Source organism: Catharus ustulatus, chromosome 3, assembly GCF_009819885.2.
Source record: "Catharus ustulatus isolate bCatUst1 chromosome 3, bCatUst1.pri.v2, whole genome shotgun sequence".
NCBI lineage: Eukaryota > Metazoa > Chordata > Aves > Passeriformes > Turdidae > Catharus > Catharus ustulatus.
The window spans coordinates 5,448,219-5,698,835 of record NC_046223.1 but is presented as its reverse complement, the minus strand read 5'-3'; the positions used below and the strand labels follow the sequence as shown (position 1 = coordinate 5,698,835).

The following is a 250,617-nucleotide window of genomic DNA, read 5'->3' as shown; positions in this document are numbered from 1 at the left end:
GTCTTGTAGAAGGGTGCAGCCTCCTGCCGAAGGTCCAGAGATGATGATATGGAAAAAAGTCCGGTTTTCTTCTGGAGTCCAGGGAAAAGAGGGCGACTTGGTGTCCCAGAATTTCAGTTTTTATCTAGGTAGGAAAGTCTGGGCTCTCCCCCCTGGCTGGAGCAACTCTCAATGGGATAAAGTAATTTTATCAGTCACACAGTGGGACTCAATGGGCCATTAGCAGAAGATCACTCCCTGGAGGAAGGATGGGGGGGTGCAAAGATAAAGAACAATGCCCTACTGGTTTCAATGGATGGCCATTAGCAAAGTTTCTCCCACGGAGATAAGGATCACTGCCCCACCTGGTCACAACAGATGGAGATAGAATAAATACTTTGATCACATCCTGTATTGTAACCTAAGACAGCACAACTGGTGCGATTGTTACTAATTGGTTACTTTGTTGCGCGCAGATGCTCGCTGAAAAAAACCCCCCAAAACGTAAAATTGTGCCTTATACTCCAGTGCGCCTTATATATGGACAAAGTTTGGAAATTTGCCAACACCTAGAAGTGCGCCTTATACTACGGTGTGCCTTATACTCTTGAAATTACTTTATTTATCTTTCCTTGGCGACTTAGGAAGACCACTTTTGAGTGAGTTTTTCTTTTTGGGGTGCTTTTCTTTTGCAGCAAGGCCATGCCTTGCCACATGCACTGAGCAAAGGAATTCTCAGCCAAGGCACTGCAGAACTGAGAAACATTTGGTGCTGCAAGTGAAAAATAGAAATATCAAAATCTACATCTTGGTGAAGCCCATCTGATGATGTCTCCTGGTTCCCTGATTAATCTATCCTGAAATGACAGCATCATCTCTCTCATGCTCTTTTTTTCCCCCCTATTTTGCTTTTAGGATCATAGAATAATTTGATATGGAAAAGATCTTTAAGATCATAAAATTTAACCATTATCCCAGCCCTGCAAAGTCCACCACTAAGCCTTTTCCCCAACTGCCACACATACACATTTTTAATTACCTCCAGAATATTTTCCGCATGTTTTGTCCTTCATTTGACCTGGTTACAGTCTTTTAAAGTTAGTATCAGAGAACAGATTTAAAGTTAATATTTCAGTAGGAAAAGAAAAAAAGGTTTTTTTGAAAAGAGAAAAGGTTTTTTATGCAAAAAAATTAAACTTTTATTCTTCCCCATCTATTTGTCAATTGCCTGGTGAAAGTGAATATTTTCAGCATTTTTGAGGGAACCCTGAAGGGTACCCTTCACCCTGGAGGGAAAAAACAGACAAATATATCTGTTTTGTATGATTTATTTTAATATCACCTCTTTCATGTTTATAGCTTTACCAACTACAATGCTCAGCACAGAGGAGCAATATTACACCTGTGGTCTGCCCCAGGGCAACCTGGAGACGTCTCAGCTGTGTACAGAAAAACCTCAGCAGCCAGATTTGTCCAGAGTCACTAAGACCCCCAAAGAAAACCTGCAAAAACAGGTAAATTTTATTGGATCATTTATTTTCTCTTTGCCTGCTTTATCTGAACACTGTCATAAATCCCTTGGGGATTATGTAAGAGTAGACTTCTGTAAGAGCTCAGGGCAAAGTTCAGTACGTGGATCTGAAACCTTCCTTCTATATCCTTCTCCCATTGCCAGTAGTTTTTTCTTTTATTTAAATAAATTCTTAGCTAGGCATTCTAATGAAGAACAACAATTAATGAGCAAGAGGTGTCTGGTCCTGTGCTAATGGAGTGGCATTACTTGCTGTATCAGGCGCCAAAATAACATTTATTAACCATCTCTGCTGAGACCTCAAGAGCTCAAAGGTGGATTCTACAGCTGGCACACCAAAAGTAGACACAAGGAAAATCACACCATTAATGAAACATTTACAAAATATGTATTGAATTTTAACTTCCCCTGATGCACAAGATAATGGAGGAGGATTGTTGGGATTGTCAGGTATGGGTTTTTTAATTTGGATTTGTTCAGATTTAAAGACTGTTACTATGAGACTCAAGATCAATAAGAAATGCTTTTCTGCTTTTGTTTATTTTAAGGAAACTCTACAGACATAATGAAAAGTTTTAATCTTATTTCAAGGATGTAATTTTAAAAATCACAGCTTCTAAGAAGGTCAATATGGCTTGATGACAACATTGATTTTTGGAATATTACTGATACACATACTGAGGGCTTTTTTTTAAGATAACTTCCATCCCTTCAAGACCTCTGTCAGATATAATTTGATTGGTAAATACCTACTCTAAATTAAACTCACACAGTAATTACAGTGCCTCATCACAATTTATTGGAAAATTATTCAAAATGGTTAAACAAGTAATAAATTTTCTTTTACTTCACATTTGGGACTACTTTTTTTTGTGATGGTTACAGGGCACAGGGGATCCCTGAAGTGCAAACTTGGTCCTACTGAACTTTAAGTGTTTTGAATATTGATTTGCAGGGGGTGATAGTTTTCACACTGGTTTTTAAATCAAACTCCTTTGACAAACTGGGTCTTTCTTGCCTGCAAATTGAGGCTTGTAGTTTGTTGTCCGTCTCTCAGAGCCATGTAATTTATGATTAGTAAGCATTTTGGAAACTTCAGTTGAAAGGGTAGGAGTGTTTAATTGCTCACTATTGTATTGCCCAGAGAGAACACCAAGATTTGAGCAGGGGTCACCACTACAGAATAGCCATCTGATAAATCTGGCTCACTGATTTTTGTTTTTCTTTATGGGAAAAAAAATGGGAGTAGCCTTCTGCTAGGGAAGTAATGAGAATAAGCTTGCAGCCAGTGTGGAGGGCTCACTCCAAAGGACAGATCAGCTGTCACTCAAACACTTTTAGTTGCAGCCTACTCTGGTTTATATGTAGGGACAGATGGTCTGACTTGACTTAACCCCACTTTACCAGCAGAACCAGCCATTTTCTATGAGACATTAGTACATTAGCAACACTGCCAACACAACAACCTGCTTATTGAATCTCCCACTCAGCCCTTCCATGGATCATTTAAGTGGTTTCACACTACTCTTGCATGCAAAACAGATTTGTGTCTGTAACCTTGAGGGGAAGAAAGGGTAAAAGTTTCATTCCCACTGAAGTGAGGGATTTCCAATTGCAAAACAGCCCCCACTCAGCAGGTACAACTTGTTAACAGCTTTCACTAAAGAGAAATCCTAGCTGCAGCTCTCTTCAGTGATCCTGTGGTGATGGATATGGATAGAAAATGATCTGATTTATTAATGGTAATAACAGCTATGACTGCAAAGATCCTAAATAGTCATGTCCCCCAAAGAGTACAGCCTTCAGAAATGCTTTCTGAGAGATGAGGCTCAGCTAATGTAAATGACTATCCCCCATTCTGGGGGACTTAGTAACACCAAAGATTACAGAAGATGATCTATTAGCTTAAGAAGTAGACTGAAATACCATGTTTAAGTAAACTCTTGGCCATAACCATAATTTTAAAAGGTGTGAATGAACATTAAATCAGGTTTAAAAGCTATTCATGTATCTTTGTACAGCAAAGGAGGTGCCAGTGATTGCTGCAATTTTCAGACAAAAATAGCATCTTCATTGGGTTTGGTTTTTGTTTTTTTTTTTTCCTCAGCAAACAAGTGGCTCCAAAGACATCTGTCAGCACACTTGCTGGGTTTTGTCCTGCAAATGCCTTCTAGTTGTCATTCTGGTGCAAGGAAGAGCTTTTTGGCTGGAAAAAAAAAGCTTACGCAAGAAAAAGGCTGTCAGGCAGAAGTGTGCTTGTGAATCTTCTTTGCTGGACTCCACCAGAATGTTCCATGATGGAGATATGTGGAGTCCATGGATTAAGAGACTTGAATGAAGCTTTCATGAAGGAAATACTGATAGTGAGATTACTCCTTTTCTGATGAGCATCTGGTAATACTCTCACCCTTCCAAACATGATTGCTTTGGAAGTTCCCTGCCCAGGGCTTTTCCTGTCCTGCCTGTGCTCCCAAAAGATGCACAACCTCAGAGTGGCCCCATGTCATGCTGAGCTGGCCACGAGCCCCCTCAAAGAACCTCCACATGGGGAGACAACTTCATGAGGTGGGCTTGCAGAAGCTGCTGTTCCTGCAAAAGACCAAGCAGAGTCTTCACTGCCAAGACCAAAATGAAATCATTGCTTGAGACACATGGGAGATTAGACTGCAAGATCACCCCAGAGCCAGTGAGCCTCTGTGGGCAGGCAGCTGTGTGCCATTACTCTCTCTGAGGTAAACTTGAAGCAAGGCCTGCAGAAGAGTTAGAGTGCAGCATTTCAGAGGCAAAAATCATTCCCCCTTTCCAACCAAATGGTGGCAGATATTAGAGACACATCAGAGTTGCCTCTTTGCTGCAAATGAAAATCACTAATATCAACACATCTTTGGGGTTCAGGACAGGTAGATGAAGCAGATCAGAAACAAAAAAAAATTAAATAGTATAATAGTATAACTCCCTGTCATTCTCTTAATTAATGTGAAATAATTCCTGTTCCAAGCATGCATGCATAAATATCTAAAATGTACCTTATTACTTGGCATTGCAGCCCACTGTACGAGCACCTGTCAATTTGAATTAGAGACTCGCCACAAAGTGCTAGGCAGGAATTTAACAATTTAGCTCATAAAGGGGAAAAAACCTGCCACAATTTATATAGTGCTATTTTCCAATCATAAAAGGTAAACATTCCTAACCACCTTCAAAACTAAATCTCAAGCAGAGGAATGCACAGTGGAGTATCAAGTCCTGGTGCTCATCTCACCAAAAATGGTCAATATGAATTAACTTTTCATTGACTTCAGGATTTGAGATGTAAATTAGTCTATGCCTGTGAGAAGTAGCACTGCATCAGAAAAATGCTTGGAGTCACTCTGAGATACCTGCATACCTCCCATTTTCCCTGCAAAGCACTTGGATTTCCCAGCTTTATAATCTGCATTACTACAGTGAACAGGTATTGGATAAGAGAAAAGCACTTTTGGAGCAAAGTCAAACACTGCATGATCTTATGGGGAAAAATCAGAATTACCTGCATGGGCCTCCCTATCCCAAGCTACCTGAGAAGAAAAAAGAGGATCAGCAGAGGGGGGAAAGCAGTATTTCCCTAGAGCAAAACTAGTCCTAGGTCTATCAAGAAATTACATTCATCTTTTACTCTAACTGTTCATCTTTTCATTCACATTGAGAAAAAGACATTTTTGTCAGACTTCACAACACTTTTTTCTCTTTTTGGTAAACATGTTTACAGGAAACTTAAACCTTCTAAAAGACAGTTAATTCCCTAATTAAGCATTTTCTCCCTCGCTCATCAGTAACAATGAAAACATATCAAGACAAATTCCCCATACAAGATGCCTGGCAATGGCAGTTTTTCTTTCTAAATCCCCTGGACAAATTCAGTTAACTGCAGTAAGAATATGAGGGATAACATCTAAGGCCCCTCTGGCCTTGCAGTCAGGGACCGGAGATGCCTGTTCTCTTTGTAGAATTTTCCATCTACTCCCTCTGATCACAGAGAGAATAGAGAGAAGCACACAGTGGAAATGAACCATAATTACACCCTGCCCAAAACTCTACTTTCAAATTAAGGGAAAACCAGGGAAAAAACAGAAGTGCTTATTAACAGTAGAGTTTGCAGTGGCAAGCAGATGCCTGGCAGGGCAGGTGGACATGGGCAGCCCACAAGCTTGATGATTTGGTGCTGGAAGAGGGAGGAGCTTTGGGGTTTGCATTTTCCCTTGCCTCACTCTTGGTTTATAGCAGGTAGCAGTTGCTCTTGACTTATGTAGCAGACTGGGAGAAGAAATGGGACTGAATCTACGCTTAAGATATCAGCATTTTAGTAAATCACAGGCTACCTAAGAAAGCTCTCATTTGTTCAATTTAGCTGCATAAAAAACTCAAATGAGACATTTCATGCAATGAGAAATAAATAATTTGCCTTTAAGACTTCAAGAAACATCATGAAAATTGTTCACTGTCTCTGGGAGCATGATCCTTCTTGAAAAGGCTCCTGGCTGGCCATTTCTCCACAAAGGCAGAGGGAAGCTGCTGCCGAGTCACAACCAGGATTTGGGTTTCTCCTGTGATGCTCAGCCCCGTGGAAGCTCTTTCTGCACCTCCCAATGCTCAGGTGGTCTCTAACATCCCTCACAGTGGACAGAGAAACCAACCTTGGGCACTAATAATATACCCAAGTGCACCAGCCCCACTCAGTGCATCAGGGCAATGTGTTTGCTCTGATCATGAAACTCGGTGCTGTGCATGTCCTGAACACTCACCATCTGTCTGCAAATTCTCCCCAGCAACAATCTCATACGTGCAATCCTTCCCTTTCACACCTCAAGCCATATTTATATTTATCATCAAGAACAAACTCTGCTCCCAGCTACCTTTCCCCATGCAGAAACCAAAGTTCAGCTAGAGAGCCATTAAGACAAGCTGCACAACAGAGGAAACACCACAAAGATGCATAAGCAACGTGACAGTCAGTGAATATTCTCTAATTATGTTGAAAAAAAAGAGATTAAAAGCCCACTTGGCTGCATCACCATAGTGCTAATTGGCTGCAATTAATGAGATGGCAGCACTGATGTTAGAAAGAGCCCAGGCCAGAAAGGAAGATCACTGATCAGCTAAAAATTAAGGTAAACCAAGAAGATCTCCCCACATTACTTACACTCTGCAGCCAGCCTTGGAAAAGCTTATCAGGAGAGGGGCAGGAAAATGGGAAAGAGAAGTCCCAAAATTCACAGCGCTTCAAAACTGACTAGAAGAGACACAGGCTGTCCACCAACTCCGTGCACACCATAAAACCCTGTGGCAGGTGGCAAGCACAGGTCTAAAAATGAATAGTTGTCCAGGCTGTTAATGTTGTAAGAGACAATTCATATGGATTTATTTGCTACCAATGTCTATAAGGTGATGCAGAGAGAGAGGGTAAGACAACATCTTTGAAGGGCCAAGACTTGGAGTCACGTGGAACCTACACCAAGATCAAGAATAATCCATGAGGGAGCAGTTTCACATAGCCTACTCAGCTTTCCTGCTTCAGCAAAATCTTTGTCCTGCAAGACGGAAATACTTGGCCAGGAGTAGGGATTCAGATTTGAATGAGCAGCCTTAGCACAGCTCTCATAATTTTCCTTCACTGAATCAAGCTCAAAAAAACCCACAAACCAGGAAGCAACATAACAAATAGGATTGAACTGCCCTATAAAATGTTTCCACGAAAATGTAAATGTCTGATCCAAGGCTCTGGAGTCAGTTGTCATCTTCTCACTACTCCTAAAGATCTGTTCAGACATGTATAACATATCTTGTCCATTTTTTGTCCACATAGAAAGCTATAAAAAAAGCCAAGAGAAAAACATTAATTTTAAACAATAGTAGGCCAATAATGCTCACTCTCTTCACAGCTGTTGTGGGGACTATAGCAGTTTCAGTGCTTTAAAAGATGTGAGTCCTGTGTTAACCACAAAGTAGTATCAAGAAAAATGCCTGGCTCTCAGAAATAATTTGCATTTGTGTAGCTTTCACCTCTTTCAGCTCAAAAGATAAGGTCTCAGCTTCTCAGTAAGTCAAATTCCTATGGGAGTCATAAATATGGATATGTATGTATAAAAGAACAAAAAAACTTAAAATCCTAACCAACAAGTCCAAGTTCTATTTTCTTAAAAATCTATGGCTTGATTTTCTTCTCATTTTGTCCTAAGGAAGATGCAATTATTAATCACCCATTCATTGAATGAGCCCTGAGTTTATCTTGTTGCCTTCCCTGGGATACCCATGGCTCACAAATTTAGGTGTGTCCATCCTGGGAGCAGGAAGGCATCCAGATGAGAGTAACACTATAATGTCCTGCCTCTTTTTCGTCTCTCTCTCTCAACGCTGGCACTGCCACACAGCCACACAGCTCTATGCTCTGTTGGCTTGGGAAGATGTAGAAGAGCAGTTTGGAGAGCAATGTGAGCACAAACAGGGCTCACTTCAGTACAGGTTGCTGTTGCCATGCACAAAGAGGCTCTGCAAAGGGGATCTTTACCATGTGTCCTGGCTGATGGCTACTCTCAGAGAGATAAAACTAAGGGTCGCTATGATAAATGAACCCATTGTCTCCAGTGAGGTGCCCTGCAAGCTGTGGCACTGGGAGAGCTGGGAGTGCTGCTGGGGCAGATCTGGAGCATGGTACTACTGAGTCACTTGATATGATGCCTGTGATGCAAGATGTCACCAAGGAAATAATGGACCAGCATTTTTCTTCCACATACTTGGGCTGTGAACAAAATAAATTCTGATAACAGTGTTCATGTTTTTATAAGTGAGTCAAAATTAATTCCTTGCCTTTTATGGTTTGACTTACTTTCACCAGCATGTACTGGTTCAGCTTATACCATCTATTTCATTAAAATAATTAGTATAAAGATTTATGCAACCTTTAGAAGACTTTCTGCCCTAAACCTAATTTGCCTTCTGTGTCACTCATGGGAAATTAAGGACTCAAATAATCAAGGAAGGAGGACTTCCTATATGAAAAAAGGTCTTAAGAGAACAGTCTTTCTGTGTCAGGATGCACTTAGGCAAATACATTCTTTTCTTCACTTATGCTAATCCACATGCTTAGTGATAATAAACTTAATGCTGTATTGCTTTGACCCATCACCACTGCTCAGGATTTGCAGCATGATAGATCCCAGTCCTGACTTTTTGCCACATAAAATAAAATGAAAAAGCAATTTGTACAACCTCTTGTAGGAGCTCAAAGGAAATGTGGTCAAGATATGATTTAATTTAGGTGCGATAAGCTTCACACATTTCTCAGTCATTGGTCAATGAACTTTCTATCTCATTCATTAAATGGGTTCGATTATTTTAACCTTTTTTTTTTAACTCTTATGGAACCAACTAAGAGATACTCAAAGATATTAAAAGATGCTTAAAACAGTGTAATACCTAAAATAATGTGAAGCATTACTAGGCGTGGCACAAACAGAGGGAATCTGTACCAGAGAATAATCAAGATTTCTGAAGAGCTGAGAGGTGCTTTTGAGGGAAGGCAGCTGGATGTGGGCTCCTTCCCCATTCCCAAATCAGCCCTCCGCTGGCTGACTCAACTTGACACCACTTCACCCTTCCACAGCTTTTATCAGCCTGGTGATTACCCTTTCTCATGTAACTGTGGATCTGGGAGCAGATGTGCACAGCTGGCATGAGGTCAGAGCTGGATAAGAAAGTACCTGAAGGCCAGGAGAAGCTGTGACTCTACATCTCATATATGACATATTGCTGTCAACTGCAGGCTTTTAAACACTAAAACACTTCTGGTTGTCACATGGACTATGACAAACTCAGTGAGACAAAATACACAGGGTAAACCAACATCAGACACCATTATTATCTCCTTCATCAGTTTTAGAGAACTAGAGTAAAAATAAAATATATTTTGTTTTTATTTAGGTCACCATCCACAATTATTGCTTCCTTCTGCTGGCCCCTCCAACAAAAATGGGCAGCCTGATCCGGCAAAATATGTGCCTCATCATGGCAGGGAAGTTGGAAGCAGATGAGCTTCAAGAACCCTTCCAGCCCAACAATTCTGTGATGATACGAGTGCTGCCTTTCCTCAGTGTAAGTTTCTGTATTTATATGTATCCTTACAGCAACCAGAGGGGAGAAGAGCAGTGCCCCAGCATAGCCCACTAGTGAGTACAGCTGCTGGAAGAGGCTGATGCAAAATATTTGCTCAGATAATAAATCTTACCTTGCAAAAAATGCCTTTGAGAGTGCAGAAGCAAACCAGCAATTTGACTTTTTTGAAGTCCTCTGTGGTAGCAGAGTAAAACAGGTGGCACTGCCTCATTTTTCACTTCTCCCCAACTTGTCTGCTTACACAATGCTTTGTATCTTTCCTCTGTCATGGGATGTGGAGCTAAAAGTAAGGTGTGCCTGGGCAGGATGAATAAGTAGTGGTAAGTGCTTAATGCAAACACTCTGTGCACCTCTTGTATTGGGCATTAATCAATCAGCTTCCTGATCTCTAATTGCCACATTGGCTCAGTTTTTTCCTCTTTCTGTAAAGGAAAGGCAGAGTATTTACAGTATTTTCATGATTACAAGCTGCACCGTTTTGACTAAAATTTTGCTCCCACCCCTGAAATGCGACTTACACTCAGGAGCGGCTAATATGTGAATAATTTTCTGACATTTTCCAACCCCGCAAGTGCAAACCGAGATGCCGAGTCAAGCACCTGCCAGTAAAACCTGGGACTGTGTGATTGTTACAAATTGGTTACTCTGTTTCGTGGTGGGTGGCGCTGGGCTCCGCGCCAGCAGCACGAGGGTGGGGAGGTGGGGGAGCTCCCTCCTTCAGGCAGCGCAGCCTGGGGCAGAGGTGAGGGGCTCCCTCCTGCTGGCCCTGCAGCTCAGGGGGAGGTAGGGGGGTTCCCTCCTGCTGGCCCCGCGGCTCGGGGGGAGGCAGGGGGCTCCCACCGCGGGTGCCAGTGGGCTCCATGCCCCGCTGCCACTGCGGCGTGGCGCAGCGCTGGGCCAGGGCGAGCGAGCCCAGCGGCGGCCGGCCCCAAGCGGCCCCACCAAGCGGCAGCGCCGAGCTGGGCCACCTGGCCCTGTTGGCAGCCCTGAGCCCTCATGGCCCGAGCCAAGCCAGTAAACCCCGCCATCCCACGATTCTGTTACTATTTGGCAGCTTTGTTGTACGTGGGTCCTCCCTGCGAATGACAGAGCGGCTTATAATTGAGTGCGGCTTGTGTATGGACAAAGAACGAAATGTTTGCCAACACCCGGAGATGCGGCTTATAGTCAGTGTGGCTTGTAATCGTGAAATTACTGTAAATCTGCAATCAAAGGAACTCAGCGTGCTTAGTGTACATGAACTTGAGAAGATGCTTGCTACTTTCAGTGTGTGAAAAAAAACAAAACAGAAAGGTAGCCTCTAAGAAGTGGAGGAAATTTTGTAACATGACAAAGGTTTCATGATTGGTCAGGAAAGCAGCCTCCCTTCATCTTAAGAAAGATGCTTAAAGAATCAGAAAACCAAGAAGGTCATGTAAAGCCTTTGCTGCAAAAGAAAAGCATATGCTACCCAGTGATAAATATCCTTTTGCATGCAGCAAATAAACTGAGGAGCTCACAATGCCCAACAAATAAAGCGAACTCTGAAGGACAACCAAAGGAGCAAAAGATGAGAGAACAGTCCACACATGGCAGTGACTGACACATCTTCCTGCAGGAGAGGGGCCACTGCACACTCTGTGCCATTGCTGGGCCAGAGGCACAGGCTCTTGGTCTGTGGGCAGGAAGGTGACAGAGGGAAAGTGCTGGAGTGATTTCAGCCTGGGACACTGCATTGCTGCAGCCCTGAAGGAGAAAAGCTTACACCTGATTTTGAAAGCAAGCAAGATATAAAGTGTTTTCCAAGGTGATGCATTATTAAGTAGAGAGAGGCAAGCCCAGCGATCCCAGAATAACAACACTTCGGGATGAAACAGGTCAAGAGGCATGTGTTGGTTTTGCATGGCATGGTTTTGGTAGCAGGGGGCCACGGAGGTGGCTTCTATGAGAAGCTGCTGGAAGCTTCCACCATGTCTGGCAGAGCAATCTCTGATGGCTCTGAAGATGGATGTGCTGCTGGCCAAGCCTGGGCCAATTACAGATGTTGAGAATGTCTCTGTGATAACATATTTAAGAAGAAAATCAAACCAAAATGGGACACAGTTTTTTCCTAGCCAGAGAAGAGGAAGAGGTGAGAATATGTGAGGAAAACAACATGGAGACCACAAAGTCAGTGGAGAAGGAGGGGGAGGAGGTGCTGCAGGTGCCAGAGCTGAGATTCCTCTGCAGGCCATGGTGAGACCGTGGTGAGGCAGCTGTGCCCCTGCAGCCCATGGGATCCATGGGGGATGCAGAGATCCTCCCACAGCCCATGAGGATCCATGGGGGATGGAGGGATCCACCCACAGACCATGGAGATCCATGGGGATGCAGAGATCCACCCACAGACCATGGGATCCATGGGGGATGCAGAGATCCTCCCACAGCCCATGAGGATCCATGGGGGATGGAGGGATCCACCCACAGACCATGGAGATCCATAGGGATGCAGAGATCCACCCACAGACCATGGGATCCATGGGGGATGCAGAGATCCATGCACAGCCCGTGGAGGAGGTGCCCATGACAGAGTGGGTGGATGCCTGGGGGAGGCTGGAGAGGATCCCTGCTTCCAGGCTGGAGCAGCTTGTCCTTGGAGAACTGCACCCCATGGAAAAGAGAGACACAGGTCACTGCAGTTTTGGGAGGAGTACTGCTTGTGAGATTGGAACAATGCTGGAGAAGTTCATGGAGAACTGTTTCCCATGGGAAGGGACCCTACAGTTTGACAAGGGAAGGACTCCTCTTTCTGAGCAGTGGAAGAAAACCTCAGGTGATGAATTGACCAAACCTCCCCTTCCATGTGTCTCTGAGCTGTCAGTGGGAAGGAGGGAGGGGTTGGGTGAGGCAAAGGTGTTTATAAGGGCTTATTTTACTTGTCATTATCCTCTTGTGACTTTGTTATTGATAATTCACTTTATACTTCTAAGATGAACCTCTGTCTCCCTCGGAGAGTTTTCTCCCAGTCCTTATGCCAACTCATGAACCCTTAATTTTTTTTCCTCTCCTCTGCCCAGCTGTAGCTGGAGAGGGTAAGTAAGCAGCTTTTGTGGGTGCCTGGCATTTGGCCAATGTCAAAACACAACAGTCTAGAAGGAGTTTCTTGTACCACTGCCAGTAGAAATGAGCTTTTGTCACCATCTCACTCAGTTTCATGTATTTCTCAGCTGGTCCGTGCCAAAACGGACATTACAAAACTTTACTTTTTTGGGTTTGGAAATCAAAATGCAGCAAAGAAATACAGTGTGAACACTGACAGCAAGCAAAAATTCATGCCTCCTCTTTCAGTTTCAGGGCCATTATCTTACTGTATCAAATTGTAGGGCAGTTTGGTTAAATAATTGACTCCTTTACATGCACACAAAATAAGAAAGAAAATATTTCTAAAACCAAAAGGCTCTAGATATTTGCCTGTTCTCCACTCCCCTGGTTGGTGTTCAGTATTTCAGACCGTGGCTTGGCTAGCCCCATACTCTGAGTAAGCATTACATTCTCACAAACACAATTTTCTCCTATTTTTATTCTTAGGTACAACCTAAAATTATAAAAAAGCCAATTTGCCAATTGTCCAGAGGGACAGTGGAGGCTAGAGGATTGCAGTATTCCTCAAAGACTCTGGTAATTTCTCAAATGACAAAGACTAAGCAAATCTGGCTTTTCATCTGCAGCCTCCAGTTAAATCACCTTCAAAGTTTGAGCTTGGGAAAGCAGCATCTAGTCTTTCTTGTTTATGCACAGCAGGTTCAGCTATGTGGTGGAGCAAAGTCTCCTTACAGAAGTTCTAAAACAAGAACTTGGCATCAAAGCCTCCCTATTCCTGCAAGAGAGGAGATTATGACCATGTAGCTTTGGAGTTGAATCAACTTCTTGGATGATTCATATTTCAAGATCAAGATGAATCTTCATCTTCCAGGCCTATCTGTACTCATAGTTGCAATCTCTTTGAGATATAATATGAACAAAATTTAGGTCAAACCAACACGAATGAAAGTTATTCAGTGGCCCGTAATATACTCATGGAGATGATCAGTAAGTTTTTAAGAATTTTAAGAGAAAAACTCAAAGGCTGATAAGGTCTCTCCTGCTGAACTCTCTGACTTCTGATTTATATCAGTCCTCATGCCAGATTCCTCACTCTGCTTGTAAATAATCTTCTTGCAAAAGAGTGGTTAACATTCTTGACACTAATTCCAAAGTATTATTTTTGAGTGAAATGTACATACTGCAATAATGAGATTACCTAAGAAATTAAAAATATTTTTTAGAAACAGTATAAAGAAAGCCTAGCTATCTAGTCCTAGGTACAACAGGACTGAAGACAATACAAGAGGCTATGATGTTTTCTAGTTTTGTCGGTGTGAATGTGCTGTAGTGATTTACAGACCTACCATACAGAACGAAAACATGATTACATACCCAGAGGTGTGAAACATTGATATCACAGCTGTGAAGACTTGGCTCCTGTTTGCAGGTCGAGGAAGGGTTTCAGATCTCCTCTATAAGCCTGAGTCAGGTTTCTGACAAAGTCATTAAGAACTATTAAATGCCAAACATCCACTGTTCTCCAAACACCTCCCAGATCTAAGGGTTATGTTTTGAGAAGAACACCAACCACAGCATTTGGCTTTGATCAGGTCAGCAAGGCCTTTTACCACCCACGTGGTGAATAACCAGTTCAACAGATTTGACCAGCACAGAACAACCTTCCTCCAGTTCTTGCTTCAGTGTCATTTGCATAGGCTTTCCAAGCCCTAGGATTGCTTATTTTCCATTTCTTCCTAATTTTGCTTTCAGGTGAAAGGCTTGCCTGTGCTGCCAATCATGCTTTCATTCTTGCGGTTCTGGTGAGGAAAACCTGCTGCATTTTATTAGGCTCTCATAAATCTTCTGAAGTCTGAGGATTTTATCACCTTCTGTGCTTCATCTTGTCGGTGATTTTATTTTTTTATCTTGTCCCATTTGCTCCCTGAGACAATTTCAGCCTTCAAAAGTCCCCTGATCCCACCTTTCCCTCAGCTTTGCCACTCCTTTGGTTTAGTCTGATTTGGTTAGTGACGCTTTCAGCTCTGATGCAGGGGCAAATTGTAGCTGAATCTCAGTAGATGAAGGGATTGCTATCAGTCTCTGCCTTGCACCTTTATCCAGGAGGAGGTTCAGGCAGAAGCAGAAAGAGGTTTCTCGTAGCCCTTTCCCAAGCTGATCGAATCTGCTTCAATTATGCTTGCTCATGAATTAAATATCACCCCTTCCCCAAGCACACTCTGTACCAGGTGGATGTGGGGAACAAGCACAGCTGATTACAGTATGATTTACACTGAGCTACCAAGGGAAACATCCCGTGCTCCTCCACAACCTTTTCTTTTTCACAAGTTCTGAGATGAGTTGATTTTAAGCACAGCCATGAAACCTGACAAGCACACTTTATACTTCCCAAGCACATCCTCAGAGCATCAACACGTAAATCCTCTGGCAGCTTTTCGGAGTGTATTCCCCTTAACCCTTCCACAGCACCTCTATCTGGGACATTTGAAGGACAGGTGGAGGCAACAGACTTTGCTCAAAGAGAGGAGAGCAGGTTATCAATTGCAAATCAAAGGCTTTATCAGCACAGTTGTGGATCATAACATAGAATGGGAAGAACTAGAAAACCTTGAGGAATTGGGAAAAATTGAAGCAGAAAGAACTCTGTATTGCAAGGAGATGGTCAGGCACTTGAGGTTTAACAAAGCAATTTACCCTGTTTTGGAGTGCAAAAGAGGAGTGTGTATTGAGGAGAGGTAATGTAAAGCAAAAAATAACAAGATTTTGGCAAGGGAGCTGGGCTGAACGGCCATCAGCTCACAGAAAATTTCCTCCTAAATGGTGGTATGAATAAATATTTACAGTGGAGCCAGAGATGCCAATATCAATGCACAACCATCATTGCTACACTTAATTTTACACAGCAGTGAGATTCCTGGAGTGTACTGCTTAACTCTTATTGCTTCTGTGATTTTGTTGGCCATAGAAATTGTGCCTTGGTGAAAAATTATGCCCATTACTTCTGAGCAAGGGGGGAAAGGAGCACTATGGCATGAGATGCTAAGTGAATCTGGCCAGGGATTTGCTTGGAGATTATATTTGATCACTTCCAAGGCCAAGTAATTCATGGTGATCACCACAACCTCTCCCAATAGGTGCTTATTTATACACAGAAATCATAAAATGATCGTAGATATCCTTGGAAGTGGTCAAGGCCAGGGGCCATGAGCAACCTGATCTAGTGGGGAACATCATTCCCCATGGTGAAGGGGCTGAAACTAGATGAACCCAATAGGTTCTAGGGTTTTATGTTCATTTGATGATTTTATTCCTGTACATATTTACCTCAAAGGAGCTTGGCATTACTCAAGCGAAAATAATTTTCAAAAACTAGCTTGTTTTTCTCTGGATATTTTCTTGAAGTCCTGTGAGCCAAGTCAGCTGGGGAATACATGGAGCTGCTCTTCCTCCTGGGGGATTTCCTGGCTCGGTTTTCTTGATATGACTTCTCGGTTGCCAGACCTTTTCTGTACACATGTCCTTCTCTAGATTAACTTTAAGGCAGGTGAAATCCCCAGACAGATAATTTTGTGGTGAAATAACTAGATAGTACAGGCTTCTATAGGTCCTGCTGAGAGCAGTTCACATGTACAAACCATCACTCATGGAAAAGTCAGACAGAATTAAGAAAAATCACTGTAGGAAAATAAGACCAAATTAGCCCAAATTTAGAGAAATGCGCTATCACAAGTATATCACAAGAGACAGTTTCACATCTGAAAGGGCTTTTCAATCCACATCTGAAAGGTAGTATAAAAATGTTGCAGGTTATTTGGTTTAGCCTTTCAAACAGTATAAATCGGCAAGTTCAGCCCCAATATTAATCACAAGATAAATGTTAAGTCAACCTGAGTTCTTTTTGTTGAATTTTTCAGCCTGCACTGCCACATTTGTGACCATTTTTCTTACGTCTTGAGGGCTGAAGTAAAAAATAAACCACTTTTTTGATGAAAGGTGATACTCAGAGAGAACCAAAAAATTCCCACTGCCTGTGGTGTTTTGTGACCCCCAACACAATGACACACATGGTAGGAGTTCACAACAGTTCAACTTCATCAGGGCTGTACCTCCATTGCAGTCGGAGCCCTCCTCATTGGGTTATTTCTCCCAGAAATGCTCCTCTGCAAGATCTCACACCCTTTGAAAGATCATCAGATTGTGTTATGTATCACGATACACAATAACAAATAAAATACTATTTGCTTTATCCCCAGAAGGCAGCTTCTTAACAAGAGAATAATAATTATTTACAAGATTTCTTAGCAACACATTCAAACTTACAGATAAAGGACCCTTTGAGCACAATAAGTTTTGGTATGAATCATCACTCTCTCCAGCTGTTTAATTACTCTGAGATTACAAGTGCACATGATGGTCTGCACTTTTATTAATAAAATATCCATTATTTTTCTTTTATGTGGAGCCAGGGCACACTAGGAGTCCTTCTGCAGCTGAGCCCTTTATGCCTACAATATGACTTAGGTAAAATATACCCTCAAACACTTTTGGATCATGATGGATTTAAGTGCTAGCGATCCTGGTCTAATCGTAAAGCGACTTTGAAATACTATACATTTGAAAAAAAAAGTCAAAATTTTTCAGGAAACAGGCTTTGGGCATATTCAAGTGATAGAGAGGAATGTGTCTTGCTGAGAACAGCTCTTTGAAGTTCTTCCCATCTGGATAATGAACGATTAAAGAACAAATGAGTTAAGCCAACTTAAATGCATAGCTGTGCCCTGAGCACCGTTCATCTATGGAGCACCCAGAGCATTTCAAAAGAGAGGAAGTATTTCTGTGCAAAAGAGCATTACATACAGATCTGCATGCCCCCAGCTGCTGACAGAGCTCAGAAAAACCTATGTGAGCACGAAACCAAACCGTGTGTGATCCAACAAACTCAGTTCCACATGAATGGCATGCATCTGATTTGTAGCCCTGGGTTAAGAGACACATCAGTTGTGGTTAGGAAAAAGACTAATCTCAGACTCATGGATGCTATATGGGAAATAACATAAGATCTGGTGTGAAAGCATTCGCCCATAGGAAGAAAGTCATGATCTTATCCCTCAACATTAGGACTTACTTTCTAGGTGGTGCTGGCAGAGAAGGAATCAGGCACACTCTCTGGTCCCTAAATTCAAGTGCTCTGTTAATTCTTACCTCCCTTTCAAGGCTGTCACCAATGTGGTAATTGTTGTTGCATCCTTTTCCTGCACCCAGCAGCTCTGTGTTTGCATGATGGCAGTGCTAAGAGCTTCTTCTGTCTCACACAGGTAGGACAGATCCATACTTCATGTCCCTTGGGGAGGTCAGGGAAGGGATTTCCATTTGGGAAACTCCTCCCTGAGTTACTCACCCTTGACAGAGAAATCAATGCAGCACCCTGAATAGATAGTACATAATTCATTACAGTGGAGAAAAGGCAGACAGTCCTCAGACATCTGTGTTTTTCCTTTTTAAAATCAAGAGAATGGCAGTAAATAAATGAACATATGGAGGAATTGAGGACAGGAGGCAAATAATGCCTGCTGATCCCCTGGAGCTAAGGGATTCCCCAATCACCTGCAGAAACACCATCTGAGAGAAAAAGCACAGACAGGAGCTGAGAGCAAATATATTTAGCTCAAGAGGAATTAGATGCAAACTACTGTCATTCCAATTTGAAAAGCATATCCTGAAAAAGGATACTAAAGGCTAAATCCTTCCTTTTCAATCTGACAACCCAAATTCCATGTGAGACTATGTCCAGTAAAACACCACTTAAGTCACCAGAGGAGCTGCAAAAGACAGCAATGTTCCAACATCATTTTTTAGCTCTGGACATTACTGTGTCACTGTGAGCTGCAGGGGATGTGTAAGGATGTGGCATAATGCTTGTTTGCAGAACTTCTATGGCTAATTGACATTACTGCAGAGGTCCCCAGACAGTCTCTGGTAGCACTGGATGGTTGAACCATGGAAAACTGTCTAATGTTGCCTCCTGTGTGGTACCCAAAAAGAGGCCATATTTCTGACAGAAACTCCATCGAAGAATTCATGGACAGAAATATACCTAAATATGTTAAATCTGATCAAGCACACTTGTAATGAATTTTTCTTCAACCAATATAATTACACGTTGCATATTTCCTCTAATTTCCAGATTCATTTTGAGACAAGCTAAATCCCTAAGGGACAATCAAGCATCTCATCCAAGAAATATCAACATAGAAGGAAAGCTTTACTTTCAACCAGAAAGACCAGCTGCAGAACCTCACAAAGGACTGTTTTCTGTTTTGTTATTCTCTGTGTTTGGCTCATCCATCCAGGGAAGTAACAGGATGTGAAGACAAATTGCAGGAGAAGGAGATTGTTGCTAATGATTTCCCTTTCAATTGCTTGCTCAGCTTTACCTTTGCTAGGAAGGATTACCTGTTGCTGACAAAAGATGTCATCTTCACTCAGATTAATTGCACTCAAATTAATTGCTGGCATGGACCAAGGCTGGCTATGTGTAACATTATTTCAGCATGTTGAATCTAAAAAAGTTTTAAGCAGAACTTGCTGTAATAGGACAGCATATGGTTCGTCCAGTTAGATACAGAATTTCTGACCCCGTTACTCACATCTAAATAATCCTTTTAATGTGATCTGAACCATGATGCTTGGGTTTTCAATCCTTTTCTTTCTCATTACATCTTCTCCCTTTATGTCTGCTTTTCCTACTTTCCAACATGATTCATCACAGCACGTTGCCCTGAGCTTTATTAGGTGACTTGTGGCAGCCCATTTCCCAGCTAAGAGCCCTGCAGGAGCAGTGTTCTGTGCTGCTGAAATCGCATCCCCTTAAATTATGCCACTTTCATGATTATATCTCCCCACAGCTCATGGTGAGTGCCTCACATGCTATAAAACACGGTAACACCACTGACTTCACCCAAGGCCCAGCAGCAGGCACATGTTGAGGATTGAAGCCAGCTTCAACCACCCTTTTTAAGATTTTGCTGATGCAGTGAGGACAACCAACCTCTCCATCTACCAAAGCCTCCAAGAAAATTCATGCTGTGCTGGTGTAGCCATCAGGTGACACAGCCTCATAGATGATGTGCTGGTGCCACTCCAAAAGGAAGAGGACCACAATTCTTCCTCTGAGGTTTTGTGACACCAGGGTTGGGATTAGCATTAGCTTCGCCACCTGTAAATTTTCACTAGGTTTTGCACCTGCCTCATTAGCTATGAAAGAATATGAGAAGTGGAGACGAGAAGCTAAAAGAACCTTAAAGGTTTTACTCTGTCCATACCCAAACTTGGCACTCAGCAATGTTGTAAGTGTTCATTTGCCACCAGCCTGAGGGAACACCCCGACTCAAAGTGCTGAAGGAATCACTCCCCAGCAAGGCTCTACCTGGAGATCAGAGGAACAGAGCAAAGGAATCAGGTTTCCTCACCTCTGGCTGCAATCTGCTTTGAGAGGCAAAGCATGCCTGAGCCTGGCCAAAGCTCTTTACAGGCTAAACCAGGAGTCTTGAGCTTAAAAAAAATGCTCATTGATGGGTATATAAAGGGTGATACTAAACTCTTAGTTTTGTCCTATCAAGCATCAAGCTCAGTTCTAGTGAAAGAAAACACGACATTGTGGCTGCCCTGCAGAGACAGACTACAACACAACCACGAGGCACTCCTGTTCATAGTTCTGAGCAAAATCCAGACACACACAGTGCCTCTCAGGACCTGTCCTGGGGACTGGTCAATCAGAATCAAGGCTGCCATTTTTATGCAGGGCTTACTTAGGCAAAGTTCTATTACATACCTCATGTGCCAAAGTGGGGTGTCCCACAACTGGAATGCAGGAGAAGACACCCATGGGCCTGAAGGAAGACAGCAGAATCTGCTTCACAAGCCCCATGATCTCATGTGAGCCTCTTCCTTTGAGCTGCCACCCCAAATCCAAATAAACACAAAGCCCCACAATACCCAATCAATATGTGATCAACTGTTCCAGCACAATTCAGCTGCTTCATGGCGATCGCGTAGCTCCATTACCAAAGGTTCTGTCAATATACTGGCAAGCAGCAAGAAAGTTAAATTAGTTCAGTTCATACATATTTAAGTACCATGACCTACATTATCAAGCTCAGGCTTCAAATATTTGTAATGGCACAATTAGCCCCAGGCACGTTATCTCACTAGTATCAGCAACTGTATATATTTATCTACAAATCACACAGAGGGGAATTAAATGTTGCTGTCACTGTTGTCAGGGAAACAAACTTCTTCTAAATTTTTAATTTTTTAATTTAAAGTGTTGTATTCTAAGCAGGGATGGTTATTAAAATTGTATGAGGATAAAGGGAAAACAAAATGTGGTGTATCTACCTATGGTGGAATTGATGTTCACTGTAATTACAGCAGGTAACAGAGGGGAAAATGTAGCTGTCATGCAAGACTGTGGTTATGAATGTTTCTGCACATTACTTATGATTACTGTTGCTTAAGAAGAAAAAATAGGTTATTGTGTATGTGTAAATTCTTGTCAAAAACTGTGGGTTAGAATACACAATTTACCTTGTGTACTGCAATTTTTATGTAAATACTAAGATCATCACCATAAAAATGGTTGTTCAGTAGAGACAGACTTACAATTACATAAATGATAATTTGTGTAGTAAGACTTAATAACTGATATCCTAATCTAGTACTTTCACAGAATTGGTGGTACAGTGAATTCTCCCTATTTGAGCAAACATCTTCTAAAGCCTCCAGAGATGGACTACCATATCTGTTGGGGAAATTGCTGCACTATCTTGTTAAGGCATTTCTGCAGAAGCAAAACCAGGCAAGAGTAAGAGGAAAACAACACATTTTGAATAACATAAGGTAAGACAGCCAGTGTCCAGCCTTACAGACCCTAGAATCACTTGTAATGCATTTCAATGAGCAAGAGACAATACATATAAATAATTTTTGAGCCCACTCCTCAAAAAACCTGGATGCCCAAAGATTTACCATCCTCTGCAAATCCAGACTCACTGCCACATTCTCTCCACTTTCCATCTCCCTGTGCTAAATCACATCCAGAGTTTGCCTTTCAAACTAATGTGTGATCAGTATAGCCAGAAAATGATGCTGTGCTCCCAGTCCATATTGGAGCAGTGCAGGAAAAGAGACAAATCACAGTGCAGAGCTGGGAACAGAGGTGGGCAGCACTCGTCCCTGGGCTGCCTGCACCCTTGGGGTCCTCCTTACCATCTGGCCAGGACTCTTCTTCCTATGCCATGCAGTAAAGGAGCATTTGGCAACAGAGTTGGAAGGAAAAGTTTGTTTTTCTGCCTTTCCTGGCCTTGTTTGTGTTACCTGAGCTAATGGCTGGCAAGGGAGGGATCTCTGGGGTACCCTGTGTGCCTGCACAAATCTTGGCTTTCATTTCTCAAACATGCAAACCATCTGTCAACAGCTCCCACACTGGGAGCAGGGGTGGGGGATGCTTTGGAGCCTTTCACTGCTCTCGTGTCCTAGCATGGCCCTCTGGAGCAGAGATGTGCCCTTACCCAGCCCTGCAGCTGAGCTGGTCCCGTGTATGCACAGTCACACGGTCAGACTGGCTGTAGGGGATGTGCCCAGAGCTGGGAGATGTGCAGGATAGCTTGGCTAAACCCACGAGCAGCCAGCCACTCCAGACCAGTCTGCCCAGACCACCCCAGGCCCCTGCGGTGCCACTTGCACCATCCCCCTGCAGCTGCACTGAGGAGAGAATACTGGAGGATTTTTTTATAATTAGTAGTTGGATTTGGCCTATGGCCTGTTAATGTGGGATACAATTCTGCTGGTTTCCACTCCCAGGCTCTTTATTCTTTTTCCTTTTTACAGCTATGGATTTGTTTGGTTTTCTCTCACGTCTGTCCCTGAATAGAAGACCTAACAACATCAGTTCTTGGACATTTTTGTGATGGGGCTAGTAAATCAACATAATCTACAGCACTAGCTGCAGATTAACCCCTTGGTGTGCCAATAAGTCCCCAGCTTCAGTGACTTCCACTTGATGGAGTTGGAAAACCCTTGACATTTTGCACCAAGGAGTTAATTTGAAAAGGGATGAGTGCTCAGTTTCAGGTACAAGCTTAGGTTTAATAATAAGGAAATGAAAACTTTAAGTTACCTTGAAATCAACCAGTATAAAATTGTCCTTGAAGGTGTATTCCTATGTGAAGGTGAAAACAGGGGGCTCACATCATTAAGGTGGAGGAAGAGAGAGGAAATTAAAGAGAAAGGTACAGTAAATTCACGAATACAAGCCGCACGGAATATAAGCCGCACTGCTGGTGTGTTGGCAACATTGTTGCCTTTGTTAATAGATAAGCCACACCCGGAATATTAGCCGCACTTTAGTTCGCAGCGAACTTTCACAAAGTCGTCATTTAGTAACACAATCGCGGATTGCCGGGGTTTACTGGCTTACTGCCGACCTCGGAAACATTGTTTCCAAGTGAAAAAAGACACAGACGATAGCTGAGCCACCGTTCCCTGCAAGTTTTATTTACAAGCCAAAAAAGACACGAACAATAGTGTGGTCATTTTGCGAGCATTCCCAACGGATCCGCGTTGCCTTTAAACAGCCGCTGAGCCACACGGGCGGGCAGCCAAGCACTGAGCGGAGCCACATCTCCGTGCCGGCACGGCCACCCGCTCAGCCCCGCGGGCGAGCGGCCGAGGTCCCCGAACTCAGCTCTTTCCCCGTCACACGCATCGGCGCGAATGCGCCTGTCCTGTGAGCTCAGCGAGCGCCGCCCCGCCCCCGCCCGCTCAGCCGCACGCCCCCTGCCCGCTCAGCCGCACGCCCCCGCCCGCTCAGCCGCATGCCCCCACCCGCTCAGCCACACGCCCCCTCCTCCGCGTGAGCCCAGCTACCCGCGCAGCCGCACAAGGGTGGCCAACCGCGCAGCCGCAGAAAACTGAAAACACTTAAAAAAATACAGAAAAATATCACACTTTTATTAAACTTTTAAACAGTTTCATTTTTCATTCATCACCCGCTTCATCAGCGGCTTCATCTTCCGTGAAACCGTCGAAGTTTTCGTCCTCCGTATCGGAAACCAGCAGTTGGGCAATGGTGGGATCCAGCAAACGTGAGGCGGTTTCGTCTGCACCTTCACCATCAGAGTTATCACTTTCGGTACTCCCGATGGCATTGCTGGTCAGTCCAGGAATGATGTCGGCTTTGGCGAACCCTCGGCTGATAGTTCGGGTAGTTACTTTACCCCAGGCATCCAGTATCCACTGGCACACTGTAGCGTAACTTGCCCTGCGCAGCCTCCCGGTGTTGGTATAGGAGTGTTCGCCTTCCAACATCCACTCTTCCCACAGAGATCGCACTTTAGCCTTGAAGGAATGAATAATACCTATGTCCAGCGGCTGCAGTTCTTTGGTCAAGCCACCCGGTATTACAGCAAGCTTCGTCTTCTTTATTCTCACGATTTCTTTCACGGTTTCCGTCGTATAGGCACGCATGGAATCCAAAATTAGCAGTCCCAGTAACTGATTAAAGAACCTATGCAATGTGCCACCGTAAACTTCCGTTAGCCAAATATTAATTGCTTTTTCATCCATCCAGCCTTTTGAATTAACATGAACCTTTATTCCTTTTGGAAATCTGTCTTTAGGGAGGGTTTTTCTTTTAAAAATGACCATGGGGCGTAATTTCTGCCCAGCTAGCGAAACGCCGAGGACGACCATGAACGATGTCTTTTCATTCCCCGTGGTTCTTACCGGCACCGTGGGTGTTCCGGTGTGCTCCACGGTCCTCGTCAGCGGCATATCGAATGTGAGGGGTACTTCGTCCATGTTAATAATACAATGCGGCTGTATACTATGTTCAGAGATCTTGTTTTTGCAGTAACTCCGGAACCTGGCTACCTTTTCTTTGTAGTCCGCCGGCAACCGCTGACACACCGTGGTCCGTGTACGGACAGAGAGCTTCTGTCGCCTCATAAAGCAGAAGCACCAAGACGCTCCTGCTTGAAATTCTTCTATATGCAATTGCTTTGCAATTGCTTTGGCTTGTATCCGAATGGCAACAGTAGATACACTTCGGCCAGCTGCCCTTCGCTCAGAAATCCACTGATAAAGTCTTTCTTCCAGCTCTGGCCATTGTGCTCTGCGGCCACGGAAACTTTTCTTTGTCTTCCTTGTGAGACGAAGTTCGTCCTCTTGCTGTCTCCACCTACGTACCATGCATTCATTAACGTGGAACGCTCTAGCTGCAGGTCTGTTCCCATGTTCTTTTGCATAGCTACTCGCTTTCACTTTAAACTCCGCGTCGTACGCTACTCTCTTCTCCGCAGCCATGCCGAGGGAAGAAGTCGCCGAGGGGAGAACGAGCCGAGAAGAGAACACGCTGAGGGCAGAGCACGCCGAAAAAGAACGAGGCACGGGAACTCATCCTGCTAAATACCCCCCCGTCCCCCAGTAATGCCGTCATCCACAGGCAGACAATAAGCTGTTCTCTGATTGGTTCATCGCCGGAACACCGGGAAACCATGGATTTCAGACAGTTTTGACTCGGGACTGGACCAGCATGATACTAGGTAAGGGCAGATATCACATTTTTGTCCATGGATTAGCCGCACCAGAATATTGGCCGCATTTCCGGGTTTCCACCAAAATTTTAGTATTCTTGCTGTGGCTTGTATTCGTGAAATTACTGTACTTCAGCTTCCTTTCTCCCCGCCTCATCTCTGCAGTATGTAAAGGAACAGCAGAATTGTACAAGGCAGTGAAAAGAGATAAAAACGACACATGCATTTACAGTAATTTCACGACTATAAGGCACACCCTTTTGACTAAAATTTTCCCCGGAACCTGGAAGTGCGCCTTATAGTCCAGTGCACCTTATGTGATGGACAAAGTTCAAAAAATTTGCCTACCCGGAAGTGAGAGCTGCGAGCCATGCGGGGAGCCGGCAGGGCTGTGACTGCCAGGTGGAGGCGGGGCAGAGCAGCAGCGGGCAAGCCCCGGCCCCGTGGAGGTGGAGCCGCCCCTCCAGAGGCATGCCCTGGCCCCGTGCAGGCAGAGCCGCCCCTCTAGAGGCACGCCCGGGCCCCGTGGAGGCGGCACGGAGAGGCGGCGGCCATAGCCCGGCCCTGGAGAGGCAGCACAGAGGGGTGGCGGCCATGCCCTGGCCCTGCCGGATACAGGTGAGCCTGGGGGCCCACGGCACCGCCCCTGCCGGGTACAGGTGGGCCCCGGGGCCAATGGCTGCCGGCTTGAGGCAGAACCTCAGCCAGAAACCATGTGGAGGGAGCTGGGGGCGGAGCCTCGGTGCAAAAAAAAAGTGCGCCCTATAGTCCGGTGCGCCTTATCTGATCTACAAAGTTGCAAATTTTGCCGACTCCCGGGGGTGCGCCTTATAGTCCGGTGCGCCTTATGGTCGTGAAATTACTGTACTTAACAAAACAAATGAAACTGAAAAGTGATTTACTTTAAAAAGGGCTTGACAAAAGGAACCAGAGGAATGGAATATCATTGGTAACCTGCAGAGAAACCACAGAGTAGCTTCTTCACCTTGACTTGCAGGAAGTGGTAGGAAGTTAGCAGTGAGTCCTGAGTTTCATCAAGCTGGATAACCTGGGGACTGGCTGTTAGACTTGGTTGTTGAGGTGCCAGAGCTGCACCATCAACTTTCTCAGTCCTCTTCTGCCTCTGCCATCCTGCCACCACTAGTTTCTTGCATTTTGAATGGCTGTCTGCCAAGGAAAGAAAAGTGTGTACTTGAATGATGAATATTGGCCAAAGTACAGACAAATCAAAGGCTCACAAAAAAATCAGTTATTTTAAGTTCAAAGTATCTTGTCCTGGTTTTGGCTGGGGTAGAGCTACTTTTCTTCCTACAGGCTGGTACAGTGCTGTGCTTTGGATTTAGGATAAGAAAATGTTGATAACACACTGATTAGCTGATGCTAAGCAGCATTTACACTAAGGCAAGGACTTTTCTGCTTCTCAAACCACACCAGCATGGAAGAGGCTGGGAGGGGCATAAGTGCTGGGACAGCTGACCCCAGCTGGTCAAAAGGATATTCCAGTTCACATGGTCCAGCATAAAGCTGGGGGAAAGCTGCTCAGGAGCCACTGCTTGGGAATTGGCTGGGCAGCACTCAGCAAGCAGTGAGCAACTGCACTGTACATTATTTGATTTGTATATTCTAATTACAGAAATTTAACGATTACAAGCCATACCTGATTATAAACCTCATCTCCAGGTGTCAGTAACGTTTAGGTCTTTGTCTATATATAAGCCACACCGGATTATAAACCGCACTTTCGTTCACAGTGAGGACCCGCATGCAACAAAGTAACAAATTAGTAACAATCACGGAATCATGGGGCTTACTGGCAGGTGCTCAATTTGCAAACTTTTTTCACCGATCAGGGTAGCCTTTAAATGCAGCCTTAAAAACTAAAAAAAAAATACAGAGAAAGATCACTCACTTTTATTAAACCTACCAGCTCTGCTCTCAAACAGGGGGACGAGGGCAGCGGGGCTGGGTGGGCTGGGGACCGGCTGCCCTGGGCTGTCAGAAGTGGCAGGGGCTGCAGGCAGTAAAGTTTCCTGGTGAGCAGCAGCGCCCCGCTGAGTGCCACGCTGGCCCGCCCCGGTGCTGGGGTGCCGGGCTGGCCCCGCTGCTCGCTGTCCGGGCCAGTGCCCTACCCCGGTCGCTGCATGGGACTGGGCGGGAGTGCAGAGCCCGGGCCCGCCAGTGTTGGGGGCAGTGAGCCTGGCAGAGCTGCTTGGAGGGGCCCTGCAGGTGGAGGTGCCACTGCCCGGTTGCTGCTCCACTGCCGGGGGCTGGGGAAGCGGCCCCGCTGCCCTGCCTCCCTGGGGCCGGGGAAGTGGCCTCACTGCCCCCCCTTCCTGGGGTCGGGGAAGTGCCCCATCATCTGTATATTGGCTGCTCCGGATTACAAGCAGCACTTCTGGGTTCAGACCAAAATTTTAGTCAATATGGTGCGGTTTATAATCGTGAAATTACTGTACCTTTTCATTATTATTATTATTATTATTATTATTACTATCCCTACCATTTCTGTCCTATTTCAAGCTACAATTTTTACTTTTTTCCTCAGTTTTCTCCACCATCGCACAAGGGCTGGGAAGTGAGTGCGCTCCTGTGTGGCATTTATTTATTTCTCCAGTTAAACCACAACATCTTCCCGGAGAGAGATACTGTTGGAGGTTAGGATTTTTCCTTTTTCTCTGTTTTTCTTTCTCTCAGAGAATTTTCTCCCATTTGTTGCCTAAGACATGAGAATGATACTTAAAGCATGTGGCCAAGATGGGGGTAAAGGGTGCAGCTGGCTGCACCTACTATTAGCTGGTGCCTCTTTCTTGGGAAGGCCAGAGATACTGAGAGATTTTGGCATGGGGGTGAGGGGCTGGTCTCAGCTCCATTGTCTCTCTTGCTCTTGGGACAGGAGATGAGATGGTGCTGCTGTTTTTGTGAGGACAATTCGCTGCCACCACAGTTCTGTTCTTCACTGCTTCTCCTACCGTGAATGAGGCTTTGTTCATCAGAGCAGCCATTGAACTGGCACCTTTTCAACACACTGGTGGGGAAGGACCCTCACCATCTACCCGGGTGCCTAAGGGGAAAGTCCTGTATCCCAACTCCTTCCCCACTCCACAGGGAGTGTCTCCTGGTTGTTTGCAAGAGCCTGGCTGCCACTGCTGCTTTGGGTATTTTGCAACGTTTTAACCTGACATCCCAAGTCCATCCGGGTCCTGATACCGCTTTGGAGTTTTTGCTACACTGGGGTATGGTTACATCTGGTATTCCAGCCTGCTGCTCCAAAGTCCTTGCTACAATCTATGGTGCCATCAGGATTGGCACCAGGACCGGCTGCCCCCCATTTCCAACCCATGAGTTTGCAAAAGCAGCACCTTTTCTCTATCTCTCCCTTCAGCCCACCCACCATTTCTGTGAGGGAGTGGCCCCATGCCACAGCACCCCCTGCAGGCACACAGGAATTATTGCAGCCGCCCTGCCCGGCTGGGAGCCAACAGCGTCTCCTGCCGGAACTGCACCCAGGGGAAAGTGCAGAGAGAGAGATGCTGGGACTAGGTTTGTGCTGCTGTTGGGTGCTGCTGTTTTGTTTGTCTGCCTTGGATGTATATATATATATATATATATGTAGTAGTAAAGGACTGTTACTCCTTTTCCCATATCTTTGCCTGAAAACCACGTAATTTCAAAGTTATAATTACTTGGAGGGAAAGGGATCACATTTTCCATTCCAAGGGAGCTTCCAACCTTCCCTGGAAGACACCTGGTCCTTTAAACCAGGACAGATACTGACCAAGAAATTTCTAGCAGAGAGTTCTGTGCAGCCTTAATGACCACAGTTCAAGACTTCATGCCTGGGTAATAAATCACTTAATCCAAGAAAGTCCTGTTGTTGCTGATTTTCCAGAGTATCATCAAGGCAGTCTCCTTTAGCAGCCTTGTCAAAGGTAATACAACAGTCTTCACAATGGTATAGTGAAAATTATTGTGGGCCTTTGCGTGCAGGATGCCAGATGAGTGATAATAAACAGGCCGAAATTTGCCCTGTAAAATCTTGTCATGTTTTTAAAAGCCAGATTACTCATTATGACTTTTAAATTCCACCCTTGATTTAATTCACATAGAATGAAGTATATGTTGCCAGTACACCCAGCAGAGTTCCAGTCCCCTAAAACTAAATCTCTGTTCCACCACTACAAAAGAACATACATAATGAGCTGTGCTGAGATGCTCTCATTTGATGATAAACATGACAAATTTGAGCAATTCTGGTTCCATTCAATAAATAATGTTATGCAAATATTAAGTTACCACAGATTAAGAAGTTAGTGATACCTTTGCTTTTCCAACAAGCACTTGGTTTTGTTTTGTTTGTTTTTTCTGGGGTTTTTTTTAAATTTTCTTGCAACCTTTTTTTTTTCATACTTTCATTCTCCATTGCCTTTCCGAACAACACCTAGAACTACTCACACAAAAGATACAGCCAGAGTCTGGCATGTAATTAAGATGTTAAGAGGTAACTTCATCTGGGCACATAAACTTGAGCACCTGCTCATGAAAGCAGGTGCCAAAATCAATACATTCAGGCAGCCTGGAAGCTTGTCTGAGGTTCTGATTTCACACATTGCTGAGCGACCTTTTTGTGTTGGAACCCAAAGGATGTCCACTGTACCTCCTGGAAGCACTTGCTTCCCAGGACTGGCATTTTCTTTTATCCACACTGCATTAATGAACACTCCCAAGCTTAAAACAGGACAGATCCGAACACAGGACAGACTGAGATACGTATTTAATTGTTCACATTCTCTTATGCTAATCATTCAGAGGACTCCATTCCCACCATCTTACACTAATCTTTCAGAGGGCTCTGCTGCCTCTGCATTGTCCAGCACTGTTATCCTGTTGCTCAGCTACAAAAATAATGAGAATTGGAGGTGGTTATGGATGAAAATGTGCCATGGCTTGTTTTCTCAGCAGTAGAGCATTGCCTTCTCTTCTGTTGAACTCAATGAGAAAAACAGGTGATTTGATATACACATCATTAGTTTCCATAGAACAAATCTTGAAGCTCTCATTATCAGTAGATTCATTTTGCACCTATTATCAGCATGCTACTCTGCACCATGGAGAAGAGTAATTTGCAACCCATACATCTCCAAGGTACTCATATTTGGGGGAAAAAAATACCAAAACAACCATGATGCAGAAGTCCTGAAAACAACACTGATTTCCCAGGTACAACAACACCACCATTAACAATTTTCACCTGTTTATTTTTGAGATTCTGATTTCTGTTGTAATTCCCAATATCAAAAATCAAGGACATCAATTTTTGCAAAACACAACTAAAATGTGTTTTCAGTTGATTATCTCTGATCCATTTAAGGAAACAGAAAAATAGATAATGTCTCAAGGTAATATTAAAACAGGTTAATGTGGAGAAAATACACTTTTGAGCAAGGATAGTGACAAAAGGCAGAGTCCCAGGAAGACCTAAACAAGGCATTAGGTAGAAGGCTCTCAGCCCCACAAAAACCTTGAAGAAAGGCTCATGTCAGACATTGATTACAATTGAAAAATATATAGGAATGATCATGAAAAAGTGCAGTAACACCCCAAAATGCTGTAGTATACAAGACCTTTGAAGGCTCAGATCACAAAAGATCAAAACTGCATGTTGCACTTTGCAACAGGAGATGAGAACCAGTTATCAGAAGATGAAAGCTACCATTTGTCATATAATAAAGGATTTGCTTTCTCTTCAACTCTTCCCAGCACATTTTTATAAACCATCTGTAAAACAAGACTACAGACAGGAAGTAATTGAAAACTTACAAAGAATCAAAACAAGCCACCCAGATAAAACTGTCATGAGAAGATACAAGAAGCTAGCAAAAGAAACTGAGAAGGACTTTGAAAGAGCCTGTAAACTTGTTTTTTCTTAGACCAACTTCTTTTTCTGAGACCAGTTTCAAAAAAACCAACACCAAAGGGCTGCCAAAACTCTCTGTGAGTGAAAAAACTGTGCTACCTGCTCCAATGTCAGAACAACTTTGGAGAAAATTGTCAGTATTTTTAAAGAAAACAAAGTTGTAAAGAAGAATAAAGATACAAGGTTTCCCATGCTGCTACTTGCATTTTTGCCTCTAAGGCTTGTTAAATACTGCAGACATGAGGCTAAAGCTTCTGTCCAAAATCTGACCTCCACTTTGTCAAACATGAATGTTCACCCATAATGGCTTCCCCACACATTCCTTTTAAAACTCCATCTCAAAAAGACAAAAGAACAGTATCATTTGTGATTGGGTATTTTCAGTCACTTGGATGAGCTCTTTTATAGATTTAACTACACTAGACAGGTGGCATAAGGAAGTTTACCTGTTTCCAACAAAATTCATTTTCAGATCACAGTTCATTTTCCTTGTTTCTTTCTCAAGTTGCACCAGGGGAGGTCTAGATCAGATAGTAAGAGAGACTTCTTTGCTGAAAGGGTAGTATGGCATTGGGACAGGATGCCCAGGGAAATGGTGGAATCACCAACCTTTGAAATAAAAGGATGGGGAACTTGGGTACATGTTTTACTGGTAACACAGTAGCACTGGGTTAATGGTTGAACTTGATGATCTTAGAGGCCTTTTCCAACCTTAGCTGATTACATTTTATTATATTTTTGTTCCTATTCAACTTCGTTTTCATTGTATTAGGAATAAAAATGTTCATTTACAACAGCATTATGGTTTGCCACCAATAATAACAAAACACTCTCTTAAAATAATAAAACAACAATTTAAAAAAGCGGCAGGACCCAGTATATTAAAAATTCACTTTACAGCTTTGCCAAGAAAATTTATCCAGGCTTTAAGCCTTTAACTGGTTCAAGGCCTATACAACTGCATAGACCTTAACTGCTCATGAAGCCTTTCCTGCAGAGGAGTATCTTCTATTTCCCATTATGAGGTTGCATGCCAGTAAGTTTTTGCTCTTTAGCTTATCAAGCATATTTTTTTCCAGAATCTAATGAAACACAGAGAAAATAAACCCAGAGATGGATGCAAGAAACTTGCTAAGTTAAAAATAATTATTTTTTTTCATTTTTGGGACTTTGGTGAGCTGGGAGCATATAAAATTTCAAGCTTTATCACAGTCTAATACAAACCTATTTCTTCTTCCCACCTGTAGGAGCAAGGAGATTGCCAGGATCCATTTACTGGCAGGGTTTTGAGAGCTGCTCAACCTCTTGTCTATGAGCAGCAGCATATTCAGGGGAAAAGCACTTTCAGTTAAAGAAGAGCAGGGTCAAGACCAACAATAAGGCTTTCCTCGAAGTTTTTTTGAATTTTGATCATGTTATGCACGGAAAAAAAGCCAAGTACCACCTCCAGTGTGATTTTTTGCCTTTTTTTTGTGCATTCCTATGGATGAAAAACTGCTGTAGGCTCAGTAAGAACATGAGTCAAGTGGATTGGTGATTTTAATGGAGACATGATTTCAGTTGCATGGGTAAGTGTGATAGCCCCATTATAGTAAAGTACTTAAACACACACTTTGCCTGAAATATATATAGGACTGGAGTTAGGCTTTACTTAAGGACATTTTCAATTACTGAGGGACTTGGGAAAAAAAAAACAACCATACCAGGCCTGAAAATAACTTTCATAATGTTGTTGAAAGTGTCAGTATGTTGAAAATAAAATTAATGGACAATTTTAGAGCCTGAGGATATCTACAGAGAAATGCAATTGAAACATCTTTAAAATGACTAGCAATTTCGACATGCATTTTAGCTTCTAGTGAAAACTTCTCAAAAAGCCTGGATTTAAAGACTGTAGGTTTTAAACAGCCATCGTATTTTTTACTGATGCAATTATTCAAAGATGCCTCCTAGCTTAGCCCGAGCTTGCCATCATTGATTAAACTTGGATACCAGTGAAAGATAGGTAAGAAGGTGGAAAAAGCTGGTAGCCTGGGGTTGTGGTCCTAATCTCATGCTTACATTCGCAACTCTGTAGCTTTTAACTTGATGACATTTTAAATAGTGATTAAATAACTTTGTTATTTGCAATGTGCACATTTAACACTGCAGATCAGATAAACTAGACAACATAAATTAACCACCTTAGAGGCAGGTTTACATCACTTGAGCATCTGGTCCTCGCTGAATCAATTTGTACTGTAGACAGGAATCCAGTAAAAGCCTTCTTTTAAATTCAAGTGAAAAAAATTAATATTAAAATTTTTCACGTAACTTAATTCTTTGTGACACTGAGTTTTCTTAAACAGGATCTCTAAATCCAAAGAGATCGAAAATACCTCTAGGAGTCCTGTTTGCTTTTGCCTTTTCATAACCAGCATTCACCATGCAGTACAATGGAGATCTGCTTGGCACATTGGTAGTTTTTCAGGAAAGACAACTGCAGGAAATGGATTTATCTGTGCAGCAGATAAAGTAGGTTACCATTTTTTGGCTTCTAGATCTTTTCATAGAAGTGTCACAAAAGGAAATAATGCTCTACAGTTATGCAAAATCATTTTTCTAAAGACTCTGAGGCATTAATTCTTTATCATACTTCATTGTAATGAGGTAGGAAGAGAGACAGGGTAAGGGAGGAGAAATAGAAGAGTCACTGGCTTTGAAGTGAGATTTAGTGAGAGCATCCCTAATTTCTGCCTCTGAAGCACTCATATGAGCATCGGAACAAGACAGCCACATGCATTTACCAGTCTTCCATTACCTACTGCAACACCAAACCCCAGTTACTCAGGTCACCCCAGGAACCCAGCAAGCACTCAACCTCCACTTTCTGATCTGGGAAGCACCAGCAAAGGCAAATGGCAGAGTGAAGAAGGAAGGGAAGACACAGCCTTGTGGTCAGGAGGATGAAATGTGCCCAGAGGGCCCTGGGAAAGCCTGAAGAGGTGTAATAAAGGCACTGGGCAGAGCAAGAATCATGAGGCTGGGTCCCTGTCAGTGATCAAGCACAGGCAGTGCTCCAGTGCATGAGGGAGTCCAGGAACATCCAGGACTCAGTGAATAAAAACAATTTGGGAATCAATAGGTTTGATTGGAATGCTTAGCTTCCTAATCACAGGTATTAAGATACTTGAGTCAGTTAGAGTCAGAAAAAGTCATACATATTCAAAGGCAATAAAACCTACCCTGCTGATAATAGAAATTTTACCCTAACTTTTGTGTTCCCTGAAATGAGTCAAAATTATAAAAATACTCTCAAAATTCAAATCACCCATTCTAATTTTTTTTCTTTTTCTTTTAAAATTTATTTAGAAATGCTTATTGTGGCAGGCTATGCTTACCAATGGAACCCAGCTATCTTTACACATCACAGTAGAATCATAGAAGGATCTGGTTTGGAAAGGACCTTAAAAGTCCTCTAGTTCTAATGCCCCTGCCACAGGCAGGGAGACACCTTCCTCGTGTTTCTCATCAGGTTTCTCCCAGCCCCATCCAGCCTGGCCTTGAACACCTCCAGTGAAGGGGCTCCTCACAGCTTCTCTGGGCAACTTGTGCCTGTGCCTCACAACCCTTACAGTCAAGAATTTCTTTCTAATATCTACAAAAAAAGCTTAAGGCCATTCCCTTCACCCATGCATGCCTTTGTCCCTCTCCAGCCTTCGAAGCTGCAGGCTCCCTGTAGGTATGGGAAGGGGCTCTAGAAGGTCTTCCCAGGCCACCAAATTTGTCAGGCATGATTTGTCTTTAGTGAAAGTATACTGGTAGTCACCAATTACCACATTATTTACCATGAGCCTCAACACAGTTTCCAAAAGGACTTACTCCATAATTTGCCATGCACTGAGGTAAGACTGACTGGCCTTCCTGGGCCTGGAAAGACTCTGGGTCTTCCTCTTTTCCCTTTTTAGAAATCAGAGTTATGTTTCCCCTTCTCCAGTCAATGGGAACTTAACGGGAGTGCCAGTACTTCTTAAATATGATGAATAGTGCCTTAGACACTTCCTTGACCACTTTCCTCAGGGCCATGGATGTATCTTCTCAAATGTAAAATACTGTTGTTCCTATAATTTAGCATGAAATAAATATGCAACCACTGTTGTTACTTTAGGTTTTAATAATAATTTTCAATGACATTAAATAGCTTGGCTACCATAACCTATCAGTAGTCAGCGATGTCAACTCATAAAAAATGCACACTCTGAACAAACAGCACACAAAACTTACCTTTCATTATGCATTTTAATAACTGGAAGTCATTTAATTCTGATTTTTATACAACCAATTATACATTAACATGTACACATACACAATTCCAGTCACAGTGTATACATATTTTGAATCTGCAGCAATATAAAATAAGTTCTACCTGTATATACATGTGCAAGTCTGAATAAGTCCTGAGTCATTTTAAAGTACTGTTATTTAAATCCTGTAAATTTTAATGGATGTAAATAAATCTCAGGTTTTACAACTATTGTGAAGAAGCTATTTAAAAAATATATATATAGCACTTTTCTTCAGCTTTATGCATAAGCTATGAGCTCTGTACAGTGCATAGTTTTCATTTACAGTCTGAATGATTACGAAATCTGAAAAGATGCTGACCATGCTTATTTGGTAACTATTGCTTCCTTTGCTTCTTGATTAATGGTGAGTGATCTGTTCTGCCTCCAAACAACCAAACTCTGTAAGACTGACAGGGTGGAATTTATATTCTTTCTGCTGTATATACTTTTGTAAGCATTCAAGTTACCCAGGCCCTTTAATTCTTCTGAGAAAAACTATACAATTATACAGTCAAATAGTTAAACAGTGGATCTGGAAGGGGAAGAAAATGAAACAACAGTGGAATATGATCATTACCTTAAACACGACACAATGATATAAAGAAACAAAACAGGAACTGTTCTTTAAGGAACAGCTTGGACAGAAACCAAAAGGCCACTCAGAAACCCTCTGTCAGCATGACACACTGCCATGGTAAACATGAGATGCTCTCAAACGGCCAGAACAAATTATCTGAGCAAATCGGAAGGAAGCACTGTTGCCAAGATGGGGATCCAAACTCATCATGAGAGTCAGAATCTTTGTACAGTATTAACAGACCAACTTACACAAAAATGTCTGTACACCCCATGCCAGGAGAATGCAGGCACCAACTTGAGAGGTGGTAAAGGACACAGGTTAGCATGGAGGTGTAGCTGTCTCTAACTGGTGCTGTTTGGATGTAACTTTCCAGGTATGGAGGAGACACTCTCTTTTCTTTCCCTCATTACTCTTGCACAAAAGTGAAGGCACCATTGCAGCCACACTCCATCAGCATAAGGATCCTGGCCCAAAACTTAGCTGGTCCCGTGGCTGCTATAGTCAAAAACGCCTTTCCTGAAGAAGGGTGAGAATTCACAGATGGTGTATTTTGACAACGTTAGTCCCACTTTATCAATGTTCAGTGGAGACGATGGAGATTTCAGCATTGCAGAGAAAAAGCTCCTGAGGTATTTCTGTGGAATGAAATGTAACATGTTATAAGGTTTACTTGATCAAATTGATGACAATCATTTTGAAATATAAAATGAACAGTAAAAACACCCCAAAATATTTCCATGGGCTGTGAATAAACAGCATTTAATAATGTGAATAAACAGCTTTTAATAACCAATAGCATTTAAATCCATTTTTAAAACCGTCTACTGAAATGTCTGTATTAAATTCAGGAAAAACAGAAAATAAGTATTTTCCACTTCCTTCTTATGACCAGCTTGGCAACTCTTTTATTCTGTTGTTGTGTGATGCTTCCTTGTTTATTCTGCAGTCATGTAATGCTATCTGCTAATCATGACACGCTAATACTATTGTCTAGCATTACCAACCTCAAATCCATTCTGCAGGATATTCACTACATATGGACACAAAATAACTTTAAAAACCTTTCCTTTTTTTTTCTTTTTTTTTTTTCCAGTCTTACTAATGAGAAGCATGTGGGAGACACTTGCTTTCTTTTCCCATAAGTTAAAGTTAATATTCACTGTGCAACTTGCAGTCACATCTGTACCTAGAGAAATTGGGGGATGTACATTAAGACAGTTTTCACAAACCTAACAAAGCTTCCATCATATGTGGGTTCATTTAGCGTGACTTAATAACTTATAAATATAACTTTTGAACAATACACTCTAGGTAAAAAGTTTGATCAGACAGATACTATAAATGCATCCATTGTCACTCAAACACCTGCAAGGGAAATCTCACCTGGAGGGATAAACTCCTTTTCTGTACTACAGACTGACCATAAAAAGAGACAACTTTCAAATCATTCACTGGTCTTGGATTCCATGGGAAATATATTTGCAAGCCAGAGAAGTATATTCTCCTCTGAAGAAGACAACATTTAGTTATTTCAATGCAGCAGCTTTGGGGTCATGGAAGTGGTTTGCTCAGGAAACTTGTCTAATTATTCACTCATTTCTCAGGAAGAATTCCTCTAAACTATAACAACCCGTTATCTTTTTAAGAAATCAGCTGTTTCAATATTGCAAAAAGAAGGAAAACAAACAAAAAAAAAAAGCAAACAAAAAAAAGCAGCTGAGATAAAAAACTATTCTCTTAGCAGAAATGGTGAATTTTCTATTTCATTTAGATCTGCCACAGGTTGTATTAATGTTCATGAAAAAAATTCATTACAAAAATGCCTTCAAGATGAACAGCAATAGACTAAGAGGTAATTTAAAGTGAGAAACAGAGAAGCATTTTTCATAATTAGTTCTCAAAGGAGGGCTCTTTACAAAAAGTCCCAAACCAGTAATTCCTGAAGGATGAATATGGTAGAAAATCAAATGTAAAACTGTGCTGAAAAGTTACTGCAATAATTCTAGTTTATGACTATCAAAGGCTCAAAGGTACCAAAATATCTCACTGACACACACATCACAAGACCTACTGCATTCACCTTAGTATGTACGGCCAGATAATTGACTGTCATGCCTTTTCTGCAAAGCCATTACTCATTGTTTTGGCATTATAGCTCTTATGGCAAATTAAAAAATCCCTCTGCTCTAAGCACACACTTATGTGACACACTAGGAACAGCAGGTACACTTCTTTTCCACATCTGTGTTCCAGAGTTGAATATCAGATTCTTTGAACACAAAAAAGATCCTTGGGAAAATGTCAACAAGCAGACCCTACCAGATAACAATGGAATTAATTTTGTGTGAAGGATTCCTGCCATATGGCTTGATAATCTGTGCTCTTCAACAACCACCTCTGAACAAATTAGCCTTCTTATAAAACCCAGACCTGTGTTTACCCTGTTTGCAATGCTGTTTTGTTAATATGGCCCAGAGCTGCTGTGCCCTTGACACAAAGAAGCTGCTGCTTCATTGAAATACAGGCTGCTCTGCCCAAAGATGCTGGCTGGGAGTGTTCCCCTGTAGTAAGGAAACAGTGACTAATGGCAGAATTGCTCACAAGCATTGGTCAAAGAGTTGTGGCATGGCACTACAGGGGAACGTTGTTCTGTCCTGTTGGCTGCAATGGACAGAAGTGGAAGAAAGTGACAGGAGAAAGAGTGCTCCTTGCAACGTATAGAAAGATGCTTCCCAGATTGTGACAAGGAGAGGAAGAGGGTCACAGCAAGCTGGGAGAAGGGCAGGAGCACACCAACACCAAGAGCCAGAAATGACAAAAAGTTCCTTAGAGATCCAGAAGGGATTCAGCACGGACTTTGGTGCAGCCCAGGAGGCCACTGCAAGCAGCTGGAGTAGGAGCTAGGCTGGATGAAAGGATCTCCTCTGCCAGCACTCAGTGTATTAAAATCCATTTCTAGTAGCATATATAATTTTTGTCTATTTACAGAACTCTTTTGATGTGTCCTTGAAAAAAAAAATCAGCAGAGACTGGCAAGCTCAGGATACCTTCATAGGTCCAAATGTTATACAAATTAATGATGTGATTTCCTACTGATAGCAACATTGTTCCTGGCATGCAAAGCACTGTGCAATAGCTACTAGGCTTGTATGATTATCCAGGATAGAAAAAACTAGTTAACTGCCAAAAACATTCCAACACACTTGATTTTACTACTCATTTTTTTTTGTTAAGACTCTGACCATTTCTTCTGGATTATTTAGTCTGGTAATCAGTGTTCTTCCAAATACACTTTGGAGTTTCATTTCACTAATAGCATTTGACCTGCTACGCTGCTGGTTTGCTGGAAAATATCCTAATGATATGTTTGTAAATGTCTCAGTGTGAGGGCACAAGACCCTGGCACTGTAACAGAGATGTAAAATGGGCAACTTACACATCAATCATGTTGCTTGTTCTCACTAAACACTCACTCAGAAACACCCATTTAGGGAATGGAAATACTCTGCGTGTACAAAACAAGGACAGAAAGCCAGGTTAAAAACTGATCCAAAATAGGAAAAGCAGTGGTGTTTGCCCTCTCTGAAGGCAATTCAACCTTCAAGCCTTCTATCTAAAAATTTATGACAGCTGTACCTGCAAGTTTTAACTTTGCAAATGAAACTAAACTGGAGAAAGTGGTATGAGGCCCAAAGGCTTTTCTTTCTTTACCTAGTCAGAGTAGTTTTCCCTCCCTTTTAATTATGCGAACAGCAAAATAGAAACCATTTAAAAAGCTTATTAAAAATCATTTTAATAGGGTTCACCTTTTTAGCAGTAGGCCAGTGTTCATCTTGTGCTCAATTCATTAACAAAACAGTCATTCTAATAATTTTTGCACTACTTCGTGATGTGGGGACTTGGTAATTTTATACATTTTAATGTAAAGCCATAACTTAATTTAAAGTTATTTAAGTTAATACAATCAAAATGTGAAAGTCTTCTTATCATCCTTTCAATTGTGGCATATTAAAGAGGAATTCAGTTCAGTGACATTGTTCTCCTAATCCATTACTAACACTGATAGCCTCAGAGACCAATAGCAGAACTCAGCAAGAATTTGATTTTTTCATTAAAATTTGGTGTGCTTAAAAACTCATCAACTCTGGTACTTTCAGAAAGTGAAAACACTTCGAGCTTTTGCTTTCATATCGCTATTTCTAGCAATTTCCTAAAAAAAGTCAGTGCTCAAAATACTTTAGAAGTTACATTTTAAAACTGGCATTAGAAATACCACCTACTAATATATGCCAGAGTTGAAAGCACCAGAAAATTTACTAAGATAAACCTTACAAGGTTTTCGAGATTTTTTTTTAGACAACAACTTCTTTTCTGTGAAACAATACCAGCTTTTCAAGATGTAGATGTCAATCTGCTTCATCACAGAAAGCTTTACCACAAGGTCATAGAAGGTCACTGGTGACAGAGGCAGGACTAATTAACTTGCTCATCTAACTTCTAACATAGGCTCCTCTCTCCCTTGAACACAGATGCTAGTTCCTCCCAGCACCAATCACATAATTATTCCGTTGACGAGTGTTAAGTGGTGCAGGCTTTAAATCAGATCTTGATTTGAATTATCCATAGAGCAAAGCATACACAGGTATCACAGTTCTTTCTATAGGATACAAATTCAATTACCAAAAAAATCACAAAGCCAGACAGATTGAAGCATATTTCCTGAGTCTGAAAAAACACATTATGTCGTAATTAGGTATTTGCAAAGTCAGTTCTTCCCAAGGAAGACTCTACCCCAAAGCAAGCAGACAGGCACATAATTCGCTTCCAATCTGTGATCACAAAAACAAGGATCTGTTTAAAAGACAAGGCATGCAAAGGGAGCCTGCTGGAATGCAGAAATGACAGGGCATATACTCCTGCATTTGTCTCCTAAAAAGAAACTCTTGGGCATACGGAAAGGAAAATCAACATTTGGGGACCTTTCTCCAAATTAACCAACTTTCTCTACTTTGGACATTTCCACCAATATGTTGAAAAGAAAAAAAAAATTACTTCCAAGGTGGTTTTTCAAAATACCAAGTACTGCAGAAATGCCAGCTATTCTGTCTAATTACATCCTACTGCCAAAAATAAAGCTGGGCTGAAATGGCACTGACAAGTGGGGGTGTCCCATAGAGACTTCAGGTTGGCGAAAGGCCCTGTCTAGGACATGCTTTATATAGACTATGGTAAGAAAATATACAAGTTACCAAGAAAAATAGGATTCAAACTTTTCATTGGCTCTGCTTCTTCCTGTGGGCTTTTTTTTTCTTTTTTTTTTTTTACAAACTGAGTTCCAATGAAGCAGGTTTTCCTATGCAAAATATCCCAACATTACATGCCTAGGCATATTTAAGCTGTCCAAACTGAGGTATTTTGGAGGCAGTAATCCCAGCAGGCTCCTCCTGCAGGTCACAAGTCATTTCATCCCAGTTAAGTTCCCCCTTTACGCCTTCCACTCAAACCATCTCCCCTTCCCGCTGGGCCTACCTAAGGCCCAAGGAATTTTTCTCACATTTCTTACCTAAAAGATGGGAAAAACTATAATTAAAGAGAGACAAAAGATGTGACTACAATGGGGGAGAGGGGGCGAGGTGTGTAGTTGGCTGCAGTCTCTTAGCTGGGGAGTTTTCTCTTGGAAAGTGCAGAGATCGAAGGAGAGATGGTTGTGGTCTTGGTGCAGGACTGCGGTTGCAAGGAGAATTCACTGCTACCGCCTTTCACTGCTTCTCCTTATTGTGGGTGAGCCTCTGCTCACAAGAGCAACCATGGAACTGGGACCTTTTCAATACCCAACAACACTAGGAGGGACCCTCCCTATCTGCTTGGGTGCCTCAGGGGAAACCCAGGACCCCGACCCCTGACACCTCTCCAAAGGGAGTATCTTCCGGTTGTTCGCAGGAGCCTGAGTGCCATTGCTTAAGGGGTTTTTTTGTGCTACACTTCAACTCAACACCCCATGTCCACCCAGACCGGCTGCTCCTGCCACTGCTTCAGGGTTTTTGCTGCATTTTGCTTGCCACCCTAGGTCTGCTAGCCTCTGCTGTTCAGCCCTCTGCTCAGGAGTTACTGCAAGAGTTCAGCTTGCCACCTGGAGTGGCACTGAGACCGGGTGCTCCCTGTGGGGCTTGCAAAGGGTATTGCCACCTTCCCTTTTCCTGTCGTCTTAGTCGCCATTTCTGTAAGGGAGCGGCCCTGCGCCACAGCGCCCCCTGCAGGCATGGGGAAATCATCGCAGCCACCCTGCCTGGCCAGGAGCCACCAGCGCCCCCTGCCGACTGTGCCTGGAACTGCACCCAGGTGAAATCAGCTGCAAAGAGTGGGGAGAGACTTCATTGGGTTTTCTGTTCTTGTTTGTCTTATTATCTATAGTATATAGTAAAGTATACTTTACTATACACTGCATAACTATATATATATTCTAGTAAAGAACTGTTACTCCTCATATCTTTGTTGGAAAGCCCTGTAATTTCAAAGTTATAATCATCTGGAGAGAAACCTTGGCAGACACCAGGTTTTTAAACCAAGGCACTGGGACATTAGGACTGAGTAAAGGCTAGCTTAATGCTCTGATAGGTCTCCAAGTAGTTTCAGATCCATTTCTGGATTTATTAGATTTGAGCAAGGAGGGAAAGAATTTGCAGATAGCAAGACTATAGAATATGAGGTACCACTGCTTTGGAGTAATCCAAAAGGAGGGGGGACTGTACCAGATTACAACTAATATCTTCCACCAATTCCAGAGTCAGATCAATTCCCCACTCACCAGATACAACTTGCTGAGAAACATTTTGGTCTTTTTTGGGCTTTTACTTTTTCTAATAAAGAAAACATGAAGCTTCAATTCTTTTCCCCAACACCCTGACATATGTTGCAAGATAAAATAAAAGATTTGAATGAAGTATGTGAGCAGAACAGCATGTGATATTCAATATCTCAAGTGATATTTCAGGCCCCTTAGGAAGTACCTAATGTCACCTGCGGATCTGAACACATTTATCTCCTGCACATATCCTTAGGTCATTCTGTGCGGTTGTGATTTCAGAGCAATGGGAAAAAGACTTACTGCCTAGGAGACTACCTAGTGCCTGAAGGATCTTATTTCTGTGGAAAAACTTGGAGAGAAAACATCTATAATTACGATGGGATCACTTGGCCCATTACCTTTTGCTGAAAGATCAGGATGGTTGAGTTCTCCTTACAAAACACCCTGCAAAATTAGACACCATCAAAGCTCTGCAAAGCTTCCTCGAGGAGCCAAGTTAGACAACTGCCTCCAGAATGTGACTGTCCCTGGTGCCAGAGACCTTGCTCAAGTTGCTGGCAATTTGTGTATGCACTTTTTAGGAGAAAAAAAGACAGATCCACATGTTTGAAAATGGCAAGTCTCTACTGCAAAAGTCACAGTGATGCTGGGTGATTTTTTGCCTCTTTTCTTTTATATAGTCTCTGTATTCTTTATACATATATTTTTAGCTTTGTAGTTTATTATTGCTAGTTTTCCCAGTACTCTTTCCTGCCCTAATAGGCAGAAAGACAAAAGACGTTCCAAAGCCCCTATCCTATCTTGGTTCTTCTTAGGAAGCAAGGCGGAAAAACAGCTCTTTAGGATATATTTTTCATAAACTAGTTCAGTTTCCATCTAAGGGGGGAGGATTTAGAAGGGGTTTTATCTGGGGGGGGGAATTGCATTACCACTGGTGCTCCTAATTGGTGATTTTTATCAATTATGCTAATTTTCTAAATTTATAAAAACAGTATTCACTTCATGGGAGTGAGCTTTTGTGGACATTTTCCATATCTGCCCCTGGAGGCCTCCAATAAAGACCAGGCTTTATATTACTCCCTCTACTAATATTATCTTGAAAGTGTGTGTTGTTTCATTTATAGGTTCTTAAGGCATCAACATCATATTAATAGAGGAGGGGTTATTTGCTTCAGGATGGCAGGCATTAATTAGCCTCATGGCTGGATGAACGCAAACCAAGAATAAAGGATTGGCTCATTTTAATCAAACCCTTCCTGCTCACTTTGATCAGGTCTAATCAGAAGCAAGGCTTTTTACAGGCAATGCCTAGTAGGTAGCAAGTAAATAAATAAATAAATAAATAAATAAATAAATAAATAAATAATAAAGTAGACTGAGAACATCCCAATCAGTAATACCTTACCCTGTGTTTGCATATCTTACAAGTCTACATACAACACCAACACCCACACCATTTCTCATCTAAGACAAATTCTATGTCGTGAGTTTCCCTTAACAGAAATAATGTAACTAGGGCATATTATGCTAGGTCACTTTTTAAATATTTACTAGCAAATATCTTGCCAATTTGACTATGACAAAGTCAAACTCTTAACTTGTTAGACTGAAGCTATTAGCCAAGAAGCTACATGCGAGGAGATGAGATTGAAAGCTCCTACCAAAAATGTAATGTAGCTCTGTCTTGGGGTAAATCATAATGTTATTGTATTCCGTATCTATCTGCAGACTCCATAAAATTGTTACTGTACCTTTAACACCCTACAAATGAGAACCCTGTGTATGGAGGCGTTATCATGAGTACTTTTAAAATTGTCACTCTTAGGCAGCTTCCAGTTCTTTTGCCACGTGGTACTTGCTTTGCGGGTTACCTGGTCTTTGTTCAGGCAAAGGCCTTCTTTTGCTTTCTCGGTTCTCTTTTATTTTTTTGGTTTTTTTTTTTTTTTTCTTTTTTTTTTCCTTGGCTAAGAGTTAGCCATTTTGAGCTGCCTTGAGGTCAATTCCACAGGCACCCACCTCTGCATTGAGTGGGGCAGCCCCACTCCAGTCCATGCTGTCCTAACTCATCAATGGTCCCTGACCAAAGAGGGAGGACCACAAGTCATCCAAGCTCGCCCAGACACCTTGCCTTGCCTTCCCTGTCATCTCTTGCCACAAGGAATGTGAAGTCCCTCTGTGAGTTCTAGCCCTTGACCTATCAGACCTCCAGTTGTCAGGGAGATAAGCAGAGTGGGGATAGGCATGGGAGGAAGGCTGACACCACCTTTCCCTTTGTCCTTCAAACCATGTGTTTAGCTGTAGAGTGCCATCTTGGGGAATGTCCCCAGCATATTCAGATATCTCTTCATTCTTGGGGGGTCCACAAAATTTAGCAATTTCATATGTAGTAGTTATTTACCATTATTTTTTGTGTGTTGCTGTTCTGCTTGCTAGTAAACTGTTATTTCTTTATTTATCTAATAGTATCTCGTTCCTTATTTGTGGGAAGGGATTGTTTGAACCCTTAAGGGGAGACATCTCATTTCAGAATGTTGTGCTTTAAAACTGTTTCACACCAAAGCAAATTTAGTGCCCAACTTAAATTGGGCACTACATGGGAAAAGAGAGAAAGTAAAAATCAGCACTCTTGCTCTGAAGACCTTGTATTGGGTACAACACTCACTGGTCACCATGCTGCCTGCTTTAATAATGGTTTTCTGGCATTTAGGTATTTATATTTATCCTCTGATACTGACAATCCTACCCCAGGTATTTATCTTTTTCACATCAAGGACAAAAGCCAGCATTGCTGTGTTGATATACTCTGTGACAATAACGTATGAAAAGATAACATCAGAGGCAATGAGAGTAATTATCTGGGATGTGTATTCCCTGCTCTTTTCCTGTCCTGGTCTCAGCTGCCTCTTTTGTGGGGTTATTAAAAATTGTATCCAGCCAGTTGTGGGGGAAAAGTAGGGGACAGTTTTTCCCAGCCTTTTACCTCCTTCTCTCCTTTCAGGCCTGGCATGTCACATTTTAAGAATGTTCAGTAGCCTCTGGATGTTAAAGACATCACATTTTTCAATTCTGTTAACTCTCCTTTACATGGTCTACAGCATTTTCAGAATCAGAGCTGAGATTTCCAAAAAGGTTGTCCAGAGATCTACCCAGTAGTGGAAAATTCAGAATGGTGTGGGATGTGGGCTTTGGACATAGTTGCGTGAGAGAAGTGGCCAAGACTCTGCCTCTACACTGACTTGTGGATGGTAGCAAACACTATGTAGGGGTGGCTGGAAAGGTGGAAGAAGGCCAACTGGCAGCACAGTAGAAAACCAATCTGAGTGGCCGAAGAATGGCAAGACATTGCTACCCAGAGAAGTGGACAGTGCAAGTCTATCATGTGGATGCCCATGTGCCTAACTGTCAAACTAATGAGGAGCACTGCAAATATGAACAGGTGGATTGGGCTGCCAAAATCAAGGTGTCACAAGTAGATTTGGATTGACAACACAAAGGGGAGTTGTTAGGTAGGCCCATCAGGGAAGAAATGACACATATCCATGAGCTCATGACTGAGGGTGGACTTAACCACACATGCCATAGCTCAGGTTATCCATGACTGTGAGATGTGTGATACAATAAAACAGGTCAAGAGGGTGAAGTCCCTGTGATATGAGGGGTGGTGGTCCAAACGTATGTATGGGGGGCCTGGCAGATTGATTACATCACACTGCTGCAAGCCTGCCAAGACAAGCACTATGTGCCCCCAAAGGTAGATGCAACTACTGGGCGGTTGGAGATGTCTCTGTGCCTCACACCACTGCCCAGAACACCATCCTTGGCCTTGAAAAAACAAGTCCTGTGGTGGCATGGTACCCCTAGGAGAACTGAGTCAGACAACAGGACTCATTTCAAGAACAGCCTTATAAACATCTGGGCTAGGGAACACGGTATTGAACAGGCGTACCAGATTCCTTATCACATACCAGCTGCAGCTAAAGTTGAGCAGTGCAATGGACTATTAAAAACAGCACTGAAAGCAAGGGATGGTGGGACTATCAAGCAGTGGGATCTGCATTTAGCAAAGGCTATGTGGTTAGTTAACATCAGAAATTCCACTAACTGAGCTGGCCCTGTCCAATCCAAACCCGTGTACAGCAGATAAAGCCCCTGTTGTGCATATGAGAGATATGTTAAAAAAAAAAAAAACCTGTTTGGATTAATTCTCCCTTGAGCAAAGGCAAACCTACCTGTGGGATTGTTTTTACTCAAGGTTAAGCACGGAGATGGGGAAACATGTTGTGTACCTCAGGGGAATTTGACTTTGTGTGAGAACAGCCTGTAAGGTTGGAATGTACCACTGTTTGCTGGATGTCACTGCCACTGCATATTTTAATTATGGACAATGAGAATGGACTTCTCCAGTCATATCAGTCATGGACAAAATGAACATTGTCCATATCTGGGGGATAGTCAGTGACCACTGAAATAGTAATTCTATATAGTTATATGTACATGTGTACAGATACCTGTGTTTACTGTTGGGATAGTCCTGGGGTAATCCATAATGTTACTGAATTCCATATCTACTAATGCCTTCCATTATTGTTACTGTATCATAAGACTCTACTGAAATGAGAACCCTGTGTGTGGAGAGGCTGTTATCATGAGTGCTTTTAAAACTGGCACTCTGAGGGAGCTTCCAGCTTTTTTTTGCCATGGGGTATTCGCTTTGTGGGTTACCTGGTCTTTGTTTAGGCAAAGGCTTTACTTCCCTTTTGGGGTTCTCTTTTCAATTTTCTTCCCTCAGCTCAGAGAGTTACGAGTTTTGAACTGCCTTGGGGAGAATGCCACAGACACTTTCCATACAACACTCCTTTGGGCATGTTTAGAGGTACCTAAATGACTCTGGAACTAAGCAAGAACCAAGCTTCTTTAAGCAGCTGAATTGCACTGAAAAATACCAGAACTTACATTTTTAGCCTCTTGGGAAAGTTTCCCTATGTTTTTCATGCATAGCATAATGCAGATTCCTTGGTTTCCTCCAAAGTTGTACATGGGAAGCAGATTTTACCTCTACATCTCCAGAAGTGCTTGAGTGACACTAAAATTTAATTTTACCCAGGGTGGTACTGAAATTTACTCAAATTGATATACCTTTTTGAATTTTCTTAATGTGCAAGCATTCTGAAAGATGTCAGTTATGATTCAAGGTGAAACTGCTCTCTCAGGTTTTCAAAACCCAAACTATTCATTAGAGCTATTTGGAGCATTTTTCTGTGCAAGTCTAATGGCATAAGCACATTATGGTGAATTATATTAAGCCACATCAATTGAATTAACTTCTGAAGTCAGTCTACATCACAAATTACAATCTTATTCTGCTAAAATTTGTTTAAAATCCACAGGACTTATTATTTCTTATAATGTCTGCATGCTAAAAGCTTACATTTATTGGCTTTAGGCAGCTCCAATGAAAACTGAATTGCAGGCTGGCAGGGAAGCAAAAAAAAGGCAGCAAGGGCTATGATTTACAGGTGGTCTATCAGTGTGAGTCTTCTTTGGGAAATGAATGGCTATACTGGAAAGGATCAAAACAGACCTGACTAGTGAAGGAACCAATCTCTTCTCCAGAGCACAAGTCAAAACAAGTCCTGTCAAAATTTATTTAGAAAGAGCAGGATTCAATTTAGCATGCATCCCTGGCCCAGTACTGACAGTGTGTCTTTTGCTGGAGTGGGTTTGGCAAACACCTACCAAACAACTTGACATGCATCACCCTCTGCTTCGTCTGGTGAAATCCCATGCTGAAGGATGAGTGATACACTTGCTTTGGAAAGGGGTAGCACTGAATTCAACGCAGTGTCCTTGGCTGAGCACTCCTTTTATTCATCTGCCCACATCTGTATGCGCAGAGCCATTAACAGAGATTGTGATGAAGGTACACAACTTAAAATTTGATTTGTAGGAGAATGTTAGGAAATTTATTCTGTCCTGACAGCAAAACACACTAGGATATGGAGCTAAACTGCAGCTCAAACTATATGCTGTCCCATTTTCTAAACTTACTAAATCATGATAAACATACCTCCTTATTTTCTGGTACTCTGAAATACCTAAAAAGGAAAGAGTAAATTAAAAAGGTCTTTAAATTGAAAATCCTATTTAATTCTTTGGTTGTAATGGAGATAAACATTTGATCACAAAAGATAATTTTTGAGGTAGGGACCTGAAGCTATACACCTAAAGAAAGAAAGAAAGACTAAAATTCTTCTAAAGAGATATGTAATTTTGCCATGTTGCTTCTAGTAAACTTTGCAGAACAAGGCTTCAGACCTGATTTTGAATTAAGCCCAGTGTTTGAGCAAATGACAACACAATTGCAATTCCTTTTGCATCCAGTAGCCTGTTGAACCAGAGCTTAAAATTAACTCATCCAGAAAATAACCTCAGGTTATTGTTCCTTCTAAATTACCATCTTTATCATGCGTTTCTATTACGAGAATAATGTCTTGTAATAAGTAACACAATGTCTTAGCTGAAGGTCTATAATATTTAATCAAAGTTAATGTTTTATTGGTATGGGATCAACGCCTGACTTATGCAAAGTTCTGTTTCTTTATATCTAGTGACTGCAACCAGTAAGTAAAATTTCATGCGTATAAGGTGTACCTTTCTGAATAAAATTTTGGTCCAAATCTGGAAGTGCGCCTTATACCCCGGAGTGCCTTATATATGGACAAAGTTCTGAAATTTGCCAATCCAGAAGTGCGAGCCGGCAGCCTGGGGCAGCCCACGAGAGCAGGCAGCCCGCAGCAGCCCGCGAGTGCCAGTAGCCCGCGGCAGACTGGAGCAGCACACGGCAGCCTGCGAGAGCCGGAAGCCTAGGGCAGCCCAGGACAGCCCACGAGAGCCGGTAGCCCACGGTAGCCGGCACCGGGTGGGAGTGCCGGAGCCCGCGGCATGGGGAGGGTGCCTGGGGCTGCGTTTAAAAGCTATGCCGATCCGTGAAAAATGTTTGCAAATTGAGCACCTGCCAATAAACCCCGCGATCGTGCGATTCCGTTACTAATTCGTTACTTTGTTGCGTGCGGATCCTTGCTGCAAAAAACAAGTGTGCCTTATACTCTGATGTGCCTTATATATGGACAAAGTTCGGAAATTTGCTGACATCCTGAAGTGCGCCTTATACTCCAGTGCGCCTTATACTCGTGAAATTGCTGTAATTTTATTCATTCAGTTTTTGAAGCTAACAGGGTCTCACACAAGAAGAGGAATCACCCAAAAAAAGATTAAATATCTTGCTGTTGCATAATGTTGACCGGGGACGGGGCTGGAGACAAACACGTCCCTCTGTGATCCATGTGACAAAAGCTCTTTTCATTGTTCTGCACCCTCCTTAAAATAGAGAGTTTTAGTTTCCTGGGCATACACATGTGATTGGTTACTCATTGCCTTGGTCAATGATATATCTGCACTTGGGGTTCAATGGATTGGCTGGGATCCTCTGTGTTTGTTCAAATCCATCCTACTGGGGCCACAGCTTCTAGGCTGGTTGAGTTTTGGGGTTGCAGCTTTTAGACCAGTTGCAATGTGACACTGCTGAGAGCTGCTGCAACTCCTCTTTGGGGGCTCTGCTTCAAAACCAGAAAAGTCATGTGCCTTGGACTGTCCTAATGATGCGGTGATGGATGGGAACCTGACATGTGAACCTGCTCTCAAACTTTGCTAACTGCAAAGTCTTACTCTCTGCCAGAGAGACTTCAGTGCTGTTGCTGAAAAGCAGTTGCTTTTCAAAAATCTTTAATTTTTCAGTGGTTACTAGTGGTTATGAAAGGTACCTGGTGCAGACTGACTATACCTAAATTAGAAAATTATCTATGACATGGATTTCATACAACTGATATTCACAATATGGCCCAGCCACACATGCGCTTCTCTTGTCTTTGTGGATGCATCTGTGCTCTTTCCTTCCCTGATCCCACTGCATTCCTGTTCCTCTAGTGGGAAATTAAAGCCATCATTCCAAGACATTGTATTCTGTCATTCAGACTATGGGTATGAAACAAACTTCCCTAGGATTATCAAATACCAACATTTGCAGCGGTTTGCTTTTGCACTAGCAGTGCTACTGGTGTGCATTCGTATCTGTGAAAAAAGACAAGAACTTCCTTTTATTTTCCAATATGTATCTGAATGTGTTCTGAATTCCATCTTGCCTAGATTCTGCTAAGAACAGTGTTCACCACCACACTGTCAGAGGCAAACATTCATCCTTCAAAAGCCAGGCTAGTGAGCAGTTGCATAAAGCTCCTTTTAGAATTGCTTTGGCATTAGGGATGTTGTAAGCTGATGCTTGTATCTCATAATTTCCTTTTAGTAAGCACTTTGAACAAACATGTATACAATAACTTTGAAAGGTCTTTGTGACTAATGTCAGTCAGGAAAGAAATCAAATAGAAATGGTAACTCTAACCCCACTTGATAGGAGTTTTGTGATCTAAGAATCAATTCACCAATAACTAGCATAGGTTCTCTCAGTTAAATATATTTAGAAATGGGGCAGTGAAACAAAGACTTGTGGGGAGTACTAATGAAGTTCATTCTGAATATTCAGGTGATGAATAATCGAAAATCTCAGTATAATATTTCTGTCCTCATGACTTCAAGGAAAACCTCAAGGTCTGAGGCAGATTCAGGCATTCTGTTTGCTCAAATTTGTTGACAAATATTTTGAGGGTTTTTTCCTTCTCAGACATTTCTATAGCTGGTTTCCACCAAGGTGTTAATTCAAAAACTACTAAGACACTTAAACAACAAGAATCAATCCAAGTTCAAGAAAAAGGTGCCATTTTCATTATTTCACCTTTTTCTTAAGAACCATATTCCTGGAGCCAACTCAGCAGTCCTAGAAATCATAACCTCCAAAGGAACTCAAATGAAAATACAAACTAAAAACTAAACAAAGGATTTGACTTCCAAGTTAATCTAATTTTGGAAGGTTAATTCTGGCTGAAGGTAACAGCAATATTTCAGCCAGTTCAGTGTCTACAACACTTTCCCCAGACAGTTCTACAGATTGGACAGCAAAATTGAATTATGTAGCTCATTCAAGATTGATTTCTGCCTCTTGCATTAACACCCATCATTGAAATCCTCATTGGCAGACATGGAAGTGAGGAAGTGAGGAGGTTAAGGACAATTACATTATTAATTTTAAATAAATTGAGCATATCTATCTTTTAAAGAGGTTCAAAGCACCAAGAAAAAAGAAGAGCAGAGGCAATGCCAGGAAGATGTATATGCTTCTACAGAACTTCACATAGGTTCACATTACCATACTGTTAACAGGTTGACTTTCATTCCCTGAGTTCTGTAAGTGGCAGGAAAAGACAACACATGACTTCTACAGACTGCAGAACTTCATTTCTAGATCACAGATCACAGGATATTCTGAGTTGGGAGGGACCCATAAGGATCAAGTCCAGCTCTTAATGAGATGGCCAGTCTGGGGATGTGGAGCCCACAACCTTGGTGTTACCAGCACCACACTCTAACCATCTGTTGGTCCCTAAAAACCTCAGCAGGTATTTTGTGTGTTTCCCCTTTTGCTGTCTGCAAACTAATCTGAGGAAATGCAGCCCTGCAAACAGAGAAGAGGAAACAGGGAACAGAGACAAGGAGACAGACTGAGGCCTGGGAGAGTTTTTGTTTTCCTTTAAGCAACAACCTGTTCTGATTTTGTTGGTGTAACAGTTGTTTTTTCCTAAACACTCTGGTGACAGCAAGGGCAGGACAGAAAGTCTAGTGGGTCCACGAATGCAAGGCTTCTGACTGAAGAGTCAAGAAACACAGCTCAATCTGCTACGTCAGCTTAGACTCCTGCCCAGTTTCTCTGGTTGCACAGTAGGAAAACAGGGCTAAAAATAATCTTCATTACTACAACAAAGCATGAGTCTAAGAGAAGAAGAAAAAAGAATAGTCAGGAGAATTATATGATACAGAAACACAGAAATTTCAGGGATTTCAGGAAAATTTCTCTTTAGTGTCATTCACAGACCTAGCAACTCACCAAGGAATAAAAGATACTTTGCAGTTTAAACAGGAATAGATACATTCACTGACTCAAGTATTTCTTGTGGCAAGTACCTCCTTTACAAAGCTTGTCCTTAAAAATATATGAAAAAATGAATATACATAATCTGAATTCACTTTTAAAAAGGAACCTATACTCTTACCTACTGATTTCTGTTTGCAAGAAAGGATAGCTACACACTAACTTCTGTTCATTAACTTTACTCAAAAGAATTCTTGGCTATTTTATTTAAGGTGGAGTCAATCAAGCAAGCTTGGCTCTGAAGTGAAATCACAGTCTTTAAACTACAAACCAATTAATTTAGAGTTTTGTCCTGCAACAGGTCCCCGATGAAAAGTTAAATTAATAGATTGCAATAGGGTATTTTGAGTAGATAATTTTAAATATAATTAAGATGTTTTCTCTTAAGATGTATAGGTTAAAACTTGCACATTATTTTCCAAAGCTCTATGGTAACGTCAAATACAGTCCAAAAGACTTGATAGTATACCAACAAACACCAAAACAAAAGTGTTTACAGTGCAACTACGTATAATGTTGGAGATCAAAGTCGAGTTCTCAGGTTCATTTCACACAAAAATACTTCATGTAATGTGCTTTCCTACAAACAAGGCCTTGTGAAGCTTTCAGTTAGTTAGCATTTGTACCAGCTAGGATAAATAAAAGAACTTAATGTTATACACAAACCTTGAAAATACTATGATTTAAAAATCACAATCCTTATAATTTGAGGCTCTCTGGATTCTTTTACTCCAAGTAATTTCACCTCTATTATGATTAAATATGCCCACTTCTAAGCCCAGACTAAAATAAGGTAACAGTACATCTCAATCTTCAAACAAAGGAAACTCCACAACAGCCAGCCCCACTGATTCTAATTGTCTGGAAAAGTACCAAAAATCCCACTGCTCTTCTATTGTGGCAGAAATCCTAGAGTTGATGTGTAGGAAAAACTAAATTCTTCCTAAACTGTCTTGCAAAGGGACAAATCTAATTAGGCACAAGGAACTGCAGTTGCTAAGAGACAACCTGTGGGAAGCACTGAACTACCCAAAGCTATTTCAATGCAAGAAGTTCAGGAAAAATGATATGGAGTTCCAGCCTATTTAAGATGCATGAATTACCAATGTAAAAACCTGGAAGAGCAGAGCAATTTCTTTATCACCACCACTAGGATGACCACTCCACTAATAATCTTACATTACAAAACATTTGTACAGAACACTTACTGGATTGGTATTTCATATTTTTAGTCAATAAAACTAGCTCAGATGTTGAATAAAAAGATACATTTGTGTTGGTCTGCTAGCTGTGCTTTGCCTTTTCTAAAAATGTTGAATTAGCCATTAGGTCTTGATTAAGCAAGTGGAACAACCAAACAAACTTTTATACCCAACTGCAGCTATATCAACACATCACCTGTGAAGCTTGAAAGAGATTGCAAAGGGTTTTCAGCAAATCAAGGAACATAATCAGGTGTGAAAGACAACTGAATACAAGCCATGTTTCTACTTGATACCAAGGTCTAACACTCTCACCTTCCACCTGACCAAATTTCCATGTGAGAAATACACTACAGTCCAAAAACCAAGGACCCAAGTCCCTCACAGAGACACTCCCTCCATTTACTACTTTCCAGATATACTACTGATGTATGCTCAAGGCTCACATCAGACTGAAAGCCACAAGGCATGAATGGTGAGTATTTGAAATAGAACTGCAGCCTGGGCCACCTGCCACTTTTGCAGCATAACTGCAAGATGTTCACAGCACAACTCAAGATGTTCCTCGAGCCTTCAAAGCATTACATGACTTTGGAAACTGTCACTGCTTAGGTGGTTTCTCTCGCTCTTCACCAAGGAGGCTGCAGCTGTGTGAGCTTTCCAGCTACTGGCAAAGCCAGAGCAAACCGTTGCAAAGCATGTAGTGAAAAGAAAATACCATGATTAGAGATCTAGACATCAAGAGTTTTTGATCAGCTTCTTGCATCAAATTCCTCATGGCAAGAATACTAATATTTGATTGGCTCCTTGTCTTCTTTATTTAACTTGCTCTTAGCCACAAGGGATCTTCAGTTTCTCAACACTATGAGTTATCAGGACTATTGAGTGGAATGGCCAAGGGGCATATGGTAAAACATATTCACGTGAACAGCTGTCATATATTTTTATGCTTGTAAAAGATATAGGTAATAAAGTTATAATGACCCAATTTAGTTAAAATAGATATAATTTTAAATTAAAACCTGGCTATATAGAGAGCTTTAAGTACTACATGGCCATGATCAAAGCATTGTTATACACAGCGGTTTTAACATTAGAATCATTACAATAAAATCTGTTAGTAAACCAGTGAAAGGTCAGAAAGATTAAGGGATTAAATTTTTTACAAAAATATGCAAATTGAGTAATAGACTGGAATATGGGCACGCCTTTATGCTATTTATTGAGGATGTGAAAGAAAAAAAAATTCATTTTGTGCTTCATGTAAGAAAGCCTCACATCAGAAGTCAGTGGGAGTATGTTTTGTTGGCAGATCAAAGAAAAAGGTGAAGTACATAGAAAAAATTCAAACCACCTAAGAAAAGATTTCAATTGTAAGCAATCTATTTTATATTAATTTCTCTAAAGCTCTACCTAATGCTATTTTAGCTCTACAAAGAATGTAATTCTTAATGACATGCATGATTAAGTAATCCCCATGTTGCTACAATATAGTTGCAGGGTGTACAGTTTAGTCTTTGATCATGCCTCTTCTTCTTTCCCAAAACCCCATCTCCTGCCCCTGGGCTGCAGTAAAACATGCATTAACACAGAAATATAAAGACCTAATATGTGATAGAAATTCAGAATCATTGCTATCCACACAGCACTGTGGAACTACCAAAATAACTCAAATCCTCAAACTCAATAATCTTGTCCACAACAAAATTATTTTTTTAAATTAATTGAAAGAAAAAGAATATGTTCACAAAGCTGGGTTACAAAATAAAACTCAAAGACGCCTAAATATCATTTTACTTCTGTCATGAGATATTTGGATATACTATGATAAAATTGTAAATCTCCAACTAACAGATTGCATTTAAAGTAGCAGTATTTTTTTTAAATCTTGTCTTGCACAGAGACCAGCTGTCTACAGTAAACACCTACCTCACCTACCACCTTTCCCCCTTAAACAAATCTATCTCCTATGAACATCTCTGAGAGTTCCTTTTTTTCCCTAGACTAGAAGTAATTTATTTTTTAAGAGATGTTTCCTTACTTTGCAATGTACTGCTGCCATCTCCTGTGTTAAACGAGGCAGAAAATAAGTTGATACTTTAAAAAAGGCTATTTAATGTTGATCATATGAGAATGGCTTCTGTTAGTCAAGCAGGGAGTACTCCACCTAAACACACAGCAAAAGCCTGTAAAAAGTTAGGATTACCTCTAAGTGACACCGTCGTTCTGCAATCACTCGCTCATCCTTGTTTCCAAAGAGCTTCTTTGGAGGGAACTCTAAAGTGGCAACCTGGAAGACAATAAAGGATGAATCAGCATCAGAAGTGACAAGCTGAAATGAGAAAATTCTGTTTAAACTACAAAGCAACTAGGAAGAAACTGCCAAATATTAATGAGCTACACTGTATGCTATTAGTAAAATACCACATTATACATTTCTACTGAGATTATTGTGATCTGCTCTGTAGTATTGCTAAGACAACAATACATTTTGTCATCAGAGAGTGACTGAAAGAAAATTTAGGAATTGGACTGCCACTGTTTGCCCACAAAAACATTAAAAATTTGCAATCCAAATATGATGTGATAGTATCAAATAGGAAGTAAGAACAATTTTTGCAGGAAAAGCGTATCTTGAAAGACTGCATTTAGATTCTTAAAATCTGTGGTCTCCAACTGATTGGTAGTATAATTTGTTTGGTTTTACTTATATTCTATCATAAATGTAAGACCATTGGACCTAAGAATCATCACTGAAGTCATGCTCTGGGACATGCATTGCTGGACTCCAGTCAACACCTGACTTGAAGCTCTTGTGCCCTGAACTACCACTTCTTGCAACTCAGTTGAGCTCAATGCCATTCAAACATGTGTCCACGCTGGAAGCTGACAGTTTTAATTTCACACATGCAGGTAAAATCCTGCTTTATCACACTGAAAATGAGAACAAGGCAGTGGCACAACCGCTAAAAACAACTATTCAGATCTCTACTTCTAGTTTTTCCAGAGAAGTGTTCAAAGTTATCTCTTCATTTCTTTTTCCATCCTATGAGGGGGTGGGTCTGGGAGAGAGAGAAAAAGAGAGAGAGAAGGAGAGAGGGAAGGAACTGCCTCCTCTTTTTGTATATCAATAATGCTTGAACTAATTAAAGGCAGCTGCATCTGGAAAACACACAAAAGACTCAAAAGTTGTAATTAGTACCACTTGGTCTGCTTAGCCATTGCTGGGACCAATGCAGGAGAAAGCATAATTCTCTCTCATAATTTGTGTTTGCACTTGAAGGTAAATCAAACCAGCACTCACGAGATAGAATAACACAACCTCCCACTGGCATTGCTGGAGTTGTTTTGCAGGTGAAATCCCTGTGTAAAACTGCCTCCTGCATTAATTCCCCAGGTTGCCTGATGATATTGAACCAATAAAAAAGATGTATCATTTTCTAGTCTATGAGCACATACAGGACTGTAGAGAATTTATGGCTGGTTACAAGGAGCAGACATACATTGATTTAAATGAGGAGCTCCATTATTAACATCGAATGTAAGCATCTTTAAAATACAGAGGAATTCTGCAATATGAATAATTTATTCCCATTCTCTGGTTCAACTCCAACTTCAATAATTTTAAAGAAATGTCTAGACATCTTAAAATGATAAAAGTGATATGGGGCACCAGAGGAGATGGAAGAGATGTCTGTTCTCCATCAATCTTGCCAGTGTGTCTCAATTATATTCGTCAAATTTCTCCAACCATATCCTTCTCAGTGTACCTGCTTCTTCATGTTGGCAGGACAAACAGTACACAACCAAACAGTATTGTATAATAATGTCCTGGGGACTTATTTTCACAGCACTGCTCACTTCTTCACCTATACATGATCATAAGTGCTAATATTTTCAAGGACTTCAAAATCCCACACCTGCAGAAACAGTGTTTTATTAAACAGTACTGCATCATGTCACTATCAGGAACAAAGAAAGTAAAACAACTACCACCACAATCCCCTCCTGGCTACAGGGAGATTGTTTTTTATATTTATTTGCTAATAAATACTTTCATTATAGAGTTTTAAAATAGTGTCCATTAAAAACCAAATTGCACAATGAACCTACAGCATCCTCAGACCTACTCTGTGGAGTCAAAGCAAGGTCTTACAGCCAAAATCAGGAATTTCTTTACCCAAGTTAAGTTTCATCTGAACAGGAATTTGGGAACTAATTCTACATAACTTTGGGATGAGCAAGTTGTTTTCCTAAGCTTTCTGGATTCATCTTAGAAGAAAACCAGTTGTATTTTATAAAATCAATGTGTTTTGTTAAACAATTTAAAACAGAAGTAGCTACTCACATTGTTTTAACATTTCTTAACTCCCAAATCACTACCATGCATATATCTCTGAAACCAAACCAAAGTCCATTACTACCGTCATGAATTTAATATGCAAGATGAAGGTCTCATCCAATAAACTTTGCTCTACAATGTTCAAAGTCATAACACATACCTGTATGAAAATCATGAGTTTATTGCTGGTCAAGATGTGGGGATCTGAATATTTTGTATGTAATAAAAGCCACCAGAATGTCAATGTGCCAACCTATTCTTGACATACATATATAAAGTTAGTATGTTTGTAATATGCCAGTGTTGCCAGTATGTGTATAGAATACACCTATTTATGTATATATGTCACTTGGAAGGATTTTTCATCCTGCAGAAGTATGTTATAAAAGGACTAATCAATTACTGCAGATGGCATCTCTATGTGGTCAGATGCAGAAGTTACATAAACCTCAGACCTGTTGGAACATTTCTGAGTCCCACAATTTCCCAGTGGTCTCCTGGCTCCTCTTTTAGCCAAATGATTGGCTGATGGCTAGCGCACGAAAAAAGTACAAAGACTATTTCCATCACACAACAAATGACCATCCATCTACATGACAGAAAATGCTCCAGCCATAAATTTCATCATCACTTCAGCAACTCAGTTATTTCAATGGGTTCTACTCCACTCATGCCCACAGTCTAATGCCCACTAAAATGAGAAAGAAACATTGAAAACTCTGCAGGCTTAAGTTTCAGGCTATCCAAACACTTAATGTAGACATGACAGCACTAGTTCCCACTGACTTTGCAGCTTGAAAATTATCTTTGTAACATAAGAACCGGATGCATCCATGCAGTGAGGTGAATTATGTAGTCCTTTATGTGTCTGAAATTTCAATGTAATAAGAAGCCAGTCCATTGTACTATATTTATATAAAAATACATTATTAGTATATTTACCAGAGATAGTGTGCTTATTATACATATATATACACATATATACACACACACACACACACACACACACCACTGTGTGACTTCGTATTTCAATGCAGGGAAAAGTACGTTGTTGCAAGAGATCCACAAATATACAGACTGACAATAAAACATTCTTATCTCACCATAGTTTTGATTCATAAAAAATGAATTTAAAAAAGCTCAGCAACACAAATACACTGAAGTAATGATACATGTTACAGTAACTGTCTATAAAAATCCTCTATCCTAATGTACTATTTGATATACAGACTCTGAACATAATTGTGTGAGATTCAGCAAAGCAAGGTTTAATAGAAATTTGATGTTTATTTAAAATACTTTACTCATTTAAGCCAAAGTGCTGTAGCAAATATTTCAATAAATTCAAATTTTGCTATTAGTGGTGCTAGAGCACCTTTATGAAACTGCACAGTAACTTCAGTGGAGATAATCACTGTTACAGACTAATGCACACAGTACAGTATGTGACTGAGCAGCATTTGTTCTGGCACTGAAATATGTAAGAGATCTTGCAGGTATGGATTTTGCATCAAGATGTTTGCCTTGGCTCAAACACTATTAAGGGAACTTCACGCTATGCAGATTCAGGAGTATAAATTATTCTTTCAGAATTAAATGTTTGTGTACCCTCTAGCTCAAATTAATTTTTCAAGGGTCTCACCTTGACTATGAGATGAATGTTTTGTGACAATGCAAGATGTAACACTGGAATTCGACAGGCAGCAAGGTAAATTATTGTCCTTCCATGGAATTTCTGAAGCACTCTACTCCCTTCCCTGCCCCACTTCCTCCAGTGGCAATGGAAGCATTTGGTAGACATTTTTTGGCAGGGATGTTTTGTCATTTTCTAGGGCTGCTGATGAGATGATGTATTTTCCATCAGGGGAAATTAAGAGGCATATTCCCTAGCCTGATAGGAAGAGAGGGCTTGAATGATTTCCTGTGAAGCTTCTGCATGTAGTGTGCAAGATTTCTAATTTTTATTCTGACAGCAGAAGCATCTCTCTACTAAAATTAATCACCACATCACTGCAATTCAAATTTCATTATATCCATAGCAGTGTGCACACACATGCACACTTGTACCATGGGCAAGGCTGGGACCATGCTTAGACCCAAAAGGCAAAGCCAGATTTTAAAATATAGTACAGAGAGACCTCAAAACTGCATATCAGCACTTCTAATGTCTTTTAGACATTAAACTTTTTACAGTTAATGATGTTTATCCTACCTGGCAATCATTGTTAGGCAGTAGCAGTTGTGGAGAGAGGCAAACAGTCATTTGCAATTTACTCCCTAATTTCTTTATAATAAATAAAGGCCATGTTTTATTTCTGGGTCTAGTATTACTTAAAGGCGTGTTATTTGTCTGTCTCAGCAATATTATCTGAAAGAAACAATACCTGCCTGCCACAATGGAGTATTTGTGAGTTAGTAGAATCAAATTTACACAGTATTAGGTTCAGTCCTCAAGCGGAAGGTGCTTCATACCCAGTCCACGTTATTCTAGTAAACTTTAAATAGCTGAATGGATTCCTCTTCTTCACATTCCAGTCAGGATACTGGTTTTTGGCAGATATTTAATGCTGGTAACAGCAGATGGCCAAACAGCAAGTGACCCTTTTTTGGTCACCTATTGTATCTTACATACAACTCTGACCTTAGGATTCTAGAAACAGCACATACCTAACAACATCTGTATGAAAGCAAACCCTTTAAAGTGAAACCAACTACTGAGCCCCAGGGAGAGATGCAAATTTGGAGACTGGCCTTTTGGAAAACAAAAGAGTGAAAATGAAGGTTCCGAACACATGAAATGCTCTGCCTGAGATGGGGTGCACTCTCACTTCAGAATCTTTATGAAAAATAGTCATCAGCATTTGAAGGGTATCCTGTAATTTCTATTATAATCTGTTGGAGACTTTTCACTGACATTACATCTGCTTGGGGACCTGCAGGATTTAATTCAGTTCAGGGGTTTTATGGTACAGCAGAATAGAACATGTTAATGAAAACTTTTGTACAGTACTTTGTAGATGATATTTCAACATATAGTGGACCAAAGTAAAATACCACATAATACAGCCACGTAGGCTTGTCACTTCTAAAACACAAAATTGTTCCAAGAGTTATGCTCCCTAAACATTAAAAAAAATTACATTTTCTGACATCAAGCAAAAATCTACAGGATTGAAACATCCCATTATTTTTGGTTGGCACAGTCTATGTTTTAGTGCCTACAATAAGGTAAAAGACTTTTTTAAAGAAGAAAAACAGGGCATACATTGATGGAGGTTGAGTCATCTTTAATCTTTCATCTGAAATTCTCTTTTTACTTCAATGTTTTGATACATTTAAATGGGGGAAAAGGAGGAAAAAAAGAAAATTAAGGAAATGCTAACTATTAAAATTAAATACTCAGTCATCTTTAATTCTCATGTTACTTTTACAACTCTGAATTTTCTCATTTTTCAAAAAGTAGGTCTGACTTTTGATCCTGTGTACCAGAAATCTGTCACAGATGAGAAAAATCAAAGAGAAGAACGTGGCATGGCTTTTCAGCCACTGTGGCTGCACCTGACTTGATATTGCAGGGAGTAATGAAAAAAAAACCTCCTACTTTTAGTTTCTGAAGTATAAAGAAACTTAAGCCTCAATTTCTCAATATATACTAAGACTCCCAGAGCCTAAAGAAACTAGACAGAAACTGTTTTTAACTAGGAACTTGCACCCAGTATTTAGGGATTTGTCAAGGAGCAAAAAAACTCCAAAACAACCAAACTACCACAAGCCTAATTTCTTTATTTTTATTTATAATTTGTCTGAAATAAATTACCATTTCTACACAATTTATTAAGAAAGGAGTAGGCAAAGGTAGAAAGTTAACTGGACAGATTAAAGGCCGCTTTATAAATTCTGAAAACGATCGAATGGAGATCAAAAGAGAAATCATATATATAAATTAATATACTATCCACTAATAATGAAAACAACAAAATAACATATAAAAATACCTAAGTCTCATTTTCAGCTGATATAACTTAAACTACAGTAATTTCATGACCATAAGGCGCACCGGACTATAAGGCGCACCCCCGGGAGTCGGCAAAATTTGCAACTTTATAGATCAGATAAGGCGCACTGGACTATAGGGCGCACTTTTTTTTTTGCAGTGAGGCTCCGCCCCCAGCTCCCTCCACGCGGTTGCTGGCTGAGGCTCCGCCTCAAGCCGGCAGCCATTGGCCCCGGGGCCCGCCTGTACCTGGCAGGGGTGGTGCCGTGGGCCCCCAGGCCCGCCTGTATCTGGCGGGGCCGGGGCATGGCCGCCACCCCTCCGTGCTGCCTCTCCGGGGCCGGGCTATGGCCGTCGCCGCTCCGTGCCGCCTGCACAGGGCTGGGGGGTGCCTGTGTAGGGGCCGTGCCACCTGCACGGGGCCGGGGGTTGCCTCTAGAGGGGCCGTGCTGCCTGCACGGGGCCAGGGGGTGCCTCTAGAGGGGCCATGCCGCCTGCACGGGGCCAGGGGGTGCCTCTAGAGGGGCCGTGCTGCCTGCACGGGGCCAGGGGGTGCCTCTAGAGGGGCCGTGCTGCCTGCACGGGGCCGGGGGATGCCTATATAGGGGCGGCTCCGCCTGCACGGGGCTGGGGCGTGCCTCTGGAGGGGCGGCTCTGCCTGCACGGGGCCTGGGCATGCCTCTGGAGGGGCAGCTCCGCCTCCACAGGGCCGGGGCGTGCCTGCCACTGCTCCGCCCCGCCTCCACCTGGCAGTCACGGCCCTGCTGGCTCCCCCCGTGGCTCGCAGCTCTCACTTCCGGGTAGGCAAATTTTTTGAACTTTGTCCATCAGATAAGGCGCACCGGACTATAAGGCGCACTTCTGGGTTCTGGGAAAAATTTTAGTCAAAAGAGTGCGCCTTATAGTCGTGAAATTACTGTATTTAAAGTTGAGTGAAGAAACCTCTAAACTTATTCTCCTTTAAACAAAATAGTAGCACAATCCTCCATTGTGTAAACCCTTCAGTGCTCTCCCAACATGTACGCTGCAAGTAAGTCAAGCACTCAGAGGACAGAAGGATTAAAGACATTATTTTCCATTATCAATTAAGCAGGGAGAGGGAATATCCAGGGAATTATTTTCTGGATATTCAGCTTGTCACTTACTTTCCCTCTTCCATTTCTAGTATTTTCTCTTTACTTTTTCCATCTTTCCAACATGTTCTTCCCCCACTTCCCAGCTTCCCAACTTGTCTCTGCTTCAATGCTATGCTTCCCTCCTTTCCTTCATGACCTACCTAATTTTTTTCCCTACTCCACTGGGCCATTTGCAATCCTCCCTAATATCTGCAAGAAGGGGAGAGGGATTTGATATTCTCAAGAGGCAGTATATCCAAGGATTAGCCAAAACTCTGAGGTGGACCCATATCAGCCTTCTAATGGAGTGAACTCCCTCGAGAAGGTTGAACAGCAGCAACACAAATCAGTATTTATTATAACAAACAGGGTTAATTAACCTCCTAAACTGAGAAAAACTCAAATGACCAGGAAATAGGAACATGAAAAAGGATGTAAGCAATCTTTCTCCTACACAAAAGGTCTCTGCAGAGGGGTCCCCAGTACTAGCCCAACAGTCAATCCTGTCTTTGAGGGGAGCAAACTTTGCTCCCAAGGTCTTTGTAGTGTTTCTGAGAGCTAAGGAGCTACTTTAGGCTCATCCCTGCTGTGTCTCAGCTCCCAGGGTTGCAGCTCTCTGTGTTTTTTCTCCTTGCTGCTACAGGTAGCAAGTCTGGATCTCACTCAAACACACAGAAGGGAAAGAGCATCTCCCTCCTTCCTTGGATAAGTCTACTCTGAAAAGTGGTAAATAAATTGGTTGGCAAATACTTCCCTTCTGACAAATGCAAGAGATTGCAGCAACATTCTAGAGTTCTGGGGTATTTTGCCCCCTGGTATTTTCTGTACACAATTTATGCCACAATTTGGTTTCTAGTCCCTTCACAGCACAGACTTTTCAAAGAAGCTGTTTGCCCCACATACATGAGAACACTCTCTTCTTTCTGCTATCCATCCTTTTTGCTCCATGTCAAAGATTTACCTAACCACAGTACTGGTTCAACCTTTTCATTTCTGGCTGGCAGGGACAACTCCTGGTTTGCACACTGCTTTTTGCTTGGCCCCTAATGCCAGCAGCCCAGTGAGCCAAGTCTGTTTTATTCCCTACAGTACACACCCCATTGAGGTCAGAGTGCACTGGAGACCTTCCTAGGGTTAACCTGTCAAACAAGCAATTTGGCAGCTTTTCCACTTTACTTAGACTGGTTGCTTTTTTCCTACTTATCTCACTGGAACACCATGCATATTTATATCTATAGCTGTACCTACACGTATCTATATATATCTATATATCTATATATATTAGTACAAGAAGCACAAGCACTAACATCTCATCCCATAAATATATGCAGTTCTGTTTCAAGTCAGGATGCTGTTACTAACCCCCAATAAACTGGTACTCACCAATACATGAGTGTCTCAGGACTCACAAGATCTCATAGCTATGCTGTCTTCAGTTCTGGGTAATTCTCTTTGAACTTTCAAGATCTTTTGCCAATTACCTTCCTCAGACAGGCACAATTCACAATTGTTTCTCCAAAGATGGACAAGAACACAAAAAGAGAAATTCTTCTCTGAACTACCCTGAAACATCCCTATGATGATGCAAAATGACCAAATAGGATCAAACATCAAAGATTTCTCACTTTGAATCATGCCTATCTGCCCATCAAACAATCATTTGTAATTATCAAAACTATTTGAGAGCTCTCATATCCATGTTTCTCCTTTAAAGCAGCAAGATGACCTAGACTTAATCTGCAGTTCTGGAGCTATGGTGAGATGTGGAGGCTGTGGTTTATCAATGTAATTTCAAGTCAATTTAGTTTGCCTCCTGCTACTGAAAAAAATCTAATTAACTGCTGCCAAAGAGATTACCTTGCACTGTAGGAGTATTTTCCTTAAAGCAATTCTAGACTACTCAACATAACAGCATACCAAATTAGAGCCATAAACAAGAGTCCATATAATATTTGCCAAATTACTTCATTGTTTGGTCCATTTTAGCTGTACAATAACATTTAAATACAGAATACCCATGAAAATGAGCAATAGGACGTAACAAAGTTGATGCAAATCTTGCATATTTCTACAATATTATGCAGTTTGGGGATTTTAATCTTTTATAAAAATCAGAAGCTAATATAGCCAGGACATCTTTCTAAATAGAAACCAATTCCTGTATAACTCTTAGGATTACCAATAAAGGAGAGACAGAAAAAAATGGGCCAGATGGCAAAGAAAATAGTTTAAGTTTCATATGCAGGCATACAAAAGGCAGAATAAGATAGTGTAGAAGCAGCATATATCAAGGCTATAACTGCCTTAGAGGTAAACCAGTCAAAACCAAATAAAAACATCTAAATTTGAGTTGTAGATGTGTTTGGAAAATAAGCATGAAAAATTCCTAACTATGTCTTTGCAACCTTGATTTTGCTCCCTTGTTCATCTATCCCTTGCCCCAAGAGAGAAGTCTCTGGGGGGAAAATACCAGCATGGCATGGCAGACCATCACCGAAGACAAGGGTATGTGCCAACATAGAGATTAAATGGACAAGTTTAATACCCACTATCTATGCTCTTAGGTCATGATTTTGCCAACTAAACATAATCTTTCTTCATGCAGTCTCAGGTCTTGGTTAGTTCTTTAAAGAAATAGTAACATTTGCTGCTTTTGTGAGGTTGTGTCTTCAAAGTTCAACACATTAATCAATCTTTATAAAGGTACGACTCAAACCCCTCTTGTCAAAAAGGTTATAAAGTTATTTTCTGGAGATCTCTGTAGGGTTTATTTTTCTTTCAAAAATGATTTAGGGTTTGATTCATTATGTTCCTGTTGTGATTTCCAACAAGATCAAGGCCATACATGCAATAGCACCAGGTGGGCCATGCATCAACCTCCACCTTCACCACGGCTGCATACAACCTTGTCCCAACTCTGCACCACATTCCTGCTGACACTACAGTGCCTATCGCACCACTCTGACTCCACGCTGAGAAGTCACAATACCATTTGATTTATACTACAGAAACAGGCTAGAGAAGGAGATTGCCACAGCAGATTTTACAGCTCTCCCTAAGAAGACTTGCTTGTTGCACATGAACTCATCTCAGTGACATCTGGCAGCATTTATGACATATCCCCATCTCATGTGGCTGACTGATGCCATAAATTTCAGTCACCCTTGCCTTTGAGAAATGTTAATAATGAAAACTCATCAACAAGCAGTAATGATTTGTACTGCTGACTAGATGGATGCCTTTCTGACTACTCAAAATTAATGGCAGATCTCAGGGTCTTAAAGAACAGCTGTCACAGAGAAATACACCTGCAAACAAACATGCATTATGCCTTCAAGTGTGATTTGTTAGAAGATATAAATAGCTAACTCTCACAACAAACTGGACTGATTAGAAGGAGAAGTTACACAGCCTTCTGCGTCATTTAAAGTGATGAAAGCAGAGAAAAGGCAGTACAGGCACGCAAATGGGAAGCTTAAAAGGAGTGACTTAGTTCCCCCTCCAACAGTAAGAGTGATAGATGGTCACATAGGCTATACATTCCTTTTCACTTGTGTCTAGTCATACAGACACTTTACAACTAGCTGTTTTGCCACCAACTTAAAAACTCACTGTAAGCCTCACTGTCTTAGGTTGCAATGCAGGATGTAACCAAAAGTATGTATTCTATCACTTCTGTTAAACCAGGTGGGGCAGCGATCTTTATCTCTCCCACAATCCATCCTCTCCCCAGGAAGGTATCTTCTGTTTATGGGTCTGGAGTTCCACTGCATGACTGATAAAATTACATCATCCCATTGGGAGATGCTCCACCCAGGAGGAGGAGCCAAGCACTCCTACCTGGATATAATCTGAGATTTGGAACACCACAGGCAGCCTTGTTACACTGGATTCCAGAGGAAGACCAGACCCTTCTACACCACCACTGGACCTTCAGAGGAAAACTGCACCCTTCTACAGGAGCACTGCTTCAACAGAACCACATCTGTCACTCCAGGAGGACTGCAGCCACCATTTAATCAGACTGCTACCAACACCCTGGCTGACGGGATGTCAGGTTGTATTCTGACTCTGTCAGTGTTTTTGTACTACTGCATTTTATTTTAATTTTCCTATTAAATTGTAGTTCTGAATTGGGATCTCCCACTGGTTTGCTTTCAAACCAGCACACTCATACAAATTTTCCTTCCACTATTGCTGTTGCCACCAGGTAAAGCTTAAATTGACAGGTAACTAAATAAATGTAATAAACTTAACAGATATATTTTCAGGAGCTTGCTTGGCAAAGAATTTGGAATGTGCAGGGCAGAAAAGCAACTCGATACAGAAAGACCACTGTTACTATCAGTTTCATGAGCAGTACTGTATTTAGTACTGCTCTTGAGAGTCAGGATGGTGGGTAAGTAGATATTTGTTTCCAATTATAATAGAATTTCTTGATCAAGCACTTAAAGCTAAATGCTTCATAAGCAAGACCCACATAGACATGGAAATCTCAAAGACACACTCATGAAAAAGCCAACATGGTACTGACCCAACATCATTACTCAGGGCAGGGGAGAAAACAGGGATGTGTTTTACCATTGCAAGATTACATGTCATTAATTTCATAATTCCCATCTATCGAATGTTTTCTATAACAATGTTTTTCCCCAGTAAACACTGCTTCACTGCATCTAGAGTCATGTTGGTACACCTACACAAGTTTTAGTAACCCAGGAAAACAAGGGAAAACTAAAAAAAACCCACTTTTTTTTTAACAGCAACTTTACTATGAGTTACAGCACATATGACCCTTCAGGTACAAATCAGAATGGAAATTATGCTACTCTACCTACTTAAATAAAACCCTGCAATACATTAATTTGCAATTACTTTACATTACTGGTACTATAAAAAAACTGAACTTATAAGTAAAGGTCTCCTCATTTATTCCCTGATTTAAAAATAAAATTGGAGTTAGATCTGAATGTACAGCGAGTAATTTAAGGATTTAAAATACTACTAAAGCTCTGTTTCAATTTTTTTCCAAAGAGGACATAATAAGACTAGGACATGCAGTGTTCAGATGCAGTTTTAAAAATTTTTTTGAAATTTCCTGGGAAATATAGAGTATACACTCAAACAGCTTCAGAGTATCTGCACTGCTGACAACATTGCACAACACAAATATCAAAGCATCATTGATACCCAGTAGTACCTACAGTTAAGTATGACAGAAAATAATAATAAATTCAATGGAGAAGAAATTAGCCAAACAAAACCATACCTTTAATTCTTTTTATTATTCACAGCATTTTAATCAACTATAGATAACCATGAATTAATAAAATGTTTTAACAATGTATCCCAAAGTTTGGCACCAATGAGAAAAGTGCTTTTCCATCTCACTCTCACTCACATCACTAACATTCTCATATTGAATTTTGGTTTTCAGACAAGGCCAGACAGCTTACCCTCCAACACTATTATTCCTGGCTTTGATTCTGAAATATGTCCTACAGGAAACTGGACATCCTCTGCTTTCAGTCTTCTTTTGACATCTTCAATTCTATACCAGCAGTTCAATATTTTTCCTGAAAGCCACTTTGTGTTTATTTTCATATTAAACCATAAGAGATTGTATTTTATTGATTTTTGTCAAGCAGGCAAGTCTAATGATTTTTTTTGGCTTGGGCTTTCTTGCTTTAGGCCCTCTAAAGGGATTGACAATTCTCTTTTGCAAGACAGAGCTCTCTGTCTGTTGTGTTGCAGAGACAGATAATAAAAGATCCCTTCACTTTTTAAAAAAATATATTTACATTACAGCAGTAAGGAGAGCTTTACAGGAAGATCTCACCGTGAATACAAAACAAGGCCTTTAGAAACATATTTAGTAACTCTACTACCAGGTGCACAGGTCAGAGAAATTTTGTTTTTGCCTTTCTTCTAAAGTCAACTCATTTTTAACTGAGAAACACAGTATTATTTTCACCATATTGAGTCTGAAAGATCATTAGCAGGAACATGATAAACTAATACTTAAAAACATCCCTTTAACAAAAAATGCCTCTTGGAGATTGTAAAAATGCTAACCTTAAGGCTGGTTTTAGAATCGTGGTATGGTGTGGGTTGGGAAGGACCTTAAAGCCTTAAATCCCATTCACTCCAACCTCCCTGCCATGGGAAGAATGCCGTCTATTAGACCAGGTTGCTCCAAGCCCTGTACAACCTGGCCTTGAACTCTTCAGGGGATGATGCAGCCACAGCTTGCCTAGGCAACCTGTGCCAGTACCTCACCAACCTCACAGGGAAGAATTTCTTCCTAGGATCCAACCTAAACCTACCCTCTGCCAATTTAAAGCCATTCCCTCTTGTTCTGTCACCCCATGGCCTTGTAGAAAGTCCCTCTCCAGCTCTCTTGGAGCCCCTTTTTAGGTACTGGAAGGTGCTTAAGGTCTCTCCAGCATCTTCTCTTCCCATGGTGGCTCCCGCAATCTGTCTTCATGGGAGAGGCACTCCAGCACTCTGAGCATTTTTCCAGCCTTCCTCTGGACTCACTCCCACATATCCACCTACTGCCCACAATGCTTTAGATGCAGCCTGGGATGCAGCTGGCTTTCCAGCCTGCAAGCACACATTCCTGGGTCACACTGGTGCCATTGGCAAACATGCCCCTCCTTGTTTGGGAGCACAAGGCTCAGCATAGCACTTCTGCTCTTTTACTTCTCTAGAGTAGCTAGAGAAACTATAAGCCATAAATGTATATTAAATGTGTAACAATTGTTACTAGATACAGAGAGGGAAATTTTTCAGAAGCTTTGTTGCAGATTACATCAGATAAGAGTCAGTTGTATCTCAATCCCATTTAGATAATGAATTGCTTATTTGATGAATATGGCAATGCCAAAATAAACGGCTAATATTCCAATTGTGCTGCAAAATCTGCTATCTGTATTTCCTTGTTTATTCTCCCCGTGGTTCCAAAGAGAGGAAAAACCTGAAATATCCTACTCAAAAGCTGCCTCATGAAGCACAAGAGAGACATCGTACAATTCTCCAGATTAGAGAGTAAATAAGGTTTAGCAAACAGTTTCACATGTGCAGTTGTGTCAGTAATAATATCTAAATATGTAAGAAAAAAACACAACAGGCAGTATAGTTGGTAACTGACAGTTTTTGTTACTCTCTATGGCATCTGCTCAAAATCAACCAGGGTCTTTTCACAAAATCTAGAGTTTGAGCTGGGTCACTGTATCAACTGGTATGAAAGGATTTGACTTGAAAGACCTACTTAATCTAGCAGCGTATTTCTGACAAATCCAACAAGAACAAGCTGTTCTTCACAAACCCCTTGGAAGGCAGTCAGACTGTCACTAACAGCTAATGATTAATGGAGCACATGTCCAAAAGTCCCCTGAAGGAAGGTAATAATAGAAAAAAAAAAGAAACAGCAAAACCTCCAATCCTTCCCTCTACTTTTCACTAAGCAGCACGAAAACAGAGACACAGGGTCACAGCCTAAGGCATTCCCCAAGTCAAGTGATAGTCAGAAACAGCTAAGAAATGGCTCAGTCTCAATGAGCACCTAAACCTCCACCTATATTGTCTAGGAATTCTTCTCAGAGGCATTCCTCTCTCACAGATAGCTGTTATCCACACACAACTGTTTTACTGATAAAACAACATGAATATTTTGATGTTACACAAGTTCAATTGAGCAGAGCCTTGAAAATCAGATAATCAAATGATCAAAGGAATCACTCTGTGAAATGATTTATAAATTACAACATGACTGACTTACACCTCTCTACATCCCTTTTTTCAATATCTATGTTACTCGTGTACAAGACTTTTGCACAGCACAATTAATGAAACCTGGCATTTGATTAAACCTGTTTAATTCTGAATCTATCAGAAGACTGACAAGGCTCAGAGAACTGTTTGGAAGCTCACAGGTTTCACTTGCTGCTAGGGAAAGACCAAAAAAGACCAGGTCCCATCAACAACTTCAGGAGGAAAGAAAGGAAAGGTGGAGAGATAGAGAGCAGTTGTATTTCTGCAGAACCATGTGGACTAACCCAAGAGAATTTTGTTGCATGAATCTAGTGCCCACAGTAACAACAAAAACAAATTTATCCCCAAACTGGGCTTTTACAAGGCTTTTACACATTCAGATTCAGTTTTTTGACAAGCAATTCACAGAGTGATTTGATGTTCCAACTAGAAATAGATTGAGAATTGTGTATTATGCTGGAAGCAAATATGCCAGAGGGTTTCCTGCCATCTCTGATGCTCCAGTCCTGATTTGCAACTATGAATTCAGAGGGACCATTTGGAATTAATACACTTCTCTGTAATCAAGGTTTCACTGAACTACATGATACGGTTAGCAGGGAAGTTTTTCACACGTTACTTACTGGAATGAATTCTCCTGTTCATTTGTAGATAGATGCACTGAGATGTGCTAAAAATTTCTTTTAAAAATTTCAGCAGTCTCATGCTGCAGAAAGCAAGGCCAGGTGAAGTTTCTAAGGATCTACCACTTAAATCCCATCTGTAAGTAGTGGCAAACTAGGGTTGTATGGAAGTACTACATATATAAACCTGCAGGCTTGCAGAATGCTCTGAACATAATACCATTAGGAACGGGAGCTGGAAACATGCATGTGACAAAATATGCTTCCCGTGTATGCACTTCCTGGATGTGCTGGGTGACAAGAATATGAATGTTAAAATTAACTATATACTAATTACTGTAATTTGTACTGAAGGAAGCTCAAGGCTACAATTGCATGCTTGTGTAATAGTATTTAAGGGTTTATACACAAACCTCTTTATGTGTTCTAAAATTTACTACTTTTTTTTTTCCATATTTATGGAAAGATGTATTACTAAGCCTACTAAATTTCCAGGCTAGAAAGTAAAAATTAAGGTCTGTCCTTCTTTTAGGATTCATATTTCAAAAACTATTTTCTAAATACTTTTCTTACATATAATTCTATAAGAATACACATTATGGCATTTGCTATTTCCAAGTACATCAATGTTGGAAATAATTTTCATTTTCACCTGTGCGCTAATACACAATTTCCATTTAAAAAAAGGCTTTTAGACTGTTTATATATTCTTGGTGCTTGGTGTTTGTCCTATGGTTCTTGTATTAAACCTGTGTGTCCTATTATATTTTACCATTGTTTAAAACCAAAACTACAGTATATTAGTCTTATTTGGAAAAAAAACAAACAAAATTTCCTACTTCCTATCCAGATATCCAGAAACATCCTTCCAGTTCAGCCAAAACACATCAACAAGCTTAATTCTTCACTGGATCAATTTTTCAAAGAAATAGACAAATTTTAAAATAATTGTTAGAGACTACGCTAACAAAGGGTCATAGGGCTCCATGAAAGAACCTGAACTGAGAATTCATGCCCAATAAAACCTGAACTTTCTAAAATAATGAGACAGATTTGTAGCAAGATATGTACTGTCATGTTCAGCATTAAATGCTACACCCTGCCCTCTCTAGTGTATGTAATCACTGATTTTAAATTACTTCTTGGTCTCAAGAGTTTCTAAACATCAATGTCAACAATGAATGAATTTGTGATTAGACCAGGACTTCAGTCACTGCAGGATCAAGACTCTGGTATAAGCACAGCAGGTTTCAGAACAAAATAATTTTCAACATTGTCTTAGGAAAGTTCAATTATTTACAACTGTACTAAGTCTATGCTATTTAAAACTGAACAATAGAAGAATCAAAATGTCCAGAATTTTGCAATCAATGTGAGCATACTACCTAAAGCTTACATACTAACTAAAATACAGTTACTAATGCCAGTAAATTAGAAAATCCAGCGGTAAAACCAGTAGTTTCAGGCCAACCAGCTCTAAAGCAATAAGCTTCTGACTTGTGCTGCCAAATTAGCTCCTAAGCTCCAGAAGCTCACTAGTTACATGGCAACGGGCTTGCGAGCCCTGCAAGCCAAGTACCTCAATCACAGAATATTAATATAAGATTTGCATTCAATAAAACTCTACAGCTGCAGTGTTATAAACCAGAACTGGAGCAGTCAGACAGCCAAGATCCCAGCCCAAGCACCGCCCCAAACACTGCACAAATCTGCTGGCTTATTGCTCTACTCCTGGTTGAATTCTTCACTGGAAGGGAGAATTCTAAATGTCTGATAAGACATTAAAAATAATTTAATCATTACATAAGTACACAGCAATTGCCTAATTGTCCTTGAGATTATTGGCAGGAAGGCGGGGGGGAGGGGGGTGGGGGAAGAATAAAAACCCCCAAATCACACCTACCACATTTTGAAAGTTAGTAAAATATTGCATTTCCCTGTTAGTAATCTCTTCCAGAATCCAAGGATTTTCTTCTAAAATTAATGACTTCACCTCAAATTCATCCCCTCTCCATTATCTGTGCCAGCAATTCATGGTGAAGATTTCTTCCACTTATTATTTATCAGGAGCACCAGATGTATGGAACACTTAAAAAGGAAGCAGAGATCCTTCCTTGGCAGTCACCCAAAAGAGGAGTACAGAGTCAAAAGGAAAGGACAGTGAGATCAGTCAATGGTGGCTCCATAAACAGTTCATGACTCTTCATTAATCATTACATAGTTGAACTACACCTGAACAATAAGCAGTAGTAGAAGAGTGTCTAAAGTGAACTTAAGAAACAATTTAAAAATTGGTGCCTGCTCTATTTTATTAGCAAATTACACATTATGTGCTGGATGGTTGTGATTATGGATGGATGAAATAGGTATTGCCATAACTGAGATGCAAACATTTGTATTTCTTCACTGAGATGCAAAATACTTTGGATGAAAAACAGGTAGACTACTTCTTGAGTTTTGAAAAATCTGAAAAATCTGAAAAATACAGTAATTTCACGATTATAAACCACACCATTTTGACTAAAATTTTGGTCCCAACCTGGAAGTGTGGCTTATACTCCGGAGCGTCCAATACACGAACAAAGTTCGGAAATTTCCCAACCCAGAAGTTCGAGCCGCAGGCCAAACCGAGCTTGCGAATTGAGCACCTGCCAGTAAAACCCGCGATCGTGTAATTGTTACAAATTGGTTACTTTGTTGCGCGGCGGGGTGAGCGGGCTCCTGCCAGCACCACAGGCAGCGCTGGGCTGGGGCGAGGCTGGTAGCGGTGGTGCAGGCGGCGAGCCGGGTTGGGCGAACCCGGCAGCAGCAGTGGCAGCCGGTCAGGTAGCTCTGCCGAGCAGTAAACCCCGAGATTGCGTGATTCCTTTACTAATTCGTTACTTTGTTGCGCATGGATCCTCGCTGTGAACGAAAGTGCGGCTTATAATCCGGTGCGGTTTATATATGGACAAAGAACGAAAAGCTGCCAACACCCGGAAGTGTGGCTTATAATCAGGTGCGGCTTGTAGTTGTGAAATTACCGTCTTTTAAAAAGTTGTTAATTAAGCTTGCAACAAATGTTTTTATTTCAGTATATTTTCGAAAACATTCACTTAGTACTTCTGAAAAATCTGAGAAATATTTTCTGCTATTTGAGTTTCATTCAATTCTTACAGGTTATGACCCATAATTATTTTTAAACTATAAACAGTCCCTTATACTCTGAAAGACACAAATATATACTTACATACAGACCTCCAAATTCAGATATTAGAGAAATTACTAAATTTTGTTAAATAAGATAGAAGTCAATAGCTTTGGTAGTCTTGCTGAACAGGACACATGTATGTCCTTATGTCCATGAATGAGCCTATAAATGCAAGCATGCCTTGTAGCTTCTCCTTGGCAGCTCTCCAGGGATTTTCTAATATTTTAAGTCAAGAATCACTATTAACAATAAAAATGCCTCTATGGAAGCTGCTTTCCTTAAAAACATGTAGAGATTTTTATGCACACAGAAATAGTTTTCAAGATGACTGACAGGGAACTCCATAAGCAGAGCCTACAGTGAAAGCCCCACAAAACCTGGATGCAAGTGGAACTTAAGGACTCCCACATGAAGGAGGGACTTCATAAACCTTGGATTTGGTTAGGAGAAAGACAAATAGGAACAGTTTCTCAGCTCTCCTTTAAAGAGGGTAGAGACAAGAAACTGTTAGGAGAGTGAGATTTCCCTTGCCGCAAGATGTGGATCAGGAAGGAAAGTTTTCTGCAGAAACCAACATTCTGGAAGTATTCCAAAACCACTAACTGATAAGAAATGATGAAGACAGAGGGAAAATCAGGAGAATCTAACTATAGAGGTTCTCACTTCTCTATTGAGAATGAAGAGTCCATTTGCTCTCTGACTAAATCAGTAAGTGCATTCATTAGAAAGACTACTGCAACTGAAAGTCAAGCACGGTCTTAATTAAAAATCCAGAAGTAAAAAAATGGTCATTAACAATCTAGCTAGAGCTGGGAAAGGACAGCCATGTAGGGCCTCCCTCAAAAAGAGACACTGTTAAATGCTTGGTAGTCTGACCCTGCTGCAGCTTCTTCAGTCTTTCAAAATTTGCATGTGACACATTTTAGTTAGATAAGCAGTTGTCAGCAGCTCCTTAATTACATTAGAAGAAATGTGCAGATATATATTATAGATGACATCTTGTAAGAGCGGAAGATATTAGGTAAGTTTCTGCTTTTGAAAGAGATACTGTTTTTTAAAACCTTCCTAATAAATCAGTTTGCCAAGACATCCCTTTGAGAATTCAGTGGCAGAAACACGAAATGCAAGATCAGCAAATTATTAAAATACTGCTATAGTAACTCAGAGCTGAGCGACTAATGAGCTGTAAAGTTCACTTCTAAAAGCAGGACACTCATCTATTAAACATGCCCACAGTATTTTCGCTGTTCATTATAAATATTAATTTAGAGTGGGAAGGTGAACTGTGCAAAATAAAACTCAACTCTGATAGATTCTGATAAGATCCTTTTAAGGATCAAGTTTCTTTGGAATAATACATAGTGACTAAAGACACAACTCTGCCAAGTTTGGTATTAAAATGCATTTTAGCATCATGGTGAATCCTAAATTAGTTCAATGACAGATAAGCAGAAGCAGACAGATGAGTTTCAATTTACCAAACAAACTGAACTGCTACTCACATTGCAAAACTAATCCAAAATTACCATAAATAAGAGCTATGTTAAATAAAGGTAAAAATATGGAAAAGCATCAATCTTTCACATATGCAACACTGTTAATGAAATTCCTTCAAAGACAACAAATGTCAAACCTTTACTGCACAAAATATTTTGTGTTTCATCTATCACAACATGTTCTTCCCCCCTGATAAACAAGGACACAGTAGTTTGTAGAAATGCTGATCAGTAGGAGAAACCCACTGCATATTATATAGGTCTCTTATGCCCACAAATGTGCCCTTCCCTTGTGATGCTCCAAGTCTCAAAGCAGGAATGGACACAATACAAAAGTCTGTGCTGTGTAAAACAGAGAAGATATTCTCGGTGCTGCAAAGGTTTCCAGAACAGGTACTTGCATGGCAGGACCTATCTAAAAGCACTAGCTGACATGATCAAATGCTCATCTTGCTTCTCCTAATCTTTAGCATGCTTGGTATTTAGCAAACATGAGCGTATTTGAACTGCTCTGATAATTCAGTGAAGTGAAAGCTCAGTCAAAGCTGAAGAAAGATACCACTGGCAACCTTGTAAGACTTGGTGTTCGCAGTGACTTACAAAACTTCTTCACAAAGGAACGGACAGTTTAATAAAAATGTGTTTCCTACACAGAAATTAGACACTTATGCTCTGCAATAACTAACCAATAATTCTGTTAATGCACTAGATGTGGATCTCTGTAAGTTTACCTAGGACACAAATATATGGCAACATAGAAGTCTCAATAAGGAACAAACGGACACATTAAACTAGTGAATGTATTGACCTTGCAAGCAAAACGACAAATAGAGAGAAGGTGATAAAAGAAAATAAGCTGCAAAAGAAAACTGCCTCTATAAGATACTTATAAAGTGAGCAGCATAGAGAATGCAAAATGCAGATAAAATACACAGGAAAAATATTAACTATGAACTGTTAATGACAACAAAAACAGCTTCAGTTGGGAAGATTCCAAGATGAAGAAAACTATGTACCTGTGCTCTAGGATGGGATCTTATCCTGTTGTACACTCTTGGATGCTGGACTTTATTTTGACTTAATAATACTATTCATGTTGTTTTTTCAAAATAAACAAATAAGAATAAAAAAATCAACCACTCCCTCCAGTAAAACCAAAAAAAACCACCTGAATTTGTACTGTCAGTCACAAATGTTTGATTCAAAAAGGTGAAATATGCTGCAGCACACAGGACATTTTAGTAGTGGCTTTAAGAACATCAGATGCTTCCTAAATCCAATTACTACCTATAAGAATGAAGTTGATCTCCTCTGATGCAGCTGTTAAAGAATTCAGTTATTCCTCAATGTCCTTTCAGGACCAATAACCAACTCTGAAGAAGACTACTTTAGCAGATTTTCCAAAATGGGGAAAACCAGTCTGCACAAGGATTCAGGCGGCCCTTTTCCATGTCAACTGGATGACTGTCTGGCTCTTTTTTCTAAAGTTAGATGCAATTAGGATATTCCTGTTGACAGACTATAACTCTAACATCCAAGAGGAAATGGTAAGTCATTCAAACATAAATATGACACCGACGTTCACAAGTAATACTTTTAAAGCATTTGTGTACAGAAAACATTTCAATTTCCCATTAAGAACTCAATTTTATGTTAAAAAAATTCTGTCATTTTAAAAAAGATGAATTACAGTAATTTCACAACTATAAGGCGCACTGGAGTATAAGGCACACTTCCAGGTGTCAGCAAATTTCCGAACTTTGTCCATATATGAAGTGCACTGGACTATAAGGTGCACTTTTTTTTTTGCAGCAAGGATCTGCACGCAACAAAGTAATGAACTGGCAATGGAATCACGCGATTTCAGGGTTTACTGGCAGGTGCTCAATTTGCAAACATTTTTCACAGATTAGCGTAGCCTTTAAACGCAGCCCCAGGCGCCCTGCCTGTGCCACGGGTCCCGGCACTCCCCCCTTCCCCCTTGCGCCCGGGTTGCTGCTGCCCCCGCCTTTCCCCCTTGTGCGTGGGCCACTGCTGCTGCTGCCGGGCTCGCCTCAGCCTGGCGGTGCCCAGCCGCCACGGGGCTCGCCTCAGTTTGGCACCGCCCGGCCACTGGGGCCGGGCAGGCTTGGCTCGGGGCTGCTGCGGACTCAAACTTCCGGGTTGGCACATTTCTGAACTTTGTCCATGTATAAGGTGCACCAGACTATAAGGTGCACTTCTGGGTTCGGACCAAAATTTTAGTCAAAAGGGTGCGCCTTATACTCATGAAATTACTGTAATTTTATTTTTATTCTCTCCTTTTTCCTTTAAAAACTCTTTCTTAGATATTTGGAGCACAGTAGTTTCCATTTTTGGTTTTCATGCTGTTTTGAAATGGGAACAGTCTTAAGCCCCAGACTCAAGGTCTGTTTCATGCTCATTTCATTTTTAGCTTAAAGCATATGTTAATGAAGACCACACAGGCATACGCATACTATTTGCATGTCTCTCCTTCTTTAACATATTCATATTTTTTAATCTACTGCCCATGAATACATGGCCCAAGCTTCTTTACTTGTGCTAACTCTCAAATCAGGGTTACTTTCATTGTTTGAATTATTTATTTCTTCTAATATCCAAGGGAACATGTAGGAAGAAAGAAAAATGTTAATAATTAAAAGTTAGACGTGAAAACTAAAAACTGTAATTCCATAAATGCTCACTCTAATGAACTAAAGCTCCATCAGGCACAGCTCCTCCTCCTAAATGCCCAGAATCTCTGAAGTGGTCAGATCAATTTTTCATTTTGCCGAAACCTGAAAGCTGAGAGGGTAGGAAAGGGTATCTGTGAAGCAATGCTCTTCTTTCAAACGAGAAATTGTCAGATGACAGGATCTGACTGCAAGTATCTTGCAATGAACAAAACAGCAAGCTCCAGGGAATGATGCCAGTCAGCAGTGAAGGGAATTTATGGTCAGAAGCAACACACAGAGTCACAGTTTCATTGCAACATCCATCCTGTATCAAGCACCCTTGGATCTCTGAAGTGCTGAAGGGCTTGTCAGTCTTATGGGACACATACATCTGAGAGGAGTCATAGAATCATAAAATCATTTGGGTTGGAAGAGACCTTTAAAGGCCATTGAGTCCAGCCCCCTGTCATGAGCAGGGACATCTTCAGCTAGATGAGGCTGCACAGAGTTCCAGCTAACCTATTCTTGAACATATCCAGTAATGAAGCATCCATGCTTCTCTATGTAAAAATTGTGCTGTTGTAAAATTTTTTTCTTACATTCTATTCTGAATCTGCCTTCTGCAGTTAAAACCATTGCTCCTTGTCCTACTGTAACAGCCCTGATGCAAAACCTGTCCCCATTTTTCTAATAACCCCCCTTCAAGAACTGAAAGGCAGCTGTAAGGTCTACCCAGAGCCTTCTCATCTCCAGGCTGAACAACCCCAACTCTCTCCGCCTCTCTCCAAAGGAGAGGTGCTCTGGCCATCTGATGTCCATGTCCACCCCTCCTGTGCTGAGGATTCCAGAGCTGGATGGTTTGGTCTCACCAGAGCAGAGGTGGAGAATCACCTCACTAACCTGCAGGCCACTCTTTTGATGTAGCTCAGGACACGATTGGCTTTCAGGGTTGTGAGTACACATTGCTGGGTCACGCCCAGCCTCTCATCCACAGCACACCCAAATCCTTCTCGGCAGGGCTGCTCTGAATCCCCTCATTCCACATCCAGTACTCATTCTGTACCAGGAACTGCCTGCAACCAGGTGCACTTGGCCTTGTTGAACCTCATAAGATTGCCACAGGCCTATTTCTTGAATTCATCTAGGTTCCTCTGGATGGTATCCCATCCCTCATGCTTGTGAGCTGCACTCAGCTTGGCGTCATCTTCAAACTTGCTAAAAGTATGCTTGTTCCTTCTGTGTCAGCTGATGGAGATATTTAACAGCACTGGTCCCAGTATGGAATCCTGAGGGATATGACTTTCCACTGATGTCCGTGTGAGCCTTAAGCCGTTGACCACCACCCGCTGGGTGTGGCCATCCAAGCAATCCCTCATCCACTAAAACAGTTCACCCATCAAATCCATCTCCTTCCAATTCAGAGAAAATAGATGTTGTGGGGACCACATGTCCTGGGATGATCCATAATACTGCTGTATTCCATATCTATCTGTGTCCAAGAATTGCTAGTCTCCTGAAGACTCTGCAGCCAGAGACCTTGTGTGTGTGAGGGAGTGCTATCGTGGGTATTTTCAAAACTGGCCCTCCCAGGCAGCTTCTGGTCCTTTGCCATGTGGTATTTATTTTGCAGGCTATTTGGTCTTTTCTCAGGCAAAGGTTTTTCCTCCCTTTTTGGGATTTCTTTGTTTTTGTTTCCACCCCCCTGCTGCCTCATCTCAGAGACAGTGCAGTGAGCAAGTTTGAGTTGCCTTGGGGCAAGCTCTGCAGTGTCTGCCAGTCACCATGGGCAGCCCTGCTCCAGCAAGCCAGTCCAAATCGATCAGCTGCCTGCTCCAGAAGAGAAGATTACAGGAGCAGAGCCTCTCTCTGGCAGCTTCGGCTTCACAACCATAACCATCCACAAAGACTGCATTTTGCCATTAGAAACTGTTTCAAAGTGAATTCGCCAACTCTGCTGGCAGCAAAAAAGGCCGCCCCATGCCGGCACTGACAGACTCGTCCTTTTCCCCTCATCCCACAGTTGCAAGTGCAGAGCACAGCAAAAGCAGAAGAGCCTGTAAATAGCAGCAGGAAGGAGCAGGCAGATCCCATATGAGCCAGCAAGTCCTCATCTGCTGCTACAACTGCTCTGTAAAGCCCCTGCCTTCCCAAGAGGGATGTGATGGCATCTTGTCCTTTTGTCCCAAAAGCCTGAGGCTGTCCCTGCCTTGTGCCATCTCAGGAAAGGCTATTTCTGGCATTTTGGGTCTCTCTTTGTTTCACCAGAGTTGTGAGTTTTTCATAGTTTGGTATCTAGAAACTATTGACCTTTATTTTCTTGCCTGTTGGCATTCTGTTTGTTAGTAATGTGTTATTTTTTTCACTTATATCTACCCATATCTCATTGCTGGGAAGGGATTCGTTGGAATGAAGGGGAAGGTTACTCATTTCAGAGCACCCATCTCTTTAAACTCTTTAAACCAAGATACTGTGACAAAGGTCTTACAGATGAAAAGAGATGACACCTGCAGCTCTTCCCATGTGCACTGATATAGCCACTCCATCATAGGAGGTCACTAGATTGGTCAGGCAGGAACTGTGTTGCTGAAATTGTGCTGGCTGTCTGAAATCACCTCCCTTTTTGAGTAAAGATATTTCAAATTACTTTTTTTCAAGTCTCTACTCTTTTTGGTAAAATAAGTTTTACCAAAACTTACCTCTGGGTACTTCAGTTTTAAAGATTTATGCAATTCTCGAAAACGACTGTACCGCCGAAATACTGTCCATGTCTCATCCAAGACTGTTATCTAGAGCAGACAATATAAAAAGAAGGAACAGAAGTAAACCCACACAGTGTACAACACTAAAACTCATGCAGCATACAAGGTTTTAAAATTAAAATGTATAGCTCCTAGTTGTCATAAATCCAAAAACTTTTATAAGTTTACTTCATTTTTCTTTCATTACATTAAAGTTCATGACAGAAATGTATTTAATAAGGAGCACTGACTGCAAAGCAAAAAACACCTGAATGCATTTATTCCTTAATCCACAATGATTTGACAAAACTGTAAACACTTTAAAATATCCCCAATCCCTTCTTTGTGCAGCTATTTGACTCTCAGTATTACAATCAGTGGGCATTCCATTAATGAATAAATAACATCCAGAGTAAGTGTAGTGTAGCTTCTCAAAATATTCACAGAAATGTATATTCTTATACGTAGATATTGACAATTAAAAATACATATTTCTTGGACACACAGAGCTCATTACCACATAGAATGGGATTCCCGTTTGTAGGGTAAAATATTATACCAGCTTTTAGTAGAAGACATTCCTTTAAGACACGTCGGTCTGTGTCTTCAAAATGGTGATGAACATTCCATTTATATAGAAAATTTTCTTAAAATTAATATTTTTACTCCTATGAACAGGGTGCATAACAACAGGAGCAAAGAGGGAGGGCAAACTAACCTTACCATCACTAAGTTATTTGCAAAATTCTCACTCGAACTGAGATACTAAACACTATCTGAAATTAGGTGACATTAATTAAGGACATTTCTAACTGGGTCATAGAAGTGTTGTGACTAGAGCATTTGACTTCACAGTCAGAAGCCAAAAGTTTTTGTGCAGCTCTGGTGATCCAAGGCTACCAAGAAGCCAAGCTGCAGGGTGAGTGAACATTATTCTACACTCACTAGCAAAGATAGAGAGAGCCAACTGCATTGCTTAAACTTAACACTGCTGCATTTTGAATCAAATAGGCTTAATATGTGGCATTACCCCTGCCTAGCTATGATTTTATGCAGGAAGATGAAAAATAAGCAATTTCACAAAGACACAGGCTTTTTAACCTTAAAGGGACTCTTAAAGCTAACAAGTAGTTCTCTACTGAGTGCATCAAAAAGTTAAGGTGGCAAAGAAAGTTGCAACGGAGTAGGAAAACTGAATAAGAGAAACAGAAATCAGAGCAACAAAGCCAGAAGAAACCAAGCACAAATGCTGCTATCCCACACTTGCACCAAACCAATTTCTGGTCCATTCTTCTCCATCCCTCTTGCCTTTGCCGCTGTTTATGGAACAGGGAAATTAGGGGAAGTGTCTTGAAATCCAGAAATTATTGCATGTTTTATGGCAAGAGAAATGAGGTTTGAGGTGGTCTTTTTCTTATTTTTACCTCAATTTTAAACCAAAGATGAAAGCAAATAAAACAGGCCTTCTCAAAACTTTTCACAATGAAACCACAATGAAAACTCATTATCTCTCAAAAAATTTGTCTTTCACATCACAAATAAGCTTCACTGCTAGTATGAGTCACCATCCCTGGAATTGCTCAAAAAAGGGTGGATATGGCACTCAAGGACATGGTTTATGGTGAACATGTTGGTGCTGCTGAGTTGACATTTGGACTTGATCATAAATGTTTTTCCAATCTTCTCAATTCTGTCATTTTAGGACACCTGCACAATGGACTACATTCCCTCAATATATTGTTAGCTGTGTCTCAAACTTTACAACTCAGGTGAACAGATGTAACATTCATAGGCAGGTTTAACTAAAATAAATCAATAACTGTTCAGGAATATGCATGTTACACTGATCTCAACCAACTAAGTATTCTGTTCTGAATAATTCAGGCAGAAGACTGTGTGATTTCAATGTTGGAGTAGACAATGGTCAAGTGTAACAGCTAATCACAAAGACATTACTCATCACTGCATTCTTTTTGCTTTAATCCTGTCATTTAATATTTTACAGCTGTGAAAATTTGCTGCGCTAATTTCATTTGTATATCTTCTTTATTGAAAAGGGACCTCTTTTTTTGCCAACGATTTTCACAGATGAGAAGCAACCTACCACAAGGCATTCTGGACTCCTCCAGACACATAGCCTTGGGAATAGCAGACATGTCATGTTGGTTGTGCATCAGGCAGCTGTTTGGGTGATAGGGTGGCACCAAACTTACCCAAATCAAAATGCCTGTAGACATTTATTCATTAGCTTTCTTCTACAAAGTTTAATAACTTGTTAGAGATGGACAGGAAGAAAAACAGCAAAGCCATGCATCTGTGCTGCTTGAGAAGTGTTTTTGGGTGGCATGGTTTGACCTGACTTGGTCCAATCTGTCATCCTCTTTGTTTACTTTTCAAATTCTTGTAATGAGACTAGCAGACAATTGCAAAAATTTATTGTTGTTATAGCTGGTATGATTGAAAAACAAATTTCAATGCTAAACAAAATCTTAACTGGCCCCCAAAGCACAGCAATAATGTTATTAGGACAGACAGAATCAAACTCCACTTGTATAAAGAGAATTACATTGTACCTGGCATGGCAACAGCACTTCTAGAACATGGCCTTTTACTCCTACAACTGATCCAACAAGTCTGGGTTGGGATTATTTCCCCCATTTAAAAAAAAAAAAAAAAAAAGTACGACTGACTATATACTCTGTAGGAATGGGACAGGGACATACATATGCAGATGTTTTGAGCAACAAGTAAAGCAATTCTGAAATGCCCCTTCTTTTTAACGCAATTTGCTAACAGAGTTAAAAGTATTTTCTTAAGAACAAAAGCTATATGGTCAAGTACATCTGCAAGACAGATTTTGAAATTTTCTTATCTAGGCACTGCTATGATCCTGGATTTGCCTTAGCATTGCGGGTTGGTTTGTTTTTCTCATTCAAAGGTACCATTTCCTATGTAAAACGTATAAATCTGAAAGGAGATATCATGGTCCTGTGTCCTTATCTCTTCTTCTCATGATGGCTGATAGAAAATAACCTAAGAGAAATTTTCAATCGATTCCACTGAAAAGAACAGAACTTGTTCTCTTTCTGCATCATAGCAACAGAAGTAACACTGTGGCTGGGGGAGAAAAAAACAATATTCCACCTATTTCTGATGGCAATTAGAAAAAAAACAGGAAATGCCTAATTTCTTTATCTGGGCTGGTTAAACTGTCTACAGTCATCATGAGGACTCGTATTTCTTCAAATGGACCTTGTTGAAACTGTACCTCACATTATGAAAACAGCATCTAGAAAAGCTAGAAGTTTTCTAAAAATTTCTTATAACCTTTTTTATTTTATTATTGAGGGTATTGATCTGATAAGGTTGACAGAATACTAGATTTTTTATTAATTTAGGCAGTTATGGGGTATGCATAATTTTCTTAAAAGAACTATGTACTAATGAGAACTACTTCTGCTTTACTCCCACTCTGTAGCAGTTCACCAAACTCAGAAATAAATTTAGACTAGAAATGTGGACTTTTTGAGCAGATCCAACACAGCATCTGGTTGAACAGAAATGCAATTGGATCCGAAGGAAAGCATGGTTTTAGGGTGCATCTGCCTGGATCTTTTCTTACAGAGTACTCGTCAGACATCACTGAAAGGCTTTGAAACACAAGAAAAACAGTTTTGAAAGAATATCAAACAAGATAAAAAAAAGGAGGGAGCTCAGAACAAAGAGGGAAAGCTGAATAAGAATGAGAAGGTTTATCTACAATTTTCACTATTGTCAGAGGATCCCTGCAGGGCTGTGCTTGATTCCAGACTTTGTTTCCATCATCTGCTCTCAGGAGACCCAGCATGTCTTTATGAGTGCTGGAGTTCCACCTTCCCTGCTGCCTTGCTGCTCCTCTGCCAACCACAGGTACTGTCGGCAACCATGGGCACTGTCTGTAACAGATGCCACTGGTTTTATTGATGCAAAAGCTCTTCCCACACTGTTTCTAGCACAGCCTTGTCTGACTATCCTGACACAACATGAAAGGAAGGGGAGATTACAAGAATAGTTCTCTGGTATACTAATTCAGATCTAACATAAATATGTTTAGACCTGATTAAGCTATTACTGTTTCATCATGTCTTTGAAGACAACACATAAAACCGTCACTCAAATGGAAGCTTTTTTGGAAATGAATCAATTAATACAGAATACTTAATAGCAGACTAGCACAAACAGCTCCATGACATACTCCTTCTGCAAAAGAAGCTGCTGTCTTAGCGCTAATAAATTATCAATTTCTTCCTGTTTTGAATTGTCTCCACTCAGTTCTTATAGGACTCACTCAGCATATTTAATTAGAATCCGGATCCAGTGAAAGAACCAGAGTAGACTGAGCATCCTGCTGGCCTATTCCCATACATGTCTATATTGACAAGATGCTGAACCTGCACTAAAACAAAATATTGTTGTACAGTCAGTTAGGGTTGAAAGACTCATGAATTGACCATGAAGCTGCCAAGGAAAGTGGAACTCATTCTCTTTCTTGCAGCATATAAACAAAATAATCTTTACTACTGCATGTCACAAGAAGAAATTTATACATTTGTTATATACAGAAGTTTATTATATTTGTTCCTCTATATAACAATATGCAGGATTTAACAACAAACACAATGACTAGAAACATCTGTTGAAGAAAATACCTCTGAGATACCTAGGATTCAGAGTTTTGGGGACTGTCTTAAAATTCAACTCAATCATCACTTGTCACTTTGTCAGGTTCCAAAGTCCTATGACATGCAACCCATTTTCAGCAACCCATTTTCCCGAAAGCAATAGGAACCTTTCTGAAGAAAGCCTATTTAGGACCTAGCAAAGGAAATGAGATTAGCAACACCTCAGTCCTTTCCCACAACTGAAATATATTTCAGATTACCTGAAAATAAACTTGAACTAAGTGAAGTAAGGTTGAAATCAGGAATTATTTTGACAGCTGACATGGTATTCTGACCTATGAGGAAGAGATTAAATGAATAGGTACATTTAATTTCCCCCCTCTGCCACATTTTCCTGATTTTTAAGGCAAAAGAAAAAACACAAACCCACTATTACATGTGTTCTAATTTTCTACAGAATAACTGTAGGAGCTTCTGAAGATTAATACACATCAAAGTAGAGCTGGGAGCACTGCACAGAAAAGGTTTAAAATAGAAAAGTTTCTGGAAGGTCTGTGGATTGTAACATGGACCTAAATCCTGACTACAGCAGAAGCAATCCACTGTGACACAGAGACCTGGAGGGAAAGGAAAAAGCATTAGCAGTTGATTGATTTATGTGAGGGAATGACTATAAGAAACATCCCCAAAACTGCCAGACTGCACGTACCCTTTCAACTGCTCCTTCATACTAAGATCTTGCAGAGGCTTACATGGGCTTTACTGATGAAGGAAGAATACTTGGAAAAGAAATCCATCAATATATTCAGAACAGAATATGTTCTGAATATGTTCTACCTTTTTACTTCAGGTATCTTCATTAACCATTACCTAGTCTAGTAAATCCCATGTGCTGAAAATTGAGTCCTTTGGAAAGTTTCATGTGCACTTACTCATCTGTCAGCATCTCCCTGGCTCCAGGCTTTCACTAGCCCCAGGAAAATCAAAGTTCAACAGGTAAAAGAAGGTATTCCACCCACAAATGGTGTGGTATGTTTCAAAATAAAAATTTAATTAGCAAAAGCAAAGCTAAGCCTGCCCATCTTAAAAAAAAACCTTTTCAAAAGAGAACACAGTTCAAAAATGGTCCTTGATACTGCAAGGAAGGTTTCTCCTCCACCTCATAGCAGCTAATGAAGCACCTGGCAGCACATTCAGTAGAGGAGGCTGCCAGTTCTGTCTCTGATACCATATACATCAGTTACGCTACACATATGTCCATACACACTGAGAACACATTTCCAATTAGACTTTAGATCTTGTTTTGAAAAAACACTTGGCTGTGTACCAGAGGAAACAAAATTAATATGTTTTTTTCTCCCCCAAGCATTTCTGCACAGAAAATCAACTGAGAGTTTGGAGAAGCAACACCTTGGAAATGCAGAATGGGAAGAATCAGAACAACAAAGAGAGTCTGAAAAGAATCAAGTCTTTGTCATGCATATGTGCAAAATACTTCAATAACGCTTTCAATGCTTTTGTTATTTCAGGTAAATATTTCACGTCTAAGCCTTTTCTATACCTAACACTTGCATCTCAATAAAGGGCTTTCCTATAACTAATATGCATTTAATTCTCATCTCTGGAACTCTTCAGATTGAACTGACACTGGCTCTGGAACTGCTCATCCAGGAGTTTGGCCACTAGACTCCTCTGTACAATCAACCCACTTGGAAAATGCTTGTCTTTATAGTGTCCATTCTTCTCACCTCTCTTATTTAACAGTATTGAGGCCACTTACATAAGAGAAAGAGAACCAAAAATTGCTCTTAGTGAATAAAAGCATTAAAGAAAAGCACTTACCTTTATTTCAAACTCATAATGCTCATCCTTTCCCTGCCCACACAGGACATACCGTGGAATACTAATTTTAATTGGGTCCTTTAGGTCATCTGGATTTGCTCCCAGTGAACGACAGATCATCCGCTTTCATGTACATACCAAATAGGGAGAAGAAAGGAAAATCAAAATCACTACATAAGGAAAAAAAAGAAAAACTTCACTGAAAATGAGATAGTGTTCCTGGTCAGAGGAGAGGGAAAAGAGGAGGCAGAAATTACTTCTAAAATAAAGAAATTCTTTGAAAACAAAGTGGATCTTGTCTTATAAGCAAGCATACTTTTATGCATACAAAAATTAAGGTGAAGTGTCTTAATAAATATTCCTTTATTTGAAAAGGCATTTTCAGCCTAGATATCAAAAAGAAAGGAATGCAGATTTTTTATTACCTCCTTTTTAAAAAAATCAGTCTACTAATCAAGCTTTCACAGTTAATTCTAATTTTTGTACATCTCTACCTTTTATAACAAACATTTCCAACATTATACAAAGCTGCAAGGGTCTAGGTAATTCAGAAAGTTCTTAAACTTTAAAAGTTCAAACACATTTTATAATTAAATAAGCAATCCTCTGTCAGAACAGCTTCCTACTATTTTTTTTTAATATCTGAATCCCAGAAAACCCAACTATGATAAATTTGCACAGTCTGGACAAAACAATCTAAAAATTTATTTCCAATGAGGTCTCATTCCTCTGACAGCCAGATGGAATATGTAACTCCGAAACTATGCCAAAATAAAACATTTCTGCAACTGAAAAGATTAATGCTTTGCACTCACTATGCCCAAAAGCAGCATAAGCATTTAGAGTGAATAAGTACAGAAGATGCCTTTAAGGGAAGTCCTCTACTTGCTCCATTGAACATATTTGGTCTGAAAACCTTAATGAACTGGCACTTAAAAAAATAACAGCAGCATGACAAATATAAATTAGCAGCCAAAAAGACTGAAAAACTATCACTTCAAAGTTATGACTATGTTATATATTTGTATTTAGCGCTGCTATCCATCACTTGAACTGTAACTGTATTCTCAACATTCATCTTCTTTGTAGCAACGCCTGGTGACTTCCAGTACACATAAGACTGTGTATGAGCTGGAGAAGAATTTGGAACTCATTCATAAACACCTCTGCCTGTTACAGAGAGCCTTTTGACACCATCATGGCTCTCAAGAAGAGAAGGCTGTTATTTCATTGCCAGTCAATTATAAATGACAATGTAATTTCCCTTAACATTAGTATTAATAAGAATGAAAAAGAAAATACAAAGGAAGTCAATTTTTTTTCCACTGAGTTAATCTAGAGTATATTTACCATAAAATTTTTATTTTAAGAAACCATTTAAAAAATTATGTTTGAATGGAAAAATATTTTTAGCCACCTTTGTTTTCACAACAAATATTGTCTGCTGTCCATTTTGCTCTCCTGTAATTACTACCCACATTACCAGCTTTTCAGCTAAAACTCATTTCTGGAGCACTGAAATGTAAGGTCTTTCCTTGGGGGAAAAGAGAAGTTCTTTCCCCTGAAAACAGCATCATCTGTCTTAAAATAGCAATAAAACCATAAAGCCACTCTTAAAGCCACCTCTGTCAACATGTAATTTATTGGCAGTCATTTTCAGAGAACTATAGAGAGGAAAACAATCTCAAACACAAAGTGTTGTGGAAAATGCGTCCTAATACACTAAATAATGCTTTGATATTCATAAACAACGATCTTTATGTTTACATTATAAAAACAGAAGAAATATTAGAATAAAATATACTGCTATGAAGTCCTTTTTCATCAAAGTGCAGAGTATTCATTGAGTTAGACTTTTTTAAAAAGCACCAAAGAGAAAAAGCATTATTGGGAAACACAAGATGGACAAACATCTAACTTTGGATTATAATCAGAAAAGAAATTAGTTGCAGAGACTGATGTCCTTTAACAGCCTTAATCAAGACAGTCCTCTCAGATAGTGTCACTCAAAGCTGACTTTGGGCAAGGTCCAGAAGAAATGCCATAGTGATGGCAACGAGGGAGCCACTCCTGAGCAGGACTGACATGATGATACTACTCTGTCTACTCATTTGCATACACATTCTTTTATTTAAAAAACCCCACAATCCTAAAAATAACATGACATATTTTGCTCATTTTTGGACTTCCCTAAGGAGGTAAAAATGTAACAATAAAAACCCCATAATTCTTTATCCAAACAAGTGTTCATCCTTCCAGACATAACTTCCCTACCCAATGCAAGCTATTTCTTTTCAAATCCCATGTGAGTTACATTATCATGTCCTAACATACGGTAAAAACAAATGGGAAATGTTCTTATACTAGGAGAGAGACTGAAGTCTAACTCTGTATAGTAGATTTCACCTCTGCTTGGCAATATGCTTACAGAATTTAGAATTTCAGATGAGATACCACTGTTTTTTCTGCCAAGAACCATCTTCCACAAACAAGGCAGATGGCATATTCAAGCAACAGGATTAAAAAAATATTCAGCTCCCCTTACAAAGAAAGAAATAAAAGATAGGAGACAACAGCTTATTTACTATTCAAACATCTCACAGTGGTAAGAGGTAAAATACCCCTTGTCCTAAGCTAGAGGAAAACTTCAACTAATTGAAATATTCTATTAATGTCCAATAGCTCAATTTTGTTTCTGAGATGTAGTAATAAAAAGACTGTAAGAGATGCAATCTCACAGCATCAACAACCCCATCAGTAAGCAAGCAGAGAATGATGAAATTAAGGCCAAGAACATTACATGGACAGAACTCTAGAGTTAAACTCACTCCATCTGTCAGGCAGTGTCCCCAGTTGTCAACTACCAAGCTGCAGCATGAGAAACGTGCACACAGATGGTAAACCCCCCCAAAACATCTGTCTTGCCACAGTAGTATGACCAAAGGTTGAAATGCTATTTACAGCACAACCCCTTTTGCACTTGGGACAAATTTTGATATGAAAGTGCAATAAACCTTAAATATAAAATGCTGAAGAAGAGGAGAATTGTCAAGGCTAATATTCCCAAAATTGCACGTACAAAAGCTGTAAACATCTGTAGTACTAAGAGTATACAGTAAAAATAAGATTAAAAAAACTTGCAGACGTGTTGAAATATTGAGATCAAGGGCATGAAGTAAATGAGGAGCATGAAAAAAAAATCAAAAATATTAAGGAAAAGACAGTGAAGGAGGAATAGAGAAGACATTAATGAAGATAGATAGTACATGGAAGGGGTTAGAAAAAAGTCAAAATGGAAATCATAAGACAGAGTGGTAATTATAGTTTTCATCCACCTACCATATAACATAGAAGCATTTAATTTCCGGATTTTCCCAAGGAATTGTAAGTAAAGCTTTTCAGAGATGTACAAAATGCAAACACTCAATTAATAATTATTGCTTAGATGTGTGTACAAGGTCTGCGGTATTCCTTTAGAGCTCAAAGGTCCCTTTTCTCTATTGATTAAAAAAAAGTGTGGGGGTTAGAACTTTATCAATATTTATTAGCCTTTTATTTTGAATGTATCTAAATTTATTTGGATTTCAACACCTAGTCAAATGCTACTTCGTCCGAGGCTCACCCCGCACCCTGGGTCAGCAGCATGAACAAGGGTAAAAGATACAAAGAGGCTCTTTTCTCCCTGGGGGTTCCGTGGTTTATTTCTTCATAGCGTCCAGGGGGCAAAAGAGGAAGTTTCCCAAGGACAGAGGTCTTTTCTAGGGTCAGGAAGGGGAGAGGAAATTGGCATCCTGCCAATAGGGTAAAGCAGAGGGGTAGAGTCAGTCCAAAGGTACAGTAGTTTCACGAATACAAGCCGCACGGATTATAAGCCGCACCCCCGGTGCCTCGACAATGTTGCTGTCTTTGTCAACAGATAAGCCGCACCCCGAATATTAGCCGCACTTTCGTTCGTCGCGAGAATCCGTGCGCAGCTTTCACAAATTGGCCAATTAGTAACAGGATCGCGGCATAGCGGGGTTTACTGGCTCGGGGCGGGGCCAGGAAGGCTCGGTCCACTCATGGTTGCCGACGGGGCCGGCCGGGTGGTGCTGCAGCTGCCGCCGGGCTCACTGGCCCCCCTCTCCCGTCAGCACTGCCTCGCTGCTGCGTTCACTCGCCCTGCCGGCGGGCCAGCCGCTGCTGCCGCTGCGAGGCACGCCAGCCGCCCCGCCGCTGCGTTTACTCGCCCTTCCGGCAGGCCAGCCGCTGCCGCTGCTGCGAGGCACGCCGGCCGCCCTGCTGCTGCGTTTACTCGCCCTGCCGGCGGGCCAGCCACTGCCAGGTACGCCGGCCGCCCCGCTCCATGTTTGCTCGCCCAGCCGGCAGGGCTGCCGCCGCCGCCAGGCTCGCCGGCCGCCCCCTCCCGTCTGCACCGCCGCCGCGTTTCCTCGCCCTGGCCGGCACTGCAGGCCCCCGCACCGCCGGGCTCTCCCATGCTGCTGGCCCCGATTCTGCTGGGCTTCCCCCGCTGCCAGGCAGCCCCACCCGCCGGCCTTCCTGCTTCTGCCATGCTCCCCTGCACTGCTAGCCCCAGTTCTCCCGGGCTCCCCCGCCCTGCTGGCCCGGGCTCTGCCGCCCCCCCTGCCCCGTCCCGCTGGCTCAGGCTCAGCCGCCCACCCCAACACTGCAGGCCCCGCCTCTGCCAGGCTTTCCCACCTCTGCCGGGGCCAGCCGGGCTCCAGCTTGGCTTGGGGCTGCCGCGGGCTCTCACTTCTGTGTTGGTAGATTTTAGAATTTTGTTCATGTATTAGCCGCCCTCGAATATTAGCCGCACTTCCGGGTTTCCACCAAACTTTTGGTGAAATTGGTGCGGCTTGTATTCGTGAAATTACTGTATTACAGGGGTCAAGAGTCAAGGGACATACCATCTCAAAACATCTTGGGCAGTGGGTTACAACAGTCAAATGCATAATTAGCCAAATGGCTTCTTCACTTGAACTGAATGTTAATTTCCAGATTTTCAAAGACTGCTTTGAAGAATTGATGGGATGACTGTCAGCTGAGTATTCATTTCTTTTTCACAGTATTTAGAAAAAACAATTCCTGGATCAGGTCCAATCTTGCTCTTTTTAGAAAACACAAGCTCAATTTTTGTGCACTTTACTTTGTCTCGTAAAACTACACAACAGATATCATTCAAACTGCACAACCAAATGCTGTCAAATTGTGATCGCTGGCATAAAGCATCCAAATTATTAGGTGCAGAAAAAAAGACATTATTTTCCTATAAGAGACCTATATGAGTAGCAGTAAGAACAAGACTCCTACACACAGTCTGCTTAGCACAGTCTACTTTCACTAATGTATACAGCAATACATGAATGTCACCTAACAAAGGTTTATGACTTCTCATATTTTCACAGGATAAGTAAACGAGGTCAGCAAACTCAGTTTGAAATTTACATGACAACTGTACTCCATTTGAAAAAACTACAGTAATTCCACGACTATAAGGCGCACCCTTTTGAGTAAAATTTTGATCAAAACCCGGAAGTGTGCCTTATAATCCGGTGTGCCTTACATATGGACAAAGTTGGGAAATTTGCCAACCTGGAAGTGCGAGCCGCAAGCAGAGCCGCAAGGGGGAGCAGGCCCACAGCACCGCTGAGCTGTGAAGGGCGGCGGCCCCATGGGAGTACCAAGCCGCAAGGGGGAATGGCCCTGCGGCAGCACTGAGCCGTGAGCCGCAGCAGTGCCGCAGGAGCCCCGAACCGCAAGCTGCGGCCATGCCGTGGGAACCGAGCCGCGCCAGCCAGCACCGGGCAGGATTGCCAGGGCCTGCAGCACGGAGAGGGTGCCTGGGGCTGCTTTTAAAGGCTACGTCAATCTGTGAAAAATGTTTGCAAATTGAGCACCTGCCAGTAAACCCCGCGATCAGGGGACTCCATTACTAATTTGTTACTTTGTTGCGCGCGGTGTGGCACCTCACTGCAAAAAAAAGTGCGCCTTATAGTCTGGTGCGTCTTACATAGCGATAAAGTTTGGAAATTTGCTGACACCTGGAAGTGCACCTTATAATCCAGTGCACCTTATAGTCATGAAATTACTGTAATTAATTTATATCTGAAATCCAGTTCGGTGAAATCTGCATCAAACCATCTTTCAAGAGCTGGTGATTTAAATAAACATCATCATCCAAACAATCGAACTGTAACAATCAAACTTCTCATTATTTTGCTTCAAATTCTTTGAGTGAAGTGTTTGTTATAGATAAATACTGTGAGTAAGCCATCTTCAGCAGAACACAAGTCAAATGTTCTGTCCAGCAAAGCCAATTTGAATCTCCTTTACAGCGCCAATCGGAACCTCATGAAATACTGCCAAGGAACTCTGGCAGGTGACTTGTTCAGCTGACAAAACAACAACATACAGAATGGAACTGAACAAAAGCAAGCAAGCAGGTTCTGGGTCTGTTTTTCTGCAACTGCTAACAGCGAGCCAATTCAACCTTTCAACTCCTCCATCCTAACAGAAATTTGAGGTAAAGCACAGATGAAAAATTCCAGTATTTTTTCCAGAGTATACACCTGAGCTTTCAAAAAGACATCAGGAAAATGCAGAATTCTGTCTTAACACTAAACTGTTTTCTAGCTCTTTTTTTTTTTTTTGCCCAACGGCATGCAAATTCTTCAGGGGGCTGTCTCACAAAGGCATCAGAGATCTCTGTGCTTATGCACATTGTGACAGCCTCTTGCATGGGGGATTCAGGCTGTGGGATATGTCTTGATTCATGCCTGACTTGAGGAACATATTTAGTTTCAAGTTCCTTATAAATAGCAGATTTTTTATTAATGGTATTGCTTGGGCACATCTCTCACTTCCACCACATAAACTTCCAAACTCCTTAATATGTTTTGAAAACACTGCACTGCTGACCAGCTGACTACTGGTATCTTTGTAAAAGCAAGAAAGCTTACTGAAAATATATCCCAAACTGGAAGCATGTTCTGGTCTTGCATCAAAACAAGAAGCTATTGACTTAAAAGAAACCAAATCAGAGGCATTGTGTGCTAGAAGCTGACAATTACTAGACTGATCTTCAACTATAGGTTGCACTGTCTTTAATGGGTTCTTGTCTTTATAAGTTTTTGTTTCAGAATGCACATTAGACTGAGAAAAGAGAAGGCACAATATGCTAAAGCCAGTTTGCTCATTAGCACCCATTAAGGATCCTGCAGAAGACATCTGTTTCATGTGGGAACAATCAGATTCAGTTCCTGAGCTGTCACAATCTGGAGAAGTAATTATTTTATCATCAAAATGACTGAAATTTTCAACCTTGTGGAGTGAATAAGCCACATTATTAAAGTTAGAACTATGTAAAGAAGTAGATAAAACATTCTGATACAAAACATTCTTACTCTTTAAAGTATGAGTACTTTTAGAATGAATTGAACTACTTTCCATGTCACGTGACAAGCAAAGCTCTCCTGCTCTGAGTTACTCCTTTCATTCTGAAATGCCTTCTCTGATTTACAAGGGGAGGACAGTCTTCCAGAACTGAAAAATAAATCCAGCATCTCCATATATGCCTTCTGTCTCTTACGGTCTCTTACTCCTGCATTTTCTCCTCACAACTCAGAAGCACAATTGCCATCTTTAGACAGACATAGAAAGGCAGAGTGTGGCTTCCACTGTTGACATTTCTGTTAAAAATTTCAAAAGAACAAAATAAAAATGTTTTTGCAAAATCTTCTGAACTGAACATTTCTTAAACTGAGGATTGATTTTGATTAGATTTATACAGTCATTCAAAATTGGTACGATCTCTCTCTCGAAAATCCAACAGAAGTGACTGATATCTGATTAAGGAATAGTTGAGCTTTTCAATCCATCCCTGTTTTTTGTTTGTACAGTATCCATTTCACTTGGTTTATACTTGCTTTACTCAAAAATCCCAGGAAAGTCAACAGGCTTGTTGAATAAGCCCTTATTTTTTTTTTTCCCCACACATGCACAAAAAAGTACAGTAATTTCACGAATACAAGCCGCAGCAATTTGACAAAAATTTTGGTGGAAACCCGGAAGTGCGGCTAATAGTCGGGGGCGGCTAATATGTTAATAATTTTCTGACATTTACAACCCCAGACGTGCCAGCCAGGGTGCCGAGCCAAGCACCTGCCAGTAAAAGCCGGCATTCCGCGATTGTTACAGTGTTACTGTGTTGCCCTGGCTCCCTGCAGGCAGCACGGGGGGCGGGGAGAGAGGCGGGAGAGCTCTCTTCTTCCTTCCTCTGCCGCAGCCCAGGGGAGGACGGGTGGGGGGGTGCGCCGCCATTGCCGCGGTTCGGGGAGGACGGGGGGAGGGGCGCGTCGCCATTGCCGCGGCCCGGGGAGGAGGGGGGGGGCCGCGCCGCCATTGCCGCGGCTCGGGGAGCCGACGGGGGCCCTGCGCAGCCATTGCTGTGGCCCGGGGAGGCGGGTGGAAGCGCGCGCCGCCATTGCCGCATCTCGGGGAGCCGACGGGAGCCCCGCGCAGTCATTGCCACGGCTCAGGGAGGAGGCGGGGTGCTCTGTCCGCGTCCGCCGCCGGCGCCACAGGTGCGGGAAAGCTCCGTCCCTGCCTGCCACCGTGGGGCAGCGCCGACCCGGGGTGACCGAGCCCAGCGGCAGTGGCAGGTGGCCCCGAGCGGCAGCGCCGGGTTGAGCCACCTGGCCCCGTCAGCAGCCCCTAGCGGGCCGAGCCTGCACAGCCTTAGCTCAGCCAGTAAACCCCGCTCTCCCGCGGTTCTGTTACTAATTGCACGCGGGTCCTTGCTGCGAACGACAGAGCGGCTTATATTTGGGTGCGGCTTATTTATGGACAAAAACCAAAATATTTGCCAACACCCAGAGATGCGGCTTATACTCAGTGCGGCTTGTATTCGTGAATTTACTGTAATCCCATAGTAGCCAAGAGAGTGAAAAAAGTCCAACATAGCTGAAAAACAACAGTGTAGAAGTCAAAGCACAAATTCAAGGTATTCAGCCCTCCTACTCTTACAGTTTAAATCCATTAGGGTATTTAGCATTTATCCACCAAGACAATAACTGTGTTTCAACAATAGTGTTTGACAACTAAATATGGTGAGAGACGTCTAAGTCTCAGTTTAAAAACACATAAATGCATGCACAAATGCTTCAGGACACACACAGCCTGCCTGGTTCTTCTTGCTAACTTACAGACACACTTACAGCAGTTCATCATGAGTCAAAAATGTTACAAGTATTCTGAATTCAGACAATGGTCATTAAATGCTCATTAAATGCACTTCTCCCCTAAAAATAATGAAAGGAATACTGTTCCAAATTAAGAATCATGGCAAAACAATTAAGAAAGATCCATCCTAACACCATACCTTTCAAACAAGGAAAAGCTAGGTCCAAACTGAAACAAAATCACTTTGATTCCAGCTGGTAAGATGCACCACCATCTCTGTTAGCCATTAATCTTGCTGTGAATTCAAAATTCTAATTATGCAGTTAAACATTATGAAATTTAATTACAGGGCATGCCATAATTTAAGACAATCATTTCAGTCTGACAAATTATGACCTACCTCATACTTTAACTTGCGTTGCATAGTGCTGTTATTATGCCTCTCATTATCCTAAGCACAAAAAAGGTACAGAAGGTTATTAAAAAGTGCCTTTCTTGTATAAGTTAATTTAAAAGTATTCCAAGGAAGAGACATTCTTTATAACAGATAAAAATATCAATCAATTTTTATTAAACCACTGGCTTAGAAGTCAATAAACCCACTCTTTGGATCAATTAAATCACCAGTATTTCAATAGGCATTTGTTTGCAAGTATGAAATTCCATCCAGAAGAACATTAATTATTCATAAATTACTTTTTTTCTGACATAAAATGAAGATTTTAAATTTTTTTTTAATCTGCAAACTTCTTATTGCCATCTACACACTCTTGCCAAAAAAAAAAAATCCCAGAATACAACAGAAAAATGCCACTGGAAATAAAAAGATTATTAAAATTTAAAAACTGATATCATACTTCCCTAACTGTTTACATTTTTTTTTTTTGGAAATTAAAATTAAGTAAACACAGGAAAACATCAAAATTACTGAATGACAAAATTAAATTAGTGGTTAGACATGGTCCATTGAAGGTCAGGATGTCTCATCATTTCTACTCACCTTGAAACTTTCTGTAGACCAGGATGCACTAACATGATTATCCTCAGCTTTATGATGAATATTCTGCAGCCTTCTCTGCACTTCTTGTTCAATAAAGGCATTTATCCTTTAAGACACAGGAAAGTGTGTGTGTGGATGGAAAAATAATGTATTTTTACATAAAAATCAAAACAGACTAAAAGGCTCTTTGAAAAGCTTTAAACTCTAAGTACTGCACAGCTCTTAATTGGCAGGTTCAATGTTAGACCACTTTTGTCCCTCCTTAAGGAAGCAACACTGACTTTTAAATGAGTGTTCATCTAACAGGCAAAGGTTAAAAATTTGTTATTAATTAAACAAATTACTAGATCACAGGTTCAGCCACAGCTATGAGTGCAGCTTTACACACCAGAGGTAGTGAGGTTACAAGTGATGAAGAAGAAAGAAGGCAGGAGCTGCATCTTCTGTAATTTAACAGCTTGCCTTCACTGCTGCTGCTGTATCAGCAACTTGAGCTAGCCAAGGTTTGGTCTTCAAACAGAAGGGATGTTCCAAGAGCTGATACTAATAACTGCCACGTGTAAGTATAACAAGGGCAGGGATTAAAGATTATAATGATGCCAGGCAGCTGTCCAATTAAAAAAGGTTTAAGACAATTAAATTTACTTTGCTGCTTTACGCATATATGAAACAAAACCATACAGACAAGTAACTGTAAACTCAAAAACTATTTAAATACCTTTCAGCCTACAGTTTTCCAGCCCTGTATTCTAAAACAAACTACACAGGAGGAACAGGTGAGGCTATTGGTTACTTATAATAGAACATACATTTTATTTCCATACCAGTCTTCCAGTACAATCACAGTATTTAAGTCAAATCCAACCATGGCAGAATGGTCTTCCAAAATATTTATTTTCCAAAGCTATTGTTTGCATTCCATTTCAGGAATGCGGGTTACCTACCTATCATCAACCAATGGGGCAGCAGGTGGCTGTGGTTTTGTTGGGCTGGCAGGGGAAGTGCTATGGGAGAGCCTCTCATCTAATATTCCATGGTTTCCTTTCTGAGCTCCATCACCCTCATATATTTTTTGCTTCAGCTGCTGAATTTCGTGGTCCAGGCTATAAAGACATCGCAACATGCAATTTGCTTTGATTTAGAGTTGATTCACATAGTTCTGATGGGAAGTAATGTTCCCTGGTACACATGTATGTAAGATTGTAATTACTAATATTTATGAAGGTTTAAAAATCATAATTGTTCTTTAAGCATATTTAGATAGGAAAATAGAGACAGCTCAAAACCACATTCCAAGAGTACTATTACGTCAAATAAAACAATTCGAATAGCTTCCATTGCAAGAGCTATCTAAATCTGTACATTAAATATTAACTCCTAAGACCTAACCTATCTATTAGAATAAATTCTCTTGTTTACAGAACCCTATCAGTGACCTCAGGTATTATCTTCCAGTGTGAAAGTGAATGAAGAAACAAAGGGCGAAAAGATTAAAAACCCAAAATACAGCACTAATAGAAAAAAAAACCTAAAGAAAACCTAAAACATTGATGTGGCAAAACTTCTCTATAAGAAAACCTTTAAATTGTGTACTACACATGTATGCTTTCCAGTTGTTCTAATTTTCCTTTTGAAAACACACCTACAAAATAAACATACAGTACTTATTGTATATATACAGGTAAGCAATCATCTTTTGAAACCACCTTGCTTTCTTTATCAAATAAATTTAATTCCACACAGATTTATGCACAGAATACAGCATGTAAAACTGGATACTGTGTTTCTGACTAAAAATGCCTGAGGCATTTTGAATTAAATAAGAAGCAGTTATTGCAATATTCATCATATTACAACAAAGTAATCTGCAGAACACCCTTTTCACTTGTAAAGTAGCTGAGATTAGATTAGTAACACAGTAATAATCTTCCCCATTTTCATTAAAATTTTTTGTCTCCAAAAGTAATTGTTTTTCTGGAGGTTATTTAGAAATTAAATATTAAGAGAAAATAAGTTCTTGCAAAGCTGGGATTCTACCACCTCTGCTGCAACTGTATATATCTAAATTGAAATGCAATTCTATATTCCATCCTGAGGGTTAAATGAGAAAATTAGAGAGATGATGAATGCTAAGGTTTAGGCTGAATTGTTACTTCAGTTTTAGAGTGCTTTTTGCAGCACTGCCAGAAGCCATCTATTTCTTTTGATTAGTAGCAAAACAATATTGTGTCCTGAGGGTAAGTGGATGAAAGATGGTTGATGTATATAGGCAAGTGTTTACACCCATGGAAAATCAATTTAACTACAAAAATCAGATTTAAATTAAAGGAACAAAGTTTAGCTCTTGGTTTGCAAACATTCTACTAAGAGAAGATATCACTTATATAGATACAAATTTAGCCTTGTGATGCATCCACCAATATGTACACTGAACTGTGCCCTGTCACTTGCCTCAAAGATGGTTCTAAAGCTGTTTCATATTCAGTCTAGAGCCCCCAACCTCTGCCAGTGAAACCAAATTGTGTGTATATATCCCAGTTTAAGTTAACCTCAAATTATCATTTTCGGGGTCATCCCTGTTGCCTTGGGGTGATTCATAGTGATATTGAATCCCATAATTATCTTTGGCCAAAACCTGTTACTGTATCTTTAAGATCCTGAAACTGCAGACCTTGAGTGTCTGGTGGGACTGGGGGATGTAGGCCTTTTAAAAAGCTCTCACAGCTTTTCACAGCATGTTATTTGCGTTGCTGTTTGCTTGGTCTTTGCTTAGGGGAAGTCTTTTTTTTTTACTTTTCGGGGTTTTTTTTTCTCAGATCAGAGAAACTGCAGTAGCAACGTTTGAGCTGCCTTGAGAAGGAATTCTGCAGTCCAAACACCAGTGGCTTCAGTCCAGCTGCCATGGCTGCTCTACTGTGCCTTGTCATGGGGAAGGAAGTTCTTCATCTGCCGCTGGAACTGCTCTGCAGGCTCCTGCCTTCCTGAGACGGATCTGACACCACCTTGTCACTGCATCTGGCAGAACCCAAAGCCGTCCCAACAGGTTCATATGGGGTATGGGGATTTTCTTGTATTGCAATACAGGATGTGACCAAAAGCATCTATTCTATCACCATCTGTTGAGACCAGGTGGGGCAGTGATCTCAGTGGGAGATATTCTGCTAATGGACCATCCATTAAAACCAGGTGGGGCAGTCATCTTTATGTTTTCACAACCCATCCTTCCTCCAGGGAGGTATCATCTGCTAATGGCCCATTGAGTCCCACTGTATGACTGATAAAATTACTTCATCCCATTGGGAGATGCTCCAGTCAGGGGGAAGAGCCAAGCCTTTCCTACCAAGATATAAACTGAGATTTGGAATACCATGGTAGCCCTTTTACCACTGGATTCCAGGGGAAAACTGGACCTTTCCACACCATCACTGGACCTCTGGAGGGAGACTGCACCCTTCTACAGGAGCACTGCTTCAACAGGACCACATCTGTCGCTGCAGGAGGATGCAGCCACCATTTAATCAAACTGCTGCCAACACCTTGACTGACAGGGTGTCAGGTTGTACTCTGACTTTTTCAGGGTTTTGAGTTTGTTCTTTGTAGTACTGTTTTTGTATGTTAATTTTCCTAGTAAAGAACTATTATTCTTAATTCCCATATCTTTGCCTGAGAGCCCCTTAATTTCAAAATTATAATAATTTGGAGGGAGGGAGTTTACATTCTCCATTTCAAACAGAGGTTCCTGCTTTTCTCAGCAGACATCTGTCCTCCAAACCAGGACAGGAATTTTCCAGCATTTTGGGTCTGTCTTTGTTTCAGTGGAGTGGTGAGGTCTAGCAGTTAGATATCTGGCAATCTTTTATTTTTCTTTCCCCCTCCACCTATTGGCACTCTTTTTCTTCATAAACTGTTGCCTTTTAACTTTCACTTTCTTCTCCATTTCTTCCTCTCTCATTTCTTCTATTAGTATTAATTTCTTATTGGTGGAAAAGGATTGGTGGAACTCTTAAAGGAGATAACTCATTCCAGGGCATTATGTTTTAAATTATCTTAAACCAAGAAACCTGTAGGTGAAAGAATTTTGAGCTTCCGTATGATTCAAAAAAATGAAAACATTGTATCTCGTTATTATGAACTTACACTTGTATAGCATTTCAAATGAATATTGCATTTAAACATTTTCAGAGAGGTAACAGCAATCTGAACCAGAGCACTTAATCACATAATGGGATCTAGATAAACAATAAAAAACCATATATAATTCATAGGCCTACTATGGCATCATGTACTGTGAAATGTAAACTCAAACGTAAGAGCAATAAATAGCCTGAAATGTTTAACATACTCTCATGTATCTTTAGATCTTTCTCTTGCCTTAACACTAACAAAAACATACTGAATTGAATTATTCAGGCCCATGGTCTATTCACCAAAAGACTTCAAAGTTTTATTTTGCAAGAGGACTTTGAAGTAAACAAGGAAAATAAAAATTTAAAAAAAAAAGATATTTTTTAGGTTTTTTAAAATTTTTATTTTACTTCCTCAATATCTTCTCCAAACCTCAGTTTTCTGACTGATAATGCATTTTTTCACTTATTACACAACTCTATTTTTCTGGAACTTCTAGTTGTTTATAGCTCACTTTAGCCAAGTGAGATGCTTAGAGCAGAAAATGAGATTTTATGTTCATGACAATTATGGAAAATAATGGCAATATACACAAAATGATGAATCAGTATTGAAAATGCTTAACTAAAAGCCAAACAATGCAACTATAAATGTTGAAAAAATGACCTCTACACAGTCTATATAAAGCAAGTCTTCTGACAATGGTTTAGAAGGATCAGAATACAGAAGAGTTCTCCAATTTGGCTACAGGCAAGTTTCTTCTTTTAGGTGGTTTTTCCACATCTGTTTGAAGGGCTTATAAAAAATTATTCAGATAAATTAGTGAAATATTTTAAAAAATAGATGACAAATGCTACCTGAAGAAAAAAACATCTCATTTTTTTCATTGATACTCATAGGTCTCAAAGCCCCAGTATAAGCAAATCAGGTAGCACATTTAAAAATGCCAATTTTGGACTTTTCCCATACTGCAGGGATTGAACACATTAATCTTGGTGAATTTTTGCTCAGGTCAAAAAAAATTCCCAAAAGATTTCTTCCTCTTCCACAGAGAATGATCCTTCCCTACTTGACTGACTTTTCTCTGAACCTCTCAGGCTAAATGTTATGCTACAAGGTATCTTGAGTATAACCCATGACATTGCTTCTGTGCCTAAAAGGGATTGTTACCACACTGGGCAGTATTAAAGCCTCTGTATATTTCCAATAAGCTTAAAAACCAACATCAAATTTTACATGGATATGTGGCTTGCTTATTTTTATTTAGCCTTGAAAACATGGCTATTGAAAAATTAAACATTTACCCCCATTTACTTTTAATACCAGAAGGGTTCAGTGGAGAGAGACAATTGGCAAGTTTACTATCCAAATCTTGAGCAAACATCTAACTTGTTACTAATAAAGAAGAAAAAAAAAGTTGTACAGAAAGAATTTAAGCGAAAAAAGTTGTTAGATGGTACATTTGTTGTAAGGGCAGAACATAAGGATGTCTGAGCTTTCTACATAAATAAAACAATTCAAGTACTGTGATGGCTCATGCAAATAATATCCTGCTGAGGATGGGATAAGCATCCAAACATACCAGAACTTAATGAGTAAGCAAGAATCCTTCAGAAAGCAGTAGTTTCAATTCTGCATAAACTACTTGAAACTCATGAAGATCCTCAAGCACTGCAACACTGAACAAGCTGTGCTCTCAAAATCCAAGGTATAAAATTATTCCCCTTTTGTGGACAGGTTCTGATAAATGGAAGATACTGCAGCACTCACCGTTCTCGGTCTTGCTCAAGAGCTTTCTGCTCAGCTTCCAGACTTGCCTGCAGCCCTGCCTGCTCATCACAGCTGTTGTTCAAGGTGGCCAGTTTCTGTTTCTGCTCTTCAATTTCAAAGTCTATGGTGGAACGACGCTGCAAAGCAGAATGCCTCCTTTCTAACTTAGCAACAGCTTGCTCCAGTGCCTCTCTCTGTTGCTTTTCCCTTGATTCAAGGATTTCTTTTTCCTTTTTCCGAACCTTTCCTTCCTGCCGGGCTACGTTGGCTGTGAATTCAAAAGTTTCTTGAAGCTGCTGCAGCTGATTTGTGCTGGCCCTGTACTGGGCAAGCTGCTCTTCTTTTTCTTCTATTTCTTTCTCTATCTGATAGAGAGTATTATCTAACCCTAGTAAGCCCCTATCGAGGATTTCAGAAGCTCTTTGTTTTTCCTCCAGCAAAGCTGGTAAATGATTACTCTTCAGGTACTCAAGCTGGCGTACTTTAGATTGGAGTCTGTGTTCCACTGGCTTTATCTTGTCAACTTCTTCAGCCTTGAGTATAGCATCCATAAAATTTTCATCATCTCTCTTGAGATTTAAACGTTCTTCATGTGCAAATTTTAAGTGCTCCAGAGCTCTTTTTTCATCTGCTATTTCCTTTCCTAGGTGATCCATTTGTTGAATTAAATCTTTTTCCAAAATAGACAACTGTTCCAGCTGTTTCCTTTTAAACTCTACAAAATCATTCTGTGCTTTTTCTAACTCTTCATGGTTTTCATCACCTTCAGATCGGGCTTCCTTGACTTTCAAAAGAGATTCTCTGATCTCTTCAAGATCTCTTCTCTCCTCTTCTACTCTTTGCACATCCCCTCTCTTCAGGAGCTCTATCATGACCTGCTTCTCACGAAGCTGTTCCTCCAGGTGAGCCACCAGCATCATCTGTTCTCTTTCCTGTTCTTCAAGTCTCTTTTTTTCTGATTCCAGCTTAAGATACTGCTCATCTTTTTCCTTTTTTAGTTTTTCTAGCTCACAAAAAATCTGCATTTTCTCTACTTTTTCATTATGATTAAGTTCTTGTAGTCGCTGCAACTCCTCTTTGACCCGGTCAAAAATTTCTTCCTGCTGCTTTTTCTTTTGAAGCTCTATCTCCTGTTGTTCCCGTAATCTTTCTTCTTCAAATTTTTCTTTTTCAGCCAGCAAATCTTTTAACCTGCTTTCAATGTGAACACTTCTTCGTTTCAGACTCTCCTCCTGTTTTCGTATTTGCAGCTGAACTATTTCTGTCTCTTTGCGCTGTGACTCTACTTCTTGCTGCATTCTTACAAGTTCTGCTTTGTCAGATTTTTGTTTTTCTTCCATCTCTTCTATTTGTTTCCTACAGTGAAACAGTTACATGACATTAAAAAGTCTTGGACTAAGATTTTTGGCTATATATAATTTTATGTTTTTAGTAGTTTTGTTTTGCTACAGGTTAAGATCCTTCATTGCTTGGAAATGACTCAATGCATGAGACAAATCAAAAAGATATTCACAGAGTCTGTGTCAGTATAAAAAGCTGATATATAAATTCTAGGAAGACATGTTATATAGCACTTATGTTATTAAAAAAATTAGACTGTATTAGTTCTGTCAAATTCAATAAAAACATTAAGAGAATATATCCATGCACACAGTGCAGAGTAAATATGTGATTTTTTTTACATACATATATTCTCATGCACAAAAACTTGTATAGAAGGACTTGATCAGCAATTTGCCTCACCAAATTTAAGCCAACAGATGAAAACAGATTAAAGCAATGTTTTCACTTTAGGTAACTTCAAACTGAATTACTGACAAAACAGCATTACAAGATTTAAGACACATTATTATGTCCTGTGTAATCTCTCTTACTTGACGGTTACCATTATCCCCATAATACAAGTAGAGACAACCTCCAAGTTGACTGGTTGTTTTGCCAGAAATCAGAAGAATTGAAGTACAAGCAAATTAACTTCTGCACAATCTGAATTCAAATTCCACCAACATAACAAAAAAGGATAAATATCAGTTGCATTAGTTGCTGAATAGTATCTTCAGTGCTTCAGGATTTTTCTGAGTTTACTTCACTTAGTCAACTGCATAAAGAGCTCTATCAAAATGGAGCACACCATCTAAAGCTGAGAATGCAGAAATGCTTTCAGTCTGTGAATCTAATCAGTGCTGAGATCTGTAACAATGCACAGCTACCACTTCCACAATCTTAGCAGGTATGATGAGTCAAAAAAATCAACTCAGTTTGGCAGTTAATAACAATGCTTTCTGGTATTCCACACCAACTTCCACATGATGCTCTGAAAAGCATGAAGAGTATGCCCATTCCACATCACAGTTTGATCTAAGAGAATGTAACATGTTTCTCCTATCCCAATTCAGTTCAAAGAAAAATAAACCATTAAAAAGAGATATTAATTAAGAATGCAATTTGCCATTTTAAAAGATGAAAACCATGAAAATTAAGAGCAAGTAGTATATTGTATCTGTACAATCTATGCAGAGTTTCTCTGCTAAATATCAGTTAGTTCCAATTCAGCTACTCAGGATCATCTTGCTGTGATTCCAAATTCATTATTTAAAAGAGTCTATAACTTGTATATATCTAGACATCCATTCACACATAAATACCACAGAGAACAATGTTACCTTTTACTTTCTAATTTTTCAAGCTCCTCTCGTTGCTGTCTCTCGAATTCTAGCCTGATTTAAAAAAAAATAAAGAATACAGCAAAAAGTTTGTTTTCTGAGTATCACAAAAATAGGAAGACATGATGCAATTTTCTGTCTGTTTCGATGACAATGATACAAATGAAGTTTTGGTAAACTACTTTCTACAAGAACAGAAAACAGTTCATTAAGGTTACAAATTAGGTATCATGCTGACATGAGTATAAATAGAAAAAAATTAACTTCTGAGGAAAAAGTATTTAAAAAGTACAAGACATATAGATGTTAGCATAGCCTCTGTGAGTTAACTACATGCAGACATGGCAATCAGTAAATAGAAATTTAATTTCTCTACCTTAGACAGATCGGTCCTTTTACAGGGAAAAGACTGCCATGGGAGGCAGGGGGAAACAGAGTGATCAATTGAGAAAGGAATTGATAGAAAAACATATTAGCAGTACAGAATACTTTAAAATCAACAGCACTTTGTTTTATTGGAGGTTAAATTGGTTAGATTCATAAAACATTTATCATATGATATATCAGAAGAAGAATTCAAATAATTATTCCTTCTAAACATATTTTTCAAATGCGAATGACAGCTAAAATAATTCTCTTGATCCTATGGTTTATTTACTTAGCCACTTCTGAGAAGGGAAAGGGATACAAAACTACAGTAGTGGGTGCTAATAGTTCTGCCATTTCCTTCTAAGAAAAAGGAAAAATCCCAAATACTCCTAGGATGTTATCAGTGGGGTTGAAAAACCCCAAAGAGCAAAGAATACAATTCAAACCCATTCATTTAATATATGTTGAGATTTTAATGTATTTAGTTTGACAAGGTTCTAAATAAGCACAGGAGAGCATTTTATGTAATGTTTTAATATCAGTTTTTATTACAGTTGTACACAAGTACTTATCTTTATTTCATTTGAAATATTTATCTTTCATTTAAGGAACTTTCAATAACAAATATTAAAAAGGTAGAAAGAACCTATATATGGATTAAATTACTCAACCAAATACACATATATTCAGTTATTTCAGGCTTGTCACAGCATAAGGATATGCAGGTTAGTAAAATTGTCCAAAAATACTGAAAAAAATGCAAGACCGCACCACAGTTAACTTCAAGTTTTTGATAAACTGTAGTTTAAGACGTCATCACCACAATTATATAGATAGGTTTCTAAAAATTAGGAATTTTTAATACTTCTTTTTAAAGTCATAGAGACGCATACAAGAAAAAGAAAAAGCCCTTGGAAATATTCAAATAGTATATTAATAATCTAACATTATAAAGCTATTGTAACAAACTGTGATTCCTGCATGTTCAAGAAGCATCTTTCTAATGGCAGCAATATGGGAGAATGACTACAGTAATTTCACGAATACAAGCCGCACCAATTTCACCAAAAGTTTGGTGGAAACCTGGAAGTGTGGCTAATATTCGAGGGCGGCTAATACATGAACAAAATTCTAAAATCTGCCAACACGTAAGTGAGAGCCCGTGGCAGCCCCAAGCCAAGCTGGAGCCCGGCTGGCCCCGGTTGAGGTGGGAAAGCCTGGCAGAGGCGGGGCCAGCAGCGTGGGGGTGGGCAGCTGAGCCTGAGCCAGCAGGGCGGGGCAGGGGGGGCGGCAGAGCCCGGGCCAGCAGGGCGGGGGAGCCCGGGAGAACTGGGGCTAGCAGTGCAGGGGAGCATGGCAGAAGCAGGAAGGCCGGCGGGTGGGGCTGCCTGGCAGCGGGGGAAGCCCAGCAGAATCGGGGCCAGCAGCGTGGGGGAGCCCGGCGGTGCGGGGGCCTGCAGTGCCGGTCAGGGCGAGGAAACGCGGCGGCAGTGCAGACGGGAGGGGGCGGCCGGCGTGCCTCGCAGCGGCGGCGGCGGCTGGCCCGCCGGCAGGATGAGCAAACGCGGCAGCGAGGCAGTGCTGACGGGAGAGGGGGGCCAGTGAGCCCGGCGGCGGCTGCAGCACCACCCGGCCGGCCCTGTCGGCAACCATGAGCGGGCCGAGCCTTCCTGGCCCCGCCCCGAGCCAGTAAAGCCCGCTATGCCGTGATCCTGTTACTAATTGGCCAATTTGTGAAAGCTGTGCACGGATTCTCGCTACGAACGAAAGTGCGGCTAATATTCGGGGTGCGGCTTATCTATTGACAAAGACAGCAACATTGTCGAGGCACCGGAAGTGCGGCTTATACTCCGTGCGGCTTGTATTCGTGAAACTACTGTACTTTCACACATCTTCGATTTCATTTTTCCCTATTTCTCACAAATTCATTTCATAAAATGTCTTCTACAATCCCAAAGTGATTAGCCAATGTAGATTTTTATACCCAGATCCAGGTATTCAAGCTTTCATGTAACTGTCTCACCAAGAGTCCCATCACATTGCATTAAACTACGGTGGGCACTTTACAGCACAAGGATAGATGATGGTAACTTTGTACTTTCAATTTGATCACAATTGCTGCAGCAGCAATGCTGCAGAAATCCACAAAGTGGATGTAAAATCCACAGAGTGCTGAAAAGGAACAAGCAGCAACCTTGGGGGCTTTCAGGAAACAAAAACTTAATCCAGTAGTTAACATGTGCTTTGGGTTTTCCTTCCCCCCTTTTTTTTAATCAATTCTATACCTCAAAATTTCTCACTTTGGCTGTAACAGATCAGTGTCAGTTTTACAAACCACATATGCAAGACTGATGTTTTCATGTTTAGTCTACCCTAATAAAAATCTTTTTCACATAACCTCTATTCCCTTTATTCATGTGAGCACTACTGTGAATAGAAAAAGCATATTAGCTTGAAATTAAACAGAAACATGCATATACTAAAGACAGAATCTACTCTTCCTTCTTTTGTAGATCTACCACAAAGGAAACTTAATGGGATCAGTGTTGAATTAAATAGACACCATTTTCCTGGAAAGTGTGTCATATCCAGTGATAACAACAGTGTAGATAAGCTGCAGAGAAAGGAAGTCAGTTCTACAGGCACAGTACTAGAGTAGCTTAATTTGCACAGCACAAAAGTGCAATCTGATACTACATCTGTTTGGAAAGACTGAGTACTGGCAGGACTACAAAGATGTTACAATGCTGCTCAGTACGCCAATTAATGAGATTAATTAAAAAAAAAAATCAAAAAAACCAAAAAAAACCCCAAACCAAGTCAAACTCCCATACTAAACTGTCAGAGACTGAAGTAGTTCATGCCTCAAACATTGATACAAAATTCTGTTCATTGTAATAAAAAATTATAAAGAAGCTCCAACCAAAGAAGCCTCCCTGAAGACACTTGACTGGAACTTCGTACTGTAAATTAAACCACTAAGATTAGATAAAGGGAAAACCTATTCTTCAGTCATCTCAGACCTAGGAAAAAACAAGCCAAACTGAAGGAGAGGAATACACCCATAAGAAAGCCAAATGCAGCAAAGATTTTTCCCTGGCTGAGTTTGGGGTGGGAGAGACCACAGCCTGCAGAAGCCAGGTTTACACAGACTCCCTCCCAAAATTATGCGGGGGAGCGGGGAGGGTGGAGGAGGTTTCAGGTGTAACTTCTGGTTAGAAGCAGTGAACACCCATCCTCCCTTACACAAACTGGCCCAGCTGTGGAATCCCCAGCCTCACAGGCCACATCCATGGGACATTCACATGGCAGGCAGCTGAGGGAGGGTCATAATCCATCAAATACCCCCAAAGTGCCCCACCAGAGTCATTCCTGAAGCAAACTCCCCCCACCAGGGAAATGCCTGGGTTTTCCTACCTAGCCTGAGCATATATTAACTCACTGGATCCTATGCCTTTTGGGAGGACCTCCACCACCAAGAAGACCAGCTGGAGAGGATCAACAGAGCATCGTTGGGATCCATGGAATGGTGAAATTTTCCTTATTCTGTCTCTGTCAAGCCCTTGCTGTTCCCCACCACCTCTATTTCTTCCTTTCTCTCATATTTACTATCAAATAAAACCCATACTGTTGTCACTGGCATATGGTCTCGTTTGCACATTAATTCAGCAGAGGAATTTCTAAGAACTTTAATAACCAGATTAGGATATAAACCCATGACACAGACCCAAGACAAGGTTTCTCATCAGCAATTTTACAGTCACAGTATAATGCAGTCAAAAAAGGTCCACAAATGAAATCTTCTGCATAAATCTACATGCAAAATTCCATTTTATCCAAAAATTATTATCTGAAGAAGTGTTCCATGACACTAGATTAAAGACAAAGACTGTGAAGAAGCAGAGCAAAGAATTTTGCACATTAAGCCAAGATTATATGCAACAAGTTTGTTTCCCACATATGGGAAATCAACAGACAAAAAGGCACACACAAGACCATCCATCTGAAAACACTATTAAGGACAATGCTGGTTTCCACATGGAAAAGATACAGTAAGCAAGATCCATCATGCTGCTTTCACAACTGAAGATAATACCCCACAGGCTCTTCTGCCATTGACTGCTAAAGATGCTGAATCTCACCAGAATCTTTATTGCAACTTAGAAAAATTGCAAATTTAGCAACTTCTTTAGATTGTTAATAATGAAACTGGAAGAAAAGGCTAAATTAACAACAGGTAAAATGCTAGTCAGTCACAAAATCTGCATAGAAAAAACCCTGAAGGGCCAGCTACTGAATCCTGGACTGCACTGGTGGTCAGCAGGACAACTTATATTGAGAGAAAGTGATACTACAACCTGCTGCAGGAAAGGGTCATAGCATTACTCCTGATAAAACAAACAAATAAACAATCCCCAACAAACTAGATTTCATATAGGTTATTTGGCACTTTTCTAGAATGCAAGATGCTCCACTACACTTCCTGGGTACATTTACCCTGCCCTTTGATAATCAGAGATGTGATTTATCGAAGGTTTCATCCAGGCTCTACGTAGTCATCACTAAGAAGAAAAATCACTGTAGTACATATTGGCAGTATTCTTAACTGGAAGTGGAGAGTTTGGAGTCTGCTTTATTCAAAACATATTTAACCCTGTTACCCTTAAAATAATAATGCCTTCTGAACAACTATCTCTTTGTGACAACCTCATCACACAATCAGAAAAATTCCTCTGCTGTTTCAAGAGGAGATGTTTGAAAAACAGCATTAGCATCAACATAAATAAATTTAAAATTGTCAGGGTACTCCAGCCTAAGCTGAAAAGCTGCTGTTGCCTAATTGCTGTCCATAAAGATGTATCAATTACAGAAGGTGCTTTCTTCTACCTGTCTTTGCAGCAGTAAAAAAACAGACAGAACAGTAACATTTGAGGTTTGGAGTTTTTTGCAGGGAGTTGTTTTGTTTTGTTTTTGGTTTTTTTGGGGAGGGTGGGGGGAACGGGACACGCAGACGTTTGTTTTTTTTAAATCACTGATCTATTAGGACAACATTCACCTCCACACAGCATGAACCATGTATATTCTTAGGTATGGTATCAATTATAGGAAGTGTGTCCTGGGCTGCATCCAAAGCAGCACGCATAGTGATCCAGGGAGGCTCTGCTTGGATGAGACCGTACCTGGAGTGCTGTGCCCAATTCTGGGGTCCCAGCACAACAAGGACATTGAAGAAAGTTGAGGGCCACAAAGATGCTCAGAGGGCTGGGCACCTCTTCCATGCAGCCAAACTGAGAACTAGGGTTGTTCATCCTGGAGAAGAGAAGGCTCTAGGGAGAGCTCACTTCATCCTTTCAGTACTTGAATGGGGATGGGGACAGATTTTACAGCAGAGCTGCTGCAATAGGTCAAGGGGTAAAGGTGTTACACTAAAACAAGGTAGATTCAAAATAGATTTAAAGAAGTGTTTTAAAATTAAGGTGGTACAAATTTAAATTACCCAGAGAGATGGTGGATGCCTTGTGCCTGGAAATATTTAAGGTCAGGCTGGATGGGACTCTGAGCAACCTGATTTAGCTGAAGATGTCCCTGCTCATGGCAGGGAGGTAGGAATTAGGTAGGACTTTTAAAGATCCCTTCCTATCACATTTAGATAAAACCTTACAAAAGAAAGGCCTTACAAAATCATGGTTCAGGCCTTGTCACTAAGTATAGGTAACAGCTTGCCTGATAAAGTCCCATGAGAAAGGAATTGCAACAGTGAGAATCAGCTAGCATATCAATCCATTCCTGTGGGAACAGATTGCACCTGTGAGAAGAAAGACTCTTACCCATGAGAAATTGTTCTTTACCCAGGAGACAAGTACGTAAACATGGTTATAGAAGAAAGTTTTGATGGACATGTACACTAGCCATTACCATACAAATATGAGCTGTGTGCAGTAAAGATTCAGCATGGTGCAGGAAGAAACAGGTGCTGCTGTTTCTGCTGCTACACTTTCCAACCCAAAAGATTCTATGATTCAGAAGCTTCCTCCCTCAGAAAAACAAAAGCACATTACAGCAAGTACAGAACAACTTCAAATAGATTTTATTGCTCACAAACAAGCGACCTGGCCTTCCTTATGCATTATGAGCCTTAAGTAAAATCCTTTCTTGTGTTCACAAATTAAGCAGGAAAAAATATCTATTCCTTCAGGACAGTTCACAAATATTAACTGAATGCAGACTAGGGGGAGAATATCAATAATTGACCCTTTGCTTATAGTTTTTAGCTTAATAAAACACGGGCATAAAGTGTTCAGGAATATTATGAATATTTCACCTAAACTTACTCTCAATTTCAAGAGCAAGTGTACTCTCACAATCACACCCAAGAAAGGAAAATTTACAAGAAGTGTTAAATGGGAAAAATGGCAGTGTTTTGAAAAAATGCTGCATACATTGACAATCTAATAGTATTATCCATACTGTTTGATTTCCAGAAAAGCAAAGCAGGATGCAAACTGACAAGGGAAAAAAATAAGAACTAGCAATCTACTCCATCAGAGACAATCAAGTAACTCTCCAGACTCTCTCTCTCTTTTTTCTTTTTTTTTCTCTTCTTTTAATAAGTAGATTTTATAAGAAAAATCCTTTCTGTAAGGCAGGGATTTGGTAATATCTGAAGACAATTAGACTGCTTCAGCTGGGAAATAATTTTAAAGCACACCTTCAACTGGGCCTTGGCCATGCCATTATATTTTGCTGTAAATCTGAGGGACTAGTGAGGCAAGGCTGAAACACTCTGCCCTACTCTATACCAACTGCAGAGTTAAGGTCAGTAGTATCCAGTATAAAGTAAATATTCATAACAATATTATAGTACAATAACATTATCAGTCAGAGAAAAGCCCAGGATAGCTCACCAATAACCAGAGGTAACAACAGCCAGGAACTTTCCCCAACTCACAGAAAAGATAATACTAACAACTGTCACTGAAAATTTTTAGATTCAATTATTTGAAAAGATGAAGAAATAGAAAAGTATACTTATACTTTGGGGTTTTTTTACATTCTATACTATCCCTATCTGAAAATAGAATGTACAGTAATTTGACGATTACAAGCCGCACCATTTTGACCAAAGTTTTGGTGGAAACCCGGAAGTGCGGCTAGTACTCCGGGGCAGCTAGTATATTAACAAAAATGTGATATCTGCCCTTACCCGGTACTGTGCCGGTCCTGTCCCGAGCCAAAATGGTTTGAAATCCATGGTTTCCCAGTGTTCCGACGATGAATCAATCAGAGAACTGTTTATTGCCTGCCTGTGGATGGTGGCGTTACTGAGAGGCGGGGGGTGTTACCTCAGCAGTTTGATAAAAGTGTGTGATATTTCTCTGTACTTTTTAAAGTGTTTTCAGTCTTGTGCGGCTGCATGGCTGGCCGTGCTCGCGCAGATCAGGGGAGGGGAGGGGCCGGGCCGGGTCGGGCCATGCCCGCGTGGCTGAGAAGCTGTTTGAAGGAAACGTGGATCTGTTGGGAATGCTCGCAAAATGATCACACTACTGTTCATGTCTTTTTCAGCTTGTAAATAAAACTTGCAGGGTACACTGCCGCAGCTATGGTCTGTGTCTTTTTTCACTTGGAAATAATGTTTCCAAGGTCGGCACCTGTCAGTAAGCCCCGGCGATCCCGTGATTCTGTTACTAAATGACGACTTTGTGAAAGTTCGCCGCAAATGAAAGTGCGGCTAATAATCGGGTGTGGCTTTTTTATTGACAAGGACATCAACGTTGCCGACACACCGGAAATGCGGCTTATACTGCCTGCGGCTTGTAATAGTGAAATTACTGTAATTTATTAGCAACTAGTTCACCATCGTGAGATCTCCGTAAGTAGCTCAGTAGCAAAAGAGTAACAGCCACATTTAAAGGAGTTATTAAACACACTCCCTGTATTTCAGACATTGTTTAACTAGAAGTTATTATTATCACCTGTCAAATCTTCCTAAATTCTAAAGGATAAAGAGAGATTCCCAAGTAAAACTTCAGAATAAAGCTGCACTATCCAACGATATAATTCAATTCCCAGTCAATTTTTCAAAAGCACATAGGTAGTTAAATTGCCTCATCTCATACTCAAAACACAGGCCCTTGCTATGGAAAAAAAATTAGAACAAAACACCATCAGTTCTCTGAAAGTTGCTTTAGGAACAGTGGAAAAATCACTAAAAACAGTTTTTCTACCATAAGCATTCTATGTCATTGTAACTGCATAATAAAACTTTCTTCCATATTTTAATTCGGCCATTTTCCCAGAGGTACTGGCAGAGAACACAAGACATTATTTTCTCAGCCTTTTTATGCTTGTATTGGTATTATATGAACTCAAGAAATCTTAATTTTCAGTTCAAAATGCATTTTTCTTAGAAAAAATAGTTAACTTGTAATTCTGAAGAAAATACAAACATAAATTCTTTCATGTCGTTATTTTGCTGAACTGCTTTAGTCATAATGCTTCTGGTACATTTTAAACAGCTAAAATGAAGAATGATTTAAATTATAACAACTGTATTTTAGAATATACTCACCCTGGATTATAAAGCATAACTGCTGACAGATTCTCACAAGATTTAGAAAGATCAGTCATAGACAAACTGAAGGAAGACAGTAGTCCACTCTAACAACAGACCATAAAATAAAAGTATTAGACAAGTTTCTACAAACTCTTACTTTGATGAAATATTGACTAAAGTACATGAAGCAAATGATAAAAGGCATCATACAACAATCAAGGCATGTCTCTACTACAAATAAAACTGTGAAAAGGTTTACATTTACCAAACTCTGATTTAGTCTCACCTTTCTTTTCTCCCTTAGCTTAGCAGCTTCTTTAGGGTGGTTAAAACGAAACATGTTGGTTCTTCCAAGTAAGATAACAGCACCTGATGAGAAAAACACACACCACTAACTGACAGCATTCTGCAGCCGCAAATACCATGTAATTTTTCAGACATGTAACACGTAAGCAAAGACTTCCATTAAGCAAGAACAAAATGACAATGCATTCTGACAAGTGTATAACCATGCATAGTCATAGCTACCTTAACTGATGCATACAGTGGATTCCTTCCTCTTCCTACTTAAACAAAAACGAAACTCACACATGTTCACACACTGCATGAATGGCTGACTCAAGGTCAATCATGTTCATGGAGTTCAGTTAAAGAATAAACATAGGGAGAGGAAGTAGTTGCCCCAATTTGATCTATATACTCTTCAACAGTGATACTTTGGAAGCTACCAGCAGATGCAGATTTAACATAAATGTGACCAAGAACAAACTTGTCCATCTGCTACTGATCTCCGGTCAGGTTTGAATCCAACTACACTAAAAGCTCCAGATTTCCATTATTTGTACTATAACATTTTTCTTCTTCATGTGGAACACTAAAGTTTACTGTTATTCAAAAGAGAATTATTAGACTATAACATCCAACAGCTACTTTCTGATGGAAGAATCTTGAATAATTCATATTGCTCAATGCACACCTATTACTGTATTTAATCAGTTAAAGTCACAAATAAAGAGATTCTGAGCAATTCTTATCATATTTTAAAGACAATGGTACCAAGATTAATACTTCCCTACTAAGAAGTATACTGTCAGTGATGTCTCACTACTGTCATAACATGGAAGTCTTCCAAATTCAGCACCTCAGAATCAAGCATTTATCTGTCAGTCGGTACAAAGCATTTATAAAAAGAAAAAGGACTTCATTACACTCACAGTATGAAAAAACTGCAATTAAACTCATCACTACAAATTCTTACCATCTGATAATGACATGATGTCCGTAGCAAGGAATGCTTCTCTTAAATCAGCTTAATCAACTCAAATTAGGTGATCCAGTCTTAACAAATAAATGGCAAAAAGCTCTACAATCACTTCTTGCTTTCTACACTACACCTCATTTTTGGATCACATTTGCAGTTTGCCTCAGTAAAATCTCAAAAATAATTACCTTTCATAAATCTGTATGAAATTCCTTCAGTTACTTTCAAGTGAAAAAAAAAATTAATTGCAAACATTTGTGACCATTTCATTAGGTGGAAGCAATGTAAATAAATTAATTACATTTTCAGAACTAAAAGCTACAGATATGTGTCCCTAACTTCATAAATTTCAAGGAAGGTAGGAGAAAGAGACTTAACAGGAAGCACAAGAGACTCACTTCCTAAATGACGTGTCATTCAAATAACTCGTAGACTTCTCTTTTAAGTACAGAAGGGTTGGCAGTTTGGCCCAAAACCCTGAAAACTTGTTCTAGGTAAATGACAAACTATAATTGTGAATATTAACTCAGTTACCTTCAGAAATCCTTCCATATATTCTTATGAGTAAAAAAATATTGTTAGCTCAGTTACACTTACAAAAACACCACATTAGCCAGAATTCACAAATGATCAAAGAAATCCATAGAAGGAAGTGGCAATTAATTATCATGCCTCTTATTATTTTTAAACTCCATGATGGTCTAAAAATTTAACGTATTTTCAAATGAACAGCTATTAATGATGAACGGAAACATTTAAATATATCAGCAGTTAATCAGTGATACCTAAAAATGGGTATTTAAGGACCCTGGCAACTCATGCTGTGAGACTAAATGCTAACACAGCTGGGATAAATGGATTGCACACAAGTCCTTAAACTAGTGATTTGATCAGTTTTGCACACTTAATGTCACAGTTGCCACCTTCCTCTCAGACTCAGTCTCCTTATACACACAAAAGGTCAGCTTAGGTAGCTGTTTTTTACAACTTAGCAACTCTTTCCCCCTTGAGTTGCAAATTTTTGTCTGAAGACATTCGTGAGGGAAAAAAGTCACGTTTCCACTTTTAGCAGTACAAAAATCCAGTTGTAATACGCATCTGAAAGAAGGAAATAGCATCCAAATTCCTCCTTTCTTCTGAAGTACACTGAACATTTTCTGCCTGTAAAATGCAGCAGGATAAAGATGATTCATCACAACTCAATTTTTATTGTTTACAGTGTTATTTGCTATTAATGTCAATGTTTCTGTTGGTAAGAATTTACACATTAGATTTACTCAAACCTAAGACCAAGTGGGTTGGGCTTTTTTTCTTTTTTTCCTTATCCATAATAGAAACAAGAACATATGCCTCTCATTCTGCATGACAAAATAGGTACGCTAAAAAAAAGGAAAGATATTGGGTGCTTCTGGAAGATCAAACATTGAGAAGCTCTCCTGCTCACTTGTCAGTCAGTCCTTTCCAGACCAAAACAAAGTATCTTTGTTTCCAGCTGTCCCAGTTGCTTTTTAATCTCCAGATTTTAAAGTCTATACATTAAAATTGAAATTCTCAAACATCCTAAGGGTTAGCCTCCCCTTTTTTGTCATTTCCTATAGCTGCAGCAAACAGATACTCCAGCTCAATCTCCTACTGTACAAGAGAATTTGGCAGTAGTATTAAGCAGGACCAACCTGAAACCTGGGGAGAGGGGCAGGGATGTCTCTGGTATTATTTTAGTCCTGTGGAGATCTATATTCTTTTTCTTAGCATTACAGCAATCTGGCATGGATTTCACTTTGTGTAAAAACAAACAGAATCAAAGGGTAACTATCAAATCATAACCAAGATTATGAACTTGCTGGGGTTTAAGACTTTCCCTTTTGTTTCTTTCTCTTAAAGAATTTTCTTCCATTTTGTTGCTAAGAAAATGTAATGACCAGTACTTAGGAGAGACAAAAGAAGTTGCTAAGCTCAGGGGAGAAGGGCACTGGCTGCACTTCTCTTGTCTGATGGTTTCTCTTGGAGGGGCAGAGATACCAAATAATTTGGCGGGGGAAAAGGAGTGCAGCTCCTGGTTCTCACAGGAAAATGGTCCAGCTGGTTCTTGCGGGGAAAGGGTAAATTTTCCAAGGGGAAAGTGCCAATAGAGAGAGTCTGGGACTGCTGTTTGGTGTTGGTGCTGTTTGTTGTTTTTGTTTGCCTTGGTACCCATACACAGTAAAGAACTGTAAACATTTTCCATCCTAAGGGATGTTCCTGCCTTCCTTGGCAGACACCTGTGTTTCAAACCAAGACAGAAGTGGTAGAAATTAATAAAGAATTCTCTTTTCACCACATGGCAATTCTTTGACAAAAAAAAACACTATGGGGTTTTCCTAGTGGTTTTTTATTGTAGTTCAGAAGAAATGAAATTAAAACTAATTAAACAATAATCCCTTTATATAAGTGCGGATTTTTTTCAGTGTTCTGTCAGGAAGAAGCAAAGAGACTGCCTGAAAAACAACATTAGGCTAAGTAATACCTTGGTTGAGGTGTGTGGGTTCTGTGATCTGAATACCATTCACAGAACACTGTGCTCCATTCAGTGGGATGAGGGTCACAGTACCATTGAGATTTTCAAAGACGCAATGCTCACTTTCCAGATCAAGGCCGTGAAGAACTAAACACAAAGAAATAAGATAACATAATTAGACTCCTCACAATTAGTAAGATTAAAATGCTAATAATAATTTATTAACAACACATTGCACTACGTATCAGAAAGTGTATTTTCACTTTATTCTGGACAATGTTTTCTTCCTTCCTTTATCACATACTGCATGCCCTAAATATTTATTGTTTTATTCTAGTGGAAAGAAATGTGCTGGGTTGGTTTTGCATTGGTTTTTTGTGTGTGATGCTCTTTAGTCCTGTGCTTTGATGCCTGGCTAGTAAATGCTCCTTTCTTTCCTATAAAACCAGAGAAGTACAATTCACATATTTGTAGAAAGAGACTCCTCGACCAGTTTCATGAGGAAATAATACAAACTTGCAGACCTTAAGGCAATCAGATTTAATCTGAAATGTGATATAAGGATATAAGATGCTATTGTAGACAAAAGGACGGCTGAAGTAAAGTTCTTATGTCCTATGACATTCAGAACTTCATCAATCAGTTATGCTACTTTCCATTTTTTCTTCAAATAATGTGTGATTATGTGTATTGTTCAATAACACAAGGCATCACCAGGCTTCTGACCCACAAAAATATACCAAATCAAGTTATGTGACTCTGATTCTCACCCAAGAATTAAAGGATGCAGTTTACTTAATGAAACTGCCTACTAGGAATTTATGTAAAGATTATGTTATAGAACAGGCTAGATCTGGTATCTAGTTGCATTGGTAAGAAATCAACAGAAAAACCAGTAGATTTTTACCAATTTTCAGAACTTTTTTAAAACTCAAATCTGAGGTTCCAAGATTATCTTACACATAATAGTATAACAATGCTGTCATTCTACAAAGGTTAAGAAAATGATTTTGCAGTAATTGCAACAGGTGCCATATGAAAAAGAACAGTATTTTTACAGGATGTTGTTTCAAGAAAAGTAAGAAATAAATTAGTAACAAGTATATGAACAGACTTAAAGCCCACAAGCTATGCTAGAAGTCAAGCTCTTTGAAGGAAATCCCATGCAATTCAGTTTTCAGATTTTCTAAAAATTACAATACGCAAAACACAAAACAACTAACTTAAAAAGGGAAAAAAACACAGGAAGCTTAGTTCACATATTAGGATACTGGAAGAAGAATATAAAAATGCCAAATTCCATACCAATATCCTGTTCTGTTATAGCATCTTCTCGGCCAACATATGTTTGGCCCTCCTAATTAAGAGAGAAACACACATTATTTCCAGTTGGAATCTCCTTATCTCCCCCACAAGAATATAATTTATCCTTCCACTTTCTCAGGGTAACCTGAATGAAATACATATTTAAACACACATGAAAAAAAGGAATCATGTAGCATTTTCAGAATGCCTTCACAGTCTTTATTTTACAATATTGTAAGAAAATTCAAGTTTCAACTGTCCAGCAAAGAACCACCTTTGTAGTTTTGAGACCATCTAGATTTAGATTTTAAGGTCAAGCTTTATAACTACATGAGTAACAAACCAATAGACACACATAAAAATATGCAACACCTATATCTGGTTAACCAGTTGACTGTCAGGATAAACCTTAACAGATACTTTAATTTTGTAATTTCCAACCACTTAAGAGCTTTTCTTACTACAGCAGAGAAGCATAAAGAGCTTTTCTTGCCATAATAATGTAATGAGCACTATATATAGATAGCAAATCAATACTGCAATTTTTCTAGGGAAAAAAATCACAAGGCATATAAAGGCTATGGAAACACAGACGTGTATTTACCTTCAAGTGGTACAAGATGATACCAGTACTGAGAAGATCATCATCGATGCCAATGAGATGAGGCAGTTCAGAATCTAACACGACACCTATCCCTTCTTTCCTCAGAGCCAAAGTTTGTTCCTATAAAGGACAAAAGTCTATTAGGATGTGCATGAAATACCCTTCTTCCTTCTCTTTCTAAGCCACTTTTAATGTAACAATTTCTCTGTAATATCACACGAGAGAAAGAGCAATCTTTTAGAATTTCTTTTGGAATTCTTTCTTATACATTTTAAATGTGACTTCTTTACTTTTGTTAAGCATTCCAGGCTTGCTGTTGAGGAAATCTGTGAAGGTCTTATTTGAAGGAAGTCAGACTAACAGCTGAATTATAACAGAGAAGGAACATCAATCAAGAGTGTAACAAACCAATATTGTCTCAAAGCAAGCTACACGCCACCTTTCACACCAGTAAAGAGAATTTCCAACTCCTCAGCATTCAGTACAGCTAAAGAACAGAAAACTGAAAACTCTTCAGCAGTCCTTTAAATAAATGAACCTTGCATAATAAAAACCCCATACTCCTGATAATTCAGTAAACCAAAGCAGTTGAAACACTATGCAATGTAAGAGAAGCACTGCCAGTAGTAAATAAAAGTAAGAAATATTCACAGCATATAATTTCAATTCTTCAAAATTCCTTTGGGCCACATTGTACAGCCATTCATAGGTTGAAGCATCATTCAGCAGGACTTCAAGTGGGAGATTTCAGCCTTGGATAAAGTAATGTATGGTGTAATATGCAACAGTCAATGCAATAAATAAAATAATTATAGCTTTGAAATAAGTTTTAGTATTTTAAAAGTTCAATTTTCAAATTGAAACAGAATCCCATTGTCTTCCAGGCCTGGAAGATAACAACAACAGAGATTGTGAATGTGTACACATAGACACACACAATCTTTTAAGACAAATGTGTTTTTCTATGTAAAAGAGGTAAGTCCTGGCAATCCATGAAGCTGAAGTCAATTTATTGATTACATAGCTCAGTTTATATGGTCTTAGAGCTTTGGGTAAAATTCTTTACTGCCCAGGCAATAACCACATTACATAACCACATCCATGCACCTGCAGTCTTGCATGATTTATTTTAGACAAGGCACATCCTCCCTTTTGCCTTCATCCTTCAGATTTCTCATTGATGCTCCCAGGGTTTCTGGCCCACCAGGCTCAGAATGTCCACATCCATCAATTCTGCAGAACTTTCTGCTCTACTGCCCAACTGCCCCCCTATACTTTAAAGTATAAAGATGAAAGCAGATGTAAAATCTCATTTCTCTGCAGAAAAAAAAAAAAAGGTCTATATTGATACTGTCTAAAAATTCCAAGTATGAATACATCTGGGCAAGACGAGATGATGATACAACATATAAGAAACAAAACAAAACTGGGAAATGTTACTCTGGTCATGGATGAATTAAAAAGTTCTCCATCATTCAGAATGAAAAAATAAGCTGTGATTCATGTGCAGCTCAGACATTCACAATGCATCCAGATATTCATTTATATTATAAAAGAGTTACACCATAAACCTAAAAAATACAGCTTAATTAATTGTTCAATTTTGACTGCAATTTCAGTCAAAAATACCTATCATATATTTACTAAGTAGCACTGAATGTTATACATAATTTGTAATGTTCCCATATGACAAGGATGAAGACAAGACCCTGATGACTGGTGACCAGTTACTGCCAGCACCTTCAGCCCAACGGAATTGATAAAATATTAAAAGCTGAATATCTTTTCCACAAATTTTTTGAGGAAATTTTGCACAACAAAGCATTTGCCAATGTCCCTGACAGAGGAAAAAAATAAACATCCCAGGAGACAAAAAATTGTCACTGGGTGAGAAAAATAGCTCACAAATAATTAAGAATAAAGAAACAGTATGATTCTTTATTTTCCAGTCTTTCAATATTCAACACTTTCTTACTATAATAAGAAATTAATCATGCATAATTGTGATTTAAGACAGATGGATTGCTTTTTTATTCAGATCTCAAATGAAAGAATATAAATTGAGTTTCTTGAATTATATTTTGTAAACGACTACCATTCACACACAGAATGCATCCTGTTAATGGAAATTTTATAAGAAATGCAGCAGACAGTAGCTGTGATTAACTATAACATTTTTTAGTTTAATACAGGTTGTAAAAAAGCTTTTATCTTCAGATACAATTTACTAAAACAACATGAATTTTAATCAGATACCTGCAGTAACTCCTGAACTTTAATTACTTGGATTAAAATTTAATTCCAAATTCAAAAGCTTCTTCAAGGATGCATCCAAAACCCAAATTGGGCACGTTTGCCCCAAAATGAAATCACAGAAAAATCACCAATAAACCTTTATTACTTTGTTCTCTAACAGTGAGAGAAGGAAAAGGCCCAAAAGAAGTAGTCAAACTGCCCCTCTTTCATCCTTGACAGCATAGAAATAAAACAGGGACAGACCTCTTTTGAAATCAATTGAAGGTCTCTAAGTTATTACAAGGCAGAGAAATCATGGGGTTTAATCTACTATTTGATTCACTTCCATCTGTGTCACATAATTTTAAGCAGTGAATCCATAACTCAAATTACAGGAGGATGAAAGGTTACTGTCCCTATTAAAAATTACTAATTCAGAAAATTTATGAAAATCTCAAGATGCAGTTGAAGAAAGCTGAATGTACCCACATGCTTCTTAGCTTGAATTATCCTTGTACAGAAAAGTGTATACATACTCTCTCAGAATTTAAGATGTGTTCATAAGCTGTGGAAAATCAAGCAAGCCAAGTATTATCCACAAAGGAGCACTTTGGTTGGTACAAGTGGCTACTGTGTTAGGAGTAGCAAAAGGTTTTCTTCTTTGGGAACTGCTAGATAAAATGGACTCACTTGAAGAGTAGAAACTCAGAAAGTAATCCTGAGGCAGAAAACAAAAAAACATGCCTTTACGTCAAAGTTAAAATAAAGGGATTATATTGTATATTTAAATTCTTGTCCCTTTGAATTCAGTTCTGACTCAGCTATCAGAAACATCCTGATACAGTAAACTCATTTACATTTATATAGAGAGATATAAAAGCTTTTGTGAAAACTCATTTCTTCTGTACTGTACTTCTTCTATACTGATGTATTAAGTTTACTGTATTAACTGATACAGTGGCACCTCAAAAAGGAGATATGATCTGGCAGTTAAAGAACAAATCTATCAAGCGGACTTGAGCTGAGAAGTTCATCATCATCATCATCATATACAACTATCCATTATAAAGACCACCACTGTGACACACAGGATGTCTTTAAAGAAGTCTCTTAAATGCACTCACAAAAATAGAAGCACATAGTTTCACTTTTTTGGGCCAACAAGATATTGAATTAAATTTTTTAAAAAGTAGGTCCAAAAGGCATTTTTAACATTCCTTTACCAATCTAACAGTAGAGGAAAACATTATGCTGCTATTGTCCCAGCACTAATTAAAGAGTACATGTGATTAGTGCACTGCAGCGAACAAAACCTCTCAGGGGAGTTCAATTTTTGTCACACTTTCCAATGCAAAATGCAATTCCTTTATTTAAATATTGAACAGATAGCTGCTAGCACACAGTCCAGAGAATACACTGTACAGACATGTTCAGTAAAACATGACAATTTACTTGGCCAGCACGATGTTCAGATTTCTACATTTAAATTACGAAAAAACCCCGCATGATATCAAATTTTAAAAATTATGTGCAAAAATGTGCAACGGCAAAAGTCTTGGCATTAATATTTAACCAGGTTATGTATGAGAAAATTCTTATGTTAACAGGTGCTTTGGGTGCATTTGATTTTATTGAAAATATGCTATTATATCCTGAGTTCACAAAAACATCTGACTATACTCAGTGGGCTGGCACTAACATAAGTCCTCTATAAAATGTATAGATGCAAGCAGCACACAGGGAAGTTCTTAATTCTTAATTGGTTTTCCTTCCTATCCAAGATGTATTAAGAATGGTACGGTCCTTGACTCCTGTGATGCGTGTAACACCTATGGTCTGACGCTACCTCCTCTGCCTTGTCCTATTGGTAGGATGCCAATTCCCTCTGCCTCTTCCTGACCCTAGAAAAGATCCCTGTCCTTGGGGATCTTCCTCTTTTGCCTCCTGGACACCATGAAGAAATAAATGTTGGAACTCCTAGGGAGAAAAGAGCCTCTTTTGTATCTTTTACTCTAGTTCATGCTGTTGTCTCAGGCTTTCCCTGCTAATGAGCCACAGACAATTGGCAATTGGCGGTCCCAACGTGGGGCTTTTCACTTCAGAGACCCCACACGTGGCTGTGGGTCCTATTATAGGGATTCAGTAAGCCTAAGGACATGTCAATTACCCTGAAGGCAAAAAAAACCACCTGCTTTTAGCGTAGTTTCAGCTTAAAGGGATGAAATCGGTACCTTGCCCAGCCCAGGGCAAGTGATTTCTGAACAGGGACCGATCCCACAGTTTCCACAGCCACTGGCACCTGCTGGAGAAGGGTGAGTACAGCCCCGGTTCAGGCAGGGCAGGTCCTTGGAACTCCATGCAGCGAAACATGTGCAGCTCCCTCTGCGGTGGGGGGTGACACGTGTTTGCCATGGCAGTGGGCACTGGGGGGCCAGCTCAGCATGTGCACAGGCGGCCCGGGGCCACTCTGGCGCACAGGGCTCAGCAGACGCGTGGGTGCAGGGCGTGCGGGTGGCGCGGCAGGTGGTAACGTAGCTGTGCTGTTTTAAAAGCAGATTAGGGAAATCATAAATTCTGGAGATGTTACCATCTCTAAGAAAAAATTAGTACATTTTGCTAGCTGGTTGTCTGTTGAAAAATCAGATCTCAATTTGGAAGATATAAATTCGGTTCTATTTTGGGATAAAATTGGAGATTTATTAACATTAAAAGTGGGAAATGGAGATGAAAAAGCCTCTGTATCCCTCCCCATATTCTTACAAATTCAGAAACTTCTACTTCAAACAGAAAACAACAGACAGCAGAAGCAAAGCACTCCGGATTCCCCTTCCCTTTCTCCAAAATCCTCTAACCTAGAGCTGGAGGGGACTTGGGGGTCACCCTGGGATCCGCAGAGCGCCCGGCTAAACCATAGTTGCTCTGGGCCTCCGAGTCCTCCCCAGTACCCCAGCTCTAATGATTTTTCACAAGTTGTCAGCCGTTCTTCCTTGTGCCCTTCTCTCCCTATTGTTTTCCCTTCAGAGTAGAGTTCAGAAAACTATAAAAGTGACTTTCCTTCCTCTCAAGGCATCGGCCATGTGGCTAAGCCTGAAGGGGCCAGGGGCAAGATCCAAGATGGCACTGGTCACGTGGCGGACACATTTCCTCCCTCATCCCATAACCCTTTCTTCCCTCTGGTCACAGCCCCCAACCCATTCCCCTCCCATTCCTGCCCTCAGCCACCCTGTCCCCTCCCTCCTCCAGGAGTCTGCCCTGAATGACATTACCCTGCAACCCTGCCCCTGTGAGTTCCAACCCTGATTCCCATGGCTACCCCTCTCCTGCTCAAGCTACACATGCCTGCCCTTCAAAAGCTACTATGGGAACTGAGGGGAGGTTGGAGCCCTTGCAGGGTTCAGTGCTGGTGGGGATGGGAAGGGTCCAGCTCACAGCCTTTGCGGGGCAGACGGTGCCCCGCGGTGGGGGAGGGTGGACAGCCTCCTGGGCCCAGTGGGTGCCTGGAAGTCAAAACCTGGGAGAAGATTATATACCATCAGCAGCTCCAGTTGTTTATCTTGGTAGGAGAAATGGAAAGAGAAGTTATCAGCCTTTGTCCTATCAAGATAAAAAGGAAATTTGTAAAGTCCAAAGAGAGTTTGGCAGAAGCAGTGAGATATTTAAGGGTATGATGAGAGTAACATTTAATTCAAATGAGATGGTACCCAATGATATTAAGGACTTGTTCAGATGTCTGTTAACTCCCCCAGAGCATGATCTGTGGGAAAACATATGGAAAAGATCTTTAAGAGTGCTTCTGCAAGAGCTGCAACAAAGCCCTAATAGTGCAAAAGATGAGGATGATAATGATATTACACATGAACATTTATGTGGAGAAGGCAAATGGCACTGCCCAGAAAAACAAACATGGGTATTAACCAAGTCTGTTTCGGACAAGATCTGTAATGTTGCAGAAAAGGCCTTCAACCAGCTCACTATGTTGAAGTTAAAGGTAGATATGTTAATATTAAACAGTTTTCCTCTGAGAAGTTCTTGCAATTTGTAGATCAACTTTGTGTGCAGATGGAAAGACAGGTGCCAGACCCAGTGGTCCAAGCTGAATTGATCAAGGAGATGGCTCAGAGGAATGCTAATGAAGCCTGCCGCAGGGTTATACTTAGCCTTCCCCTCGAGCCACCACCTAGTCTATCACAGATGATTGAAGCCTGTGCCAGAAAAGCAGAACTGTTCAGTGCACCAGAGAGGAACCCAGGACTGGCACAACCAAAGCCTGCAGCAGCTGTAACACCAGGACCAAGGAAGCAACTGGTGCCACCACAGCAGCTGCAGCATATCACCTGCTTCCAGTGCAAGAAGCCAGGACATTTCACCAGAGACTGTCCACACAACCAGAAACAGAAGAAGACAAACAAACAAAAAAACTAGGTTTACAGCATGTGCCCGCCCTTGATACCATAACGCGCAGATATAAATACAGCAGGTTCCACAGTGGCAAAAGCCTCTCTCTTCAAAACAAAGGGGGAGGATGGGACAAAGGGTGTGGGGATCCAAGACAACATAAATGTCAAATGTTCAATTAACAAGGTTTGGCAGCCTCGTGGTCGTTTAAGGCTTATAACTATAAAAGGTTTTCATTTCAGGTCAGCAGATTGGAGAGTTATTACAGTGGACCTGTCTAACACTTCACTGGACGTGACATTATTGCATATGGAACTGGACAGTGAGTATTTTGTTACTGGGGACACAGCACACACACCCCCGGAGAACTGAGGTGGCTCCCATGACCATGAAGGGAAGCATCTCCTGCCTCATTCTCCTGGTACCCTGCCCTCAACCACCATTTTACCTGTTTGAGGGGCAAATCCTCGCCCAGGTCATTCCTGTTCCAAAGAAGTCACGGCAGATGGAAAATCACCTGAAGTCTACTGGGCAGAAGTGGTGGGTGAGGACAAACCTCTCTGGCATGCAACCTAACTCCTCTGCCTTGTCCTATTGGCAGGATGCCAATTCCCCCCGCCTCTTCCTGACCCTAGAAAAGATCCCTGTCCTTGGGGATCTTCCTCTTTTGCCTCCTGGACACCCTGAAGAAATAAACATTGGAACCCCCAGGGAGAAAAAAGCCTCTTTTGTATCTTTTACTCTAGTTCATGCTGTTGTCTCAGGCTTTCCCTGCTAATGAGCTAACAGGGTGCGGGGCAAGCCTCAGACAATTGGCAGGCAGGACTGCAATGAATGTGCAAAAAAACCCAAGGGAGGAAATTCCCAAACAAGCACTGCTCACTTGATGTTTCTTATATGAGGAAGTAGAAAAGAAAATTGATCGTCAGGAGTTCAAAATGAAAAAACAACCCCTTGTTGTTAAATACAAGGACGCTGCAGTCACCAATAACTGACATGGCTGCAAGAAATTTCCTGGAAAAAAGGTGAGAAAAGGAGAAGAGGTACTTGTGGACAAAGGCACAGGGTATCGCCTGGGGTTCCCTAACTTCAACAATCACTGACACAGAAAGCACAGGGTGTTTTCTGGAGAAGGATTGCTATCTGTTTGTCCTGTTTTATACTCAAAAATTGAGTGCAGCTGAATAAATCATAACTCACCTACATGGAGCTTATTCCCATCGTTTGAGTGGTATAGTCCTAATGCAGGCTTTGAATGGATTAAAAATAGCAGGATATAAGAGGAATACAGTGCAGACAGACCTCTGTTTATATTTACATAAATTATCTGAATAATTCTAGATATAATTCTTCTCAAAATGCTACATAAACAGATTGAATACTCCTCTGAATTTTCAACTGCATTGCATGCTAATTATTGTATTTATAAAGATGACAGTCAACTACTGAAGTCGCATTCACAGTATTAAGAGGCAAATGTAGCAAAAAATTAGTAAAGCTGCCAGTAAGCCCCACAAAACACAAGAATGCTGATTTGATTGTTTCTGTAATTAAAGAAAACTTGAGGAATTTCTTCCTCTGCTTGAAACACTAGCAACATTTTTCCTACCTGAGGAGAATCAGCTGAAAAGTGACCTCCTGTGTCACAAGTACTGTGCCCAAACACCATAACAAGTAATTTTATAGATTACACTCAGGCTCTCATCCATTATATAACGTAAAATTATTTCAAACATTTGGTCTGAACTTGGTAATAGCCAGTTTATACTCATGAACTTTGCATCACTATCGACATTTAGTTGAAATAATAATTTTCCTTTTCCAGCCTTTATTCACTGATACTGCCAGCAGTGGATTCTCCTTACTGTGGTTATAACTACACCAAACCCAAAGAATTTCCCCCCAGGAGATGATGACGCTCACCATATCCCAGCATTTAGCACATCCTTTCTCAAGCTCTTCTTCTTTGCCAACTTCCACACCATGTTCCGAGTGTGTATACAATTTTGCCAGCATCATGTACACCTCTCTTTTCCACTCACTGCATACAATATCTATCCAATCCTTGCAGATTCATGTGTCTTTCATGCAGACATACTATCTTGTGACAGTAAAGTCTCCTCTTCCAGTGTATTAACTCCTTCACATTGCAAACTATTTTCCATCAATGACTCTTCTGTTATCCTTAGACCTACCCAATCAGATGCTCTGCTAGAAAACTCAGCACTAATAGAGCGAACTTCACCAGTTAACGCATTTAAAGACACTATTAAACATGACTGACCCCAAAAATGTACTCCAGGGCCACCTCCTCAAAACCCCTACAACTACAAACTTCCCTCCCAGTACCACTGCTTTCATCACATCCTCTGTATATTTATTTTTATTATATTTTTATCCTTACTTCTACTCTACATAAATAAGGAAATAGTTTCCTATACATCCCAGGGTCAAATGTTCCATCAATATCCACCAAGATGAGAACCAGTCCCATGCTGTTTCTAGCAGGAACCACAGGTCCAGCACACACCGACTAGAAAAATCAGGATCAGCCAGCTCAAGAAAAAATTACAGACTACAGACAACATGATATTCATTAAATAGGAAATTACTATTTAAAACCCAAGAGATAAACAGGGAGTTATGATTTTGAAAGACATGGCAGAAAAAAAGACACCATTTCAAAGAAGTCTTCTCAAGAAAAGCAAATTAAATTTTCCTCACTACCCCAGCAAATTTAAGCTGTTCAGAAGGCAGTATCAGTCAAGTTTTTGACTCCGTCTACAATTTACTTCAGCATAACAAACATAAGTCAGAGCAACAGTTCTGAATTTAACATTTGCTTTTAGCTTTAAATGTTTAGTTCCACAGGGTAATATTTTAGCAAATTATTTTTCATTTGTTTTATTTTGAGAACAGAGTTCATAACTACTTTTCTAGAAACTGGTGAAGGTATAATCACCATACCTTTTTTCCCAGACATTATGTGCTAGGTTGTACTAGGTCAGTTAAAGAAAATACAAGTTGTCACTTAGGTGACGCTTTTAATGCAAATTAAAGGCCTATTAAAAGGTCAGAAATCATAAAAAATATATTCCATTTCATCTCAAGACAAACATTTGAGGATGTTACAAAAAGACAGGATAAAGTGCCCTTTAAAAACTATCAGTTTGATTTTGTGTACCCAAAGCATAAAATAATTGGTGCGTTAAGATGACACAAATAGCATTAGCAACTGGTTGTCCATCATAAAGTGACCAGGATTTTTGTTACGATTCTTTTGTAAAGCAGGTAAACTCAGCTGGGGAAACTGAACTTTTCCTAAGAAAATGTCTTCCCTTTATTCTAATTCCAGTGAAATGGATCTCATCTAAAAATATACTCCAATTCTATCATTAATACTATACAAGACAAGCATATAAAATACAGATATAAAAATTGCATAATTATACAGAGTATACTGTCAATTAGTTTGAATTCTCTAAATTTAATTTCTAGTAAAAGGATTGAAAGCCAGAAGATACACAGGAAATGCCCTTGTCCTTATATTACATGTAATGAAACTACAGTTCATTTCACAATTTTAATAATGAAGCAAAAATGAACAAATCATTCTAACTTGCAACAGCCCAGTACAGTAATTAAACTGCTTTAAAGGACAACATAAGAGGACACCAAATGCTTCAGCTGTAATTGCAGTACAATGACCTCAATTTCAAATATAGACAACAATGAATCACACGTACAGATGCCTAACAAGATCACAGTACCCTTTAAAAAGGTAGGCTGAAAAAGAGGATAAACACAAAATAAGGGGAAAGGACAGGATGACAAGAGTATAAATCCAGAAATATAGTCACAGGAAATAGGTACCATATGAATCAAATGGAAGTGTCTTTTAAAAATAAATTAAATAAAAGCTTAAATAAAATCTGTAATGAGATATCTTTAATCTGGCATCAGTTCCTAATATCAAGGTCAAAAGAATTATCATATCTAATTAAAAAAAAAGAATAAGGAAATCATATTTCATAGCCAAGAGAGACATCCCAAATATTGACTGAAGGATAAAGTTCCCATCACTTTTTTTGTATGTTTGGTAAAAACTGAATATAAAAAATTCAGAAGGGAGGAATCTCTTGCACTGTACTATGTGATCTAGACTACAATACATTATGGCATTCTGGGCAGATTGCAGTTTTGCCACCTTCGAGTATTTTTTAAATTTAGGGCCCATTGAGTCCATGAAAATGAACTAGCACAGCTTTGCCAATACCAACAGAAAATAAGGCCTCCTTGAAAGACACAAACCTGCTGTACTTTTAGGGAAAAAATGCAAAGCTCAAGAAGCAACCAGTGACAATTGTATTTTGCTAACTGATCTGAACCTTAACTTGGATAGCTGTCACTCTTTTGCTTTCTGACAAAAACCTTCAGGGAAATACTTTTGTTTGCTAATCTAAAACAATAAAAGAGGAAGTCGTGTTCTCCAAAGGAGGTATGGCACTTGTTATATTTGCATAGTATAATGAGGCAAGTTTTATTTTTTCAGTGAAAAAGCTTTATGTTATTTTTAAAACTTTACTGAGACTTGAAAACATGAGTGTCCAAATGCTGTCTATCATGGCAGCCTTGTCTCTCACCTGAATTCTCAGTGACTCCTAACAGGTACTACTGCACCTCAAAACTGTGGATATACTGGAGGTGATTCATTCCACTATATAAATTACCTCAATATAAAGGATTAATGCACTGATAAAGTGTAAAATAGAGCACTTTCTAATGAGTTATAAGGCAAGTGAATATTACCAGCCATAACAGATGGAGAGCAGATCCCCTCTTTCATTCCTAAGCTTTGAGGCATACAGGACACCAAGTTCCATAATTTCAGAAGTTAAAGAAGACCTCACAGTGAGTCTAAATCTAACCATTTGAACAAAAAGATGTTTGAAATATTCATTTAAATGCTTCATCATTGTAAACTATCAGGAGCGCATGAAAATCTCTTTCAAAAATGCTGCCAAAAAGGACTTTGTGACACAGAAATAACCTTGAATTTAACATGTACAATACAACCTTTCCTAACGGAAACAAGGTGACAGGTGCATTAAGACCAACAAGATCACTGGTAAACAAAAGCTACTTGTTGAAACCAGGACAAACTTTGATATTAGTTTACCAAAAGTAATCTATGGCATTTAACTTTTAAATATGTTATTTTATTCATAGATAAAACTTTTAGATTTACTGCGTAAAGCAGCTTATACTTAGACAAAACTACAGAGATTTAAACATAAAATGAAATATAACCAAATTCTCTCCCAGGCATATTTCAATTAAGAGTATTAATGACTGTTTAAATTCAGCTAATCAATTTACGTCTTAAGAGACTAGCAAATTTAAAGGAAAATGGCCAAAAGAAAATTCCTCAGGAGCAAACCCTCTCAAATTTCCCTGGTTTGGGGATACAGTAAGATACAATTTCCATGGGTTAATAGAATCTTAACCTTAAAATCCTCCTTTGCCTTTCTGTTATGTTCCCTATATAAGACTGTACCACTGGAACCCATCAAGGTCAATCAGACCATGGCCTCCTTCCTTCCACAAGTCCATGCTGAATTTTGCAGCCATCTCTCCACTGACTGAAACCAGAGAAAGAAATAATAAGGCAGAGCAAGGTGATCACATAATTAAAGACTGTTGACAGAGGCAAATGGCAGGCAGACTTCTGTAAACCAGCTAGGCACTTCAAACATCTACATTTCAGCTTCTCCAAAGCATGGCTTCACATTTACCACATTATCAGTTGCACTTTTCAATGGAAAAAGCTTTCCTTACAAAGTTGAGATATGCAACCAAATCTGTGCTTTCTTATATGGGCCAATTAACAATTCAAATGAACATCAGAAAACTGAAACTATCTGCTTCTCATCTTCCACACAGATAATTCTTGGTTATGTGACAGTCTGCCTGAGTACAAGATTCAGTGTTTTCCCTTCAGTGTTATCCCTGTAGCACATAACTAGTAAATTAATAAATTCTGCAGATCAATTGATATACCAATATTTCAAAGTCTGGTTTTCTCAGTTCTCATCAAAAAGCTGTTACTACAGAAACACAAATGACAGGTGGATTCCACTGGGGGGAAAAAATCCAACCCAACAAAAAAACCACACACACAAAATGCTAACAAGCAAACAAAAAAAGAAAGGCAAACAACCCAGACAACTATGGGCACGCTATTCCTTCATGGTAAACATAATGTACAATCGGGTTTTCTTAAGTTTCTGTATAGTTTATCTTTTTATGATGCCTGGAAGATGGGATTTTGAATTGTTTCCCTTGACCAGAAATTCTTCTTGAAAACAAACATCTCCACATTCAATTGGAAAAGACAGACAAATCATCACTTTTCAGAAGATTCAAATATGTTCTTTTCATGAGTCACATCAGTATCTTTTTTGGCCTACTATCATGGAAGCATTTGGGTTGAAAAGGACCCTCACAGGACACCCTCAACTACACCATGTTGCTCAGAGCTCCATCCATCACCTTGTCAAATCCTGGTGCTGACCCTGCCATTATCCAGTCAAATACATAAGGCTTTGATACAGTAGCCTGAGCACAGGAATGCAAATGAAGCAGGATGCAAAGAAGCTTCCAAGGGCAGGTAATAAACCAATTTCACTCCTCATAGATCAAACTGCTTCTTCAGATAATCAAAGGTCAGAGCACTTTTGGATTCCTATGAAGAAGTTGATACACTGTTCTTGATGTTTTGAAATATAACCCATCTCAGATTTGTTTCTTTATGCTCTGTGGACACAACAACAAAATAAGAACATGAGGCAATGAAAGACAGTTGAAAACAAAAATAAAATTGTAACCTTTGACAGTCAAGGGTTTAGAGCGGTGTGTGTTCAGGTACCATAGAGAAAATCTGATAATTGAATTAAACACATACAGAAGAAATCCTTTAGCAACAGTTTGTCTGTGGGAAATGCAGGCGCAGAAAGCTCCCAAGGCCTTGTGAATACAGGCTCAGAGATAGAGATGGATAACAGTGTTTGAACTAAGACCTAGGAAAAGGCTTGGAGAATTAGAATATGAAAGTGAAACAGACATGAAACAAGAATGTAAGTTTGTAGTTTAAGTAGAAATATGTTTTAAGCAAACAGATGTGTATTATGTAAGCAGAGCAATTGGTTAAGCAAGCTAATAAGAGATTTTAAAGTTTAGCAACAGAACCTGATATGAAGTTATCTAGAACTTTAAGATTTATCAGTGTAAGTTTATGAAGTTGATTGTACATGATATATATAAGTATATGTAAGTATATGATTGGCTGAAAAATGATGCACTGTGGTAAAGCCACGAAAGACAAAGCAGTTAATGATGGCGTAAGAAAACACCAGCGAACTTCGTAGAAGTATTTGACTGGCTAAAAAACTTTTATATAAGGCATTGTAACTGAAAATTAGATGGGCTTCTGATGTTATGGTGTTGGATCCAACACCTTTAATGTCTCACCTTTCCATGAGGCTGACAATGCCATAAAGCAATAAATCATCTTTTACAACAGCTCTCAGTAATTCCTGTCTCTTGTAAAAACTATCCCGATATTTGTCCAGATCTTGCAAATAGGACTTTGAAAGAAATTAAATGTGAATATTTAACAAAAAGTCCTACAGAAGCTGACATTTTGAAGATGATTAAGTTCTTGTCTGGTCCATTGTGGATTTCTTAGTTCTAATTATGTTTTTTGTATTTACATAAGGGCAAAATCTCCAGACATGCAAATGGTATTCATGGATGAATTATTACTAGGCCAGAAGTTGCCTGAAACCACAAATCTTTTGCTGAAAAAGTTCCTGCAAAACAATGAGATTCTTTCACAGAGAAGGAAGTTGTTCTTGGGAAAAGAAAAAATAAGTGGTCCATAGAATTCTGCCTAAACCCTGTGTTTTTAAGATGTACATACAGCCAAATCCACTTCAAAACAAATGGGATTTAAACACCTAAAATATCTTCAAGCACTACCTGATACTTCAGTACCTAAAATAGGGATAACCTGAAACACTATCCCATTACCCTCCAACAAATAAAACTGAATCTGCCCTCTCTTTAACTCTTATTGGATGAGTCCATCACTGCCAATAAGATATTTTTATATCATTCTGGGAAGATTGTAGTGGAAGGAGAAGGATATTAAGTTACATTAATAACTTAACAGTATACTCTATACTATGCCTCAGTAATATTTTCATACCCAGAGTGTAAGTGTACCAGAAAAAAAAATTCTGCATAATAAAGCAATCTTTCTAAGAACCAACTGGAAAAACCTACAAGAGTCAGAGAAAAAATCTGGAAATAACACAGATATGTTCAGAGTGTTGCAAAATGTGGAATGTGTAAAATTTTCTTAAGCAAGTACGTCCTTTAATGTTTAATGTTAGTTACACTTTCAAGCCTAATCAATAAGAAGGGAGATTTAACCTGTAAATCAGAGAGTAGCAAACAAGCTCTAAGTGATGTCCAGGTGTTAGAAAATAAAAGTTCTCATTGGTAAAATTGCCTAGTTAAGGTTTAGGGCTGACACGCTTCAGTGATCTCAGACTTAGGGAGAAGTTAACAAACCGTGGGAAGAAGGATGTACCACTTATAGTGGGCCCAGAAATTTATAGGTCACAAGGACAGAATGGCAGAAACTCCAAGATAAGAAAGAAACTAAGAAACCAACTCACCAATTGTGCCAAAATCAGCTTCGACTGGGTAAAAGGTTATTTCGTCAGGGGCAGATCACAACCACCAACCCTAGACATCCACAGATCCAAAAGAAGAGAAAGCCTGAGCATGCAGACTGATTCACATGGGATGTGAGAGAATCATTAACCAAAAGAAGAGGGAATACCAATTAATACCAGAACTAGGTGACTTGTAGCAATGTACACTAATTCCTTTGTTTGTTAAAATGTGTAAATAGTAACAAGTTCTGACAGCTGGTGTGCTTTATTTGTGGAATACCACCAGGCACCCAGGGTTGTTCAACTCTGAAATAATTGTTCAATGTCTCTCTCTGGTGTGTAATTATTGTTTTGTTGCACACCAGGTAATGCATCTGTGATTTTTGTGGACAAGAGCTCTTCATCTTTGCACTGAGGGCTTAAACTACCAAAGGTCAAAGAGATGACACAGACCCACTCCTTACTTTTGAATGCTGCATTGCCATCCAGAAGATAGACAGACACTTCATCAACAGTTCTCCAGACAACTAGCGTACACATAGTGACCTCCCAATATAAAAAAATACTACAAATGGATGTCAAGAAACACTAGAAATACCAGCATTAGGGAAGTTATTAATACAAAGGTTGAAAATGTAAAAAGATTTCTCTATGCATAATAATAATATTGCTCAAAGAACTAGAAGAGGACGAAGGAAATTTCACTTCAAAGTATGTGAAAAGATTTACTGTATGGACAAGAGGAACAAGAGGTAGGAGAGGAGTAAAAAAATATTTCACAAATGGAAATCTCATTTGGGCTTACTAGCAATATTTCCTCAAAAGGTGAAGGAATAAGCACAGCTGAGTATTTAGCTTGCTATGTTTTGGATGAAAACAGGTTACATGAACACCCTTCTTGTTCTATAGACTGACTCTCTTACAAATACTTACCATAAACAGATCAGATAACACAAAATACTAACAGGTGAAAAAAATTTGATTGTGTCTAATTGTGACTGACAATTCCAGGGTTTAAAAAAAAAAAAAAAGTGTTCCAAGAAAACAACTCCAAAATGTCTGAGATTCTCACTGAAGTGACAGCCTACACATTGAAGTAGGAAAAGCTCTTCTGCTCTTTATTGTATCAGTGAAGCTGCTCCACTTCTTAGTGGGTATCTGTTTTAAACTTTTATTTTTTATAAAGCTGCATATACAATATCAAATTTCTATCCTATGTTTTATTTCACTTAGACACAGGTATGGCTTAGCCTCAAAAGTAGTACATGCTATTTGGGAGGCAATGCAAAGAGAGGAGAAGATATGGAACATGTCATCAGTGGAGGTGCATGCTTTATAATTTGTGCACGTCAAAGTTACATTTGGGACTATCCTGGGACTTCAATTAAACACCATTTTTGAAAATTAAAAATAATGCTCTTCCTTTATAGGTAATAAATTATTTATATAGCCATCAGTTATGAAAGGGGATATTAATTTCATTGTGCATATAGATGTTGGATAAGGCACAAACTCTTACTGTGTCTTCTAGATAATGGAACAAAGAATTAACACTACACTGTTGACTGTACTGGTTTCAGTGCATTTAAAACAAAAGGTTTAGTAGAAGTAAGACACTCCATTCCTCTGAGATGAAGAAATGTCTACTATCCAAAACCACTAAGGAAACCACCACTGCACAAACTTCCTAAGCAGTTTTCCCCCCATTTCCCACAGCATTTGATCATAGCACCCTCATCAAGCAAGAAATGCCAATTAAAGAGTCTGCAAAAAGCAAGATCAGAGAACTGCAGTTTTGTGTGAGTAGCTTACTGTGAAAATGCAGGTGCTCCTGCAGCAGCCCAGAGAGGCATCAATAGCTCCCTGCAATGAATGGCAGTCAAAAAGGCAGATGCAAAATGCAGAACTGCTTAAATGAGCAACTGCTAAGACAGTGAATCTAAAATGATGGAAAATTAATGATGCACTTCCTGTAAAGAATAAAGAAATTACAGGAACAGCTCTTAGTCTCATGTGGTTACCTTACCTGTTCCATTTTTCATTATTTCTTTTTCCCTCTTGGAACATGAGCTCACTGCTGACATACAGCTGGCTACTAATACACAGAAACCCTACTATTGTGGTGGCATCCCTTGGCATATTCAAAGTTATTTTTCAGGAAATTTGGCCTTCATTCCTGGAATTCCAATGACCAACTTAAGCTGAAATGCCTGCTCCTTGACACTTCAGACTTTGTTGCACAGACAGAACTACTTCTGACATCTGAGAAAAATCCCCTGAATAGAGCTGCAGGATTTGGCTAATTGTTAGCAGAGGTTCCTATTTTGGCTTTCTTGACACTAGCCTGTAAAATCCTGTTTTCCAGTGGCTTATAAAACTTAAACCATCAAAGCTGCTATTCTCCATGCTGGAGCATCTGCTGCAGGCTGGTTTTTGTCCCCACTACCTTGGTCTAAGGGAAAACTATTATTCTGTCTCAAGAAGTAAGGCACCCAGAACAAATTTGGTTTGTCCCAAGGGGAGGAGGCTTCAGAGTCTCCTGTGTGTGAACACAGTGAGCACACACTAGCCTCAAAGGGCAAGTAAGTCTACACAGAGCAACACTGACATTTGGGACAGAGAACAAGACTTTTCTTGCCATTACTGATGCTACCAAGCAGGAGATATTGTACCTCCCGATTAGGAGACAGCAACTCCAGCCTCAGTATTCTTCATGCTGGTATCTAAAAACAGGAAAAGGCCTGGCTGGAAGACAAAGAAACAAGCTATTTTCATTCATCTCTTCTTCCACATGCATTACAAAACAGCCTTTAATTACATGTTAAGATATTTTCTACCTGTAAATAATTCATTTCATATACAGTAATTTCACGACTATAAGGCGCAGCCTTTTGACTAAAATTTTCCCTCGAACCTGGAAGTGCGCCTTATAGTCCGGTGCGCCTTATATTATCTACAAAGTTGCGAAATTTGCCAAACCGGAAGTGTGAGCTGTGAGCCGTGGGGGGAGCCAGCAGTGCCACGGCAGCCAGGTGGAGGCGGGCCCAGGGGCCCACGGCACCACCCCTGCTGGGTGGAGGCGGGCCTGGGGGCCCATGGTTGCCGGGTTGAGGCGGGGCCTCAGCCAGCAACCGCGCGGGGGGAGCTGGGGGCGGAGCCTCACTGCAAAAAAAAAGTGCGCCTTATAGTCCGGTGCGCCTTATGGTCGTGAAATTACTGTACTTTATTCTGGGAATGAATCGAGAAAGCAGTGGACTATTAGCTACAGGACTCCTACCTGATTTGTTGCTAAAGCTGGATGATAAATGAGTCAGGGAATTATAGAGAGGGAAAAAATTGCTAGGCTCATAGCAAATACATTTATTAATTTTAAAAGCTATTTTGCATGTTTTTTGCATGTTTCCAGGGCAATGGGAGAATTGTTTCATTTATCTAGAGTTCTGTTTACTGTTTACCTAGACATTAATCTCTACTTCTACAGAGATTAATCTAAAGCAATAGATTGCTTTAAATCTGTGGATTTCTTTCTCCAGATCAACATGTAACCCATGCTATTGAACCAAACTGGAGAAAGAAGAACTATGCATACTAGCAAGCAACAATCACCAAGGAGAAAAAACAGACTTCAGGACTAGAAACACACCAGCAATGACTTTTGCAGAGGAATATGCATAGTTAGATGCACATTCTTGACTGGTTGCAACAGCCACAGTCTGTGCTGCCATCTGTGTTTAAGACTGTATGAATCAAGACTAATGCCCAGCTGCCATTTCAGATGCAAAGTCAGGTGCACAACAGTACCATTCAAAGGTATCAGAATCACACAGCAATAAACTCTCTAAGTATACCGCTAAAAACACCCACAGAATAAAATGGTTCCAGCATTTCATATCACACTGTCATTAGAAACAGCCCATTTGTGAGGTAGATATAAATTTGGGGTTCATCTAAACTATTGATGTTGGAATGTTTCTTTCCCATACCATAGACACATCCAAAGAGAAATTTACATTTTGTCTCTCTCTTAATACTTCTCTGCTGATCCTTAGGGAGAAACAGGTTTTACAATATATTTCTTCTTCTTCTTCTTCTTCTTTCAGGAGCTTCCACTGATTTCAGTTTAGACCACCTTCCTGGCACAAGATAATTAATAGGAAAGCGGAACAAATGCCCAGGAGGAATTGTTGAACAAGTGGCATCTGAGCTTTAGAAAGGATTTCAAAAGCAGCCCATTCTGTCTGACTCCCTTTCATTTGAAAACCACCTACAAGCTCTAGTGATGCATTAAAGCCAAGCATGGCGTGAATAATCTACAAATGCAGGGCCCCACTTGGAAGGAGGAGGGCAATGAAATATTTGGCAGTATGGCTACTCCTAGACACTGTAGACACTGGAGGGTCTCTTTCTAAATGCATCAACCAAACTATTCAACCCTGGTTTAATCAGTGGTAAGTGAGCTCAGAAAGAGCTGTCCCCAGTTGTTCTTCTCTTATGGCCCAGCTGGTTTCAAGTGGAAAAATCAGTTTAAAATTGAAATAAAAAACAATCAGTAGCATTAGCCATCTCTTGATCACAACTCTCTAGCAGAAACAAAGTTAAAAGTGGTCAGTCCACCACAAAGGCTTCACACCGCTATAACATCTGCAAGCAAAAAAGGAGACTTCTTCATCAGATGAACACAGATGGCAGAAAGACTTGAAAGCAGACAATTATTCCTTTTGAAATCTACTTTTGACTGCTGTACTCAGCATTCCTCAGGTGGCTGGGATCCATTCAATACTGCTTCTATTTGGGAAAGAGCTACAGTAGCACCAGTTCCCAATTCAGTACTTTTTTCATGCTCTGACAACAGCAAGCCAAGGCTGAGATGGACAAACTACTTAGTCAACTAATAATCATCACTTAATAATGGCATCTGTTCAGTCAGATAGTATGAAAAAACAGTGTCTCTTTTAAGGTAAAACAAATAATATTTGGATAATCTCTGTCCAAACTCAAAATTCCAAAGGAGAAATCTTCTGACCACAATAGACTACAACCAGTGCTACTAACTGCTACACTTGGGAAATAAAAACGTAATGCACAAGGCCAGGCATAAGAAAACAAATTCTAATAAAACTGAGAGCTAAACTTGATATTACTCATCACTGCTCAGGAGACAGGGGCTGTGGGTAAATAACGTAAAAGGACCAAGAACAGCAAACATTCCTTTGTTATCAAATAACTTTCCTAAAAAAGATGGAGAAAAATGAACAAACTTATTACATTTTCATGTACTGAAACTCAATTATAAATCTACAGAAGTGATTAATCAAGAGAAATATGTTAAAAAAGAAGCAGTTATGAATAGGAATTGTATATCATTGCCACTGGTGTTTCAACTGTAATATCCAGTGGAAGTGATTAGCAGAAGTGGTCTAGTAAAAGACTTCTGTCCAAAAGCCTGTTTGCCCTCTCAACTGTATTACCTGACAAAATAAAATATATTGCCTCTCTCAGAAAGTGATCTTTTACATCTCTAAAATATCAAGGATTCACATTCAAGAAAATAAATGCATTTTAATGGCTTTAGTTAAATTTGTCATTCCAAATACACTGTCAGCTGAAAAAGAGGATTGAAAAAGGCGCTGAAAAATAATTCCAATAAATCTTAATGTACATAATCACTTTACAGTGCATTACAACTGTGAATTGTTTTTCAGAAGTGTTTTTGTCAGAACAGTCACTCAGGTTCTTTAGGACTTGCTCCTAAAGCAATGCTCTGGCATTCTCATAAATTTACTGTAGTGGATGCGAACAGCAATGAAATTCAAGATATTGCAAATCATTTTCCCTTAAAATATCTGAATTAAATTAAGCATGCAGAAGAACCTGATTATTCTATCTGCAGTGACATCTAGTGCCAAGAAATCAAAACCACAGTTAAATAGGCTTCTAGAGAAAAGATGCTACTTTCATTTATTGAGTGATTAGTGACCAAGATAAACAAGAATAATTAACATCAGCCCTCTTAAAACTTTCATAATACCTTTTCCTCTGCACAGCATTCAAACCAGCTGAAGCAATTCTATTAAACGTAATATGTTAATAAAAGACTACTTAATGTGAATGTGCATTTTTCTTTTCCATACAAATTCAGTTTGCTAAATGAACATATTTTACAATTGTAGGAGGACAAACAATTATTGAGAAAGCCAATATCCCTACAAACAGAGTTGCTACTCTATTTAGTCTATGAACTTTTCTAAAAGAAAACAAATTCAGCAGCAACATCTGACTTAAATTCTTTCTGCCAGGTCCATAGCTGTGCAATCCTGTTAATTTTGCAAAGATTTTTAAACCTCATAAAAATTCAAGCAGATGACATAGCTTTTAGAAAGGAAATGAAAACTGGAAGCATGCAATAGGAGTTTTCTAATACAAACAGATGCAAAAGAAGTTAAAAAGTATTAGATAAGATTTGTTCAAATCGAAGTACAGATGCAATTCTCCCTTTAGAAATAGACAGATATGCTTTAAACACAGCCAACAACAGACATTATAACCAAAATGCAACACCAATATGTCCAACTAACAAGTTCACAGAAATTATTCACTTACTGAAACAGAAAAAACCTTTGAAACAATTCCTGCCAAACATACAAATAAACACATATGTCAAAGCTGTGAATGGTTTAAATACAGTATCATGTAGACATTGTTTTATATACAAATGCATACCAGTCTTGTAACTCCATTTTTTTTCATCTGACCTGTAAATAAAACAAATTTTTGAATCTATGCTCCACAGGTACAGGAGCAGAGGTCTTTAAAACTCACATGCACTTTTTAAGGGGAGGATTAAAGCCTATTTACTTTTTAGAAGTTCTACAGTTTGTCTTTTGGGAGCCCAAGAGCTTGTACAACTCCTCTACCCTGCCAGAAAGTGGAAGAATTTTAGGTGAAAGCAGAAGGTGCTAATTGAGAGCACTTCTCACCTGAAAGCTCCACTTGCTAAAGCAATGACATGAAAGAATGAAGAAAACAAATGCTCATCAAAGGATAACATACTGGGGCAGAACACAAAACAAATGAGAAGAGGAAAAGCAGACAAGTGTCTCACTGTTAATTATAGGTAGTAACAATAAGGCATAAAACAGCAAAATGGTGGTGGTTTCAGACAGAAGAACTGAGACAATAGTGTTTTAATACCTTTCAACAACAGTGGTTTAAAGATTGTCAGAAAATGGAAATAAATGCAGACAAATGCAGCATTTATATAGAACACAATAAAATGCTCTTGACAGAGTTCACTACAGTATGCAAGCCACCATGGAAAGCAAATTGTTAAAATAAAATATTTGCTCGTGTCACCCTAAACTAGACCTCATAATGAGCAACACAACTGCTCTGAGTTTTAGTCTCCTAGTGTCTTTGCTGTATATAGCCAAGATTCCCAAAAAAAGAAAATTCCCCTGCTTAGATATGTCTACCAAAATAATTGTTTGGTTTTAGTCTGTATTTATTCATCATGGCAAGTTAAGGGTATTTCATTTTCCCCAAAAAGAGGCACGATATAAACAACCAGTAGATGTTAATGCTTGAAGATAAGCAGTTTTCATAAAGTTTTCTTCCTCATGTAGGAACAACCATTGTTAAGGTATAAATATGCACTATTAAGCAGTAGTCAACCAAACTGCACAAGAAAAGAATCAAATAAATCATCAATAAATAGTGTTCAATAACATATTTGCACACCATGTGGTAAATTGCTGCAGCAGAATTAGTATTATTGATGCAAGTGAGGTGGTGTCACTAAATCCAACAGGACAAAGCCAGTTGAAGTAATGACTAGTTAAACTATTGATCACAAGAATAAAACACACACACAAAAAAACCCAAAAAACCTTGTTGATAGACTCCAAAGACAGATCTCTCTCCATCCTTTGACATCAGTTGGCCATTAACACACAAAGCTAATGACATGATTAGAATCAAAGCTAATGACATGATTAGAATCAAACAACAGGACAAGCAAATAAAAAGGAACTTTAAATCTACTTCAAACTAAAAATAATTTTAAAAGAGCATTTAAATACCTTTACATTAGCTACAAATGACATTCATTAAAAATGCAACAGCTCAAAGTTATACCAATTTTTAGACAAACAGAAAAAGTGAAAGAAATTTAGAAGAAACTTGGGAAGAAAAAACAGAAGGAAATTATTAAGGTGTGTGCATTTAAAAAAGATTAGTGTAAAAGTTGCTAAAGGTTAGAGAAAAAAAATTGAAACAGGCACAAAGGATGACAAAAAAAAGGTGACACTAAAAAAAAAAAGATCTCTTGGGGAATGACAACATATGCAGTCAAATAAAGCAGCCACATCAAAAGAATTTCTCTACCAATTAATTAAATTACCGATTTAGAGAAAAATCAAAAGTTGGATAGGTTACCCTAACATCTTAGACCCCATGATTGATCTTTAGCAGAACAGTACAAAAAGGACTAAATTAAGGAAAAGAGTAAACAGGACTTCTTCCCTCCTCCTCTTCTTTTTGGGAATGTTTATGGATAAACATTAGGAGAAGGCAAAAAAAAAAAATTCATACAAAGATCAATGAGCTTGACATGAAAGCTAAATGCTCCAGTTAAGTGCTGAGGTTACAAGACATCTGAAGACAGAGAAGCAATCTAAAGTGACACTGTTCTGTAAGGTGCAATCTTTATGTGACTTTTAAAGAAATACCCAAAGCCTGTGGACTTAAAACCAGGCACTATCACTTTGCGTAATGTTGCAGTATTTTACTCAATCATGAAAATTGAGTGGCAATTTTGGTGAAAGCTAAATGATTCAAATCATTTTTGAATGATTTAAAAAATCATTCAAGTTGTTTTTTTGAAATTATTGAATGGTGAAGCATTCAATGGTGAAGCATCATCCATATATTTAACCTATAAAGCATTAAAATATCCTTGCTTTTATTAAAAAACAAGGACAGATGACAGATTATTATACTAAGTAAGTGTATTACAGTGAGAAGATCAAGGATGAAAACAAACACCACTACTAGAAACAACGCTTGGCACTTCAGGCAGATCAACACAGGAACCTGCCATGCTACAGAACGAAGAATCCTTCATACAGAATCAGAACAAATTTAAACCCTGTATGCAGTGTCCTAAGCTTTGAATAGAGAAAATGATAAGATTTGGGCTTTAGGTGTGAGTTGACAATAATTCAGACTTCAGAGGAACCCAGACAGCCACCCTCCAAAACGATTCCTCCAAAAGCACAAAAGGAAAAGAGCACACTATCAGTGCTACATCCCCAGCCCAAACACATCCAATCTGTCATCAACAGAATGAAGGACTATACAAAATGTTCATAGCTGATACTGGCCTTCAGCCACTGCACACTATCCCAAATCCAAAATTCACATTTGCAGATAGGATGGTTCAACATACTCACTTCAGGTTAACTACACACAAATGTCAAAGAAGATAAAAGCTACCAACAGAAATTAAGAAGAATACTGGCATGCACATGTCAGCTGCATATATGGTATAGTGCTGATTAGAATAACTGAATTTTAAGCTGCCAAATACTTTTTATCAAAAACTTGCCTTCACATGGTATTTCCTGTTCCTTGGTACTTTCTAGCTGGATAGTATTTTCCATTCTCTATGGATTATTTTCAAAGCTAGCATTTAGGTGCTGCTGGTCTAGTTTTAAACACATTTCAAAATTACTGGCAAGGATGAAAAAACTGAAGGAACATCTTCCCTGCAAAATACTGTTTCTTTGTCAGGCATCTGTCTGATGAAAGCACTGTATTCATTGAAAGCCAGGTAACTTTTTCCAGAAATATCTGTTCATCTAGTGGAAGACACCAGCATGCCCTGTGATTCTTACTTGTGTTTTATAAGGTTTATTCAAATTCATTTAAATTATTTTGGATTTAAACATTAACAGATTTTCCCATCAGCCAGTGAGAAAAATTAAAAATCATGTGAACTTCAATATTTAGAACTTAGTACAAAAAATCATAGTTACATACAATAAAGTAGGGAATCCCATTCAGCTACAAACTTGCATCTCCCAGGAACATGCCTAATAGATTTGGAGCAAAAAGTGACAGAAACTGAAAAGCAAATGGTTTTTAATTCTACAAGCCTGCTGCAGGGCAGGAATTGGAAGGCACCAACTATCTCATGATAGCAAAGCTAGGGGAGGCAAGGGAAAGAAGGTTTTAAATATAATACAAACATGAAGTTCTTAATGAAGAATGTCCTGACAGTTACTGAATTATGGCACAGGGAAAGTGGCAGGGTTAGGGTGACTTCAGTGATGTGGACATACAAAGACAGTCTCACTTCTCAGAGTGCCAAGACAATCTGTTTTTACAAATTACAATGCATACGGTCTCTGTGTGCAAGGGAAGGATGTAAATTACAAAACAAAAACCCCAGTGAATTCACAGAGAATCCATAACAAAAAACACCACTGCACTCTGTAAAGTTTAAAATCTGCTTTCCAGTGACTCTGATGTCTAAAGTGGGGAAATGATGCCTTAAGTATAAGTTTTCATATTTCACAGATTCTGTGCTGACTTGGTGTGGGACTCTGAACTTAATATTAAGTGTTGGTAGGTTCTCTTCACAGGGGAGTTAGACACAACAATCCTTTTCCATCTTGAGAATCCAGGACAACCATTACCCAAAAAGCATAAACAACGGCAAAGTGAAGGGAGTGCAGCAGGAAGATGGCACTTTGTGACCCGAAGCTGTAATTGGACAATTAACTCCCAATATGTAAATGGACCAAAACTTATAAAAGTGTAAACACCTGTGATCCATCTTGGATCCATCCTGGGTGTAGCCACAACCAGGCTCTTCTGCTGCCAAGGGTATATCCTTTAAAGCCCTTTAATAAATACCTACTTTATTCCCTTAACATTGTCTAGCCTCTGTTCTGGGCCAGCCTCTCACAGGCATCAACTCAGCCTGGCAAACTTCCAAAAAGCCTGTCACTGATTTCACAAATCATTAAACAAGAAGTGAATAAAAATATGGATACCTCCAGTGAAATGGCATAAAATGTAACAGTACAACTAAGAAATCTTTTGGAGACTTTCAGGGGATTTGGGACAAAGAAATTTTAGTCAACTGCCTTTAACCCAAAATTGGAATACAAGCTATATTCATACACTCAAATATCCTATGTGAGTGCAGTTCATAGAGAAGCTGCAAGAATCAAGCTAAAAAAGTTCAGTACTAGAAAATCAGATATTACAGCTTCTGTGTTTAAGTCCTGTAGATTCAAGTATTTAACAAATGCAGCTTTCTCTTGTCTATATGTATTGTTCAGTTAACACCTCCTCTGATTCTGTAATTTCAGAGCATGAATCAGTGCATTTCCAAAATACAGTAATTTCACGAATACAAGCCGCACTGTTTTGACCAAAATTTTGCTCTCATAACGTGAAAGCGGCTAATATTCAGGTGCGGCCAATATGTGAATAATTTTCTAACATTTTCAACCCTGGGAGTGCAAACCAAGTCAGTGCAAACTGCAAAGTCGAGCTCCTGCCAGTAAAACTCTGCATTTATACGGTTGTTACAAATTGATACTCTGTTGCGCGGCGGGTGGAGCTGCTCTGTGCCGGCAGCACAGGGGGTGGGGAAGGCGGGGCAGCTCCCTCCTGCTTGGCCCCACGGCTCGGGGGAGGCAGGGACAGCTCCCTCCTGCTTGTCCCCGCGGCTTGGGGGAAGGCGGGCAGCTCTCTCCGCTTGGTCCCCGCGTGCCGCTGCCGCAGGAGCAGGCAGGCTACATCCCCAGCTCCCATGGCCACCGCAGGTGCAGGCGGGCTCTGTGCCCCCCCGCCGCCGTGGGGCAGCGCCGGGCCGGGGTGACCGAGCCCAGCGGTGGCGGCGGCTGGCCCTGAGCATCCCCGCCGAGCGGCAGCGCCGAGCTGGGCCACCCAGCCCTGTCGGCAGCCTCGAGCCCTCATGGCCCGAGCCGAGCCAGTAAACCCCGCCCTGCCGCGGTTCTGTTACTAATTGGCAACTTTGTTGCACGCGGGTTCTCGCTGCGAACACAGAGCGGCTTATACTCGGGTGCGGCTTATTTATGGACAAAAAACGAAATGTTTGCCAACACCCGGCGATGCGGCTTATACTGAGTGCGGCTTGTATTCGTGAATTTACTGTAGTGCTTTCAAAACTTCCCATATGCAACATAATGTTCAGTTCCACAACTGACCAAAATTCACAAATGCTGCATGTGACAATGGACATCCCAATCCACAAGTGAATAAAGAAAAAATTACTTAAGTTTTATGGATGGACGGATGCTTCAAAATAACAGAAATAACATAAAGTTGTAGCCAAAACATCTCTGATGAATATGCAATTGATAATAGTTCAATATCTAGATAGACATTAAACAGTCCATTTTGTCATGCCAACTGTTAAGTAGCTACCAACCCAGCTCTGTTCTCTCTGCTATTTGTGCTTTATTATTATTTTTAAGCCCAGAGCCACTCAACTCATGTGGAAGTCAGATAAAAGACAGTGGTGGACTTGAAGAAAAAAAAAATTAAGAAATCAAAAAGTGATATGAGAAAAATCAACTTTGAGATCAGCGATATGGAGAATTAAAAACTTACTTCTAAATTCTTGCTTGTATAGCACTACAAACAAGTTATGCTCAGCAAATCATGAAAACTTAAGCTTTGTTTCCAAAATTTTTATTTAACAGAACAGCTAAAACATTTGGCAACAAAAATACTAGTTAATGTGTTAAAAAACAGATTGCGGGAATTATTTCTCTGTGTGTGTGTGTGTGTGTGTGCGTGCATGCACATGTGTGCTTGCACAAATGCATGGAATCATCAGGTAGCCCATTAAAATATAACCTCAGACTGCCATCTTAATCAAGCACCAAATACCAATATAAAATCTCACCAGGACAATGGAAAATCCATATCTACTAGGCACCATATCCACTGAGATACCCAATGTAAGACAGGGAGTGATTATTCACAGGTCTTGTTGATATCACACAAATACCAAGGATATGAGGGATCCACTTGTCCCTGGCCCAGGCTTTCTGCATTTGTAACTCAATAAATACATTCAGCAATTTAAAGATTTGTTAGAGAAAAGTTGGTTTGCACTGTAGGGTCACCATGGTGAGTAACAGAAAAAACTGAGTCGAAGAATTTTTTAAGGACAAAATACAAAGGCTAGGTCAAATGCCAAGAGGAAAATTTATTTATTTGCCTTACTTTCAGAATATCTTGAGTTTCATTCCACTTGTTAGTCCACTCTTTGGTCAGTTCTTGTACCTATGAAAGAAAACAAATATTGAAGAAAATCACATCTCTTTCAAAGTTCTTGATAAATGCATTCTCAAAGAAGTACTAAGTATTTGTGTAATTCTTTGTGAAGTTTAATACCTAATACTTAATTTAGAAGAGCACTGATGCTCCTGCAATACGTTGCCGTACCTACAATACTTCTCCCTCAAAACACAAAATTCTTATTTACACTCTAAGATGAAATGCAAGTCTGGAATAATTACTTTAAATAATTGCCTACCTTCAAATAATTTCATGAAGTGCTTCAATCCCACAAAGTCTACTGTCACAAACTGATCCCTTAGCTATAACAGGACAGTTCCTTTACCATGGTACAGGTAAGCATGTTAAGGTAAAAATCCCCTCCAGAGGATGGCATGCAGAGGGAGAGGCAGACCAGTAGCTTCAGGAGTGAACCAGAGCAAAATTTGCTGCAACTTAGAAACTACCCACTTCATTGTCATCAGCACAGAAGTAAGAAGCTTGCAAAGGCATTAAAGACAGGGAGAACACTGGGTTTAGAATAATTTTGGTTAGAAAAGACCTTATGATCATCAAGTCTAACTGCTAACCTGGCACTGCCAAATCATTATTGAACCACATCCCTCTGAAGTGCCACATTTATAAGTCTTTTAAATGCCTCTACAGAGGATGAATCAAGCACTTCCCTGGGCAGCTTTTTCCAATGCTTGACAGCCCTTTCCATTACTAAATTTTTCCTAACATCCTATTTAAACCTCCCCTGAAGCAACCTGATGCCATTTCCTCTTGTTCTGTTGCTTTTCACCTGGGAGAAAACTGACCCCCACCTGGCTAACAACTCCTTTAAGATAGTTGTAGAAAGAGATGTTACCCCTGAGCCTCCTTATTTCCAGGTTAAACAACAGCTCCTTCAGCCACTCTCCCTCACACTTGTGCTCCAGATACTTCTCCAACTCTCCTTGTCCTTCTCTGGACTCACTCCAGCACCTCAGTGTCCTTTTTGAAGTGAGAGACCAGAACTGAACACAGCACTTGAGGTGTGGCCTCACCATGCCAAGTACAGAGGAAGAATCACTTCCCTGATCCTACTAGCACACTATTGCTGATATAGGCCAGGTGCTATTGGCTTTCTTGGCTACCTGGACATGTGCTTGCTCATGTTTAGCTGCTGTCAACAAGCACTCCAGGTCCTTTCCCACTGGGCCACATTTCAGTTCCTTTTCCTCCTGGTGTTGTGAGACAAGGGCAGGACCCCACTTCACCTTACTGAACCCAATGCCACCGGCCTCAGCCCATGATCCAGCCTGTACAGATCCCTCTGCAGAGCATTCCCGCCCTCCAGTAGATCAATACTCCCATACACTTTAGTGCCATCTGCAACATGACTGAGGGTGCACCCAGATCATCAGCAAAGACATTAAACAGGACTAGCCCCAACACTGAGCCCTGGGGAACATCACTGTGACTGGCTGCCAACTGGATTGAACTCCACCACTTTTCTTGGTTCAGCCACCCAGATAGTTTCCTGAAACAATGTACTACCTGTGCAAGCCATGAGCAGACAGTTCCTCCAAGAGAATGCTGTGTGAGAGTCAAAAGCTTTCCTAAAGTCCACATAAACAATATTCACAGCCTTTTGCTCATCCGCAAACCAGGTCATCCTCTCATAGAAAGAAATGATGTTGGTGAAGCAGGATCTGCCTTTCCCAAATCCATGCTGACAGGGCTTGATTTCCCTGGTTGTTCTGTACATGGTGTGTGACTGGACCCAAGATGACCCACTTCCCAAACTGAGGTCAGACCAACAGAAGGCTTAGGATTTGTCCTTCCTTTCCTAGTCAAGCAGTTGTCCACCTCTTTAGTAAACCTTCATATAATGCCATTGTACAAAGAAAAAACTCTTTGATGCAGTTGCCCCAAATATCTACCCATTTGCCACCTGCAGCTATTTTTGGTTTTCCCATATCAGCTCCAAATTAATCCATAACAGCTTCAGAAACTTATCTCTACCTGCACCTCAAGATTTCAAAACAGACAAGTAAGCACACTTTTCAAAGTATCACTATAATTCCTAGTGCTGCTAACTGGAACATTAAAACAAAATAAATTTCTAAAGATTAAAGAAAAACATGAAGGAAGTCTGTCACATCTCTATTCACCATATCAGAACAATTTGTATTGCTTAGAAACACTTCATTTCATTTTTAATTACAATTTTTAAATGAAACATATTTCAATTAAATTACTCCAAATTATTCCTATATAAGGAAAATCAACTCATGAAAGAAAGTCACCATATACTTGTCAGGCAATATAAATATTGTGATACAGTCTAAATCTATACAACAAATTAGTTATTGCACTAATTCAATCATAAAAAGCTATAATCACTGCAACATCTATCAAGAATTTTCAGTCATTATGTCTATTGTAATTATCATGAATAGTAATCACATAACCTTTTAACAAGGCTGATAAAGGTAATAAAGTACACTTGATATACACCCTACCCAGCAGGGCCAACACTTCTGAGCAGGATAAGCAATGGTTACTCTCAGAACATAAATAACATATTCTAATTAGCCTATAGTCAGCAATTTATATTGCCACGCTACTCTTAGATAAAAGCTTTTTGTTTATACTCAAAAATAAGACCAAGGATATAAATGAAACAGGATTCTCAAAGCAAGTCATTAATACTCCAATTCTAAAGGTCCAAGCAGCACCAATGTAAACCCTACCATTTAAACCAGCTGAGGAGCCCTTTTTTTTGAAAGGCATCATATCTACATTTTATTGGCTTCTTTTGAAAGTATTCAGAACTATTTCCTGCCACGTACCTGAATAATTCCAAATACTTCCCTCCTGCCTCTTCCAAAGTATGACTTTTGCTTTTTTTTTTTTTTTAACCAATTTGCAACAGCTTTCAAAGCAAGTTAATATATAGACAAGAATTAACACAGAATGATATAATAAACAATGAAAGATTGTTTGTTAGAGAAACGATAGTACCATTGTATCTAGATTCTTCTGGATGTTGTGAGTTATCCAAACTGTCTGGAAGTTTTTTCCAGCCTCTACAATCCTTGGCTGGATTATTGAAAACACTTGGTGAGAAGCACACTGTGAAGTACACTTAGATCTAAGACCCTCCCCAAGAAAGACAGCTAATTAGGCACTCAATATATTTGTACACATCAGATTTAAATACTGAACTTTTCTAAAACCCTATCCCACACCACAAGTTATAAACTACACAGTTTAAAGCACAGAAGAGGTGACCATTCTCCCTAGAAATCTTCTGCTGTTTTTTCTACACACTGAATGTTGTGTTACTGTGATTACTTGCTACTCATTACTGCGATTTAGTGGCTTTTCCCTCTCTAGTCTATTTACAAACATACTTTTTTATAAGGCAAGCTGGTCAGGGAACAAGTCTTTTCATTTCACTTTCATTAACAGAATTGCTGCATAAAAATCAAAGATATATTTTGTTCTTAGTTACAATGTTATATTAGTAGGATAAAGTTACTAATCACAAACTTTTTTTTTTAAAGCATCAAGGCAATGCTGCTAGTGGGACAAAACTTAGTTGCGCCTTAAAAAAATCCTGAAAATTACAAACATTCCTGCATCCAGACCACCCACCTTTATTTTTCTTTGATGTTTAAAAACTGCTTTATGCAATTATAACTCACCCTTGCTTCATTCTGCTGAAGCTTTTCTTCCATACTTAAAGCTGTCGGAGAATCCAAGAGTGCAATCTAAAATCATAAAAAGTAAACATCAATTCAAAAAGAAAACAGTCACAGTTTCTGGGGCAACCAAATGAAAGGTAATTGTTCAACTTCCCTGAGTCTTTAGAATAAACTCCTTTGAACCTTCAGATATATCATTTTACCTTGAAATACTGTAAACAGAATAATCAAAATCCTGTCAAGGCAGATATTTCAAATACAAACTGGTTTGAGAGTACTATTTTCACTCATTTCATATGCACAGCCACACACACAGAAATCAGACACATTTATAACAGGTAACTCCTAACACAGTTTTCTTTATATTTCTAAAAAACATTACAATTTATTATGCATTAATAGTTATTTATTTTGCTTTATCTTTAATAACTATATCTTAAGGTACCTGGCTTTAAAAGAGGAAAATTACTGAACAATACAAACACACAGGCAGTACTCATTGTATTCAGTACACTGAATCCAGCACCAATTTTGGTAATCAGTATCTTCAGATCTACAGAAGCATTTGCAATACAGTGTTCTGGTGATACAAAGGAAAACCACAAAAGAAATTATACAGAGATTTATACTACTGCGCATACATAACACACCACCTGCTGTTTTATGAACCATCACAAATTCAACAAATTTAATCTTAAATGCTTTATTGTATCCCACACAGCCATCTACCACATCCTACCAATGAACCAGATTTATTTTGCAACAACCACTATTTCACAGCTTGAAACTAGGTCAAAGCATTCAAACTTTGCAAGGGGTCCAAGTTACATCTACTTTGCTAACTCTAAATCAAACCATGATTTGAAAAGAAATTAATCTTCCCCTCCCAAAGAGTATGAAAGAAATACAAGTAATTCAACCCCATAAAGAGTTTTCTAATTGTTTGCAACAAAGCAGAGGTCTCTGCTCCAATCATCTACAATATCCATTTCTACCTCCAACAGTGGTTCCCATCCCCTTTTTTAGCAAATTTTTTATGGCATGAAATCCAGCTGAAGTCCTGCTCTTCTACTAACAATGGTCCATGCTGAACTGAAATTTCACACTGCACAGAACATCTAAAAAAGAATTACACAGTTCTAGGAACAGATCTAAAGTAGTACTTTAGATACTTCCAAATTATATTTGCTCAAGTATGAAATCTAGTAGTCCTGAATGGCATTATGTAGAAGAGACAACTGGCCTGAGTCAATTGGATATTCCTTACTGCTACTTTGGTTTCACCATCCTGGGAACACAGGAGAAACTAAACTTAACTTGAGCCTGTGCAGCAACTGTTTACCGCAGATCACACTGATAGAGCAAGAAAGAGAATCATGCAGAAGTGAAGCAGAGCATGATGTTTGTTTTCTTACACTAACACTGAAAATATTTTTAGATATTTAGCATGCTATGTGCCTTCTAATGTACTGTACAGCCAAACACAAATAAAATGTATTGTTTAAATCCATTCATACTCCACATTTTCGTATTTATGTATCTTAAGTACTTTAAACCTTCTATTTCTTTTATAATACTGCACAAAGTACCTTTTCAGTCCATCAGGACAGACCCAGAAGGTATGCTCCTTCAGTCCCCTTATGCTGTGTTGGCTACCTGTCCCACAGCACACTGCAATCCAGCTCAGATTATATTATGAGAAAGCTAAAAGCTTTGGGATGACAATTTTTCCCCCCTTACGTTAAAAAGAGATAATCTGGTAGCCATATGGAAACTGATTCAATCAGGAAACTAATATTCATTCATAGCCTCAAAGAACTTGTTTACTCAAATCAATATAATGAAAGATAATTACATTCTAGAAATAGATGTTATAACTCAAGGAAAATTACACATAAATTCCAAGTAAAGCTAACCTGATTCCCTTGAGCAAGCAGGGCTTTCAATCGGGCTATTTCAGCTCTCAGCTCACGGATCAGTTTGACGTTAGGATCCTCATTAATAGTAGGTTTGTTGATGATGTTTTTGGCTCTATTTGCATAGCGAAGTGTACTTAAAGTTTCTCCATAATTGACATCAGCAGGTGAAATAGCTAAGGACATGAAATCAGAAGAAGTTTATCTAGCACCATATGTTTCATTTACTGAAGTTAGTTTGTATTTTAAAAGTCAGATAAATTCGATGCGGTGAAGAGACAGAAATACATCATTTACCAGTATGGATACAATTTGTTCCAACTCTTCACCTAACTCCACTTTCATGTCACTATAACTTTGCATAAGTAAACACTGTATGAGAAAAGTGTATTAGGATAATCAGGTCTAACAACCAAGTGTTGCGAAGAAATAGTGCTGTCAATCTATTTAACATTTACATTTCACTGGTAAACATAAATACCGATATGAATACTTCATAGGCTTTCTTGCTATTTTTTACAAGAACAGTTGGGAAAACAGTGAATATTTTTAAGTATCGATGTAATCATTGAAAAGACAAGACATTCCAGGTGAAACACTGTGAGGAAATTAAACAGCCTTAAAACAAAAAATAACCAGACAGGAGAACCAAAACAAGAGAAGAGCTTCTATAATTTACAAACCTAGTTGTTCTCCTGAGCTGCAGGCATCTGGCAGCTCACAGAACTGCCAGCTATCTGATGCATCATAAGAAGTCAGTATTATTTTTCAAGCAACCTAACCAGGAAAAACAATGCATTTAAATGCAAGTGCTAATGCTATTCTTCCTTTAATTTTTCTAACAATACATATGATGTTCCAAATTAAAAATATAATTAAGGCATCCAAATAGATGAGTAGAAACACAGAAGAGAAAACCATCCAGCAATCTTAATGATCAAACTGAACAAGAGACCCAGACAATCAGACAATGAAAACACCTGAAAAACTAATTAGGCAACTAAAATAATCTGTTCTTTCTCATTCTGTCAAAAACAATAAATACTTTCTTTGTGGCACGGACCCTGAGCTACAGGAGATGCACTTGGAAACAGCCTATACTTTCCCTAGCTCACACTCTCACTTCCCTGCTTTTCTACTGTCTCTTCTCCACTACTCAATTATTCTCTTTCTGGAAGGATGTTACAATATGTTACAGAAATATGACAAATCAAAATCAGACATGATTTTCTACAGCCTTTTCTACAGCTTAAAGTGATCTTCCTGTATTTTTTTGTGCTTAATTATAGAAAAGGAAGGACAAATCCAGACAGCTTGTTGGGCTGTTACGGAATTCTACCACAACACCTGCAACAGTAATTCTACTGTTAGGGAAAAGATCAACCATCAGGGCTCTGCCTAGCAGAAGCATCACTAATAGACGAGGAAGTAGCTGAAAAAGAAGCTGGGTACTGTAATCATTAGTATAGGTACCGAAAGCTCACTGTGTTTCTAAAACTTCTCTTCCCAATCACTTTGCCAAAAAAAAAAAAAAAAATTTACTCAACCATGGAATTGCAAGAAAGCAGCAAGAAGAAAGCTGCCAGCACAGCTTTATTTAAAGAGTCAGAAAACCAAAGCAGAGTCTGGTCCACAATCATCTATTGGCACTACTATGATTCTCCTGAGGAAAACAAGTGGCATGGATTCCAAAAAATCCCCAAAATCCTGCAACAAAGGAACAGCTATCTGGAGAATGTGACTAGCTCTGAAGAACCAGAACTTCATCTCATACATTTTACTCCCTCTCTTCTGCTATCCGACATTCCCAAAAGGGAACTGCACCAGTTAAAACCACATTTCATTTGAGCAGGAAAGAGTGAGAGAAATTTCAGAGCTGCTCTTCTCTCACATCCAGTGATACCTGGAAAAACTTGACAAGTGGGCCCACAGGGATACAATAAGGGTCAGTAAGTCCAAGTGCAAGGTGCTGCACCTGGGTTGGGGCAATCCCACATGCACGTACAGACTGGGAGAAGAACTCACTGTGAGCAGCCCTTCAGAAAAGAAATTAGGGGTTCTTTTTGGTGAGTGAACATGAACATGCTCAAGGCCCAGAAAGCCTGCTGCATCCTGGGCTGGCAAATGGTTTTATGCTAAAAGTGAAGAGATTTAGATTAGATACTAGGACAAAATTCTTCACCCAGAACGTGGTGAGACACTGCAACAGTGATGTACTAAGGCCTGAACAACAGGCCCTGAGCCAAAGCTGACATACAGATGAACCTTCCAACCAAATGTTACATATATATTTGGTCATTAAGAGAGTATTGTTATATATATGTTCATTTATTGGCAACACATGTATTTACCTTTACATATCTAGAAACTGGATAAAGCAACATCTAGCCTAATTTGGGGGGTATTTCAATCAAAGACAGCTCCCTTGGTTCCTCCTAGAGTCCATGCCAGGCTTTGGGAGAAAGCCAACAGGAGAATGAAATTAGAAATTATGTCAGCTTGTTTGTTTAACAGTATAAAAACTGGGCCACTGTCATAGCAAGGTTGGAGCCTCCTGTCCTGAGATGGACACACCACAGGAGTTCCCAACTACCAGGTGTGGCTCTCCAGTCCTTCCTTTGACAGCCTTTCCCCACAGCTGATGTCTCTCACACTAGGACGATGTATCTTTACTAGGGTAACCTGGTCCTGTGTCTTTCTTAACTACTAAAGGCATTCTTTCACAGTAATGATCAGGTGCACTTCTTAGCTTCTCTTTTTGTAATTCTTTGCTAATTATTACATGCTTTGCTTAGCTTATCCTTTTGTGATTGTTTAAAGTTTTACATTATAATAAATTACACTGTTCCTTAATTTGGTGTCTGTGTCTCTGACCCTACCCACCAGCAAAATAAGGCTGGAGTAGATGGAGGTCTAAGCAACCTGATCTAGTGCAAGGTGTCCCTGTCCACAACAGGAGGGACGGAACTAAACGACCTTTAAGGTCCCTTCCAACCCAAACCATTCTATGATTTCCAACATCCAAAATCTTCACCTGCCCTTAAACATCATCCTGGCTTCACTTTGTTTTTTTGGGAATGGAATTCCCATTCCAATCTGTTGACATACAAATTTGTTGCAATACATATGGCATAGGTGGGGTGTTAAACTGCATAATCCTTGCAGACCCTCCTATGGGCAAAAAGGAAACCATATAAGTTTTCATGACAACTGATCATAATTAAATTTAGACAAGAAGTTAAAATGTTGTGTGCTTTTAGAAGGTTAGATAAAAGTAAATGCCTTGCCCAAAGGATGTCAAAAGAGACCAGGTTGCTACTAACGCAACAAAAAGCAAGAGTTTGGAACAGCAACTGATTCACACACCAGTATAGACCAGATGCACAAAGCTTTAAATACACTGTGCAGAGTGTAAGTAAAAGACAGAATGTTACTAGAAAGCTAAGAAGGAAAGAAATCACTATGTGTAAACCATGTTCTGCCTTAACAAAACATCTGGAATCTAAATATTTACATCCACTCCTATTAAGCATGAACTATTCAGAATTTTTAAAAAAAGTAAATTTGAAACACTTACTGGCAATCATGATAGTTTTGGAGTTTCCTCCTAGGCTATCTTTTAATAGCCAAGTCAACACTGAGTCCCTGTAAGGCACAAATACTTGTTTCTTCTTTGAAAGAGGATTTGTTGCATCCTGAGATAAATCAGCTGGGATGAAGAGGTAGGGGAAAAAAAATAAAATTAGGTCTTTTAATTTCTTTTTAAAAATGTGTTAGGCCATAATTTGTGTAAGTAAATAAAGGTAATTTGTGTAAGTAAATAAAGGTAATTAATGACTAAAAACACCTCAAGACAGACAAGCACAAAAACCAGACACTTACCTAAGGCAGAAATTACATTTCCCAGAGTAACTAGAGATTTGTTAATGTTCCCTCCTTCCTTCAATCTAACCCCTGTGGCACCAGTGGCATCTGCTCTCTCACTTCCAGCAAGATCTACCAAATGAATCTTGCTAACAGTTTCACAAGGCATTTCAGAATCAAATTTAGCCTACAGAAAAGAAAAAATAAAACAAAGTATGTTAAGCTAAGATACTGCACTTTTACTGAATCAAACTTCGTGGCCTTTTTCATGACATGACTGAATTTAACTTATTTACTATAGCAGATCTTGAGAAGACAGGTGTATTAGAGGTGCCACTGAAAGCCATTTGATAATGAATGGCTGCATAACTCCCATATTATTTCTTTAAACTGTAATATTTGCAACTTTTTAGCCATTTACAGACAAGCTGTGACACTGTGAGTTCTAATTTACATGATGCAGTGACCATGTGCTGCATTCATTTTATTAAACTTGCAACATCTGTATTGTATTTATATATTGCTTTCAGCAAGTTATAGCATGCACAGGCAAATTTACACTCAATTCCTCCCCCACCTCCAAGTTCTCTTCATGTAGCAGGTCATCCATGTGCTTTCTAAAAAGCCCCCAAAAACAACAACAAAGAGCAAGACTCATTCGAAAAGGAGTTTACTACATAAAGCAAACACATCACTATGCTCTAAAGAAACATGTCCAATCTCTCTAAGGAGTTTTGTTTTGTTACCTGAGTGAAGTTGATTGTGAAAATGGCATGAGACCTGCTACTAACATCATTCATTCCAGTTGCAGCTGTCGTCCTATTTATATTTCCTGCATCCATAAGTTCCTCAACATCAGCATAATTTTGGACTAAATGTTTAGACAAGTCTGAAGAAAAGCAGAGTGTTACAGTATATGTTCTTAATTTTCTTTACAAAAAGATTCAAATTACCCTCAGTACTGTAAACTATTGCTGCAATTAGCATTTCTTGTCATACTTGTTTATTACCTAAGGAGAGGAATGAGGCTTCATATGAATACACATTAACAGTAAAAAAGAAAAAATATGCAATCTTATTAAATTATTTAGTGGAATAACATAAGCATAATCCCACAAGAGACATGAACCTTCCCTGGTAGAGAACAGATTAAGACAATTAGATCCTAATAGGTTTTCATTTCATCTAAATATCTAAGATTTATAAATTATAGTCAACAAAGTATTAAACACAATTGCCTCTCTTAACATTACTTAAAAATGTGTTATAGATTTACAGATGAAAATTCTCATAATTTTAGGATTGGGAAAGCAAGTAGAAATGCAAAATTAGAAGCAATTCTTCAGTGCTTTTCACCAAAGTAAGGCACTGCATCCACCATAATTTATATTTTAAAAGATAAAATGTCCTGTACAACTAGACACTACATTTTAGGATATATTAAGGTAATAAAATATGCAGTGTGAAACAATTAAAGTGTTTTTACCCTCAACGTAAGGCCCTTCTTTCGGATGTTCCCGTATTCGTAAATTATTTGTTTTTGATGACTTCCGTCGGAGAAGATCTCTCACACGTTCATTATAAATTTCCAGGTAACTGAAAGAAAAAGAATAGAAAGCCACTGACTGATTCAAGAGCCTTTTATAAATGGAAAGCCATACTAACACAAGTTTGAAAGCAAGAGGCTTGGAGAAAGAAAATAGATCCAAAGATGGCTTAAGATAATAATGACTACAAGGTATACTGTATCATAAACGAAAAAGCCAAAAAAGCAAGAAGAAAGTGGAAAGAAATCAGACATTACTAAGATCAAGATCTCCTAATGTTAGTCTGAAATAAAGGGTAAAACAAAGGAAGATGCTGTCCAGCAGCAAAGGCATTTGCACTGTCATATAAATGCCGCAATATGCAGAGCTCTCAGCTTGAAGGTACAAGTACTGCACATTTTGACTACAAGTGCCAACAAAATCGATTACGGGACTGAGGCCAAGCATAAAAACTTATTTTTGAAAAATACGCACTTTTCCCAGAGATAAAGTGAAACAGAAGGACTGTAACTGAAACAAATTTGATAACCTGCAAACTCTTAACATGCCAAGACCTACCTGACTTCTGTTCGAAAGGATGCCTCATTCCGCTTTGTTTTTTCACTTATTTTGCTGAATAATCCTTCACAAATCCGAGGTATCAAACCTGCATCACCCTGCAATAACAACAGTTTTAATTATAAGGCTATATATGCATGTACAATATATTTTGAAAAATAAAACCCTAGATGACTAATAGGGAGTTTAGACTCCAGAAAGGGGAAAAATCCAGACTTTTCAGCAAACACTCTCTTGCCCTTTATTTAACTGCAGTCACCTTGCCACTTTAACCCCTTTGTGTGCGGAATGTCACACAGCTTCATTGCTTTGCTACTGGAATGCATTTTGTCCCTGTCATTCAGTTTGAATAGTAACAACTGCTTATGGCAGAGACTGGCTCCCCAGAGTAAGTAATGAACTTATCTTACTGGCCTTATCTCACCAGTATCTTAACTGCTTCTATCTCATTTCATTGTGGACTTGGCAACAACTGCAAAGACAGGACAAGAGCCATATACAAACACCCATGGGACATTCTCATTCAAACCCCTAATTCTCAGGTCACAGTCTTTCCTGTGTTGAAAAGTGCAGCAGGTCCACCGAATAAATTAGTACATGATGACAAAATTAAACCTTCATTCACTGTATCCCACAATCCAGCCAAATTAAATTCAGTATTTAACTACCCAATGTTTGTCTCTGCTGATGGAGTTTTTATGCATTAAATGCTTCATTGGTTTAATAAAGCAAACTGAATAAAACCTATCCCACTGAGATACCCAGAAATTTAGCATGCAGCTTTCCTTGCTTATCCAGGAAGAACCCTCTCCAGCCAAGCAGTAAGATATGGTGAGGGTTTTGCCCAGCAGAAGAGGAGCAGGAGAGTGCCATGCAGGTCTAGTCTGGTCTCATATGACATAAGGGTGCTACCTTGCAGCTTCTTCCTTTGCCCAGATAAAACTCCTAATTCATCATCCGGTCATTTCTGATTTTTAATTATACTTTATCTCTCCGTTTTGTTTTTTCCCAGCTTCTTCCTCCTCTTAATCAGACATTCTCTATCCTTCTCAAACCAAGCTTCATTCTTTGAAATAATAATCTATTCTCTGCTCCTATCCTTCCTAGCTCTTCACATGACAGCACCTTGGGTTCAAAAAAAAAGCACAAAAAAAAATCCTTGATTAAGAGAGAAACTTGCAGATTAATCAGGCTTTTTTTGAGACAGCTGCCTCTGGCAACGGAGGAGCAGCTTTTCCCAACATCTGTCAGTTATCAATCTCCATTTCCAGGTATTTTCATGTGTCAGTGTTGGAAATTCCCATACACATTTTATTTTATTTTAAACAACGGAAGAGGGAAAATACTTTTCTTTCATCTCATGCTTGGAAACAACTGAATAGCTTTAATTAAAGCTTAGCAGGAAAAAACATGGAAGATCTATCACACAGTTTTACGCAAATCATTAGTGTCTGACATAATTCAGCAACCACAAAGACAGGTTTAAAATAGGAAGTACAAACTCTGAGTAATTTCAACCCTAGCAATATAATGTTGAGAAAGGAAGTACACACAGTTCCCCAAGTATTAAGCTAGTAAAATCTACATCTTAAAGAATATACACTCTTTATTGGAAACTATATTTAAACACTTTCTCATTTTCACCCCCTGGAGCTGAAGGGCAGCACCAACTACAGCTAGGACTATTTTTTTTTCTGGCCTACAGAGTTTCCAGACATGGAAATCAGAATAACCAAAATAGGTAGTTCACTCCAAAGCCGAATTTTCTCATTAAAAGCCAGCTCTTCTTTTATGCTATCTAACCAGAAAACTCCCTATTGCAATTTAAATGTACTGAGTTGTGCCCATCTACCTTGAGCATAAGGAGCAAATTATTCTCTGTAACAGCCTTTCAGGTCTTGGCTTTTAATCCCCCACAGTCTTGCCTTCTCTGCACAACCCAAATCTGACTTTCCTGGTATTTTATAGATCTCTGCTCATTTCAGCATCTCTGCTCAATATTCTAACTGGCCCAATATTTCTTGAAATGATTGCTGTACACAGAATTGCAGAAGAAGCCTTCCAGAGCCAAATACAGCAAATATTGAAAACAAAATGAGAACAGAACCCAGGTTTTTTAAAGAAAAGTAGGGAAAAAGGAGTATTTATTTTCAATTCAAGTTTTCTTATAGAACTGTAGTTTCTCTGACAGGGTCATCAATTTTGAAGCATTTAACTTGCCAGCTAAGTGTACTTTATATGCACTCTATATAAAGCCAGATTAAAGTATTTATGTATCATGCCAAGAAGATTAGATCTTTATTACAGAATAGTGTCAAACAAACTTCAGTATCTATTCATTTGCAAACTGTTTTGATGATTACAGTCATTATATATAGTGAGGCAGTCTCATAAAAATGTCACTTTTATAAATTTCTGAAGTAGAAATCCACACCTAGGTCGTGAGATCTCTTCTGGTTGCAAACATGTATTCTGCTTATGATATTGAGGTAAATATAAAGCTACTTATTTTGTGACAACTGAAAGAAAAAGATTTACAGCTAATTTACTCTCCTAAACTAGAGGAGGTGCAAAGAGCCCAATCTTACTACATTTCAGAAGAGTGATCTATCCAAAGGAGGATAAGTGTTAATATTCTCCTTTCATTTCTACTGGGAGAAGACACAATACTTTTCTTTGCCCAATGATTAACAAATGAAACTTGCAGAGGCTGCCTGGTGAACAGGCTTCATCACTCAGCCTTTCTAAACTGCTCCACCCCAAAAGTTTAACAGGTTCTCTCTGTCCTTGAACAGTCGCAGAGGTCACTGCGAGAAACCCTCCCATCCTTAACTCACAAACTGCCAAATACCTCCTATCACACCTTCCTCTTCCTGCAGTGCTCAATAGGACATAGTCCTTAAAATTACATTTCCTGCATAATCTCATAAGGGTTTGATGAACTACTGTCATGCTCAATTTCTGCTTCTCACCTGACAGCCTTCTCTAAGAACCTTTGTAGTCTTCTGACTCTTCAGAAGAGGTTTAAAAAGCACATATCTTCAGAAAAAAGCAGATCATTAATTTTCTCAAAATCAGTATCTCCTTTTTTTCAAGTTGGGTAGAGAAAATCAGCAGTAACATTTGAAATGTTTGGCTTTGTTACTGAACAAAAATTACAGTAATTTCACGAATACAAGCCGCACCAATTTGACTAAGATTTTGCTCCTAAACTGGAAATGCGGCTAATACTCAGGAGCGGCTAATATGTGAATAATTTTCTGACATTTACAACCTCAGAAGTGCCGAGCCGAGCTGCTGCAAAGTCGGCATTTTGCGATTGTTACAAATTGCTACTCTGTTCCACCGCGGGTGGAGCCTGGCTCCCCGCAGGCAGCACGGGGGGCGGGGAGAGAGGCGGGAGAGCTCCCTCCTTCCCTCTTCTACCACAGCCCGGGGGAGAGACGGGGGGGCCCCGCGCCGCCATGGCCGTGGCTCGGGGAGGAGAGGGGGGACCCGGGCCGCCACTGCCGCGGCTCTGGGAGGCGGCGGGGGGCTCCGTCCTCGCCCACCGCCGCCGCCACGGGAGCGAGGGGTGCTCCGTCCCTGCCTGCCACCACAGGGCAGCGTCGGGCCGTGGTGACCGAGCCCAGTGGCAGCGGTGGCTGGCCCCCAGTGGCCCCGCCGGGCGGCAGCGCCGGGCTGGGCCACCTGGCCCCGTCAGCAGCCCCTAGCGGGCCGAGCCTGCACAGCCTTAGCTGAGCCAGTAAACCCCGCCCTGCCGCCGTTCTGTTACTGTTTGGCAACTTTGTTGCACGCGGGTCCTCGCTGCGAACGACAGAGCAGCTTATTTATGGACAAAAACCGAAATATTTGCCAACACCCAGAGATGCGGCTTATAGTCAGTGCGGCTTGTATTCGTGAATTTACTGTACTGAGTTTTGTCCAAAACAGCAGAGCATCACTTAAATAAACTTCTTCCAACTATAAATATCTTTCCTTAAAAGAAACAACTTCCAAAACATCTGATTACTACTAGAAGGTGTGACACATGAAAGGGTTAGTAGCATACAGACAGAAGCTTTTAAATTCCATAAAACCATGCTCCTGCAACAGCATAACTTTAATCCATTACAACAAACATAAGCACGTGCTCGTTTGATATGGGACAAGAAGTGGACACTGTCTACCTGGAATTCTCCAAGGCTTTCAACATGGTTTCCCACAGTCTGCTGCTAAAGAAACCACAGTGTTATGGTCTAGACAAGGGGTCTGTGTGGTGGGTGGGAACTGGCTTACAGGCCGCACTTAGAGGGTGGTGGCAAACAGCTCCTTGTAAAACTGCAAAACTCTCATGAGTTAGGACTCCAGGAATTAATACTGGGCCCAAGCTGTTTAATTCTTCATAAGTGACGTGAACATTGGGACCAAGTGTACCACAACAAAGTCTGATGATGACACCAAACTGAGTGGGGAGGTCAACATTTCAGAAGGGACAGCAACCCTGGAGGAAGACCTGGATAAGCTGGAATAGTGGGCTAACAAGAACCTTATGAAGTTCAATAAATGAAAGGTCTTGCATATGAGAGAACATAATCCAGGAGTGCAGCAAAGGCTGGGCTCTATCTGGCTGGAGAGCAGCTCTGTGAAAGGGACCTGGGGGTCCTGTGGACAGCAAGCACAATCTGAGCAAATAGTGTGGCAAAGAAAGCCAACAGGATTGCTGGACTGCATCATAAAAACCAGGGCAGAGATAAAAAAGTCATTATCACACTCTACTCAGCACTCATCAGGCCACACCTAGAATACTACATTCAGTTTTGGTCTCTGCCATACAAAAAAGATGTGGACAGGTTGGAAAGGGTCCAGATAAGGGAGACAAGGATGACCAAAGGACTGGGAAGCTGCCATGTGAAGGCAGAAAGAACTGGATTCATTCAGCCTTGAGAATAAAAGGAGAAGAGACCTTATATTTAACAAGTGCCTACAGAGAAGATAAGAGACTCCTGTTTACAAGCAGTCACATGCAAAAGACCAATGGTAATAGATACAAATTACTCCTGAAGAGAATAGGACTGGATATAAAGAGGACCATTTTTCATCAAAACAATCAGCAATTGGAATAATGTCCCCAGGGGAGTGGTAGATTCCCCAACAATCAACACTTTTAAGATTCATCTGAGCAGGATGTTGGGCCATCTTGTCTTGACCATGTTTTTGCCAAGAAAAGCTGGACCACACAATCCTTGAGGACCTTTCCAACCTGGTATTCTGGCTCTATGAAAACACAACATACCGCATTTCCCATCATGGTGTAGGACTTCCCAGATCCTGTCTGTCCATATGCAAAAACACAGGCATTATAACCTTCAAAAGCAGATTTAAGCACATCCATACCAAGATTTTTGAAAACCTAAAAATGAAAAAAAAAAAAAAAATTTAAGTCAACAGAAGCTTGGGGAATAAGATCAGCATCAGCCCAGCATGGCAAATATTGAAGAATACCACAACACAGAAGCAAAACATAGAGGTATTTACTATAGGAGAAGAAATTAGTATTTCAAATAAAATTCTAATTCTTACTACCATATTCTGTTTGCAGCACTGCAGTAGTTTGTTTTGTATTTCTTTCTCTGTCATGGAATACTTGACATGCCAAATTGCTACCTTTCTTTTCTAAAGCCCCAATTTCTTTCAGCAATCTCAGCTACTCCATTCACTTTTCATTATTGTTATTATCTTTCTGTATCTTATATATGTTATTATCTTTTTGTATCTTCACCAACTCTCCACATTCTGCTAATATCCAGTCCCCTCTCAAAAGGAAACATTTGGTTATGCTGTCAGTTTCTTCCTTTGTTTTTTTGGAGGGTTTGGTTTTCTTGGTTTTGGTTTTTTGCTTTAATCAAGTATAAGAACATGACCCATAATCTTCTCTGTATTTTCCCCCTAAGTGGCTTTCACATAGCAATGCTTTTTAGGCTGGCAAACATGGAAACTTGTTTTTAATGTTAAACCATTTAACCCCTTCTCTTTTACCCTCAACATGCAATAATTAGTAATGATCCCTTCTCCACCTCTCATAATATGGGACTCTTTTCTCACGTAGTAAATTTATCTCTCACCAGATGCCTTCATCACCTTCCTCTACAATACTGGCTCCAACATCCCTCGCAGATTTACCTGACCTTTCATCACCATTACCCCTCATTTCAATCCATACCCCTCACTGGCCAAGGAGTAACACTTGGTGCAGCATTTGTCCCAATTAAAATATTAACTGAAAAAAAAGAAAAGTTTGTTTGGATGGGACACCCCTTTGTCACAACAGGGCAGTAAATATCAAAATTCTATTTGTTTCTCAGTCAGGAATACAAACTAAGAAGCTTGATGGCAAATTGCCATCCCCACTCAAACTTTGGAATACTAAAGTGCAGTTTGCATCTACAAGGCATATTAATAAGGTATGTAGTATTAGACACATTTCCACTTCTTATTTTTCTGCCTTTCAAATGGAAAAATAAAACAATCATGAACAAAGGGCACTAGGCAACCACATCACCAATAATCAAGATCAATTTTATTCCCTGGCAAGATGAACGTGAAAAAGAGGCCCTTCTATGCCATTGGTGCAGTAAACTGTAATGTCTGCAGGAACTTGATAAGAGCTTAACTACAAAGTCTTCCAATTAAATATGAAATTATTAACACAAGCAAAACAGTAGCTTGTGCAGCATATGTTTAGGAATTGCACTCCTACAGATTAAAAACTCCTTTTGTTTTTGAAGTGCTGCACACAATGTAATTTAAACAACACCTGAGAAACAGTTTTTATAGCTGAGCAAGAAAAGTTCACACTCCTGCCAATACAGATAAAGAAGGTATCCATGGTTGTGGAATACACTGTAACAGCAAAATACTGAACACAGACATTGAAGCCATGTTTACAATTTATCCTATCATTACCAATCATAAAACTCACAGCTTAAAAAAATTATTGCTCAAGGTTGCTGTAGCCATCACTACATGGGCATTTTAATTTATTTTTATTTCTACAGACTCCTGACATGGGCAAGTTATAGTAATCTTGCCTCAACCTGACCCACTCTGAAACAAGTAAATGGCACCAAAAGGAAAAATTTTCTAATGGGAAATTTATCACTTACATGTGGAAACTGGGCATCAGTACAGACCACAACTCGGGTATCTATTTGTATACATTCAACTTTACTTTGCAAATGGTTATTTTGACAACAATTAACTTCATTGTTTCACAGCAAATTTGGATTCTGGAAGTAACCTGCACTGCAAGAGCCTACTAACACCATGAATCTCTTCCTGGGGTTCCTCTAATGTGGTCTTGTCTAACACAGCTTTCCAGAAAAATATATGATCGAAACTGCTTTAGTTAAAATAAATAAAGAGCTGATTCTGCATGCTCAATTTAAAGCATTTCCTAAAATTCTAGCAAAGTCATATAGCCTGAAACACCTGCCTAAAACCACTCACTAGAATCTTGGGTTCAAATCATTGCTCTCAAATACATTACTACTTCAATATGCCACAGTGCTGAAGTAATCAGGGTATTCCTACACTGATGCCAAATAAAATGCATGCTTTCTGGTATTTCAAAAAACACAGCAAAAAAAAAATGTAATCATCAAAAAATAAGAATCCAGAAAGTTTAAGAATATGCATGCTCAAACCCTTATACCTCACTGAAATAAAATAAGTATTCCGAAAATAAAAGGACGTAACACTTACCCTGATGGTTAAACAAAAAAATTCCAAGTCTAAATTCCCCAGCAATTATAGTCATGGTATATATAATGGTAAACCTTGTCATTCTCATAAATATTTTTAAATTGCTTCAACTTACTGTTTCTTATGACTAGTTTTAGTTGTGAGGTTTTTTAGGATTATCCATTGCAGCATCCCTGACTTCAAGAGTTCCTGAATAGATGGCATACATACTAAGAAGGTATTATACCCAGCTGGCTTACAGGATATTCAGTAAACCATTGTATTATTTTAAGGGGAAAGAACTACTCTCACTTGAAGCTTACAGCATCAAACCAGAAGAGAAGTCAGCAATCACAACTTACTTGAGATTCACTTAATAAATTTATTAGGGAATGGGATAGAACTGAAAAGTTCAATATTCACATGAAATGCAAGGTCACAGACAGTCTCCATTCACCTGAAAAATGCCTACAGCTCCATGTTTAGTTTTCTGTTCTGACTGTGCAGAAAGAAAAACTGTTTTGTCCTTTCCCCAAGTGAATACTCAAGGGAGGAGGAAAAAAGAATCTTCTTCAATGTGTACCAAGGTTTTTGGACCAAGGAAAAAAAAAAACAAAACGCCACCAAAAAAATCCACACCACACTTCAAACAGATGTTTCTAAGTGAATTAAAGCTATATGCTTCTCAAAAGTGATTTTTTTCTGAAAAGCTTTTCGAAACCAATTTCAGCGCTTAGAGATGCTTTCTAACTTGACCTTACACAATACTAATCAGACAAAAGAACTTAAAAGAAGGCATTCAGCCTGCTGTATAGAAAACATACCACTTACATTGTTAGATGAGTTAAAAAAAAGAACAAAGCAAAATTCAAACTCTCAAGTACCTAGAAAATTTCTAAATTACAGAAGAGTTCTTGCAATGGAAAGAAGTTTCATGGAATGCTTTCAAGCCAAAGAAAAGGGAAACTAAAAAGATCAATTATTAACATTCAGAAATCCTACCATTTCTTGACAAACAAAGTTGGGACTTTTACTGTCTGCTGAGAAATAAGAAAAATCATAGGTAAATGTTTTTGTTCTTTCTCGTCCTGTGTCCCCAGTAGCCCCCTCTGGTATCTGTTAAAAAAAACAAACAAAATAGCTGGTACAACACATCCTGATAAAGTAATTAAAAACACTTGACAATAAATAATCAGAATGCAAATCTAACATTACACTATATACATTTAGAAATGTGTTATGACAGGTCAGATTATGATTCCAACAACACTGACAAAATCAGGAGGTATGCCCTTCTGCAAGAAAGACAGTCACATCATGAAGCAGCACAGCAGGAATTGTTTGGATTTTAGCTTACTGCTTCTAACCACACAGCACATTTTTATCACAATACTCAGGTTCAGTTAAATGAGTCCATATATGATGTTACTATAATCAGATATTATCCTACACATATAATTTATAGGAGTCAGAGAGACATTTGCACCATGAACAGCACTTCAATGTGAAGTCATAATTAAAGAAGGAGTGACAAACTTGTGTAAGGCAATCATCATGTTCAAGACATGACAGCTGACACTGTACTTCAGCAATACTCACCATGCTCCAAATGACTCTGAAGAAACTACACACTGAAACTCTTTTTCATGTATTAGTCACAAGAAACTACCTTGCAAAAAACAATCTACTGCATGTGGCCTCTCTTGGTGACGGAAACGTTAAAATATATCATCAAAAGGCAAAAGCAAGTGATGGGTACTTTGGGTTTGGTTCATTTCCATGGGAATTTCAGAAGACCTCTACAGATGAAGCAAAGATTTAATAGTTATCAGAAACATATGTCTATTCTATCGTTGGCTTTCATCTCCCAGATAAATAATGACCTGAGTGATAAACTTTTGAATAAATTATGAGAGAGAGCCATATGGTCTTCAGAAAACCACAGTGTAGCAAGTTAACAGTGAAACCTGGTTTCCTCAAAGCATTACTTTAATACTGTATTTTAACAACTAGGGGCTATTGACCACAGTGCAGCAAGCATCACTGTTTTGTCAAGTCATATTTTGGCAGCTGTTGGGTTATAACTTCATTTTATAAGTTGTGTTTACTCACCTTTAAGTTTGTGATTGTTGTTTTATTTTTTTCCATTGAAATAATAAACTTTGCATTAAGATCTTTCTCCCTGAAAAGCAAAAAAAAAACGACAGACAAGTATATTAAATAAAACATACCACAGTTATCCAGAATCATATTTCCACCCATCAGCCTGCCACAGTCAGTTCTCAGATTAATTAATTTTTATTTTATATTTAAATTATTGTGCCCAATATTTATTTACTTCTATAGTATATATTTGAAATACTTGGGCTTGCCTCCAAATCTCTTCATCTAGAAACAGCAGAAGCTTGAGGAACCTGCTTCAGAAATTTAACTCTGCAAGTCAATTAAGAGGTTTGTTCTTAACTGGAAGTACTCTGATCCAAAGCCCAGTTAAGTCAAATATGTGGCTCTAAGGAAGAGCAAAACAGGACACAAGAAGATAAACCCTAGCTTCTCACCAACATTCCAGTAGCAGCAGTTTCCACTTATCCGTATACTCTAGGTAACAGGGACTGAATGTTTAAACCACAAAAACCTAGTATTTTAAAACTCTCTTAGAAATAAGATACCAAACATGTTTTGAGTTCTGACACATCATAGCAATGAAGGAGAGAGGTTGTACTACCAAAGAAGAACTACAGAGGTTTGTGGCTTCCCAAAGCATAAGGATGCCAGAAAGGAAAAAATCCATTTCCAAAGAAGTGTTTTCATGAACTTACACTTATTTCGCAATTATTTCTGACTGTTTTCAAAAATACCATAGAAAATTGTGAGCTTGGTGTCTAAACCTAGCATGTAACAACATGTTTGCCAGAGATGCAATTTCCCTATTGTTAGTCACAAGAGCAATACAGGCTGCTCCTGAATTACAACCTTGAGCACAAGATTGCCTGTGCTAATGAAAACACGCACAAGGAAATATGAGCCAGAAGGGAAAGATACGCAGCACACGAAACCTCACTCTTCAAATGCTGACACGCCTCTCCCAAAATCATTTCCACTAAAGTCACCTGACAAACTGGTGTGCCTGACCAGTGCAGAACAAGGCAGAGGGCTTTGAAGCAATAAAGTTCTGCTTCACCATATCACACAGTATCTCAGCAACTACTGGATATCCACTTGCACCAGCACAAAATGCAAAAGTTATTCTTCCCAATAACAGGACAACCAGGTTCAGGATTTTAGTGTTTTCTCTTCTTCATGGTGCACCCACAATCACCCAATTCTGTGTTCTCCAGTTACTCTGTTCACATTCAGCTTTCCAGCAGAAATAGTAAAGAAAAGCAAAACTCATTTTAAAATCGACATTAATGAATAAAGATTAAGCAAATAAAAATGCTTAATTAAATATCAACACATGAGGTTATTTTCTCCTTCTGAGCCAAATCTGTTCAGCAGCGCTCAGGGTTAGTCTCCAGGACGTTACTGCTCTGTCATATACCACGTGGAGTTTCAGGATCACAAGGGAAGGAAACTTATAACCTGTGATCCTGTGGCCCCTAACTAAATGACAGTCATATGCAGGCAAGTTTCTTGGCACAGACACCAGAAAATACACCAGCCCAGGGCTGCAATTACCCCTCTACTATTGCTCAATTCAGCTTAGTCATCCAGCAATTAATTGCAAGGAGGAAAGAGGAACGGGGTGGGGGGGGGGGGGAATCAGAAAAACTACTTCAGATAATACTGACACGTTTTAATATAAAACAATGTCAGTGTTAGTACCAGATATGCTTAAAAGAACTAGTATCCTTCTCCTGCAATTGACTTGCTAGACAGATTACTTGGGCCAAGTTTTAATAATTTCCTCACAAGGGGAACATAGGTTGTACAAAACTGCCCCAAGCTGAAGATGATTTAGAAGCTGTAAAAAAACATGGCAGTTCATAGAAGAACTCCAACAGATATATCTCTATGTCAAGCTTCTTTATCTCCTTCCCTTACATTCCCTGCTTATTTTGAGGGCAAAGGCCAGAGCAGTTTTTGCATCTCCATGGGGCTCTGGTTGAAACCATAGTACAGACAGCCAAATAATAGCAGTATCTCCAGATTTCAAGGCAACTTCCAATGACCTCTGGTCATTAAGTCTCTTACCCACCCCAGAACGTTTTGAAGATCCTCCCACAGAAGAGAAAAGATCATAAATAATTGAAAAAGTACTGTGACATCAAATATAAATCAACAAAGAAAGCTTTAGAAAAAGCTTTATTATTGACCTGCATAATCTGTTTTGTCTTTTTCAAAGTTAATCTTTAAGTTCCTTCCTTTAAGGTCTTTCAATGCAAAGTTATTAAAAGAGTGATTTTTTATTAATCCATTCTGTACTATTCAAACGTTAGAGCATTTATTATAGCTTAACCCACTAAAAATTCATGATATTATGATTTCCTTTATGGGAATTATTCTGAAGACCTGTCAAACACTCCTCAGAAGAGAACAGAAAGAATGAGATGCATTTCATCTGTGGGGTGGTAGGGAAAAACCTAAGAGGACAGGACAGAAAGTGCCAGTTTTCCCAAAGAGCATTTAAAAAGATCACTTCAGCAAACCTACAAGGCTGCACAACCAAGGACACACCTACTACCTGAACTGCCTGCAGAGCACCTGTGTTGAAATAGGTGATCTGTCAAATATACTCCTGGAAATACATTTGACTGTAGAAATTCAATGGAAAATCTGTTGGGAAAGGATTATACAGAAGAGCAGATGTGCGGTTTTGTTTTTCAACTATTCAAAAACACAGTTTGAAAGTTCATAAACCAACTCATGCTCAATGGCTTTTCAACTAAGCTCCTTTCACTTATTTCGGGCACAATGTTAGTTATTTCCTGTTTTGTATCTCCTTGTTCACAACCAAGGTGTATTTCTGAAATCACAAAGTGAAAGCATGGGAGTTGCTTAATAACTGGGAGAATTCAAGGTAAATTTAACTGAAAAATAAGCACAAAATGTGGCACAGAGAGAACTTTTCATTTTCTGGTACCTTGATAATATAGTAACTGTGAATTTTCACTGATGTCCCATTTATACAGACCAAGAGCACTTTCCTTTGTCAGAGGCAACTCAAGAGAGGACCATGAATTCAACTGCATGCTTTTAAAAACCAAGCAAAAACCTTTCTACACAAGAAATTCTTCATTACTTTCTGTAACTAGAGGATAAGCAAAGTTGTTGCAATCTGAAGTATCACACAATTTCTCTTTCCTGTCAGAGGTTTTTGTTTGGTTAGGGTTTTTTTTTTAACATCTTCAATGCTCAACAAATCATTTAGTAGAAAGTACACTTTTAAAAAATGCAATTCAATAGCTGACACAGTTAAAAACTGGTAGTCTGTAAATAAAATATCTCCATCACTTTTGGGGGTTTTGTTTCCATAAAGATCAAAAACAAGTACAGTAATTTCATGACCATAAGGCGCACCGGACTATAAAACACACCCCCCCGGGAGTTGGTAAACTTCGCAACTTTGTAGATCATATAAGGCACACCGGACTATAAGGTGCACTTTTTTTTTTTGCCACGAAGATCCGTGCCGCACGCAACAAAGACCCCTGATCGTGGAGTTTACTGGCAGGGGTTCAATTTGGTAACATTTTTCACAGATCAGCGTAGGCTTTCAAAGGCAGCCCCAGGCGCCCTCCCTGTGCAGTGGGCCCTGGCACTCCCGCCCGCCCCTGGGGCTGGCTGACGCAGCTCGGCGCAGCTGCGGGGCTGCCTCCCCCTTGGGGCTCTGTGCTGCTGCGGTGCTGTTCCCCCTCACGGCTCCGCAGAGCCGCCGTGCCGTTCCCTCGCTCGGCTCGGCGCTCCTGCCTTGCCACTCCCCCTCGTGGCTCCGTTGTGCCGCCATGCTGTTCCCCCTCGCGGCTCCGCAGAGCAGCCCTGCCGCCGACCCCTTGCTCGGCTCTGCAGCGCGGCTGCCCTGCCGCCCATCCCTCACTCAGCTCGGCACACGGAGGCCCCACCTGCCCCTACTGGCTGTGGCTCCGCTGGCCGCACCTGCCCCTATCAGCTGTGGCCGCGCTGCCCCCAGCACCGCAACCCCGCTGGCCCCTATCGGCTGTGGCCCCTCGGCTCAGGCTGCCGCGCACAACAAAGTAACGAAGTAGTAACGCCTCCCTGCCTGCACTGCTCCCGGTCCCTGGGGCCGCCCCTCACCTGCCTGCCCGCGCTGCTCCCGGTGCCTGGGGCCACCCCCTGCCTTCCTGCCCACGCTGCTCCCTGTGCCTGGGGCTGCCCCCACATCGCTACTCGGTGCTCCTGCGGCGCCGCCACCCCCGCTCATGGCTCTCACTTCCAGGGTGGCAAATGTCGCAACTTTGTACATCATATAATGTGCACCGGACTATAAGGTGCACTTCTGGGTTTGGGGAAAAGTTTTAGTCAAAAGGGTGCGCCTTATAGTTGTGAAATTACTGTAGTTTCAATGTAATGCTGGCTGAGACCCAAAACAAATCAAGTAACCTGACCTAGTCAAACCATTCTGGAAATCCAGAGTGGTTTGGGTCAGTGGTACTACATGATTACACTGTAAGAAAATCACAGTTGTCGCCACAACAGGGGAATAGCACAGCATATCCTAAGCTTCCTGAGACCAACAGAGAAAAAAGGTGAATGAATCTCTCCAAATCCTGATCTCCAAGTGACGCCATGGTGCTGACTGATATGACTACAAGGCCATAATTAAGTGGTTGAAGCTGTGTTTACACTAACATGTTAAAGTTAACACCTATACATTGTACATCAAGCAGCACAACTGCAATCAGAAATCCTTCAGACTCAGTTTGAAAGGAGTCCTCAGGGCATCCAGGGACAGCTGATAAGGGTGGTAGCCTCCCCCTTGTTGTGGAGAGCTCTGGAGGCTCCTTGACAGCTACCCATTTTTTTTGACAGTGCATCTTCATTATCTTCAAGACCTCTACTATGCTGTCAAACTCAGCTGACATCAGCCAAGAGATTCAAAATCCCTAAATGAGCCCAGACTGGCTGACAGATGAGCTATGCCAGCTCTTGAGTTCCACTTCACTTTCAGTCAGACAGGAAAACAGAAGAAAAAAACTCCTGGGCACTGAAATTAAAAGAAACAGCTTCCTAATGATCGGATTGCTTTTGTCTCAGAACATCTACACCTATCTGGTACTTTAAAAGAGAATTTTGTCATAAAGCACATTTTGTATGGGCATTTCTGTGATCAACAGACTCTTCATAATTTGCAAGTGCAGATTTATTCCCCCATTCCCTCCTACTAGTATTTTTTAAAAAGGCAAATTCTAAAAATAATTAAAAGAGAGAGTTTTGCCAGTCCCAGGGCTTTCTCTACTGTGCAGCTGAAACCAGAACAATAAATCCAGTGGCAGAGAATACAGATACAAGGGAAATCTTGTATATGTCATGAAATAGAAATCATCTCTAAGTCTATACTTGTACACACATATTGGTTCATGTATGAAGGACAGCCTACATTAAACACTTTTAGACATATGAATAAATTTTACCAACAACACTGAAAGCCAGCAGTTTAATATATATTGCAGTAAGGCTCCCAAAATATGAACATACAGGTATCCTTGTGCTGTCTTCTGTCAAATGATATCCGATGTTCTTGGGAAAACTATGCACACTTACAGTAACACATACAGATTGACCACTATATTAAGTCATGTACCCGACCTGTTTTTAATTTTTTGTTTGTAATAATATGTGAGGTAGCTCTATCTCCCAAGAACTCAGATCACAACTGGTGAGTGGCCACATATGCAAATTTTTAAAACATAAACGACAGCTAACTTAAAGTTATTGTATCTACACACACCATGATCTCCCAATAACCTGGAAAAGGTTTAATATTCAATTAGAAGACTACCTCAACACTAACTTTCCTGCTCTGCCTGCATACTGACCAGGTTAAGTAATGATCTCACCAGCAGGAACTAGTCCTGCACTGCTAAAGTTTAGGATAGCCAAATGCGAATCCTCTTCTTACACATTTCTTATAGTAGCATTTAAGAAAATGTAGCAAAAGCCCATCTTTGGCAGAAGCAACATAAAATATAACCTCAAACACATGAATGACACTCTGGAATTCTGTTTGTAATTATTATACTGTTATACCATTAAGGTTATCTAGGACTACTGGATTTCAGCCCATGTGATACTTTGTGTACTTGTTTTTAATATTTTGGTTCTTCCAAATTGTTCTTTTATCTCTGTTATCTCCAGTCAAAGACAGTATTGTCTTAACCTATTGTGTACAGCAAAACATGATTCAGAAATTCAGTTTCCCTGCAGTCAAGTCTCTTTAGCTCCTCAAGAAAAGTCTCATAAGGCTTTTCTACTGTCATTTTTTTCCTTTACTGAGACACACAGAAACAATTTGCACTGAACAACAAATTAGTTCAGTTATCTGACTACAAATATCTTTACAATGTAAAAGCATACAGAAAAAATATGAGTGTACTCCCAAGTTTCTGCATCTCACTATTGCTTTGTATTTACAATATAAATTTTTTGGAGAAGAGTCTTCATAAAGCAAATATTTGAAGTGTCTGACTCTTCAGCAATAAGAACTTCAGCCCATCAGCAATTAAGATGTTGATGCCATCTATGCACTGTGTTAAATAACTCTGAAAAACCCGCTCTCAGTAAATAACCCTGGCTTTGTACTCTGTAAAATAGAGTACTTGGCTCTTCATTCAGCTGCTCTCACCAACAATACCTGCCTTTCAGACACTCAAGACTTCTAAGAGTCTTCAAGTCCAAGGGCTCAGTTAGGTTAGAAGAGCTGAGTGCTAATCCCATGTATTTCATAACTACTCTTAATTTCAAATAAACAAAGCCCACAAAACAAACAGACTCACCTTTCTCTCGCTTCAACTCATCAGGAAAGCTACAATTTAGAGAGACTTCTTCACGTTTTTTCTTCTGGTCTCAGGGAATACAAAAAGCAGGAATTGAAAGTATTTTATTGTTCATCATTTCAGTAATGTAACATGCATAGGTAGCCTGGCAACATCTTCGATAATACTAAAATAAATGACTTGGAAAACACTATTCTAAAACTAGGCTTTTAAGTCCAAAATGCTTAAGACCAGAAAGTTTTGGGGATTGCAAACTGTACATGAGGCTACTTTAAATAAGTTGCCCCACGTGTCCATGATGCCACAGTGCTCCAGCCCAGCTAACACTGGAAAGTCTTTGTTCTTCAATGCCATGGAGGGAGACAGATAAAATAAGGTAATGATTGTGACAAATCCACACACTTGAAAAACTTCTGAAGTATTTGCATTAAAGCACTAAAGAGGACAAAAAAACAAGCACAGGCTGTAAGTGGGCTTCCTAACCTCTGATGGTTTATGGAATATTAACTGTCACTCCCAGCTATTAACTCTTCAGTTACTGGGAATCCAGTACTTGGCTGAAACTCCTCGGAGCTTCTTCTGCAGCAGACGAATCCACTCAAGGTTTGCTGCTCACCACACAAGGATAATGCTCTGAACTTGGGGACTCTGATTCATCTTCTTTGATACATGAAAAGAGCAAGATCCAATTTTAAAGACTGCATACCCCATTTATCCTCACTTCTGTGTATAAAGCTGTGCAAAAACCACTGAAGAGGAGGTCTGAGATAGAATGGGAAGCACAGAAGCTACTTAACAGTCAACCAGGTCTAGTCTCACCTTCCCATTGAAGTAAGATTTCCTCTAATGACCTTCTTAAAAGGTATTAGCTTCTATCCAACTGCCTGAGCTTTCATTCCCCTCAGGAGATTCTTACTCAACCTGCACTATCTCACCAGCAGTAATTCCTTACATACTGTTTAAGCTGATCCATTATTAGCTTCATTCCATTACTCCGGAGATATTAAGAAGGAGTCATAACTAAGTATTTAATTTCTCTTTTCATCATTTAAGCCCTGAAAAATATGTCTAGATTTGCATCTCCTAACCTATTCTGGTAGTCATAACACATAGAGTACACATGTAGCTTGATACTCTTTGAACCAAGGACTCCAATCATTATTGTTGATCTTTTCCAATATAATTCAGATAATGAGGTTCCAAAAACAGGATTTTATGAGAAATTAACACAGGGGCTTGCTAGGGGAAACACCAACCACAGCTTCAGTGTTTGGCTCTGAACTGTATTTGCAAACAAGCATTACACTGAGAGTGCAGCACACTGCTAAGTTCAAATCCATTGCTTCCAAGCAGAAAAGCTTCAAAAATTAACCACCAAAAGAAAGGGCATAGAAAGAAAAGGAAAACAAGTCACTAGTATTCAAAGACCATGTGCTTCAGCACAAGTGAGAAACTGTAGAGAAACAAACCCCAGAGAATGCTGCCATTCTCCAGTGCTAAGCCTCTAAGTTTCAGCTCCCTAAGTTCCCCTTACCCCCAAGTTCCAGTTCCCTTGAGCACTGCTGACACTTGCTATTGTGGAAAAGCCTGAGTCCAACAAGTTTCTCTAGAATATCCTGACCTGTGGCATCCAAATTCCCAGTCAACTCTCATCCTTGCTGATGGCTTCTCTACTTGACTTGAATTTCTTATTTTAGCAAAGGACACTCTTCTCAGAGCCTGTCCCTTAATCCAGCTGTCCAGTACTGTGTTTTACCACCCTGACCAAACACATGGTTAGACCACCTTCAACTTATGCTCTTCAGAAGAGCAACTGTACTGTTTTACCCATGCAATGTTCTCCCTAAACTCCTGAGTAAAATAACTTGGGTGCTTTTTTCCTCACCTCCCAACTGCTTCTTCTATTCCTGCATAAACAGACTGAACTATTCATCTACCACTATTTAATACTCTTATACAAAAAATCAAAGAGCCTTAAAATAGATTGATTATAAGATTTCTGACAGCTCTTATTCTTATATATGACAACCAACACTTTCCTGTAAGGTTACTAGGCTCTTTTTTTTTATTATTTTCTAGTCCTTCAAGTCAATGCTCTGCTATGATCAAGTTTTTGCTTCTACTTCAGTTGCTTCAACAGCAGGTTCTCCAGCCTTTCCTCATTTTTAATGGTCTGTCTACAGCCTTATAATGCAGCTTACTACATCCCTTTCTCAAATATGTGATCTGTGTAGATATCATTTAAAGAACCCTCACAATATACAGCACCTATGATTCTTAATAAACACTGTTGCCTCAATTGCATCTTCATTCCAGAATTAGAAACAGCAATAACAGACAAACTACCATCTCTCAGGCTTTTATAATCCTTAAGGACATTTTTACCTAATCTCAAATGTTTATGTCATAATTTATTGTTGATACCTGTTCTCAAAGAACACATTGTCACCATGTCTGACATCAAGTACCACCAAAACCAGGGAACAACAGTCCCTGCAGAACAGGTACATCTCCATGTCCTACCCATCTCTCTTTACTCTCAAGTTTTACATCTTGAACACGTGGCCACACAAAAATCATGTCATTTCACCTATAGAGTAAAACACAGATCAGATTCCCCACTTTGTAACCCACAAATGAACAAGTACCAGGTAGCAATTATTAAGGAAAGATGATGTGGATACTGTCAGGCTGATGTTCACTCCTCTGCTCCTCCCTGTAGTACAGGACCTATCCTGAGAAGATGTACGAGAAGATGCATGAGTTCCGTGTAGAATAGAACTCTTTCTACAGTTTGTTCCTCTCGAAGAGGTGAGAGACAAAGTAAAAACACTTCTTGATGTATCTTACAAAACTAAGAACACTTCTTTCAGACTTTTTCAGTGTTCTTAGTATCAAGTTTACATGATCCAAGAACCTGGATGAGTCTACACCATTATGCACAGTGCTAACAACAGAAGCAGCACACTGATGAAGGGACTTATACGTACATATATGCACAGCTTACTCTCAGAGAGAGAAATGTATCTACTTTGAAGAAAAGAAGAAATCTGCCAGAGGTTGTTAAATATGTTCAAGGTTCTGAACACAAAATGTGGCAAGGTAAAAAAGTCACATTCAGAACAGTTGGCTCACCTTGCCAACCCAGCATCAAATCAAATTTTTACTGGATTCAAACTCAACCACAAAGAAAAGCAGACGCAAGATACATATACATTCACCCCAGGCACACCAGAGCCTCACCCTATGCTTAAGGATCTTTCAACTTATTTTTATAGTAGAGAAATTGCACATGATTATAAATAAAATCACAAACACCATTATTAATTTGGAAGTTCCAACAGTTACTATGGGAAATAGCAAACTCAGCTTGCTGATAAATGGCTTATCCTCATCGGTACAGTAGCTCAGAATGTGACAGTATGGCAACACTTGACCACACTTAAACTCTGAATTATATATCTGAGATCACTCTGGACACCTCTTAAGAGCAACAACCAGCAATCAGTGTTTGGAAAGAGAGGCAGTAAAAATTTCCCTATGTACTTCAGAGACAGATATGATATTTAGCTATGAGTGTCTTTCCTCCTAATCACTCCATCATTCCCCACTTCACCTGTAATACATTGAGGTTACACACACTTTGTCAAAACACTCTCTCTTAATAAGCTTATGAAAATTAAAAATGTACACAGAAACTTGAGAAAATGAAATATATACAGTAACTCGTATTTTAAACTTGTAATTTATGAGACACCAATTCATTCCCTCTTCTCTGCATTGACAATCTTATAATACATATTCCATGCATGTTTTTTGCTTCTCTTCTCAATTCTAAAAGCATGGATATTAAATAATAAATTTCATACTCCCAGTAAGTTCCTACCTAAATCACTTGTAAACATTTAGAATGGAAATTAAGAATTCAGCTGGCTCTTCACTGTTTACCAATTCATTTCTTTTTCCTGCTACAAACACACCCCAGTCACAGGTTCCTTGTAAAACAAAACAGCTTCTTTTATATCTCTGTCCCTTCCATTGCTCTGCTGAAAACTCTGCTATTGATACTACAGCCTGGATTGTGCAAGCAGTTATTTTTGAAGATATTGGTCTAAATTTCCCAAGGTACTCTGCCTCCAGCTCTGCATGCAGAGGAGTGCCTTAGACTTACAGGCATAACCAAGAAGTTATCCAAGAGGGCCAACCTTACATCTAATGAATAATCACACAGACTGTATTTGTGGATTAAAGTATCACATCTTAACCCAAACAAATCCCAAACAAAGAGTCACACAAAAGCAGTCTCTAAGCAATAGAACTTATTTTCTCTGTCTCCCCCCTATCAAGTAGAAAAGCTTTTAATTTTCATGCTATAATTGTGAACGGCTGTATAACCACATAGAGCACTACAGTGTCTGACAGGTACTTCTGCCGTCCCCATTGATCACTAATGTTTGGAGAGCAAATCCAAGAAAGTGTGCATGCAGGAGAAAAAAAACCTGATCATTTAAATATGAAATCAAATTAGAATTTCTATTTCATTATATTGGCAGTGAGAGCCATGAAAAAGTCTAGGTAACTCATTTAAATGAAATTCTAAAAATCCTGAGAACACTGGATAACCACAAATAACTTACTGCAGTGCAGACCCTGTGTTCTGATGTCAGCTGCATCTTTACAGGTAAGGACAGCACATGACCTTCGTTTAGTTTGTTCCACCAGTTAAATACAATAATTAGTTGGTGCAAATACAAGAAAGATATGAAAAGGGTTAAAAATCTGAAAAAGTTTGCATCCCTCTATTAATTCATGAATTAAAAGCCAAACAGAGCAGAGCTATCAGGTGCAAGAAATTGAGAGCCTCAAGAATAAGCGGCAATATTCGGAAGAATCAAGTTGATATTTCTCTTTACTAAGCATCAAAACATTTTTTCCTATTTGGCATATTTTAGATGGCTTTATTTAACTGACTGTCTTGGGGTGTGTCATAATGTATCCCGCAATCATCTGAGCCTAAAAATTGTTCCTGTACCTTTAAGGCCCTGCAGCCGGGAACGTTTGGGGGAGGCACTAAGTTGGCTTTTGGAGCAGGCGTTTTATAAAAGCTGCCCGCCGAGGTTCGGATCGCGGCTCTGTATGGCTGGTGTTTGCTTCACGGTGATTCGATCTTCACACAGGCACAGGTTTTTTTTCTTTCCTTCCACCCCCCCCTTTTTTCTCGGCATGGAACAGCCGCCGTGGCGATCTTTAGGCTGCCTTGAGGGCGAATTCCGCAGCTTCCTACCCAAGAGCCGGAGGCGTCTCGCATTAAGAGCGACTCCAGCCCAAAGCTGCCACTGACCGCGTCCAGCTGGGAAGGAGAAGGACGCCGAGTGCTGCCAGCCCAGCTGGCTCGCCTGCCGTGCCCACCATCCTCTGCCTTGCCGAGGGAAGATAGGAAGAGCCTTCCTCTACTGCTGGAGCTGTGCCACTAAGTTCCTGCCTTTCCTGACGCCATGTCTCTTTGTTCCAGTGGGGTGGTGAGGTCTAGCAGTTTTGATATCTAGCAGTTATTTACTTTTTTCCTACCTGTTGGCATCCTCTTTGTTAATAAACCGTGGTTTTTTTAAACTCTCCGCTATTGGTATTAATTTTGTATTGGTGGAAAGGGAGTATTGGAATCATGCAGGAGATAACGCATTCCAGCATGTTCTTCTTTAAATTGTCTCAAACCAAGACACTAACAAAAATGGCTTCCTGGAACACTAATTGAACTCTAGTTTACATAAAGAAGAACTATTAAATGGAAGCAAGAAAAATACTACTCCCTCTTTTTTAAAGACACTGAACAGATGAGCATAGAGCAGTGCATTTATTTGAACTGTGCAGACACTATGCATAATACAAAACAAAGCCAAAATCAGGTGAGGCTTACCAGGATCCCAGGTATCACACTATGCAGAAGACAGCAACTAGTAACCAGTCACCCAAAGTCATCTGTTCAGTATGTGAGCAAATAGTGCCTCCAATCTGATCACACTTCTCAACAATCCCATCTTAGGAATGCTTCTACTGACTGTGCTGGAAAATGAACTTTAGAAATCATGGTGTCCAAATCCATTACCTTGCCAAAGCAAAATACATAGAACACCCAAGCTCACTTTCCTGCCGGTTTCTATCTGATGACAAAAACCAAGCTTCAGCCAGCTGGCAGGTTTTTTGCTGCCTTTACAGAAACTTACAGCTATAAGCACAGACTTAAAGGCTGTCATGGCAATTCAGTGTTGAATGACAGAAACTAAATGACAGACAGAGATTCACCAAGTAACTGAACTTCCTAAGCTCATGCTACAACTGGTTTCAAAGCAGGAACTGTAAAGCCATTAGAAATACTTTTAATACATTATGCAGAGATAGAGTTTAATGATTTCAGTGTAACATCTGTGTAACACAGTTTGGGCTATTACTCCAAGAAGAATGGTTAAGGACTTTAATGTCACCACTGAAATGAACAAATTCTTTCCAGGTCAAGTCAGAGAAAACAAAGACTGAAAATAAATCACAGAGGAAGAAAAACAAAAAAGTTTGTTAGCTAAGCAATGTAACAGCGAGTAATCCTTAAACAACCCTCTCCCCATCACGTTTCATTCCAAAATCCATGTTCATGACTTAGTACACAATTATCAGTGCTATGACACCACATGGTGCAACTGCTCCATAATGCAGGAGTCTTCCTATAACCATTCATCAACTGTGTGTCTTCTCTAATTAAAAATGACTCATTAAATAAGCTGCATTATATTATTAAACTTCAAACAAACCAAAGCAAATTTAACTACATACAGCATCATGTCAAGGATTTTGAAATTAAGTGCTGGAGAATGAACACCTGCTTGTAAAGTTCTTTTGAAGGGGCAGAAAGGCCTTCCCTCTGTAAAACTCCCCAGGGACCCAAAAAGGCAAAGGGAGACAGCTGAGAGAAGACACGTGCAAAGGAACACTTGCCAAGGTGCCCCTGCCTTGGCGGGGGGGTGGACTAGATGATCTCCAGGAGCCACTTCCAACTCCAACAATTCTGAGAAACCACTAAGAAAAATATGATTACTGATCCTGGCTCACAGTTCAACATGCCTTTCCTGTTGCAATAGGAAAAGCTACTGGATCCTCTCAGGTGTAGGATTTCAGTTTCACAAAACACAGCATGAGTCCAGCAGTGACTGATAGCAAGGAACACCAGTGACCCCAGTACTGGGTCCCACACCAAACACCAATAGTGCCTCTGAAAAAAATCAGTACTTAAAAGCAACATCCCAGGGCACTAAATCCAGCTTCCTTATAATGTTTCATAAACATCTAACATCATCCCATAAACTCCAAAGTTTTAGCAACTTAAACTGGTAGGCTCTTCACAGTTTGCATGATCAGACACCAGTTTTCAGAGTAAACCTGCTTGTTGCCACACAGCTGTGACAAATGCCATTTTCTCAGCTTGCCCCTTGGATCGCACCAGGCCTCTGTCTGTCCTGCTCTTAAGTTTGCCCTTCTCCATTGTATCACAAGCCATTTTCATCATTTTCTTGGTATGCCCAGATCCAGTCCCATCGAAGTTACCCTCCCACAGGCAGCAGAGACATCAGATCCACAGTCTTTGATATTCCCTTACCACAACACTTGCAAACTTCCACTCACAGGTTACAGGTCTGTGTTTCCCCTGCCTATCACAATCACCAGCCTTCTCTTCTGCCCTGTGCTTTCTATTTCTGTGCCTCTCTTGTCTCTTAGTAGATTACAGGTACAGGTCTCCTGCAAAACTTCTCCGTGCTATACCCTGAAGACGTATGATAACTGTTGTCAGAGATTCTGGAAGGAAAAGTGGAGTGTATATATAGAATAACTTAAAGATTTTTAAGAACCATATGGTGAGGAGGGCAGGGGGAAACAAGAGGGTGTGACAAGATTATTCACCAACCCAGACCTCCAGCCACTCTGCTCCATCCACCTAAATTATTAAAAACCAACCTGCAATGATTTCCCCTTCCTACCTTCATCAGCTCTATTTTCCTAAGGTTTGTCTTTCCCTCACTGAAAACAAGATATTGAGCAGCTTTCAGAATGTGGCAAATTGTGTGTTTTAAACACCTGAATCAGATCAAGTGAGAGAACAGGAGGAGTCTGTGCCTTAAACCACTTTTCTTTAGAACTGGCTACATCACTTCAGAACAAGGGAAGAGGAAGAGCATTGGCAGTAGAATCTGATAATCTTAAATTAGACCATTAACTCTGTCGTGCATATTATGCACATATTTCATGAAAGAAAATGGTGTTTATTACACTGACACATCTCAGGAAGCGGGTGATGAACTACTGCCTATACAGTGAATGCAGCAGACTGCCTGGTTTATATATATATACCCCTAGATAGACAGATAGATACACATATTTTGAGAATAAGCTGATAACCTTTAACCATAATGGCTCCAAATGAACTAGACAACGTCTCTCTCTCAAACAGGTAGAAAAGGCTGCTGTTTCCAGATAAAGTACGTTTATTTCACATTTAGAAGCCTGACTGTACATCCTTGGCAAGTCGCTCCTCTCAAAAAGTTTTCTATCTTCACCAGAGTAACTTTTCCGTCATTACAGAAGGACCAAAGCAATGTTTCAGACCATGACAGAGCGAACTTCCCACGCAAAGACCCGCTCCTCTCCGCTTCACCGGGGAGCCACTTCCCAACCTCCGGGGAGGAGAAGCGCTCCCAGCAGTCGCTCCTGCTGGGCAGAGCGGCTCAGCCGAGCGCCGGGAGCCCCTGAACTCCCGGCAGAGCTCCGCCTCCGCAGCGGCTGTCACCGCCCGCAGAGCCGGGACACGGCGCTCCTCGCACCCCTTACGGAGCGAGGAAGGCCGGGGCGGCCCCACACTCACCTGCGGTTCATTGGCCGCACTCGCACGGCCACCTTCACGGAAGCCATGGCTCATCCCCGCCGGCCCGAACTGTCCCTCGCCACCGCCCCGCGCCCCGCCCGCCGCCAGGGCCGAGCAAGGCCGCCCCCAGCCTAGGCCGTGTCCCTATGGCGACCGCCACCTGCCCCAGCGGGCGGTACGGCGGCCGCGCAGGGACAGAACGCCCCCCGCCGTTCGCCTGCCCGGCCGCGCTGCGGAGGAGGAGGAGACACAGAAGGAGGAGGAAGGCCGGGAAGAGGAGCTTCGAGAGGCGGGGTTAAAACTGGTGCTGTGGGTGGAAGCGTGGGAATTTGTCCATAGGGCCATCCACCCATCCACATAAGTATATATAAATATATATATATGTAGTATATATAATGTCAGCTGGACTAGGGCACGTCTAGTCTTTCCTTAAACAATTCCAGGGACAGTGACTCCATCACCTCTGTGGGCAGCTCATTCCACTGTCTAATCACCCCTTCTGTGAAGAAACTTCCTGAAGTCCAACGTGAACCTCCTCTGATGTGGCTTAAGGCTACAAAAGGGTCAACCCTCACCGGGCTACTACCTCTTTTCAGGAAACTTGGCTATATATGCTTATATCCATATATGTATATATATACACATATACATAAATATATGTATACATATACAGCCCTTTATAAATATATGTCCCCATTATACACAGAGATAATTTCTTGTATATGGTGTTAAATATATATTCATACAGAGAGCATATATATATTATATATACATGTATCTATATATGGGGAAGATAGCTATATATTTCTTTTTATCTATGTATCTGTCATTTATATCTTTGTGTATCTGTAAATTTCTACATATATTACCGAATTGTTAGGGTTTGGAAGGGACCTCTGTAGATCACCCAGTTCAACCACTCCATCAAGGCAGGGTCACCTAGAGCAGGTGACAAAGGAACACATCCAGGTGGGTTTGGAATTTCTCCAGAGAGGGAGACTCCATGACCACCTTGAGCAGCCTGTTCCAGTGCTCTGCTACCCTCAGAGTAAAGATCTTCATGTTAAGCTGGAACTTCTTGTGGTTTAGTTTGTGGCCATTTCCTTGTCCTGTCACTGGGAGCCATTGAAGAGAGTCTGGCACCCCCCTCTTGGCACAGAGATATTTGTCTGTATTGATGAGATTCCCTCTAAGTCTTCTCCAGAGTAAACAAGCTCAGCTCCCACAGTCTCTCCTCATAAGACAGACACTCCAGGTCCTTAATCATCTTTGTAACCTCTGCTGGAACATCTCCAGTAGCTCCTTGTCTCTTGTTTATACATGTGCCAATATATTTAGGTACATAACACAATAAATCTGGGTTATTATTTTTTTGCAGCAGCTGTCCTGCTAGGTGTCAGCACTAACTCCGTCCTTTGAGTATAACAAGAGAAAGCTGATTATCATCAGCTTGGTAAAAAGTGAGAGAATAAAAACATTAAATTCAAATTTACATTAAATGCAGCATGCTGGAGCACCTCTCCTACAAGGACAGGGTGTGAGAGTTGGGGTTGTTCAGCCTGGGGAAGAGCAGGCTCCAGGGACAAAGGCATGGAGTGACTGAACAAGGAGAAATTTCTTCAAACTTACAGAGGGCAGGGTTAGATTGGATATTAGAAAAAAAATCTTCACTGTGAGTGTGGGTAGGCACTGGAACAGGTTGCCCAGAGAAGTTGGGGATGCCCCATCCCTGGAGGTGATCAAGACCAGGTTGGGTGGAGCTCTGAGCAACCTGGTCTGCTGGAAGGTGCCCCTGCTGATGGCAGAGGGTTGAAAGGAGATGATCTCTAAAGTTCCTTCCAAGCAAACAATGCTGTGATTCTGTGAAATAACAAATATTTTATTTGGCAGTGACTGGAAACTACACCCAGGATGGAGACACCATTTAAAATGCTGTATGAACATAGTTTCATTCAAGCCACTAAGCTGTTGACAAGCCAAAAAACCACAGTTGCCAAGACACAGAATATATGAGACCCAAACACCTCAACTTTAGCATGACTCCTATTGACAACTTATTGTCTCCAAAAAGGGGAAGGAATAAGAAAAGCGATGTGTCAGTAAAATCATTATCTGACAAGCAATTAGCATCAATGGCAAGCCAGATCTCACTGATGAACAACCTGACCAGAAAAGGAGGAGTGAAAAAGGGCAAGTGAGAGACAGAAAGACCCCATGCTTACACTCCAGAGGTGTGCAGGAAGAAACAGGGTAAGAGAAACACAGCCAGGACAGAAGAAATTAAGGGATGATTGACTGGTGGAAGTGGTCAAAGGGGATGGAGTGGAAGGCTATCAAACACTGAATGACAGCTGAAAACCAGGACAAAAAGAGATGCCATAGGGCTAGAGAAAGGAGAGGATGAAGAAAGAAGGCATAAAAGTGATGTCCCCAGCAGTGCACAGGTCAACTGAGAGATGAGGTGACATTTGAATGGAGAGGTCAAGTGCAAGGGGTGGTTTTATAGCAAACCAGAAACTATTATATGTTCAATTTTCTCAAGAAAGAGGAGGAATGAGAACTAGAAGGGGCCAGGGCAAGGGGTTAGAAAGTCTAGTTAGTGTAGTAGCTTAGAAGAAGGAGGAAGAAATATAGGGCCATATAGGAAAGATGGAGGAAGGAACAATATGTGAGAGAGGGACAGAGCAGAGCACATTGTTGGAGATCCAGGAGGCTTTCAACAGCCAGACAGGAACTCTGACCTGCAAGTCAGAGATTAAACCTCCTCTGAAGTTTTGGAGATGGGAAAGAAAGTAGTGAATTTCTAATGTGGATTTTTCTTGAAGTTTCCAGTGACATGAAAGGACAAACACAAGGTAAAGATGCAAGGAGAGAGACAGCTGGTGTTGCTGAGATGAACTCCAAGGGTAAGAGAGGAAAGTCAGAAGTTTTGGCACCAGTGTGACAGTATCATGTAGCAGAGATCACAGGAGCACTAAAAAGAAGGCAACGGATCAGCTCTGCTGATATGGGAAACATATATGCATATGATAATTCAGAATTTTAGAAGCATATAATGTGCTTAGGTAGGTAGAGGGGAAGACAGAAACACATAGCTTATTTAGCAATTTTGTAAAAGCAGAGAAACTACTTGTAAAAGAACATAGAGAACACAACTTGTTAGGTAGAAACAACTTGTAATGAAACAAATAAAGAATTTAGTTGCTAGGTAAAGGCCATAAAGATAAGTAGTATATTATGAAAACTCAGTAAAGCAGAACTGAGGTTGAAGAATCGATAAAGCAGAACCTGAGGATTGAGAAACCAGCAAGAACCAGGCTCCTGGTTCTGGCCAGGACAAACTGGGAACAAACCAAAATGCCACTGCTCCTGCAGAGAGATGGGGTCAAACAACAAGCACCTGAGGAAGATGTCTTGACTTCATCAGAAGATCCCTGCCCATGATCACCAGGAGATGTGGCACCAAAGGAGGCAGAGAAGGGGCAGGGATGGATGAGCGGTTTTCTGCTGGTTGCGCGGGGTGGCTGCTGGTGAGCTTGGCGTTAGCTCGAGCAGAACCCAAGCTGTTATCGGCATTTTCTGTGATCTTGCTGCTATAAATTCCTACTGCCACAAATATCTTGTGTAAATTGTGCTCATGCTAATAGGTGGCGGAATATATGGTGGTTTAAATTTACGCTTTAATCTTTGCTGGTGGAAAATTTGGTTTTGAGTAATTAAGTTTCTTTTTGGAGCTTCTTGTTTGGTAAAAGATTGGTGGGTTGGAGTTTGTATTCTTTTCTGGGGTAATACTGGCCTCTTGTGTCAAAAGATATAATTACAACCGGTCTGTAGCTTTCTGAGTTGCCAAAAGTGGCTGAGGCTCGAGCTCAAGCCTTAAGAGCCCGAGCAACTAAGGAGGCACTTGGGAGATGGTTTCAGCTCGAATTGAATGAGTTTCTAAATGATGGGGAGCAGTGAACCGTTGTAAGATGAGAGGACAGAACAGAGAATCGGATGAACCTAGGAGGAATATACTGAGCAACCCCAGTTGAAAGAGAACTGAGAAATCCCAGTATACAGGGACAACAGATGTTTTGTGTGTAGGCTGACAATCTTTCACTGGGGATTGGGGTGGCATTCAGCCTGGCTTCTCCTCTGGTGTAAGCAGTGTAGAATGAAGTGGTATTGCATATCTAATAGGAAAAAGCCTGTATGCCCCAGGGGTACCCCTGAAGGGTCACAACATTATTGTCAGAACTTAGCTCATGCTGGATGTGAAATAGTGAACTTAATCTGTGGAAAGAGTCATTTGGTCCCCCGAGGTTTGCCCAACCCATTTCCCATTTACTTTTAGTTGATGTTCCCACAGAAGGAGAAATCGGTGAAGAATCACAGCCCAAGTGTACCCTGAAGTGTGGGCCACTGAGAAGCCAGAAAGAGCTAAAAGTGCATCACTGGCAGAGGTAAAGCTTAAAGAGAGGTATTGACTGGTAAGGATAAAACAATATCCCGTAAAGAAAGAAGATAGGGAAGGAATCCAGCCGGTAATAGAAAAGTTTTTGCAATGGGGCTTGTTAAGAGAATGTGAATTTGATTTCAACACTCCCATATTACTGGTGGGAGAAACGTGATGGGATGTGTAGAGTGGTCCAGGCTTTGAGAGCTGCCAATAAAATAGTAGAGGATTTATATCCTGAAGCAGCAAATCCATGTACTTTGTTAACAATATTAACACCAGAACTAACTTGGTTTACTGTTTTAGATTTAAATGATGCATTTTTTTACGTCTCCCTCTCCATGAAGCCAGACAAAAGATATTTGCCTTTTAATGGGAAAATCCTAAAAGTGGATGAAGGACCCAACTCACCTGGACTATGCTGCCTCAGGGATGCAAAAATTCCCCCACCATATCTGGCATTCAACTTGCCAAGGATCTTGAGTCTTGGGAAACCCCACTTGGGAAGGGAAGACCGCTAAAATACCTAGAGGACATCCTGACTGCCATGGAACAGGAGACACTTGCATGGCTTGGACAGTGAGTCTCTTAAACTTCTTAGGACTCCAAGGGTACTGAGCGTCTGACAAGAAAGCCCAGACAATGTGGCAAGAAATCATCTACGTGGGCTATGAGATTAGTGCTGGGCAAAGGACCTTGGGACAAGCTCAGGAGCAGGCTTTATACCAGACACCAAAGCCACAGACTGTACAAGAGCTGAGAACTTTTCTCGGGATGACCAGGTGGTGTTGCCTCTCGATCTATAATTATGGAATACTGGTTAAGTCCCGGTATGCATTAATCAACAGAAGCAACTTCAATGGGATAAACAAGCCACACAGGCCTTTGAACAGTTGACAAAGGGCCTGATATCAGCTCCAGCCCTGGGACTCCCTGACATGAGTAAGTCCTTCTTTTTGTTTTCTAATGAGAAACAGGGATAGCCCTAGGAATATTGGCACAAGATTTCAGTCCAGTAGGTAACTGTCAAGCAGTTACCTACATTTCTTAACAATTGGACATTACTGTAATAAGATGGCCAGGATGCTTGCATGCAGTAGCAGCCATGGTGTTAAACATCCAAGAAGCACAAAAATTCACCTTGGGACTGAAAATTACTGTGCTAGTGTCCCGTACAGTGTCTGCTGTATTAGAGGTGAAAGGCAGGCACTGGCTTTCCCCACAGAGATTCCTGAAGTACCAAGCCCTTATGGTAGAACAGGATAATGTAGAGATTGTGGTCACTAACATTGTCAATCCAGCTTCTTTCCTTATGGAAACACAGGGAGCCAGTGCATCATGATTGTTTGGAAACCATTGAAGCAATGTACTCAAGTCACCTGGATCTGAAGGATGCTGCTATGGAAAATGCAAAGAACTGGTTCACAGACAGAAGCAGCTATGTCTTAAATATTGCAGAAGGCATGCAGGATATTCCATCACGACCTGCAATGAGATGATAGAGTCAAAGCCATTGCCCATCAATATCTCTGCAGAAAGTGGAGATTATTGCCTTGACCCGTGCCTTGGAATTGGCCCAAGGTAAGAACATGAACATATATATGGATTCAAATTATGCCTTTGGAGTTGTGCATGCCCACGGGGCAATCTGGAAAGAAAGGGGACTATTGGACTCCCAAGGGAAAAACATTAGACATGCAGAAAAAATTCTGAAGTTGTTAGAGGCAGTACAGCTCCCAAAGAAAATAGCAATCATGCACATCAAAATGCATCAGAAAGCAAATTTGGAATTAGAAAAAGAAAACGAGTTGGCAGACAGAGAGGCAAAAGAAGCAGCCAGAAGAAAGGTAAAAATGGAAGGAGCTTTTATTCTAGATAGAAAAATTTCCCTTGAAGGTAAGCCAAATTATAACAAAGATCTGAAGTTAATCACAGATCTGAAAGAGACATACAATGAAGAAGGGTGAGCCTACACTCCAGAAGGAAAGGTAATCATACCTAGCCATCTAATATAGTCTGTAGTAAGGGAGAAGCATAGGAAGAGGCATTGGGGAGCAGAGGCTCTCTCATTAATGAAACACATAAAGAATTTAGTCAATAGGTAAAGGCCATAAAGATAAGTAGAATATTATGAAAACTCAGTAAAGCACAACTTAGGTATTGTGATTAATCGATAAAGCAGAACCTGAGGATTGAGAAACCAGCAAGAACCAGGCTCCTGGTTTTGGCCAGGACAAGCTGACCTGGGAACTAGCCAAACCTCCACTGCACTTGCCCAGAGATGGGGTCAAACAGCAAGCACCTGAGGAAGACGTCTTGACCTCATCAGAAGATCCCTGCCCACAATCACCAGGAGGTGTGGCACCGCAGAAAATTAATTATAATACGAATCACAAGGAGGCAGGGAAGGGGCAGGGATGGGTGGGCAGGGAGGTGTGGGTTTGTGGGATCTGCTTGTATTTAAACCTGATACCTGTCTTGACCAGGTACACATGTACGGTGGAAATATCCCCCATGCGTCCCAGCTGGAAATAAAACATACCACTTTACAATTTTAAATTGTAAATTCCTTATTCCCCAACACATTGCCATGTCAGAGAGGTGTAAATGGGAGAGAAAGACCTGGGGTGTTGGGAAATCACAGAAGTAGCAATGTTTGCCTTAAAATCAGCCAAGGACTGGGTCACCCTAGTGAGCACAGGAGCTGACACACTGCAGCAGCAAACGTTAAGGAGGGGAACCCCCACCAATGCATTGGGGAAACTGATTAAAGCCTATGGAAAACTCTACAGAGGACTCTGGGAGATGTGCAATAAGCCGACAAGGAACAGAAAGAACACATTAGAGAAATATATTAATAAGCTAAAAATTGTATAAGAAAAAAATAGACATGTATACTCATGCATAATAGATAAAAGAATAAAAGCAATGGTAAAAGCTACACAGGGTTCCTAGGAAAGCCAATCAAAATGTAGCCTAAGTTCTAGAGCATCTAGTAATACTTCTCAAACTGTTGTGTTTTCCTGTTTCTGCTTAGCAAAACTTTTGAAGAAATACTCTTTGTTCAGTAAATACATGTCTACATGTTGTGTTCTGAGACATCCAGCCATCAAGGGCATATGAGATTCTCCACGCTCGAAGAAAACACTTTTCCACTTCCAAAGTGAGTGCCCATTGGAGCTGGACCAGCTAAGGCACCCACAACACACCTGGAATGAAGCAGTAAAATATCCCCAGGCTTTCCCATCCTCCTAGAATTCTCCACAGTTTGCTACTTCAGAAAGTTCTTTCCTTTACTAGGCCAGGACATGAATGCTGCGTGCAGTCTATGGAGAGTAAAGCCTGACCTTGTTTAATCCAGCAGTGTTGATGAGGCATTCCCTGTGGGATGTAACCAGCATTGAGTGTTTCTCTCTCTCCTGCCCCTTGGCTCAACAATGAGTTTGCTTGAATTTTGCTTGAAGCTCTCACAAGTCCAGTCTGCCCCATTAAATTATTACACACCACGTGTAATATCTCCTGCAACTTCAGTCAGGGACAAGTGAGTTTGACAAGAGGAGGACTCACAAGGAAGGCTGCTTTCCTAGGGCTGCATCCTGTAGTTAAGCTGCTCAGTGGAAGTTCTATGGATTGAGGCTGTAGGAAAGTCACTCTGTTCTCAGCCTGGCTTCTACAAAACTTGTCAGAAAGGATTATTTTTGAGACTTCTAGACATAGATCTTTCTTGGTTTAGAAACATATTTAGAAGAAAATGCTCTGGGATGAGTGTTTTCTCTAAAGAAAAGGGTTTCAGTAATCCCTTCCCACAGATAAGAAATGAGTATTAGTGGATTAAAGTAAAATAAACCTACTCATTTATTGACAAAGTGCCAACACAGCATGGGGGGAAAAAAAGAATAAATGCTAGATAGTGAATTGTCAGAACTTTACTCCACACATACAAACACACACACACACACACCCACACACACACACCCCCCACAACAAAAGAAAACCAAAACTGCCAGGGAAGAGAAAAATAACAGCTGGCCACATGGCAGGGAAGAACAAAATGGCACCAGCTTTTGTCTAGGGGAAGGAAAATGTTCATGGAGCAGCTCAGAGAAAAACAGATGGGAACCTGGTGAATCTCTGTTGTTGGTCTCTTCTTCACAGCAGAGGAAGCTGCTGGATTTAGGGTCCTTTTTTGGCTTGGTCAGCTTTTCCAAGGTCAGGCTGGGTAGAGCAGCTTCTCGGGTCTCCACCAGTCTGTGGCCAACGCTTCTCTCATCAATTTCTGATCTTGAACCAAAATCAAACCAAACAGTTCAAGGAAAAAATCAAAGGCCACCAAAGGATTGCTGTCGCAGCCTCCAAAGTCCAGGAAATGGAAAAAAAAAAAAAAACAACAAAACAACTTCTTGCCTGAGCTAACAAAAAAACAAGCTAGCTAAGCAACAAAGCAACGCTGGTCCCCACTACACCCAGCACATCCAGGAGTGAGGCTTTCAAAAAACAAGTGCCAGAGCTCCAAGGCTCAACCTTTGCCCCCTAAAGCTACAGCAACCATTTCTGGGCATGGAGCAGATGATTAATGAGTAGAGTATCATCATAAAATCACCCCAAGATAAGATCAAAGTAGACAACCCCTCCAGAAAAAGCAATATAAAGGTATGTAAATATATGTACCCATACCAAGCACTTCAATCTCCTTTCCTTAAAAACCTGGTGAAAAACACAGTTGTCAGTTTCTAAATGCTAAACATTTTACACTCTGAAACACCTGGCAGAATTACAAACCTAAATCATGAGCAAACTCAAGGCATATGCATTCTCAAATACTCCTCTGCTCCTTTGGTATGTCTTTAATAAACATGTGGTTCAGATAAAATTAATGAAGCATTTCCACATGTTTTCCTCGCATTGTCACAAAAACCCTCTCTGCTACCCTTCAGTAGGAGTTGAGAAAGCAAGTTCCACGTGCAGTAGAAATTATCTTCAGACTCAAAGTGGGATCTCTGGAGCTGCTGCACTATTCTAGCATAACGATCATGCATGTATTTTTTAGAGGAAAATTTTTGACAGAAAGCTTTCTGCAGTGTTTTGCAGAACAAATATATTGATATACTAATTATTTTTAGAAATTATTTGCATTATTTAAACTAGTTATTATATTGCATATGTTGAAATAAAAAGGGTCAGAGCTCCTTTTATTCACATATAGCACAGACAGGATATGGGTTTACATGCAGCACCAAATTAAGTTACAGTTGGAAAATATTCCAGCTTGCTCACAAGAAGTGCTGCCCTGGACTGGCTTTTGACCACCACTTCCTGCCTTTCCTTCTTTCTCTTACTTAGGTCCTTGCAATGGACCTGCACATTCAAAAACACCTTCAGGTACTTATCATCCTTTCCTGGGACTGCAAAACAGGTCCCAAGCACACAAGATGGATGACAGGCTGGACCTTACTAGTAATGAGTGGTACTAAGTCTTTCATTCAGGCCCTTCTGATGCACACTCCCCATTGACAATGACCACTTGCCTTTCCTTGCATTCACATGCAAATAGCCTGGAAGGACAGGAAATAATGACTTGCCCAATGGTTATCTCTTACCTGCTATAATACTCCTGTTCTATCACAGTTTGAAATATGTTTCTAAGAAGGAGACATCATCCAGGACCTCTGCCTGAGCTTGCTGAGACACTCTTCCAGGTGGAAGACCAGAGATGGGTCAGAAGGACTGTCATCTTCTCACCAGTGGGACCCAGCATCAGGCAGAAACTTGTCATCAGCCCCAGACCAGTTTGCAGATTAGCAAATTAGCATTTGGTAATTTGATGCAGAGAGGACAATGCTCACTGCTAGAATGATGAAGAGAGTTCTCCATGGAAGGTATTGTCTTGTCATGGATCAATTCATCAGGAAAGCTATTCATCTCTCCAGTCCCGGGAGTCCTTTGGAGAAAACACTTGCTCAGCATCATCCTCCAACCCTGCTGCTGCAGGGCTTTTCACACCTGAGCTGCCATGAAGACTCAGGTGTCATTTCTGCTGTGTCTGCTGAAATAGATTGTAAACTCTTTTATCTCAGCCAGAAGAATCCTCCTTCTTCTTGGGCTGTTCTGATTTTCCAATCTGTCAAAATCAGGAGGAATAAACCATATTGCTGATTTCCAGCAGCATACATACACAGTCCTCCTAGTCCATGCACACAGTCTTCTTTCCTGAGTTCATTCTCAAGCCAAATTTTGGTTTGTATTCGTACCCAAATCACATTTGTATATTTTTTACCTGACATTTGTATTCCAGTGGAGGAGCTTGCCACAGATAACTTCTCAAAGGGATGAGGGACCCTCTGCTAGGCCTAATGAAGCCAGGGCTGCACTACAGCTTCCCAATTGAAGGCCCAAATGGAGCCATTGGTGGATGAAAAATAAAGGCTATCCCAGTATTACAAATTTAGTGAAGTACTATGTGAATTCACATTAAACAAGTGGAATCATCTCATTTCCAGCAGCTCTTAGCATGCAATTTCAAGTAAATAAGAATTAAGCCATCAGCTTGAAATTCTCGTTGGTATCTGTGTATTTTAATGTGCTGCCACCAGTGCTGGGTTTTGGTATTTCCTACTTTGATGTTTCCTGCCTTTGTCTTTTTCTTTTTAATGAAATGCCATGGAACATCAAGCCAATCCACCTAACAGGCTGTTGCCTGAAGATGTGGGTAGGAGTAAGGAATTTGGGGCAGCCCAGGAGGGTCACTTGGAGCTGGCTCTGCCAGCACCATCCTTGGGAGTAGCTCAGGGAGAGCGCAGCAGCAGCAATTGCAGAAGACAAGGCAGGACCTCAGTGCCTTTGGCAGCAGCAGCAGCAACCACTGCTATGCCAGGCTGCGTGCCAGTGCTCTGCTTGCCACAATTGGAGAAATTAGCTTGAACTAAATGGTAGCAGGTCGGTTTCCCTTCCTCTTTGTCATCTCATCCAGCCCCCAACATTCACAATTAGAATGGTGTTAATATAATCCAGGATGTGACCGTTCCACCTGTGCTTGGCAGAGTCCATTCACAGCTTGTCCAGCAGCTGGATGTCGTGATCCATGAATGCTGCCTGGCTTTCCAGGTCCATCCCTTCCTGGAGATCCCACCACAAACATTTGGATACTGCTCCATGAGAGGCTGGAGTAGGAGACAGTGGCCTGTTTCCAGTGCAGATAGCACTTGTGCAGGGATCCTCCAAATTCCTGGCTGGAGGTATAGGGAGATGGCTAGCTGTGTTGAAAGGTGTCCTCACTGGCCCTCCCTTACACAGGCTGTCCTTTGAGCTACAAGGGAGGGTTGCCAAGGTTTTACAGCCAAGCCTGGTTTAATTTTGGGGTGAGGAAGCAGACTCAACTCCTTGCCCTGCTGTGGAAGGACCTGGAAGCTGCCGAGGTGCAGATGCAGCAGGACAGAGAAACACCAACATCCACACTAAAAGTTTTCTGTTGTCTGCTGGGAAAGAAGAGTTTGTAAATAACATTTGAGTTGGATCAGGGGAATGAACCAAGTAATGCCTCAGAACCACTGAGTGTACATCATCATTTCTAAGCTGTGTTGGGCTTGATCCAGAACTGAACCAGAACAACCTCAGCCAAAGCTTGGTTAGAACTGAACTATGAAGTCACCAGTCTGCCTCTGCTGCTTTGACCTCCTGCTAATTGCTTCATTCACTCTTCTATGAACTAATTTTCCTTTTGCTGTGCTTTCCACTTCTGTTCAGTTTCAAAGCATTTTAAACATACTTCATGTGGAAATAAGCAAAGAAGTTCTATAACAAGGAGGCAAATGTACTGCCCACATTTAGATGTATATTCTGTAGGAGACAACTTACTCCTTTAACACATACCTGGAACTTTGGCACACAACTGCTACCTTGAACTCTCTGAAAACACAGCCACTACATTTTTATTTTAAAATACTCATGGGAGATGGCTTTGCACGAGGGAGATTTGCCCTACACAGAAACTTTTCTCATTACTCAAAAAGCACTCTTTGAGTTTCACAGTTTAAAATGCTCTAGCATTTTAAATGTGCTGCTGGTCTCTTAAAAGTCAGGTTGTTTTTGTCCCCTCTCCTGTTTCACTTAAGGAACCTGATAAGGAAAAGTATGCTACAGAGAAGTGGAAATGAAGAACAAGTGGTTGTATTTGACATTTAATTTCCGCACAGTTGGAAAGAGAAATGAGATTGTCTATTGTTCAACTCATTAATTTTCATGTCCGAGAACATCCAATCATCCAAGAACATAGCAGTATGTTGTTTCATTATTAAATATAATAGGGAGATGTTCTGATATTTTTTTCTTATCAAGTTCTTATTATTTACAATTCGTGGACACTGGCAGTCTCTGAACTCTCTTTTTTGCTGTTTTCTGGTGCATCATTCAATTAACATTGCAATCTGCAGTGTCCAAAAGAAAATATGACAAGGCCTGATAAGCAAGCAAGGAGCAGAAATCTGTAATAATGATTAATGAATTACTGCAGTGCCATGTTTAGAGATGTTCTCTTGAATTTACACAACACATTAATATGTCACTACTTGGGATCAAGAATAGCTGTATTTTTTGAGGCTATGTCAGGGACATGCTCTTGGGTATGCCAGCACAGTTTTATCCATGAGGCCAAGGAAATGCTTTGTGTACATACAGCACTGCCATTTACTCCTGGCTTTTTAAAACACAGGCAATGCATTCTCCTCAATCCTCATTCAAGCACCCTTTTTATCACTTTTATTGGTGTTAAAGACAGAGGAAGTTTGAGGCAGCAAAGTCTCTTCCAGAGAAATCTCTTACAGATTTTCCAGTGAGATGAGACTGAGCACCTACACATTTCCATCTTGTATCCCTCAACAAGTCACAGTGCTGGAGGACCACAGAATTTAGCACTGAGAACCATTTCTTCATTCTCCATCTGGAGAAGCAAAACAGATAATGCTCATGGGGACATCCCCAGCAAGAGATAAAGGCTGTGATGGGCACCTGTCAGGCATGTTAAACCCAGGAACTCAACGATGTTTGCTGTCAGGGTATCTAGATTTCAGGCAGGAAAATGTTCCTCAGTCTTCATCGACCTTGGAAGACATCAGGCTGCAGAGCAAGGCCATGAGTGGCATGACGAGAAGCTTTCCTGGAGGCCAAAGAAGGTTTGGATGATGGCATATGAGAATAATAATTAACCTTTCTTCTGTATTTCCAATATTACATCTTTTCTTTCTCATGGTAGAAATTTCTTTTCCCTTTGCCAGAGATGTTCAGGGTAGGAATTAGTGAGTTATTTACACTGTGGGTTTAGGATATCCCATAAGGAATGTTTGAGGCTGGACACTGGAAGTTCATGGGCACAAAAACTATCTCTGCATGTATTTTACATCCAGTTTGTCCCCTGGTATTTTTTCCCTCTTTTCATTTTTCATTCCCTTTTTTTCAATGGAAATGAAGGCAAGTTTTATTCTAGGCAAGCTTAGAATAAAATAAGAAACTTAGGAAAATAAAAAATTCATGCAAAGCCAAAGGTAAAACACTGAAAATCATTGAGCAATGTTGTACTGACTTCAGTGCAATTTGATCAATATCCACAGGGAAAAGTAGAAAAATAACTTTCTTGGAATAAAGTTCCCTGAGAAAACACTTTGAGGATTTGGATAAGGCAAATTTGGAGAGAAATAAAAAGGTTATTCTGAGCTAGTATAGAGCAGATTTATGTTCTAATACACTACTACATGAAATCTTTAATGTTAGTATTTAATACTAACATTAGGATCAGCACTGAAGACTGGAGTATGGTCAACAGTCTTGATAAAATAAGGCTTTATCTGTAATCCCTAGGAAAAAGGATGGTGGAAGACTGAGCTGCTAAGTGTAGTAATAGCCATAAGAAAACTATTTTAGGAGGTACTTGAAAGGCAGCCCACACATCTTCAAAAGATCCACAGATTCCTCTTGAGTGAAATGGAAGATTTAGGCAGTCTGGAAAGCCATTTTCCCAACACTTTCTCATGAAAATGAGCATAATTATCTTTCTATTCAGGCTAGTGAGCCAAGTCTACCACCCAGCATGCCAGTCCATGAGCTGGGGGAATTTCAAGGGGCAAAAGGCGCCTTGAGAAAAGAGACAGAAAACAGGGTGTGGTAAGAGATTGCTGCTGGGGCTGGGGAGGGCAGGTGGGCTCCTCCCACGAGAAGCGTGGGACAAAAGAGAATAATGAATAATGACTGATGAATACAGGCTCTGTTTCTGCACAGGGTATACAAGGGAGGATTCAGCCCATTAAGGGAACGTCACAAAAAGCTCACTGCTTATATCCATCCTTGCTGTTCCTGCCTAATTCCTGGAGCTCTTTTGAACTGACTCCACTTTTGCTGTCATCATTGGCTTCAAAGGCCAGCTTTGCCTAATAAGGAGTTTCAGGATTTTGCCTCTTTTGAAAGGCAGCTGAGTGGGTGGAGTTTGTGTGCTCTCCAAAATTGCTATTAGTTTACTCCACCTGCTTTTCCAGTGTGCATGGGTACCAAGTCAACACAATACCTTCCCATACATGGCCCTTGGAAACTGTGTTTAGGTCACAGATGGCTCCTCATTCAGTGATGCAAAACATAATATTCATGAGCTGAAAAAGGATGTTCAGGCAAGGTCACTGAAGAGCCCACCCAAAAATAAAAAACCAACCCAGATTTGGGGACTGATGTATATTTTACATAAGGTTTGGGGGGAAATTTATCAGAAAACTAAACAACATCAGAAAGATTTTTTTTCTTTCCAGTTTACTGGTGTTACCTAGTCCTGGTTCCTTTCAGAAGTAACCCTCAATAATAAGACAATATTAGTTTATTACATAGTAATCTTTAAACCTGAAACATGAGACATGGTTTAGTGGTAGATTTAGAAGTCCTGGGTTAACAATTGGACTCAATGATCCTAAAGGGCCTCTTCAACTTAATTATTTTACAAATCTTTGATTTCTTTTTGTTATAGATAATAAACAAATTAAGCCGAATTAAAATAGTAAGATAGCAATTTTAATTTTTGCAACTGAAAATACAGTCTTGGGAAGCCACAAATGAAAAGGACAACACCGAGCCTGGGTTCGGTGCTGGGTGAACACACACTTTGATTTGACCTCTATTTCATCGGATCCCCCTGTGTCTGCAAATGCCTGTCCTGGGCAGTCCGGTTTTATACAGTTTTTCTGGCCTGGGGCAAAAGTCCCTTTGTTTCTGTTGTGGATTCCCATATTCATGTAGTTTCCTTTCTCTACCGTGGACTGGACAAAAACAGTTTTGGTGCAGCGATGAATTTTGATGTGTGCAGATTTTGGTTTACTGGAACTGGGTATTGAAATGTAGGTTTTCCTGAGGACCCTGGTTATCTTGTTCGGTGGGGATTATCAAGTCCTCACAGCTGGGGAGTTTCCTGGACTGTCCCATAAAGAGTTACCTCCATTGGGGCTGGTTCTATTAACTTGCTAATTGCGGCTTTGTTAGCATCTGCAGCACTGGAATCTGGTGAAGCAACCTTTCTCTTCTCTGGGGCTCAGCGTACCTAAAGTTTCGTTATTAAATTCTTTATTTCTACAAACATGATTATCTTTCACAAAACACGAATTACTTTATAACATATATCACATTTTTTAGTAGCATCTGAAAAAGGCATTAGATAACAGTCCCTCAAATTTACATTCAAATCAAGCCAAGTGAAATATTTTAATAAAACTACATCTTGTCAATCTTACCTCATTGCAGTTCCTCAATGACATAAAATTAGATTAGGATCACACAAACCAGAAAAAGAAAAACAGATTTCATATGTTAGTGATGCCTAGAGCATCATCAATAACTCCATACAGAAGGTGTATTTAATGTGAATAAAAAGAATGCATGTCCCAAACTAACGCACATCTTATTCTTCCTTTAGTGACCACTGCTCCTCCTAAAAAATAATATCATGGCATGGAGATTAAATCATACCACACTGGAAAAGAAAGAAGAGTGAAGAAGACCTGAAGCAGCTTTTAATTTTAATTTCAAGTGCCCACTTTCCAGCTTAGCAATGTTTCACTTACAGATTACATATTGCTGGTTAGAGGCAGCACAGTGCAATCCTGCACATCCTCCTGCCTGAAGCAAGGGGAAGAATAATCTGGTTTCAAACCAGAGCTGAAATCATTTTGGTGGAGAGGCACCAACTGGAATTACTGGTCCAGAAAAAAAACCTGCAAAAAAAATTGCTAATTCACAACTGTTATGTGATGATTGCATTGAAAAGTCCCTGCCCTTCACTACAGTTCGAAATATTCTAAAGATACAAATGTAGTTTTGCTCAATATTTCAAGTGATATAGTTTCTTATATTTGCTACTAAGTATAACAAATATAACAGTTATTTAAATATCACTTTCTTATTGGCAAAAGTTGTGTGTATGAGCACATAAAACACTAATACAGTCCTGCACTGATAGTTGACTGCATAAAAAACCCAAAAGCATTTATGTGGGCTGTGAGAAACATCACTGCTGCTCTAATGATGATGGCGTATTTACAAAACTCACATGGGATATTGTTGTACACATACTTTCAGATGATGAGTATTCCCAGAGAGAATTGATGTTTCCCCTCCTTGCCTTGGAATAAATACAGTCATATTATTGTTGGCAATAACAATTAATAATGCTAATAAAATGTCTGGAGTATCCACTCAGTCAAGCCAGAAAACCCATGGTGGCAGATATGCTGCAGCACAACTCTTTCTGTGCTGGGCATCTGCAGCCTGAATAGAGAAGACAGTGCATCTTCTTTCCCTTCCTTCTTCCTGTGTTCTGCTACCTGAGTCACACACAAAGTCAATGAGAACAGAGCCCAACACCTGGATCACACAGACTTCAGGAAAGAGCACAGCCAGAACTCAGTGTGTGTCATTTTGGAAAACCAGAGAACAGCTTCCAGCATCCCTCATCTAATCCTTCTGCTGCTTCAAAAGAAGCTTAAAACTAACAATGTGATGTTATGCTTGCATTTTATCTCGTGTACCTGCCTGATACAGCATGTCACAGAGAAACAAGCTCTGACTCCAAACAAAACCCAACCTGCTCATGTATGAAATCAAGTCTAGTAAATCAACAGAGTCCTGAAATTTAAGCTGGTGCAATTTTAAGGTACATTTCCCATTCAAAGGCTGAAATGAAACACCTCATAACAGTGTTTAGTCAGAAGACACACTGCTGATCCTACATGGAAAAGCAGCATTAATCAGTATGTTTCTACAAAACAAAGACGCAGCAGCCCCGGGCAGCAAATATCTTGCAAGCTAAATACAGATCAGAGTTTTCAACCAATAGGTTTAGAATATAAACCACCTGTCAACCAACAGTGTCCCAAAAGACATTCCTTTGACTAAGGGTAGCTTGTGTGGTAATTTTATCACAGACATTTTCCAGGTGCCCACCCACCACCAAGCCACTGTAAAATCAACATTCATCCACCAAGGAAAATACAGGTGGCGCTTGCCTTGGAGAGAAGTAGCTGTATCCATGACACCTCCTTTTTATTCTGTTTTGTCCCCTTGCAGAAGAGCCCCTCCAAGGAATGAGATCTGCCTCTTTAATCTCTCCATTTTCATGTCCCATCAGCTGGAGAGGTGTATTGGGTCTGACCATGGTAAAGTTCACAGTTCTTGCAGTGCTGTGCTTTGCGTTGGTAGCTGGGAGGGTGTTGACAACAGATCAGTGTTTTGGCTGCTGCTGAGCAGAGCTGTCCCACTGACATTCCTTCATCCATCAGAGGGGCTGAGAGTGGACAAGATCCTGGGAGGGGACACAACCAGGCCAGCTGATCCAAGTTAGCCAAAGGGATATTCCAAACCGTATAGCATCAGCTCAGATATATATGCTAAAGGAGAGAAGAAGAAAGGGGGGCATTTGTGAATTTTCAGTGTTTGCCTTCTGGAGGAGCCATTACGTATGCCAAAGCCCTGCTTCCCAGGAAGTGTCCAAGCATTGCTGCTGATGGAAAGTAGAGACTGGCTATTATTTCTCTTTAACCCATGCACACACAAATCTCTGCTTATTTCTTTCTTTTACTGTAATAAAACTTCCTTATCTCACCCTACTGGTTGTTCTCCATCTTATTCTTTCCCGTGTCCCAGGGCGAAAGGGAGTGATAGAGCAGCTGAGTGGGCACCAGGCACCCAGGCAGGGCCAACCCACTATAAAAGGTCAAGCAGGCAAGATGCTTACCAGAACTCTTCTTTCAGAAGTTGGGTAATGAGTCCCACAAGATTGTTTTTGCTTCTCTCAAGAGACATTTACCAGAAGTTAGTGCAGCTTTTTTTTCTTTGGAGATTATTGCTATCAGCACTGGAAGAGCTCCTCAAGATTGCTAAAAGGAAAAGCCATCTCACACTATCTAATTTCCAAAACAACCTCTTGTGCATGCAAGTCCAGAGCAGCACTTGTGAGTTCTGCAGCAGCTTCTGTCATGCCAAGTTAAGAGCATTATTACAAATCTACAGTAATTTCACAAATACAAGCCGCACTGTTTTGACCAAAATTTTGCTCCCATACCGGGAATGCGGCTAATATTCAGGTGCGGCCAATATGTGAATAATTTTCTAACATTTTCAACCCTGGGAGTGCAAACCAAGTCAGTGCAAACTGCAAAGTCGAGCTCCTGCCAGTAAAACCCTGCATTTACGTGGTTGTTACAAATTGATACTCTGTTGCGCGGCGGGTGGAGCTGCTCCATGCAGGCAGCACAAGGGGTGGGGAAGGCGAGGCAGCTCTCTCCTGCTTGGCCCCGCGGCTCGGGGGAAGGTGGGGCAGCTCCCTCCTACTGGCCCCGCGGCTCGGGGGGCTCCCGTCCCCGTGTGCCGCCGCCGCAGGAGCAGGCAGGCTACATCCCCGGCTCCCATGGCCGCCGCAGGTGCCGGCGGGCTCTGTGCCCCCCCTGCCGCTGCGGGGCAGCACTGGGCCAGAGTGACCGAGCCCAGCGGTGGTGGCGACCAGCCCCGAGCGGCCCTGCCGAGCAGCAGCGTCAGACTGGGCCACTCAGCCCTGTCGGCAGCCCCGAGCCCTCATGACCCGAGCCGAGACAGTAAACCCCGCCCTGCTGCAATTCTGTTAGTATTTGACAACTTTGTTGCACGCGGGTCCTTGCTGCGAACACAGAGTGGCTTATACTCGGGTGCGGCTTATTTATGGACAAAAAACAAAATGTTTGCCAACACCCTGCGATGCGGCTTATACTCAGTGCGGCTTGTATTCATGAATTTACTGTAAATATTTCTCAGGAAGTGCTATTTGAATAACTAAGAACAAGATACAGGTTTGCTTTCAGGATGATTGCAATTGAAGGCATATAAATGGCAGCCCAGGTGTCAGAAAAACAGAGCATTTTCTAGGGTGACAGGCACCGGTAATGGCAAGGAGATGTTCGGCTGCTCCCAATGTACACATTCTTATCCCCACTGTTGTTTTCACTGAACTGTGCTTTCCACTAAGCATTTAGAAAGTGCATATTGGGTCATTTTAGAAGAGCTATACACACAAAGATTGCTTTTCTGGAAGATTAAAGAACAGGAGGTATAAAAGCAGACCTGCACTTTCATTATACCCAACCCCCTGACTCGCAAGAAGTGTCCTGAATGTGAGTCCAGCAGAACTCCAGTGTCATGAGATATTTCATGGGGTTTTTCCATGCCTTGGAAGTTTCAGCCAAACTACAAGTGATACGTCAAAGTGAAAAATATGTGTTGCTTTAAAAAAAAAACCAAACAAACTTGGATTTTCTGAGGTCTTTGCTACATTTCACTATTTTCCTAATACACACATTTGAACAAATTATTCTGAAGGAGTGTTAAAAATCAAGAAAGAAGAATCATAAGACTTTTCAAGGTTTCATTACCCTTACTAGAGACTAATCCCTTGAAAGTCAGCAGGACAACATAAAGTACCCTGTATGGGACAAACCATTAAAAGTTCTATCATTTTATGAATGTATAAATATCAAACTTGTGTCTTTCCCACTGAGCAAACACTAGAAGATTCTGCACACAAGAAAAAAAATAAAAGCCCTCAAATTCACATAAAATCCTGACCACTGCATCCCCACCCTTGGGACTTACCAAAGGTGTGTCTTAATTCTGCTCACAAGCAAGATTATCTAGAAAAGCCTCATCTTAATTTCTTTGCCTCTTGCAGTGAAAATATGAGCATCTCTTGTCTTAATAATTAATGACAACACTCGATGGACCCTGGTCCTTGCAGCTGCAAGTCATCCCGGTTGTATTTTTCTTACCTAGAAAACAAAGAGCACAAGTATTTTATGCATGAGCATAGTATACCATAAAACCATACTCTACAGGGTAGAGGAGGGCTTTCAGAGCTGTAGGATGATGCTGTTGTTGGCTTGAGCTTTTCTAGTATTCTTCATTTCTAAAAACCATTAGCCAAACAATACTCAGAAAAAAATTACAGGCTGTGTTGGCATTCATGTTTGCAAATGATAGAGATCTCATGTCTGCAAAGCATGGGATAAAGGCCACTGCGCTCTTTCCCTATCATCAAACCGGCATCCCTATACATTCATTATTACTTCCAATAATGACAAAGCATGGAGGCTCTTTTAGGAATGCTAACAATCTGTATTCATCCTGCAGACAGACCTTTGTGAAAAGCCATGCTGAAATGAATCAGTGCATCAGTGCTCCTACAACATCAGACTTAAACACAAAACCTTTTTCTTCCCTGCATGAGGAAAGCATAATTCATGTGATTATTTTACCTAAAAATCACTTCTGTTTTTTTTTAGGTAGGATTTTTTGGAGTCATACCATACTATTTCACCCCAAAATGTACTAATCCCATTTCTGTTCATATTGCATAGAACAAACCTGATTTATCAGTTTTATCAGTTGGGCAGATAGTTGGAGTGATTTTTTCCAGTCTGCAGGATCAATGTGACAAATCTAATACTAGGCATATATTTCTTAATTATTAGTTTTTAAAAGATTATAATTAGTGTTTCCATTTTTAAGCTGAGAGATTGTTTCATTAATACCAAGACTAAAAGACCCACATCCTGAAGATGTTACACTTTCTCTTGTTGGAGAGATATGGCTTTTGTACTTTCTTACCACTAAACTGAGGCAGAACTGTTGTAGTTTAGCAGCTAGGAAGTCAATAATGGCAGAAGAGCAGGAAAAGGAGATGTTTTTGGTGTCTTACGCTGTGATGAATACACAAAGAGAGAGGATTGCTCCCTCCAGGAGCATGTCCTCCTTCTGATAAACACGTATTATAATTTTGGCTTTCACTAACATTAAAGTGGATGCTGTGTGTTGTACATTATAATATAATATAAACTTTTGCGGGAGTAGCTGTAGTTGTGAAATAATAACTAATGCTTTTATTTTTGCGATTAACATTATTTGGAAGTAATGAAAATAACTCAGATATATTTGTGAAATAGCTGGTATTGATTTAGAGTACTTGTGTTTAACTCACAAGAACTGAGATAGCTAAAAAATCTGCATGGTCAGATAACATCTGAAGAACAGATGTGATGAGGACCCCTGGTACTGACACTATCAACAGCTGTCACCTGCTGAAACCACTGAGCAGGGGGCCTTTGTGAGGAGCTGACACACGACCCTTACAACCACATCCATGATTACTGCATGGGGTCTGAAAAGGTAGGTCAGGGGCCAAACCGTGCTAAAGAGTTCCTGGAACCTGTAAACGAGTTAAAAGAAATGTTTGAATATGTATAATCACTATGAATATGTATTTGGCTGATGCAATTGAAAGGGTATATAAGAAGAACTGCTATGGCTAGCTGATGTGCCTCTGGCTACAGCTACACACCCGGTGCTGTTACTTTTGTTTTATTGGTTTTGTCCCCTATTGTCCTTCACTAAATTTTTAAAAATTCAGATGAGGAGTGAGGGTTATTTTCTCATATCCTTCATGTTCAAGCAGGCAAGAGGCAGAAAGGCAATGAAGGAAGAGTGACACGCACAAGTGTTTTCAAGTAAAAAATATTTACTCTTCTTTTTCCCTTCTGTTTGAGAGGTTCTGAACTGAATGGCAATCCAAGAAAAGGCAAGGGATCCCCCCACAGTAATTCAGTGCTACCCCAATGTGGGAGCTAAGAGAGTACTGTGAATTTAATCAGCATATGCAGTTTGATAACCAAGATGCCTTGGCAAGACCAAACAGAGCTTTGAAGATGACAAGAAGATTGGATCAAGTCAGGTGACAGGAAAGAAGATTTAACTCAGTATAAATGTAAAGTTTGTCTGTGTGATATTTAACCCGATGAATGTAGCAAAAAATTACTAGCTTTCCTAAAAATAGTATATAAGCATATGTATCTCACAGTAAAATTTGGATTCTGATAATGAGTCAGTAGTCCCCATCTCTCTCTCAATTGTCAATATCCCAGAGGACTGAATATCTTTCTGGTGTGCTGGTGTTATGAACCAGTTTGAATCCAGAAGAACAAAGAAAGCTAAATCTCTCTGTACAAAGTGAGAAGAACATTGAAGGTTCAAAATATTCCTAAACTCTGTACAAAGTGAGAAGAACATTGAAGGTTCAAAATATTCCTAAACGAGATAAAAAACAAACAAGATTAAATGTTGATGCCAAAAAATTGATATATTTTTATTTAATACTAAAAGAGGAAAGAAAGAAAGAAAGAAAGAAAGAAAGAAAGAAAGAAAGAAAGAAAGAAAGAAAGAAAGAAAGAAAGAAAGAAAGAAAGAAAGAAAGAAAGAAAGAAAGAAAGAAAGAAAGAAAGAAAGAAAGAAAGAAAGAAAGAAAGGAAGAAAGGAAGAAAGGAAGGAAGAAAGGAAGAAAGAAAGAAAGAAAGAAAGGAAGAAAGGAAGGAAGAAAGGAAGAAAGAAAGAAAGAAAGAAAGAAAGAAAGAAAGAAAGAAAGAAAGAAAGAAAGAAAGAAAGAAAGAAAGAAAGAAAGAAAGAAAGAAAGAAAGAAAGAAAGAAAGAAAGAAAAGTAGTGCAGTGGGGGGAGTGGGGGGACAGGGAAAGAATGACAGGTGACAGGGGTCAGATGGAAGTTTATAGTCCAAGGTTATAGAAAGTTTATAGTTTAAGTCATAATCTATAATATTTCAGTCTCTGACAGCTGGAGACTTTGCTATCCGTCAGACACTTCTCATTTGCACTTATAATCTGAAATGGTACTAACAAGGATGTTTCTCCGTCTAAAGAAAATCTGGACTGGTTAAAAAAAACCCAACCAAATAACCAAAAATATTTCTGCTGAATTAGGATTAGGACGTGGTTTGGAAAGAGAGTATTTGGAAAGAGAAAGGAAAATATTTTTTTTTCCCTGTTCTTGGTTACAGAGAACTTCCAGCAGTATTCTGATCCCAGGAGACATTTCTCTTCCATTTCCATTATGTTGGTTATATTGGATTATGCAGGGAATCTGGATCCTCTGAGGAACATCTTCTTTGGCTCTCACTCCTCCCAACCTCCCTCCCCAGCCCTGGTAAGGCTTTACTTAATGTTGAGGTGTTTAACAAATCAATAGACCTTTATGCACCGTGTCTGTCTTCCCCAAGAACTTGCTCATACTGCAGTATTGTCAGCTTCACAGCATGTGGAGGCAGAGGAGATATATTGCATGGTGTATCATTATATTGCATATATCTTCACTGAGGAAAAAACAATCCCTGTGTTGACAAAGTCTATAACCAGGTATGTATTGCTACTGTTAATAATTTGATGTTGTAAGGCAAAATTTGTTAGACTTTAAAGAGACTTGAGCATAACCTGTGGAAGCCCAGGGGCCTGCCAGAGAGATCAATCTCCATGCCGTGGAAGGAAAGATGAGGAGTTGTCTAATGGGCATTTAACTCATGGAGACAAAAGACTTCTCCCCACAGTTCTTTGCAATTTCTGGCAATGTACCCCAGTTCTCTTTTCCCCATTGGCCCAGATCACCCTTGTTATCCCTATACGGCCTTTCCCTAGAATGTTCTCCGTTCCCCTGATCCCCATTGGTCCCAGGTTGGTGCAGTGTTCTGCCCCTGTTACCCCATTGGTTTCCCTGGTCCTTACCGCGACTCTGCACCACTTTCCCCTATTCCCATTGGACTCTGATCCCGTGCTCCACCCCTCTTTTCCCATATTTAAACCTAGACCCTTCCTTGGTCATGGTACTCTATACCTGGATCTGTTCAGTGTTTGGCTGTATTAAACCTCCTTGGAACTCCATGCAAAGACCCCTCTCATTTTTTCCGTGTGCTCCATTTTGCTGCCTGTGACTCTGTGGACCTTGTGTGTGTTCATTTGCCTGGCTGACCACTTTCTACTAAAGGTGCTTTTCAGAAAGGTAGCAGCACTTCACCATCCCCTACATGCACGCCGCTACAATAACCTGCAACAGCAAATTTTCAGTGGGTTTCTCTCTGACAGCTGGCTCTAGTTTGAAGTCCAAGCAAAGGTATTTTTTGAATCATTAACATTGCCCTGTGATGAGGTATTTTTTCTGTGATGGTGGTTTTCTTGGATGAAACTGCCCAGGTATTGAGAAAATTAGTAATGTATTTCAATCACACTTAGCAGATTTAAAGGGTTACCTTCCCCTTGCTGTAATATATGGCTCTGGCTATGTTAGACCAAGATGATTTTAAGATGAATTTCCTGAAGGAAATCCTTTGTATAAGCAGATGTTCAACAACAACAACAAAACAACAACAACAAAAACAAAAAAAATCCACCCACAACATTTTGAGGCTCAGTGAAGTAGGGAAAAACAATCCCTGAGATCAGAGCTGTGACAGAATCCACAACTATGGTCATTTATACATGTATGGTCTCAGTATGCTGGGGCAAGAGCTGACACCATCACAGCCATAATGACCTGGGAAAAGTCATATAGAGATGTAAGGATGAAGCACTGAGGAATGTTATTCGTCCCCTCCTAATTGACAGACCCACTTGGGCTAAAAGACAGATTGCTCCCTTCCCAGGGAGAATTTCTCCGTTTCATTATTGCCTGAAATTTAGAGTTCAAACTTTTCTGAATTCTAAAGGGAAAATAACAATCACAAGTCTTATTTACTACTTAGCTATGAAGAGCAGGCACGAATGCAGAGTGATATAGATCAACAAATTGACTCTCCCTCAGACTAGTTTTGGATGCTAGTTCCCACTCAGAGTTCCTGTTTTCAGTAGATTAGAGGCCAATTTGCCAGAGCTGAGAAGCTATGGGCTGTCCCTCACAGGGCCGGCTGCACGTCAGCATCGTATGCTTGGATGGAGACCAAGGCACAGGGAATCCTAAGTGGGAATACCCAAATCCATCACAGGAGAATGTGATCAGAAGTATCTTTATGCCTTTATTTAATGCTGTAATACTGCACAGGACCAACTATTGAATTTTTTTATTTCTCACAGAAAATGCATTTTCAGCCCCCAAATTTCACTTTTCCATTATATGTGAATGGTTAACACTGCTTTACTCCTAACGCAGTGTTAGGAAGGACTAAATATGCACAGAGGCTGATGGGCTATTTAAAACCTAGATTAAAAAAAACCAGAAAACAACAAACCCCAAAAATATTTTGCAATCAGCAAACAGCAAGAGACTATTATATTTCTATTCTGTTGCAGGCTGGGGAAAGGGCAATCTAGAATGCGGCACAGTATTCTCAGGCAATGCCGCCCAATAAGTGCACCTTCACAAACTCATCTAAGCTGGCTCTGCCCTGCTGGTCCTCCCCTGGTGTCCTTGGATGGAGGGTAGGTGAGCAGATTACTTTTCTCAGCTGCTTTATGGCTGCGTTTGTCCACGCATTCTCAGATAGTTTCAGCACCTGGCTGAATCAAGGAGGGGTGGGGAAGCAGGAGTAGGGCTTTACAGTCCCTTTGTCTTGCCAGAAGAAAAAAGTTACCTTTTTAAATAAAATTTTTCGTTGATAGAAATAGTCAAGTGTTTTGATGAAGAAAAAAAACCTTTTATCAAAATTCGATGTAATTTGTAAGAGCACGCATAAACAAATGTCTTGGTTTGAAAGCCAGGTATCTGCCAAGGAAGGCAGGAACCTCCCTTGGAGTTGAGGATATGATCCCCTTCCCTCTGAACTATTGTAATTTTGAAACTAATGGGCTTTTAGACAGAGATATAGGAAAAGGAATATCAGTTTTTTGCTGATATGTGTATGTATAACAAGGCAAACAAACAACAATGTTAACAACAACAAACAAGGACAGAAAACCCAATGAAGTCTCTCCCCAGTCTCTGCAGCAATTTCCCCTGGGTGCAGTTCCGGGCACAGCTGACAGGGGGCGCTGGTGGCTCCCAGCCAGGCAGGGTGGCTGCGATGATTTCCCCATGCCTGCAGGGGGCGCTGTGGCGCGGGGCCGCTCCCTTACAGAAATGGCGAGCAGCCTGAGGAGCAAAAATGGACTGCAGCAGGAACCTCAGAGCAGCAGCTGGCACTGCAGGGCAGGCTCACCTGGGGGAGCAAGCAAGAGGTAGCAGAAACTCCTGCGGGGGCAGCTGTGGCAGGGGTTGTGAAGTGTCCTGGCAGGCAGGGGGTGCATGGCTGCAGTGTAGTAAAAATGGCGGAACAGTGCCAGAGAAATGGTGGGGCCGGGCAGGGGCTGCCCAGCTCCCAAATACAGCCAGGAGAGGCTCCCTTGGGAACGGGGAGGGGCTTGGAGTCCCCAGGGTTTCCTGTGAGGCCTTAAAAGGATACACCTTGGGTAGTACAAGAGCCTGGCCAGGGCTACACCCAGGATGGATCCAAGATGGATCCCACTCACAAGTTTTTACACTTTTATAAGTTTTGGTCTATTTACATATTGGTGGTTAATTGTCCAGTTACATCAGGTCACAAAGCTCCATCGTCCTTGTTCACTCCCTTCACTTTGCAGTTGTTTATGCTTTTTGGGTAATGGTTGTCCTGGATTCTCAAGCTGGAAAAGGATTGTTGTGTCTAACTGCCCTGTGAAGAGAACCTACCAACACTTAATATGAAATTCGGAGTCCCACACCAAGTCAGCACAGAATTTGTGAAATATGAAAGCTTAAACTAAAGGCATCAATAGCAAGGAGTCTGAGACCTTTTCCTGTGATGTGAGCCCATGGAAGCAGCTGAGGCAAGGAAGAGCTCAACTGGACACTGAACTTCAGGCTGTTTTTTGCTGGTTTTAACCACTCTCCATGCTCGCTTTAATTCTTTTGTCTAGCTTTTTGCTGCTTAACTGCTCTGCTCACTCACTTTGGATTTCTGTCCAGCCTTTCGCTGGTTTTTGAGACTCTACTGGCACACTGTTTGTCTCCCCCATTCTACATCTGGCTAAGTCAGATCATGTCGCGGTCACCAGGTATAACATTGACTGGAGCCGTGACCAGACACAAATGACATGACTCTCTGTGATCCATGTGACAAAAAGCCTCTATTGTTCTGAGCCCTCCTTTAATAGAGGGTCTGGATTTCCTGGGCATTCACATGTTTGATTTTGGGTGTCGCTGCAATAAAGAAGGCAGGGAAAAAACACCTGGAAAAATGAAGCAGAGCAAAGGTGGAACATTTGGATGATCAATTTGTTCCCTATAACTATCAGCCAAGTGAATTCAGGGGTCATCTACTAGGGAATGCAAAGCTTCTTTTACTTCCAACGTCTGGTGCCATTGTTTGTGTCCCACCACTTTATTTGTTGTGAAGAGAAATAAACAAAATCCCCAACCAACAAGCTGCAACCCAGAAGTAAGTGGGAATTACAGAAATAAAGGCCTTGAAAAGTAACTTTGGAAAGCGGCTACTTCCTAGACAGTGTCAAACCCTCAGGCCTGGGCTGCCCAGGCCTAGGGCTGGCTGCCCTTGGGAAGGGAAAGGGATGGAGTTGGGGTGGGGGTTCTGTGGCCATGGAAACGAGAGAACCACGGATGGCGCGTCACAAAGGGGCAGCCCTGTGCTGGGGCTGTGAAGGTTGTGGGTGACACGGACACAGCGGCAGGAGACGCGTCTGGCTCTGCCTGTCTGTGCCGACTGCTACCATTGGAGTCACCCACCTTTGTTCTAGGGCTGGGAGCCAAGCTGCTATCGCTGTCTACTCCAAGAGAGTTTCCAAATCCAACCCCAGATACTTCTGTGAGACAGAAGCATGGGTTCTAATATGGACTTTACTGGAAAAGGAAACACCACAAAAGGAAAAGGTGAGGACAGTAAGGAGCTGAAAGGCCTGAGCCAAACAGAGAAAAAATCCCATCAGCTTTCAGGGAAAATTGGTCCATGGTGGTAATTTCCAGCTCTGTATCAGGGTTGGCAGGTGACAGCTACAGGGGATAGTGCAAGGACACTCATGGCATCACAGCATTCTGTCATTAGTTTACACTTCTTCTTCCTTTTTGACAGTAGCCAAATCACTCATACTGTCAACCAGGACAGGGACTCTGGCCACAGCTGACCACAAATCACACATGGTCATGAGATGCATTGTGTTTCTTACTTTGCCATCAATGTTGAGTCTAACTACAGATAAATTTTCTGTTTTACCTCTGCCTGGTGATTGGTTCCAACACTGAGGATGATATTAAAGCAATATAAAAACAGCAGCAAGGCCTGCCTGTATGGTGAGACGCCTTTGTGGTTTGCTGAAATAGCATTCACAACTGTGTGGGTCTTCCTGGGTACTGACAAAAGGCCAATGTCAAGAAGGAATCTTTTTTCACCGCTTATCATTGGAGCCTTACACCTTTACCTTCAGTTTTCGTAACTCAACAGTGTTCAAAGGAGTTACAAACAGGGTACTTCCATGAAAAATAAAAACCAAACTAATTTTCTCAAAAATTCAAAATTCAATCTAGTACCTCAACCAATGTACATGGTGGGATAAAGGTGGGAGTTAATTTAATCCACTTTTTCCCTTATGAGCATGGCTCAGCCTCACACAGAGGGAAGGTGGGAGCTGGGCCACTCTCTGGAGGGAGGAAAGGTCTTGTGCCAGCATGGAGAACCTGCGCACATTGGCAGGGAACAGCTCTGCCCTGCAGGTGCCCCCTGCCATGAACTGTGCTGCTGCCAGTGCCCCGTGGAGCTGTAGGGCTGCTGAGCTGTGGGGCAGGGAGAGGAGCAGGAGGCTGCATGTGCAGCTGAGCCATTGCTGGAAAGCACAGGGCTCTGGGCTCCCTGCTCTCCCAGGCTGTTTCCCTGGGAGCTTTGTGCAAGTGGGTCAGGGTGTGCCCCTGGCCTGCCTCAAGTGGCTTCTGGCAGGAGCATGTTTCCCTGGGCAACTATTTAGAAGTTTTCTTGAAATACGTCCCATGAAATATGGAGCTTCAAATGCTTTAGGTTTGCATTGCGGCATATATTTCATTTTATGTCTCCACTTTGCAGGTCTGACTGGCTGCCCTCTTGCCCAGAGGTTTGCCCTGGCAAATTCCTCTAGGCTCTGTCTCTCCAAGCCATTCGTTTCCCTCTGGAAGAGCTTTCCTTCTACCAAGCCAAACAAGATGTGCACTGGAGAGCAAGAAGATGGGGAAAATGGCACTGGCTATGATGATGAAAGTAGAAACAACCAGGAGCAGAGTTCAATGGGAAAAGGACATAAGGTGAGGAGACCAAGCTAAGTTCTGAGCGGTAGATTTTCAGTTTATGTGCTGTAGGCAGAGATCAGTGACCCTTTCCTGTGATGTGATCCCAGGGAACCAGCTGAGTCAAGGAAGAGCTTCTGCTTCAGGTTGTCTTTGCAATGGGTGTGCTCTGGCATGGCTCTATCCAGAGGGTGCCCTGGGGAGTGCAGCCCAGAGCCCAGCCACACGATTGCCTTTGCAGCAGGGCCAGCACCTGCAGTTGTTTTGGGTTTGCCGTGGGGTGCAGGAGGAGGCAGATGAACAACAGCTTTGGTAAACAGAATGTCCCATCAAAGTCTTGTGTGCTTCATTTCAGTCTTGCTGACAAAGAACCCAGTATATTCCTGACAGAATCTGATCCTTTCACTGGAGTTTGAACAGGTCCTGATTTGGCTCTTTAGCTGTGCCAGAAATGATGGGATAGTAAGGAATGGTGTGCATCTGCCCCTGCTGCCTCCACTCCCCTTTGCAGCCATGGCATGGGGGGCCCTGGAGCAATTTGGGCGGGCAGAGAGCTTCCAGAGAGCAGCAGGGCTGGGAGTTCTGATGAAATTCCTAATACCAGTGAGCCTGAGATAATGGAGATGTGGAAACTGGAGAGCACTGAGCATGCCAAGAGCTCAGGAGCTTCTGGGCTGAAATGCTGCTGGGGAAGTGTAAGAGGGAAGGGCAACAACAGTAGAAATGAGGGGCTTTAGAAAAGCAGGTTTAGACATCCTGCAGACTGACTGTGTGGGGACTTGGCTGGAGATCCTCACCAACTGTGAGGTGCATAATGGGCAGGGAGAGACTAGTGATCTATACTCAATCCATGCCATGTAATGGGCAAGTGGAGGCAGTGGAACACCAGAAAAATCTTGATTCCAAACATGTGAATTCCAGCCAGGAATGTAGCCACATTTGCAGAGTAGTGAGCACAAGGAGAGAGCTGGCAAATCTGGGACATGGACTCTCCCTCACCACTTTCCTTGCCACTCCCCATCCTGGGCCAAGATTCCCCATGTGTTTCACTTATCTTTTCCTGCCAGGTCCCATTTAAAAGCATGACTAAATGTCTTGAGTCATGAATAGGGCAGGCTGGATGCTTGATCTCAGCACGGTGTTCTAATTTTTCCAGGATTCCTTGCTGTATCCCAGTGGTGGGGTTATGAAGAAGGGGTCACTGGGACTGCCTTTGATCCCCCCTATACGCAAGGCAGAAAGTCCCCATGTTGGCAGTGCTGCAGGGTCTCTGCACAGCTCTCTGCAGCTGGATGTCCAGGAGCCCCAGGAGATGAGGTAAGCCAAGGTGTCTGCCGCTCCAGTGTGCTGTTCTGCTCGTTCTTCCCATGTTGTGAAGTTCTTTTGCACAGTCAGCTCTCCCATGCATTTAGGCAAACCTCTGTGTATTCATCATTTTGCCCATCTCTGATGATGCAGCTCAATGTCAAACCCCAAAATGTATGCCCCAAGAGCAGAGGTGGTGGTGGGGAAGAGGAGTTAGGGCTTAGAAGCATCTCAAGATGGGTCCTCTGCTGGGCTTGGCACTTGATTCCCTCTGTAATGTTTGTGGTGTCATTTGGGAACTGTATTGCATGGGTCTGGACACTGCATATCAAGGAATACTGTGATCCTTCACAGTCTAATTCAGCCCCCACAAACGTGTTAGGAGAAATATTGGCTGCAGAAGAGGTGTGTGCTAATTTCAGTGCTGCTTCTTTTAATTTTAACACTGGGTGATGTTGTTCATGTGCTAAAATTTCCTTTGTTGTAAAGAGAAATATAAACAACCAACACAATCCTACCTGAACTCAGTGGAGGTTACAGATAGAAAGTCCAATAAAACAGGGTGAGTATAATTGCCACATTCTAGAGACCACTGTGAGTTGCCAACTGTATGGAAGGAAAGGGATCCCAAAGTAAATGTAAGACGTAATTTCTCTGTGCCTGGACCTCCACTGTGAAATGAAATCCCAGATGAATTTTGGGGTATAGATGTAGAATCTAATCAATGTTTAATGCTGAGGCCTGGGATGTAAATTAAAAAAGGGCAAGGTGCTAGAGAAAAGTTATTGGACTGTACCTAAGAGAAAGATATTGGTTGGGATATGTGTGAGAAAATGTAGCAGTCAAACTTATTCAAGAGATAAAGGGAGGTTAAATAACAGGAAAGAAGGAGTCACGGGAATATCATTGCAATTGAAATGGTTATGTAGGGCTTTTAAAGAGCAATTCTAAATACCCTTGCCTAGCAACTGAGTTGGAAAAAGCCATTTTTGTCTTGAAAGAGCAAGGAGGTGGAATATCCTTCTCAGGACACAGCAGTGCTCGGCACAAATGGAACACCAGACTGGCCCCAGTGTAAGGCACAAGCAGGCAAAGTCAAGCTTTGGCAGCAGTACCAAAGTAGCTGCTCTCCATACAGACTCGTGTCTCAGCTTAGCAGCTCTTGCTGCTTCTGAGAGGCTGTAGGAGCCACTGGGCTCCAAAAGGAGAGACAGCAGAATTGCGGAGTTAGGATGCAAGTTGAAAAATGCCTGCTCTGTTTCAACTGAAGCTTGGCCAGCTCTGTCTGAGTGCAGCAACTGAAAGATTAAGGGCAATTAATCAGCTTTGCATCTTGTTGGGTTGATGTGCTGCGTTTCCTGCTTCATCAGAGTGACCGAGCAAGGAAGGTTTGCCTCCTTTCATGCTACACCTCTTCCCTCCCTTGTCTTTCTCCCTCCTCATATGTTCTTTTGTCTTCCATTTTCTCAAGGTCGAGATCCAGCAACCAAAGCAAAGAGAAGATGTCTGAACATGCAGGTAGGTACAGGGCATGTCTGTCCTAACATGACCATTGGAATTTTGACTCAAAGGTGACATTTTGAAAGCTTGGTTAAAACCATCCTTTTAAGAATTTCTTTAAATTCATTTCACCTCCGTGATGGGCTCATTGGCTCTCCCAGAGCCCAGTGCCTGGGAGTGTGTTCTGGTGGTGCAGAGAAAATTCCTCCTTTGTGAAATGTTGAATGACAGGAGCTGTAGTGAGACCTTGGGGTCCTGGAAATGCAGCCCAGGCAAAGGAAACATTCCTCTCCATCCTGCCCATGCCTTTTATCTCCCTGCAGTTTTTCTTGTGTTACAATTAGTAGAGAAAAAGAAGGCATTTAGCATGAAATGAGAAATGTTCCCACTCCTTCCCCCTACCCTTGAAGGAAAGAATGTTTCCTTGGGGCAGTTTGTGAGCTGAAGCCTTTCAGATCTGAAGGAGATTCATGGACATTGCCTGGTTTTGCACAGGGAGAAATAGGGAAACCTCCTGTGACAGAAAGTCCTTGTGAGTTTTCCACTTAAGGAGAAGGAGACTTCCAAATGGATGCAGCCTATTCAGGGTCTGAGTTTGCCATTGTTTGACAGAACAAGCCCAAAGCCACCTATGGCAGGTTGACAGTGCCAAACCTCTTGCCGGACTCTCTGTGTCTGTGTCAGTGTTGCAGGCTGAGGCTTGGAGAGGAGATGCCTTCTGACTTGTACCTCCATCCCTGCCTTGCCTGGTCCCTGACAAGTAGAATTGTGGCATCTGTGTCAGCCAATGATTTTGAATTGAAGGTTGCAAAGAAAGTCTGCTGTTATTCCTTTGCTGTCTCTGGCTTTGTCATGATAGAGATGAAATTTGAAGAAATAATTTTGTTGATGCCAAAAATAGGATCATATCACCTGGTCCCTTTGCTCAGGATTATTTCTGCCAAATCCCGAGTGCAGCCCCTTTAGAATGACTCCTTAATTTTTGATATGCAGGGGGAATTCTTAATGCAGCTAGGCAGAAGTATTGGCCCGTAAGTAACGTGACTTTATTGCTGGACTCTTACTGGACTAGAATTTTCCTATCTCACTTAAACTTTCTTGTCTCTTTTTTGTAAATAACGAAAATATTCTACAGCAGAAAAAAACCCAGTTTTAAGACTGATATTCCTCTCTTTCTGCATGGCTGCCCTATGACTGCATCCTGTGCAAAGCCATGTGAAGATTGATTAGTTCTCTATATTTTACAACTCTGCAGGAGAGTATTTTAAAATGACCTACCCTCGGCTATTTTCACTAAGAAAATTTTGAATTGTCAGTATTAAGAAAAGACTAGAAATGTTTTGATGCAGGTGATGTAGAAAAGAAAGCATGCAGTAAACTAATGGAAGAATGAAGCACAGCAAAAGTGACAATTTGCAATTGGATGCCCAATTTGTTCCCTACAGGTTTGGACTCCTTTGAATATTCAGGACATGTAATGGGGAGTGTAAAACTTCTTTTACTTCTAACATGGGCTGCCCTGGTTCATGTGTCAGGACCTCCTTGGTTGAGGACAAATAAAAGCAAGCAAGAACCCCCGCCCTGAACTAAGTGGGAAAGGCCATGGAAAGTAGTGTTGGAAAGCAATTGCTACCTAGGTATTATTGTGAAATTCTGGAGACCCTTGTAGGCTGCCACCTGTTCCAAAGGGATGTAAAAGCAGTAGATGGGAGCAAGGAATAGAAGCTCTCTTACCTGGTTTGCCAGCTCCATACTGTTCAGATGAATTATACTGATCGTGGTTTCTTGAAAAATAAAATCAAAGAAATTTTCTCGATAATTCAAAATCCCCTTGGATGTCTCTAGCTCTAGATGGATTGATTGTAAAGGTGGGGGTTCACCTAATTCACTTGCTCCCTTGTGAGCATGTCTCAGACTCACACAGAAGTAAGTTGGAGGCTGCGCCGCTCTCTGGAGGGCGGAAAGGTCTTGTGCCAGCATGGAGAACCTGCGCACATTGGCAGGGAACAGCTCTGCCCTGCAGGTGCCCCCTGCCATGAAATGTGCTGCTGCCAGTGCCCCATGGAGCTGTAGGACTGCTGAGTTGTGGGGCAGGGAGAGGAGCAGGAGGCTGCATGTGCAGCTGAGCCGTTGCTGGAAAGCACAGGGCTCTGGGCTCCCTGCTGTCCCAGGGTGTTTCCCTGGGAGCTTTGTGCAAGTGGGTCAGGGTGTGCCCCTGACCTGCCTCAAGTGGTTGCTGGCAGGAGCATGTTTCCCTGGGCAGCTATTTAGAAGTTTTCTTGAAATACATCCCATGAAATATGGAGCTTCAAATGCTTTAGGTTTGCATTGCGGCATATATTTCATTTCATGTCTCAACTTTGCAGGTCTGACTGGCTGCCCTCTTGCTCAGAGGTTTGCCCTGGCAAATCCCTCAAGGCACCATCTCTCCAAGCCATTCGTTTCCCTATGGAAGAGCTTTCCTTCTAACAAGCCAAACAAGATGCGCACTGGAGAGCAAGAAGATGGGAAAAATGGCACTGGCTATGACGATGAAAGTAGAAACAACCAGGAGCAGAGTTCAATGGGAAAAGGACATAAGGTGAGGAGACCAAGCTAAGTTCTGAGCGGTAGATTTTCAGTTTATGTGCTGTAGGCAGAGCTCAGAGACCTTTTCCTGTGATGTGATCCCATGGAAGCAACTGAGGCAAGGAAGAGCTCAGCCAGACACTTCTGCTTCAGGTTGTCTTTGCAATGGGTGTGTAGCACAGACTTCATATCTGCGGCGTGTATCAATAGCAGGAGAGGTCCTTGAATGCTTTCTGGGCTCTGTTTTACCTTCTCCTCTCTCTTACGGATGAGAAAACCCCAACAAGAAGTCAGATGTCCAATCTGACCAAGTAATTCTTCTACATTTAGTAACCTATGGGTATCTGTGAACCATGTCTCTGTCATGGTGTAGTTTTCTGTCACCTGTGTCTGCTTGGGAAGAACAACTTGTTTCCTGGAACACACAGTCCTGCAAAGTCAGTTCCCAGTTGTCTCTGTACTTGAGTTATACAGGCATGACCTTCTGCAAAATGCCTCTGAAGCTCTTTCTAGAGTTCATCAGCTTCTGGGCATCTGTGTGCTCTGGCATGGCTCTATCCAGAGGGTGCCCTGGGGAGAGCAGCCCAGAGCCCAGCCACACGATTGCCTTTGCAGCAGGGCCAGCACCTGCAGTTGTTTTGGGTTCGCCGTGGGGTGCAGGAGGAGGCAGATGAACAACAACTTTGGTAAACAGAATGTCCCATTAAAGTCTTGTGTACTTCATTTCAGTCTTGCTGACAAAGAACCCAGTATATTCCTGACAGAATCTGGTCCTTTCACTGGAGTTTGAACAGGTCCTGATTTGACTCTTTAGCTGTGCCAGAAATGATGGGATAGTAAGGAATGGTGTGCATCTGCCCCTGCTGCCTCCACTCCCCTTTGCAGCCATGGCATGGGGGCCCTGGAGCAACTTGGGCAGGCAGAGAGCTTCCAGAGAGCAGCAGGGCAGGGAGTTCAGATGAAATTTCTAAATGCCAGTGAACCTGAGATGATGGAGGTGTGAGAGCTGGAGAGCCCTGAGCATCAAGGGAGCTCAGGAGCTTCTGGGCTGAAATGCTGCTGGGGAAGTGTAAGAGGGCAGGGCAGCAACAGAAGAAATGAGGGGCTTTAGAAAAGCAGGTTTAGACATCCTGCAGACTGACTGTGTGGGGACTTGACTGGAGATCCTCACCAACTGTGAGGTGCATAATGGGCAGGGAGAGACTACTGATCTATACTCAGTTCCATGCCATGTAAAGGGCAAGTGGAGGCAGTGGAACACCAGAAAAATCTTGATTCCAAACATGTGAATTCCAGCCAGGAATGTAGCCACATTTGCTGAGAAGTGAGCACAAGGAGAGAGCTGGCAAATCTGGGACATGGACTCTCCCTCACCACTTCCCTTTCCACTCCCCATCGTGGGCCAAGATTCCCCATGTGTTTCACTTGTCTTTTCCTGCCAGGTCCCATTTAAAAGCATGGCTAAATGTCTTGAGTCATGAATAGGGCAGGCTGGATGCTTGATCTCAACACGGTGTTCTAATTTTTCCAGGATTCCTTGCTGTATCCCAGTGGTGGGTTTATGAAGAAGGGGTCACTGGGACTGCCTTTGATCCCCCCTATACGCAAGGCAGAAAGTCCCCATGTTGGCAATGCTGCAGGGTCTCTGCACAGCTCTCTGCAGCTGAATGTCCAAGAGCCCCAGGAGATGAGGTAAGCCAAGGTGTCTGCCGCTCCAGTGTGCTGTTCTGCTCGTTCTTCCCATCTCATGAGGTTCTTTTGCACAGTCAGCTCTCCCATGCATTTAGGCAAACCTCTGTGTATTCATCATTTTGCCCATCTCTGATGATGCAGCTCAATGTCAAACCCCAAAATGTATGCCCCAAGAGCAGAGGTGGTGGTGGGGAAGAGGAGTTAGGGCTTAGAAGCATCTCAAGATGGGTCTTCTGCTCAACTTGGCACTTGATTCCCTCTGAATTATTTGTGGTGTCATTTGGGAACTGTATTGCATGGGTCTGGACACTGCATATCAAGGAATACTTCACAGTCTAATTCAGCCCCCACAAACGTGTTAGGAGAAATATTGGCTGCAGAAGAGGTGTGTGCTAATTTCAGTGCTGCTTCTTTTAATTTTAACACTGGGTGACGTTGTTTATGTGCTAAAATTTCCTTTGTTGTAAAGAGAAATAAAAACAACCAACACAATCCTACCTGAACTCAGTGGTGGTTACAGATAGAAAGTCCAATAAAACAGGGTGAGTGTAATTGCCACATTCTAGAGACCACTGTGAGTTGCCAACTGTATGGAAGGAAAGGGATCCCAAAGTAAAAGTAAGGCATAATTTCTCTGTGCCTGGGCCTCCACTGTGAAATGAAATCCCAGATGAATTATGGGGTACAGATGTAGAATCTAATCAATGTTTAATGCTGAGGCCTGGGATGTAAATTAAAAAAGGGCAAGGTGCTAGAGAAAAGTTATTGGACTGTACCTAAGAGAAAGATATTGGTTGGGATATGTGTGAGAAAATGTAGCTGTCAAACTTATCCAAGAGATAAAGGGAGGTTAAATAACAGGAAAGAAGGAGTCACGGGAATATCATTGCAATTGAAATGGTTATGTAGGGCTTTTAAAGTGCAATTCTAAATACCCTTGCCTAGCAGCTGAGTTGGAAAAAAGCATTTTTGTCTTGAAAGAGCAAGGAGGTGGAATATCCTTCTCAGGACACAGCAGTGCTGGAGCACAAGGAGCACTAGACTGGCCCCAGTGTAAGGCACAAGCAGGCAAAGTCAAGCTTTGGCAGCAGTACCAAAGTAGCTGCTCTCCATACAGACTCGTGTCTCAGCTTAGCAGCTCTTGCTGCTTCTGAGAGGCTGTAGGAGCCACTGGGCTCCAAAAGGAGAGACAGCAGAATTGCGGAGTTAGGATGCAAGTTGAAGAATGCCTGCGGTGTTTCAGCTGAAGCTTGACCAGCTCTGTCTGAGTGCAGCAACTGAAAACTTAAGGGCAATTAATCAGCTTTGCATCTTGTTGGGTTGATGTGTTGCATTTCCTGCTTCATCAGAGTGACCAAGCAAGGAAGGTTTGCCTCCTTTCATGCTACACCTCTTCCCTCCTTTTTCTTTCTCCCTCCTCATATGTTCTTTTGTCTTCCATTTTCTCAAGGTCGAGATCCAGCAGCCAAAGCAAAGAGAAGATGTCTGAACATGCAGGTAGGTACAGGGCATGTCTGTCCTAAAATGACCATTGGAATTTTGACTCAAAGGTGACATTTTGAAAGCTTGGTTAAAACCATCCTTTTAAGAATTTCTTTAAATTCATTTCACCTCCTTGATGGGCTCAGTGGACTCTCCCAGAGCCCAGTGCCTGGGAGTGTGCTCTGGCGGTGCAGAGAAAATTCCTCCAGTGTGAAATGTTGAATGGCAGGAGCTGGAGTGAGACCTTGGGGTCCTGGAAATGCAGCCCAGGCAAAGGAAACATTCCTCTCCATCCTGCCCATGCCTTTTATCTCCCTGCAGTTTTTCTTGTGTTACAATTAGTAGAGAAAAAGAAGGCATTTAGCATGAAATGAGAAATGTTCCCACTCCTTCCCCCTACCCTTGAAGGAAAGAATGTTTCCTTGGGGCAGTTTGTGAGCTGAACCCTTTCAGATCTGAAGGAGATTCATGGACATTGCCTGGTTTTGCACAGGGAGAAATAGGGAAACCTCCTGTGACAGAAAGTCCTTGTGAGTTTTCCACTTAAGGAGAAGGAGACTTCCAAATGGATGCAGCCTATTCAGGGTCTGAGTTTGCCATTGTTTGACAGAACAAGCCCAAAGCCACCTATGGCAGGTTGACAGTGCCAAACCTCTTGCCGGACTCTCTGTGTCTGTGTCAGTGTTGCAGGCTGAGGCTTGGGGAGGAGATGCCTTCTGACTTGTACCTCCATCCCTGCCTTGCCTGGTCCCTGACAAGTAGAATTGTGGCATCTGTGTCAGCCAATGATTTTGAATTGAAAGTTGCAAAGAAAGCGTCCTGTTGTTCCTTTGCTGTCTCTGACTTTGTCATGATAGAGATGAAATTTGAAGAAATCATTTTGTTGATGCCAAAAATAGGATCATATCACCTGGTCCCTTTGCTCAGGATTATTTCTGCCAAATCTCGAGTATATCACCTTTGGATTGACTCCTTAATTGTTGATATGCAGGGGGAATGCTTAATGCAACTAGGCAGAAGTATTGGCCCGTAAGTAACGTGACTTTATTGCTGGACTCTTACTGGACTCGAAATTTCCTATCTCACTTAACCTTACTTGTCTCTTTTTTGTAACTAACAAAAATATTCCACAGGAGAAATGCCTTTTAAGACTGATATTCCTCTCTTTCTGCATGACTGTCTCACGTCTGTATCCTATGCAAAGCCATGTGAAGATTAATTAGTTCTCTGCATTTTAACAACTCTGCAGGAGAGTATTTTAAAATGGCCTGCCCTCGACTATTTTCACTAAGAAAATTTTGAATTGTCAGTATTAAGAAAAGACTAGAAATGTTTTGATGCAGGTGATATATGTCTTGACCTTCGATGTCTGTGTAGAAAAGAAAGCATGGAGTAAACCAATGGAAGAATGATGCAGAGCAGAGTGACAATTTGCAATTGGATGCCCAATTTGTTCCCTACAGGTTTGGGCTCCTTTGAATATTCAGGACATGTAATGGGGAGTGTAAAACTTCTTTTACTTCTAACATGGGCTGCCCTGGTTCATGTGTTAGGACCTCCTCGGTTGAAGACAAATAAAAGCAAGCAAAAACCCCCGCCCTGAACTAAGTGGGAAAGGCCATGAAAAGTAGTGTTGGAAAGCAATTGCTACCTAGGTATAATTGTGAAATTCTGGAGACCCTTGTAGGCTGCCACCTGTTCCAAAGGGATGTAAAAGCAGTAGATGGGAACTGAGCAACACCTAAGCAAAGGAGTAGAAGCTCTCTTACCTGGCTTAGCAGCTCCATATGTTCAGAGGAATTATAGTGATGTTAGTTTCATGAAAAATAAAAACAAACCAATTTTTCTCGATAATTCAAAATCCCCTTGGATGTCTCTAGCTCTAGATGGATTGATTGTAAAGGTGGGGGTTCAGCTAATTCACTTGCTCCCTTGTGAGCATGTCTCAGGCTCACACAGAAGTAAGGTGGGAACTGCACCGCTCTCTGGAGGGGGGAAAGGTCTTGTGCCAGCATGGAGAGCCTGTGCACATTGGCAGGGAACAGCTCTGCCCTGCAGGTGCCCCCTGCCATGAGCTGTGCTACTGCCAGTGCCCCGTGGAACTGTAGGGCTGCTGAGCTGTGGGGCAGGGAGAGGAGCAGGAGGCTGCATGTGCAGCTGAGCCATTGCTGGAAAGCACAGGGCTCTGGGCTCCCTGCTGTCCCAGGGCAGCCCAGAAGCCAGTGTGTTTCCCTGGGAGCTTTGTGCAAGTGGGTCAGGGTATGCCCCTGACCTGCCTCAAGTGGTTGCTGGCAGGAGCATGTTTCCCTGGGCAGCTATTTAGAAGTTTTCTTGAAATACATCCCATGAAATATGGAGCTTCAAATGCTTTAGGTTTGCATTGCGGCATATGTTACATTTTATGTCTCCACTTTGCAGGTCTGACTGGCTACACTCTCGCCAAGAGCTCTGCCCTGGAAAATCCCTCTAGTCCCACCAAGCCATTGGTTTCCATTTGGAAGAGCTCTCCTTCTATCAAGCCAAACAAGACGGGTACTGGAGAGCAAGAAAATGGGAAAAATGGCACTGGCTATGATGATGAAAGTAGAAACAACCAGGAGCAGAGTTCAATGGGAAAAGGACATGAGGTGAGTAGACCAAGCTAAGTTCTGAGCGGTAGATTTTCAGTTTATGTGCTGTAGGCAGAACTCAGTGACCTTTTCCTGTGATGTGATCCCATGGAAGCAACTGAGGCGAGGAAGAACTCAGCTGGACACTTCTGCTTCAGGTTGTCTTTGCAATGGGTGTGTAGCACAGACTTCATATCTGCGGCGTGTATCAATAGCAGGAGAGATCCTTGAATGCTTTCTGGGCTCTGTTTTACCTTCTCCTCTCTCTTACGGATGAGAAAACCCCAACAAGAAGTCAGATGTCCAATCTGACCAAGTAATTCTTCTACATTTAGTAACCTATGGGTATCTGTGAACCATGTCTCTGACATGGTGTTGTTTTCTGTCACCTGTGTCTGCTTGGGAAGAAAAACTTGTTTACTGGAACACACAGTCCTGCAAGTCAGTTCCCAGTTGTCTCAGTACTTGAGTTATACAGCCATGGCCTTCTGCAAAATTGCCTCTGAAGCTCTTTCTAGAGTTCATCAGCTTCTGGGCATCTGTGTGCTCTGGCATGGCTCTATCCAGAGGGTGCCCTGGGGGGTGCAGCCCAGAGCCCAGCCACACGATTGCCTTTGCAGCAGGGCCAGCACCTGCAGTTGTTTTGGGTTCGCCGTGGGGTGCAGGAGGAGGCAGATGAACAACAGCTTTGGTAAACAGAATGTCCCATCAAAGTCTTGTGTACTTCATTTCAGTCTTGCTGACAAAGAACCCAGTATATTCCTGACAGAATCTGGTCCTTTCACTGGAGTTTGAACAGGTCCTGATTTGGCTCTTTAGCTGTGCCAGAAATGATGGGATAGTAAGGAATGGTGTGCATCTGCCCCTGCTGCCTCCACTCCCCTTTGCAGCCATGGCATGGGGGCCCTGGAGCAACTTGGGCAGGCAGAGAGCTTCCAGAGAGCAGCAGGGCAGGGAGTTCAGATGAAATTTCTAAATGCCAGTGAACCTGAGATGATGGAGGTGTGAGAGCTGGAGAGCCCTGAGCATCAAGGGAGCTCAGGAGCTTCTGGGCTGAAATGCTGCTGGGGAAGTGTAAGAGGGCAGGGCAGCAACAGAAGAAATGAGGGGCTTTAGAAAAGCAGGTTTAGACATCCTGCAGACTGACTGTGTGGGGACTTGGCTGGAGATCCTCACCAACTGTGAGGTGCATAATGGGCAGGGAGAGACTAGTGATCTATACTCAGTTCCATGCCATGTAATGGGCAAGTGGAGGCAGTGGAACACCAGAAAAATCTTGATTCCAAACATGTGAATTCCAGCCAGGAAGGTAGCCACATTTGCAGAGAAGTGAGCACAAGGAGAGAGCTGGCAAATCTGGGACATGGACTCTCCCTCACCACTTCCCTTTCCACTCCCCATCGTGGGCCAAGATTCCCCATGTGTTTCACTTGTCTTTTCCTGCCAGGTCCCATTTAAAAGCATGGCTAAATGTCTTGAGTCATGAATAGGACAGGCTGGATGCTTGATCTCAGCACGGTTTTCTAATTTTTCCAGGATTCCTTGCTGTATCCCAGTGGTGGGGTTATGAAGAAGGGGTCACTGGGACTGCCTTTGATCCCCCCTATACGCAAGGCAGAAAGTCCCCATGTTGGCAGTGCTGCAGGGTCTCTGCACAGCTCTCTGCAGCTGGATGTCCAGGAGCCCCAGGAGATGAGGTAAGCCAAGGTGTCTGCCGCTCCAGTGTGCTGTTCTGCTCGTTCTTCCCATCTCGTGAGGTTCTTTTGCACAGTCAGCTCTCCCATGCATTTAGGCAAACCTCTGTGTATTCATCATTTTGCCCATCTCTGATGATGCAGCTCAATGTCAAATCCCAAAATGTATGCCCCAAGAGCAGAGGTGGTGGTGGGGAAGAGGAGTTAGGGCTTAGAAGCATCTCAAGATGGGTCCTCTGCTGGGCTTGGCACTTGATTCCCTCTGTAATGTTTGTGGTGTCATTTGGGAACTGTATTGCATGCGTCTGGACACTGCATATCAAAGGAATACTTCACAGTCTAATTCAGCCCTCACAAACGTGTTAGGAGAAATATTGGCTGCAGAAGAGGTGTGTGCTAATTTCAGTGCTGCTTCTTTTAATTTTAACACTGGGTGACGTTGTTTATGTGCCAACATTTCCTTTGATGTAAAGCGAAATAAAAACAACCAACAAAACCCAAACCTGAACTCAGTGGTGGTTACAGATAGACAGGCCATGAAAACAGTCTTTGGAAAGCAATTACTTGCTGGGTGTATTTGCCGCATTCTGGAGACCACTGTGAGTTCCAACAGTTTGGAAGGAAAGGGATCCCAAAGTAAATATAAGGTGTAATTTCTCTGTGTCTGGGCCTCCACTGTGAAATAAAATCCCAGAAAATTCTGGGATATAGTAGTATAATAAGATCAATGTTTACTATTGAGGCCTGGGATTAAATCAAAGAGGACAAAGTGCTAGGGAGGAGTTCAAGGCATGTGCCCAATGGAAAGATATTGGTTGGCATATGTGTGAGAAAATGTAGCTGTCAAGCTTATCCAAGAGATAAAGGGAGGTTAAATAACAGGAAAGAAGGAGTCAGGGAAATATCATTCCAATTGAAATGGTTAGGTAGGGCTTTTAAAGTGCAATTCTAAATACCCTTGCTTAGCAGGTGAATTGGAAAAAGCCATTTTTGTCTTGAAAGGGTAAGGAGGTGGAATATCCTTCTCAGGACACAGCAGTGCTCGGCACAAATGGAACACCAGACTGGCCCCAGTGTAAGGCACAAGCAGGCAAAGTCAAGCTTTGGCAGCAGTACCAAAGTAGCTGCTCTCCATACAGACTCGTGTCTCAGCTTAGCAGCTCTTGCTGTTTCAGAGAGGCTGTAGGAGCCACTGGGCTCCAAAAGGAGAGACAGCAGAATTGCGGAGTTAGGATGCAAGTTGAAGAATGCCTGCGGTGTTTCAGCTGAAGCTTGGCCAGCTCTGTCTGAGTGCAGCAACTGAAAGCTTAAGGGCAATTAATCAGCTTTGCATCTTGTTGTGTTGATGTGTTGCATTTCCTGCTTCATCAGAGTGACCGAGCGAGGAAGATTTGCCTCCTTTCATGCTACACCTCTTCCCTCCCTTGTCTTTCTCCCTCCTCATATGTTCTTTTGTCTTCCATTTTCTCAAGGTCGAGATCCAGCAGCCAAAGCAAAGAGAAGATGTCTGAACATGCAGGTAGGTACAGGGCATGTCTGTCCTAAAATGACCATTGGAATTTTGACTCAAACGTGACATTTTAATAGCTTGGTTAAAACCATCCTTTTAAGAATTTCTTTAAATTCATTTCACCTCCCTGATGGACTCATTGGCTCTCCAAGAGCCCAGTGCCTGGGAGTGTGCTCTGGTGGTGCAGAGAAAATTCCTCCAGTGTGAAATGTTGAATGGCAGGAGCTGGAGTGAGACCTTGGGGTCCTGGAAATGCAGCCCAGGCAAAGGAAACATTCCTCTCCATCCTGCCCATGCCTTTTATCTCCCTGCAGTTTTTCTTGTGTTACAATTAGTAGAGAAAAAGAAGGCATTTAGTATGAAATGAGAAATGTTCCCACTCCTTCCCCCTACCCTTGAAGGAAAGAATGTTTCCTTGGGGCAGTTTGTGAGCTGAACCCTTTCAGATCTGAAGGAGATTCATGGACATTGCCTGGTTTTGCACAGGGAGAAATAGGGAAACCTCCTGTGACAGAAAGTCCTTGTGAGTTTTCTACTTAAGGAGAAGGAGACTTCCAAATGGATGCAGCCTATTCAGGGTCTGAGTTTGCCATTGTTTGACAGAACAAGCCCAAAGCCACCTATGGCAGGTTGACAGTGCCAAACCTCTTGCCGGACTCTCTGTGTCTGTGTCAGTGTTGCAGGCTGAGGCTTGGGGAGGAGATGCCTTCTGACTTGTACCTCCATCCCTGCCTTGCCTGGTCCCTGACAAGTAGAATTGTGCCAGACAAAATGTGCATCTGTGTCAGCCAATGATTTTGAATTGAAAGTTGCAAAGAAAGTGTCCTGTTGTTCCTTTGCTGTCTCTGACTTTGTCATGATAGAGATGAAATTTGAAGAAATAATTTTGTTGATGCCAAAAATAGGATCATATCACCTGGTCCCTTCGCTCAGGATTATTTCTGCGAAATCTCGAGTATATCACCTTTGGATTGACTCCTTAATTGTTGATATGCAGGGGGAATGCTTAATGCAACTAGGCAGAAGTATTGCTCAGTAAGTAAGGTGACATTATTGCTGGACTCTTACTGGACTAGAAATTTCCTATCTCGCTTAACCTTACTTGTCTCTTTTTTGTAACTAACAAAAATATTCTACAGGAGAAATGCCTTTTAAGACTGATATTTCTCTCTTTCTGCATGACTGTCTTACGTCTGTATCCTATGGAAAGCCATGTGAAGATTAATTAGTTCTCTGCATTTTAACAACTCTGCAGGAGAGTATTTTAAAATGGCCTGCCCTCGACTATTTTCACTAAGAAAATTTTGAATTGTCAGTATTAAGAAAAGACTAGAAATGTTTTGATGCAGGTGATATATGTCTTGACCTTCGATGTCTGTGTAGAAAAGAAAGCATGGAGTAAACCAATGGAAGAATGAAGCACAGCAAAAGTGACAATTTGCAATTGGATGCCCAATTTGTTCCCTACAGGTTTGGGCTCCTTTGAATATTCAGGACATGTAATGGGGAGTGTAAAGCTTCTTTTACTTCTAACATGGGCTGCCCTGGTTCATGTGTTAGGACCTCCTCGGTTGAAGACAAATAAAAGCAAGCAAAAACCCCCGCCCTGAACTAAGTGGGAAAGGCCATGAAAAGTAGTGTTGGAAAGCAATTGCTACCTAGGTATAATTGTGAAATTCTGGAAACCCTTGTAGGCTGCCACCTGTTCCAAAGGGATGTAAAAGCAGTAGATGGGAACTGAGCAACACCTAAGCAAAGGAGTAGAAGCTCTCTTACCTGGCTTAGCAGCTCCATATGTTCAGAGGAATTATAGTGATGTTAGTTTCATGAAAAATAAAAACAAACCAATTTTTCTCGATAATTCAAAATCCCCTTGGATGTCTCTAGCTCTAGATGGATTGATTGTAAAGGTGGGGGTTCAGCTAATTCACTTGCTCCCTTGTGAGCATGTCTCAGGCTCACACAGAAGTAAGGTGGGAGCTGCACTGCTCTCTGGAGGGGGGAAAGGTCTTGTGCCAGCATGGAGAACATGCGCACATTGGCAGGGAACAGCTCTGCCCTGCAGGTGCCCCCTGCCATGAGCGGTGCTGCTACCAGTGTCCAGTGGAACAGTAGGACTGCTGAACTGTGGGTCAGGGAGAGGAGCAGGAGGCTGCATGTGCAGCTGAGCCATTGCTGGAAAGCACAGGGCTCTGGGCTCCCTGCTGTCCCAGGGCAGCCCAGAGGCCAGTGTGTTTCCCTGGGAGCTTTGTGCAAGTGGGTCAGGGTGTGCCCCTGGCCTGCCTCAAGTGGTTGCTGGCAGGAGCATGTTTCCCTGGGCAGCTATTTAGAAGTTTTCTTGAAATACATCCCATGAAATATGGAGCTTCAAATGCTTTAGGTTTGCATTGCGGCATATGTTACATTTTATGTCTCCACTTTGCAGGTCTGACTGGCTACACTCTCGCCAAGAGGTCTGCCCTGGAAAATCCCTCTAGTCCCACCAAGCCATTGGTTTCCATTTGGAAGAGCTCTCCTTCTATCAAGCCAAACAAGACGGGCACTGGAGAGCAAGAAAATGGGAAAAATGGCACTGGCTATGATGATGAAAGTAGAAACAACCAGGAGCAGAGTTCAATGGGAAAAGGACATAAGGTGAGGAGACCAAGCTAAGTTCTGAGCGGTAGATTTTCAGTTTATGTGCTGTAGGCAGAGCTCAGTGACCTTTTCCTGTGATGTGATCCCATGGAAGCAACTGAGGCGAGGAAGAGCTCAGCTGGACACTTCTGCTTCAGGTTGTCTTTGCAATGGGTGTGTAGCGCAGACTTCATATCTGCGGCGTGTATCAATAGCAGGAGAGATCCTTGAATGCTTTCTGGGCTCTGTTTTACCTTCTCGTCTCTCTTATGGATGAGAAAACCCCAACAAGAAGTCAGATGTCCAATCTGACCACGTAATTCTTCTACATTTAGTAACCTATGGGTATCTGTGAACCATGTCTCTGACATGGTGTTGTTTTCTGTCACCTGTGTCTACTTGGGAAGAAAAACTTGTTTACTGGAACACACAGTCCTGCAAGTCAGTTCCCAGTTGTCTCAGTACTTGAGTTATACAGCCATGGCCTTCTGCAAAATTGCCTCTGATGCTCTTTCTAGAGTTCATCAGCTTCTGGGCATCTGTGTGCTCTGGCATGGCTCTATCCAGAGGGTGCCCTGGGGAGTGCAGCCCAGAGCCCAGCCACTCGATTGCCTTTGCAGCACCTGCAGTTGTTTTGGGTTTGCCGTGGGGTGCAGGAGGAGGCAGATGAACAACAGCTTTGGTAAACAGAATGTCCCATCAAAGTCTTGTGTACTTCATTTCAGTCTTGCTGACAAAGAACCCAGTATATTCCTGACAGAATCTGGTCCTTTCACTGGAGTTTGAACAGGTCCTGATTTGACTCTTTAGCTGTGCCAGAAATGATGGGATAGTAAGGAATGGTGTGCATCTGCCCCTGCTGCCTCCACTCCCCTTTGCAGCCATGGCATGGGGGCCCTGGAGCAACTTGGGCAGGCAGAGAGCTTCCAGAGAGCAGCAGGGCAGGGAGTTCAGATGAAATTTCTAAATGCCAGTGAACCTGAGATGATGGAGGTGTGAGAGCTGGAGAGCCCTGAGCATCAAGGGAGCTCAGGAGCTTCTGGGCTGAAATGCTGCTGGGGAAGTGTAAGAGGGAAGGGCAGCAACAGTAGAAATGAGGGGCTTTAGAAAAGCAGGTTTAGACATCCTGCAGACTGACTTTGTGGGGACTTGACTGGAGATCCTCACCAACTGTGAGGTGCATAATGGGCAGGGAGAGACTAGTGATCTATACTCAGTTCCATGCCATGTAAAGGACAAGGGGAGGCAGTGGAACACCAGAAAAATCTTGATTCCAAACATGTGAATTCCAGCCAGGAAGGTAGCCACATTTGCAGAGAAGTGAGCACAAGGAGAGAGGTGGCAAATCTGGGACATGGACTCTCCCTCACCACTTCCCTTTCCACTCCCCATCGTGGGCCAAGATTCCCCATGTGTTTCACTTGTCTTTTCCTGCTAGGTCCCATTTAAATGCATGGCTAAATGTCTTGAGTCATGAATAGGGCAGGCTGGATGCTTGATCTCAGCACGGTGTTCTAATTTTTCCAGGATTCCTTGCTGTATCCCAGTGGTGGGGTTATGAAGAAGGGGTCACTGGGACTGCCTTTGATCCCCCCTATACGCAAGGCAGAAAGTCCCCATGTTGGCAGTGCTGCAGGGTCTCTGCACAGCTCTCTGCAGCTGGATGTCCAGGAGCCTCAGGAGATGAGGTAAGCCAAGGTGTCTGCCGCTCCAGTGTGCTGTTCTGCTCGTTCTTCCCATCTCGTGAGGTTCTTTTGCACAGTCAGCTCTCCCATGCATTTAGGCAAACCTCTGTGTATTCATCATTTTGCCCGTCTCTGATGATGCAGCTCAATGTCAAATCCCAAAATGTATGCCCCAAGAGCAGAGGTGGTGGTGGGGAAGAGGAGTTAGGGCTTAGAAGCATCTCAAGATGGGTCCTCTGCTGGGCTTGGCACTTGATTCCCTCTGTAATGTTTGTGGTGTCATTTGGGAACTGTATTGCATGCGTCTGGACACTGCATATCAAGGAATACTTCACAGTCTAATTCAGCCCTCACAAACGTGTTAGGAGAAATATTGGCTGCAGAAGAGGTGTGTGCTAATTTCAGTGCTGCTTCTTTTAATTTTAACACTGGGTGACGTTGTTTATGTGCCAACATTTCCTTTGATGTAAAGCGAAATAAAAACAACCAACAAAACCCAAACCTGAACTCAGTGGTGGTTACAGATAGACAGGCCATGAAAACAGGCTTTGGAAAGCAATTACTTGCTGGGTGTATTTGCCGCATTCTGGAGACCACTGTGAGTTCCAACAGTTTGGAAGGAAAGGGATCCCAAAGTAAATATAAGGTGTAATTTCTCTGTGTCTGGGCCTCCACTGTGAAATAAAATCCCAGAAAATTCTGGGATATAGTAGTATAATAAGATCAATGTTTACTATTGAGGCCTGGGATGTAAATCAAAGAGGACAAAGTGCTAGGGAGGAGTTCAAGGCATGTGCCCAATGGAAAGATATTGGTTGGGATATGTGTGAGAAAATGTAGCTGTCAAGCTTATCCAAGAGATAAAGGGAGGTTAAATAACAGGAAAGAAGGAGTCAGGGAAATATCATTCCAATTGAAATGGTTAGGTAGGGCTTTTAAAGTGCAATTCTAAATACCCTTGCTTAGCAGGTGAATTGGAAAAAGCCATTTTTGTCTTGAAAGGGTAAGGAGGTGGAATATCCTTCTCAGGACACAGCAGTGCTCGGCACAAATGGAACACCAGACTGGCCCCAGTGTAAGGCACAAGCAGGCAAAGTCAAGCTTTAGCAGCAGTACCAAAGTAGCTGCTCTCCATACAGACTCGTGTCTCAGCTTAGCAGCTCTTGCTGCTTCAGAGAGGCTGTAGGAGCCACTGGGCTCCAAAAGGAGAGACAGCAGAATTGGGGAGTTAGGATGCAAGTTGAAGAATGCCTGCGGTGTTTCAGCTGAAGCTTGGCCAGCTCTGTCTGAGTGCAGCAACTGAAAGATTAAGGGCAATTAATCAGCTTTGCATCTTGTTGGGTTGATGTGTTGCATTTCCTGCTTCATCAGAGTGACCGAGCGAGGAAGGTTTGCCTCCTTTCATGCTACACCTCTTCCCTCCCTTGTCTTTCTCCCTCCTCATATGTTCTTTTGTCTTCCATTTTCTCAAGGTCGAGATCCAGCAGCCAAAGCAAAGAGAAGATGTCTGAACATGCAGGTAGGTACAGGGCATGTCTGTCCTAAAATGGCCATTGGAATTTTGACTCAAAGGTGACATTTTGAAAGCTTGGTTAAAACCATCCTTTTAAGAATTTCTTTAAATTCATTTCACCTCCCTGATGGACTCATTGGCTCTCCCAGAGCCCAGTGCCTGGGAGTGTGTTCTGGTGGTGCAGAGAAAATTCCTCCAGTGTGAAATGTTGAATGGCAGGAGCTGTAGTGAGACCTTGGGGTCCTGGAAATGCAGCCCAGGCAAAGGAAACATTCCTCTCCATCCTGCCCATGCCTTTTATCTCCCTGCAGTTTTTCTTGTGTTACAATTAGTAGAGAAAAAGAAGGCATTTAGCATGAAATGAGAAATGTTCCCACTCCTTCCCCCTACCCTTGAAGGAAAGAATGTTTCCTTGGGGCAGTTTGTGAGCTGAACCCTTTCAGATCTGAAGGAGATTCATGGACATTGCCTGGTTTTGCACAGGGAGAAATAGGGAAACCTCCTGTGACAGAAAGTCCTTGTGAGTTTTCCACTTAAGGAGAAGGAGACTTCCAAATGGATGCAGCCTATTCAGGGTCTGAGTTTGCCATTGTTTGACAGAACAAGCCCAAAGCCACCTATGGCAGGTTGACAGTGCCAAACCTCTTGCCGGACTCTCTGTGTCTGTGTCAGTGTTGCAGGCTGAGGCTTGGAGAGGAGATGCCTTCTGACTTGTACCTCCATCCCTGCCTTGCCTGGTCTCTGACAAGTAGAATTGTGCTATCTGTGTCAGCCAATGATTTTGAATTGAAAGTTGCAAAGAAAGTCTTCTGTTATTCCTTTGCTGTCTCTGGCTTTGTCATGATAGAGATGAATTTTGAAGAAAAAATTTTGTTGATGCCAAAAATAGGATCATATCACCAGGTCCCTTTGCTCAGGATTATTTCTGCCAAATCCCGAGTGCAGCCCCTTTAGAATGACTCCTTAATTTTTGATATGAAGGCGGAATGCTTAATGCAGCTAGGCAGAAGTATTGCTCAGTAAGTAAGGTGACATTTTTGCTGGACTCTTACTGGACTAGAAATTTCCTATCTCACTTAACCTTACTTGTCTCTTTTTTGTAACTAACGAAAATATTCTACAGGAGAAATGCCTTTTAAGACTGATATTTCTCTCTTTCTGCATGGCTGTCTTACGTCTGTATCCTACGCAAAGCCATGTGAAGATTGATTAGTTCTCTGCATTTTAACAACTCTGCGGGAGAGTATTTTAAAATAACCTGCCCTCGGCTATTTTTGCTAAGAAAATTTTGAATTGTCAGTATTAAGAAAAGACTAGAAATGTTTTGATGCAGGTGATGTATGTCTTGACCTTTGATGTGTGTGTAGAAAAGAAAGCATGGGGTAAACCAATGGAAGAATGAAGCAGAGCAGAGTGACAATTTGCAATTGGATGCCCAATTTGTTCCCTACAGGTTTGGGCTCCTTTGAATATTCAGGACATGTAATGGGGAGTGTAAAGCTTCTTTTACTTCTAACATGGGCTGCCCTGGTTCATGTGTCAGGACCTCCTTGGTTGAAGACAAATAAAAGCAAGCAAAAAACCCCGCCCTGAACTAAGTGGGAAAGGCCATGAAAAGTAGCATTGGAAAGCAATCGCTACCTAGGTATTATTGTGAAATTCTGGAGACCCTTGTAGGCTGCCATCTGTTCCGAAGAGATCCGAAAGTAGTAGATGGGAACTGAGCAAAACCTAAGCAAAGGAGTAGAAGCTCTCTTACCTGGCTTAGCAGCTCCATATGTTCAGAGGAATTATAGTGATGTTAGTTTCATGAAAAATAAAAACAAACCAATTTTTCTCGATAATTCAAAATCCCCTTGGATGTCTCTAGCTCTAGATGGATTGATTGTAAAGGTGGGGGTTCACCTAATTCACTTGCTCCCTTGTGAGCATGTCTCAGACTCACACAGAAGTAAGGTGGGAGCTGCACCGCTCTCTGGAGGGAGGAAAGGTCTTGTGCCAGCATGGAGAGCCTGTGCACATTGGCAGAGAACAGCTCTCCCTGCAGGTGCCCCCTGCCATGAGCTGTGCTGCTGCCAGTGCCCCATGGAGCTGTAAGGCTGCTGAGCTGTGGGGCAGGGAGAGGAGCAGGAGGCTGCATGTGCAGCTGAACCATTGCTGGAAAGCACAGGGCTCTGGGCTCCCTGCTGTCCCAGGGCAGCCCAGAGGCCAGTGTGTTTCCCTAGGAGCTCTGTGCAAGTGGGTCAGGGTGTGCCCCTGGCCTGCCTCACAGGGCTGCTGGCAGGAGCATGTTTCCCTGGGCAGTTATTTAGAAGTTTTCTTGAAATACATCCCATGAAATATGGAGCTTCAAATGCTTTAGGTTTGCATTGCGGCATATGTTACATTTTATGTCTCCACTTTGCAGGTCTGACTGGCTACACTCTCGCCAAGAGGTCTGCCCTGGAAAATCCCTCTAGGCTCTCCAAGCCATTCGTTTCCATTTGGAAGAGCTCTCCTTCTGCGAAGCCAAACAAGACGGGCACTGGAGAGCAAGAAAATGGGAAAAATGGCACTGGCTATGATGATGAAAGTAGAAACAACCAGGAGCAGAGTTCAATGGGAAAAGGACATAAGGTGAGTAGACCAAGCTAAGTTCTGCGCAGTAGATTTTCAGTTTATGTGCTGTAGGCAGAACTCAGAGACCTTTTCCTGTTATGTGATCCCATGGAAGCAGCTGAGGCAAGGAAGAACTCAGCTGGACACTTCTGCTTCAGGTTGTCTTTGCAATGGGTGTGTAGCGCAGACTTCATATCTGCGGCGTGTATCAATAGCAGGAGAGGTCCTTGAATGCTTTCTGGGCTCTATTTTACCTTCTCCTCTCTCTTATGGATGAGAAAACCCCAAAAAGATGTCAGAGCAGCTAAAGATGTCCAATCTGGCCAAGCAATTCTTCTACATTTAGTAACCTATGGGTATCTGTGAACCATGTCTCTGACATGGTGTAGTTTTCTGTCACCTGTGTCTGCTTGGGAAGAACAACTTGTTTACTGGAACACACAGTCCTGCAAAGTCAGTTCCCAGTGTTCTCAGTACTTGAGTTATACAGCCATGGCCTTCTGCAAAATTGCCTCTGATGCTCTTTCTAGAGTTCATCAGCTTCTGGGCATCTGTGTGCTCTGGCACGGCTTTATCCAGAGGGTGCCCTGGGGAGAGCAGCCCAGAGCCCAGCCACACGATTGCCTTTGCAGCAGGGCCAGCACCTGCAGTTGTTTTGGGTTTGCCGTGGGGTGCAGGAGGAGGCAGATGAACAACAGCTTTGGTAAACAGAATGTCCCATCCAAGTCTTGTGTACTTCATTTCAGTCTTGCTGACAAAGAACCCAGTATATTCCTGACAGAATCTGATCCTTTCACTGGAGTTTGAACAGGTCCTGATTTGGCTCTTTAGCTGTGCCAGAAATGATGGGATAGTAAGGAATGATGTGCATCTGCCCCTGCTGCCTCCACTCCCCTTTGCAACCATGGCATGGGGGGCCCTAGAGCAACTTGGGTGGGCAGAGAGCTTCCAGAGAGCAGCAGGGCAGGGAGTTCTCCTGATCTTTCTAAATGCCAGTGAGCCTGAGATGAGGGAGGTGTGAGAGCTGGAGAGCCCTGAGCATCAAGGGAGCTCAGGAGCTTCTGGGCTGAAATGCTGCTGAGGAAGTGTAAGAGTGAAGGGCAGCAACAGAAGAAATGAGGGGCTTTAGAAAAGCAGGTTTAGACATCCTGCAGACTGACTTTGTGGGGACTTGACTGGAGAGCCTCACCAACTGTGAGGTGCATAATGGGCAGGGAGAGACTAGTGATCTATACTCAGTTCCATGCCATGTAATGGGCCAGTGGAGGCAGTGGAACCCCAGAAAAATCTTGATTCCAAACATGTGATTTCCAGCCAGGAAGGTAGCCACATTTGCAGAGAAGTGAGCAAGAGGAGAGAGGTGGCAAATCTGGGACATGGACTCTCCCTCACCACTTCCCTTTCCACTCCACATCCTGGACCAAGATTCCCCATGCGTTTCACTTGTCTTTTCCTGCCAGGTCCCGGTTAAAAGCATGGCTAAATGTCTTGAGTCATGACTAGGGCAAGGCTGGATGCTTGATCTCAGCATAGTGTTCTAATTTTTCCAGGCTTCCTTCCTGTATCCCAGTGGTGGGGATATGAAGAAGGGGTCACTGGGACTGCCTTTGATCCCCCCTATACGCAAGGCAGAAAGTCCCCATGTTGGCAGTGCTGCAGGGTCTCTGCACAGCTCTCTGCAGCTGAATGTCCAGGAGCCTCAGGAGATGAGGTAAGCCAAGGTGTCTGCCGCTCCAGTGTGCTGTTCTGCTCGTTCTTCCCATCTCGTGAGGTTCTTTTGCACAGTCAGCTCTCCCATGCATTTAGGCAAACCTCTGTGTACTCATCATTTTGCCCATCTCTGATGATGCAGCTCAATGTCAAATCCCAAAATGTATGCCCCAAGAGCAGAGGTGGTGGTGGGGAAGAGGAGTTAGGGCTTAGAAGCATCTCAAGATGGGTCTTCTGCTCAACTTGGCACTTGATTCCCTCTGAATTATTTGTGGTGTCATTTGGGAACTGTATTGCATGCGTCTGGACACTGCATATCAAAGGAATACTTCACAGTCTAATTCAGCCCCCACAAACGTGTTAGGAGAAATATTGGCTGCAGAAGAGGTGTGTGCTAATTGCAGTGCTGCTTCTTTTAATTTTAACACTGGGTGACGTTGTTCATGTGCTAAAATTTCCTTTGTTGTAAAGAGAAAGAAAAACAACCAACAAAACCCAAACCTGAACTCAGTGGTGGTTACAGATAGACAGGCCATGAAAACAGGCTTTGGAAAGCAATTACTTGCTGGGTGTATTTGCCGCATTCTGGAGACCACTGTGAGTTCCAACAGTTTGGAAGGAAAGGGATCCCAAAGTAAATATAAGGTGTAATTTCTCTGTGTCTGGGCCTCCAGTGTGAAATAAAATCCCAGAAAATTCTGGGATATAGTAGTATAATAAGATCAATGTTTACTATTGAGGCCTGGGATTAAATCAAAGAGGACAAAGTGCTAGGGAGGAGTTCAAGGCATGTGCCCAATGGAAAGATATTGGTTGGGATATGTGTGAGAAAATGTAGCTGTCAAGCTTATCCAAGAGATAAAGGGAGGTTAAATAACAGGAAAGAAGGAGTCAGGGAAATATCATTGCAATTGAAAAGGTTAGGTAGGGCTTTTAAAGTGCAATTCTAAATACCCTTGCTTAGTAGGTGAATTGGAAAAAGTCATTTTTGTCTTGAAAGGGCAAGGAGGTGGAATATCCTTCTCAGGACACAGCAGTGCTCGGAGCACATTGAGCACCAGACTGGCCCCAGTGTAAGGCACAAGCAGGCAAAGTCAAGCTTTGGCAGCAGTACCAAAGTAGCTGCTCTCCATACAGACTCGTGTCTCAGCTTAGCAACTCTTGCTGCTTCTGAGAGGCTGTAGGAGCCACTGGGCTCCAAAAGGAGAGACAGCAGAATTGCGGAGTTAGGATGCAAGTTGAAAAATGCCTGCTCTGTTTCAACTGAAGCTTGACCAGCTCTGTCTGAGTGCAGCAACTGAAAGCTTAAGGGCAATTAATCAGCTTTGCATCTTCTTGGGTTGATGTGTTGCATTTCCTGCTTCATCAGAGTGACCGAGCAAGGAAGGTTTGCCTCCTTTCATGCTACACCTCTTCCCTCCCTTGTCTTTCTCCCTCCTCATATGTTCTTTTGTCTTCCATTTTCTCAAGGTCGAGATCCGGCAGCCAAAGCAAAGAGAAGATGTCTGAACATGCAGGTTGGTACAGGGCATGTCTGTCCTAAAATGGCCATTGGAATTTTGACTCAAAGGTGACATTTTAATAGCTTGGTTAAAACCATCCTTTTAAGAATTTCTTTAAATTCATTTCACCTCCCTGATGGACTCATTGGCTCTCCAAGAGCCCAGTGCCTGGGAGTGTGCTCTGGTGTTGCAGAGAAAATTCCTCCAGTGTGAAATGTTGAATGGCAGGAGCTGGAGTGAGACCTTGGGGTCCTGGAAATGCAGCCCAGGCAAAGGAAACATTCCTCTCCATCCTGCCCATGCCTTTTATCTCCCTGCAGTTTTTCTTGTGTTACAATTAGTAGAGAAAAAGAAGGCATTTAGCATGAAATGAGAAATGTTCCCACTCCTTCCCCCTACCCTTGAAGGAAAGAATGTTTCCTTGGGGCAGTTTGTGAGCTGAACCCTTTCAGATCTGAAGGAGATTCATGGACATTGCCTGGTTTTGCACAGGGAGAAATAGGGAAACCTCCTGTGACAGAAAGTCCTTGTGAGTTTTCCACTTAAGGAGAAGGAGACTTCCAAATGGATGCAGCCTATTCAGGGTCTGATTTTGCCATTGTTTGACAGAACAAACCCAAAGCCACCTATGGCAGGTTGACAGTGCCAAACCTCTTGCCGGACTCTCTGTGTCTGTGTCAGTGTTGCAGGCTGAGGCTTGGAGAGGAGATGCCTTCTGACTTGTACCTCCATCCCTGCCTTGCCTGGTCCCTGACAAGTAGAATTGTGCCAGACAAAATGTGCATCTGTGTCAGCCAATGATTTTGAATTGAAAGTTGCAAAGAAAGTGTCCTGTTGTTCCTTTGCTGTCTCTGACTTTGTCATGATAGAGATGAAATTTGAAGAAATAATTTTGTTGATGCCAAAAATAGGATCATATCACCTGGTCCCTTCGCTCAGGATTATTTCTGCCAAATCTCGAGTATATCACCTTTGGAATGACTCCTTAATTGTTGATATGCAGGGGGAATGCTTAATGCAACTAGGCAGAAGTATTGGTCAGTAAGTAACGTGACTTTATTGCTGGACTCTTACTGGACTAGAAATTTCCTATCTCACTTAACCTTACTTGCCTCTTTTTTGTAACTAACGAAAATATTCTACAGGAGAAATGCCTTTTAAGACTGATATTTCTCTCTTTCTGCATGACTGTCTTACGTCTGTATCCTATGCAAAGGCATGTGAAGATTGATTAGTTCTCTGCATTTTAACAACTCTGCAGGAGAGTATTTTAAAATGGCCTGCCCTCGACTATTTTCACTAAGAAAATTTTGAATTGTCAGTATTAAGAAAAGACTAGAAATGTTTTGATGCAGGTGATGTATGTCTTGGCCTTTGATGTCTGTGTAGAAAAGAAAGCATGGAGTAAACCAATGGAAGAATGAAGCACAGCAAAAGTGACAATTTGCAATTGGATGCCCAATTTGTTCCCTACAGGTTTGGGCTCCTTTGAATATTCAGGACATGTAATGGGGAGTGTAAAGCTTGTTTTACTTCTAACATGGGCTGCCCTGGTTCATGTGTCAGGACCTCCTTGGTTGAAGACAAATAAAAGCAAGCAAAAACCCCGCCCTGAACTAAGTGGGAAAGGCCATGAAAAGTAGAGTTGGAAAGCAATTGCTACCTAGGTATAATTGTGAAATTCTGGAGACCCTTGTAGGCTGCCATCTGTTCCGAAGAGATCCGAAAGTAGTAGATGGGAACTGAGCAACACCTAAGCAAAGGAGTAGAAGCTCTCTTACCTGGCTTAGCAGCTCCATATGTTCAGAGGAATTATAGTGATGTTAGTTTCATGAAAAATAAAAACAAACCAATTTTTCTCGATAATTCAAAATCCCCTTGGATGTCTCTAGCCCTAGATGGATTGATTGTAAAGGTGGGGGTTCACCTAATTCACTTGCTCCCTTGTGAGCATGTCTCAGGCTCACACAGAAGTAAGGTGGGAGCTGCACCGCTCTCTGGAGGGGGGAAAGGTCTTGTGCCAGCATGGAGAACCTGTGCACATTGGCAGGGAACAGCTCTGCCCTGCAGGTGCCCCCTGCCATGAGCTGTGCTGCTGTCAGTGCCCAGTGGAGCAGTAGGGCTGCTGAACTGTGGGACAGGGAGAGGAGCAGGAGGCTGCATGTGCAGCTGAGCCATTGCTGGAAAGCACAGGGCTCTGGGCTCCCTGCTGTCCCAGGGTGTTTCCCTGGGAGCTCTGTGCAAGTGGGTCAGGGTGTGCCCCTGGCCTGCCTCAAGTGGCTGCTGGCAGGAGCATGTTTCCCTGTGCAGTTATTTAGAAGTTTTCTTGAAATACATCCCATGAAATATGGAGCTTCAAATGCTTTAGGTTTGCATTGCGGCATATGTTACATTTTATGTCTCCACTTTGCAGGTCTGACAGGCTACACTCTCGCCAAGAGGTCTGCCCTGGAAAATCCCTCTAGTCCCACCAAGCCATTGGTTTCCATTTGGAAGAGCTCTCCTTCTATCAAGCCAAACAAGACGGGCACTGGAGAGCAAGAAAATGGGAAAAATGGCACTGGCTATGATGATGAAAGTAGAAACAACCAGGAGCAGAGTTCAATGGGAAAAGGACATAAGGTGAGGAGACCAAGCTAAGTTCTGAGTGGTAGATTTTCAGTTTATGTGTTGTAGGAAGAGTTTAGAGACCCTTTCCTGTGATGTCATCCCATGGAAGCAGCTGAGGCAAGGAAGAGCTCAGCTGGACACTTCTGCTTCAGGTTGTCTTTGCAATGGGTGTGTGGCACAGACTTCATATCTGCGGCGTGTATCAATAGCAGGAGAGATCCTTGAATGCTTTCTGGGCTCTGTTTTACCTTCTCCTCTCTCTTAAGGATGAGAAAACCCCAACAAGAAGTCAGATGTCCAATCTGACCAAGTAATTCTTCTACATTTAGTAACCTATGGGTATCTGTGAACCATGTCGCTGTCATGGTGTAGTTTTCTGTCACCTGTGTCTGCTTGGGAAGAAAAACTTGTGTACTGGAACACACAGTCCTGCAAAGTCAGTTCCCAGTTGTCTCTGTACTTGAGTTATACAGGCATGACCTTCTGCAAAATTGCCTCTGATGCTCTTTCTAGAGTTCATCAGCTTCTGGGCATCTGTGTGCTCTGGCATGGCTTTATCCAGAGGGTGCCCTGGGGAGAGCAGCCCAGAGCCCAGCCACACGATTGCCTTTGCAGCAGGACCAGCACCTGCAGTTGTTTTGGGTTTGCCGTGGGGTGCAGGAGGAGGCAGATGAACAACAGCTTTGGTAAACAGAATGTCCCATCCAAGTCTTGTGTACTTCATTTCAGTCTTGCTGACAAAGAACCCAGTATATTCCTGACAGAATCTGATCCTTTCACTGGAGTTTGAACAGGTCCTGATTTGGCTCTTTAGCTGTGCCAGAAATGATGGGATAGTAAGGAATGGTGTGCATCTGCCCCTGCTGCCTCCACTCCCCTTTGCAACCATGGCATGGGGGGCCCTGGAGCAACTTGGGTGGGCAGAGAGATTCCAGAGAGCAGCAGGGCAGGGAGTTCTCCTGATCTTTCTAAATGCCAGTGAGCCTGAGATGATGGAGGTCTGAGAGCTGGAGAGCCCCGAGCATCAAGGGAGCTCAGGAGCTTCTGGGCTGAAATGCTGCTGGGGAAGTGTAAGAGTGAAGGGCAGCAACAGAAGAAATGAGGGGCTTTAGAAAAGCAGGTTTAGACATCCTGCAGACTGACTGTGTGGGGACTTGGCTGGAGATCCTCACCAACTGTGAGGTGCATAATGGGCAGGGAGAGACTAGTGATCTATACTCAATCCATGCCATGTAATGGGCAAGTGGAGGCAGTGGAACACCAGAAAAATCTTGGTTCCAAACATGTGAATTCCAGCCAGGAAGGTAGCCACATTTGCAGAGAAGTGAGCACAAGGAGAGAGGTGGCAAATCTGGGACATGGACTCTCCCTCACCACTTCCCTTTCCACTCCCCATCCTGGGCCAAGATTCCCCATGTGTTTCACTTGTCTTTTACTGCCAGGTCCCAGTTAAAAGCATGGCTAAATGTCTTGAGTCATGAATAGGGCAGGCTGGATGCTTGATCTCAGCACGGTGTTCTAATTTTTCCAGAATTCCTTGCTGTATCCCAGTGGTGGGGATATGAAGAAGGGGTCACTGGGACTGCCTTTGATCCCCCCTATACGCAAGGCAGAAAGTCCCCATGTTGGCAGTGCTGCAGGGTCTCTGCACAACTTTCTGCAGCTGAATGTCCAAGAGCCCCAGGAGATGAGGTAAGCCAAGGTGTCTGCCGCTCCAGTGTGCTGTTCTGCTCGTTCTTCCCATCTCGTGAGGTTCTTTTGCACAGTCAGCTCTCCCATGCATTTAGGCAAACCTCTGTGTATTCATCGATTTGCCCATCTCTGATGATGCAGCTCAATGTCAAACCCCAAAATGTATGCCCCAAGAGCAGAGGTGGTGGTGGGGAAGAGGAGTTAGGGCTTAGAAGCATCTCAAGATGGGTCCTCTGCTGGGCTTGGCACTTGATTCCCTCTGTAATATTTGTGGTGTCATTTGGGAACTGTATTGCATGCGTCTGGACACTGCATGTCATGGAATACTGTGATCCTTCATGGTCTAATTCAGCCCCCACAAACGTATTCGGAGAAATATTGGCTGCAGAAGAGGTGTGTGCTAATTGCAGTGCTGCTTCTTTTAATTTTACCACTGGATGACGTTGTTCATGTGCTAAAATTTCCTTTGTTGTAAAGAGAAATATAAACAACCAACACAATCCAACCCTGAACTCAGTGGAGGTTACAGATAGAAAGTCCAATAAAACAGGGTAAGTGTAATTGCCCCATTCTAGAGACCACTGTGAGTTGCCAACTGTTTGGAAGGAAAGGGATCCCAAAGTAAATGTAAGGCATAATTTCTCTGTGCCTGGGCCTCCACTGTGAAATGAAGTCCTAGACGAATTTTGGGATATAGATGTAGAATCTAATCAATGTTTAATGCTGAGACCTTGGATGTCAAATAAAAAATGGGCAAATTGCTAGAGAAAAGTTATTGGACTGTACCTAAGAGAAAGATATTGGTTGGGATATGTCTGAGAAAATGTAGCTGTCAAGCTTATCCAAGAGATAAAGGAAGGTTAAATAACAGGAAAGAAGGAGTCACGGGAATATCATTGCAATTGAAAAGGTTAGGTAGGGCTTTTAAAGTGCAATTCTAAATACCCTTGCCTAGCAGCTGAATTGGAAAAAGCCATTTTCGTCTTGAAAGAGCAAGGAGGTGGAATATCCTTCTCAGGACACAGCAGTGCTCGGCACAAATGGAACACCAGACTGGCCCCAGTGTAAGGCACAAGCAGGCAAAGTCAAGCTTTGGCAGCAGTACCAAAGTAGCTGCTCTCCATACAGACTCGTGTCTCAGCTTAGCAGCTCTTGCTGCTTCTGAGAGGCTGTAGGAGCCACTGGGCTCCAAAAGGAGAGACAGCAGAATTGCGGAGTTAGGATGCAAGTTGAAAAATGCCTGCTGTGTTTCAGCTGTAGCTTGACCAGCTCTGTCTGAGTGCAGCAACTGAAAGCTTAAGGGCAATTAATCAGCTTTGCATCTTGTTGGGTTGATGTGTTGCATTTCCTGCTTCATCAGAGTGACCGAGCAAGGAAGGTTTGCCTCCTTTCATGCTACACCTCTTCCCTCCCTTGTCTTTCTCCCTCCTCATATGTTCTTTTGTCTTCCATTTTCTCAAGGTCGAGATCCGGCAGCCAAAGCAAAGAGAAGATTTCTGAACATGCAGGTTGGTACAGGGCATGTCTGTCCTAAAATGACCATTGGAATTTTGACTCAAACGTGACATTTTAATAGCTTGGTTAAAACCATCCTTTTAAGAATTTCTTTAAATTCATTTCAACTCCTTGATGGACTCAGTGGACTCGCCCAGAGCCCAGTGCCTGGGAGTGTGCTCTGGTGGTGCAGAGAAAATTCCTCCAGTGTGAAATATTGAATGGCAGGAGCTGGAGTGGGACCTTGGGGTCCTGGAAATGCAGCCCAGGCAAAGGAAACATTCCTCTCCATCCTGCCCATGCCTTTTATCTCCCTGCAGTTTTTCTTGTGTTACAATTAGTAGAGAAAAAGAAGGCATTTAGCATGAAATGAGAAATGTTCCCACTCCTTCCCCCTACCCTTGAAGGAAAGAATGTTTCCTTGGGGCAGTTTGTGAGCTGAACCCTTTCAGATCTGAAGGAGATTCATGGACATTGCCTGGTTTTGCACAGGGAGAAATAGGGAAACCTCCTGTGACAGAAAGTCCTTGTGAGTTTTCCACTTAAGGAGAAGGAGACTTCCAAATGGATGCAGCCTATTCAGGGTCTGAGTTTGCCATTGTTTGACAGAACAAGCCCAAAGCCACCTATGGCAGGTTGACAGTGCCAAACCTCTTGCCTGACTCTCTGTGTCTGTGTCAGTGTTGCAGGCTGAGGCTTGGGGAGGAGATGCCTTCTGACTTGTACCTCCATCCCTGCATTGCCTGGTCTCTGACAAGTAGAATTGTGCCAGACAAAATGTGCATCTGTGTCAGCCAATGATTTTGAATTGAAAGTTGCAAAGAAAGTGTCCTGTTATTCCTTTGCTGTCTCTGGCTTTGTCATGATAGAGATGAAATTTGAAGAAATAATTTTGTTGATGCCAAAAATAGGATCATATCACCTGGTCCCTTCGCTCAGGGTTATTTCT

General features: G+C 41.1%; 1 protein-coding gene and 1 long non-coding RNA gene across 2 annotated transcripts; one reads left to right on the top strand and one right to left on the bottom strand.

Annotated features, from left to right (window-relative positions):
- Window positions 1-35,461: 35,461 nt before the first annotated feature.
- LOC116993472 (kinesin-like protein KIF16B) lies at window positions 35,462-187,982 on the bottom strand. Its single transcript, XM_033054089.2, has 26 exons — window positions 187,869-187,982; window positions 172,125-172,194; window positions 171,015-171,128; window positions 167,566-167,682; window positions 162,291-162,388; window positions 161,672-161,781; window positions 160,932-161,074; window positions 160,204-160,372; window positions 159,899-160,030; window positions 156,322-156,497; window positions 154,406-154,471; window positions 150,654-150,713; window positions 122,011-122,130; window positions 121,407-121,458; window positions 120,111-120,248; window positions 116,633-116,715; window positions 116,362-116,450; window positions 107,424-107,477; window positions 104,761-106,116; window positions 99,810-99,968; window positions 98,866-98,971; window positions 98,266-98,316; window positions 88,686-88,808; window positions 82,141-82,230; window positions 56,440-56,523; window positions 35,462-36,765 (listed from the first exon to the last, which is right to left on the bottom strand). The coding sequence occupies exons 1-26, from the start codon at window positions 187,913-187,915 to the stop codon at window positions 36,607-36,609; spliced, it is 3,966 nt and encodes a 1,321-aa protein (XP_032909980.1). The 5' UTR covers window positions 187,916-187,982; the 3' UTR covers window positions 35,462-36,606.
- LOC116993473 lies at window positions 183,595-184,581 on the top strand. Its single transcript, XR_004417302.1, has 2 exons — window positions 183,595-183,647; window positions 184,199-184,581. It is a non-coding gene; the product is annotated as an uncharacterized LOC116993473 (long non-coding RNA).
- Window positions 187,983-250,617: the final 62,635 nt, after the last annotated feature.

Coding starts and splice junctions, on each gene's coding strand:
- LOC116993472 (XM_033054089.2), bottom strand. CDS start 187,915: ATGGCTTCCGTGAAGGTGGCCGTGCGAGTGCGGCCAATGAACCGCAG. Junction 156,498..159,898: donor CAAAACTATCATGATTGCCA/GTAAGTGTTTCA, acceptor TCATGTCCTTAG/CTATTTCACCTGCTGATGTC. Junction 98,972..99,809: donor GCCCCATTGGTTGATGATAG/GTAGGTAACCCG, acceptor TGTGTCTTAAAG/GATAAATGCCTTTATTGAAC.